Source organism: Nilaparvata lugens, chromosome 7 (genome assembly GCF_014356525.2).
Source record: "Nilaparvata lugens isolate BPH chromosome 7, ASM1435652v1, whole genome shotgun sequence".
Lineage (NCBI taxonomy): Eukaryota > Metazoa > Arthropoda > Insecta > Hemiptera > Delphacidae > Nilaparvata > Nilaparvata lugens.
The window spans coordinates 40,510,188-40,753,980 of NC_052510.1; the positions used below are offsets into that span (position 1 = coordinate 40,510,188).

General features: G+C 33.8%; 6 protein-coding genes across 31 annotated transcripts; 2 read left to right on the top strand and 4 right to left on the bottom strand.

Moving 5' to 3' along the window:
* Window positions 1–27,985: 27,985 nt before the first annotated feature.
* LOC120348869 lies at window positions 27,986–76,466 on the bottom strand. The gene is made up of 4 exons (XM_039432784.1): window positions 76,306–76,466; window positions 37,781–37,965; window positions 34,599–34,641; window positions 27,986–28,272 (listed from the first exon to the last, which is right to left on the bottom strand). The coding sequence occupies exons 2-4, from the start codon at window positions 37,931–37,933 to the stop codon at window positions 28,055–28,057; spliced, it is 414 nt and encodes a 137-aa protein (XP_039288718.1). The 5' UTR covers window positions 37,934–37,965; window positions 76,306–76,466; the 3' UTR covers window positions 27,986–28,054.
* Window positions 76,467–90,842: 14,376 nt separating this feature from the next.
* Window positions 90,843–166,901, bottom strand: LOC111043724 (1-acyl-sn-glycerol-3-phosphate acyltransferase alpha). Of its 20 annotated transcripts, XM_039432765.1 has the most exons (6): window positions 119,699–120,126; window positions 118,620–118,782; window positions 113,325–113,446; window positions 108,436–108,631; window positions 106,992–107,125; window positions 90,843–91,146 (listed from the first exon to the last, which is right to left on the bottom strand). In XM_039432765.1, the coding sequence occupies exons 4-6, from the start codon at window positions 108,612–108,614 to the stop codon at window positions 90,899–90,901; spliced, it is 561 nt and encodes a 186-aa protein (XP_039288699.1). In that variant the 5' UTR covers window positions 108,615–108,631; window positions 113,325–113,446; window positions 118,620–118,782; window positions 119,699–120,126; the 3' UTR covers window positions 90,843–90,898. The 20 variants fall into 20 exon arrangements, with proteins under 20 accessions (XP_039288699.1, XP_039288696.1, XP_039288701.1 ...); XM_039432762.1 differs by lacking the exons at window positions 113,325–113,446; window positions 119,699–120,126 and adding an exon at window positions 165,948–166,901 and having other exon boundaries at window positions 118,616–118,782; XM_039432767.1 differs by lacking the exons at window positions 118,620–118,782; window positions 119,699–120,126 and adding an exon at window positions 165,948–166,780.
* Window positions 124,071–243,010, top strand: LOC111043723 (1-acyl-sn-glycerol-3-phosphate acyltransferase alpha). 7 transcript variants are annotated; one of them, XM_039432755.1, is made up of 7 exons: window positions 124,071–124,248; window positions 229,277–229,495; window positions 232,890–233,023; window positions 233,667–233,848; window positions 239,580–239,751; window positions 240,432–240,688; window positions 240,817–243,010. In XM_039432755.1, the coding sequence occupies exons 2-6, from the start codon at window positions 229,281–229,283 to the stop codon at window positions 240,587–240,589; spliced, it is 861 nt and encodes a 286-aa protein (XP_039288689.1). In that variant the 5' UTR covers window positions 124,071–124,248; window positions 229,277–229,280; the 3' UTR covers window positions 240,590–240,688; window positions 240,817–243,010. The 7 variants fall into 7 exon arrangements, with proteins under 7 accessions (XP_039288689.1, XP_039288688.1, XP_039288692.1 ...); XM_039432754.1 differs by having other exon boundaries at window positions 240,432–240,692; window positions 240,821–240,850; XM_039432758.1 differs by lacking the exon at window positions 124,071–124,248 and adding an exon at window positions 132,283–132,469 and having other exon boundaries at window positions 240,432–240,692; window positions 240,821–240,850.
* Window positions 149,635–151,187, top strand: LOC120352415 (protein ANTAGONIST OF LIKE HETEROCHROMATIN PROTEIN 1-like). Its single transcript, XM_039432787.1, has 2 exons — window positions 149,635–149,880; window positions 150,825–151,187. Exons 1-2 carry the CDS (start codon window positions 149,788–149,790, stop codon window positions 151,002–151,004), a joined length of 273 nt encoding a protein of 90 aa, XP_039288721.1. The 5' UTR covers window positions 149,635–149,787; the 3' UTR covers window positions 151,005–151,187.
* LOC111043718 lies at window positions 150,261–151,680 on the bottom strand. Its single transcript, XM_022328749.2, has 2 exons — window positions 151,223–151,680; window positions 150,261–150,800 (listed from the first exon to the last, which is right to left on the bottom strand). The coding sequence occupies exons 1-2, from the start codon at window positions 151,571–151,573 to the stop codon at window positions 150,402–150,404; spliced, it is 750 nt and encodes a 249-aa protein (XP_022184441.2). The 5' UTR covers window positions 151,574–151,680; the 3' UTR covers window positions 150,261–150,401.
* LOC111043719 (1-acyl-sn-glycerol-3-phosphate acyltransferase alpha) lies at window positions 167,746–209,815 on the bottom strand. Its single transcript, XM_022328751.2, has 6 exons — window positions 209,380–209,815; window positions 187,738–187,951; window positions 186,076–186,209; window positions 173,991–174,172; window positions 172,277–172,445; window positions 167,746–169,092 (listed from the first exon to the last, which is right to left on the bottom strand). The coding sequence occupies exons 2-6, from the start codon at window positions 187,941–187,943 to the stop codon at window positions 168,920–168,922; spliced, it is 864 nt and encodes a 287-aa protein (XP_022184443.2). The 5' UTR covers window positions 187,944–187,951; window positions 209,380–209,815; the 3' UTR covers window positions 167,746–168,919.
* Window positions 243,011–243,793: the final 783 nt, after the last annotated feature.

Genomic DNA, 243,793 nt, shown 5'->3' on the forward strand with positions numbered 1-243,793 from the left:
ACAAGATTTTATGTTTTCGGAGTCAAACCGATACATTCAATCATAGTAACATAAAAAATGTCTAGTCTGATTTATCGTGTTGAAGCAGCATGTGTTTAAATTCATTATACTTCAAATTTCATTCTCTCTCATAATATGTCAAGTGTCATCCTTTTACAAGATTTCATGTTTTTGGGGTCAAACTGATACAATCAATCATAGTCACATGAAAAAATGTCTAGACTGATTTATCGTGTTGAAGCAGCATGTGTTAAATTCATTATAGTTCAAATTTCACTCTCTCACGCAAGTGTTTACAAGATTTTATGTTTTCGGGGTCAATACGACCCCTTTGTACTGTGCTAACCCCATTTTTTCTGTAATTATTTCGGCCACCTGATTTTCTGTAAGGTTGTGTTGCTTGGCCTCTATCCAGTTCATATTAAAACTCACGCGTGCGTATGAGCTCACGATATCGAACGCCACTCTGTGGATGAATAAATTAAGATAATCTATGAAAGGAGCTGAACATTGCAGTCTCATAACAGAGCCCTCTTCTGAATTTTTAATTGCCTCAGCTATTTCATCACAAACGCTTTTCACAGCGACTTCCATCTCGTTTTTCTTAATAAAATCTCCTATATCATTTTTAGTTGCATACTTTTCTGCAATTTGATTAATCAGAATAGCAATAGCATCTTTTGTAATGAATTGTTCAATACCGTCCATAATATAAGCTTTTATTGCACTCGCCATTTCAGATAATCGTTTTTCAAACTCTTCCTTTGTTAATGAAGAACTAGTCAATTTCTGCAAAGTAGATTCTAAATATTGATTATCAATTGGCGATGGGTGTGTTTCATTTACTTTAATAAAAATTTCTGTACTAAGCTGTTTTAATTTAGTATTGAGATAGTTTCTGTCCAGCACCTCCAAATTCTTAATTTTATCCGATATGGCTTTTAATTTCTCATCTAAATAAGCTTTATCAACTTTATTGTTGTTAATACTCACCAACTGGGATGAAAAGCTGTCTGTTAAAGTTTTCACTTCTCCTAGAGCAGATTCTAAAGTTAGAGTTCTCTCTGCAATAACTTTATCGATATTTGCGCTAAAATTTTGTGATGAACTTAGAATATGTTCTCTTTCAATTATGCTCACTCCGATATTCTTTGTATTTTCCGAAACGAGTTTGGTTATTTGCGAATCTAAATAAAATTTCACAGCTTTGCTGATTCCTTGTTGATTTATTGATTCGATTATTTTCTGAGTTATCAAGTCAATATCACACGTAAGATTAGCAACAGCACCGCCAGCACTAGGTGTATCAATTCAACCGAATCGATGCAGAGTCATCGTAACACTAAACAATTAGTTTTGCTTCTTTTAGCTCTTCAATTATAGAGGCGATCTCAACATCATGTCCAGTGTTGCCAGAAGCTTTTGAGGAATAGAGTAAATTTAATCTTTCCACTAATTCGTCAAAATTATCAAAGTATTGATAAATTCTATCATGAGAATTATATTTTGCAAATTTCAATAAACCCCACCCCTTCTTTTTACTAATTTTTTTACTGGGGAATAACTTCTGAATCATTTGCGATTTAATTCCCTGATTTCGTTTAACATAGCCTCTTCGATCTAAATGTATGCCTGTAAGTGTTAAGATTTTTTTATACTTATCCAGATCTCTCTGATTATAAAGATTCGAATTCGGTCTTGAACTGAATAATAACTCAAGTAGACCATGTGTTAAACGAAATCTTTCATTATTAATATCTATATAACCGTTATCGAATATTACTTGCTGATTTCCAATATAATACTCGTCATCTTTAGAATTGTATGGGATTCCATAACTAATTGAATTATTCAATTTTTCCATGTGAGACGTTTTTAGATATTGTGACAGCACATCATCGTTTTTACTAGAACCAAGTAAACTGTTTTCAAATCTAGTCGAGCTTAAAAGATTGCCTGTTGAACTCCCATAGCTTTTATCATAACTTGACTGCTCATCATCAATCTCCATGCTCACTTCTTCCCCTTCTACCTCTTCCTTTTTTGGTTTTACACCATGATTAGAGTGAAAACTAGATTTGTTTTCTCCCAGTTCAATTATGGGCTCTATCAACGGCGAGAGCGTTTTCCTATCGTATTCCATTGATCGTTTTTCAAAATTAACTAAGCTTTTATGCTTGTTGCTGATTACTTTACTCAATTTCTTAATCTTTTTGATTAAACCAATGTTCTTTCTATTCAGCTTCCTGCTGTGTGTTTAAGACAACATGACTGCACAAAGAATTAATCTCTATTGAACGGTAAGAAACGTATCGAGCGAATCTCGGTACTTGCCGCTATTAATTCCACACTCAGTCATAATAGTTACAAAATTATGAGGTTTACGATTCCAAACTTTATGACAAAGTTTAGCGAAATCTTTATAAGAAATATCACCTCCAACATGATCTCTGTGAATTAATTTCAGACTCAATAAATCTATCTTGAAGATTATAATCATATTTGCATTGTCCCTAGTGAAATGTTTCTGTGTAGCTCCATAACTCTGAATTAAATATGCAGTGTCAATATTATGATGTCGTCCCATAGTGAAATATTCTCTTATTTGAGGTACATGATTAAGTTGTAAGTCGTCGAATATTACTAAAGAATATCCTGATATTTTGTTCGGGTGAGGAATAGATTTGGAATTGTTGTTTATATGAAATTCAACATCTTTCATTTTTGAAAAGACTTTTCTCAAAAACAAGTACTTATCTTGATACTCGCTCTTCGTATGCAAGTATATAGTTTTAAATCTCAACCCATTCTTTGAAAAAATAAAATTAAATAGCTAATTGGTCTTGCCACAGCCTGAAGAGCCTATTATAAGGATCCTCGCATTATGAGGTAACAACTTACCATTTTTACACCATGTTGGCATTTCTTTCTCTCTTATCACATTGTCGAAATTCACTATCGGGATATTACTCATGTTAGACATGTGTACACCATGTGATCTGATAAGGAACTAATCATTTTTCGTAAGTGATCAGTGAGGGGGAGGAGGAGGAGGAGGCTGTGTATAGCTTATCACATCGGGATGCAAGCAACAGGCGTTTGCTCGCTCTCCCACTGATAGAAGTTTCTCACTTCAACATATCGTTCCCTCTCTTTCCCGCACCCTCTTTACTAGAATGCATCTGTTGCTTGCTCTTATCTAAGCCTTGGCAAATTACGAAAATGAATCTTTGGATTAAAATGAGACTGACAAGCGTTTTTTGATAAAGAGGTATTATATTTACAGCAAATCTTTGTCATATTTACACTGAATGGAATGTATTACAATAGATTATTTTCCATCTAATAGTTGACTTCTACTAATATAAGTAGGAGTTGAAAATCCAATCCACTTAACAAGCAATCCTTTTTTGTTGTGCTTTAATATTTTTTCAATCAGATATACTTGTCTCTCCGATTCGTTTAATTCTGTTTTTTTAATTTCTTCTCCGTAAAACCTACCACTAATTACTTCTCCGTTTAGATCTCGCAAGCTATACGTTACAGGTTGAGAAGGAAATATAGAATGAATTACAAAATACTCTGCACTCCAATTTATGTTATAAGATTTATCGAAAAGAACCCTTTTCTTTGAGATTCGTACAATATCTCCTAGCTTAAATTTCGGTTTCGAATTTTTCAATTTATATCGTCTATTGAATGCAGAATTCAAAGACATTAAAACATGATTACGATCTTTTTTCCTCACATCTTTAGGTTTCATTCTAATTGAAGTGTGCATTGTTGCATTATAATCACGAACAAAACTGTCTAGCTCTGATATCCAGTTTTTGGTTCCACGTTCAGTTAAATATCTATAAATTTTTGCTTTAATTGTTCTATTAAACCTTTCAACTATGGAGGCTTTCTTATCGCTAAGAACATGACAATGTTTAATACTGTATCTATCTAATAACGCTTTAACTTTTGAATTGAAGAATTCTGTTCCCTGATCTGATTGAAACAACTTAACTCCCTTATTTTTAGAAATAATTGGCTCGAGTGCATCAAATACAGATTGACTTGACTTGTCTTTTAATGGTACACAATATGCAAATTTTGAAAAACAATTCATAACAGCTAAGATATACCTATAACCATTATTAAAACGTGATAAACTGGTCATCTCAATGAGATCGGCTTGAAGCAAGTCTTTTTCACTTTTCAACTCATATTTGCGAGTGGGATAGTTAATGCATGGTACACTATGAAGTTCTAATGCTATCTTAGATCTAATAATATTCATATTTACAACACGAAATCAAAATTAGTGGTGATGCATGCTTGTCATAGCACATACTGAGCAATCAGTTCAGAGTGTTGTTGGCACTCTATAATGTCCGAAAGGTGAAGTGTCAACACTGTTCTCAGCAATATATCTCTTATCGTCATAAGGACTCAAACAGATTTTTGCCTTATTTTGACCTATAACCTTTATTAAAACGTGATAAACTGGTCATCTCAATGAGATTGGCTTGAAGCAAGCCTTTTTCACTTTTCAACTCATATTTGCGAGTGGGATAGTTAACGCATGGTACACTATGAAGTTCTAATGCTATCTTAGATCTAATAATATTCATATTCACAACACGAAATCAAAATTAGTGGTGATGCATGCTTGTTATAGCACATACTGAGCAATCAGTTCAGAGTGTTGTTGGCACTCTATAATGTCCAAAAGGTGAAGTGTCAACACCGTTCTCAGCAATATATCTCTTATCGTCATAAGGACTCAAACAGATTTTTGCACATTCAATCTGATACATGGTGTGATTATAGGACCTCATCATATTAAATTTTTTAATGTGTTCACAACGTTCAATCAGCGATTTCTTATATAAATTAAAATTAAGTTTTCTACATTTCACTCCGGTCTGTACACCCTTTGCTACACATTTATTTACAGGTTCTTCATTCTCGTTACATACTAAATATGAGTAAACTTTGGATCGAAGCCCTACAAATCTATGGACAGGTTTTGAGGCAGTCTCATCCTTGAACTTTCCTACAACTTTATTTCTCTCCATGGAAAAGCATGGGTGGTAAGGAGGGTAATTACTAGTGTCGAAAAGGCTCAAATTTTCTTTAATCAACTGATACACATCTTCGACTTTAGAAGAAAACTGTCGGTATCAGTCATACAGAGTTCTATACGGTCCCACAGTATAATTTTTTGTAATTTGCAATAGAAGAAATCGTACATATGGAATTTACTCAACTCCAGTACGGAAAAGCCGGAATAGACAGGCTTGTTCATTTTTAGTTCCAACTTGCGAGAGAAAACCACGATCATGTTCGGACTAATTATTTGCCAGCGTTTACATAGTGGATTTGAAATGTACTTATCTAACCGTTTTTCATCCGTGATAATTTTAACATTGATTTGCTTATGACTAGATTGAATTGTTTTCCTGAAGATTAGATTGCAACAGGCCTTAAAGAAGGATATTTCAAATTTATTTTTCGCGTTCTGTCTATTCCGGATATTGAAGTCAATGTAGCTTTTCAGCCAGGGAGATTGGGAAAAGCTAATGACGCGATGCACTTTCAATAATTGCAAGCCGAGCTGAAGGTGGAGCTTCAAATTGACGTAGTGAACAATGTACTTTTCACGGTCGAAAAGTGTGTTCATGAGCTTTTTGGTTCCAGTTTGACCGTTCTCATTTGTTTGGTAGTTTGACAGCAATTCGCGTGGCGGTGTTTGGTGGAGAGGTGTGAGTGGGAAGCTGGCATGCTTATCATGTAACACCTGGGGGTACTTGAGATCACATTCAATTATATATCCGGTTTCTGAATTGCTGTCCAAATTCACGAAATCAAGATTGGAAATTTCTTCCTCTGAGAGGAATTTGAAATTTCCAACAGGTAAGCTTCGGCTCATAGCTTCCGAGTATAAACTGTTTGCATCGATATAAAGGATATAATTACTCGGTTTAGAAGGGTCGTATGTTTCGGGGAGATGTTTGTTATTCGCTTCACAATAACGTTTACCGATGAATGACACCCCACCCCTCATCCCTGCCTCAAACATGAGATGCATGTCAGGATGAGTAATCGATTGTAGTTTGACTTTAGTGTGTTTCAACATACAATTCCAGGTAAAGTTCGCGAGGGAAACAAAATGGGTGACATCAAGGCCGTATGAGCTAAAAAGCGTAGACCTCATGGATTCAAAATTTTCCGCTAATAGCATCACGTCCAAACATAAATAGAAATCGTGATATTCACCAAGCGATTTCAGCTTGAATGTCGAGAACACTCTTTGCGCATGCACATATTCTTCGCGAGACAGAGGTGTATCAGTTGAATCATTATGAAAACATTCGATGGGAGGGAGCGATGTTTCCGCGAATTTTTCGGGACAACTCATGTATGAGTAAGGGTATATTCCTTTTTTCAACAAGAGTTATCTGTGTTCGTGTGGGGGATCATGAAACACTGAAAATAAATGTTCAAATTTCTTTTCCATGTCTGTACTTTGCACCAAATTACGCACCAATACTTCCAAGGATTCGGACATAAACTTGTAGGAATCTAAAAATTTAATTTTGCCTACTGAAAGTGTCAAAAATCTCTCTGACGTATTTGCGATGCAGGAAATTTCTTTTTTACATTTACCGAGCGCTTTCAGAATAAAATGCGAATCAAACCTGGAGAAATTGTGAAAATAACACGAAATGTACTCTGGAGTACGAGCCGATAAATTACAAGAAACGTGTGCCGCACATAGGTAATTTTCGGTTTCGTGCGGGTGGTGACGACATTTAATATCGGTGTCTAAAAATGGTTCAGCACAAAGCCCGCAGTTTACCGAATTTTGAAATTCGCGCTCTTGACTTTCGGATAAAGCTTGCATTGGAATTTCTCGTTTCATATCCTCATACAAAATGTCGCCGAGATCTGTAATTTCCTGAAGAAATTTCTCCATGAATTTTTCATCTAAACTACTTGATCTATGGAGTACAGGTCCGTAGGCGATTTCCCCATTCACATCAATAACAACAAAACAATACCCGCAGGAAATATGTCATGCTGTTTTCTTTGTATAGCTATGGTTGATTTCATCCCAATCAGATTCATCATCATCATCATCTCCGATATTAACAACATAAGTTTCTAAATCCGTGTAAATGGTGTACTTTTTCTTCAACGTCGCGCCTAGTTTCTTGAATTTAATTGTCTTTCCGCGTTTAGGATATGAAACTCGTTGTGATTGAAACTTGGAACAAAGCTGTTCATGTTTCATCAAATTTGCTTTACCATCACAATTTTTAGATTTGACCGATGTAAATCTATAGAAACAGAAATTGCAAACATGTACTTGTCCATTGCATTTTGAAAGGTGGGAGAGAAGACGCGATAGCCCGTTTTTCCCGTTCGCGGGATTAACTAAACAGAAATGAGTTTTTCCTGCATCTGCTTTTAGCATTAGAAGATTAATTTGGTGCTTACGAGTGCGGAAAATGCTTGTGCGGTAGGGGAAAAACTTTTTGTTGTCATACGCGATGACGTGAATTGCAATATCCAGATTTAGCATTTCAAATTTCTTAATATCGCGTGTCGTCACCGGGAAATTTACTCCTCGAGTATTAAGTGTGTGAGCAAACTTGCTCAAATACTTTACAGTCAAGTCCGAGTTCCTTGGTTTCTGATGGAAATACGCGAGGACTGACCATAAAAAGCATTTTCTGTCAGAGAGATTTTTGACATTTATAATACATTTCTTGTTTTCAAGAAATTGCGGTGTTTGAATGAAACTGGATGTGAAGATTGGATTAAATTTAATAATGTTCACATCCAGTGACTCAATTTTCTTCAAAACCCAACCGCTGCCGTGTCAAACAAAGTTGTCAAATGATGACATGATTTTTCTCACGGCCAACATGAAATGATCGTTAAAATCTTCATAGTTCTCAAGCACGTTTAGCGCTATGTTGGAGTAACTATGAAGATTTATTAGAGATGTGACAGTCTCGCTAACTTCATCATCCATCACCACTGATTTATACAACAAAACATTCAGCACAATGAACCACTTCACGTTTGCATCATGGCGTGCTGCGTGCTTCCTAATTATATCGAAAACGCACTGTTTCGATCTCTCGAGCACGTTTTGGATATTGATTTCCTCGGGATCGTTGACGGTTATGCGATGACGCACTGCTGCTGAATTGACGCCATGTTGCCTTCTTTCCCTCGGCATGATGTAAGATTCTGAAAAACAAAAGAATAATGATCAGGATGATATAGAATTAGAGTGATAGAGTACAACTGCATGTTTTCAAATCAGTTGTGAATTGGCATTGGTAGAAGAAGGCTGTGTGTGTGTGTGAAAATGATATCTCAAGATCACATAATGTTGCATGGAAGATTAAGATTATTATCTTTTGATAAAAGATATTAAATCGAGAGCCGAGAATGCTATTCAAAATATGTTTGAGTGAGTTGACATGGAGGAGATTTTTTTTCAGCTTCTAGCAGGTGTTTTCACCGTCCCATGCTGAGTTCTAGATGAGATTTTTTTTTCGTCTTCTAACACATGTACAAGGATGCTATTTGAAAAATGATTGAGTGTCAGTTTTTTGTAATAGGAGAGAGAATACTTACAAACCGATAACAATGTGGGAGCATGTGTTGTAGAGGGGAAATTTGAATTTTTCTTGCCTTGCTGCACGCTTCACTCTCGCTCGCATGAGCCTGGAACAGAGAGAGAAACATATGCTATATAAACAGAAGTGATGAGAGGAAAATTATCATTTACATCTGAGTCTACTTTGAGTAACGATGAGTTCTCCATCTTCTCCATCATACATCCTGCCGGATAGCCCACCAGCACAGCAGCGTGTGCTCAACTATTGGCAGCGCAAAGCTGCCATCGCTGCTGAGTCATCCGCTGCTGCTGCTGCTGCTGCACCCGCTTTGCTCAATGTGGAACCAACATCACCGGGCGGCGAGATCATCGTCGGGGACAGCCCTATTCATCGGCTGGCTCCAGCTGCTACCTGGGCACCGCGGCTTGCGGTGCTAACAACACTGAGCAACAACATCAAGCAGAAGCAGGGGAAGAGGAGGTTGGTGTTTAACGAGCCTGAGGTTAGCGGGGATGAGGAGGAGCAGTCAATCTACTCACAAACAAAGGTTAGTTTCAACAAATATTATTAACTTGTGTATGCACAGATTTTTTCCGTGATTGATTGTTAAAAAAGATCTGTGCACAAACAAGTCTTTGATTATTTGATACGAATATTATTTGAAATGATTAGAAATTGAATGCAAGGAAATATTATTTGAATTATGAGATATTATTGATTAAAGTAATCAATCATGCATAAATTATTTGTTAGCAATATTTCCTTGAAGTGATCAGAAATTGATTGCAAGGAAATATTATTTGAACTGATTAGAAATGGAATTATGAGATATTATTGTTTAAAGTAATCGATCATACAACAATTATTTGTTAGCAATATTTCCTTGAAGTGATTAGAAATTGATGCTAAGGAAATATTATTTGAACCGAATAGAAATTGAATTATGAGATATTATTGTTTAAAGTAATCAATCATGCAACAATTATTTGTTAGCAATATTTCCTTGAAGTGATTAGAAATTGATGCTAAGGAAATATTATTTGAACTGATTAGAAATTGAATTATGAGATATTATTGTTTAAAGTAATCGATCATGCAACAATTATTTGTTAGCAATATTTCCTTGAAGTGATTAGAAATTGATGCTAAGGAAATATTATTTGAACCGAATAGAAATTGAATTATGAGATATTATTGTTTAAAGTAATCAATCATGCAACAATTATTTGTTAGCAATATTTCCTTGAAGTGATTAGAAATTGATGCTAAGGAAATATTATTTGAACTGATTAGAAATTGAATTATGAGATATTATTGTTTAAAGTAATTGATCATGCAACAATTATTTGTTGGCAATATTTCCTTGAAGTGATTAGAAATTGATGCTAAGGAAATATTATTTGAACTGATTAGAAATTGAATTATGAGATATTGTTGTTTAAAGTAATCGATCATGCATGAATTATTTGTTAGCAATATTTCCTTGGAGTGATTAGAAATTGATGCTAAGGAAATATTATTTGAACTGATTAGAAATGGAATTATGAGATATTATTGTTTAAAGTAATCGATCATGCATAAATTATTTGTTAGCAATATTATTTGGAATGATTAGAAATTGATGGCAATGAAATATTATTTGGAATGATTAGAATTTGATGCCAAGGAAATATCATTTGAACTGATTAGAAATGGAATTATGAGATATTATTGTTTAAAGTAATCGATCATGCATAAATTATTTGTTAGCAATATTATTTGAAATGATTAGAAATTGATGCCAAGGAAATAATATTTCAACTGATTAGAAATGGAATTATGAGATATTATTGTTTAAAGTAATTGATCATGCAATAATTATTTGTTATCAATATTATTTCAATAACTGATATTACTCACTTTATGCAAAGAATGCCAATTCGATGATGTCAAGTTGAGATTATGACAATAATCTGATGTAGAGATCAATAATCTATTGATCAAGTTCTCTAGTATGATGATAATCTGAAACAAATAAGACACTAATCAAATATTTTTCAACAGAAACATGCTGCTATGGAGCATAACTCATCCCTGCTGCCGCTTATGAAGGAGGTGCAACAGAGGGAGGAGGAGGAGGAGGAGGATGAGATGGAGTTTGTGAGAATTGTTAATGCACCAACGGCTAAACCATGGACTCCTCTCCGCGAGCTGGCGGAAGATGTGCCGCACAGCATCATCTCGGCTTGAGAGGAGACATACCACCATGGCAGGCGCATAATATTAAAAATAAACATTTCATCCACGAAGAAAATCTCTGAGGTATATCTATCTCAGAGATTTTCTTCCATATTTCCTCCTGCTCAAGTTGTAAAATTCAATAGTAATTGTAAGAATTTAGGAATAGTGGTGAAGCATCTCACCGCTACATGGAGTGACGTTAAGATTATTAAAATTTAACAATCTTATTCTCATACCATGTTGTGGTGACAAGCTTTACAAGTAGTAGTAGTAGTAGTAGTAATAGTAGTATATTATAATGTGGTGAATGTAATAAATTCTAATATTATTTTTATAAAAATTGTTTTCAATTCTTACCTGTTCAATTCACAACGAATAGTAGAAACACACACATGGAAGAAATGGTTCACCTGCTTACACTCTGTTGTGAATGATATATATAAATAAGGTGAGCGCCCCTTTTATAGTTATAGCATGCCCAATAGCCTTTACTGCTACACACACACACACACACACACACACACACACACACACACACACACACAGACACACACACACACACACACACAAACACACACAACTGTACAGGCTAGCGGCGACGGCTTTGCTGACTCGCTCGCTCCCTCCCACATCTGTTTTGGCACGTGTTCCTGCAGATGTGGGTGGGCGCGCGATGCCAGCATCATTTCCTCCCCCTTTTCAAATTGCCTTCACCTTTTCAGATTATTTGTTATTTGAAATAATATTCTTATCATTCAAGCAATGTTATAAGCACATAGCGTGTGAATTCATTTTCAACTTGATTGGAAATTAAACCAATTCGATTTTCTTTTGATTAAGTTGGTGTATTGATTAATTAATTAATTAACCTCAGTTAATGTTCAACCATTGAGTTGAAAGGTAAGAAAATGGTATGTAGGAGAAAGCAGAGTTGGAGGAAACGAGGTAAAGGAATCTTGAGTTCAGCGGCAAAACTTTTTAAGGGTGTGTCAGGTTTGGCAGGTAATGTCACATCAACTATTTTAAATAAGGTAATTGATAACCTGCAGGATGAAATACATATTCCGGGATACCAGTGATGTGGGCCTGGAACAAAGGTTAATGAAAGGTTAAAGAGAGGTGATCAAGGTATAAATTCATTAGATAGAGCTTGTAAGGTACATGATATAGCGTATACGCAAAATAGTGATAATAAAACTCGAGCGGTAGCTGACAGAGCTCTAGCAAACGCTGCGTGGGACATTTTCAAAAATCCACAAACACCTCCTGCCGAAAAAGCACTTAGCTATCTTGTTACAAACGTCATGGAAGCTAAAGCAGCATTTGGTGGGTCTTTGAGAAAGAGGAAGAAGAAGAAGAATGAGAGGAGAAGTTATAGTAATGATATTAGACGCAAAGCTATAGCTCAGTTAAAGAAGCATATTGCAGGAAAAGGGTATTTTATTGAAGCCTTTTCCTACTATTAGTGGGGGGAGAGTTTTAATTCCACCCCCTCCACCACCCCCATCATCATATGGAGTGAGTTTATTTCCTCAAAAACAAGTTAAGAAACGTAGAACAACAAAGAAGAGTAGGAAGAAGAAGAAGAAGAAGACATGAATATTGAGGGAGAATTGAGTAATTATGATTTGATTGATTGGTCGAAATTATTACAGATTCAGCTAAGAGGTATATATATGCTAGATGCATTACCCCAAAAAATTCTAAAAAACAAGAATGCCATTGTGAATTTAGCAAGGGAAAGCGAGGATGGTACACATTGGGTTGCATATAAGAAAGTCGGTTCCAATGTTTGGTATTTTGATCCAATTGGAAATTTACAACCGCCATACGAATTGGACAAATATTGGAAAAAAGAAATTGGAGTAAATATATTCTATAATGTAGAGCACATGCAACCATTAAATAGCGATTTTTGTGGTCATCTTACATTATTGTTTCTTGCAATTCAGTTGTAATTAAGTGTTTGTGCTGAACACACATTACAAGATGGTTGTTATTACATCAAGATCTAACACAAGTAACCTCTACGAACATTTACAAGAAATTATAGAATTGGATAAAAATCGTGAATGGGAAATTGGATTGATTAATTTTTGTAGTTACAATAGTATTGCAAACATTAACAAAGGAACAAATTCCAGCTTCAAATATGGCATTGGATTAATTGAGCTGGATACAAGTGCATATTAAGTTGAGGATATTATAAAATCTTCAAAGAATAAATTGAATATTGATAAGAAGAAGAATAAACTTATTATACGCCCAATAATTGATATGGCGGAAGGTGTGGCTTGTTCATCAATTGGGCTAGTCAGTCGGGTCGAGCGAGGGGTTTGTTACCACTGTCTAGGAAAAATGGCTTTTGGTGGCCCTGAAAAGGGCCAAGTTTGTTGCTGGTGGCACTAAAAAGGGACCAAGATTGTTGCTGGTGGCCCTAAAAAGGGACCAAGATTGTTGCTGGTGGCCCTAAAAGGGACCAAGGCAGGCTAGATGTTTACTAGTCATCGACTGGCGCGATACCACGCCACGCGAGGGTCCCGGGCAGGTCCGTCTGGTGCGAGAGCAGGCCGGCAGGGGCTCAAGTCAATGGTTTGCAGTCTCCACTCTGGTTTGACCGGGTTCCCGGGCAGTGTTGGTGACCTGGTGGCTGACTGCGGCTGGGGCAGTGTTGGTGACCTGGTCGTCGACTGCGGCAAGGGCAGTGTTGGTGACTCCGTCCATGACAGTGATCCCAGTAGGTGGCGGGTGCGTGTGGGTCACAGTTGCATGTCCCTCCCCAGGCTGGTGGTCGATGACGCGCTCATCGTCAGCTGGTGATACTGTCCTCTCGCGGGCCAGTAGAGGCACGGCTGCTGGGTGCTGTGGGGAGTCTCTGTCAGCCGGGAAGAGCAAGGGGTCTTCGGTGACATTGGAAGGAGGCTTGGTGACGCTGGCAGGATCCACGGTGGCGTGACCAAGGAATGACTGGCTGGCCGGTTCAGTGACGGTTATCGCTTGTAGTTGGGGTGGTGACCTGCGAGGCTGGCGCTGCGGGTCTTGCACCTCGTCGTTAGTGTAGTGGACTCCTACTTTCCGTGCTGGAGGGGTGGAGTCCGAGTCTCTCCAGTATCGCCGTTTCCCTGCCGTTTCTTCGCGAGTTCTGGGCAGTCACGATGAAAATGCTTGGCTGGGCAGTAATGACACTGAGGAAGTTGGTTGTAGTTGAACCTCGGCGGCGGCTCTCGATGGGGTGGCCCTGCGGGTGCCGTAGGTTGAGGCGGCTTATATTTTGGTCGATTGTTGAGGTCGGTTTCCAGGTCGTTGGCGATCATGATCAGCTCTTAATAGTTCGTGGGACGAGCTGCTCGAACTAGGGTGCAAAGCTCGGAACTCAGCTGACCGATGAGCAGGGCGATCACCTCGTCTTCAGCCAGGTTGGTTCCTAAGCGCTGCTGTAGTTGGAGCTTCTGATGGATGAATCGCTCCACTGGCTGGTTCGGCTTGTGGGTGGTGCCATAAAATTCCGTGTGAGCGGCTGCGATTTCAAGGGCTCCAGAGAAACGGGCCTGAAGTCGGTCACGGAACTGTTCCCAGGTGGTGACGAATTCTCCGTAGTCTCTCCACCAGGCGGCGGCGTCGTCTTGTAATTGCGCTTTTAGAAGCATGACCCAGGTATAGCTGGGAATGTGGTGACCCTGTAGCAGCTCGGTGCACTGTCGCATGAAGGTGATAGGGTCTTCATGGAGCTTGCTGTGGAAGAACGGTAGCAGGGTCGATATGCTGGTCAGCTGGCTGAGGTTGCCGGTGTAGCTGACGGCTGGAGCCGGTAAGTTGGCCATGTTGCTGGTTGCGGTAGTGGCGTGACTAGAGGTTGATGGTGGAGCAGGCAGGTTGACGGTCAGCACGCTGGGTTGCAGGGTGGTTGGTCGAGTGGGCTCGCTGGTGAAGGCGGGTGGCTGCGTTGCCCCGGTTTTGCTGGTGGAAGCGGGCGGCTGCGTCGTGCTGCTGTCGGTTTGACCGGTGGTCTGTGCAGGCCAGCCGGCGAATGTAGACTTGGTCTGCTGGCTGGTTGACTGCATCGAATCTTTGGTGGTCGTATCTCCACTGTCTCCGGCTCCGGTTCTAGTCGCTACCATGTTCAGGTGTTATGGGCGCCACTGGGAAATTGCCTGTTCCCAGACAGGTATTCTGAATTGAAAGATTCAGAGACACATTTTGTTGAAAGAAAATAAGTTTGAATTTTTTGTGTGAAAAATTCAAGACATACATTTGGATGAAAAACTTAGGTTGACATTTTGTTTGAAAAAAAAAAAAATTGACAGTGGTAATGGGTTACTGTATCTCCATACAGTGAGTGGCCCCACGTTGGCAAGCACCAATAATTGATATGGCGGAAGGTGTGGCTCGTTCATCAATTGGGCTAGTCAGTCGGGTCGAGTGAGGGGTTTGTTACCACTGTCTAAAAAAAATGGCTTCTGGTGGCCCTGAAAAGGGCCAAGTTTGTTGCTGGTGGCCCTAAAAAGGGACCAAGATTGTTGCTGGTGGCCCTAAAAAGGGACCAAGATTGTTGCTGGTGGCCCTAAAAGGGACCAAGGCAGGCTAGATGTTTAGTAGTCATCGACTGGCGCGATACCACGCTGCGCGAGGGTCCCCGGCAGGTCTGTCTGGTGCGAGAGCAGGCCGGCAGGGGCTCAAGTCAATGGTTTGCAGTCTCCACTCTGGTTTGACCGGGTTCCCGGGCTGACCGGGTGATCTACTAGCCAGAGGTTGTGCTGGATCTCCGCCGGGAGGACCTCCTCGACCACTTTCTCGTTCAGAAGGGGCCTTCGGTCAAACCCTGGGCAGGCAGGGTCGTAGGCTTCCGCTGCACACACTCCGATGTCGGTTTGGCACCCAACCCGCGCATCCAGAACCGTGCGCCAGTTGTTAGGCTGGGGCGCTAAGTCTTGGGGCGCAGCTGGCGCGGTGGTGTACAGCCTCAGCCTCTCCTCCACCTGGCGAAGCCGACGTAGGGCCCTCCTCTTCTGGATTCGGCGGCCGACTCGGTTCCTCCTAGGCATCGGCTGGGTAGTAGAAAAGGAAGACACCTCAGGTTGCGGTTAGTCTCGCCGTGGTTCCCTCATTGGCCTGCTCGCTGCTCTGCTCCTGGTCTCGGTAGTGGTCTCAGCTGGTAGTGGTCTCTGGTAGTGGTCTCGGCTGGTGGTCTCTTCTGGCTCTTCAGTGGAAGGCTGCTAGTGAGCAAGTGCTATCGAGGGTAGCTGAGTAGCCCCCTTTTATTCACAGTCCCCAGGTTCACCTGTGCTGTTATTGGCCGGTGGTGCCTCGGCCAATAGAAACGCAGGAATGGGTGGCGGCGACTGAGGCGCACCCTGGTGGCGAGTGGGTCAACCACTCATTTGGTTGATGCGTGGCGTGGGGAGCAGAGCAGAGCGGCAGGCTGAAAGGTAGCAAACGCGAGGGAGGTATCAACGTGAATACTATGAAGATTGAAATTCATTCTGATAAAGCCATTGATTTAACACTTACTGATTCGATTGGTAAGTTACTTGGTTTTGATAATGTTGTTTTGCAACCAAATAAATGGCATTATTCTCAGCATTTGGTTAACATAACAAGCATTGGTAGTATTGTACTCGAGTGTAATTCAGCATGTGGTAGTTACTCTGACGGAAAACAACAACATATAATCTACGAATTTTTACCAAAGGTTCCTAGCGGCTATTTGATAAACGAAGTACCATCACCAATTATTTATGTACCTTTGAATACGCATCGAATTCAAACTATTAATGTAAAGGTAACAGACCAGAACAGATCGTTTATTGATTTCCGTGGAGATACAATTACAATTAGGTTACACATACGTGAAAAACAAAAGTAAACGTAATGGGTTATCTTGTTTTCAATCCACGTCCAAATAAGACGTGTACACGCAATGACATTAGAGAGACAAACGTGAGAGCGTCAACACCTAAAAACAAACGTGCTTTGTCAGCTAAAAGTGCGAGAATATTAGAGAAGTTGGGTTTTATAGTTGATTGGCGGAATGTTAGGAGGAGTGGCGGCAATTAGTGAAATTCTGGACGTGGAGACAGACCTTCAGTTTTTTAATGAAATAACCAAATTCCAATTTCACACACATACAGTTTATTCAAGACAGGAAATGAAAAACTGATGAGGCACATATTGGCATAAATTCTTTAGATGTCTATTCTTTACCTTGCAAATCATTCATATTTATTGAGGGAACAGTTAACTGTACAAAACCGAGAACAGCCCCAGGCGATGCAGCAGTTGCGGCAGACTATAAATTAAGCAGTAACGTAATCGGCAACCTTTTTGATGAAATACGATATGAATTAGCAGGTCAGCAAACCACATCGAGTTTTGATAGTCCAAAATACGTTATAATTGCATTTCAAACTGATCATAAGAATAAAATTAAAAAATCAATATCTAATTTCGATAGCTGCAGTATTTACAATGTTAAAGTATATTTGAACAGCGAGTATTATCCATATTAAAATCTGCTAGGTAGAAAGGAGGTATTATACCGCATGTTCCTGGATTTCGCACCCTCGTATTATAATCATTCAATCAATAGCGAACTCAGAACAGAAATTGACTTTAAAACGTTTTGTGAATCAACACCACTGATTGTTGTAGATTGTTCACACCAGGCAAGTCATTTGAAATCTTCAACAGATGTTCGTATTGAAATGGAATTTAATAGTGCAGTACCTGCAAATACTTCTGCCTATTGCGTTTTAATTAGCGATCGTGTGATGGAGTACACACCTCTGACGAGCATGGTGAAAGAAGTTCAGTAATTTTAGATAGAGCGCACCGCCTGCAATATTATATAAGGTGTGCACTCTGACAAATTTGGTTCATTATCAGTTTCACCTTTGAACAGGTAACATCTAAAATATCCTATTCTTTGTGTTCTGATATTTTGGACGAGCCGCAAACTCGCTCTATTGGTATTCAGTGCGATCTTGATTCTGATAGTTTCTATTATGAACCAACCTGCAGTACACCGATCCAGAAGCCGCTGCAGGTGGAGGAGGGGAAACAAGAAGAGGAGGGGAGGGAGAAAGACAAAGGATTCAATGAACCCGCCGAAGAGAAAGAAGTGGACAAGCAAGCGAGTGCGAAAATTGCTACAGTTGATCTTCACTGGTTTAAACAAGATTGTAATCAAATTATTGTGAAAGAACTTGCCATAATTGATCAGTTTAATAATTATATTGTATTCCATTTCAAATCACCATTTGCAAAGACAGAATTGAGTGCAAAATTGTATAACAATGTAATATGGTTAGAACGTCACTATCATAAAATAAAATGGGAAGATGGAGATTTAGAATACAGTGACTCATTAATATGTGATTACCTTGTAGGTTATGAGAAAATTTTCACAAAAGGAACTGAGAAAGCAAAGTTTTTAAGAAGATTACATACTAACGTTCAATGTATACCAGAGGATTTTCCAAAACCCGATTTCAGCTTTTTCACTAGTTCATGGTGTTATGCTGTGTGTAACATTCATAAAAATAGACCAGATGCCCGGTGTGCTTTGTTCAGTGCTCAACATTATAATTCTTTGCTGTTTAAAAATATGTATCAAACAAATAATTTCTTGTGCGAAAACAATCGAATGCAAAGTATGAAAATGGCCACGATGTACACGAATTCGCAGAAAAGAAACTTTGCTCGTTATGGATTCTTCTACAACGGAAAAGAGATTCAGTGTGTTAATTGCATGCATGCATTGAGACTGCATAAAGCACATACATGTTGTCTGTCGACAATTAATGAAGAAAGACCACTTAATTACTCTATAATAGTTCCTGCATACACTTAGTTTTGTTCATTCGCTTATCATGGATCCGAGAAAGTGGTTGACTGCTGACAACGAGTTGGAAGTGAGGTTAAAAAACTGTATTGTCTGGTATGATGAGTGTGGAAGTGCAATTAGGAAATCAACTTGTGAAAATTATAGTTTGGTGAAACAATTGAAAGACATTTTTCTAAGCACGGTTAATTTAAATGACATAAGAGACTATCTATGTTATTATCGTCCTCATAATTTGTGTATAGATAAGCTAATTAAAATTGAAGATGAAATTATGAAAAGTTGTGCTGGTGAAATGTGTAAATAAACGTTTTCTGCCTTCAAATGATTTTTCATTCCAATATCCTACTCACTTTTAGTTTAGTAGCTGCTTAGAGCTAGAGCTGACAACAACAACGCGTGTGGTGTGATCTTTTTTATACAAGCGAGGCACGAGCCCCTTCTAGGTACAACACGTGCATCTCATCAATTTATAGAACAGAGACACATGCCAAACATGTGGGAAGCCGTTAACATGCAGTGTTATGGTTTTTCAAAATTCAAAAAATTAACTCGTCTCTTGATGGGAATTTCATTTAACGAATTTGATTCAATTGCTAAGAATATTAAATTTTCAACAGGATGTCAAGATGTTGATTTACTGTTAACAAAAACAGAAAAAATGTACACTTTCCAATTTTATCTGAAATATTCGAACTGCTCGATATACTAGACAGCAGTCATCTACATTATGATTGTACAAATGATTCATCATTATCTGTTGTTAAAAATTCCGATGAACTTTGGAAATGCTTGTACGATATTGCAGATAAAAAATGTAAAAGAACTTAGATCATTGACCTCTCTCTCTGGATTCACTAGTACAGTATAGATCTAGAGTGAAGGATTCAAAATGACAGTATAGATGTAGAGAGATAGGGAATTTCTCAATTCACTTTAATCTGTCAGTATAGCAATAGAGAAAAGGATTCACTTCAATCTGTCAGCATAGATGTAGAGATAAGGATTCACTTTAATCTGTCAGTATAGATGAAGAGTGAAGGATTCACTAGTACAGTATAGCATTAGAGAAAAGGATCCACTTTAATCTGTCAGTATAGCATTAGATGTATAGTGAAGGATTCACTTCAATCTGTCAGTATAGCATTAGAGTGAAGGATTCACTTCAATCTGTCAGCAAGGGAATTTTTCCCCCTCAAAGGGAAATTATTTTTTCCCTCATCTAGGATTCACTTCAATCTGTCAGCAAGGAAATTTTTCCCTCTCAAAGGGAAATTATTTTTTCCCTCATCTCCACTGGGCAAGGGGAAGGGGTTAGAGAGAGATATATCTCTCTCTTTTCATCCCCCTCATCTCCACTGGGCAAGGGGAAGGGGAAATCTTTTTTTAGAAGGGGAGGCGAGATGGACGAGGGGTGAGAGGGGGGAGGGGATTTCGAGCAAAAAAGTCCGTCAGTTCTCTTATATTCACTCTACTAATGACTCGTTTTTATGGAAGGTGGTGGGTTCTGGAGTCCTGATTCAATCATTATCATCAATATATCGTATTGTGAGTATACACACGACACTACCCATTTAGCCTTCCTTTGTCACAGTTCCTGATGACACACATGTCCTCCCATTCTTAGCGTCTGCCTATACTTATTGTTATTCTGAGCAATGGATTGCTCAGTGGACTACTTTTTGCGGAATCGCTCATTGGACGACACCTTGGGAATAGCCCTCAGGTGGATGGGGTTCAGGGTATCCTTCCCTGCAAATCTATATACTTATATATATATAATATAGAAGCGAAAATATCCTAATTTAGTGGAGAAGCTCAGCTAGGGTGTGAGAATGTTGTAGTAGAAGGACTTTGGAATAACGCTAAAGATACACCTAAAATAAGCAGGTTTTCCAGCGTTTAAGAATATTTCTGCGTTTTCTTAGTTTTAAAAAGAAGTAATAGACGGAAAATGTTCAAATTTGGTAAGCAGGTGCGTACAGATTCACGCACCGCGAACACGACCAATCCACTTTCCATCAGCTGATTATATCTGTATTCGTACAGAAACGGTAAGATACAGATATAAAAAGCTTGGCATCAGCTGTTAAAAAATGAATTGCACGTGTTCGCTGCGCGTAAATCTGTACGCACCTCAAGGTCCTCAGTGCATACGAGCACTGATAACTTGAGTTAGCAATGTTACCTCCATAGTGTGCGCTAACAACGCTGTGTGTAACTTGGTTTAGCGCTGCCTGCGCCGTGTTAACGCCGCGGCATTAGCGCTCGTATAACATGGGCCTTAGGTGTCAAAAATGTTCTATTAGAAGAGCTGTGGAATAACGTCAAACATAGGCCTGAAATTAGTGTTATTCTTCTTTTTGTCAGCTTTTTTCGAATTGGGTACAAATGTTCACAGGATGAACAAATTTCAGCTAGGGTCTAAAACTATTATGTTGAGAGGTGCCCAATATTTCACCGAAGATACGCTCAATGCTGGCGTTTTCCAAGTTTTTCTATATTTTTCGGTTTTTTTATTATTATTTTATGGACAGAAATTGTTTCCTTCTTTTCACAGGTCCGTGTTATATTTTTTTAGGTTCAGAGTAAGTTGTTTTTCCAGGGGTCTCAGGAGCAATTGAATTTGAAAATGTAAACTTGAGGTAATGGCGGTGATAAATTAGAGGGACTCTTTTCTCCAGTTTTCCTTTTAGTTTTCTATGCATATTTCTTCGGAAAATTCATAATTGAGAGAGTTTGATATGCATGTTTTGTAGGTTAACCACATCATTCCTATCTCAAATTTAAAAGGCCTGAACTGAACACAATAATTTTCAAAATATCCTATCAAAGTCTCTATTAAATATTTATTCATTCCAATAGAAACACGATTTTTTCCATCCTGCACTACATAATTCGGAACGAACGGTTCCTAAAAGTATCTTTTGACTGTTTGATGGAAAGTAGCATGCCCATATGAAAAATGCAGACGAGCGAAGCGAGCCTGCCGACTAGTATCAAATAGTTTCCTTCGATAAAACCTATAGTATTGTACTTTGAAATTTTTCAATTCACTTCAATTTTTCATATTATTGCTACTGGATCCTCCTTGATCCGCCACTGCCTGTGATTCCATGACCCTTGGACCCCGGCAGTGTCAATGGGACTCGCTTCGTTTGCCTGCAAATCCCATTGAAACGGATTCCTCTTGTACATCATATCAATCAAAAGAGTATTTTGGAGCTGCTTCACTCGCTTGTTGTTTTTAAATGTGGCTCTTGGATAAAAACATAAAAATATGAACAATACCTAAGCTGAACCTCATTATGAAGTTTGGTTCTTGAAAAAACCACTATTGGTTCTTGAAAAATGTGATATAACTCTTAAAAAAGCGATGAATGACTGGGAAAACCAGGCTTGATTTCAGGAAATCCATAGAGTTAGTGCATGGAATATATATGTCAGTTTACTCGCGGAAACTCCGGCACTCAGAGCGAGCGAGGAGCTTGGTTGTCGGGTTCGGTGAGGACAACCAAACTCCTCGCACGCTAGCGTCAACTAGTCTCCCAGACAGTAAAAATACCCTACTGGTTCAGAGGGGACTAGTTGTCGGGACCGTAGACGACAACTAAGCTCCTCGGTCGCTGACGACAACTAGTCTCCCCGTCAGTAAAGCTCCTCTCTCAGGAGCTCAGTTGACGCCGTCAGTAAATCCCCTCGAATGTGGTATTAAAAGGAGCTTTACTGTCGGGGAGACTAGTTGGCGCGTTCCCGATTGCAGTAGAGAATGGTGAACTTAAAAACTGCCATTGCATCTCTCATATGTCTTCCCATACAGGTTTTATATAATAAATAGCCCTATTTCAATGTGCTCAACAGAATAGTTCCTTATGTCTTTGCTGTGAAATTGAAGATTGGGATGTTGAAAAATTTAGAGGGCCCTTAGTAACACCAGAAATTAAATCTCTTGTATATGATATCATTTATGATTTCTCATTTATGATAAATAGCCTCATTTCGATGTGCTGAGTAAGATTGTTCCTCTTGACTTTGCTATGAAATCAAGCATTGAAAGGTTGAAAATATTGAGGGAGTCCTTGGTTCCCCCCAAGGTGAATCCTGTCATATTTTTTTCTTTAAACAGACATATTCTAACATCATTATACCGTTCAGTGTGACTGCAAATTTTTCAAAATTGTCAAAAATAACACAGCCCTCCTCGAGTGTGGATTATTTTCGGTCCCCTTCCGTTTTGACTGTGAATTTTTCGTCTATGCAGCTTTAATATAATAAGATTCAGTCGGAAAATGGAAAATTCATTGTTGAGTGTACTTAAGCCCATATTCAAATACACAAAAAATGGCCAATTTCTATATTCAAAGCTATGTATCTCGGTAATCTTGGAATGTACAATAGAATTTTCTTTTTTATCTGCAGTAAACGATCCATGAAAAAATATGTTCGTAAAGTGAGATTTGATTGTTGAAAAAATCCCGGAAATTGTAGATATTTCTTTCATATTAACGGTTTTGGCAGTTCTATGATTGGGAAAAGTGATTCAAGGTGGATTCTATGCAAATGAGCTCGTAGAGGATGAATTTATCTACAATTTGGAATCAATCGTAAGTTTCTATGATGTATCAGACTCGTCTTAGAAACTCTTGATCAACAGTAAAATCACGAAGAAAATGTAAAAACTGAAATCGCCATTTTTAAAATCTCCTGTAACTTTCTAATTGGATTGGAATCGAAAGTATTATATATTGGAGTTGGTAGAGGAGGACAATTTTCACACATCCTCACTGGGTTTGGAATATTTTATCAAAAGTATTTCACAAGACATGCAGATTTCAATATAGAAATTGGTCATTTTTTGTGTATTGGAATATGGGCTTAAGAACATTCAACAATAAGTTTTCCATTTTCCGACTGAACTTGACTTATGATGCATGATTTTGGACCGCCTTGACGAGCCGAGAAGAATGAAGCGTAGTACGATGAAATCTGAGCATTGTGTCAAAAGTTATAAGTGTTTGAAATTTTGATCCTTGAGGTGCCTTAAGCGCATCTCTCCACTAGGAAATACTGAAATGAAGTTCATCTAACGGGTGATTCTCATAGAACATAGTCTCATGAACGTATGCCATTGTGCGAAATATCAATGTGCGGTCAATGTAGTTGGTGATGATGGTTGAAGCTGAAAATTAGGTGTTTTTCACAATACAAGGAGCATTGTTGTTAGGTGTACCTGGAAATATATATGAGATAGAGAGCTCTACCTGATCTCAGATTGTAGAGCACAAAAATACGCCCAGAGGGATTTTTAATTATACATCTGAATGGTCACAATCGTAAGATATTGTTGATCAAAAACTAAAATTCATCAAAATTGATTCTTTTCTTCAAATTTCACTCATTTTTGAAAAATCATAACTCATTGGAGATAGAGAGCTCCGAATGATCACATTTCAGAGTTTTATAATTTAAAGAAAAGGCAGAAGCAAATTTTGCTGACCGATCGCGAGATTTGGCAGAAATGGCTGAAAACTGGAAAATGAGCCGAAAATACGAGGTTTTTGGGCGATTCTGTATCTAGCACAAGGAAATTTTGCATGAAGAAATTGGTTCTGGACTTCTCTTATGTACCCAAATAATATATTAAAAAATCAGAACTACAATATAAATTGCATGCACCAATGTAAATACTAGTGACTGGACTAATAAAGTATGGGAAAAATATTTAAATTTGGTACACAGTCTCAGCTGAGTTATAAAAAGATATAGTAGGCTATATGCTCTTGGAATAACGCCCAAGTTCCGCGGTTTCTTAACGTTTCCCTGCGTTTTCTACGCCTTCTCAATAACTAATTGACAGATCATGTTCACATCTGGTCCAGAAGTTCAGCAAGGGTCTGAAAATTTTGTCATTAGCGGAATACAGAATTACGCCAAATATACGCGATTTTACTTCGTTTTCCTTGTATTCCCCAGGGTTTTTACTGCGATTTCTCACATTTTTATCAGGCATATTCTATAGAAGGCAGTGAGTGGCAAGGCAGAGACTCGTTAACGATGTTATTCACTGCCATAATTAACGTGGACTTCACTATACATGTCATATCATGGGTATACATTGCATTTGTATGACAGTATATTAAAATGTGACACCTACAATAGTGTATATCTAGAAAACTAAGAGATATATGGAAAAATGTTGCAGATGTTAATTGTAGGCAAATTTTTAAGCTTTAAAGTAGTATCCGATAGAAATGTACGCACGACGCATATTGTTTGAGATATATGCGGAAAACCAAAAAATTGTACTTTCAAACCACTTCCATCCAATTAGCACATGAAGTAGGGGTGAGGGCGTTTGATATTTTCACCCCCTAACTGGAAACTCGTAAAATTGTGAAATTATACTTCAAATTTAAGAAAGTCTAATGCTCTATAAGCTAATAATCAGCATGGGTTTTTCCATGAATAATTGAAAAGGTATGAGATCAAAAAAGCAAAAAAATGGAGGCAGACGTGTCTTTTTTTCAAAAATGGCACATCTTCAAGTGCGGATATCTCGAAAATTATAGAAGATATAGAAAAAGTTGTGGGGAGGGTATTGCAGGAGATTATTTAAGCTTCAATTTTGTATGTAACAGTCATGTCCGAAAGATGCACCCGATGAGCACAGAGTTAGGGGTGAGGACTTTTGATATGTCTACCTCCTTTATGCCCTAAAGGACACTGCATAGCAGAAAATTGACTTCCAAACTTTTCCTTTTATAACCCTCCAATGACTAGACTGAAAACTCAATATACAGGTTCAGTTTAGGAGATGGCAGTGCTACTCAGTAGGTTGGTTTCTATTCTCCAGTTTCTCATTCCGATTTTGCATTCTTGTAGGGTTTCAAAGTAGATTGAAACTTGAAAGGCTTTGCCTAAGTCCAAAAACTTAACTATTTTGTAAGTTTTGGACACAATTTGAATGAAAATTTCCTAAGAACAAGCTGTACAATAATTATCATAGTTGAAACATGTCTATCTATGAAAAATTATATTTTTATTGGTTTTTTTTATTAATAGCCAGAAGTTTTTAGAACCCTAATCTACTTGGATAAGAGCAATTTTCCGAGACCCAATGAACAAACATGTGAATATTCGTTACAGAGAATTAGAAAGGGCCTAGAGATTGCAAGTGTGTATTGACGGAAGCAGGTAAGCTCAATTGAAAAATGCAAGCGAGAGAAGAGAGTCTGCTGGTTTCATTTCTGGATGATACAGCCTGGGTGCGGGTCAGGGTAAGGCAAAGTGGAGGCAAAGCGAAGAGAGCCTACCTGCTAGATGCTAGTTATAATATATATTTATATCGGCGGGTGGCGCCAAATCCGCGTCTCCTATGTACTAAAACATTTCATTGAACTGGCACTCACAGAAAATCGCACGTCCAGAATATTGATTGTTTTGTGCGCTGTCTGGCATTTTGTTGAAATCACTCTGTAACCGCCAACCAGTTGCGGTAAGTAACCACTACGAGCGCCGCCGCTAGATCCTGCAGAGCTGTTTGAACTGTCGTTCACCAAGGAACCTTGCAATGAAAATTTCACCCCCTACATTGAAGCTGCTATAACGATGTAAGGAAAATTCGGAATAGTGAAATAATACATAATTTCAAAGAGATTTCAATGCTCTGCAAACCTACGATGAGCATCAGTTATTATGATGGATTGTTGGAGAGTTATAAGCCCTGAAAGAGCAAAACATTGGATAAAAACCTGTTATTCTAACAATAACACACCTTCAAGAGCGAATATCTCGGGAACTATTGAGAATATTACGAAATTCCACTGAACAAAAAGTGTAGAGAATTTATCAAGCTTCATTTTTGAATTTATGTCTGTTAAACGCATTTTTCTCAAGATGTGAGAGTGGAGGCAAAACGCTGAAAAATGCAACTTTCAAACCACCCTCATCCCCTAAGCACATGGGTTAGGAATGGGGACTTTTGATATGTTCTCCTCCTAACTAGTCTCAACAAAGCTGCAAAGTCAAAAATTTGGTTTAAATATTCCCTCCAAATTCCTCTGTCAATTGGTCTATTATTGCAAAAATGGAGATTCCACACTCAACACTAAAGCTGCTGCAAAAGGAGTACGGAAATTCGTAAAAGTGTGAAATTATACAACAAATTAAAGAGAATTTGATGTTCTATAAGCTCGTAATCAGCATGGACTTTTCCCGTCGATTTTCAAAATGTATAAGAGCAAAAATAGAAAATAATTGGTGGCAAACGTGTCTTTTTTTCAAAAATGTCACACCTTCAAGAGCGGATATCTCGAAAACTAGGGAAGATATGAAAAAAAATTATGAGATAAATATTGTAGGAAATTATGTGAGCTTCAATATTTGTTGTATAACAGTCAAGTCCTTAGGATGCATAGTTTTCGAGTCTTATGCGAGAAACCAAAAAATGGTACCTTTAAACCACCCCCACCCCCTTAGCACAGGTGGTAGGGGTGGGGACTTTTGATATGTTTACCTCCTTACTACTCAAAAAAGAACTGCGGGGTCAAAAATTGTCTTCCCAACATTTCCCTCCATACCCTTTTTTGAGCATTCATTGCCTGGACTACCTGTTAAGGTGCGTACAGACTTTCGCTCTGCTCCGCAACCGAACGTCACTCCAGCAGAGCGATTGATGATCGACCGGGGAGCAACAGTGGTTCGACCGGGGAACGCGAGAAGATCTAACATCTTCTGTAACGTTCATGATGGGTGCGTTGGCGGAGCGACTGTGGTTCGATGCTGGTACGAGGGAGGAGTGTGCTCGGTGTGGGTTGGAAGCGCGAATATGTGTACGCAGCTTTATAATTGAGCTTGATTCATGTTTTTGAATACTTAATTTGATCAACCAATTGTTGGTCTGGTCCTCCCATTATTAATAAAAGTGTATTCATTTCAACTTGTGTTCAATTAGTGTAGCCTGGCTCTACCTTTAGAAGCTACTAAAGAAGTAATTGTTATTGCGCCCACCTCGGTGACCGTAACACACTTACAGTCTACATAATGTGCCATATATCATCCAGTTTGGGTTGAAAGAAGAATCTTTGTTCGATTTTAAGTAGAGTAGAATGCCTAGTTCTTGTGCGCACCGAATGCTGTTGATTCTCCTGCACATTCTCATGTAACTCCTCTAGATTGAGGTATAATCAGTAATTGATAAACTCATCATAAAAATCATCATTATCAAATTCAATAGGCATGAGTTACCAATCGACATTGAAAGTTCCAGTATTGAAAAATGAAGTCTGAAGGAGAATTTTGAAGCTCCAATAAATTTCTTCAAGAAATAATGTCGATTACAGTAGCCCATACAGTATAAGCAATTCTAGACAGGTTCAAAGTGAACCTCACTATAAAATAATAGTAGACATTCAAATCCATGATATTGACATGAATAGATAAATTTAATAGAGTATTTACCATTTCCAGTGAAATCATATTTTGTCTTGAAATTTTCTATAACTTCGCCAACCAGGGATGAAGGCATCGTTTGTTCAAGTAGATTTTTCCACATATCTTGTTCAGCAATTTTATGAAAGGTTGCTGGAAAGATAATAATAATACATTGATCAGGTAAGTGTGGAATATAATATTAGTGTTTATGAGTACTCAATTAGTATGAATGAATCAATTCAATGTAACGACATTATTAGGGTTAAAATAATGTATAAGCTTATTAAGCTTAAAGCTCTGTGGGCACTTAGCCCACACTTACTTTCTTAGGCCCAATTCACACATAAGTGAGGTGGCACTGACTCTATGTCACTCTATGTGACTCTATGTCACTCCTATTCAGAGTGTTCACGAACTGCCTACCTGCGCTCCAGCTGAGAGGCCCGCCCAATCGCCTTTATCATAGGAGTGGACCGCGCCGCAGCGTAACATTGCTACTTATCCCCCTCCCAACGCTGTATCTATGATCGTAACCCTTAAACTATATACATCATTGGATTCAGGAAGAAATGGCCTACAACGTTTATTGAGATAATTCTTCCTCTAAGTCGTCTAACGACTTGAAAATTCGAGAAATAAAAAAGTCCATAATAAAAAAAAATTTTCCTAGATATTTTATTTGTCTATGGAAAAACTATGCGGTTTATCGTAAACATGTAGAGGACCATATTGAAAGCCAGTTATATGTAGACAATATTCAGGAAAAGTCAAAGCTGTACTATGAATAGAAGCTGCAGGACAGGTGATTTTATAAGCGCGCGTTTTTTACAACTAACCCCCCTCCCAGCAATCTGTCGACCACCCTGGGACGTGACGACATCGAGTTTCATATACACTAAAGACTCCATAACAATAATCCGAAGTCAAATTCCCTGACCTCTCTCATGTATGGTCAATGTAAGCCAGTGCCTGGACTATGAGCGTCTTCAGGGATACACTGCTCCAATGACTCGAGTGACTCGAGCTAGGCGACCCGCGTTCCATGGGAGCTTTTGACAGTTCTTCACCCGGTCGCCATCTTTGATTTTTCTCGCCCGGGTCAGGAATCGTGACGGCCCGACCAAATAGTACGGGCTAAGAAGTTCTAGCCCGAGTCACCCGGAATCGGAGCGCTCCTATTGGTTGATAGTTTCGCGTTGTCTGCTCTGGTCTGCAGTCAAGTAAACAACACAACTAAATGCAAATATGGAGGATTATTACGAATACAAACATGAGTTTTTTTTTTTGAAGGCATATTTTATAAAATAATTGGAAAGGAGGAAATTCACACATTATTGGCTGGTAAGTTTATTATTTGCATTTTTGACAATATTATTAGTTTAGTATGACTATTATATTAAAATATATTTGTGCTCATGACGTGATCTATCCAAAACTGTTAGGCTTTTTAGTGTTCATCAATGAAATTGTGAATAATAAATAATATTATATTTTGTTAATATTATTCTGTGTGGTTATGAAAGTTATTGATCCATTTAAATAGCATTGGAATATTTACTTTTGATTTTGACTACTTCTGTTTCTTCTTAGATTTTTATTGCTGTTTAACCTCAATACCTATTCGTATTTTGTTTATGGCCTAATTTATTGAAAAAATAAATAGAATTTCATTATCAAATTTTAGAATAATTAATCGGCTAAATAGAAACTTAAACCTAATAAACTTCACACATTTTCATTTCATTAAAAAGCTTGTTATTCTATGGAATAGGCCTATGCATAATAAAGATTGATTATTGCCAAATCTCATGAAATTCTATCAACACGTTTGGCCGTAATCGCGTTATCTCTTGCTTTCTATAAGAATAATTTTATTTGCTGTGCAGGTCCTCTGCATTTTATAAAGATTTTAATTTAAATTCAACAGCTTTAGTACTGAAAATTATGATTTTTGTTTTACAGGCAGCTTGGACTTCTTCCAGTCCAATCTGAAAGAAAACTATGGCCACATCGAGATGGCTGGTTTAGCAGCAGGTAAGGCGCTTTCATGCAATCCTCTTATAATATAATTTCTATCACATAATAACGATTAGTGATAGAAGTCACATTGGTATAAATAATTTTACCATATTCTGCTGCAATTTTTGTAGAGACTGTGATATTTACGCTAAGCTAAAAACTTGAAGCTTTTACATTAGAGTTGTCATTCAAAGTTTTCAACAAATTATGGCAATGTTAAAATTATAGCAACATTGCTTCCTCAACTTGTAAAAATCCCTCTATCTTAACATGATTTTTGTTTTCCATACATTGTCGAAAACACTGAGAAAGTTGCCAACAAAATTTTCCATCATTACAAGTCCATGCAGGCTATGCTCTCTAAGCGAAAATTTGACAGCTTTTGTTGCTCTACATTGTTTGAGAACAGCACATATTTAAAGATAATCAACAACATTTTTATAGAAGAATCTGTAAAAACTTTAGTGTATAATATGCAGCTTTAAACCCATTGCATTTTGAAAACTTAAACGAAGCCACTCCACAATTGAAAGAAGTCTGTCTTTTCAATACTAAAGAAGATACAGAGAACAACCTTGAAGACTTACAGTATAGGGAAATCTCTAAAACTATGAGACGAATATAATGTTTAGGAGAATTTGTAACCTTCAATTTTCCATAGGATAGTCAGTATTTGATTAGTATTGGTGTTGCTATCCTTTTGCCAGATTTTTTACAATGTAGAAATATATTCAATAATAATTGTTAATTATTATCATAGAGAAACGATAGCATAGTAGATATCCCATGGTATAGGGCGTTTATGTCGCAACTTTTACTGTTATCCCAAGCTGACAGTTCACTTAGTTCTTTCCCATGAAGCTGTGTGACGCTAGTAGTCTCTCATATTGTGCCGTTCATACACTCTCACCCCAACAAAACAGTAAAAATTTACAATAATCGACAATAATTGGCTTGAGATAACAGTAAAAGTTGCGACATAAATTCCCTATACAATGGGATATCTACTTACGCTAATGTTTCTCTATGTTATTATTAACAAAATTTTCAATCTAATTATGCAAGTGTATTATTTATTGAAAAGTAAATTTACTTGATGAGTACAATAAATTGATTGCTCTAAAGAAGAACGAACAATTGATATTACATAGCTAGTATCAGCTATCCTCTATAAAAGGCAGTGACTAGGCAGAGAATCGGCAACGTTGTTCTTCTATATTACTCTACTGCCAATGTAAAGTGACCTCACTATAGACGCGTTTCTTCTATGTTAAATATGTTCATGGTTATAACATTATTTGAGCTACTCTTTCGGTGTAATTTAATCAAGCTTCTGTAAGATTTTGTAGCCATTTTGATGTTTCCTTCTTGAACATCTTCAAAAAAGTGGTACTGATACAGCCTGTTAGAGAGTGATTTATATCATATTGAAAATTAAGAACTACAATATATTTTGCAAGCACCACTGTATATAGACTGCACTTCTAGTAATTATAACATAATGCTTAGTAGGCCTACCTTATGGAAGTCAATCATGTTCACTACTTAATGATGTTTTAATATCATTGTTTTCTTTATGTTACAGAAGTCACCACAGAGGGTCATGTGTGGACCACTGAGGCAGCAAAAGTGAAATTTATTTGGGATTAAAAGTTAACAGACCGTTGTGCAACCCGGTGATAATCTTGTATTAAAGGAAGTTCCTATGTAGCAAGCACAAGTTATGAAGTTAGTAGAGGCTATTATTGATTACATGAGATGACTTTTGTTGCTGCGAGAGTGTCGACCATGTTCATCTACTGAAGCTGCAATGACATCCACTATCTCATAGAATGTTCTATGAGCAGTACTTTGAGAAAAATTATATCTGTCATCAGCAGCTAAGAATGTCTCTGGTTTGCTCAACATCCAAACTGTAAAAAGTATTTTCTCCTCTAGAGGTATTTTTATATTTGCAGGCTGATTAATTCTCCTTCCTATAACTTCTAAGAGCACCTAAAAATGTTGATGTTAATCTTTGTAAAATTGGAATTAAATAAAAAAACAAACAATCTACAATTTTTGATTTGAAATACACCATGTTTGGTTTTTCGTATGGCCAATATCTTACAGTACCTCTATTATACGCTCATATGGCCCGTCGCAAAGTAGACCCACGCTAATCCACGAAAAGCAACCCACGCCGTGGGATGTTTTGTAAACCATTGCTATAGAATTATTCATAATCAATCAGCTGACAAGTGGATTCTTCATTGCATGTATTACACAGATGTCTGGAGAAGCTTAGCATTGGTTTACTAAACATCCCACGGCGTGTGGGTTGGTTTTCATGGATTAACGTGGGTCTACTTTGTGGCGGGCCTATAGTTGGGTCTAGTCAACTATGACCATCCTATAACTGAAGACGCGATCGATCTATCCAGGAATGCCTGGTCATTGAAAATAAATGATAATAATTTAAAATGGTCTACAGCACTGATTTCATTATAAAAAATGATATAGTCAATTTCGAATAAAATAACAAACCAGTTACTTGAGATGAGTAACAACTCAAGAGAAATGGTACAACAACAGAAACTAGTCTCTCAAAATGTTTTCATAAATGTTTGGTTTAGAAAATGTGATGTTGGCTCTATTTCTAAACTCATTTTGGTTCTTTTAAAATGTCAAAAAAGTAAATCAGTTTTTGCTTTTATTTTTTTACAATTTAAAAGCATCCAAAATATATTTTAGGGAAAATGGTATTATTTTCATTTAATGAAGACTAGTGCAGTGGTCTCTTTGATGACGCCAAAAAATATAGTCATATAATATATTCATGATTATTAAACAAGAATCCAGAATCTACACCGCGACCCACTTGGTCTGTTTTCAGTAGGTGACCTGAATAGAATAATGCTACATTAACCATGTTTACAAAATTTCAGTGGAAAGATTCTGATGATAATAGTATGGAATCTTTTATCTGCATATGGTTTGCCAAGACATTCTAAAATGGCTTTTAAACTCACTTATATTATAAAGTGATATTATATTTTCAAAATAACCCAAGTTGTGAGGTCTCGTATTATTACATTTCTGTTGGAATAATTCATTGAAAACCCTTGAAGGATTTCCCAATTCCTCCGCAGCAACTGGCCCTACAATGTTTGGTGCATCATAATAATTATTGTTATTATGTTCCTTATCCAATTCTCCTAGAATAAACTCATTTATTACAGCATGAGCCATGTTTGTTTTGCAAAACATAACCTACTTTTAGTGTCACACCAGTGTGTGTGTATGTGTGTGTGTTTTATTCAAATATTCGCGCCATCCGAATATCAAAAGTACGCGCCAAACAGCATCGACCGGTCGATGTCTGGTTGTCGTTCCATGGGATCACTAGTCTGCCCCGGGTCAGCCTCCATTTTGTTCGGCTCTGGGTCACCCGAGTCAGTGACTCAAAAGTATCCCTGAAGATAACCTATGATGCTAATTCGTGATATAGCTAAATGGGCTTCGGAAAACGACTGCGCAATGACCAACCATTTATGTCAGTGATCCCAAACTATGTCTCACATATGTTTGATTTTATGGAACGACTCTGCAACCGGTAATCTGTCTAGTAACTTTGCTATTCATGAGCTACCACACAGACATGCGCTGACACATGATTTCAGCTGGTTAATATACAACATAATTATAACTTTTACAACAACAAAGTGATACAGGTTGAGATATCAATGTCACAGAATACATACAGAGTGGAAAGTATCAATCAAACGCCTATCCAATCATTGCTTTTTATATGTCACAAATCTTGAGTGCACCAAGACCACGTCACGTGACTGCGCCATCTTGTTGGAAATTGAAATCCCGGTCTTTTGATTGGCTTGTGGCAGTGAACGAGACCGATTGACCCAGATCAGTAAAGTGATCCGAATCTCTCATCATTACTAATACAATGCTGAACTTTCTTAAAAGATGGCGGATTTTTATGCCAGGATACTAGCCAACTTTCCATTCTGTATCAATTCTGTGTCATTGTGCAGTTTTGTCAATCATTTTCTCTTGGTACTCTGTATAGAAATCATGTAAGGTATCATTAATTGGGATTCATATGTGTGACATAGATGTTGAAGCGACAGAGTAACTTTTCATTTCAAATAGGATCCCCAATGAAACCTACTGTCAAATTATTCTTGTAAAAGAAATATTCACCTGTTTCCATAATTATCACCAACTCTGTATAATTAAAAGTTTCAAAGATTACAATACAACAGTCCTTGAGCAAGTTCTCCAATCCAGAGGGTTACTAATTACTATAACTGAGTAACTGTCTGAAGAATGCTTTCAACGTTCACATGACGTTCGTTGATAGTAACAGTAGCATAGGTTGTCACTAATAATATTCTAATCTTAGAATAATATTATAATATCACTTGTTTTTTTTCTTAATACTGATCTAAACTCACCTATAGCGATGTAGTCTGCTTCTGCCAAATTCAAATTCCATTGCTGAAAAGTAGGGCTTAGTTATAGTAAAAGTTTATCCATGTTAAAGCAAAATCCAATATCCATAGCAAAAGTATTATCCATGCTAAAAAATATTATATCTTATCTTTAAAGCCTAGTTTAAACATCGCCAATTGGCGAGACAGTTAGTTGTCTTTGGACAATATTGTCATCACGTGGTTGCGGATTATCGGAAGACAGGCCAGTTAAACGAGAATATGTGTGGGCACGAAATCTACTCTGTGATGTGGGGATTATAAGCTGGCGCGTGTGGTGCGAGCAGCTTGCTTTAAAGATGGCCGCGCCCTTGGCTCCATGTGCTGGATTCGAGGTCTCACAAGTCCTCGATGTTATTTGTATAAGGTGATGAAATAACGAACACTGACACTGGTTTGCACGATTATGAAGCGACTTTGTTTATTTAAATAGCACTTTACATACTAGTAGGTAAACCGATATTATATTAACAAGAAGACGTAAATACTAGAGAAGTAACAAGCGAGTGTGTGAGAGTTGTGACATGTGTTCTGTCTCTAACGGTAAAATACTGTTGCTATGAGAAGCGTAGAGCCAGGAGGCTACTAGTGTGCCCAAATGTCTTCCTCTCTAGTGCTAAGAGGGTCTTCTCCTTGTGAAGTCTTTATACGATGACAATAATTTCATGCCAGTCAGTTGCCTTATGACAATTGTCTTGCCAATTGGTATCGTATAAATTGGGCTTTAGACACTTAGGCGAGTACGTTTGTTAAATTTATCCATTAGCTGACTTCCTTTTTACTAATCACTTATTAAATTCTTTAGAACTCAATCCACCTCCTACATTATTATTATTCATTTCAAATTCATCAGTTTTGTATTAATATTTTTGAGTTATACTTCAATAAAACCAATCAGGTGAGTTGCAGATAAATTCAATTGGACGTTTCAAAACGATAAAACGATGTACATAATCAGTAGGCCTACATATAGCATAGAGAAAATATGGCATAATATGAAGATGTCCTATATTATGTTCTAACCGACATAGTCCTAATGGTCTTTTTTGTGACACTAGAAGTCTCTCACTTTTGCCATTTCACCCGGCCAAAACAGTGATAATAGACAGTAATTGACAGTTTGTGACTCAAGTTGACAAAAAATTGGTTTGATGAAAAAATATCCAAATACGATAGCATGTCCAGAAAGTAAGTTCCGTTTCAATTTATATCTGCTGCAGCTGCCATCGCAGCTCCGCACATGCGCGGTAGACGCTCTGTATCAAGGGGAAGAAACGTGTGCCATTTGGAGATCGCTGTCAGCCAGGTAAGCTTTGTTGTGCTTCTTTACAATCTCAGTGTTGATTGAAAATCCCGCCGCTTGTGAAATCAGGTCTGTGATTTGTTTACTGAATGCAAGGAAAGTGAAACCAAGTGAAATTTATCAGCAAATTTGCAATGTTCATGGACAAAATGCGATGAGTGATTCAATGGTGAGAAGATGGGTCTGACAGTTCAATGATGGACGTAGTGATGTGCACGATGAAGAACGAAGTAGGCGTCCATCTTCGGTTACAGAAGAACTGGTTCATGCATTTGATGACAAGATCCATGAAAACCAAAGGTTCACAATTAGAGCTCTCGCTATGGAATTTCCCCAAATTTCACGATCACTAATGCATGAAATTGTTATAGGAAAACTGAAATTTTGTAAACTTTGCTCACGTTGGGTACCAAAGATTCTTACTGAGCAACACAAAGCAAAACGGATGGGTTGTGCACTTCAGTTTTCGACCCATTATGCTGGAAGCAGCAAAGAATGTCTGACACAGATAGTCACAGGAGATGAAACTTGGGTTTCTTACAACACTCCTGAAAGTGAGCGGCAATCTGTTTCCAACTGGTTGAAGACACAGGCAGCAAATTTCTATGAAGAAGGAAGGTATACAAAAACTTGTGCCACGCTATGACAAATGTCTGCAAAATTTCGGTAGTTATGTGGAAAAGTAGTTTGAGAGTTGTAGAATTTTGTGCAATAAATAACTTTTCTGTATCTGTACACAATTTAATTTTATCACCAAATGGAACTTACTTTCTGGACCTACCACGTAAAAGGAGCTGATGTCGTCAATACATCTCTCATTTTGTTTTATCTTTTTCTTTTTCATTCATTTAATTCATAATTAAGATATCAATTCAGTTGCTTTATTGGAATCGTTATTAATATTTCAGTTACATTGTAAAATGTTATATAATTAAGGTATATTATAATATTGTTATGTATAAGGCCTCGCAGGTGGCGAGGGGTTTCTGGTAAACAACACAGTGGTGGCAGGGGGGGGGGGCTTCTGGATAGTTCTCGTATGTTCTAGTTTTGGTGAGGGGTGCATTGACCAATGGCAAGCGTGATCTAGAAGTCTCCATGCACTGTGATTGGTCGGGCTTGTTCAACATCTCTAGAACCGTCTCGAGAATTCTGCTGTACCTCAATAAAAAAAATGTCACAGTAGTTATCAGTTTATAGTTGTTTCTAGTTTACCTTCGTGTGTCATAGTGTTGTAAGTAATAAATCTAATTAGTATAAATCGCGTCAAGTGTTTTATTTCTGTAGAATTCCATAACAATATATTTTTTTATGTAACCAATAACATTGCATTGTGGGTTAAGTGGAAGACTTATTGCCTAAACTTCGCCCACATCACTTTTTGTAATGTTATAAAGTGAAAATAAAAGACATTTATCTATCTATCTAACCTTTTAGTTGGATACCTTTTTCAATTCCAGGTAGAAGTTTTACTGCTTCTTTTACTAATCACTTATTAAACTCTTCAGAACTCAACTCCAATCGCCAGCGGTGGATTTGAGGCTATACTGGTGTAGAATACAGTCATGTTCAAAAATTATTTCAATATTTGATCTGTATGCACGCATAAGAATGAATGAATAAATGCATTCTTCACAATCAGACATCATGTGAATATGCAATTAAACTAATTTGATAAGTACTGGGAGCTTGGAGTATTCTATCTGAATTTTTCCTAGAGTTATTCAAGTTTATATTTCTGCATCAAGAGAATGCATTATCAATGCATAATGAAGAATTTTGATTTGTATTTTTGAGATGGAAATTGATTTGACTTATTGATGTCACTGATAAAAGAGCTTACTCTTCCTGTTCTTTCCTGTTGCGGGGTTAGTGTGGTTGATGGAGCGGTCGGTGGTGGGGTTGATGATCCTCTAGCCGCCTCAACTGCTAGCAAAACAATTAACGTCCAAGTGAATACCTCTACAGCGAGGCACTTCTCACGCATCATCAACATTGTTTTCCAACTGCTTTGTTAGTTGATATTGTCTGCAACAAAAATGAAAATAGTGAAAAACGAGATTATTTTTCAAGACATATTTTTCTTTGAACTATTTTTTTATCTTCAAAAAATTTAATTCATCTAGGTATTTCACTTTCTATGACGAACTGTTGATTAATTATAATCTATTCAGTTGACAATACAATCTAATGTTTTTTACTACAAAGTATTACTTTCTAACAAAAATTAAGGCACCTACCCTAATTTCTATATGTTCCAAAGTCCCCTGAGTCCAAAAAAGTGGTTTTTGGGTATTGGCTTGTCTGTGTGTGTGTGTATGTTCAGCCTGAACCAATGTACTTTGGTATCTTTGTCCTCTATTATACAGTATTTAATTTTGTGTGTCATAAATTTATAAGAAACTAGCAGGAACCCATGCTTCGCAAGGATCTATTTTCAAACTTGATAATCTGAAAACTTGATGTAATGAAATCTTGAAGAATTGAAAATAGGCCTATAACCATCCTTGGTCGTGTCACGACCGTTGGTTCTAAAACTGCAGTCTGCTCAGTTGAGAAAGGGAACTCAGTTCCCGAAAACTTCCCCCATTTCTAATGTAAGTTTTCAAGTGTTTTCAAATCCATTTATGTATCATGTCTCCTGTTTTAATTCATATTACAAACTTTAAAGTGTCTTCTGTTATGTGCTTATGTGCTATATATATATATAATATATATATATCTATATATATATATATATATATATATATAAATGAATGTCTGTTTGTGTGTTTGTTCCCTATGACTTGAAAAATACTTGACATAATGGCATGAAACTTTGGGAATATGTTGTGTGAATATTGGGGATGGTTTCTGACCAGAAATTTTAATAGGGTGGCTAATAATGATTATTTATTAATCCATTTTACAGACCTATGTTTTCGAAATTGTCGGCCTAGCGGCTACCTAAGAACGGGAAGATGATCATGATTCAAGATCATATTGGGATAATAGGCCTATGATTCAGCATCTAAAGCTACCAGCTGTAATAAACACGTCACCCTATGATAAATTGTATAGGCTACTGGTATCACAACAGTAGTTTGGAGTTGATTGATACCAGCTGTAGATAATTATCTATTACCATTATAATGGTTCCTTAGGAGACCTATACAAATAATTATCACTTACCTATCAAAAGTAACCGGAAAATGTTGGAAAAAAATTATTCACCTGCCGTGCTACCAATTTTTCCTAAATCGGTTGGATAGCATTTCACACCTATTAACCTAAGGATAGTTATCGGCTCCAACGTAATAGATTCTTGGTAAACTATGAATGGATCTATCGCCTATGAATGAGAAATCCAATTTTCAGAGCAAATGAACTTATAATCTTCAGATGAATTTTGGCAATATACTACGCAAATACACAAAGAACAATATCTTACAAGCCTAAGCATCTAAAGTCACTACGAGCTAAATACTTATCCAGTTTATATAGTTGAAAAACAGTGGCTATTGGCTTGTATACACAATAAACAATATATAGACAAAATAGAACACTATAAACTGTTTAAAACTCAATTTAAAACATTAATAAATTCACTTAAACAGAAAAATATTCAGAGAGCACAAAATTACAACACACACAGCCAGCCATTAGTTTTAGAGAGAGAGCACAGGAAAAGCCTAGCTACCAGGAACAGAGCAAAGCTTCTTCAGTGTTGATGTTACGGACACGTCACCAAAAAAATTTATAAATTACAAGTTTAGAATTCACATTTTATCTTTGTTCTCAATAAAACTTTATTTTGAAACTGTTATTTTAAATTTTTATATATCATCTCTATTTAAATAAACCATTTATCTATTAATTCTGTCAACTCAGCCTCGGTGACACCATGGAATATGCAACACAATCATTTACGATAAATTCTCAGTCAAAAAGTTGTCCGTAATCAATTACTCTGATATTTACTATAACGTTTTATAGATCTCGAATTGAGGATTCGATTCCAATCAAGAAAAAATGTAATATTACAAATACCCCCCTCTTGACATAAAAAATTTTACTGTTTGAAAATTTAAAGAAAAAATTACATTGACCCTAATGGAAAATTTTGAATTGTAAATTCGAGAACAGTAACAATTTTTTTTATAAAAACATTACATGTCAACTATAATTGAAAATTATTATAAAAATTCATCAATAGCATTTGTTATATGTTTCCAAACAATATTTCAAAGTATCAAAATTACTTTTGATTTAGCTTTATAATTTAAAGGAAAATATCTCAACAGAAAGTTTAATATATAAAGAATAGTTTTTTGAAATTGCACATAAATTTAATAGATAGAAAAATTCAATTTTTATTGCATAAAAAAAAATTAGTATGTTGAATAAAAAAAATTATTATTATTATTATTTTTTTTTTTTTAATGAATTGATGAATTGTTACATTTAATTTTCACATAAAATTTCAATAAATCAAAAAATGTTCATTTCTTTCACTATTGACGCAGTTGATTTTATCGATGCACATTTTGGAAAACAGTCCGTTAAGGCACTCAGTATGATTTTCAGTTAAGTGTGACTCCAGTGTGATGATGTTAGTGTTGGGCTGATCCAAATACTCGTAGTGTTGGGCTGATACTTGTAGTCGACTGATGCATATCAAACTCCATACAGGTGACATCTCAGTTAGCATTACCTCATGCTTGTAGTAGATGGCTGCATACCAAACTCGATACAGAGTCACGTAAATTTTGTATCATATTTGTAATTATACAATGTACATTTCAGGCTTGAAATGACAATGTAATTCGTTTTTTGGAAAAGAGATAGACGCTGCATACAGGATTAATTTAGGTGAGGATTAATTTAGGTAAGGTTTGGTTTTTTGATATTTTCAGCTTTCAAGGTTTAGAGTTCTGCATACAGGAATAATTTAGGAGAGGATTTTTGAATCAATTCTTTCATGATACTGTGACTGTTATTCTGAATTCAAAGTTGCGAACATGAACATGGATGGCAATTACCTCCAGGTAATGTAGTAGTTATTGTTGGCGTAGTTATTGGTGTAGATATTAGTGTAGATATTGGCGTTGATATTGTTGTAGGTAGTGGCGTAGTTATTGGCATTGATATTGGTGTAGGCATCAGCGTAGATATTGGTGTAGACATCAGCGTAGATATTGGCGTGGATATTGGTGTAGGTAGTGGCGTAGTTATTGGTGTAGGCATCGGCGTAGATGAGTCACACTAGTTCGAAAATCACCCAAATGTTCTCAACACTCTTCATGGCGTTCACTTGTTGCCAATTTCGAGATTCACATGATAATTATTTCAATGTTAATGTCTGTGCTGTACCTGTTATCTTAAAATGCTTATAAACTAAAAAGAAAATTTTGATTAAGCTATCAATACAATCTCATACACATGAAAATTATTTTTAAGTATATAATCAATATAAAATTGAAATTTGTTAACATCTTATTATACAGTCAGCAATACATAAATTGTGAAATATGGAGATATCAATTACAAATTTCAATAGAAAAAAAATAATTTCATTTCCATCTATTCATTGTTCAAATATTTTATAAAGAGCAAATTATTCAATATTATTAATCATCGTTTGTTGGATACTACAGTTTATTTCGACTTTTCAATGTTCTAAACACAAACTACATTTCATGACAAATTTTTACTATCAATCATTAAACAAGAAATCATTCAAAACATCAATAATATTTTGCTTCAAAGGCAATCAATATTCATAAGTAAACAGCATCTATGGCAATCAACATTATTAATCATTATTTTGCATCTATGGCAATCAACATTATTAATCAACACAAAAAAAATATTATCTCATTACTGCCTCTCTAAGTCATAACCTTCTGGTCATTTCTTCTTTAGGCAATAATGGTTTTCCATCTCAAAAAACAATCACATACCAGCAAAATTCTAATCAACAAACCCCACTAAAAATTCTACATACACTCCAGCATCCATTTCAAACGATAATCAATCATATCAAAATTTATAGAACAAACAGTTTTAAAATTTTGAAAAAGACATCAATTACAAAAACTTGAGAGAAATTTTAACCTTTAACTCATTTCAATTGATAATATAACAAAACGTTTTTATTCAATGAAAACATTATTATTCAAGTTAACTTTCATTAATACATCTCATATATATGGCTACACAATTCATTAATACTTTCAAATTTTGAAGTTTATTTATTATAACAAAAGAATTTATACATAAGAATAGATTTCGGCATGTTCTAAATTGAACCATTTATTTTTTTAAATAATTTTATAATTTGAAGACTGTATAATAAATACAAACATTTCAATATTACAATACAAAGACGATCAAGATGGATAATGGGTAAATAAGTTCCCTAAAAAATACAAGCGAGAGAAAAAGAAAATTGGGTAAATGAATTTCCTAAATAATACAAAGAAGAGAGAGATTAATTAGAGCCTATCCTACATGTCAGTACTAAACTTTCATAAGGAAGTATATTTAATGAAAATATACTGAAAATGAGAAAATGGGACATAATTTGCTCTGAAAAACCTAACTACCTAATATGATACCTGAAAAAAAATAGACATAATTAAAATATGTAATACATGATGAAAAAATATACCGCAAGCAAACAATTATTTACACTACAATGGATAGATTTTAGAAAAGTTAAGTTTTATCAACAATTTAAAGATTAGGAAAATAATCTACTATTTTAACTTCCAAAATTATTTCAGAAAAATACAAATTTAAATGACTATGGACAAGATTGGTTAAGATATGCATCATAGAAGAAATTTACTGAACATTACACAAAGACAGGAAAGAATCGAAATTTGAAAAGATTAAGGGCCAAGAAAAATAGGCTACAGGAAAGAAAAAAGACACAATTATGGACTCTTACCATACACTGCGTAGCGATTATGCTATTCTGAATCCCGGCATAACACAGGATTCCTAATCATTGTGTGCTGGGGAATACCCTTTCACCATGTGATTCACAGTCATCAACTTGTAAATAAGCAACTTGAAACAACCTTTGAATACTAACACATCAATGGTGACTTTGTGTTTCGTTTTCTTCAAGAACATAATTTTATTCATGGGTTCATTTGTTTCAACAAAGCCATTTTGCTTACAAAAGTTAGTTATGTTCACTTGAGAATGCATTGCATACACCTTTTCAATTCTCAGTTGAAAGTTGAACTCATCAACTTGACTCAAAGCAACATTCATTTTGTTTACATTGTTCCCAACCTTCACAGAAACCTGTCTCATGTAATCATTCACTTTGTTTATAGTTTTCCTAACCTTCAATGTAGCAATATTACTTTCATGATAGTTGACTTTCAGTGAAGACAACTCCCTACCTACTTCTTTACTCAATTCTACACTATCTCATTAGGGTTGACTTTTTCAACAACAGTAACTAGGCCTACATTGTCAGAAACTTGAATGAGTTGATCTTGTATCTTAACACTACTATTATCATGCTTCAATTTGTTTTCATCTTCATGATTATCACTCAATGTTTCATGTGCATCTTTCAATAGAAGGTTTATACTAACCTGCTCTAGTCTTATGCTAGCAAATTCTTGCTTCATATCATCAAACCTAGCACTTCGATCTTGTTTCAAATTATCAATCTTAGCATTTTGCTTATCAAACTTAGCATTTTGCTCATCAAATCTAGCATTTAGCTCATCAAACCTAGCATTTTGCTCATCAAACTTTTGTGTTAAGAATGCTATAAGATTCAGATCATTTTTAATGTTTGCCATTTTGCTAGTCTGCACAGATAATATATTCATTAGGACTTGATCTCTCTTGAACCGATTTCCCATTCAGCAGTATACCATTCATAACCCCATCAAGACATCTATCCTACCAATAATTTTTTATAACCAGGATTTCATAGTGTACCATTTGGGACATATTTATTTTGTAATTCGGTCCCACCACAGGGGTAACATTTGCCGTGCTACCAATTTTTCCTAAATCGGTTGGATAGCATTTCACACCTATCAACCTAAGGATAGTTATCGGCTCCAACGTAATAGATTCTTGGTAAACTATGAATGGATCTATCACCTATGAATGAGAAATCCAATTTTCAGAGCAAATGAACTTATAATCTTCAGATGAATTTTGGCAATATACTACACAAATACACAAAGAACAATATCTTACAAGCCTAAGCATCTAAAGTCACTACGAGCTAAATACTTATCCAGTTTATATAGTTGAAAAACAGTGGCTATTGGCTTGTATACACAATAAACAATATATAGACAAAATAGAACACTATAAACTGTTTAAAACTCAATTTAAAACATTAATAAATTCACTTAAACAGAAAAATATTCAGAGAGCACAAAATTACAGCACACACAGCCAGCCATTAGTTTTAGAGAGAGAGCACAGGAAAAGCCTAGCTACCAGGAACAGAGCAAAGCTTCTTCAGTGTCGATGTTACGGACACATCACCAAAAAAATTTATAAATTACAAGTTTAGAATTCACATTTTATCTTTGTTCTCAATAAAACTTTATTTTGAAACTGTTATTTTAAATTTTTATATATCATCTCTATTTAAATAAACCATTTATCTATTAATTCTGTCAACTCAGCCTCGGTGACACCATGGAATATGCAACACAATCATTTACGATAAATTCTCAGTCAAAAAGTTGTCCATAATCGATTACTCTGATATTTACTATAACGTTTTATAGATCTCGAATTGAGGATTCGATTCCAATCGAGAAAAATTTAATATTACACACCTCATGGAAGAGAGTTGTTCATATTGCATTCATTAATGGCAGAATATTTTTTTTATTTTTTTAAATTTAGCTTAGCGTATATTCATTCTAAAATGGAAGATGGGAAGAATAATATTCTTTATTATGATAATATTACATATTATGTAATTCTGTGTTATGCATTGTACATCGCATATTTCGAGGACCATCCATGATAATATTACATATTATGTAATTCTGTGTGATTCATTGTACATCGCATATTTCCTAGAACATCTATTGATAACCAACAACTATGAAATATCTATTGATAACCTACAACTACTACATATTACAAAATGGCAAACATTAAAAATGATCTGAATCTTATAGCGTTCCTAACACAAAAGTTTGATGAACTAAATGCTAGATTTGATGAGCAAAATGCTAAGTTTGATAAGCAAAATGCTAAGTTTGATAAGCAGAATGCTAAGATTGATAATTTGAAACAAGATCAAAGTGCTAGGTTTGATGATATAAAGCAAGAATGTACTAGTATAAGACTAGAGCAGGTTAGTATAAACCTTCTATTAAAAGATACACATGAAACATTGATGGATAATCATGAAGATGAAAGCAAATTAAAGCAGGATGATAGTAGTGTTGAGATACAAAATCAATTATTTCAAGTTTCAGATAATGTAGGCCTAGTTACTGTTATTGAAAAAGTAAATCCTAGTGAGATAGTAGAATTGAGTAATGTAGTAGCTAGGTAGGGAGTTGTCTTTATTGAAAGTCAACAGTAAAGAAAGTAGTATTGTCAAATTGAAAGTTAGGAAAACAGTAAATAAAGTGAATGTTTACATGAGACAGGTTTCTGTAGAGGTTAGGAACAATGTAAACAAAATGAATCTTGCTTTGTATCAAGTTGATGAATTCAACTTTCAACTAAAAATTGAAAAGTGTATGCAAAGCATTATCTAGTGAACATGACTGACTTTTGTAAGCAAAATGGCTTTGTTGAAACAAATGAACCCATGAATAAAATCATGTTCTTGAAGAAAACAAAGCACAAAGTCACCATTGATGTGGTAGTATTCAAAGGTTGTTTCAAGTTGCTTATTTACAAGATGATGACAGTGAATCACATGAGTAAAGGGTATTCCCCGGCACTATGTTATGATTAGGAATCCTGTGTCATGCCGGGATTCGGAATAGCAATGACCGTAAATACTAAGTATGGTAAGAGTCCATAATTGTATCTTTTTTCTTTCCTGTACCGGTAGCCTATTTTCTTGGCCCTAAATCTTTTCAAATTTCGATTCTTTCCTGTCTTTGTGTAGTAAATTTCAGTAAATTTCTTCTATTATGCATATCTTAACCAATCTTGTCCAAAGTCATTTAAATTTGTATTTTTTTTCTGAAATAATTTTGGAAGTTAAAATAGTAGCTTATTTTCCTAATCTTTAAATTGTTGATAAAACTTAACTTTTCTAAAATCTATCTATTGAAGTGTAAATAATTGTTTGCTTGCAGTATATTTTCTCATCATGTATTACATATTTTAATTATGTCTATTTTTTGTCAGGTATCATATTATGTAACTAGGTTTTTCAGAGCAAATTATGTCCCATTTTCTCATCTTTCATTGCATATCGTGCCATCAGCCATATGTAATTAGGTTATAGTTTTCTTCTGGGCTTTTAACCCATTTTGCAATTTTTTATTTGTAGTATATTTTTATTAAATATACTTCCTTATGAAAGTTTAGAACTGACATGTAGGATAGGCTCTAATTAATCTTTCTCTTCCTTGTATTATCTAGGACATTTATTTACCCAATTTTCTTTTTCTCTTATTTGTATTTTTTAGGGAACTTATTTACCCATTATCCATCTTGATCGTCTTTGTATTGTAATATTGAAATGTTTGTACTTATTATACAGTCTTCAAATTATAAAATTTTTTAAAAAATAAATGGTTCAATTTAGAACATACTGAAATTTAATCTTATGTATAAATTCTTTTGTTATAATAATAAAACTTCAAAATTTGAAAGTATTAATGAATTTGTTGCCATATATATGAGATGTTCAATATAAATGAAAGTTAACTTGAATAATGTTTTCATTAAATAAAAACGTCTTGTCATATCATTAATTGAAATGAGTTAAAGATTAAAATTTCTCTAAAGTTTTTGTAATTGATGTCTTTTTCTAAATTTTGAAAACTGTTTCTTCTATAAATTTTGATATGATTGATTATCATTTAAAATGGATGCTGGAGTGTATGTAGAAATTTTAGTGGGGTTTGTTGATTAGAATTTTGCTGGTATGTGATTGTTTTTTTTGAGATGGAAACCCATTATTGCCTAAAGAGGGAATAACAGAGGTTATGACTTAGAGAGGCAGTAATGAGATAATATTTTTGTGTTGATTACTTATGTTGATTGCCATAGATGAAAATAATGATTGACAATGTTGATTGCCATAGATGCAGATGATTACTTATGAATATTGATTGCCTTTGAAGCAAAATATTATTGATGTTTTGAATGATTTCTTGTTTAATGATTGATAGTAAAGTTTTGTCATGAAATGTAGTTTGTGTTTAGAACATTGAAAAGTCGAAATAAACTATAGTATCCAACAAACAATAATTAATAATATTGAATAATTTGCTTTTCATAAAATATTTGAACAGTGAATAAATGGAAATGAAATTATTTTTTTTATTAAAATTTTGTAATTGATGTCTCCATTGAGTTTGAGGAAATTTCACAATTTATGTATTGCTGACTGTATAATAAGATGTTAACAAATTTCATTTTTATATTGATTATATACTTGTAAATAATTTTCATGTGTATTAGATTGTATTGGTAGCCTAATCAAAATTTTCTTTTTAGTTTATAAGCATTTTAAGATAACAGGTACAGCGTGGACATTAACATTGAAATAATTATCATGTGAATCTCGAAATCAACAACAAGTGAACGCCATGAAGATTGTTAAGAACATTTGGGTGATTTCCGAACTAGTGTGACTCATTAATTGACTATCTATGCTGATATCTATACAAATGCCAATGCCAATTTCTACACCAATGCCTACACCAATATCGATGCTGATGCCTATGCCAATATCAATGCCAATATCTGCTCTGATGTCTACACCAATGCCAACGCCAATATCTATGTTGATGTCTAAGCCGATGCCTGTGCTGATGCCAATGCCAATATCTACGTTGATATCTACATTGATGCCTGCGCCGATGCCAATGCCTGCGCCAATGTTGATGCCAATGCCTACGACAATGCCAATGCCAATGCCGACACCAATGCATACACCAATGACAATGCCAACACCTATTGCTGACCATGTAACTCAAACTTCAACACTACCACATTACCTGGAGGTAATTGCCATCCATGTCCACATTCACAACTTTGAATTCAGAATAACAGTCACAGTATCATGAAAGAATTGATTCAAAAAATCCTCTCCTAAATTATTCCTGTATGCAGAACTCTAAACCTTGGAAGCTGAAAATATCAAAAAACCAAACCTTACCTAAATTAATCCTCATCTAAATTAATCCTGTATGCAGCGTCTATCTCTTTTCCAAAAAACGAATTACATTGTCATTTCAAGCCTGAAATGTACATTGTATAATTACAAATATGATACAAAATTTACGTGACTCTGTATCGAGTTTGGTATGCAGCCGTCTACTACAAGCATGAGGTAATGCTAACTGAGATGTCACCTGTATGGAGTTTGATATGCATCAGTCGACTACAAGTATCAGCCCAACACTACGAGTATTTGGATCAGCCCAACACTAACGTCATCACACTGGAGTCACACTTAACTGAAAATCATACTGAGTGCCTTAACGGACTGTTTTCCAAAATGTGCATCGATAAAATCAACCGCATCAATAGTGAAAGAAATGAACATTTTTTGATTTATTGAAATTTTATGTGAAAATTAAATGTAACAATTCATCAATTCATTAAAAAAAAAAAATAATAATAATAATAATTTTTTTTATTCAACATACTAATTTTTTTTATGCAATAAAAATTGAATTTTTCTATCTATTAAATTTATGTGCAATTTCAAAAAACTATTCTTTATATATTGTGAAGTGTGGGGTTTCGGTTGTGAGCAAGCTGTGGAAGCTGTTCAGTTGTTCTTTTTGAAGCGCTTGCTCTTGCTGGTGCGTACGACGCCGAGTTGGTGTGTTAGATTGGAGGCGAATAGACCAAGGCTGAAATTTCATATCCTCAAAAGATGTCTATCTTGGCTGATAAGAATTGCGAACATGCCAGAGTCCAGATACCCTTTCATTTGTTATCGCCTACTGTTGAAAACCAACTTCAGTTCTAATTGGTTATCTATTGTTCAGAGAGAGATGGATTTGTTGGAGTTTCAAAATTTAAGGAACGATATTGAATTTGATGCTATTGAACTATATAATAGTAGAGAGAGAATTCTTGAAATATATGTACCGTAATGAAAATAATGGATGAGGATAGATACTTGGCTCAGAATTCGCAAAGTTCTCCTTTTTATAAATTGTTTAATCCCGAATATCAACTAGGAGAACAGCTAACGTATGATCTGCCAATTAAAATGATTCGTTGTATGACACAGTACAGAGTATCAAACACGAGTACATTCTTACACATAAACGGTCAGAGATATCAGCTTGACGGAGAGAAAATTGCCCTGCCTGTGATTTAGATTTCGAATCGTTAATACATTTTCTATTGATCTGTCCGGAATATGAAAATATTAGATTGCAGTATATTTTACCTTATGTAAATAATGTAGTTCAAAATGTAGACAAATTGATGGTACTGTTATCTAACTTTAATGATGAGAAAATCAAACAGGTATATCAGTATACTGTGAAAGCACTTATCAAGAGAGAAAATATGGTGTCGACCACCGATAGATAAGCATGATAATTACGATAGTTATCAGTCACTGCCAGCCTTAAGATATTATAGGTTAGATGTATAGAGGTATTCATGTTTTCAATCTTTGTTATTAGTCATTCTTACTTTTCTGTACTTGGTTGGTGGCATTATGATTGGTTTATCATGTTATAATATTGATGTAAAAAAAATATTTATATATACAAAAATTATCTATATTCATGTGTAAATGACTCAACTCATTTGTATGGCAATAATTGTCGAAACAAATAAAATGATTTGAAAAAAAAAAACATTGAAAGCTGAAAATATCAAAAAACCAAGCCTTACCTAAATTAAACCTCACCTAAGTTAATCCTGTATGCAGCGTCTATCTCTTTTCCAAAAAAAAAACAAATTACATTGTCATTTCAAGCCTGAAATGTACATTGTATAATTATATGATACAAAATTTACGTGACTCTGTATTGAGTTTGGTATGCAGCCGTCTACTACAAACATGAGGCAATGCTAACTGAGATGTCACCTGTATTGAGTTTGGTATGCATCAGTCGACTACAAGTATCAGCCCAACACTACGAGTATTCAGATCAGCCCAACACTGATGTCATCACACTGGAGTCACACTAAACTGAAATTCATACTGAGTGCCTTAACGGACTGTTTTCCAAAATTTGCATCGATAAAATCAACCGCATCAATAGTGAAAGAAATGAACATTTTTTGATTTATTGAAATTTTATGTGAAAATTAAATGTAACAATAATTCATCAATTCATTTAAAAAAAAATTTTTTTTATTCAACATACTAAATTTTTTTTATGCAATAAAAAATTGAATTTTTCTATCTATTAAATTTATGTGCAATTTCAAAAACTATTCTTTATATATATATATAAAACTTTCCGTTGAGATATTTTCCTTCAAATTATAAAGCTAAATCAAAAGTAATTTTGATATTCTATACTTTGAAATATTGTTTGGAAACGTATAACAAATGCTATTGATGAATTTTTATAATAATTTTCAATATTATAGGATGACATGTAATGTTTTTATAGGAAAATTGTTACTGTTCTCGAATTTAATTTCAACAATTTCCATTTGTTTCAATGTAATTTTTTTCTTTAAATTTTCAAACAGTAAAATTTGTTATGTCAAGAGGGGGGTATTTGTAATATTACATTTTTTCTCGATTAAAATCAAATCTTCAATTCGAGATCTATAAAACTTGATAGTAAATATCAGAGTAATCGATATGCAGACAACATTTTATCTGAGAATTTATCGTAAATAATTGTGTTGCACATTCCATGGTATCACCGAAACTGAGTTAACAGAATTAACAGATAAATAGATCATTTTAAATATAGAGGATATATAAATTTAAAATAACAGTTTCGAAATAAAGTTTTATTGAGAACAAATGTAAAATGTAAATTCTAAACTTGTAATTTATAATTTTTTGGAATTTAATATTGGTGACATGTTCATGACGTTGACACTGGTTTTGAGGTGGGGCTTTGCTCTGTACTTGTTAGGTCCTCTCTCTAGAAAATGGTGGCTGGCTATGTGTTCTAATTTTGTGTTCTCTGAATATTTTTTCTGTTTAATTGAATTTTTAATGTTTTAAATTGAGTTTTGAACAGTTTTTTGTGTGTCTACAAGCCTTTAGCCATTGTTTTTCAACTAAGTTAAGATGGATAAGTATTTAGCTTGTAATGATCTTAGATGCTTAAGTGTGTAAGGTATTGTTTTTTGGATTTGTGTTGTATATTGCCAAAATTCTTCTGAAGATTATAAGTTGGTTTGCTCTGAAAACTGGATTTCTCATTCATAAGCAATAGATCCATTCATAGTTTATCAAGAATCTAACATTTTGGAGCCGATAACTTCCTTTAGGTTAATAGGTGTGAAATGCTATCCAACCTATTTAGGAGAAATTGGTAGCACGGCAAAACATTGAATTCATCTTTGAAACACTGATTTATCCTATCTATTTTTTTTTTTAATTGAACACTTTACTGTTAGATATTACTACCAATTGATTGAGAAGAATATGTTTTGGGAATAATAAATGCTGCATGACAAAGCACATAGGAAGTCTGTATTCAGATGTAAATGAAAATATTGATTGTCAGATACATTTCATAATTCACCAAATAAAGTACCTAAAGTGTGACATGAGATACATTTACTTTTTGGTGGTACAAAGTTCGCCAAGTAAGCTAGTTGTAAATAAAGCTTTATTATTAATAGTCAACGCTGAAAAAAGACAGGCTCAATCACCAGGAATACTATAAATTCTATCAAGGACCAGTAAGCCATTAATTTTGAGTAGTTCAATCACTCCCATTATTGACACTGAACACATTCTGGACAATCAATACGTATGAAATTTATTAGCTACAAAATAAAAAACTTCAATTGAAGTGACCCCGACTACTACAATATGAATAACCATTTAGATCAAATATAAGAAATTACTCACATCTCTCATCAACTCGTACTTTTTGTTCACAAAATATAATATAGGTTATATTGAATGAACTCACAGCTAGTACCATACTCAAGTTTGGCTTTTTCTGGCCGTGCTACAAATTTATGTAGGTTTATGTTTGACAACTCTTTTTTGTAATCTTGTTGTCTATTAAGAAATTTTTCAATGTGTTTTTTGTTTGCAATAATATTTGAATTTGGAAAAAGAATTATCAACAAACTCCTAACCAAAGAGAATCTCTGTGCTCTGTTCTAATTGGAATGTAACAATGGAGCAAGCTCGCGCTTTCGATCCAAAGAAAATTAAATTCGATCAGCTGATTGATAAAATTATTTTAAGCTTTCCAATGATTACAACATATGTTAGAATATCATGTGTCAATTATCTCAGTTCCATATGGCATTCACCTTACCATGTTCATAACCTTACTTAATAGGATCCTTTTTCATCCCTTGAAATCCTTAGAGGCAAAATATCTCAAAATCCATTATTAGTGCGCGTCTAGCATATTTGAAGAATATTTGTGCAAAGTTTTAAGTCTGTAGGCCAATCAGTTTTAGCTGTAGTGTGATTTTACATAAAATTTTTCGAAAAAAGCCCTCTCCTGAACACCCCTGTGCTCCTGATCAGAATTTTTCTGCACAGATCTAAATATTTTTCGCTATTTAGCTGATCAAAAAAGTTCCTCATGACTTTGCTGTGGAATGAGCGCTTAAAAAGTACAAAATTTTTAGGGGGCCCATCTCCCTTAGGGGGGCGAATTTCAGAAAATCCTTTCTTAGTGGATGTTTTGAGGCTACCATAAACAATTTTGCAAAATTTCAAGTTTTTAGGCTCAGTAGTTTGGGCTGTGGTGTGATTCAAGTCTGTCAGGGCTTAGCCTTTTATAGATATAGAGAAGAAGATATATAGTCCAGTCACTATAATTATACATTGGTGCATGCAATTTATATTGTAGTTCTGATTTTTTAATATATTATTTGGGTACAAAAGTCCAGAACCAATTTCTCCATGCAAAATTTCCTTGTGCTAGATAAAGAGTGACCCAAAAACCTCGTCTTTCGGCTCATTTTCTAGTTTTCAGCTATTTCTGCCAAATCTCGTAATCGGACAGAAAAATTTGCTCACGTCTTTTACTAGATCATAATATTCTGAATAGAATGAGATCATTTGGAACTCTCTATCTCCAATGAGTACTGAGTTATGATTTTTCAAAAATAGGTGAAATTTGAAGGAAAAATCAATTCTGATGAGTTTTAGTTTTTGATCAACAATATCTTACGATTGCTAACATTTAGATGTATAATTCAAAATCCCTCTGGGCGTATTTTTGTGCTCTACAATCTGAGATCAGGGAGAGCGCTCTATCTCAAATAGATTTCCAGGTTCACCTGACAACAATGCTCATTATTGTATTGTGAAAAACACCTAATCTTCAGCTTCAACCATCATCACCAACTACATTGTCTTCACATGATATTTCGCACAATGAAATGAGTTCATGAGATCATGTTCTATGAGAATCACCCGCTAGATGCACTTCATTTCAGTATTTCCTAGTGGAGAGGCACGCTTAATGAGAGGCCTAGTGACAGGCCGATGTCAGCTCTGGAAGCCCATCCCATTAGCCAGGCAAAGGCTGAAAACCAGTGAGGATAGAATCTTAACACTCTATTCTGCTAAAAACAGTACAGTGTGAGAAGCGAGAGCGCTAGGAAAGAGAGTGAGTGAGTGAGTGAATAGAAGTGCAAATACAAACGCATCAACCATTCCTACAAGTTTGCAGATGGCCGTAACCAATCGATTGTTGAAATGTCTGTACTCTAGAACTAACAACAAGCAAAGAGAACATAATACTCATCCAATTCTTCTGAATATTCGTTTGTCTCAGCAAAAAGCAACCAACTAGTCTAAAAATCAAGTCGAAATCACATGCAAACACCTTGAAAAAAGATGACAACCGAAAATTTCATGGTCCTTTTATATCGCTTGTACTTTGATAATCATTCAAGATATATTACCGTTTTTTGCTCAAACATTTTTGGAAAACCTTTCTCTATAATTCTCGTTATGTTCAGTTTCCCCCTATACACAAATTTCATTTAGTTACTAACCATCAGGCTCGCTTCGCTCGCCATATTCGTCTAGCCAGGGGGCTCCGCCCCCTGGACCCCCGACTGCGTCGTCCAAAAATGAGATTAGCGGGCTCGCTTCGCTCGCCTGCATTTTTATTTGAGCATGCATCATTCCATCAGAAAGTCGAAGTACTTCCTCGCTCGATTCAATCCCCAAACGCAAAAAAACTAATACTAAAACGAAAACGCTAATTTTGGGCGTATCTTTGGCGTTATCTCAAATTCCTTCTAACACAACATTATTACACCCCAGTTGAGCTTCTGTAGTAAATTTGAACATTCTCTGTTCATTTGTTCTCGATAAAGCTGAGAAAACGCGAAAAAAAACGCTGGAGAAACGCAGATTTTGAGCATATCTTTGGCGTTATTTCAAATTCCTTATAACACAACATTATTACACCCTAGCTGAGCTTCTATACTAAATTTGAATATTTTCTGTTCATTTGTTCTCGATAAAGCTGAGAAAACGCTAAAAAACGCTGGAAAAACGCACTTTTTGGGCGTATCTTTGGAAATTTCTCCAAATCCGTTCCTAGTGCGCCTCTAAAGGGCCAACTGAACATACCTACCAAATTTGAACGTTTTTGGACCAGTAGATTTTTAGTTCGGCGAGTGAGTCAGTCAGTCAGTGAGTGAGTGCCATTTCGCTTTTATAATAATAATAATAATTTCTCTGGATGTTGAACGACACATCCAGAGGAGTTTATTCATAAATTCATACATACATTACATTACATTACATATTTTTCAATATAACAATATTCAGGGTTTAGAAAATGATACCTCACTATATAATATATGTGTCGTGGTTATCATCAAATTAATACTAATTTATGCTTTATTTATATATAGATTACGTTGTAAAAGTTGGAAAAACGTTTGCTGACATCTGTTTTTCATTATGAAAAATATTATTTTTGAGATTTACATCATAGATATAAATGCTAATGCTGGAAACTATTTGGGAAGTAGTTTTGATAGTGAAGCGTAGAAGAGAACATCACGTAGGCGTATACTGAATTAGACTGGTTACTGTATTACAGTATATTATTCTTTGCTTGAAAGCCAATGTTATAGAAATTCTTTGAAAAATATTTCCATATATTTCTAAAATCTTGTCTTTTGAACTTGATTGTGGAGGAATCAGCAATTATTGAAACAAAACACAAGCTCAATTCTTACATTACGGTACCGTACTTTTCAAAAGTAGCAGATTGAATTTTGGAAAAATTGTAAACATCAACAGTAACTATACTTGTAAGGTTTTAGAAAGGTAAATAAACTTCAATTTTTAGATTGAAATTTGGTTGAAAATTTCTTTATTTTCTTCATATAAAGAAATTAAAATGAAAAAAAAATATTAATATAGATTTGGTTTCTTTTATTTTTGAATGCAAGTTGATTAGTTTAGACCTACTTGAACAGAAGCATAATCATAATAATATTACAAATCATGAGTAGTAGTAATTGAGTGAATCAAATCATTCAAATCGAATTATTGAGTACATTATATGAACACTATAATAAACTAATAGAATGTAAAAATAAGGATTGATTAGAACTATTCAATCAATTATAAATCATTAACCCTATAGAAAGAAACAAAATCCTACAAGAACGGTTGTTAAAAATCATCGAAACTGCCTCTCGAACTGTCAGTTCTCCTGTAAATCTTCTCTGAATAAGTTTAATAGAACAATAATTATTTTTCGAAAAAATTAGATCATAACACACTATAAGCTCACGTACTGATAACACAATTTCATATAATAGACTACAAGATTAAACCGTAGAATTTTTATAAAGCATTACAAACTTATACACCCATAGACTTTCAAATATGTAATTTCTTCCCATTACAATGTTCACAAGTGAACACCATCAAAAAAAAATAACATTAGGCATGATATGATTAATTTATGGTTGACATAGGCTCTAGTCTGATCCATTTTTGTATTGATTAATACAAATGTAATGTTGCTGAATAATGCGAACATAATATATTAGCATTCGTATAGTGCAGGGGTTCTAGTATATGGAATTTGTTTCTTGGGGGTTCCGGGCATGGAAGAAATTGGGATTTCAGTAATTATATAAGAATAACTTTTAAATTGAGTGTTATGGGAGCCTACGTTCCAAATTTATTTGAAAGAAATACGTTGAATTGGAGGATAGTTTTTGTTTCTTCGGGTATTGAAAGATGTATTTCTACTTCATAAAGAAACTCACTTTTATCACTCTGATAAATGACCTAACATAATAAATTACGCTAATTGAACGAGCGTAGGCAAAGAAATAGGCTAGTCAACAAGTCAGTTTGATGTTGGCGTTATCAAGTTTTTTTTCGATTTATGACAATTTTCTATAATATGATTGCGATGTATTATTACATGAAGAAATTCACATTCCATCCCCGTTTTTAACTTATTCAAACAGAATTTGATTGTTAAACGGGATGGTCCATATTTTTCATTTATTTCTACAGGGATACTTGAAGCTCTATTGAATCACTAGTAGGTCTAACCTTCTATTCTCTTGACCGGTTTCAGCAAACCACGACATTGTCAAGTGTCAAAATGAATATTGTTATGATTTGGAAGTCAACCCTAGTCACTTTAGTAAACCTTAGTATTTACTTCCTTATAAGTAAATAGCCTGCAGTCTTCCTTGTTTTTGTAATAAATAAATAATTCATTTTGACACTTGATAATGACATAATAAGCTGAAACTGGTCGTCACATTCAAAGACAATAAAAGGAAACTAGTGGTTCAATGTGCACATACACCAAACTCTCGTACGAATAATAAAATAATTCACCCGACGCGAAAAAGTAATATCGCACTCGCGTAGGGAAAAGAATTGAAAAAAATTAGGGCCGATTTTGTGAAAACTTCGTCACTCACGTTTCTGGCAATATTGTGAAACCAAAACTTAGGACTGTCCTTCTCGCATAGAGGATTGCTTCCAATAATAGAAAATAGTGCAGGAATGTTGTCTTTTCTACCGATATTATATCTTCCAGGAAGTATAGCGGTATTCCGCTATTTCCATTGAGGTGTGTTTCACCCTCTCCCACTATGGTATAGAGCTGATGAATAACTAGTTTCTGGTTCCTTTCTCATGACCAGACTTGGAAAAACCTGACTAATGAAATAAGAAAATAGTTATTACAAGTTTGATTTGCTAACGTTATCGGTTAGTGGTTTGAAGGAAAGCTGAAAAAAGTAGAAAAAAGTTATTGCAAATTGAATTTGACTATCAAAAAATTGATGAATATTGTAAGTTGATACTGCAACCGAACAATTTCTTGAATATTCATTCTTGAATATAAAAAAAGAATTTATTCTAAATACTTATAATTATTATTATCAATCACAGTATAAGTGCATCCAATTGCATTGCTACCACAAAATGTTAAATAAATAATAAGAAAGCGAGTCAGAGATAAATGCAATGACCTCATTATACTTTTACGATTGCTAAGTTCAATTGGATTTTTAAAAATATATATAGGTACCGTGAATGAATTTTAATTGCTATTGTTCGTGAATGGATCAAGAATTCAACAAAACTATAAAAATGGTCCTACATATAATTATAAGACTTTTCTTTCACGTCTACAGAGTTACTTGATAGCTTTATAATTATAACATTGAATCACTAGTACACTTTTATTTTTTACTGTTTTCGGCTAATCAAGTGTGAATTATTAGTATTAGAAAGTAAACCTTGATTACCCTAGTAAACCCACATTACCTTAGTAAACCTTAGTTTATTTCCTTATAGCTCATATTGACACTTTATAATGGCATGATTAGCCAAAAGCGGTCATAACATCAAAGGAAGTAGAAGGGTACATATTAAGTTACTGGTGATTTTTTTTTGTGGGAGCAGTAGGATACTTTATTACTGGGTTTCTCCATGTTGGGCGATCCTCTCACTTTATAAGACTTATAAAAACAATACTTGGGAGTCAAATATAAATAACTTAGCCAACGAGAGTAAGTAATACCGCACTCTCGTAAAAAAAATATGAAGACTAATTTTGTAGAAACATCGGCACCTTTCTGGGAATATTGACAAACCAAAACTCTTGACTGTTCTTTTTCGTGGAGGAATGCTTCTAATAATAGACAATAGTGGAAGAATGTATTTTTTTCTGCTGTCTCCCTAGCTCTGACATGCCGCTATTCAAGGGTTGGTTAGGCTATATATATATATACAGGTATATTGATTGCACTCCCTAAATATATATACCTGTTTATATCAATCAATATACCTGTATCCGACTATCCTTCAGTGGGGCGATCCCTCGCACAAGTCGTGAACTTCGAGCAAAGAACTTCGGAAAGGAAGTACATTGTATTTTGTTAATACTTTGAATACTTCATTCCACTGGTATTTCCAATCAAGATATCAATTATTTCTATCACATTTTTGACTGTCAAAGAATTGATCTCTAATTCCTTTCTTGTTTGAAGGAGATCGTATGACCCAGCAACTCACAGTTTATAAAATAAAATGATTCAATTTGGCTCTTTTTCTTATGGGAAACTAAAATTTTATTTCATAAATCTAGGAATAATCTATTGGTTGAGAGATTTGAATGTCTTAATTCAAACACTTATAACTTTTGACACAATGCTCAGATTCCATCGTACTACATACACTTCATTCTTCTCGGCTCGTCAAGGTGGTCCAAAAACATGCATCATAAGTCAAATTCGGTTGAAACATGAAAAATTTATTGTTGAGTGTACTTAAGACCATATTCCAATACACAAAAAATGGCCAATTTCTATATTCAAAGCTGCATGTCTTGAAATACCTCTGATAAAATTTCCAAATCTAGTGAGGATGTGAAAATTGTCCCCCTCTACCCACTCCAATAAATAATACTTTCGAATCCAATACAATTCGTAAGTTACTGGAGATTTTAAAAATGGTGATTTCATTTTTGATATTTTTTTCGTGATTTTACTGTTGATTAAGAGTTCCTAAAACGAGTCTGATACATCATAGAAACTTACAATTGATTCCAAATTGTAGATAAATTCATCCTCTACGAGCTCATTTGCCTAGAATCCATCTTGAATCACTTTTCCGGTTTTCCCAATAATAGAACTGCCAAACCCGTTAATATGAAAGAAATATCTACAATTTCCGGGATTTTTTCAACAATCAAATCTCACTTTACGAACATATTTTTCCATGGATCGTTCACTGCAGATAAAAAAGGAAATTCTATTGTACATTCCAAGATTAAGTAATGATTTTTATAATAAGGGGTTACCGAGATACAGAGCTTTGAATATAGGAATCAGCCATTTTTTGTGTATTGGAATATGGGCTCAAGTACACTCAACAATAAATTTTTCATTTTTCGACCGAATTTGACTTATATATGATGCATGTTTTTTGGACCGCCATGACGAGCCGAGAAGAATGAAGTGTAGTACGATGAAATCTGAGCATTTTATCAAAAGTTATAAGTGTTTGAAATTTTGATCCTTGAGGTGTCCTTAAGCGTGCCTCTCCACTAGGAAATACTGAAATGAAGTGCATCAAGCGGGTGATTCTCATAGAACATGATCTCATGAACTCATTTCATTGTGCGAAATATCAATGTGAAGACAATGTAGTTGGTGATGATGGTTGAAGCTGAAAATCAGGTGATTTTTCACAATACAAGGAGCATTGTTGTCAGGTGTACCTAGAAATCTATTTGAGATAGAGCGCTCTCCCTGATCTCAGATTGTAGAGCACAAAAATACGCCTAGAGGGGTTTCGAATTATACATCTAAATGTTGGCAATCGGAAGATATTGTTGATCAAAAACTAAAATTCATCAGAATTGATTTTTCCTTCAATATTTTCCTTCAAATTGGCCCACTCTGTATCTAGCACAAAGAAATTGCACATAAAGAAATTTGTTCTAGACTTCTCATATGTACCCAAATGAAGTATCAGAAAATCAGAACTACAATATAAATTGCAAGTGTAACAATATTCATTGTTCCAATTGTGAATGATGAGGATTATGCGAATTATCATGAGAAGTCAGTCTGTTATATCAATTTGTTAGGCTGCTTTGCTTTTCTGCTTTCTGTTGTGTCGACTCTGTAAGTGTGTGCGGAGTTATGGTACTAAGAAAATCAACAATTTTCCTGGAGCATCAGCTTGGTTCATGACCTTATAAGGCAAGGAATTTTTGTCCAATTGATTATCAATTATGCCTTATTTGGTTAGGAATTTGGAAAATAGCTGTCACTTGGTGGGAGAATGTATCTTAAATTATAGTTGTACCATTCCATTCTATTGGCGGAAATTGTGATGAATATTCTCAATAAAATGGTAACTGCCAATCACATTTAACATTGTTTAGGTTCCTATCTTGTATGGACAATCACACAGCCTCTAGACCAGGCAAGCATACCGTAGGCTTCATTCAGCATCTGTCCATTGCTGGTAGTAGAACTGAATAATGTAGTCTCAGTATTTTGTGTTAATATTTGCTTTTATGCCAGCTCTAGGCTTGTTAGTATTTGGCTGTGGAACCATCTGTTCCAATAGCATGTTTTAGTTTTTTCCGCTTCAGTAAATGCTTTAATCGAGAAGAGAGGATATCAAATTTGTCACTTCACAATGGAGATTTTCCTCCTATTACTGCTACTGAGGTACGTCATAGATTTATAATATAATTAAGGAAATTACTATCGATGAAAGCTTCCATCAAAGTATTTAATTTATTGTGATAGATACATTTAAGTGTAAGTGTATTGTGATAGATTTATTGAGTATAGTCCTTTTGATTCTGATTTTGATTTGAATGGAAGATGGTAATGGTAATTCAAACTGATGAGTGATGGAAGAAAATAAACGGTACATGCTCTTGTAGAAATGTAGAGTACTTATAAGAAGGAATTGAGATATTTTTGATTTTAAATTATCTTTGAAGAGGAAGTTATTAACCTAAATTCAAATGACAGTTTTTTGTGTTATAGATTTCAACTGTTTTGCTGATTCTAATGAAAAGTATTAATTTGAGTTTTATATAAAAAAAACCTAAAGAATGTTGACTTTATGATAAAACTGAAGTCAAGTTAATTTGTATTATCCTAGTTTTTTTTTTTTATTCTAACAGCGGTCAATGTACGAGTCCATCAATGTACGGGTTCATGAATGTCTTATGAACGTGTGTCTTTGAGCCGCTGAGATGCCTCTGAATCGATGGCAGTCCTAGAAACTTGGGGTCTGCTGTCTCCTGTCCCTTTGGACGTGTAGAGCTTAATCACCGAGTCTAAATTCGAATTGAAGAAACAGCTTTGAGGTAAACACTTTTTCCAAATTAAACAAACGTCCCAGGAACTCCGGATGTGGCAGAATGGGTTTTAGTGACTAAAGGCTTTTCAAAAGGGAGGGTAAAACGTGAACCATTTAATCAATTTAAACGTGCTGAATTAGAGTCCTTTTGTGTTAAATCGCAACTTTGAGTTTTGGAAATTGGGAATGGATAGATTACAAATTTTATTAATTTGGTTTGAGTAATAGATTTTCGGTTGTATCTTTACATTGAAATGTGAGGCCATATTTTCTCTGTAAGGATTCAGTTGGGAATTTCAGTTTTCTTTAAATTTATATTGAATTATATTTAGAGTTGAATTAGCCAATAAAATGTTTAAAGGTCCATAAATGTTTTGTAAATGATATTTTCATCTTAAAGTTGTGAAGAATCGAAGCTTCAAGGACCATAGCCTTTTCTAAATTTGTTTTGATATCACACATTTTTGAATAGTCTTCCTATATAAAATTCCGTTATGTGATACTTTAGGAATATTTGTCTTTACAGCTTTCATAATATAATAATAGGTACAGAATAAATGTTATCAGGGATTATCAATATTTCATCATATTTTGATAGTGTTTAAAAGTTTCCAAGTGTGTTCTAAATGTGCTGAGTTTTCTGAATTTTATGCTGATCTTTCTATTAAAATATTCATTGTTATTTATGATTTACTTCTGAGAAATATCTTTCAATTCTTCTTTCTGAATTTAGAGTCCTTTATGCTTCTCATGACTCAATCTAAGATGTTTTCAATGTAAAGCAGACAGAGTAGGATACTATCGAATTAGTTATATCGGAGATAACTTTTCAAATTTAGTGATTCTATTTTAGGTTTTTATTATGTTACTTCATTTTGTTTTATCAACTGTTGAATTCAACTGTAAGAGGTGACAATATATTTGATATCTTCTCTCTATTTCGTTGTCTCTCTTGTCATTTCTGGATTCCCGTTCTCTAGCACTAGGTATGTTTATCAAGCATCCCTTTAATTAACTTATATTGTGTGTGCTTTCAAATTCTAAATTCCAAATTAACTTTCTAAATTCATAGCATAGCACACAAGCACACCCCCTTTTCTATGTTTATATTGACTGGACTAATACAAATGGATAAGAAAACAGTTTATCTAACTTATTATTGAAGGATTCTTCTTCTTCTACGAAGAAATTCATTTATCTTTTATTTTATTAGGTGATAATGGTAAAAGTTCTCTGATTACCGTTTCCATATTTGGATTAATCTTTTCAAAGTTTAAAATTAAAAAAAAAATTATAATGTTCATGTTTGTACCTGAGCTTTTAAGTGTTTAAACACTTCTATAAACCTTTGCCTGTCCCTTTGTGAGCAAAAAAATGATCTTATTGACCTAGTATACGTTTTTACTGTTATAAAAGAAAGGTATATTAAAAACTGCCATTTTCGAGTATTCTCGAAAATGGGACTTACACTTCAAAGAATTTGGGATCGCTGAATCCAAATCTGGAATCAAAATTCCTCTATCTCCATTATTGGACGATTTAGATTTTTTGTGGTGAGGATACCCTTTGTCACTTTCTGCTCCATGAAGGGGCATAAACATGCATGAAAATGAATATTTATGAACTTGGAGTTATTGAACCAAATAAACAGTCGGAAGCTATTTGAGGTTAGGAAACTGTACCTCGTAATTATAGGTTATTATGTTGATCTTATGCAAAGGCATAAATGGCAACGAATTTATATGATCTAGGCATAATGAACAATGTATAGAAGAGAATGATCTGATAAATTAGTTTGTTGAATTGATAGGTTGGCGGTCTACATGGTAGCTGAAGTAGGAAATGTAAACTTCCGAATTAATGCTGTAGTTGGAAATGTGGTAAATTAAAATTAAATCTAATTCAATAATGAAATGTAGTTCAGTTTGAATCTGCCTATTATAATCAATGCTATCGCTGGGACCAAGCAGAGATTTAAACTTCTGAGTGAATTCACTCCCCAAATAATAACCAGAATACTCAGATTATTATACCTGTTTTACAGTTGGGAGCTCCCAAGAGCTCTCTCTCTAGAGATATCAGACCGTGTAAGACAACAAACAAAATGGCAAATCCATGCGAACCAGGTCTCTGCATGACAGATACTATGGGTTGTAAGATTGTAAAGTACAAAACCAAGATAGTGGATGCTTCGAGTACCGAGTTTAATTTTGATGCTGTCTATGTGATCAATTACCTTCCCTTGTGGCATTAACTGGTTGTTAATGCTGGATCCAATACACCTCGATGTGGTAGGTTGACGGCAGTCGATCTTACTTGAATCGGGAGGATATCTCCAATAAAGTGTTTTATTACTTGATATGAATATCGACTACCATCTACTACCAGAAGACATAATGTTCTAATAATATTTATAATACTCAACAATATCTGACTACTGCAAAGCAGGTAGAACGAACTTGAAGGTGTAATGAAATAAATTCAGAGAGGTGAATAGATGATATAAATATATTGTTGGAGAAATACCCAAATAGCAAATATACAAAATGTAGTTACAAACTGATAATGATTGAATATTAAATGATAATAAAATTGTATCTTCAAATAATAGATACTGTATGAAAATGTGATAATTTTAAATTAATTGAATTGAGGTAGGTGAAAGCCCTTGGAAAGGGTCATAAGACATACAAAATTGAATAGGCCAAGTAGGCTAATACAAAATAATAATTTGAAAATTTGATAAAATTACTAATAAAAGATTCCAGGGTGAGGGTTCGCCCAAGGAAATAGACCTTTCGGCTAAGTACAGCGTGAATATTGAATTTTACTTATTGAAATAATAATCATTTATAATAATTTGGTACCCTTAAATCTATGACGAATTGACAAATTCATGCACTGTATAATTTTCGTAGAATAGCGGGGATCCCCTTTTATATGTTCAAAAAACTTATGTAGACTTTTGTTTCCGTTTTGGTATTTGAAATATATTCGGCTGTAGAATATTTTGTGCAGGCTGGATCCTTCACGCGTGGCGAAATCGACGATCAGACCTCACTATTTGAATTTTAGGGACTCTTTAAGTGAATTCGTAAAAATCAATATCACAGATTATTATAGGAACTTTAGAACAACTTTTTAAAAACGGAAAGAACAAAGATTAAATTACATTGAAACAGGAATTAAAGCTTTTTAAAAAATCAAGTATGTGGACCAGGTCTGTATCTCACTAGTGATTTGTCGAAAATGGCCTCGAGTTCTCTTCTTCTTATTTTCACCTGAGTTTCTTCCCAGAAATTAATTAATACTCTCCAAATTTACATACTAATTCGGGATTGGTCAGATCCCGTGACATAACAAATGAGCCAATTGAGTTGTGGAAATAGACCCAACTTTAAAGCTTTCAAATGAGAAAAAATCCATATTATGAGTTGTTCTAAGTTATTATTAGGTTCCATTAAAACATAAAATAAATAATATAATCACATCTACTACGATATACATTTGTTAAATAAAGAGATAGGCTTAACAATTTCCAAAAGAACTTGTGCTGGCGCTAATTTTGTGAACTTCCAAAATAGCCAATAACTTGTAAAACATGGACGTAATCCTAAAGAATAAAGTAGAAGTATGAATACATATAATAACACACATGCTTGTAATAATGTGTCTTTGTTTATATTGTTTTTGCTGTGATTGAATGTCAATCCCAAATCACTACATATAACAGTCTAAAATAAATATAGCTTTATGACAGCTCATGAATAAATATTCGGATCCATTTAGTATATAAATTATAATATGAAAAGGTGAAAATTAATATCATATATCTGTTGCAAATAATTATTACGCAAGCTACCTTCTCAATTGGCTAGCTGTTGGCACAAGTAAGCTTTGGCTTATTTAGGGTTATGTAACGGTTCAATTCTAACCTCCAAATAATTGAACTACCATTTAAAATAGTAAACATTATGAATATATATGGTTTTTTGTTAATAAATTTCTGAAGAATATACTATAACTGATTTACTAGTTGCAGCCTTTATAGGTCAGATAACTGTCGTTTATCTGCCTTAGATAAGATTGTGATTCTTACTCAGTTATGGAATTTGTTTTGTTTGCTTAATGGTCTATAAAAATTCTTAATTATTCATAATTCAGGGGCTGTACAATCATTGAGTACTTCACACCTTCAAAAGTACGGCAGGTCGGGCTCGCGTTGCTAACATCTAATGTGTAGGTAGTGATTTTGCTCAGAGTCGTTCAAGGACACAGGCCAAATCCGCAGGTCGCCTAATCCGTAGGTGTGTGGGGATAAAATAGTATCATTATAGGCAGTTACTACAATAGTAATTCAGGAGGAGCGTTAATAATTTGAAACTGAATCAATCAAAGTTCACAGAGAAAATTCTCAACAAGTTTAATGTTTCAGTGTAAATGCATGAAAACTGATTAATGATTAGATATGAACCAATAATGGTCATATATAATTAATGTTCCTTTTCGTGAACTAATTGGAAGCCTTCTGTACATATATTATTGCAACGTCTATTACAAGACCTGACATTGCTTTTAGTGTTAGTTATTCAAGTAGATTTATTAAAAAATCTAGTGAGAAAGTATTGTAATAGAACTACATAATTTTTATTATTTGCCATGAATTTTCACAATGAATAGATAAATTGTTGACGACGGTGAAAATTCATGACAAGTAAAATTATGAAAAAAATGAGAGGCTCTGGCAGTCGGTTACGAGGACGGGACCTGGAGCTATCTACAGCAGATAATCGGGCCCGGCTCTACCCTTCTTTTCCGAGACACCATTTTCCTGGTTCAGTGAGTTCAGTGAGCTAATATTATCAATTTTATTATTATATATTATTCATCTTTTTTTATTGAAGGCAAATCCTGTAATTATTCTATTGTTTGTTTAAAAAGTTTTCTCAATATTATTTTTATTTAAGTTTCCAGTTTCATTTTGAGTTACAATTTGATTAAATCGATTACTTAGTTCTCCAAAATATAACTGTTTTGTTTATTATTTTAAAATATAGTTCCTTTCTCATGAGTTATAGAGTTAGATCAATTTAACCTCTCGCAAGCCAAGCGATTCCCCTATTATAAATTGTTACCATAATGTCTAGGGTTGTTCTCACAACCTTATAATACCATCACAATACCATACATAATATAACCCCAATATATTCCAATTTTAAATACCCCATTACATGGTGTTGGGCGTCGTTCTCATGAGAAAGAGTTTATTAATTGACAAGATTAGCCTTCAAATTATCTATTGACATTTTCATTTCAGGTCATTATCATAATTATTATATTCTGTGTTTGATCTCGTATAATTATGTCCTCTATTCTCTCAACGTACAGGGTAAATATGATAATTGTTATTATTGTTATATTGAGATGAGTAGCTCTAGTTCTAGTGACTCTGAACAATCACCTAGTGAATTCGAGGTTTCATTATTACGTTTACCTATTGATTTAAAAGTAAAATCTCTGGATAAATCAGAATTATTAGAGCTAGGCAAACAGTTAGGTATTCACATCCCTCAATCTGTTAATATTGAATACTTGAGATTCGCTGTTGACTTGGCAAAAAAAGTTTGTATTTATGTGGACCACGATTCAGGAGCTAGAGATGCTCTAAGTCGATTACTTAAGTTAGGGTCCCTGTCTCAACGCGATCGTATTATCTTCCCTATGTTAGCCGATTACGAGCGAATAGTAGGCAAGCTAGGCAGAAATCAAGAACCCATCTACGACACAGTAGCTCCCGATAACTTAGCAAATATCCTAATTCCAGAAAATAATATGGCAGGGAATGATAAAAGACCCTTTGCGAAACCCGAAAGCTATGGGGGTACAAAGAGTGAAGACTTCAACGAGTGGTTGAAAACCTTCAATAGGGCAGCAAAAATAAATAAGTGGGATGAGGATGATAAAATCTTTTATTTACCCCTCTACCTCAAGAAAACAGCATTGGCAATTTTCGACATATTTTCGGATAAAAATGAAAACGCGACATTTCTTGATGCAGTAGGCCACTTAAAAAGTAAACTTGTAGACCCTGTTCATGAAGAGACAACCAGACAAAAACTCGAAAACAGAAACAAATTACCAACAGAAACATACACAGAATACACAGCAGATATAATAAAACTTTGTCACATTCTTGAGCCTCAAATGTCAGAGAAAAGAATAGTAGGATATGTTTTGAGAGGCTTAGACGTAGGAGCATTGCAACATGTTGCTTTCATGGACAATGCATCAGTTGAAGATTTAGAGAAAAATCTCGCCAAATATGAAAGATCTCGCTTCCTTCTAGACAAAAAGTTAGGAATGCATAATGCTTCAATCGAACAGCCTGTCCAAAAAATAAATGTAGTAGATACTTTAGAAAAGAAATTGAACGATCTGAGTATTGTGGTGAAAAATTTGAGTAGAAATGTAGGTCAATCACAAAATCCCAATCCTAATAGACAGTTTGGAAATAGGAGCGGAAACTTTTCCCCACACGAAACAAATCAGAACAACTTCCAAAGACAACCTTATTCAAACAATAATAATTACAATGATCGCGACAGAAACACACAATCACATAATCCTAATCCTAATAGACAGTTTGGAAATAGGAGCGGAAACGTCTTCCCACACGAAACAAATCAGAACAATTTCCAAAGACAACCTTATACAAACAATAATTACACACAATCAACATCAGTCAATTACAGGACACCAATCAACCCTAATAGGACTAGATTCTGTACATACTGTAAGAGGAATAATCACTGGAAAGACGATTGTTTTTTCTTATCAAAAAACTCGAATACAGGATCCCGAGCCTAGACGAATCGGATATGAACTTGGGATCCGGATTTGAAAAACAAAGCGCTGAATTTCCATTTGATAATTATTCTCCAAATTCAATTGATAAAGAAGAAATCACATGTAATATAATATCTTCTGTATCAATGAAAGATGAACAATCCAAAGCGATAGAATTTGTCAGGCAGTTTTTTCTCAATGCCAATAATAATCAGTTATACTCAAATGAAAGTGAAATTAATTGCTCTAACGAAATAGAAAGTGAAACCAACTTCAAACAGCTATTGTCTTCCGAAATGCATGCTCAGCACGAACTTGGAATGAATGGATCATTGACTAAAGAGAGAAGAATTCAAGTCCCAGTACTTACTATTAATGGAAAATTCAAAGGAAAAGATGTATCAATTACCATTGACACCGGTACGAACGTAAACATAGTTCAAAAAAATCTTTTAAGTAGCGATGATCTAAAACATTTGAAAAATAGTAGTATTGCTTTATCGGTAGCTAATGGTTCATTAATGCCGATCACAGGAATGATCTCGAGTGAAATTCAAATACATGACAGGAAATTCGAAGTAAATTTAGTAATTTCTGAAGACTTACAGGCCGATATTATTGTTGGAAATTCCTTCTTCTCAAAATATAAAATGAAATTAGATTATGAGAATAACATCATTTCAATGACCGATAATGGTAAAATAGTCGAATTAGACATGGATAAAGAGTGGATTTGTACATTAAATAGATTACACAACGATTCTGAAACAAATATTACAAAAGAAGTCTGCATACCCAATCCCGTAAATTTCGTCAAATGTGCTCTTGAAACAATAATCCCCGCTCAAAAAGACGTGAATGTCAAAGTCAATCTAACACAAAAATTGCTCAAAGTATCCCATTTTACTCCAAATGAATCGTTATTACATAATAAAAAATTGCATGTGCTTTGGAATGAGGATGATTTTGAAACAAACATGAGTGAAATTAGAATTTTGAATCTAGGAAGGCAAGATATAAGATTGTTGCATGAAACTATTATTGGTGAAATTGAAGGAGAAGTTTGTAATTACGACGAATCTGTTTCATTAGTAGACTCTGTTCTATTCGATGGAGGGGGTTGTGAAATAGATATTAATAAAGATCTTACACCAGAGCAAAATTCCAAAGCGAAAAGACTCATCAATAAATACAAACACCTATTTTCAACAAACGAAATTGATTTCGAGGAAGCGAAATTACCCGAATACAAGTTCAAACTTACAGATTACACACCCATTGCTAAGTCACCGTACAGATTACCTATCGCTCAAAGAACAGAAATAGACAGACAAGTAGAGTTATTGATAAAAGCAGGAATAGTTTGTGAAACCCAGAGTCATTATGCTTCTCCCGCATTTTTAGTTACTAAAAAAGACGGTGGATTCAGATTGGTTGTAGACTATAAAATGTTGAACGAGAAAATATTACCGGATAGATATCCCCTTCCCCTTCTTCAAACAATTTTGATTCTCTTGACAATTCGGATTACTTTTCCACCCTAGATATCAGACAAGCATTTTTCCAACAGCCATTACACGAAGATTGTCGAAAATATGTAGCATTTGCAACTCATAAAGGGCTGTACACGTTCAAAAGACTACCTTTTGGTCTTAGAACATCTCCAAATGCTTTCCAACGAGCAATCAACCAAGTATTCAATGATTATTTGTATAGAGGAGTTTTGATTTACTTGGACGATATCATTAGCTATGGAGAATCATTTGATAAGCAATATCAACAGCTCGAGAAAACCTTGAAAAGATTGCAAGACGTAGGACTAAAATTGAATACATCTAAATGTCACTTCTTCTACCGAAAAATTAAAGTACTTGGACACACTGTCTCAAAGGAAGGGATACAACCCGCTTCCGAAACCTTGGAAGCTATCGAAAAATACCCTATACCCAAAACTGTCAAAGATGTCAGAGCATTTCTTGGTCTTAGTGGATTTTACCGAAAATTCATTCAAAACTACGCTATAATTGCAAGACCCTTAACAAATCTGATATCTAAAAATAACGAGAATAAACCAATCACTTGGGAAGAAGATCAGCAGAACGCATTCTCGGAAATAAAAAGCAAACTTTTATCACAACCCGTACTTCATCATTTTAATAATGATAAGGAGGTAGTGGTACACACAGATGCTTCTCGAGTTGGAATAGGGGGCATTATCTCGCAGCCAGATGACAATGGAAAATTACATCCAGTAGCTTTTGTTTCCAGAAAACTGACAAAACATGAAGAAAATTGGGCAGTAGGAGAGATTGAACTTCTATCAATAGTGTATTGTGTAAATTATTTCAGACAATACTTAATTGGCCGATTATTTACAATCTACACAGATCATGCTAGTTTGCAATACTATAAAACTTGGAAAAACCCCAGTATTCGAGTCAGTAAGTTACTTATGAAATTAACGGAGTTCACGTTTGATTTGAAATATAAACCAGGAGCCCAAATGCACGTACCTGATGCCCTGAGTAGATATCCACTAGAGAAGGATATAACTGATCTCACAAAGGACGAAAACTACAATATATTCGAAATAGAAGAAATAGACATAAAGACTTTACAGAAAAATGATGAGAGTATAAGAAAAATATATGATGCAATACGAAACCCTAATCATAGTGATACAGCTACGATTAGAAAGGCGAGAAAATACACGATCGAAAAAGACATTGTCTATCTGAAGAAATTTGATGGGCATACCAATCAATTGAAACTTCTCGTACCCCGATCTCTTATCAATAAAATCCTTGAAACATTCCATGATGATTCCTTAACAGGTGGACATACCGGCATTTATAAAACCCATGAGAAAATATCATCGAAATATTATTGGGAAAATATGTATGAAAACATTGCGAATTATGTAAGATCATGTAAAAATTGCCAAGAGAGAAAAACCCCTACTACGAAGCCTCAAGGTTTCTTATCACCCATCAAGTGTGATAGTAAGCCTTTCTCAAGTATCATGATGGACTACATCGGTCCGTTAGAGAGCTCAATGGGCTATTCATACATTCTAACGATTGTTGACTTAACGACCCGATATATTTTAGCTGAACCTTGTAAACACGCCGACGCAAATAATACCACTAAATGCTTATGGAAATTAATATACCGATTTGGCGTTCCAAAAGAAATTCGATCCGATAGAGGTACACATTTTGTAAATAAAAAAGTCGATGACCTTATGGTTGAGCTTGGAATCAAACACATATTAGGATCATCAAGTCACCACCAAAGTCAAGGTCTGGCCGAAAGAGCCAACCGGACAATTCAAGAGATGCTAACAGCTTACGTAGCCGATAATAGGAATTTGTGGGTACAAATGCTGCCGAAAGTTTTATTCGCATACAATACTTCGAAACAATGCTCTTTGAAATATACACCTTTTTTCTTATTGCACTACTCCTTTAGATTTGAAAATCTTTCCCGAAAATGACGACGTCACTTATCATTTAGACGCGAGATTAGCAAATCTTAAAGAAGTGCGAGAACAGATACCATCAATCTTATCAGATGCACAAGAAAAACAGAAATACTATTACGATAGGAATAGAACAGATTGCATTTTTCAACCAGGAGATTTAGTTATGGTCCACGATCCTGATGTAAGACAAGGACAGTCTAGGAAATTAGTCAAAAAATATTCAGGCCCATATGAAGTAGTAAAGAAAGTAACAGATGAAGTCTATGAGATATTTTTTCCGCTACGAGGTACTTATAAAAATGTAGCTTTTCATGTAGATAAATTGAAAAAATATTTCATACGAGATCCCATCAATTAAGTGTTTATTGTTCTATTGTCTAACTGTATTCTTTATTCCAGCACTTTTCTTTATGCTAGCAATTATACCTCGCTCATCCTAAATCTTTGCCTTTCATTAATTTAAAAGACAATTGATGAGAAGAAATCGAGATGAAACATTCATGTAATTTATTTATTTTCCAAATCATTGAAAAACAATATCATGCTTACAACTGAATTTTTAGAGAATTTTGTTTGCGAGATCAGTATTGACTTGTGAAGCGATCAAATCCATTTTCTCACGACTAGATATCGAGATGATTCTCAAATCACAATAGTATGCAGTTTTCAATCAATCAATTAATTAATTGGATTTCTACTTCGATGAAACAATGAAATATAATTGAGCTCTGATAGACAATTTTACTAGACATTCTAACGATGATTCATTATTAAAAGATGTGAATTGTTCTCACGTTTTTGTTTATGAATGAATGCTATTTGAAAATCATCAAATACGATTTATGCTTGAATATTATTTTCTTGACTCGTATGTAATAAAATGTTTCTCTTTTTCAGAAACGGATGATTCTTGATATAATAATTTATTTATTTATAAGATTATTTATGTGAAAACGTATATTTTAATAACAATATTATCTGTATTGATGTTAATGAAATAATCAATTCCAGTAAGTGATTACGATTGGAATATAAGAAATAGCTATTAATTTGACCATTTACATAATCTATTTGTAGGGTTTTTGGGGATTTTACTAGTAATTATTGTTTATAAAATTGATATCTTATACGAACTGTTCATTGATAGATTAATATAGAGTACTAACTGATATAATATTTTTTAAATGAATACCATAATACTTTGTTCCTTAGCATTTGTAGAAATATGTTGTACGGTATTGTCTCAAGAAATTTCTCTTTTTCACGGAGCTCTATTTAAAGAAATTCACAATGTAGTATTTTACGAGTCCACAGTTCCAATAACATTCAGTATTCCTAGGTCAAATCCTTTATTTGTTATGAGGAACCTTCTGAGTACTCCTTTAAAAATTGACTCATGTCCTTTCCCTTCCTCATCGGAGTGTGCAGTATTTGATCAGATTCATCGAACGGAGCTGCAACTTCTACAACTACAAGACGGCATTTACATTGGCAGCGATGACGACAACACTCCAGCTGAGAGCGAAAATCGACTACCACGCCGCGAACGCTCTATCGATACGATCGGGGCGGTCCTAAACTGGTGTTGCGGAGTAGCTACCGACGAAGAATTGGGCGCATACGTGAAAACCGAAACCGACATCACTTCTCATCTCAGTAATCTTCAAGACTTCGTTCACGCTGAACATGTCGAATTGATAGACAACACACGCAAGATGAACGGCATGGCAGAGAACGTGAAGAAAGTATTGAACAACATGAAGCATGACCTTATTCTTTGGCAAGAATCATTCACCCAACAGAATAAGTTTCAGAAAGGGAATACTACAACCGATGTACTGAAAACACAACTGAGGACTACTATTTTCATGTATATGATGACTCTATATAACAACTACAATGAAATCGACATGAGATGCTACAATCAACAACTTTCTCATCACGTCATTTCAAAAGAAGACCACACCTTTCTATTCCACAACACCGGCAAAAAGACGACAATTCGCTGTAAAAACTCAACAACTGAGGTCCCAAGCAACAGTCCAGGAACCCTATCACTCCACATCCCTTGCAACTGCGAACTTCAAGACGACAACGGCGACGTACTGATAAGCACTCTTTATCCTTGCGACTCCCGTTCCCATCCTTCTCCAGCTATTAATAACTTAATTCCTCACATGTGGACAAATTTATCTAAATTGAGCATCCCAATTTTTAAACATGAGACTCTGCCTCAGTACCTAAACCTTTCGGAAATTTTAAATGAAAATTGGCACTTGAATTTTTCAAAATTTGAAGAGCACAACTCATTCTCAGAAGACATTTTCCATCATGTTGAAATGCCAAATAACTTTGATTTGTTAGGGGTGAACAATAAACTGATCATTTATATTATTATTGTCTGGCAAACACTGATAACTGTTATATTCTTGTATTTATGTCTTCAAAATTATATTAAGAAGAAAGCAAATCAACTGAGAGTCCCGAAACGTACTCCAATTGTGGACTACCCACAGGAGCTTTAAGAATATATTGTGTTTTAGTAAAGTAGTATGTAATGAAATCATTAAAATAATGGGTTAGGATATAGGAAACTATGCAAATAATAATTACTTATTCACTATTATTGTATCCATTTACTCTTTTATGCTATCGATTCAAATATTTTCCCAGATTAGAAGATAAACTATTTCAATTATTATTATTATTCTTATTTTCAAGGTCCACAATATTATTTTGCTTACTCGAATACTATTCGGACTTGATGTTTAATTTTTGCATTATGATTCAATTTTATTACTTTCGTAGATTTTGTAGGTTTAATTTTATTCATCAATATAATTGAAATTTGTTATTTTGTTTAATTGAAATTGAAACATAAAATAAATAATATAATCACATCTACTACGATATACATTTGTTAAATAAAGAGATAGGCTTAACAATTTTCAAAAGAACTTGTGCTGGCGCTAATTTTGTGAACTTCCAAAATAGCCAATAACTTGTAAAACATGGACGTAATTCTAAAGAATAAAGTAGAAGTATGAATACATATAATAACACACATGCTTGTAATAATGTGTCTTTGTTTATATTGTTTTTGCTGTGATTGAATGTCAATCCCAAATCACTACATATAACAGTCTAAAATAAATATAGCTTTATGACAGCTCATGAGTAAATATTCGGATCCATTTAGTATATAAATTATAATATGAAAAGGTGAAAATTAATATCATATATCTGTTGCAAATAATTATTACGCAAGCTACCTTCTCAATTGGCTAGCTGTTGGCACAAGTAAGCTTTGGCTTATTTAGGGTTATGTAACGGTTCAATTCTAACCTCCAAATAATTGAACTACCATTTAAAATAGTAAACATTATGAATATATATGGTTTTTTGTTAATAAATTTCTGAAGAATATACTATAACTGATTTACTAGTTGCAGCCTTTATAGGTCAGATAACTGTCGTTTATCTGCCTTAGATAAGATTGTGATTCTTACTCAGTTATGGAATTTGTTTTGTTTGCTTAATGGTCTATAAAAATTCTTAATTATTCATAATTCAGGGGCTGTACAATCATTGAGTACTTCACACCTTCAAAAGTACGGCAGGTCGGGCTCGCGTTGCTAACATCTAATGTGTAGGTAGTGATTTTGCCCAGAGTCGTTCAAGGACACAGGCCAAATCCGCAGGTCGCCTAATCCGTAGGTGTGTGGGGATAAAATAGTATCATTATAGGCAGTTACTACAATAGTAATTCAGGAGGAGCGTTAATAATTTGAAACTGAATCAATCAAAGTTCACAGAGAAAATTCTCAACAAGTTTAATGTTTCAGTGTAAATGCATGAAAACTGATTAATGATTAGATATGAACCAATAATGGTCATATATAATTAATGTTCCTTTTCGTGAACTAATTGGAAGCCTTCTGTACATATATTATTGCAACGTCTATTACAAGACCTGACATTGCTTTTAGTGTTAGTTATTCAAGTAGATTTATTAAAAAATCTAGTGAGAAAGTATTGTAATAGAACTACATAATTTTTATTATTTGCCATGAATTTTCACAATGAATAGATAAATTGTTGACGACGGTGAAAATTCATGACAAGTAAAATTATGAAAAAAATGAGAGGCTCTGGCAGTCGGTTACGAGGACGGGACCTGGAGCTATCTACAGCAGATAATCGGGCCCGGCTCTACCCTTCTTTTCCGAGACACCATTTTCCTGGTTCAGTGAGTTCAGTGAGCTAATATTATCAATTTTATTATTAGTTCTCTTGATAAAATGTGCAATTAATCTCATCAGGAGTCAAACTAAAATGAATAAGGAGTTAGACTTACCCTGAACACTTGATTGAGACTGAACACTCAAACTGACACTGACACTGGCACACTGGGACTGACACTCAACACTGGGCAACACAAATACTTTTAAATTTGTGGCATACCTTTTCGTTTTTTGTGTCTTACCCAATTAGAAGTAACCACGAAATTAGCCGAAATACCTGAGCCAAATAATTGGATCCACGTACCTAGACGCAAATAGCCAATTATTTTATCACACATCACCAACAGCCTGATTACGTCAATTGGCAATTAATATTCGTACACCTGCAGCCAACTTATTACAGCAAGTAAATAACTTTAGACTCTAAAGATATCATTTTTCTATTGTGTAGAGATTCAAAAATTGAATCTATTCCAGAGGTTGAAAATATTTTATTCAACATTTTTGTGAATTAACTTTTTCAACATTATGTTTATCTCCTTCTTCTTTCGTAGTAGATGGAACAATTATTTTTACCTTGACAAATACTCACAGTTATTATCCTTTCCAATCACTTCCTTAATCATATTTCTGAAAAGCTACAGTACCTAAGATTTATGTTTTCATGTATGCACATGATTAGGCTGACATGCACTACTTGCTTTCCTTGTCTGTCATTAGACAAGGCAGATACAGGTCAAGAAATTGAGCAACTTCAAAATTTCCTGCATAGAAGAAGTGGTTAACGAATTTGATGCTTTGAAAGCTCTTTGCTGATCTCCCTCTCTCAAGAATACAGCTTTCATGGCTTGAAAAAAAATTCGAGCACTGAGAATAAATGAAGCAATTTTCCGGAGGACATGTATGTATAAAGAACATTGTGTGCTGTCAGGGTAGCTCAATACTCAATATTAAAACGTATGAAGGCTGTAATAATGATGAGATGAATAGTTATTCACTATCGGGATTTGTAATCTCAATTATATTTTTTTCATTAAATCATGAGAATAAGTTTTATTTCCTTGAGTTTTATATTGATTTGTATCAATAGGATATTGATTTAAATAATAATTATCCTACAATACTATAGACTATATTTTTGATATAGTTGATGATTTTTAACAAGAATCTACAATTAAACAGATATAGCAGGATGACTTGAGTAAGAGCTATCTATTATAGTGGAAAAAGAAAAGTGGCAACTAGCCTATTCCGTCTTACCATTGCACCTGATAATTATTAACGTGACTATTTCACAATAGCTTCTGTTACTAGATCAATGATAGTTGTTGAATGACTTTTTCTCTAAAAATAGTAATTATTGAATAACATAATTGATTCATCATATTTTTTATTCATAAGAGCCTATGGAAGAAATGTTAACCTATGATTTTAGGGCATGCTTTATAAAATAGAACTAAATGTCTCCGATAGATAAATTTTTATTTGTCAACAAAAAAAAAACAACACAAACGTTAAAAAATAATGGAAAAAATGAACATCTTGATATGAGAATGACCTCAATCATTTAATCATAATCATAAAATAATACTTTTCCATGCCTAATATCTCACAACTGAATAATATCAAAACAAAATTATTTTCTCTTTCAAGTAGGTACTAAATTTGCAGTCTAAACTAGTTTATGGCTTTACACATCATCCGAAATTTGATATTCCACAAATTCTATTCTATATTATTCATACTGGTACCTATTTATAATTCTTTGATATTATATTATTATTAAAATAAATATTTCAATTTTATTCATCTGCAATATGTCTTTTCATTGGGGCTTGTTATCCTATCATATATCAGTTGAAAATCCACTAAAACCTAGAATTGATTTTCCGCAAAAATTGTTTGAATAAAGTTTTTGGTAGTACTTTTTCGAAATTTTCCAATAGATAGGGTAAATGGGATCTCTAAACTGTGTGAAATAATGATTAATTTTATAATACGGTAACTAAAACGTAATAATTAATTCAATGGTCGATATAAATGAACTCTATGATAAAAACAGGAAGTTGAATGATTAAAGGCACTTTGAGTTAAAAATGTGAAGTATTATTTTTATATCTGAAATTGAAATTTAGAAAATGGTGAGGTATTATCAATGAAGTATCCTCCTATACGTCTTAGGTCCTACAGTACATTTTAGAGATAAACTGACAAATTGAACTTTTAACAACAAATATTCATCAAGATTTCAATAAATAATTCAAGTCTCATAATATAAGTAGCATGAATGTGAGAATTGAATTATGGAATAATTTCACATTTACAGGCCTCATGACATAAAATTGTAATCCTAATCGAAGTTTCACAATAGTCTTCTGTAAAAATTACATTTAATATTGTTTCTGTTATAGATAATATCAGTTTACAGTCCAAGTTATAGTAGTATACTTATATGCGGAGAAAACTATATATTTATTCACCGTTTAATGTTGAAAACTTTGTTTTCCTCCACCTACTGTCTAAAGTACTTACTTCACTCTCGGTACCGTAACATAATAGTAATATCACTTTCTCGCCCTTGAGTCTAAAAAAACTGAAAACTCGAGGGAGTAAAAGTAGCTCCATTTTAATAATATGGGAAGCATCTCTATTTTAAAAGCTTACTTCCCATGAGAATAGAGTGCAAGGTCTATGCTTAGATAAGTGACCATGTAGATTTATCATTGTAGCAAACTGAATTCAAGACCTCAACCATAAATTTCATCAACTTATGAAAATGTGTGTAGGCTATGCTATACTTAGTATTACATACTTCATATTAGAAGACTATAAAAATTTATAAATATTGTTCAAATTTAATGTTATTCAGAGTACCAGCCTACGAATATTTTTTCATACGAATATTTTTTCATCAGAATCAAATCTGAAACGCGTCGGCCATCATTTTTTATGCTGATCTTGGTTACAACTTTTGCCGATAGATAGCGCTATCGGCAGTGCCCGCCTGGCAGCTGAGTTTTGAAAATAATTTTTTATTTGCAGTTTTTATAAAAAATGAATTGAAGGTGAAGGAGAAATGCTGTGTACGGTACATCACGAGTGATAAATTCTTCTTCTCCTTCGAGAAATTGTTGCTCGCCTTAAGCATCTAACTTCCCCTCAGGGAGAAGAGTCTGTATCTTACACTCCAGTACGGTATATACAAATAATAACTATTTTGCTTTCGCTAAATTATCGCGCTCCTCTACTTTTTCAATACATTCGCGTTTCATGCTCTTAAAAAATGATATAATAGCTTCTATAGTAAGGTCCACGTTATAATGGCAGTGTTTTATTAGCATTCGTATTGCTATCCTTGCCTATCATTCAACAAAGCGTATAGCGCTATCCCTTTCTCGCTTTGCTCTGTTGTCAGATCGTTTTTTGACAATGTAGGAATATAGGCTAGTTATCAAAATATTCAATGTTGATTATGAAAATTCATTATGAAATCATTGAAAAATAATTTCTTGCTTGATAAATAATATAATTGATCATTTTAAACGAGAATGAACAGTTAATGACATCAATGAACCGGTATCAGTTATACCCTCCATTGACAAGACAGAGGATCGATAACGTTTTTCTCCTATCATTCTCCACTGATATTATAACTTGGACCTCACTAGAGGTTCATCTTTGGAAATATGAATGAAATGAAATGAAAAAATTCTTTATTAGGCGGATTTAGGACTTTTAAGTCCTCTCTACCACTCAACCTCAAAAAAGTACTTGCTAAAACATTTGGTTTATAAATGAAAAAATCTCCTCCCCAGCAATAACAACATCCATTAATAGTAGAGAAAATATACATAGGTAAAAAATATATCACCGCATATAGTTTACAAATAATCAAGAATTTTCAAAATTAGTATAGAACGCACATTAACACTTATGACCATCAACACTTTTTGGAAATAAAATAAATAAAGTTCATGTTTCTCTTGTGTTTAATATTAGGCTATATACTGGAAGAATTAAATCTAGACGTTTGTTATCCTCTATATTTTCAATGAAATGTAACAGTTTATTCAGCACCTATTCAAGGAACCAGAGTTCGACTTCATCACAACTTCATCACAATTAGCAAACATAATGTATCACCTACAAGCAAAAATTCGCTTCTATAGTTTTAGCTTAAAAAATAAAGCTAGATCGTTTTCAAGATTCAAATTCTTTTTACATTGAATTTTTTAAACAGGTATAAGTGAACGATTTTCAAGAACTGGTTTTACTGGATTGCATTTCGAAATCAAGTCTGATTTCTACAATAATTATTACCGGTATACATTAAAATTTCAGTCAATTTTTAATCAGACTTCTTCAATTTCTCTTGATAATATTTACTCAGTACTCATAATAATTATATTGAATCATAGTATTTCAGTATTCAATTTATTCCAGAGTACGTCTATGATCTTTTTTCAGAATTCTTGCTTGAATAATTCAACAAACTCACAAAGTTTATTCCAATCTTAGTAGTTCTCAAAATGATCTCTACTATCCTAAATAAATTCACAATTATTACGGTATCAAGTCCCTCTCTGAACCTTATTTAAACCCAATTTTTGTCCGTCTTTGGAATTTTCGATCTGAAAATTCAGTACCATTCCTGTAGCGTACTGCAAATTCCAATAAAAATGTCATCCACACCATAAATGTTACAATCACATTCACACAGCAATGTAGATCTATGTCCTAATTATCGATTCTATGTGATAATATCTAATCAATCACAAGAGCCAGTCCAATAATTCGCTCTAGAAATTTAGTCTTCAAATCGCACTTTCATTTCTATTCTGATTTTGCAGATTTTTATGAGATAATTTATTTATTATAATGATAATTTTGATTCAAATACAATATTCAGTTCACGAATTCGCACTAGTAATTCAGTCTCTAAATTTTACAAACACTTCTAGTCCAATTTAGGTGCTGAGTCAACATGAATTATTTTATTTTTATGTTGTAGCACTTCTTCAGATATTTTTGTGATTTCAGCTGTCATACTGTTGCGTGCTTTTTGCATCAAACTTTCAATATCATCTCGCTGCATGTTTTTAGTCGAAATCGCTGGTAAAATGCTGATTACATTGTTGCCTGCAACAGAATCAAAGTTTGTGAAAGTGAAGTTGAAGATAAGCCTACATGAATTGGATAACTAGACAATAAAAAACAAAACATTTTACAAACAACATATTATAAAATGTAATGAAAGTGGAAATAAGATTATATTTTATTGACCGAACGAAGTGAGGTCTAAGATTCAAGTCGACTGTTTGGCATTTCTCTTAGGGCCGTTTGCACAGTATAATTCAAATTTTCAAATTCGAATATTATTTATTCCATACAAAATACAGATTACATTGTGATATAGAGCATGTTTTACTGGAATACCCCTACAAGACTATTCGTCTGAGTGTAGGGGGTGGGTTCCTGTTACAGTGGGTAGCCAATAGTCTATTCATAATATTATATAGGCCTATATAATAGTCTATATAAAAGAATGTCCGACTTTGTTAACAAGAAGAAGGTAAGTATAAGATAATTTGTATTATAATTATGAAATTAAATATTACCTATTACATTGTTCATTGACGAAATTTCATAAACAGAGAAAGATTGATAAAAGTAACATATACAGATTCGAGAATTGAAATATGAATAAATTCTTGAGATTGCATGAGTGGAATATATTTTATATATACTTATTGTAAAAAAAATGGTAGCTTCTCATATAAAAAATTACCGAGGAACAGAAACCGGCCGATTCCCCAGTGACCATTAAAAAGAATATAGTAATGAAGATATGTAAATCTAAAGACGATTAAATGAAGTATGTGGTAAATATAAAGAGAAGAAAGGTAAATTACGAAAATTTATAAGCTCTAAGAAATGAAAAAAATCTATGCATGTATAAGAAAAGCTATCAAATTAATAGAGATGATCTTAGTGTAAAAAGTTGTGCTGTTGGATATCGGCATTCCTTATTTAAAACAATTTTGATAATTTGTCTCTGCGACACCGCAAGCGGTTCAAGGAGGGTAGCAGGAAGGCCTCCCCAAACCAGTATGCCATACTGTATAATAGACTGGACGTATGCGTAATAGACTGTCTTACACTGCTTCTTAGTCAAAACTTGACTCAACTGGGAAAAAGCATACAGTAGCCTTCTAAGTCGCTGCTTCACCAACTGGATGTGCGGACTCCAACTTAAAGTGTTATCAATTGTTATCCCAAGGTACTTATATTGATTAACTCTTTCTAAGTTTTCACAGTTGCAGGAAATTGAAGTAGAGTCCCCACATGAGTGGAGTTTCAGGTCTTTGTGTCCTGGATCTTGCCGATCACGGGTTACTATAGGCATGTACTTGGTCTTGCTGATATTGACAGTCAAAGAGTTGTGGTCAAACCATCAGGCCTTGATTCTAGACAAGTCAGCTGTAGCGTTCCTGTATGCGTCGTCCCATAATTTACCAGTTGAGACCACAGCCGTATTATCAGCAAATAAAAAAGTTTACTTTTGATGTTCAGCAGTGGTAGATTATTAACATATATCAGGAAGAGAATAGGCCCAAGAGTACTCCCCTGAACAACCCCGTAATCAACTTGCTCCAGGCCACTAAAACTATCATTGATCTGAACATATCGAACTCTGTCTTTCAGGTAGCTCCTGAACCACTGTATAGCTGGTTGTTTGATACCCATCATCTCCAGTTTTGTCAAGAGCTTCTCCCTGTCGACTGAATCAAATGCTTTTGCTAGGTCAAGATAGGTAATAATTTCTTTGTTCCTTGTTTTTATATTATCTGCAATATATTTAGATAAATCAAATAATGCATCAGAAGAATTTTTTGATTTCTGAAAACCGTATTACGAGGTGGGATAGAAGGTTATGTCTGTTCAAGTACTGCATTAATTGTATCTTTACGCATATTTCAAGGATTTTTGAAATTATATACAATATAGTGAAATGGGATGATAATTGGTGTAATTATTTTTTGTGCCTGATTTATAAATTGGAATTACTTTTGAAATTTTCAGAATGTCTGGAAATTCACTTACCTGGAAGCTCAAGTTAACTAAATGTTGAATAGGGTGTAGGAGGATGTGAACGTTTTCTTTGATTACCCTAGCAGGTATACTATCGTGGCCTTGGGCGCTATTACCTCTCATGCTATCAATAAATTACGTTCTCAAGCTCATCTTGTGTAACAGCCTGGAATTCAAATAGGGACTCGACAGCATGATCGGAATAATTTATTTCTGGCTCACCCATAGGAGTTAGCGAGTCGGCCAAGCTCTTCCCCACTGAGGCGAAAAACTTATTGAAATTGATGCTAACATCGGTAGCATTCTGGTGAGTCCGCCCATCCTACGCGAAAACATCGACCGGAAATGGTAGCTTTCTATTAGGTCTACCAGAAACTTCATTTACAGTTGACCAAAACTTCTTAGGATTGTTTGAGACTATGTTTAATTTGTTTTTATAATAATTTAATTTAGCTTGTTTGATCAGGGAGTGTACTCTATTTCGGTATTGTAAAAATTCATTTTTCAGGTTAGCATTGAAAGGTTGTTTGTTCAATCTCTTTTTTAATTTGTCCCTATGCCTGATTGATTGGATTAAGCCTATGCTAATCCAAGGCTTCAACTTATTATTTCTTGCATTTACATGAATTCTTCTAGTATTTAATTTTATTGTATTCTGAAGAGTTTCTATAGAAAGGAGTGTTGCAGCACTCACATCAGATTCATCACAGATGGAGTCCCAATTCTGTAATGAGAGAGCATTTTGAATTCCTGTCCAATCTACCTTTGAGAAATACTCATCTTTATTTGTGGTTTTTACATCCTTATTTGATAGAATACTTAAACATATGGCATAATGGTCGGACAGAGCAGTTTGGAGGATAGCAGCTGAGGTATTAAATGATAGTGGCAATTTAACAAAAATATGGTCTATGCAAGTATTGCTGGCCGGCCTTGTCACCTTGTCTACACATGCTGTTAGTCCTGCTTCATTCAACACGTCAATGAATTTTTCCTCAATGGAGCCTGGGACAACGTTCATGATATTGCAGTTTAGATCTCCAGCAAGTATTTGCATCACCCCATTCCTTGATTCTTTGAGATAATTATCTAGAGCATTCAAGAAAAGAGGTAAGCTGGAGTTGGGACTTCGATACACCGCAAGGACTTCACAGAGTGTTCCCTCCCAGTCAAAGTTTATCGATAGACAGGTGGCCAGACCGCCCAGCTAAACTCTCTGCAAGTTACTGAGAGATCACAGTCGATGTATACGACCACACCATCGCACTGGTTGAGGCTATTATAAGACCTGAGGAGCGTATACCCCGGGATTTCCAAGAGGTCACTCTCGTCATTTAGCCATGCCTCAGTCAATATTATGCAACTAAAACGATGTTTGAGGCTCTGTAGAATAATTGTAAATTCATCTATATTTCTTCTATAACTTCTAATGTTTTTGTGGATCACTGAGAAACCGGCATAGTCTCCGTTTTCAGAAAAACTAAATGTAGAATAATTTAAAGAAAAATCATTAATATCCGCATACTCCGTGCATTCAATTGGAGACGCATCAATAGGCGCCATAAAATAGCTCATTACTCTTATCTCTTATTAATACATAAGAAGCAAGCCGAGCCGCCTGGTGCACTCAGAATCTATACGAGAGACAAGGCATGCTATTTTGTTAAAGAAAACTGAAGATATAACATAAAACAAGACATGAATTAGTATAAAATAAATACACAGAGAACAGAAAGCCAAATAAATCACAAACAAGCATGAAAAATGATGTATAATACGAGTTATTTGACAAGTTGACAACATCATATAGAAAACACATTGATATTAGTATCAAAATCTAAAATGAATGAACAAAACAGGAAGTAGAATGGGTGAAAAAATAGAAACATAGAAAAAAGGTTCTGTGAAGAGAAAACAATTATTATTTGATTGTGTTTGTTAAACAAATACTGCATTACTATTTCCATATTATATGAGTCAATTTATTTTTTGCATCATCAAATCAATTTTGAAGAAATCAATTAAAGTTTGTATAAAATAAGTTGTGACTTGGCCCTCCATACGAAGAAATTAGAAGGTTGCCAAATCATGTAAAATTGCAACTTTCTAGAATACTCATGTCACCGATATCCCAGTAGTCCTGAAAAAGTTCCAGGGTTGAAGGATTGAGAAGATCGAGATTCAACTTTTTCATTAAATTGGAAACATCGCGAAATTATTTTTTTTCAATGTCACTTCCTTCAGAATTGGGAGATATAAAGGTGCCTATATACAGATATACGCGCCGCGAACATGAGCAATTCACTTTCAATCAGCTGACTATATCTGTATTTTCACAGAAACGGTAAGATACAGATATGAAAAGCATGGCATCAACTGATTAAAAGTGAATTGCTCATGTTCGCGGCGCGTAAATCTGTACGAACCTCAAGTTAGTAATGAGTGAGAATATTATATAAAAATAACGGAGAGAATGGCTTATTTCTATTGGTGGCTTGATCATTCTCATCCAACATATAGTTATTTTTTATTAATGAACATGTTCGTCAATGTCTAGACATTTTGAGCAGAAAACATGAAATAATATTCGACATGCTGGTGTAAACGGAGGGGGGTTGTTTCTTATCTTCTATAATATTTGCTAAAGTTTACTGCTATCAAACCATCTACCGGTATTTGAATCCTTGATTGGTTGGGAGCTTTTAGTGGATTTTTTCAACATTATTGAAAAAAAAAATACTTTTAACATTCAACTTCAGGTTTATTGAGCTAATCAAAACTTCCTACTTAATAAAATCATGTTGCCACATCTCAAATTTTCAAACAAAACAAAGTTATTCAGTAATTTATTCAGAAAAAAAGTATATTCAATTCCAATCTAAACATTTTGGGAACCTGCTAACTTGCTGCATTCAAATTTGGGCCTCGGTCATTCTATGAAACTAAATTTTGAGCTTAATAAGAAACACAACAAAAGTTTGGCACTCACCATTTTAACAATATTCAAACTTGGACTCTTCAGAAACACTCACATACGCTTCGATAAAACTCACTATACTTGAACTCACACGCACAAATAATTTCCTGATTCTACTCCTTCTATCTCTTTGAAATTTGGTTTCCTATTCAACTAGATAAAAATTACTGATAACTGAAAACTTAACAATTTGTCCCTCTATCTCAATGGGGAAATGGGCCGAGGCTCGCACACCTTTACATGATGTTTTTCTTCTTACGTCTCAATTCGAACTGTGGTCTTTTCACTGAAAATTATTCCCCCTCCACGAGCGTTGAGCATAACTTCCAGTGGAAAAGCCAAAGCTGCAAAAAGGTCAATTTTCAAATACAGTGGCTTTTTCGACATGAAATTGAAACTGCATTTAAAAAATGCACGAAAATTGCTTTAATTTCGACAACTAAGCAACAAGTTAGCAAATTCAAACAAGACAGAGTCAATTCTCACATTAAAAACGCAGGGTTCAACATATTGTCAAAAGTAGTCGGAAGAACGTATTCTGGTCTCTAAGGAATATTAATGTTAGGAGAGGGGCTGCATGGTATACATTGTGTACTAATTTGTATTCCAAAGGCTGGCATTTTACAAGATATCTGACTGAATTATTTCAATTGCAAGCAGCTGTATTGGATACTGCACAGTGCTTGGATTATTCGAGGCGAGGTTGTCATTTTCACTATTATAATCATGTGGCTTGCAGTCGCAGAATTCTTTCCTTGCCCTATTACGATAGGTAAGGAAAGTATTGCAGTCCGAAAAAAATTAATGTACCACAATTTCTAAATTTATATACGTTTCAAGGTCCCCTGAGTCCAAAAAAATGGTTTTTGGGTATTGGTCTATGTGTGTGTGTGTGTGTGTGTGTGTGTGTGTGTGTGTGTGTGGTGTGTGTGTGTGTGTGTGTGTGTGTGTGTGTGTGTGTGTGTGTGTGTGTGTGGTGTGTGTGTGTGTGTGTGTGTGTGTGTGGTGTGTGTGTGTGTGTATATATATATATATATATATATATATATATTATATATATATATATATATATATATGAGTTGTAATATTACATTTTTTCTCACATTGGAATCGAATCTTCAATTCGAGATCTATGAAACTTTATAGTAAATATCAGAGTCATCAATAGACGACAAACTTTTCGACGGAGAATTTTTTATCGTAAATGATTGTTGCATTGTTCCATGGTGTCACCGAGGCTTGGTTAGCAGAATTAATAGATAAATAGTTTATTTAAATAGAGAATATATATGAAAAATTAAAATAACAGTTTCAAAATAAAGTTTTATTGAGAACAGATATAAAATGTGAATTCTAAACTTGTAAGTTATAATTTTGTTGGTGACGTGTCTGTAACATTGGAGGTGTCTCTGTTCTGACTTGTATTCTGGCCTGCTCTTTCTCTCTAGAAAAATGGCTGGCTACGTGTGTTGTTGTAAAATTTTGCTCTGAATCATTTTCGTTTATTAATGTTTTAAATTGAGTTTTAAACAATTTTTAGTGTTCTATTTTGTTCGTATATTGCTATTTGTGTATTCAAGCCAATAGCCACTGTTTTTCAACTGTAAACTAGATAAGTATTTTAGTTCGTAGTAACTCTAATAATTAGGCTTATAAGATATAGTTCTTTGTGTATTTGTATAAATTCATCTGAAGATTATAAGTTCATTTGCTCTGAAAACTGGATTTCTCATTCATAGGCGATAGATCCATTCATAATTTATCAAGAATCTATTTCATTGGAGCCGACAACTATCCTTAGGTTAATAGGTGTTAAATGCTATTCCAACCGATTTAAGGAAAAATTGGTAGCACAGCAGAGTGTATGTGCGTCTATGAACACGATATCTCGTCACCCAATCAACGGAATGACTTGAAATTTGGAACTTGAGGTCCTTACACCATAAGTATCCGACACGAACAATTTCGATCAAATGCAATTCAAGATGGCGGCTAAAATGGCGAAAATGTCAAAAACAGGGTTTTTCGCGATTTTCTCGAAAACAGCTCCAACGATTTTGATCAAATTCATACAAAAAGAAATAGAAATAGTCATTGGATAAATTGATAAACAGTATCCAATAGACAGAAATAGTCATTGATAAGCTCTATCAACGGCCACATGTCCCATATCTGTAAAAATTTCAGGAGCTTCGCCCCATCAATGCAAAGATTGATTTTGGATTTTCAATTAACAGGCTTTAGATATAATTTAAACAAAAAATTCCAAGTGTAAAAGATTGAGCATGAAAATCTCTACAAGTAACATTTTTACTCAAAAATGGAAATAAGCTCGAGATTCAAGAAAATGTGATTATTCAATTGCAAACTGTTGGCAACTGTTGATTGTATTAGATCATTCACTATGGAGAGATTTAGCAGACCTCGTGTGTCTCCAGCGTTATAGTCCTGTCACCAGCTGGTTCAGTTCGAGATGCGCGTGAACACTAGCGTTAGATGATTAATTTTCATAACGGCAAGGAAGGTTGTGTGAGTGCGCCACACCAGATTTTTTTGTTTTTGTTGGTCCCAGCCAATGTACCTAAAATAAATTGGATGAGGAAAAATGAAATTTATCTTTCTGCATATTTATCTAGATCACTGCTTCCCAATAAGTTGCGCGCGAAAGCTCTAGAAGTGGTCAGCAAGTAGTTCGAGGGAAGGAGAATTGATGTTTTAAGCTTTATTGATGTTTTTAAATTATCTTTATTGCCTATATTGAAATATAATCAACTTCTCTTCGGAAATGATACACCAAACTCATCTTGAGTTCAAAATATATTTCCAATTGGTAGAAGAAGTGATAAGTTCCAAATTTCTAATTCTATAAGATAGGACTTGAAAGTTTGTTTGAAATCTTGATGGCAGATTTGTACTATGTGACCGACTAACCAATCAGAAGCGTGACAGTCAATGGCCATGCTGTGGGTAATATAATTACTGTAGTTGAAGAGATTGTCATCTTACCATAGTCTTTCAAACAGGCATTCAAACGATTACTTGCCTTGAACAGTAATGAAGTTTATTAGAATATTTTTTAGTATACTATAGTATGAATTCATATTCATACGTATATTTTTCAATTTATGATTCATTTTCATTGAAAACAATAGTATTGGATCACGAAGAGTTGATTTTCTCTTTCACAAATTAATAAAGAATGAGAGTTTTACAATAAGAGAACAAGTATCAATTGATAATTCCTTTTACAAATAATAGATGAGAAATGTGTGTTTCACAATGCAAGAGCAAGTATCAATACTATTCTCAATTATTGAGAATTCCCCACGCAGTATGCATGCTTTAAAATATTCGCCCTTATACTCTGTTGTACGAAGTTTCCAATCAGAAAGATTCAACCAGAAAACTATTTCCTGATCAAGTATGGGGAAGCCATATTTTTCCTGAAAAAAGTGTCCTCCTAAATGATAAGGATATACAGTACACAGACAAGATGAAGGATTGTAAGAGAAATCAGATTATATTATAATTATTAAAGTTTTCACGGTTTTAGTTCCTCATTCAATGTTCAATTCATCAGATTCATTAGCATTGAGTAAATGACAAAAGAGCCAGAAAAAGCATGTAAAGTCTCATTAAGAGAGCAACAGGTATTCGATGTGCAGGCTCTTACAAAATCGAGCATTCTGAAAGATCCAGCCGTCCAAAAGTGTTGAATTTCGGAAAAATGTTAAGAGAAATATTGTATGAATCGTAGGAGATGTCGGTAGGACTTGAAAGTTATGTACTTTTTGAGAAAAAGACATACAAAGTTGGTCAATTTAACATTGAAAAGATAGGAAGGATGGATTTTTAGAGCATCAATGACTTCACACCGATCATCTGTCTCTGATCATCAAAAGATCGAGATGCACATAGTCACTACCTTTTATTCTAGGTATCTTAATCCCAGCTATTGATGGCATATAGAAGCACACCATTCAGCCGTTATCCTTTACTTTGAGACTCATGAGAGGCAAAAATACGTTCTTCCGATTACTTTTGACAATTGAAAAAATATCTTTAATATTATTTACGAAAAACTTTCTCACTTTCACCACTCTCATCTTATGAAACAAAAAAGTTTCTAGAATGTCGAAAATTTTATGTTTTCTGCTCAAAATGTCTGGACATTGAAGAACATAATCAATTAAAAAATAACTATAGTTCGGATCGGAATGATCCAGCCACCAATAGAAAGAAGACATTCTCTCCGTTATTTTGATATACAATTCTCACTCATTACTATAATCTCCTAATTCTGAAGAAAGTGAATGAAAAAATATAATTTCGTGATGTTTTCTATTTCATCAAAAAAGTTAAATTTCTTTTCAACCCTGGAACTTTTTCAGGACTACTGGGATATCGGTGATGACACGAGTAGCCTATTATCTATATATAATTCTGTGGTTGGATTAGACATTAGAGAAATTTGCAATCTTACATGATTTGGCAACCTTATAGGTCGGATGGGAATGATCCAGCCATCAATAGAAAGAAGACATTCTTCCCTGTTATTTTGATATAAATTTCTCACGATTAGGCAACCCTGTAATATCTTCGGATGAAGGGCCAAGTCTTAACTTATTTTATTCAGACTATAGGCCTATAGGGAGGCAAACGCCATAATGGCAGTTGAGAATGATAGGAAAGATGGAACTAACCTTTTTTGTGCGAATAGTTTGACCAGTGTTATTGACAGTAGTGATGGCTTTCTCGACATTGAGCCGGTCGATGAATATGGTTCCCCACAGCCAGCATGCCAACCCGAATGGCCACAGGTAGAACAACTCTCGCTTGGATATCACTGTGCATCTCTCCATCAGGGGCCATATTTCTGCCAATACTGCAAAAAAAATTTTAAATTATTGTCGATCAAAAAATAACACTCAAGTGAGATTCATGTTTTACTGTCAGTGACATGGATAGTAATAATGCACAAAACAATACACTGCAAAAAATAATATACATCGTCAGAACTGGCTTCTCCCACTTACTCATGTATACTTGGGTTGATTTGTACACTACACTGTACATTCGTTTTCCTAGCTGATATTGGTTATCAGTGGATTCCCACTTTTTCTATTGAGAAGACTGGTTCACTGAAGTGTACATTGTCTGCTACCAATATAACAACCACAATACAGGTATCAGTGGCTACAGTTCAGCTGTGGAGTTCTTGATAAGTTGTATTTTGATAGAGAGGTTAGACTGTGATAGTGTTAAATCCTTTATTATAATCCACTACAGTCGAACCTCTGTAAAACGAAGTCGATTATCCCGAGAAAAATTCGCTGCAGAGAGGTATTCGTTATTGAGAGGTTATGTCAAAAAATCTGCCACGATCCTATGGATCTTATAATATCGTATCACGGCAGTAAAAAATGAATATGGTACATAGAACATATCATCGCGAATGTAGATGGGGTACCTATTAGGCCAATATTAATATGGAAATTTGAAAATTCATGCTGTTTGGAAAAAACATTTTTTTTTGAATATTTATAGTATGTAATAAGTAAGTAAACTCACCAATTTATTTTCAGAAAGCTTGATTTGTACTATTAGTGGAGTTTAATCAAAGTAGGTACATACTCTGTAGCAATATTTTTCAACTCTTTACACTACTATTAGATGGAACGCAAAATACGGTTATTTTGTCAATAACTTCACTATAAATATCAACTTTCCTATTTTTTAATGTTTCATATTTGAAAAAGTGAGTAATTTTCGGTTCAATTTTGCATTTGAATAAAATATCATGTTTGATAAACGACTCACATCTATTCAAACATGTCTGGTACACTATTTTCCAGTTTTAATCCTTGCCTGATAATTTTGAAAGCCTCTAGAACTCCTTGATCTGACGGATTCTTTTCCTCAGGTTCCGTCACAGCTATCATCATCATAGTCAGTTCAAAGAATTGAAATGTGTGACAAAAACAAGAATGGGGAAGTTCAGTCGTTCACCTGACTGGTCTACAATAGTGACAAGTTCTTGGAATTCAATATCCAGTAACTTGCATTCGATTTCCGACATGTGTTTCACCCTCTATTAACTGTCTACCACCCTATCTTCTTCCTACCTGAATTGCCATTATTTCTAGTCTATTGACCCTTCTGCTGAAACTAAACAATTCCTTGGAAATAACCGTCTGCTTCCAATACACACTACACTTTGTAAGTTGAAGTCAAGAGAAAACTTTGTTGTTGAGAGGTACTAAATTCTTTACATAGAGGTAAATAAGCAGCTAAAACTCAAATCATGGGACCAGGTGAAAATTTGTTGTGTAGAGGATTTCGTTAAGTGGAGGTTCGTTATAGAGAGGTTATAATGTACACTTGGCCTGAGGAAGCTTCACACAAATGTTGAGGAATTCCTAATTATTTGGGAGTTGGATGAACAAGATACTTGTCAATATCCAACAATGATACATATATAAGTCAATATTTCAATGATATTGTCAATTCCACAGTTCAACATTGTGGAACTGACAATATAGAATATTTTCAATGAATGTACAAGTGCAAGATATTATCTTGCATCTTGTTCATTCACCACCTTAGATAATGAGTTATTAAATACAATTAAGAACTCAATACCCTTTTTCTAAATAATTATTGATAGAAATTGATATTCTATTCATGAATAATCAATATTATTTTCAATTAATAAGGGATTATTATAGCAAAAAAGATTATTATCATTTAAAATTATTTAATAGTTCAACTTACACTAGAATATGCAATATATGTATAACCATACAAGAGGGCGACAGATGAAATGAAATTCATAAAGAAAAATTAATTGATTTTTGTTTGATTCTATCACAAGATAAGAAGAAGAGAAGAAGAAGAAGAAGAAGAAGAAAAGAGAAGAAGAAGAAAGAAGAAGAAGAGAAGAAGAAGAAGAGAAGAAGAAGAAGAAGAAGAAGAAGAAGACGAAGAAGAAAAGAAGAAGAAGAAGGAAGAAGAAGAAGAAGAAGAAAAGAAGAAGAAGAAGAAGAGAAGAAAGAAGAAGAAGAAGAAGAAGAATAAGAAGAAGAAGAAGAAGAAGAAGAAGAAGAAGAATAAGAAGAAGAAGAAGAAGAAGAAGAAGAAGAAGAAGAAGAAGAAGAGAAGAAGAAGAAGAAGAAGAATAAGAAGAAGAAGAAGAAGAAGAAGAAGAAGAAGAAGAAGAAGAAGAAGAAGAGAAGAAGAAGAAAGAAGAAGAAGAAGAAGAATAAGAAGAAGAAGAAGAAGAAGAAGAAGAAAGAAGAAGAAGAAGAAGAAGAAGAAGAAGAGAAGAAGAAGAAGAAGAAGAAATTTTAGAAGGTGATGCACCAACATTAAGGCTGTTTGAACAAAAAAAAATTTCAACTTTTTTTTGTTGGAAGCTTCAAAGTTCATCGAGTCAAAACCGAATATGCTATTGAAAAAATTAAAAAAAAATTATTGTGGCCTATGTGTGACCTTGAAGTGTACATTTTGAGCATTTTTCGTACTTCCTGCAAATGCAAACAATAAACACCACAGCAATGAAACTTTAGGACAATTATCTTCAAAATATGCTCTTTCAAGTGGTCTACTCTTAATTACAAAATATTCATGTTTTTTTTTTGTTTTCTTACAAAATATCGATTTTTTATTGTGTTTTACAGTGAAATTTTCAGTTTTTTATTTATATTAGCATACGTGGGTTTTAACTCGCTAGCCAATGCAATTTTTTGTTTCTCATTATAAGTATCCGTTTAGAAACGGTAATTGGTTGAATAAGCCAATGTTTATACTTGGGCTCGTGCGCAAGCACCGTGCGTGCGTAAAGTATCGGGGAGGTAGGAGTGGGGCAGTTTCGGTAGCTGTCTCCTTGGTAGACTTGGACTGGCTGAGTGGCCGGGAGTAATGACCTTGGGGACTCCTTTCGTCCAGGTTTGCTTCCTGATTTTGTGACCGATTGCACTGTGCCAGACGTTGTCAATGTCATACTGTTCTATTATACTATTACTTTTGTTAATTAAATGTGAACACTAAATTTTTTGGTAGTTGGAAATGTTTGCATTCTCCCAGTGAATAGAACTGAAACAAAGTAGTGTGTACACTAAATAATATAAATTTGTGGTTCAATAATTGTGTAGGCATATATATGCTTCTTTATTTATTTTTGTATAGTTTGCTCTGTATTTAAAATCATTGTATAATATTATCACGTTTGTTGATGTTATTTTCAACAGAAGTTTTTCAATTTTCAATTATTTTCATATTTCCATAGAGTAGAATAATTTGGTATTAGGAGTAAGCTCCTAATTTACTGGAGTAAGCTCGGTGTGAACTGTTCTATACAAATTTGCGCTTTTTTTAAAATGTACTCAGAACTCAGGCAATATAATAATTTTGGTATTTGAACGATATTCGTTTTTCCATGATTTATAACACCAATCAAGTTATATATTAGGACCTATGTTTCATCTTTGAACTTTTAACACTTGATAAGTTCAAAACCAAGCTCTCAACAAAATAATGTTGAGAATAACTTTCTTTAGACAAAAACACTTAGCTTGTTTAAATCGTATGGAAAATAACTTCTTTCTGGAGGATTATTGAAAATTGGGTATAAATTGGTTGAATAGTACTGGTAGGCCTTTTGGGGTTTCTTGTACCCAGCTGGCAGTATCGGTAGAGCCAATGAGATTTGCATATATTTTATATTTATGCGCCTGCTGAAATAAAAATTCCATATGGTTCTTACCAGCTCTTTGAGGAGCTTATATAAAATTCTGCCACCAGTTGCTGCAAACTGCTGCCGCTTTATCAATCTGCAATCCTTACCGCTGCTCTGATTCACTCCACAACTATAGATGCTGAAGATGTAGATAAAGATAAGGGTTCTATATATTTCACAAGACCATATGGTACCGACACCAATCCAACTCGCTACCATCTGACAAAGGGGTCAGCAGTGTGAGATAATACAGAGTGTGATCAAAGACGGTATGTAGTCAGAATTCCTTATATTTTCTATGAGCTAGTAGAACTGCTTCAGCTAAATTCCATGACCCTGTGTTTCAGACCAACATTAAGTTGGCTCTCCACTAAAATATTATTGAAATCTATCAACGCCATCGTTTTGAGCTGATATGAGCAACTTTTATTTCGTTTTGAGATATGACGTCTCAAGAATTGGAGAGCCAACTTAATGCCAACTCTCCACTTTTCGAAAAACTAAACACGCCATCGTTTTGAGCTGATTTGAGCAACTTTTATTCTGTTTTGAGCACCCACCGTTCTCGAGATATGAGGTTTCAAAAATTGTAGAGCAGCTCTCCACTCTTCGAAATCGAGAAACTAGACATGCCATCGTTTTGAGCTGATTTGAGCAACTTTTATTTCGTTTTGAGCACCCACAGTTTTCGAGATATAACGTCTCAAAAATTGGAGAGCCAACTTGATGCCAGCTCTCCACTTTCCGAAAACAAAAATCTAAACATGTTGTCGTTTAGAGCTGATTTGGGTAGCATTTATTTCGTTTTGAGCAGCCACCGTTTTCGAGATATGACGTCTCAAAAATTGGAGAGCCAACTTAATGCCATCATTTTGAGCTCGTTTTGAGCTGATTTAATCAACTTTCATTTCGTTTTGAGCAACCACGGTTTTCGAGAATTTCACACTCATAGAATGTTCCATTTACTATATGAGAAAACAAAAATTAATTATCAGTCCTAAACTAGAGGTGCTTAGAACGTGGGATCCTGCACAAGAGTGAAGGTCTATGAGAAGCTACTCTCAGCAGGAATTGTCGTCCTGAGCCATCACAGTTCTCGAGTAATTCCCACTCAAAGTATGCTCCATGTAGTATATGGTAAATCAAAAATCAATCATAACTCCTGAACTAGAGGTGCTCAAAACGTTGAAACCTGCACAAGAGTAGAGGTCTATGAGAAGCTACTTTGAGCAGAAATTGACGTTTTGAGCCATCACAGTTATCGAGTAATTCCCACTCAAAGTATGCTTGATGTACTATATGGTGAATTGAGAATTAATTATAACTCCTGAACTAGAGGTGCTCAAAACGTGGAAACCTGCACAAGAGTAGAGCTCTATGAGAAGCTACTCTCAGCAGAAAATGACGTTTTGAGGCATCACAGTTCTCAAGTAATTCCCACACATAGTATGCTTGATGTACTTCTTGGTGAATAGAAAATTCAGTATAACTCCTGAACTAGAGGTGCTCAAAACTTGGAAACCTACACAAGAATAGAGGTCTATTATAGAGAGCTACTTTCAGCATAAATTGACGTTCTGAGCCATCACAGTTCTCGAGTAATTTCCATTAGGGATGAGTATCGATACATCGATGTTTAAAAACATCAATGTTTCAACATCAAACATCGATGTTTACTGTTCGATGTTTTTCACTTATCGATGGTTTTACCTAGACATCGGTCATCCGATGTTTTTCCCAACTAAAAAGTGAAAACAATTCTACTTTTTTAATTTGATACAAGTTTTTTTTCTATTTTTTTGTTTGAAGAGGATTATCTTGAGAGCAATAAACAATAGTAACAGAATTACAATCATTATCTCTATCATATTTAGTGTAGTATTCTGTTTAGTGTTTTTTGTGAATATAGATCACTCTTGTGAAAGATCTCGCATAAGTTTTGATTTCCTGCAGATTGCTATTTTTATTTTTCAATCAGGCTCTCTGTATTTTTATGTCAGACTGTTGGATACTCTTGAAGATTTACATTACTTCTGTGGCCCGTGTCAAGGTTAGATAGTTAGTTATTTAGAATTGAATAAGAGGTCAGATTCTTCGTTTCTTAGAAAGAAAGAGTTTTATCTTACTACAATTATTTCCCCAATATGTGTTTAACACTAATTAATCTAGCTCTGGAGAAGAGGTCCTCGTATTGTAAGGAGTGCAGATATCCATTTAAAAAAACTTAATCCATTTTCATTTCCTAAAAAATCTATCAGGTATTGAATGAATACGATATGCGTACCAATGATTGCTAAAATCAGCTTAGGGTGAAATTTCATGACCGAATCCTCAAGGATTTCCCAAGAGGTTTCAGACTAACCATGAAGATGACAAATCTTGTGGACTAGAGTTGATGTATCTTTCTAGTCACAACCTGACTTCAATTATTCGAAAGACTGTTACTTGAATACCACAAGTCCAAAATTGCTGTGATTCCAGTTAGTAACTGTTGAAATATTGGAACAATAGCTCCAGATAAAATTGTAGTCACTTTAGAAGCTCTTTTTGTGCTCTACAATCTGAGATCAGGTATAGCGATCTATCTCATATTCCAGGTACACCTGACAACAATGCTCCTTGTATTGTGAAAAACGCCTAATTTTCAGCTTCAAGCATCATCACCAACTACATTGTCCTCACATTGATATTTAACAAACGACATAAGTTCTTGAGATTATGTTCTATGAGAATCACCCGTTAGATGCACTTCATTTCAGTATTTCCTAGTGGAGAGGCGCGCTTAAGGACACCTCAAGGATCAAAATTTCAAACACATAACTTTTGACACAATCCTCAGATTTCATCGTACTACACTTCATCCTTCTCGGTTCGTCACGGCGGTTCAAAATCATGCATAATAAGTCAAATTCGGTCGAAAAATGGAAAATTTATTGTTGAGTGTACTTAAGCCCATATTCCAATAGACAGAAAATGATCAATAATTTCTATATTCAAAGTAGCATGTCTTGTGAAATACTTCTGATAAAATTTCCAAATCTAGTGAGAATGTGAAAATTGTCCCCTCTACCCACTCCAATAAATAATACTTTCGATTCCAAAACAATTTGGAAGTTAAGATTTTAAAAATGGCGATTTCAGTTTTTACATTTTTTCGTAATTTTACTGTTGATCAAGAGTTTCTAAAACGAGTCTGATACATCATAGAGACTTACGATTGATTACAAATTGTAGATAAATTCATCCTCTACGAGCTCAGTTGCCTAAAATCCATCTTGAATCAATTCTCGCTATCATAGAACTGCCAAAACCGTTAATATGAGAAAAATATCTACAATTCTATCTCATATAGATTTCCATGTACACCTGACAAAATTGCTCCTTGTATTGTGAAAAACACCTAATTTTCAGCTTGAACAATCATCATCAACTACATTGTCCTCACATTGATATTTCGCACAATGAAATAAGTTCATGAGTTTATATTCTATGTGAATCACCCGTTAGATGGATGTACTTCATTTCAGTATTTCCTATTGGAGAGGCGCGTTTAAGGACACCTCGAGGATCAAAATTTAAAAAACTTATAACTTTTGACACAATGCTTAGATTACATCGTACTACACTTCATTCTGCTCGGCTCGTCAAGGCGGTCCAAAATCTTGCATCATAAGTCAAATTCGGTCGAAAAATGGAAAATTTATTGTTGAGTGTACTTAAGCCCATATTCCAATACATAAAAAATGGCCAATTTCTATATTCAAAGCTATGTATCTCAGTATCCCCTTATTATAAAAATCATAACTTGATCTTGAAATTAATGCACAATAGAATTTCATCTTTATCTGCTGTAAACGATCCATGAAAATATGCTCGTAAAGTGAGATTTGATTGTTGAAAAAAAATCCGAAAATTGTAGATATTTTTCTCATATTAAAAATTTTGGAAGTTTTATGATAGGGAAAAGTGATTCAAGATGGATTTTAGGCAACTGAGCTCGTAGAGGATGAATTTATCAACAATTTGGAATCAATCGTAAGTTTATTTGATGTATCAGACTCGTTTTAGAAACTCTTGATCAACAGTAAAATCACGAAAAAAATGTAAAAACTGAAATCGCCATTTTTAAAATCTTCTGTAACTTTTGAATCGTATTGGAATCGGAAGTATTATTCATTGTTGATGAAAGAATAAATTCTATTGTAGTTTTCAAGATCAAGTTATGATTTTATAATTAGGGGTTACCGAGATACATAGCTTTGAATATAGAAATTGGCCATTTCTTATGTATTCAATATGAATAAGTACCTACACTCAACAATGAATTTTCTATTTTTTGACCGAATTTGACTGTGGATGCATGATTTTGAACCGCCTTGGTGAGCCGAGAAGAATGAAGTGTAGTACGATGAAATCTGAGCATTATGTCAAAAGTAAATTATAAGTGTTCTCACTAGATTTGGAAATTTTATCGGAAGTATTTCACAAGACATGCAACTTTGAATATAGAAATTGGTCATTTTCTGTGTATTGGAATATGGGCTTAAGTACACTCAACAATACATTTTCCATTTTTCGACCGAATTTGACTTATTATGCATGATTTTGAACCGCCGTGACGAACCGAGAAGGATGAAGTGTAGTACGATGAAATCTGAGCATTGTGTCAAAAGTTACGTGTTTGAAATTTTGATCCTTGAGGTGTCCTTAAGCATGCCTCTACTAGGAAATACTGAAATTAAGTGCATCTAACGGGTGATTCTTACCCATGAATTTATGTCATTGTGCGAAATATCAATGTGAGGACAAAGTAGATGGTGATGATGGTTGAAGCTGAAAATTAGGTGTTTTTTTCCACAATACAAGGAGCATTGTTGTGAGGTATACCTGGAAATCTATATGACATAGAGCGCTCTACCTGATCTCAGATTGTATAGCACAAAAATACGCCTAGAGGGATTTTGAAATATACATCTAAATTGTAACAATCGGAAGATATTGTTGATTAAAAACTAAAATTCATCAAAATTGATTTTTTCTTCAAATTTTACTCATTTTTGAAAAATTATAACAAAGTACTCATTGGAGATAAAGAGTTCCGAGTGATCTCATTTTTTTCAGAATTATATAATCTTGGAGAGATTTGGCAGAAATAGCTGAAAACTGGAAAATGAGCCGAAAATACGAGGTTTTTTGGCTATCTTGTATCTAGCACAAGGAAATCTTGCATGAAGAAATTGGTTCTGGACTTCTCTTATGTACCAAAATAATAGACTATATTAAAAAATCAGAACTGCAATATAAATTGCAAGCACACCGCCTTTTTTATGTCTATATTGACTGGACTAATAGTATCATCCATAAAAACATAGGGCGATAAACGATGTTTAAAAACATCGATGTTCAAAAACATCGATGTTTACTGTTCGATGTTTTTCACTTATCGATGTTAAGATAAAAAAAACATCGATGTTCAAAACAACGATGTTTTGTCTTTCGATACCCATCCCTAATTTCCATTGAAAGTATGCTCCATGTACTATATGGTAAATCAAAAATTGATCATAACTCCTGAACTAGAGGTGCTTAAAACGTGGAAACCTGCACAAGAGTAGAGGTCTATGAGAAGCTACTCTCAGCAGAAATTGATCTTATGAGCCATCACAGTTCTCAAGTAATTCCCACTCAAAGTATGCTCCATGTACTATATGGTAAATCAAAATTAATATTATTAGAATTGAAATTAGTAGGAGGGTAGTAATGAATATCTGCTTCTACAGCAGTGCTACCAACAGTATAACTGGATGAAAATGAAATTTGCCATTTGAGGCTCTATGCACAGTCGCATTTTGTACGAGTGGAGTGACTCTCTGCTGGTTAGCCAATTTCAGTTCAGTCAATTTGTACTCAGGAATTTTCGTGGCTTGGAAATTTTCGTGGCTCACTGTGTTTTTGTAATACCGGACGTCAGCAATTTTTTATAAAAATTACAATTATTGAAGGGATCATTTATTATTCATCTGCATTTATTACTTGAATTAATCGGTTGATAACTAATATGGACTAATAACTAATATGGTTAATAACTAATAACTATATTTTGTTGATACAAAATTAAGAGAAAATAGTACAGCTTTTTCAAAAATACCTTCTACTTCTTTTTAAAATACAATAAACTTCTAATATTATAAAACCTATCAAATTAATTGAAAACACTATAAATTCAAGGACTTACTCTTATCTCCTGGTGGAAATTCAAAATAAATAAACATCAGTGTTGACCTATTCAAAATTATAATAATCGGGTATAACCTATCTGGTTGGGGGCATTGGACGGTCAAGCTAGAACAATACAACTGCGAGTCCCTTTGGCAGGTAATTTTAGCACATTCTCGACCCTTGTGCAATGAAGCGTATGCCCCCATCCTGTTAAGTTCACTGACGTTATTCCACACTTGGACTTTTACTCGGGGATTCCCATTTCCGTGTTCTGTACGGGTCCATCAAAGTTATGATATCCAACTATTAGACAGTCTATACTCTGTAGCTCTTGGTGTAACATGGAGCTCCTGCAGAGCTTATCAAGATGTGACAAAGATCTGAACCGTGAAGGCAATATACCAGTTTTTATTGATGTACAATCGAATTGCTAATCAAAGGATATTATGTTCGTCATGTGGTAAACCTAACCTAACCAAACCCTGCAATTAAATGGTGTGTTTTACGCACTAAATGATTTTAGTATAATTATAATGATTTTAAAACTCATATCAGAGTTATCAGACATATCAGGTTTTCAGAGATATACATATTGTTTCAAAACAGAATTCTCAAGTCATTCTTATTAAATTTAGAAAAATAGTTGAATATCATCATTATGGAACACAATTTTAAACCTATTCTAATATTATCAAAGAACTAATCTCCTTGTGCTAATTGATATTCTCTAAACGATACATATCACATCGAGTTGTAAGTTGCGGACCAGAGTGGTGGAATTTGGAGTAGGTTTTTAAAATATATTTTATGCTGCTGAACCTATCTGGATGGGGGCATTTAGAGATCTATTGTTTGAGCATTGACATTGTCATTCAACCAGCATTGAAGGAGGGTTATTGTTCTCTCTTGACCATTCCATGCCCCCATCCAGATAGGTTTTACCCTAATGAACATTGATGAACATAATTAATGAACATTGTTTTATAATTCTTGAATCAGTCAATATTGATGTTTATCTATTTTAAATTTGTACCTGAAGACAGGATAGAAAAGAGTCCCGAAATGTGTAGTGATTAAAATTTTTGATTGTTCCTTAATCTTTCAATGACGTTATTGTTTGTTTGAAGAATTGTACTATTTTGATTCTATATTTGCTATTTACAGTATTTATACAGCACATTAATTGTATATAGGCAGCTTATAGGATAAGTATTGTATTTTTTCGAACATACCATGAGTGGGAATTACTTGAGAACTGTGATGGCTCAGAACGTCATTTTCTGCTGAGAGTAGCTTCCCATAGACCTCTACTCTTGTGCAGGTTTCCATGTTTTGAGCAAATCTGGTTCAGGAGTTATAATTAATTTTCGATTCACCATATAGTACATCGAGCATACTATAAGTGGGAATTACTTGAAAACTGTGATGGCTCATAAGATCAATTTCTGCTGAGAGTAGCTTCTCATAGACCTCTACTCTTGTGCAGGTTTCCACGTTTTAGGCACCTCTAGTTCAGGAGTGATGATTAATTTTAGATTCACCATATAGTACATGGAGCATAATTTTAGTGGGAATTACTCGAGAACTGTGATGACTCAAAACGTCAATTTCTGCTGAGAGTAGCTTCCTATGGACCTCTACTCTTGAGCGGTTTTCCATGTTTTGAGCACCACTAGTTCAGGAGTTATGATTAATTTTTGATTTACCATATAGTACATGGAGCATATTTTGAGTGGGAATTATTCGAGAACTTTCATGGCTCAAAACGACATTTTCTGCTGAGAGTAGCTTCTCATAGACCTCTACTCTTGTGCAGGTTTCCACGTTATGAGCACCTCTAGTTCAGGAGTTATAATTGATTTTCGATTCACCATATAGTACATCAAGCATACTATGAGTGGGAATTACTTGAGAACTGTGATGGCTCAAAACGTCAATCTCTGCTGAGAGTAGCTTCTCATGGACCTCTACTCTTGTGCAGGTTTCCACGTTTTGAGCACCCCTAGTTCAGGAGTTATAATTAATTTTAGATTCACTATATAGTACATGGAGCGTAATTTGAGTGAGAATTACTTGAGACCTGTGATGGCTCAAAACGTCAATTTCTGCTGAGAGTAGCTTCCTATAGACCTCTACTCTTGTGCAGTTTTCCACGTTTTGAGCACCACTAGTTCAGGAGTTATGATTAATTTTTTATTTACCATATGATACATGGAGCATACTTTCAGTGGGAATTACTCGAGAACTGGATTGGCTCAAAACGTCATTTTCTGCTGAGAGTAGCTTCTCATAGACCTCTACTCTTGTGCAGGTTTCAACGTTTTGAGCACCTCTAGTTCAGGTGTTTTGATCAATTTTAGATTTACCTAATTTGAGTGGGAATTACTTCAGAACTGTGATGGCTCAAAACGTCAATTTCTGCTCAAAGTAGCTTCTCATAGACTTCTACTCTTGTGCAGGATTCCACGTTCTGAGCACCTCCAGTTTAGGACTGATATTTTATTTTTGTTTTCTCAAAATAGTACATTGAGAATTCTATAAGTGTGAAATTATCGAAAACCGTGGTTGCTCAAAGCAAAATGAAAGTTGCTCAAATCAGCTCAAAACGAGCTCAAAACGATGGCGTGTTTTAGTTTTTCGATTTCAAAAAGTGGAGAGCTGGCATTAAGTTGGCTCTCCAATTTTTGAGACGTCATATCTAGAAAACGGTGGGAGCTAAAAACGAGATAAAAGTTACTCAAAACGATGGCGTGTTTAGTTTTTCGATTTCGAATAGTGGAGAGCTGGCATCAAGTTGGCTCTCCAATTTTTGAGACGTCATATCTCGAAAACGGTGGGTGCTAAAAACGAAATAAAAGTTACATAAAACGAGCTCAAAACGATGGCGTGTTCAGTTTTTCGATTTTGAAAAAAGGAGAGCTGGCATTAAGTTGGCTCTCCAATTTTTGAGACTTCATATCTCGAAAATGGTGGGTGCTCAAAACGAAATAAAAGTTGCTCAAATCAGCTCAAAACGAGCTCGAAACGATGGCGTTGATAGATTTCAATAATATTTTAGTGGAGAGCCAACTTAATGTTGGTCTGAAACACAGGGTCATGGAATTTAGCTGAAGCAGTTCTACTAGCTCATAGAAAATATAAGGAACTCTGACTACATACCTTCTTTGATCACACTCTGTATTATCTCACACTGCTGACCCCTTTGTCAGATGGTAGCGAGTTGGATTGGTGTCGGTACCATATGGTCTTGTGAAATATATAGAACCCTTATATTTATCTACATCTTCAGCATCTATAATTGTGGAGTCAATCAGAGCAGCGGTAAGGATTGCAGATTGATAAAGCGGCAGCAGTTTGCAGCAACTGGTGGCAGAATTTTATATAAGCTCCTCAAAGAGCTGGTAAGAACCGTATGGAATTTTTATTTTAGCAGGCGCCTAAATATAAAATATATTCAAATCTCATTGGCTCTACCGATACTGCCAGCTGGGCACATGAAACCCTAAAAGGACGTCACAACACTTTTTCATGGAACTAATCTTTCCAAATTTATACTCATTCAAAAGATTATGAAATGGAGAAGTTTTTGAAATATTGAAACCACTATAATTACCGGGAGAAAAATCGAGAAAAACGGTTTGAAATTTGACTTTGAATTGGAAGAATAGCATTTTTTCAAGTTTAAGCCTGAAGAAAAAAAAACAAAATATCCAACAATGGATAAAATTACTTTTATCTTGTTAAAAATGTTTTTCTCTTTCCAACAATACCCTTGAAATTGGAATTCGACCAGTAGTTTTCCAGTTATTGATTATTTAATGACCGGAAGTAGGCATATTCTGAAAATATCGAAAAATTTATATATCTCGAAAACTAAGGTCGATAAGAAAAAACGTTTACTGAACATTTCTTCTCAGAAATGTTGAGTAGAATCTATGGTCAACGGCTGTTACAACCTTGGTGGGACACCCTGTATTATGCGGATGTATGTTGTTGCTTATCTGAATAGAGCATAATTATATTAGAGCAGGTGATAAAAAATTTGGGTGAACGTGAACAGTAAAAATTGAACACTAACTGACACTGAAAGTATCACTCCTAATGTTGTTTCCCAATCTATATTTGGGAGTTTCTGGTACAGAAACACCCTTAAACCAACCCCCCCCCACCAAAAAAAAAACAAATGAGGGAGTTTAGGTAATAGATAGCATGGATCTATGATGATTCGTTCAAAGGCTCTTTACATAGCTCTTTCCTTAAACTTATCACTGTTATGGTGGATGTCACTTACTTTTCATTACACCACCATGAGTACATTTTTACTTCAATTGGTAATATACAACTCATCCTTTTAAAATAAAATGTTCTTTTTTTCACTAATGTGTTATTTTTCAAATCTTGCAAGGATGTCAACTCCATGATTGAAACATTGAAACGATAGGTTACTTAGAAATTATAACCATGTGACCAAAAACCTTCAACACCACAATGCACAGTCATGTAAATAGTGGTAGCCGATCATATGCAAATGATTACAGTCATAACTGATTACAGTCAAAAGGCGGCGATTGGACGGGCGAAGCCTGCCTCCCAGCCGGAGCGCGAAGCGCCGAGTAAATTATTAAGCCTGTATCAGATATACCGGAATCTTGAATCACGGCTACCTATCTACTATATAGAAGGCAATGGAGACGGAAGAACGACAACAATGTGTTTCTATCAATTCCATTGACTTTTATAACGTAAATCTTACTATAGGCAGAGAATCTACATGTGTGATCCACTTTATATTGTCAGAATTCCTAACAAGTACCTATATCAATGCTTCTCATTCAATCATACTGAAAGTTTAAAGTGAATCTCACTATTCACTTGTCTTCTCCTTTTCAGGTCAATCGGTTGATTGGTTGGGAGCCTTGAGCCTTCCATCCAAATCTGTTCATTGCTAGTCTCTTCCATTGTTCATAGCTCATACCACCCAGATACTTTAGCCGGGGCCTTCCACGATCCCTTTGTCCATCAATGGTACCTTCCAGAGTACTTGACGTAAATGCGTTGTGTCTTATTATGTGTTCAATCCAAGAATGTCGTCTGTCCCAGAGAAAATTCGGAAGAGATCTCTTTCCCTCCGCCATTTGGGATACCTCCTCATTCGTGACTCTGTCAGTCTATTCTATTTTGAGCATTCCCTTCCAATACTACATTCAAAAGTATTTAGGGACTTTTCATCATAATATCTTTTCCTAATGGCGCCTTATAAATAGTTCACGTTTCAGACCCATAGAGAGTTCATATATACTCAAACGCAACTCTTTTACAGTATCTTTCTTATTCCAAACGTTAGACTATTTGAGGAAAGAAGCTGCCTTTTAGTAATGAACATACCCTTGCTTCTCTGATTCGGTCTTTCATAATTCAGTTTATCTTTTTCATCTTCTGATATAGGTACCGTAATGCTTCCCAGATATTTGAACTATTTAACTTGCTCCTTAATCATATTTATGTACTTATACGTCCTATACAAGGTGATTGGAATGCTCAAGACTTACTTAATGATTTAAGGACTGGTTCCTTAGACACTACTTATGTATTTGATCTGATAGAACATTAAACCTACGGGTCTGAATGTCCTGGAAACCGGGTCTAGGAGTTGAGAGTCTGAAAAAGAGGTTGCGAAGTAAACGAGTGCTTATGTGCAGCCTCCCACATTGAATACTGGAAAAAACTACAGTAAAAATCGACATTATATTCTTGTAACAGTATTTCTTACGAACCTAATAGATCCAGTGCACTCTGATGATTGATGATGACCACACAGCCTGAGTCTTTGACGACATTCTCCAGACCTCTGACTTTCCACTGCAGTCCCAGCAGCTTAGAGATTTGTCTGGCGCCCCATGAAGGTAATCTACATGCATGACAAAAACAAATAATATCCATGAGAATATGGTAAACCGCAAAGTTTAAATAAACAGGCGATTTTTCCAGCCGGAAACAGCAAAACTTCCTTGAATTAACAAAAAAGGTGAACTCGGACTAGTCACTACAATATAAGAATATGACAATCTATTATGATACAACTCAGACCATGGTATCTATCTATCTTCTATCTATATATATAAAAGCGAAATGGCACTCACTCACTGACTGACTGACTGACTCACTCACTCACTCACTCACTCACTCACTCACTCACTCGCATAACTAAAAATCTACCGGACCAAAAACGTTCAAATTTGGTAGGTATGTTCAGTTGGCCCTTTAGAGGCGCACTAAGAAATCTTTTGGCAATATTTTAACTCTAAGGGTTGTTTTTAAGGGTTTAAAGTTCGACTTTTAGCATGTATATTCTTCTTCTCCCAATCTCTTAATTATAATTGAAATTTCCATATCATATGTTACTATAGAACTATAATCTAGATAGAGTACCTCTTCGAAACAGTTGTTAACTGGCAACTAAATTAATAATTTTGTCAGGTTGGCATTAAGTTGAGTTGACTTTGTTAGGTTGGCACCAAGTTGAAGATTTAAATGCATTTATCGCGGAAAAATTGATTGGGCACTGCTACTTCAATCCTGGGAATATTATATTACTAGCCGTCAGGCTCGCTTCGCTCGCCATATCCGTTTAGCCAGACGTTTAGTCTGGACCCCCGACTGGATTGTTCTAACGTATGATAAAAATGCTCAAATGAAAAATGCAGGCGAGCGAAGCGAGCCTGCTGATCTCATTCTTGGACGATCCAGTCGGGTGTCCAGGGGGCGGAGCCCCCATTGATAGACGGATATGGCGAGCGAAGCGAGCCTGACGGCTAGTAGAATATATATGTATAGACCTAGAAAAAATACAAAATATAAAGTGGTCCTATAAAGTAATTTGAAGGAGACAAGAATTAGGGAGAAAGAAGACAAATATGATGCATTGCGTGATATTCTAAAGAGAAGAAAGTAGAAAGACATCTAGGCACAAGTAAATAGAGTGAATAGATATTTTTCTTGGGCCACTCCCGTGTTTCGGATGTACACGTTAAGCTGCCGGTCCCAGCTGCCAAAAAAACAGTCGTTAGGTCATGTCAGAGGCCCTGAAATTGGTAAGTTTCGACCTGAGAACTCTGGCACCAGACCTGAGCCCACTGAGTCACTCAATAGTATTGTAACAATGATAGAATGGTGAAACTACTGTTGTAGAAACCATTGTAGAATGGTGGAACTACTGACAATGCATTCCTGTAATCGCGTGGCGTGAGCAGCATCAGAGGGATGAATACGGTGGCAGCTATGGTGATCAACACAAAGAAGAGCGTGAACTTGGCGTAGTAGCGAGCCACGTGGCTGGCACTCAACACATACACCAGCAGCAGGAGGATGCCACCTCCCAGTACCTCTGTTGGAATCATTCTTGCTGTAATCTTACCTTGAAATCAGACAAAAAACAATAATTAATTTTTGTAACTTTTTTGTGTTCAGTAGGCCACTTATTTACCTTAAAAAATTTCATATGTATTTGATCAAATAGCAAATAGAATGGAATGGAATAGAATTTGATTAGTCATTCAATTGTTGAGAAAATAATGATGTTGTATAAGCCCGATTGGACCTACTTATTATGAAGTTGCGGGTTTCTACACTAATAAAACACTTGAGGCGATTTATACTGATTAGCTTCATTACTTGTAACACACGAGAGTAAAACTAAACACAACTATGAACTGATGAACTACCTAATTAATTACTAGTAAATAATTACAAGTACAATTTCTAGCAAGATACTACTAGTGATATTTACTAGTACTATTACTAGTAGGCCTATAATATTACTAGTATGATTACTAGTACTATTATTAATAATTGCTAGTACGGGCTCAAATGTCATGAATAAGGCACTCCGTGGTCATTTTTGGGTAACAGCCGTGGAAGATGTCTCAATTTCTTTGTCAGGTCTAGCATAATAAGTATCGTGATGATGATAAGTCGAAATCACAGGTAAATACTTCGGGAACAAGATAGCCGCCAAAATTTTCAGGGTTTGCTATATCTTGTATTTCAATAACCATTCGAGATATTAGATTAGAATTACAGACGGTATCTTTGAAATCGACATATTTTGAAATTTATTTGCCGAAAAATTCATACATTAAAAAAATTCGATATAGACAAGTCTAACAAAAACACAATATCTTAATCCAAGGAATAACATGAAATAGAACTTGACTAATCATGAAAACTCAAGATAAAAGTAGAATATTTTAGGCGCCACCAGCAAAAGGAAAAACATCTTGCCCGTTGGTGGGAGTATTTGTATACCGTGAATAAATAAATAAATAAAAACAATAACTTGAAAAGAGGTATCAACTAGAAAGAATAAACGAGTGAATATATAGATAGCTTAAAAACGATAAAAACAAAATTGAATGAGAAAAAAAACAACAAATCAAATTGACATTACCAACACTCAGCTCCCAGTGAAAAAAAACCTCTCCTTAATCCAAGTATCAATCATTCTATCTCGGACTTTTAATTCGAAATCAAATGGTAGAATATCTATAAATCTCGTGCTCATATACATCATCTATCTTCTTATGAAGCTCAACTTTGAATCGTGGATAATATATTTCAAAGATGTGTCAGGTCTTAAGTTATAAAACAGTTTATCAGTTCTGATAAATGTATCTTTGTTTTTCACAAAATGTTTAAGAAGTCTTTTGAAATAAAGTTGCCTTATTGTCATTACATTAAATTCAACAAAGAGGGATTCACTCGAATATAACCTAGGTTTTTTAAAAATTGTCTTAATTATGTACTTTTGAATTAAAAATAAATTAAGAAGGTGAGTGTCATAGTCTCCACCCCATACAACTAAACCATATTGAATTAAAGACTGTACAAAAGCATAGTATATCATCCTGGGACTTCTCAAGTTAAAAATGTTGTTAATTTTTTAAAATTTATAGTTTGCATATTTCAGTTTATTGCAAAGGAAAGTTATGTGTGGACTCCACGTCAAATATTCGTCTATTATTACACCCAGATATTTAAATTTCATTAACTTTTTCAATACATGGGCAGTCACAGGTAAGAGTGTCTGTACAGTTCAAATGCAGCTTCATTCTAAATTCTGCATTGGGTTGGCCACCTGCATTTGCAGCAAAATTTATGAATTTGGTTTTAGATGTATTAAGACTAAGGGTATTTGAGTCCAACCATTTTTTGACTATATTCATGTCATCCTCACCAACTTTAAAAACATCTGTCCAACTCTCATGCGAAAAAATGATGGCTGTATCATCAGCAAAAGAAACTATTTTACCATTATTGAGACTGAGTTTGAGGAGATCATTTACATACAAAAGGAAAAGAAGCGGGGATAAAACTGTTCCTCGAGGCAATCAAAAAGAGGGTAACCGCACAGTACTCTCACATGAATTTAAATTTTTTAATGAAAGTGTTTGCGACCCATCACATAAATAGCTTTTCAACAAAACAAGAGCAATGCATCTTATTCCTAGTTCTTCTAATTTTCTAAATTAATTATCATGGGGAACCATATCGAAAGCCTTCGAAAGATCAAGAAAAACAGCTATTGTCTTTTTATTATTTTATGTTCATACTGTCAATTACAAACCTCAAAAATGACTTAGTGCATCTTCTGTACCTTTGTTTGTCTGAAAACCGAATTGATTTGTCTCAAAAATATCATATTTAATTAGATAAACAAATACACTTTTTTTAAATAAATGTTCAGTTACTTTAGCAAGATTACTAAGTATACTTATAGGCCTATAACTGGAGGGTTCATTCCTATCACCTTTTTAAAAAAATTGGCTTAATTCTGGCAATTTTGAAATGACTTGGAAAAGAAGCTTTGGTGGAAATAGTGTTCACAATATGAGCAATTGGTAAGGATATGAACTCAGCTATCTGTTTTAAAGTAACACTGCTAATTCCATCAATTCCAGGACTAGTATTATTCTTCAAAGTTTTTATTGTATCCTCCACTTCAAGAGGAGAGACTGGAATTGAAAACAACGAATGAGCAAAGTTATGTCTGGGTTTAGAATATTTAAGTTCAGAATGACTATTATTTGTTTTTAAAATTGACCGACATGAGCAAAAAAGTTGTTTACATTCTCTGGATAAATATTAATTTCTTCATTTTCTACAGACTTTTTGCTTATGATTTTATTTACTTTTTTCCAAAGCTTTTTAGAATTACCTTTGCAATCGTTCATTTGATTCTTATAATATATTTCCTTAGCCCTTTTTATTTTCATCTACTATTTTCTTATGATTCTCCAAGTCTTGCTTTAGTTTTAAATTGAATGGTTCTTTTTTTAGCTGTTTATACATTTTATCTTTAGTATTTATCGATTTTATGAGTCCAGGAACAATTCATGGATTCAATGGTCTACTTTTATGGGATATGGATATTTCATAAGTAGCCAGTTGGATATGGTCAGAAATAATATTCAGGAATTGTTGTACCAAAACATCTGTACTGTCAAAACTATTATGAATTTTGGCCGCCATCTTGTTTTTTCCATGATCACAAAATTTTTTGAGATTGCCATGATGAATAATCTCTTTCTACACATCATTACAAAGAGATTGATACCAACCCAAGTCTTTACCTTCAAGGAGTCGTGAGTTACACGGTTTTCTAATAAATTGTTGGGATTGGCATTATATTAGGTGGAAAAGCGTGTTTCCCGCTGCAAACAGTACTTTTCTATCTTTTTCCGATGACACTAGCTGTGGAATATGGACTTACAGCCTCCAACCAGATGACATTTTGAAGCTTTAGAAATATTTTAAAACAGTGTACCAATAACACTAGTGTAGCCTATTTCTAATGCGAATCCATTTACAGAGTGGAAAGTGAAATATTGTCACCAAAAAATGTGTGTTTCAAGTTTTCTAAGTTAAATAAATCATGAAAAGAGTGGTCGAAATGAGACAATACTTTCGAATATCGTAGTTTGTTTAATTCTAAACACTTTGGTGATAAAACTAATCCGATTTCTCTCACAATAACTGAATAGCAAACGATATAAAAATTTCTGTCAATAATGACCGCCATCTTGATTTTTTCAATCATGTCAAATATTTTCGTTGCTATCATCATCAATATTCTTATTCGTCTTGTTGTAACGAAGAGATTGAGACCATTTGCAGGTCTCTATCTTCAAGTAGTCATGAAAAGTCGATTTTATAGCTTGTTACCTCATGCATGAAAAACGCACCAGAAATCATGCAGGGTTTTCTTTGGAGGGCGCTGGAGAACTCATTTTTTTTTTGCCTACAGCGCATGAAGATATATCGTTCCAAAGTTGAGAAAACACTCTAAATTCCATAGATTTCAAATTTCTCTATATCTCTTGCACAAAAAAAGTTATAGTGGAATAAAATTCAGAAAAAAAGTTTTTTTAGGCTTTTGAAGGTTATAACTATAAAAATGTGTTTTTTTTATGAAAATTTTATGAAACAAAAATTGTAGAGAAAGATTTAAAAAATATTTTCGTCTAAAAAACGGTTAAATTCTTGAATGGTTATTGAAATACAAGCGATATAGCAAAACCCTGAAAATTTTGGCGGCCATCTTGTTTCCGAGGTGTTTGCCTGTGATATCGGCTTATCATCATCACGATCCTTATTATTCTAGACCTAACGAAGAAATTGAGACATCTTCCACGGCTGTTACCCAAAAAAGACCACGGAATGACATTTACGCCCGGACTATACACAGATAGAGGATACTATCTATAAGATACTTAATAGTTGTATGTATCCTAATAGTTGGTTCACTAAACCAAATTAAACAACGATATTAATAGTTGGTTTACTATTACCTTAATTACAACTATTTCAATAGTTGTAACGTGTAGCCTATCTTAATAATTAAGATACCAGACATGGGATACTATTGACAGATAGATGTTACAGGTTGATAATATCACATGCGTACGTTAAGTCCCTTACCATAGAATGAATATAACTGTACAAGAATAACTGTCCCCAAGAATACTAACTATGTAAACTACAGAAGTCTTTTATTACGTTTCTGTCACGATTAGAAGTAGGGATAATTCGACAGTAGTTTCTCAACTGACCCTGAGTGAAACACGCGCCATTTATATGGGCAACAGAAGTCTGAAGAATAATATAAAGGTGGCACACACGTCCGACCAATCGCAGCGCTTGGAGGTCGCCAGAAGCACAGAGGAAAGAAACACTACAAAGAAAGAAAGAAAGAAAGATAGAAAAGAAACAAAGAAAAAAAAGAAAAAAAAGAAACAAAGAAAAGAAAGAAAGAAACACACTTTATGCTTATTCCGTGCCAGAAGCTTCTAGACTGCTAGACTGCGTTTGCCATTGGTCGACAGCTCCGTGAAACGAACACGAACGCGCTGGAAGAATCTAGAAGCCCCTCGCCTCTGCCATCCCTCAAAAGGCCTCATCCATAACAATAAGATAGAACGCTATGCATCTCCATATCTCAAAAGCAAAATATTTCGTCAGTTACCCTAATTGAGAAGTGAGCTTGCAATTCCTTCCTATATTTCATTTTCCATTTTCCACTTGCAATTCGCACTGCTTTTCCATATTCCATTGACTTCCCCCTTTCTACATTCCACAACATATTTTACTTATTCTATTCTCTCTTTACTCTGAAAAACCCAAAGATCAGTACTTTCATCGTTCAGTCACTGACATTGTTCGGACCCGGTAAAGCTAACCATATTTGAATCGTGATTGTGGTAATATGGGGTTGAATTCATCGTGAATTGTAAAGTTTTGAATATTTGTTTATTGTGTCAATCTATATAATAATATAAGAGCGAAATGGTTTTTAGCGTTTTCTCAGCTTTATCGAGAACAAATGAACAGAAAATGTTCAAATTTAGTACAGAAGCTAAGCTAGGGTGTAATAATGTTGTGTTAGAAGGAATTTGAAATAACGTCAAAGATACGCCCAAAATCTGCGTTTTTCCAGCGTTTTTTGCACTTTCTCAGCTTTATCGAGAAAAAATGAACAGAAAATGTTCAAATTTACTACAGAAGCTCAGCTGGGCGTAATAATTTTGTATTAGAAAGAATTTGAAATAACGCCAAAGATACGTCCAAAATTAGCGGTTTTTTGCGTTTTCTCAGTTCTTTCATCAAGTAATAGACAGAAAATGTTCAAATTTGGTACAGAGGTTTAGCTAGGGTCTAAAATTTTGAGGTGACTTTAATATTTCATCAAAGATACGCCTAAAATCAGCGTTTTTCTCAGCTTTTCTGCGTTTTCTCACCGTTTTCTAATCGAGCGAGGAATTACTTTGACTGTCAATGAAGCATGAAGCATGCTCAAATGAAAAATGCAGGCGAGGGAAGCGAGCCCGCTGATCTCTTTTTTGGACGATCAAGTCGGGGGCCCAGGGGGCGCGAAGCGAGCCTGAAGGCTAGTTGTATATATTTCTCGCTATACAGGTATACTTTATTATGTATACATATGAATAGACTAGTCTCCTCTTTCGATAGGTAAGCTTATGATAAATATAAGTTTATCAATCAATGTATGTTGTCGATTATATGTTGATGAATTCATGAGGGTGGAAGAGGATCCCAGAATATTTTAACGGGACATTGAAGGGGGTTCTTCATTGAACCTATATGAGGGGGCAACTTTCTTTAATTGACCCCCCTTGAGAGATTCCTGGATATGCTAGTAGTTCAAATCATATATAAAAATTATAAGGTAATCAATTATCAATTATATGGTAATTGCGATAATAGAAATCACCTCAACCCTGACGAAAATTCTACAATCTAATATAATATGGAAATCGATGACATCACAATTCCCCTGAGTTCAATCACTGTCCCGAAAAAGAACCCTTAACAGAACAGTTCCGATTGACATCAGCATTATAAACCATTTACAATTAAGATTCCACTGATAGCAGAACACTCATAACAGAAATTTAACCATTGTTCAATTACACGCGGTTATATATATATATATATATATATATATATAATATATATATATATATATATATATATATATATGTGTGTGTGTGTGTGTGTGTGTGTGTGTGTGTGTGTGTGTATATATATATATAAGAGCGAAATGGCAATCACTCACTCGCAGAACTAAAAATCTACCGGACCAAAAACGTTCAAATTTAGTAGGTATGTTCAGTTGGCCCTTTAGAGGCGCACTAAGAAATCTTTTGGCAATATTTCAACTCTAAGGGTGGTTTTTGAGGGTTTAAAGTTCATCTTTTAGCATGTATATTCTTCTTCTTATTCTCTTGATTATAATTGAAAAATGTCCATACTATATGTTAATATAGAACTATAATCTAGAGAGAGTACCTCTTCGAAAAAGTTGTTAACTGGTAACTAAATTAATAATTTTGTCAGGTTGGCATCAGGTAGTCAGGTTGTTGAGTTGACTTTGTTAGGTTGGCACCAAGTTGAAGATTGAAATTCATCTATCGCGGAAAAATTGATTGGGCACTGCTACTTCAATCAGAGCTATTCCTGGGAATATTATATTACTAGCCTTCAGGCTCGCTTCGCTTGCCATATCCGTTTAGCCAGACGTTAGTCTGACGGCTAGTTAACTATAAAACTATTCTATGACAATTATTTTTCTTGTATTCATTTTTATTTTTTACTGGCAGATAACATGTGCTCCGCAAGGAATCGTGATTACATTTCATAAGAACCAATCAGAGAAGCCTTCTTTTCGAAAATAAACCCTGATTGGTTTTGGTGGCATTTTATTATGAGTTAATTCATAGTGGCATTGTGGCATAGTGGCATTGTTGGCATTGTGGCATAGTTGGGTGGCATTGGGATTGCCATAAAACTCAACAGGATTTTGTGCCACCAGGCCTAAGTGTTTTCATCATTGCACAGCTGTTCATAGCCCATTTGAAACAACCTCCGACTTGGAGGGACATGCAAAGCAGAGAAATGGGAGGAGATCAGCCAATTACAGGGATGAATAGAGTCATAGAAAGAAGCGCAGTTGCCAAGCTTTCGATCAGACTCAGTCAATGCAGTGCTTTCAGAGGAGAAACTACGTATGTGTATCATGCGCTCTTGAACACTCACCAAAGACTACAGACTATATCCACTTTAGTACGGCAACTTTGCCGCCGCTGTATTCCTACTTTTCTCTGCTCCGCATATTATCTCTCTCAAAGATCCAAGTCGAAGGTTGTTTTAAATGTACTTTAGTGGCATCAACCCTCACCGCGACTTACTCGTTCCGTTCGCACCTTGAGAAGACTCAAGTGGATATCATTCTAAAAAATAGAATAAAGTTCTTATAAAAGTCCAATTTCCTGTAATAACGCTATATAACAGAGCTATAACCCTTTTCTTCTCCTATTCACCCTTCTTTCCCTACTTTTATACCCTCTACCAGCCTATTACATGGGAAACCATAGTTGGCTGGGTATTTTTCCTCCTTTCTTTCTTTTCAGCACACCCCACCATGAAGCCTGTCTTTGTATTTCATTGGAAATTTATTTTTGATTGTGATTTTTTGTGTTTCAATTTCTTTTATGTATATTGTATTGTGTTGATTGGAATAAAAATTGATTTGATTTGAAAAATGTGAGCCGTTTTGGGTGTTTCCCGTGGCTTAATTTTGTATATACATTGTATTGTAATTATTTTTGATGAATAAATAAAAATAATATGAAATATGAAACCTTCTATGATGTAAAGGGGAAGTTTGATTCAAGAGGAGATATAAATGAGTTAAAATATCTTGAATATTAATGAGTAACACACCACTTTAATCGAAGAAGCTGCTGAAGTCTGATATATATTCAAGAATCCATGAAAATCCAGTCAAGTACCAGCATATCTCACTACACAAATTCAGCTATGCACCACATGCTGTTAAACTGCTTGAAAAATGCTGTCAACCTTAGTTAACAAACATTAACATGACTGTCATATCAATTACTATAACAAAAAAACAAATCAATGATTCCACAAATCCACAACTCTATAGTAAACAAAGAGAATTTAGGTATTGTAACACTGTCTAGCACAACACTAAGATTTGCTCATAGCAGCACGAAAAGCTTTTCATGGAAACTTAGTCCCAGATGATGGAATCATATAATATTGGAATGAAACACGAAAATAAAACAGTTAATTTTGCCAAAACACCATAATACAAAAATAATACTAACTGGATAAGAGATCACTGATAAGATATCAATAAGATGGGGAATTATGAATGAGTGAGAACCAGATATCTCTTAAAAATAAAAGACAATTTTTTGGATACTGTGTCACTCAAAACACGCACTGAAACACGAAAAGCACAAGAGTTTCCAGCAATAACACTAGAAAACAAATTGGGGACGAAAAGGAAGATCTTACCGTCGACCGACCAAACTATAACTGAAGCGATACCGCAACTTGACGGAAGTAAGCATGGAGTAGACTGTAGGAAGGAAGAGTGGACAAGAATAAGGAGAAAGATAAGAGAGAATTAAACTAGAGAAAAAGAGTGAGTGACTGTGTGAGAGGGAAGGCAAGACCTTGACCTTCACAACAAATATTACACAGTTCCAATGTTATGAGTTGAGTCTACTTTTTTATGTAGTAGTGACGTCATCTCCGAAAGGTGAATGAATCAATACGCAATCATTCTACGTCGATACAGTAATTTAATCAATAGGTGAGAACATTGGCTACTAACTACTAAAAATTGAGAAATTTTAAGGTAAAAAGTTTTTTTTCTGTAGAGATGATGTACACATAAGCTGTGGCTTGTGTATGGCTGATTGGAGGATTATTGAGAAGGCAAGACTTTCAGTTTCAGATGAGTTACAAACCAACACACTGTGTACGCACATTCCACTCCAATAGGACGGCAACAAACAGCATTCGCAACACACAAAAAATGTTAAAAATTGATAATTTGATAGTAAAATAAGATTGATGATTTGATAGTAAAATAAGTTTTTCCTCATGTTGAGGAAGATGTCCCAGGCTTGTGCGTGGGTGATGATGCTGAGATATATAGATTAGTAGAGCTCCGAACCACTGGGAAGCAGCCTCACACATGCTATTTAGCGGAGTCAGCTTCTCAAGCGGTAAGTGGTCACCCGTCCAACGGGTGAAGCAGGCACATGTCGCTCAACTGATATGAGCAATAAATGCTACCCTAAAATATTCCTAATTGATAACTAGTTCTGTTTCCAATATATTTTCATGAGGCAGGTTTCTAAAATTGGAACAAACTTATAAAGATGAGAGAATGCATTGCTCTGTTCCAAAATCAGTACCTATACTAAAAGAATTAATAATTGCTGACAAACACAAATGAAGAAAACAATATATAGTGGAAGAAGACTACATTGAAAAAGTAGTGTACCTACTGTATTCTGTATTCCAGAAGAATGAAAAGTGTCGTATTGTTGTGTGATGAACATAACTTTTCAAAAACAAGTCAGACACTGTTGCGTAGTTTTTAAAAACAGCTGACCACTTTTCAAGGCGATTCACTTTGAGTCAACATAATCTCAGTTCCGAATAGGCCTACTGTTAAGAATGAGAAGCACGCATTGGTATACAGTTATAATAATACATCTAGACCGGAATATTTGTATAAATACAGGCTCTCTTTCATCACACCGGAAATTGAAATTAAAACTGATTTTTAAAATAGGCTACTGGTACTGATGAGGATGCAACATGCACATATGACACTATTTGTCCAATAATGATAAAAAAGTATGGCTTTCCGTATTTCGTTTTGTAAATGAATAGATTGAAGAAGTATCAATAAAATAGAGTATAGTAGTAGTAGCCTGAAGAAGTAGCATGTAATAAAGCCAATCAGTAAAGTGATAGAATACTATTATTGTTTTAAAAAGTTTTAAATCCATAGTACTAGTACAGAAGTATAGTATTAGTTCTACTTACTTTGTATTCATTGTCTACGTTGTCTTTGAATTTGACATGAATTTAAAATTTTGGACAAAATTTCAAATATGTGATAAAGGCCGAGGGTACTTTAATATTCTTTTAGCTTAAATCGATGGGGACACAAATACAAAGATAATATCAGATAAAACATTAGATGTTATTCTATGGCATGAAGTTATATAGAATTAGACTTTTATGATTATGACCAAATAAAGGGTGCGACTTGTGCATTTGTAATGGGAAGAGACAATGTGTGTAAAAGACTGATGAATAGGCTATATGAATTTATCAATTTAAATTTAAGAGAAAATAGAAGAAAGAGTGAATTAAGACAATAATGATTTGATTGAAGAACTGATGATAGGGTTAATTGAGAAAAATGATTGAAGATCAGCTGAATGAAAGGAAAAATGAATGATGAGTAGATGGGGTGCACACACTAACAACAAATTTTCTATATTATCCTTGAAATGCAAAATTTCCAAAAACCTTGTATATACGTCGACGCGCAATTAAAAAAGGAACATACCTGTCAAATTTTATGAAAATATATTACCGCGTTTCGCGGTAAATGCGCAACATGCGCAACATATAAACATTTGAATATTTAAACATTAAGAGAAATACCAAACCGTCAACTTGAATCTTAGACCTCACTTCGCTCGGTCAATAACTCAATACTACTAACTTAAAAATAAATTCATAACTTATAATACATCAAACTATTCAATACAGCATATTAACATGAACACAAGTCACTTTTTCACTCTATTTGTTCACGATATTTCATGTCACTAGAATACAGCACTGTACCTACTGTTGAGAATCGGCTTCACACTAACTGTCGAATCACGAATATTGTTCTTAAACTGTGAGTCACCCACTATTATTAGCAAAAATGAGTTAGCACTCTATATGTATTTCAACCAATATTGCAATAAATCCACTCTTACATTATTGCACACTCATATTGCAAACAACTTGCATTATGCTCTGTATGAAAACATTACAAGTCTCATAATCAACTTACTTAGCGGAAAAGTTGTCACTCTTATCAGTCCACTCTCAATGACGTCATAATCACAAAATAAAGTGATGCAGCATGTTTTTTTAATTTACTAATTTGAATCGCTTCTTATTAGCACTCCCTTTATTTATCACACGTTTCATACACAAACTCTCAACTCAGAAGTTAGGCTACATAACAACCCATGCCATAGAGAAGAGATACTGATTATTCATTCTATAACTTACCCACGCTGTCATCCAATGATGTCATAGTCAGGCGATCAAGTGACACAATGTGTTTTCAAATAATGTGATACTTTGAAACGGACTCTATGAATACTCTCATAAGATACCATACGTTCCATTAATAAGTCGCCAACATCCACGCTTGATAATGACGTCACACAGTCACTCGACAAAGTGACGCAACATGCTGTTTAAAATGCACGACTTTACTATAGAGCGAGGGGCGAGGGGTAAGTCCATCACAATTCGGACCACTACTTCAAATAATTCTTCACTGAACCGGCTTCACTTCAATCTGTCAGCATTGGTTGAATGGGGAGCATTGACGATGTTTTGTAAGGAATACTGTCCGTTTAAAGTGAGTCCTACTAGTGCACAGTTCAGTATGAATAAACGGATATTAGCTTAGGTCATGGCCGAATGTCAAAGTCAAGGTCACCACTCTATTGTATGTTTATTTTAACAAGTATTTGATTGATTCATTTACACCTCTACAATCACATCGTTATTTATGAATGGTTTGTACTACTTTAAGTTGTCTTTAACCAGATAGCTTTATACTCCACGTAACTTATAGTGGCGTATCAGTTTTATAGTAATATAACGTATCGGTCAGTAAGCTTTTACAATTGCATTACGTTAAAAGAGAACAATTAATATGTATCACCATTTGTAACCAAGTTATAATTTTTGTAAATATTGGGTGCTCCACCACTTCCCAGATGGGAAGAAGAGTTAAAAAGGAGATACATAGCTGAAGATGGTAGAGCAGATATTTCAAAGAAATAAAAAGAAGAAATCATTCTAAGGAATACAAAATTTATTGGTTTACAATATTTGAAAAGAAATAAATTTGAAATGTATAGTTTAAAAAGTTATATAATTTAGGCTATGAAGAAAAGGAAAACATACTATTATAGAACAAGTCTTTATTTATCTTATATAAAAAAGGAGTTTCTATTTATATCAATTCGATTAATTTCTGATAATTATTTATTTAAGATTATGAGGATTTTCCTCTTGGTTGAAATATTCTACATTTTATTTATTATTTTTATATTCCTATAAGAAAGAAAAACATAATGACATTATAATTTTAGTTGAAGTATTCTACATTTTATTTATTATTTTTATATTCCTATAAGAAACTTTTTTCAAAGTTTTTCGATCTTTATGCTATCAAGCTATCGAAATGAAAAAGTTTTCTCAGGAAATTTTTTTCCGATGATTATTTTTGAAATATGAGCGTCTAAAGTTGGAATTTTTGGGACAGATCATTTTCAATTCGATAAACTCTTCATGGTATTTTTGATAGAATGAAATGAAAATTTCCGGAAAATATAAATTTTTGAGAAAGTTATTCCATTTACAAGAAATCTACAAAAGGCGGGTAAAAGAAAGGAGACGGGGCCGCCTAAAGCAATGGATGAACAGGTAGAAGTTCTAGTGACCCTTCAGTGGTCGCCTATTGTCAATGAGTTTCGACATTTTCGTGGTCTATTGTTAAGGATTCCACTCCCAGGAATAAATTGGTGGCCCAGTCTGATTACTTAAAGGCATTTTCAGCTGTAAACCAGTGGTAGCCTACATTGATTGGATAAACACACACATTACTATCGATTATAAGTACAAATTTAGTCAAACTAGGAACGTATTATTTTTTATTTTTTCATAAAGATTTTTACTTTCCTTGCCCTATTACCATAGGTAAGGAAAGTATTGCTTTCCAAAAAAAATTAATGTACCCCAATTTCTAAAATTTCTACACGTTTCAAGGTCCCCTGAGTCCAAAAAAGTGGTTTTTGAGTATTGGTCTGTATGTATGTGTGTGTGTGTGTGGTGTGTGTGTGTGTGTGTGTGTGTGTGTGTGTATATATATATATATATATATATATTATATATATATATATATATATATATATATATTATATATATATATATGAGTGTATGTGCGTCTATGTAGTGTGTGTGTGTATATATATATATATGAGTGTATGTGCGTCTATGTACACGGTATCTCGTCACCCAATCAACGGAATGACTTGAAATTTGGAACGAGTCCCTACTAGCTAAAACCGCCTTCTAGAAAGCAGACGGGGCCACTCCGGCCACTAATAAGGGTAATGAAGCGGATTGAGAGGACAATAGAGTGTGATAGTCGAGAGTTGGAGGATGAACCTTTTTGGAACAATAGCCCAGTGTACAGGTAGCGCGGCCCCGTCTCCTTTCTTCAACCCCAAAAGGCTAAGCTCATATCTGTACGTAAATGCATTCAGTCCTTCATCCTTTATAGAAAAACCGCATGCCGATCACGTATAACGTATAGTACACACTTCAACCAGAGCCTCAAATTTCATCCTCATTATCGAATCAATACAAATAAGCAACTATAGCTTACTTAATCAGAGAAGGATAATAGCTATACAACAATATTCATTATGGATGAATAACTATAATATTTACTTCCACAGAAAACCTATCTGCGTAGAGACTAATGCGTTACAAAAGTATCCGTAGAGAATTTAGAGAGGGATTATAATACTTATCGACCACCTCTGTATATAAACATGCAAACTCAATGTTTGTTAAGTCTGCAGCTTCTAATAGATTCCAACCTGAATCTAACCAACCACACTTTTCTATCATGTATTGTTTTGTCTATTGCCTTACTTCTAGTGATGAAAATAATAGAGCAACAATACGAGTGAAGTCACACTTATCTTGACCTCGACAGAATATGAATATATTACCTTAACAGAAAGTTGAATATGATTTTAGAGTATCATCAGAAGTATGAAATGATGTTCGTGGTTGATGTTTCCTGAAATATTTGAAAAATTGATAGCTTGGTAATATCAAGAAAAACGAGGGAACAAAAGTGTACACTAAGAATAATTACTAAAACGCAAAACCATTAATGAGAAACATATCCACAACCACTAATGAGAAACATGTCTTAGGTAATACTAACAAATCTTAGGATTAGCTAATAATGCATTTCATCAGAAGCTGGAATGGCTCTTGTAATATTAGGTATTTTTCAAAATAGATTGGTTGATTAGAAAACACGGAACGAAGCTGAAGATAATGGAGCATAGTAATGAAACTGGAGAGTAGAAGATAATCCTAGGAATGGAAGAACAACCTTTTACAAAAAAAAATAAAAAAACATAAGAAAATGATGTAGAAAAGGTAAAAACATTACAACTTAACTCCAATGACAAAGTTGAAAAAAAGAGAAAATCACATAGAAGGAGATGAAAATGGTGAAGAGGGAGGAAAAGGATAAGAAAAAGAACAGAGAGCAGGAAAAACTAAGGAGAAGGGAAGAAATAAGAAGAAGAAGAAGAAGAAAAAGAAGAAGGAGGAGGAGAAGAAGAAGAAAATGACGAGGAAAATCTATAGAGACGAATAACACTGTTTGAACATAAATGCAAACACTTATGTTCTCTCTATATTTGCACCTACATTAACGTCTAGTTGCGTTCTGCCAAAGAGCTCTTAAGTATTGAACAAATAGTAAGCATGGGAGATAAAGACAAACACATAGGAGTAGATACAAGTAAGATAAAGAAAGAAACACACAAGAGAAGGAAGGCCTCGCATCGCAAATATATGAAACTCTAGCGGATGAGACACTAGATTTCAGTTGATGATATCTCGCAGATGAGCTGAGAGCTTTTTTAGTTTTCATCTTCAACAGTTTGGTTTGCGGTTGGATTCATTCGCCATAACAAGTGTGCTTTCTGCAGAAAGGACAAGAATTGGAGCACTTCTGAGTTGTGTGTCAGAAATCCTTAGCTGAGTAACAGAGGAAACTTGAAGGTTAGTGACATTTTATTGGAAATTTATATTTGAAGTTTGGTTCACACCACGAAGATCAAAAATAGCCAATTCAATAAATACATTGATGCGCAACAAATTAGGGGAAAGGCGAATTTTAGCAGGCTGGCTATTGGTACTTAGCCTGAAACCGCAGAGTTCGTGAATACGAAGTTTTTGGGGCACTCTGTAACTAGCACAAGGAATTTTGCATGACAAAATTGGTTCTAGACTTATCTTAGATAATTATTTTTAACGAAAATCCCAAATAATTTTGTATTCCATCTGTAACTTATCTTAGAATATATCCAAAGAATATATTAAATAATCTGAACAACAATATAGATTGCAAACACTAATTTATATAGTGACTGGACTATAATGAATGTTTAAAACGTCCATCAGGTTCACAGATTATATCTAGCAGCTTTGCTATGTATATTCCAAGCTTATGGGTTGTAAGGTATACTCTGAATTTGAAAATACTCTCATCAATTTTTCTCTTTCTAAAGTTCAAATATATGATATGAAAATTCAAAAATTATTCATTCAATTGTTTTCAAAATCCAAAATGATAAATAGAATTCTCTCAAGTCCAAGTGCTAATTTGAAGGACGAGTCACAGAGAGTATTATTAAGTCTCAACTTCACCTGAAAGAGGATATTCCACTTGGAATTGTATACAATCTTCTTGAGTTCGAGCTGTTTGAAATTTTATTTTTGACTAATATTATTGAGTTCTAAATCCCCTATATATGAAATATATCAATTTCATTTGATGATACCTGAATGTATTCAGTTTAGACGCCTGCACTCACAATTAGACGCAAAGTATTGATAACCAACATCTTCATTTGCTTTCAAACTATTTAATCAGGTGCAGTCATAAGACATCTAGCCTTCAAACATGCATATAGATACAACCTTGATAGGTAAAACTGAAAACTAATTGGAAACTAGAAGTGAACCACAAAAATTACTAGGCCTACTACGAACACACAACCTAAGCACCGGAATCACACAACCTCCCCACCTCACAATATCTAACATGAGATATAATTTTGAAACAGTAGCTTATTATGATATGAATAGACTGAACTTCTCGAAATTATCCGGGGTTAACCAGCGGACACCTTTTCTCTCACCAACACACCTTTGGGTTCAAAATTTCATATTAAAATCTTGGCTAGATCCCAGTGAGGTGCTCAAAATCTTTGGACAGCTCATCATCTCGAAATCCTGGTACAAACTACGATCCTACTCTTGTTTGTTTTTTTTTTCACTCCACTACCATGAAATTTTTTTATGATCATGGAACTACAACTTTAATCACTCACTCACCCCCTCATTCTCTCTCTCGCTCTATCTTTCTCTCTCTCACCTAAGGGTCAAGTGTAAGAGAGGGCCGGCTACGCCCTAACTTCGCCCTCCTAGGTTTTTTATAAAGGCAGCGATTCAATTCAATTCTCTCTCCCTCTCTTTCACTCTTCCTCCACTGCCATTGTAACGTTAACGTATAACTTTTGAGTTCTATACTACTCAACCTCAGGACATTTATATTATTTTATCTGATACGAATCGAAATTTCAGGGTGAATTTCATATGAAAATAGCTTCTATTACAGAGTAGTCAGTAGGGGAATAAAATTATTGCCAGGAAACGTGTAGACAATGTTGAAAGACGATTACAGATTATTTGTCACTCAGTTCTATTTTATGGTTTTGCCATATCGCTTGTATTTCAATAACCGTTCAAGATATTCAACCGTTTTTGTAGGCGAAAATATTTTTAAAATCTTCCTCTACAATTTTTGTTCTATAAAATTTCCCACTAAAACGCATATTTTTTTAGTTATAGCCTTCAAAAGCCCAAAAAAACTTTTTTTCTCAATTTGTTCAAATGTCATTCCATTATAACGTTTTTTGTGCAAGAGATACAGAGAAATTTTGAATCTATGAGATTTAGAGCGTTTTTTCAACTTTGAAACGATATATCTTCATGCGCTGTACGTCAAAAAATGAGTTCTCCAGCGCCCTCCAAAGATAACCCTGCATGATTTCTGGTGCGTTTTTCCATACGCATGAGGTAACAAGCTATCAAATTCAAATTCAAATATTCTTTATTCCATACAAAATACAGATTACATTGTATTACAGAGCATGTTTTACTGGAATACCCCTACAAGACTATTCGTCTGAGTGTAGGGCAGGGCCGGCCCCAGGGGTGGGCGGACCGGGCGGCCGCACAGGGCGGCAGATTTTGGGGGCGGCAAATTTTAAGGAATGGAAAATTTAAAAATACACATAAACAATAAATTCATAATAATAAATGTGAATAGTAGAATTGTATAAGAAGTTTTTCCAAACTTCTAATTAAGAAGCTAATTAAGACTTTTCCAAGATCAACAATGTCCAAGGAAGTCTGAGTGGTCTAGCGAACATAAAATAGCTCAGTCCCTAGATCTTCAAGAATTGGTGAAGGAATTCTCCCATGCAAAAGTCAGACGAGTTCTACTTAATTAAACAGGTGTGTTGAGCAAATTTAATGTGTTGTAGAAATTTTAGTTTCAATTACTTAGCAAGTTAAGTAGGCCTAAGACTCTCTTGCAGTCTACGTCTTAAGGCTGTGCAAAGGCTAAACATATACTTTCCACTGGTGATATTTTTCAAAGTTTTTCGATTTGTGTATTATCAAGCTATCAAAATGAAAAAGGTTTCTTAGGAAAACATTTTTTCCCCGATCATTACTTTTTGAGATATGAGCGCCTAAAGTTTAAATTTTTGGGACAGAACATTTCAAATTCAGTAAGAGATAAAATCATGAGATTCAAAGGATAAATTCTTCATGGTATTGTTGATTGAATAAACAAAAATTTTCTGAAAATATCAATTTTTGATAAAGTTACTCAATTTACCAAAAATGACAAAAAATAACTCAACTAAACGTTATTTTTGGTAATTTTAAGTAAATTGAATAACTTTCTTTAAATCAGATATTTTCAGAAAATTTTTGTTTTATTCAATCAACAATACCATGAAGAATTCCTTTGAGTTTCATGAATTTATCTCGTACCGAATTTGAAATGTTCTGTCCCAAAAATTTAAACTTTAGGCGCTCATGTCTCGAAAAGTAATGATTGGAAAAAAAATGTTTTCCTAAAACAACTTTTTCATTTTGATAGCTTGATAATACACAAATCGGAAAACTTTCAAAAATATCACTAGTAGAAAGTTTATTTTTAGCCTTTGCACAGCCTGTTTTCTTCATGTGTATCTGTTTCGAACATAAAAATAGTTTAATCAGATATTTTGTGTTACTGTTCCCCAATATTTATATTTATCAAATATTTGTTTAAATGTCAATAAATTGTAACTTAAACAGCTGTTAACCTTCGGGTAAATTTTTAGTCGGCTTATAAAAATATATCTGCAACCGGAAACATAAAACAGTTTATGAAACAAAAATAATTTTAAAATGTACAATTACACTTGGGACTCCTAGTACATAATTATTTGGAGTTTCCTGAGACTCTGTGGTGCGAATGGCGCGATCGCATTACAGCAGAGACACAATAGTAAAGTTGGGCGATCCCTCAAGGAAGGGATTAACAATTAGACGGAATACTTGGGAGGGGGGACGGCGGTTGCCGATCTCGCCCAGGGCGGCAAAGTCCCTAGGGCCGTGCCTGGTGTAGGGGGTGGGTTCTTGTTACAGTGGGTAGCCAATAGTCTATTCATAATATTATATAGGTAATAAAATGTCCGGCTTTGTTAACAAGAAGGTGAGTATAAGATAGTTTGTATTATAATAATGAAATTAAATATTACCTATTACATTTTTCATTGACGAAATTTCATAAACAGAAAAAGATTGATAAGAGTGGAATATATTTTGTATATACTTATTGTAAAAAATAATGGTAGCTTCTCATATAAAAAAAAAATTACCGACGAACAGAAACCAGCCGATTCCCCAGTGACCATTAAAAAGAATATAGTAATGAAGATATGTAAATCTATGAACAATTAAATAAAGTGTGTGGTAAATATAAAGAGAAGAAAGGTAAGTTATGAAAATTTATAATCTCAAAAATGAAAAAAAAATCTATATGTATAAGAAAAGCTATCAAATTAATAGAGATGATCTTAGTGCCAATAAACAGACTGAAGCAGGCTTTCTGACGACTCCCAGCCCAGGCGGTATAGCCACCCCTCCACCTTACGCTTGAATGCAGCCACACTGCATTCATCCATATCAGTTCTCATCTCAGCGGGCAAATTACGATAGACCATTTGAGCCAAATAAAAAGGTGTCCTCAGCTCCATTCCATGAACCACCCGCGGTGTCGCAAAACCGAATTTAGCTCTATACCGTGTAGGATAGGTATGTAAAATATCTGATAAAATGTTAAGTTTATTAGTTTTTAGGTAGATCAATAAAGATTTGATGTACAATTGCCTTACATTTAAAACTGTAAATTCTGTAAAAAGTTGTGCTGTTGGATATCGGCATTCCTTATTTAAGACAGTTTTGATAATTTGTCTCTGCGACAACGCAAGCGGTTCAAGGAGGGTAGCAGGAAGGCCTCCCCAAACCAGTATGCCATACTGTATAATAGACTGGACGTATGCGTAATAGACTGTCTTACACTGCTTCTTAGTCAAAACTTGACTCAACTGGGAAAAAGCATACTATATAAAAGCTAGAACTATAAAATCGATTTTTTCATAACTACTTTAAGATAGAGACTTGCAAATGGTCTCAATCTCTTCGTTACAACAAGACAAATAAGAATATTGATGATGGAAACAACGAAAATATTCCACATCGTTGAAAAATACAAGATGGCGGTCATTATTGACAGAAATTTTTATATCACTTGTTATTCAGTTATTGTGAGAGATATCGGATTGGTTTTACCACAAAAGTGTTTAGAATTAACCAAGCAATGATGTTCGAGACAATCATCTCATTTCGACCACTCTTTCCATTATTTATTCAACTTCAAAAACTTGAAACATACACTTTCGGGGACAATATTTCACTTTCCACTCTGTATACAGTATATATTCGCCGTACACAAATACTAGTATTATTGGCACAGTGTTGTAGAATATTTCCAAAGCTTCAAAATGACATCTGGTTGGAGGCTGCGTAAAATAGTGAAGATATACATCATATTGAAGATAATTTGATGATCTATCAGCTCATAATCAGCACGGATTTTTTTCATCAATCGTTCTAAATTAAAGACCGGAAAGATGAAAAAATTGGAGGCAAGAGTGTTTTTTCAAAAAATTTCTCATCTTCAAAAGCGGATATCTCAGAAACTATTAGAGATATTGAAAATATGTTAGGGACAAAACTTGTTGGTAATTTTGTAAGCTACAATTTTCCACTAAATATAAATGTTCATAAGATGCATAGTTTCTGAAATATATGCGAGAAATGGTACTTTCAAACCACCCCCACCCCTTTAGCACAGGGGGTAGGGGTGAGGACTTTTGATATTTTAATCCTCTCACTATCCTTGAAAGACCTGTGGAGTTGAAAATTCTGTTCCAAGCTTTTCCCTCTATAATCTTTCGTTGACTGGACTATAATGCATTAAAGCTTTTAGAACATCTTACTCCCTCCAAAGTCTAAACAAGAAACGTCTTCTTTGTGGAATAACAACATTATTGATAAAACCTCTCGTCTCATGACGATTTATGACGATAGTTGTCTCACGATTACGGTTGCTTATGTATTTCTTCCTCTGTGATGTTCCTACAGTGAGATTCACCTTATAAAGTCAGCACATCATCAACATTGGTTTGCTATCCTTTGGCTGTTATTGGACAAAGCAGATAAAAATATCTTCTTCTAACTACGCACTATTACCATATTGCCATGAATGTTTGAGATAATGTAGAAATATAATGAACTATTTATGGATTTTTGAATTTTATAATTGAATATATGTTGAATTGTTTATACTGACAATGCAGAAATTCTTTACATGTTGTGATAATATTTTAAACGAATGAAAATGCAAATAAATAATTTGAATTTGAATTAATATTCAATCGCAGTCATGAAAGTTAAATGTGAATCATGAGAAAAATATTTTTTCTTGAAGAATATGACATATCTGAGATCAAGAATCAACATTTAATAATCGGAATACCGGAATATCTGATAATCCGATAATCGATAAATCTGATAATCGGGAGATCTGTCCAAGAATACTTGAACATCGAAAAGAAAATTGGAAAATTGGTCTGTGGCAATATTAGCAGAGCCTTGAGTGAGAGAGCGAGGAAAGATACAACAATGAAATTTTATAGAATGTTGGCTACTCTTGTCCTGCTCTACGAAAGTGAGTCGTGGGTAACAACGCAAAACCCCTTGTATTGAGTGTAGAGTGCAGGCGGCAGAGATGCGACTACTCCGTAGAACTAAGGGCGGCGATCGGAGAGTTCATTTTAGAAATGAAGATCTCCGATCAGAGTTGGGAATGTACAATTTTAATGGAGGAGTTAGAGAATACCGGATTAAATAGAAGGAATATAATAAAAGGAACGTCGGCAGAAAGGTTTCCCCCACAGGTATTAAATTATAGACCAGAAGGCTCCAAGGCACAATATTCAATGATTCAATGATTTAAGTCAAAAAATACATCAAGTACATTAGGCTAGGTCATATTACAAATAAGTCATATTATTATAATAACATGTATATTATTATCAACTCAAATTATCATCACAGTGGCACTGAACTTAGTCTTTAGAAATATAAACAATAAACGCCCTAATTCATGCAAAATACTCATTAGTTTTAATCCTTGGAGATGAAATCAGTATAGCCTGAAAACGTATTGTTGTTAACTTGCGAATATAATAGATAGAATAATTACTGTACAGATGAGCTGGTAATCATTGAATTGAAGTTTGCCTACCTGAATTCATTAATAGAATAGAATGGGTTGGAGATCAACCATGACTTCAACCTTCTATTGAAAGTCACAATTGAAAGCCACGATAAATTGGAAGAGATGACACAAACTGAATGCTATGCATGAAAATGTAAATTTATATAACTTAGTCGAATTGAAATAACAATAAGCTGTTCGCAAATCGGAACAGGCAATAGTCTAATGTATGATGATTTATTGGGATGACTTGATTACCAGCTATATCTACTATAGAAGGCGGTGTGAAGAGAAGTGTGGCAACTATGCAGTCCTATCATTTCCACTGAAATTATAACGTGAATTTCACTTTATTAACAATTAAATCAATTAGGGAACTTCATTAATAAAATTCGAATAGGATATCTGAAATGAAGCGGGAAAATTCAGACTCCTCCCATCAAAACAAGAACATTCATCAAACGCGTTTAAAATTCAGGAAAAAACGAATATGCGAATTAATTTTTTGATAAATTCAATAACCTATGATAAAAATCAGGAGTGAGAAGCAAATGAAAATTTTCTTCCTCCTGTATCTCAGCATGTTTCAATTATCAAATGTGTTTTCCTTATAGAATTTTAGAGGCAGACTGTGATACAATGTAAGAATGGCAAGAAATCCAAGGCAAAGTAATAAAGATTAAGCAAAAAATAATAATATATGCAACTAAAAAAAATCTTAGATCCAAAACATGATTCCATCGCAGGCTGGGATAATAAGCTCTCCTCTCCACTGTCACACTCTCTCGCTCTCTCACACACTCTCTCTCTCTCTCACTCTCTCTCTCTCTTATGTAGATGCATAACAATATAATTATCTATAGTTATTATAATTTTGCTGTATTGTAAGCTATTGTATATAAGTGTAAAAGCCAGTATATATTGTAATCTACATAAATAAAGTACTCAATCAATCAATCTCTCTCTCTCTCTCTTTCTCTCTTTCTCTCTATCTATCATTCTCTCTCTTTCTCTTCCTATCTTTTCCTGTCTCTTTCTCTTTTTCGTCTTGTTGATTCTTACTATCCCCACTCTAAATCAAATCCTGAGCATGAGATCTCTCCCATTGGTCAGAGTTTCAGTTGTTCCAGTATTTCAGTTGGAGTAGAGGAAAATGTCTCCCCTTCGGGCAAACTTCGTATGAGTACAGTTAGTTCCACGATTACTGTACTATTGTATGAAGCAATTGTATGAAGAGATCTTAGCAAAATCGGAAAGTCTGTGAAGATCAGACGGAAAAGTCCACTGCAGGAGTCGTGCTTACCAAGAAATGTAAGTAAGAATGTATTTCACATTAATATTAGTACATTGAAGTATTATGATGGACAGCTTTTTAATTGTGAATACCATTTTTCATTTCGAACCATTTAGAATGTCTAGTCTGCCTTTTTTATCAATGAACACACTGAAATTCAAATAACTTATGATTTTTTATTCAACGCACACAATAAAGAAGCTCGGAGAAAGGAGGAATATGTTTTTTACCCCGTGATAGAAGTGACCACAACAACAAAATATTCAATAAAAATAATTCAAATATCGGGAACTATAAGAATATTCAACAATTATTGACAATACCATATAATGGATACAATACCATTAGCATGTAAAGTTATTATTACTTAACACAAACAATACAATCCCCCCATGAATTAAACACATAATAAAAAACCTCAAGCACTGACTGTTAGCAAAACTGGCCACAATTGGTCACCCTTCCAATTGGAACCGATAGCACGGGGCTGATCAGTGCTTCAATTATGGTCTTGTTCGAGGACAATCATCACCACAAAAAAGTTTGCTAATATATTGTTTCATGAGTGACGTATTGAGACATATTGTTTTGTATTTCAAACTATTATTTTTTGTATTTCAAATTATTATTTTTTTATTTTTGTGTGTGTTTATTAATGTTGTCATTTCATTAATATTTTGGTATGTTTTATTACTGGATGTGATGTTGTATACATGTGAAGTATAAGATACTTATTTGACCTGGCTTTTCAATTATGTTTTATTGATTATTATTATTATTATTGATTGATATAATAAGTATACATCATATAAATGATAGGGAGAGGAAAAATAAGGTAACCTTGTGCTATTCCTCTCCCCAATTTAGATATGGTTACACATAGTCCGAGATAGGTTAAGTCTTGTAGCTCTTCACTTCGAAAATTTTTAGACCACTAATATGTTCACAAAGTAAATTTTCAAATTTAGATGCTCCAAATCAATTTATCGCATTGTATCGAACGTGTTGTATGGTATGTTTTTTAGATGAGTTAAATTGTTCAGTTTTGAATGAAGCTCTGTTAAAATATTCCATTCGGAAAATAGCTTCCAGAACAGTTGAACAAATTGCTTGATTCCATATTAATTCGCGGTGCTATGGAAAAGTTGTCATACTCTTCCTTTCTACAGTCAACTGAGTTTTCCGTAGCTTTTCACACCGTCGGTTTTTCACAGTTTCCATAGTAAATTTTCTGCTGGTATTAGATCAAATCAATTAATTGAATGATCATAAAAAGTAGAACTATCTAGGATTTTCAAATGTCATTGTCAATTCATTACACTCTATTGTAATTTGTTGCCTATACTGTCTCGGCAAAATTGCTTACATGTGCTAAGATTAGACGGAGATTACATCAATTTTCATAGAATGATGTATGAATTATGGAGTGAGTGCATTGTTTATTACAAAAGAATGATTGTTCTATTGATAGAATGTCAAGAGTACACTACGGACAATACTTAATCAGAGAAGATATTAGATTTTGATGTGAGCTCAATAAATTCAATCAATTTTTATACGGTAACTATTTTTATACACTTTAATCAATGACTCTTATTTATTGAAATTGTTTAATGCATGAGAAATAACGCGTTTTACGGTTTCAAAAGTTCCATCAATTTGTGTATAAGCAGAGTAATCTTCAAGTTCGATGCCCTGGACACATACACTAGGTATTCGAAGAAATGAAATACATGCTGACTTGGATTTAGGTTTAGGCTATAGCTATTTCAATTCAATGGATTTTACAGATCATAATTATATATATTGTGAAGATTATCAATCTGTTTGAAAGTTTTCTCGATTTTCTGAGCTTTGAAGAGTGTGTTTTTTGAAAAGTTAAAGTGACATGAACTACATTTTATTCAGTCAGTATAGTATAAATTGGAAATGAGACAGTTTTGGGCATGAACATTTTGTTCCTCTCCTCATGTCAGATATTTTGATTAATAAATAAATAAATAGAATAGAATAGAATAGAATAGAATATTTTTATTTGTGTTTGTTCCCATGAAACATACAAAGAGGTTGGTATACAATCAATACATTAATTACAGTGTCAATGTGAATTGTGAACTTGTAAAGCAGAAGTATATCACTGCCAATTTAAATTGGAGAATAACATGTTAAGCAATCCAGAAAGTTTTTTTTTCAGTTTGAATGTTTGTCTCTTGAAAATTTAAATCACTCTAAATCATTCAAAAATTGTCTATATTTCATATAACTAGAGAAGTACGAGAAAATTCTATCCAATTTGGTAGCCGAGTCAATACACAATAGATTTCTGTAGTTTTCCTCATTGCCCTGACCCTCCTGGAGATATTCAGCCAACAACGTCCTTCTGCGATGTTCAAACGTAGGGCATCCGAAAAGAGCGTGAAAGAGATTATTGTCAGCTAGTTGATTACACATCGTGCATATCTCCTCACTTGAGAACGTCGCTGTGCATCCCTTATAGTAGATTGTAGAGTGGTTTGGTTGGGCTAATCTCAGTTGACTGATGAGACGCATTTTCCAAATATTTCTTCTAAAGCTCAAGTACAGCTCTCCTGTGCCTAGACTGCTTATATCCTGGAAAAGCCTATTGTAGCGTGAGTTCACTACCCGGTTGATGTCTATAAGGACTTTGTTTTTCTTATATTCCTCCAATATTCGGATTACATCTGTCCTGGTTTCCATTCTATGTAGCTCATTCTCAAGTCCAGCACTACGAAGTTTTTGGTTTAGTTGAGATATCCAATTATATTTTACTTTGTTTGCGGGCATCAAATCCAACTCTTGGAGTCTCTCAAGGCATATTCTTGGCAGCCTCCCGGTCTCCATTCTCTTTACTTTCAGATACCACATCAGCATTTTTTTCAGGACTATACACTCACTGTGGTTCAATCCTAACTCAACGCGTATATAGTGCATTGGGGTATTCTTTCTCCAAAAGTAGAGTGATTTGAAGAAATGCTTATCGGCTGATTCAATCCTGTCACAGTAAGATGGCGCCCAAACTTCAGCTGCGTACAAAAGGGTAGATGCCACAATAGACTGGTGAAGTCGTACAATAGTCTCCAATTGGCTTACTCTTGTAGCGATACATATCTCTTTTAGTCTATTTGCTGCCATCCGCACCTTCTTACTAGCCTCGTCCATATTTGCAGAGAAGAGTCCAGATGAAGAAAAAACCGTTCCCAGGTAGCAATATCTACTTGCCGTTTCAATTCGCTGATCCTGAAAAGTGATCTGTCGTCTGTTACCTCTACCACCTCTTCTTACTGGTATCACTTTTGTTTTTAGAACATTCACCTCCAGATTATTCAACATACAGTATTCCCTCAAAATATCTGATGCTCTCCTGATACCCCTCCATGTCATATCTAGAACTACAAGATCATCTGCATATAGCAGCGCCACAAGATCTCTATCTCCGTTCAAATTAACTCCTTTACATCCACGATTTTCAAAAAAGGATACAATGTCGCTTATGAACAATGAAAAGAGTAGAGGACTCATTGAATCACCCTGCAAGACGCCTTTAGTGACATTGATTCTCGATTCCGATCCAGTGTTCAATTGTACAACTGCAATATCATATAGAGACTTGATAGTCTTGAAAATTATTAATAAATAATAAATAACATGGTAGGCTTGATCCAACGATACGAAAATAAAATAAAATGTTTTGATGTACTATAATTATGCTTTTATGATTATTGAAAAATAACCTTCAAATGTCTTATTTTTCGAGTATGTTGCTCGCTCTGGGATAAGGAAAATAGGTTGTTTGGATTTCATACTTGTGTTATTTCACACAAAAACAAACACTTTTCCCTCACTCGTTTTTTTCTCTCCTTCTTTCTCATTGTATTTCACTCTGTACATCTTATTTTTGAAAAAATGAATAATGTATTGTAAACTTTTTTTGGACAGTTTGACTGTTTGGAAAAGCAATAAAAAAGCTGAAAAGTCAACAATTGAACAATAATGTTTCTCGTCAACTAGCCGCAATGATGCATTGAGAACACGAGCGGAGGGCCTTAGCAGCTGTCAACTTTTACAACAAAAAAGACTAGATTTTTATTCTATAAGGAAAATGTTTTCCTCATTATATTTCAACATGTGAATTGTTTTTGAAGAATGTGTCATGGACACATCGACACATGTGTGGTGTTCCATTCGTTACTACACTACAGCTTTAATCACCAGTAGTCCACTCACTATATACATTGGTGCATTCAATTTATATTGTAGTTCTAATTTTTTAATATATTATTTGGGTACATAAGAGAAGTCCAGAACGAATTTCTTCATGCAGAATTTCCTTGTGCTAGATACAGGAGGCCCAAAAACCTCGTATTTTCGGCTCATTCTCCAGTTTTCAGCTATTTCTGCCAAATCTCGTAATCGGACAGAAAAATTTGCTCTCGCCTTTTTTTTAAATTAAAAAATTCTGAATAAAACGAGATCATTCGGAACTCTCTATCTCCAATGAGTACTGAGTTATGATTTTTCAAAAATGAGTGGAATTTGAAGGAAAAATCAATTTTGATAAATTTTAGTTTTTGATCAACAATATCTTCCGATTGTATACATTTAGATGTATCATTACATTTACATCTATACATTTAGATGTATAATTCAAAATCTCTCTGGGCGTATTTGTGTGCTCTACAATCTGAAATCAGGGAGAGCGCTCATCTCAAATAGATTTTCAGGTACACCTGACAACAATGCTCCTTGTATTGTGAAAAACACCTAATTTTCAGCTTCAACCATCATCACCAGCTACATTGTCCTCACATTGATATTTCGCACAATGACATAAGTTAATGAGATCATGTTCTATGAGAATCACCCGTTAGATGCACTTCATTTCAGTATTTCAGTTGGAGTAGAGGAAAATGTCTCCCCTTCGGGCAAACTTCGTATGAGTACAGTTAGTTCCACGATTACTGTACTATTGTATGAAGCAATTGTATGAAGAGATCTTAGCAAAATCGGAAAGTCTGTGAAGATCAGACGGAAAAGTCCACTGCAGGAGTCGTGCTTTCCAAGAAATGTAAGTAAGAATGTATTTCACATTAATATTAGTACATTGAAGTATTATGATGGACAGCTTTTTAATTGTGAATACCATTTTTCATTTCGAACCATTTAGAATGTCTAGTCTGCCTTTTTTATCAATGAACACACTGAAATTCAAATAACTTATGATTTTTTATTCAACGCACACAATAAAGAAGCTCGGAGAAAGGAGGAATATGTTTTTTACCCCGTGATAGAAGTGACCACAACAACAAAATATTCAATAAAAATAATTCAAATATCGGGAACTATAAGAATATTCAACAATTATTGACAATACCATATAATGGATACAATACCATTAGCATGTAAAGTTATTATTACTTAACACAAACAATACAATCCCCCCATGAATTAAACACATAATAAAAAACCTCAAGCACTGACTGTTAGCAAAACTGGCCACAATTGGTCACCCTTCCAATTGGGAACCGATAGCACGGGGCTGATCAGTGCTTCAATTATGGTCTTGTTCGAGGACAATCATCACCACAAAAAAGTTTGCTAATATATTGTTTCATGAGTGACGTATTGAGACATATTGTTTTGTATTTCAAACTATTATTTTTTGTATTTCAAATTATTATTTTTTTATTTTTGTGTGTGTTTATTAATGTTGTCATTTCATTAATATTTTGGTATGTTTTATTACTGGATGTGATGTTGTATACATGTGAAGTATAAGATACTTATTTGACCTGGCTTTTCAATTATGTTTTATTGATTATTATTATTATTATTGATTGATATAATAAGTATACATCATATAAATGATAGGGAGAGGAAAAATAAGGTAACCTTGTGCTATTCCTCTCCCCAATTTAGATATGGTTACACATAGTCCGAGATAGGTTAAGTCTTGTAGCTCTTCACTTCGAAAATTTTTAGACCACTAATATGTTCACAAAGTAAATTTTCAAATTTAGATGCTCCAAATCAATTTATTGCATTGTATCGAACGTGTTGTATGGTATGTTTTTTAGATGAGTTAAATTGTTCAGTTTTGAATGAAGCGCTGTTAAAATATTCCATTCGGAAAATAGCTTCCAGAACAGTTGAACAAATTGCTTGATTCCATATTAATTCGCGGTGCTATGGAAAAGTTGTCATACTCTTCCTTCTACAGTCAACTGAGTTTTCCGTAGCTTTTCACACCGTCGGTTTTTCACAGTTTCCATAGTGAATTTTCTGCTGGTATTAGATCAAATCAATTAATTGAATAATCATAAAAAGTGGAATTATCTAGGATTTTCAAATCTTATTGCCAATTCATCACATTCTATTGTAATTTGTTGCCTATACTGTCTCGGCAAAATTGCTTACATGTGCTAAGATTAGACGGAGATTACATCAATTTTCATAGAATGATGTATGAATTATGGAGTGAGTGCATTGTTTATTACAAAAGAATGATTGTTCTATTGATAGAATGTCAAGAGTACACTACGGGCAATACTTAGCTATTTAATCAGAGAAGATATTAGATTTTGATGTAAGGTCAATAAATTCAATCAATTTTTATAAGGTAACTATTTTTATACACTTTAATTAATGACACTTGTATATTAAAATTGTTCAATGCATGAGAAACAACGCTTTTTACGGTTTCAAAAGTTCCATCAATTTGTGTATAAGCATAGTAATCTTCAAGTTCGATACCCTGGACACATAGGCCTACACTAGGTATTCGAAGAAATGAAATACATGCTGACTTGGATTTAGGTTTAGGCTATAGCTATCTCAATTCAATGGATTTTACCGATCATATATATATTGTGAAGATTATCAATCTGTTTGAAAGTTTTCTCGATTTTCTGAGCTTTGAAGAGTGTGTTTTTTGAAAAGTGAAAGTGACATGAACTACATTTTATTCAGTCAGTATAGTATAAATTGGAAATAAAACAGTTTTGGGCATGAACCTTTTGTCTCTCTCCTCATGTCAGATATTTGATTAATAAATAAATAAATAAATAACATGGTAGGCTTGATTCAACGATACGAAAATAAAATAAAATGTTTTGATGTACTATATGCTTTTATGATTATTGAAAAAGAACCTTCAAAAGTATTATTTTTCGAGTGTATTGCTCACTCTGGGATAAGGAAAATAGGTTGTTTGGATTTCATAGTTGTGTTATTTCACACAAAAACAAACACTTTTCCCTCACTCGCTTTTTTCTCTCCTTCTTTCTCATTGTATTTCACTCTGTACATCTTATTGTTGAAAAAATGAATATTGTATTGTAAACTTTTTTTGGACAGCTTGATTGTTTGGAAAAGCAAGAAAAAAGCTGAAAAGTCAACAATTGAACAGTAATGTTTCTCGTCAACTAGCCGCAATGATGCATTAAGAACACGAGCTGAGGGTCTTGGCAGCTGTTAACTTTTACAACAAAAAAGACTAGATTTTTATTCTATAAGGAAAATGTTTTCTTCATTATATATTTCAACTTGTGAATTGTTTTTGAAGAATGTGTCATGGACACATCGACACATGTGTGGTGTTCCATGCTTTACTACACTACAGCTTTAATCACCAGTAGGAACAGTGAATGTTTGATAAGAGGCTGAGAGGTGTTTTGCTGAATTAGATTCGTGGTTTGTTCAGAATAGTCTTAGTTTGGACTACAAAAAAACTGAAGTAATTCTCTTTAGTAGAGATTATAAAAGTTTTGGAATAAACTTGAATACTCAGAGTAGAGTTGAAATTTCTGATTCCACGACATTCTTGGGTCTGATGGTGGAGAGTGATTCCAAATGGAAGCTACATATTTCTCATGTCACTAGTAAATTGAATAGAGCCTTGTTTGCATTAAGAGTAATGGCTAGAGTAGGGAGTGAAAAAACTGTTGTTTTGGTATATCACGCCTATTTTCTGTCAGTTATGAGATATGGAGTAATTTTTTGGGGAAAAATTATAGAGTATTCATACTGCAGAAAAAAGCCTTTAGGATAATTTACAAGATGCGTTCTTGCAGATCTTATTTTAAAGAAAAGAGATTCCTGACGGCTCCTGCTATTTATATATTAGATTTAGCAATTTTCGTTTTTGAAAATAGACGAATGTATGAGGATAACCAGGTGAGTCATCCCCATAATACAAGATTTAGAGGTTTTGTTTACCCACATCACAGACTTAGCCTGCTGGAGAGTGGTCCGTTTTATATAGCAATGAAAATATTTAATTCAATCCCATCTCACATAAGAGAGATTGATGGCTTGAAGGAGTTCAAATTACACTCAGGGAATTCCTTATTGTATTGTGTCCGTACAGGTTTAGCAGACTTCCTTGTTGAATAATGTTTGATTGATGTATGTTATGTGGGATCTGTTGTGTTGAAATATGAGGGATGGTAGATATTAGATTAAACTTTGACGTGTCAAATACTGCGGGATCGTTGCTCCCTTAATTCAGTTTAATAATTGTGACGAACAAGAAAAGTAAAGTAAAGTTCTAGAGTTTCGGCGAAGTGAAGTACATCCCATTTATTCCTGAAATTTGATTGTGTAGAATCCCTATCTTTTGGAAGAAAAATTATTGATTCAAGATTATAGTTTGTGATTCACATTAGCCGGCAAAATATTTTTGGAACTTATCTTATATGTAGCTGATCTACAAGCCAGTATGTTTGAAATTTGAAATTCATTTGCCAAAAAATTCATACATTACAAAAATTTGAAATAGACAAGTCTAACAAGAACACAATATCTTAAACTAAGAAATAACGGAGGATAGAACTTGACTAATCATGAAAACCTAAGATCAAAGTTCAATTTTTTAGGCGCCACCAGCAAAAGAAAAAACATCTTGCCCGCTGGTGGGAGTATTTATATAAATAAATAAATAAAAACAAAAAGTAGATCAACTATAAAGAATAAACGATTAAATATATAGATAGCTTGAAAACGATGAAAAACAAAATTGAATGAGAAAAAAATACAAATCAAATTGACACTACCACCATTCCGCTCCCAGTGAAAAAAATAACCTCTCCTTAATCCAAGTATCAATCATTCTATCTCGAACTTTTAATTCAAAATCGAATGTTAAAGTATTTATAAATCTCGTGCTCATATACATGATCTGTCTTCTTATAAAGCTCAACTTTGAATCGTGGATAATATATTTCGAAGATGTGTCAGGTCTTAAGTTATAAAACAGTTTATCAGTTCTGATAAATGTATCTTTGTTTTTAACAACATATGTTTAAGAAGTCTTTTAAAATGAAGTTGCCTCATTGTTATTACATTAAATCCAACAAAGAGGGATTCACTCGAATATAACCTAGTTTTTTTTTAATTGTCTTAATTATGTACTTTTGAATCAAAAATAGATTAAGAAGGTGAGTGTCATAGGCTCCACCCCATAATACTAAGCCATATTGAATTAAAGACTGTACAAAAGCATAGTATTTCATCCTAAGACTTTCCAAGTTAAAAATGTTGTTAATTTTGTGAAATTTATAGTTTGCATATTTTAGTTTATTGCAAAGGAAAGTTATGTGTGGACTCCACCTCAAATATTCGTTCATTATTACACCCAGATTACTTAACTTTTTAATAGACCCATTAACTTTTTCAATAGATGGGCAGTCTCAGGTAAGAGTGTCTACAGTTCAAATGCAGATTCATTCAAAATTCTGCATTTGGTTGACCACCTGCATTTACAGCAAAATTTATGGATTTAGTTTTTGAATTATTAAGACTAAGGGTATTTGAGTCCAACCATTTTTTGACTATATTCATGTCATCCTCAGTAACTTCAAAAACATTGGTCCAACTCTTATGTGAAAAAATTATGACTGTATCATCAGTAAAAGAAACTATTTTACCATTATCAAGACCGAGTTTAAGGAGAAAATTAAACTTACAAAAAATTACAACCCCGAAATTTCCACTCTACTTGAAGAACTTCTGTCAAATTCAAGTTTAACAGAATTTTTCTCTCAAAACGAACAGCAATCAACTTTCTTAGAGCGGACTATTGTAACTCCATTCACAGGCTTCATTGTTAATCTTATACATTCTCATGGAAAAAAACTAAGAAAAATCAATTCAATACCTACTAACACGATCTCTTTGTCAGGACTTGGAAGTCACAACCAGTGAGTATATAATGTACATTCTATAGTCACTGGTCACAACCTATCAATGGTCTCTCTACAACAGCTCACTATTCTCTATTAGTCTATCACTGTACAATACAGTGTAAAATACTATTCTGTTAAATATATGTATACAGTAGTACAGAAGTATTCTGTACTTTATAGTCCAGTCCATGAAAGATTATAGAGGGAAAAGTTCGGAACACAATTTTTGACCCTGCAGCTCTTTCAAGGATGGTAGAGGGGAAAACATTATCAAAAGTACTTACTCCTACCTCCTGTGCTAAGGAGGTGGGGGTGGTTTGGAAGAACTATATTTTGGTTTTTGCACATATTTATTTCGAACAATATTCCTCTTTCCGGAATTTTTATCGAATACAAAATTGAAGCTTACAAATTAGCTTACAAGTTTCATCTTCAACATTTTCCCAACATTATCTCTTTTGGTTTTCTAGGTGTGAGCTCTCAAAAGTGTCATATTTTCAAGAAAAACCCCTTTCAGCTCCGATTTTCATCTTTTTGGCCTTATTATTCACCTTTAAAAGTGTAAAATTTTTGAAAATACAATTTTTCTTTTAACTTTTTGCACTTCCTGGGCTCATTACTCAACAACAATGCATCGAAAAAATAAGTACTGAACGTTGGGTTGTAGAGGATTCAACTCTCTACAATATTTAATGCATTACATCAATATTTCATGCTTTCCATCAATTATTATTGTTAGTGTTCAGTGTGCAATTCTCAATACAGCAACAATATATAATTTGACAATGTAATTTGGACTCAATATCTGGAACACAATTTTTTACTCTGCAGCTTCATTAGGACTAGTTGGGAGCTGAACATATTGAAAATACTCATCTCTAACCCCTGTGCTAAAGGTGGAATACCGTCAAGTTGACACATGTTGCTGTATTGAGAATTTCCTACTCAACACAAAGGTTCTACAACAATTGATGGAAAGCATAAAATTCTGATATAATGCATCAAATTGAAGAGAGTTGAATCTTCTACAACCCAACGTTCGGTACTTATTTTTTCGATGCATTGTTGTTGATTAATAAGCCCTGAAAGTGCAAAAAGTTAGAAGGAAAACGGTCTTCTAAAAGATTTCACACTCTCAAAGGTGGATATCTCGAAAAGTAAAGGAGATATCACAAAACTTCACTGAACAGAACTTTTAGAACATCCAAGATACATGCGTGTAAGCCAGAAACGAAAAAACGATACTTTTAAGCCACCCTCATCACTCAAGCACAAAAGGGTAGGGATAAGGTCTTTTGATATGTATACCTTCTAACTAGAAAATGTTACGAATGAAACTTGTAGGCTAATTTGTGAGTATCAATTTTGTATTTGACAAAAATTTCCGAAAAACGCATATTGATCGAAATATGTGCAAAAAACCATAATATGGTTCTTTCAAAACACCCCCACCACCTTAGCACAGGGGGTAGGAGTGAGGACTTTTGATATTATGTTCACCTTACTATCCTTAAAAGAGCTGCAGGGTCAAAAATTGTGTTCCAAACTTTTCCCTCAATACCTTTCTTTGAGCATTCGTTGCCTGAACTTATACTATCATACTATTTCTCTGTTGGACTATCAGAAAAGAACAATTAAAAGATCATGGAGTTTAAACCTTACCCCTAAACAATCCATCTCCTATTGCTTAGAAGAACCAACAATTCAATAAGTTTTCATGGTGTTTCAAAAGACTCGAGTACATTGTACCCCAAGGAGGAGGGGACCAGGACGAGGAGTAGAAAGGTATCTTGGGAGTTTGAACCCTCAAGAAGAGTATCAAACAAAGGAAAGGTTTGAGTACATTGTACTCTTGGTTACTTTCAAGGGTGTCTCGTGCTGGGGGGGGGGGTTGGAGCTCCCTAGCTATCCCTTGAGGGGGGTGGGTTCCTCTGAAGGAATGGAAGAGAGTTCATAGCGTGATTTCGATAATTTCGGGAATATAAACTGCAGTACTGCGCTAAATAAAGTACCTACAGTCCACTTCGCTATAATACAGTAAACTACAATCAAATTCACTTTAAACTGCCAGCAATTCTTGTCGATAGAATCAATACTTCCTATTCAACTAATGCTGACAAAAATATTCTCTTCACAATATAAAAAATAGTATAGTACAGCTTGGGCTCTTGGGTTCAACAAAGAAAATATATGAAGTTTACAATATTCCGATATCGATTAGATATACAGGGTGATTCTTAATTATGGTAAAATAATTTAATACGTGATAGTAGAGGTGAAAATAAGAAAAAAGTTCTTATAAACATATTAGCCCAATCAAATAGTACATCGGACCAAACAAAAATTAAGGTAATTGATTTTATTGCTTTAATCGGTCCATTGAGGTTCTAGTAAGAATCTATGGTTTCCCACCAAAATTTCTGAAGGCATAACTTTTGGCAGCCTAAAAACCACTAAATTTTCGTACTTTTTCCAGTTTTTCGACGATATCTCCAAAACCAATTGTTTTATCAATATTTTTATTCCATACTGTTTTAAAGAGCATTGCATTCTCTACAATTTTCAACTGTAAAACGTTCTTCTATCTCCTATATGAAGCGAGTTATAGCTTGTCGACAATTGTTAATTTTTTCAACTTTGCGAAAAATCACGAAATCCATATATGTTTCCTTTTTACTTCTCATAAAGTCATATTATGTATTATTTGATCGTAATAAGAGTATTACTGAGATGTTAATACAAACACTGATGAAAGATTTTGAACAAAAAAATGTATATTTTAAGGAACCACAAGGTTTGACAGTAGTGATTGAATTTATGAGACTCATGATTTGGCGCTAACTGTTGTTGGGTGAATTCAGACTAAATGCTAATTGCTAAAAACGTCAATTGTTGGGAATGAAATGTGCACGTTATACAGTATTATAGTGTGAAAATTATATTGTGAATACTAACGTTGATTCAAATTGTAGTTGTTTATCCTGATTGCGCAGAATTGCTGACAATTCAACAAGTTGGACATCTGAGTAGGATGCTGCAAAGCCCAAACCTGAAACCACATCAACAATATGTCTGGACCCCAACCTTCTATACATGTAGGCACTGAGGGTTGTAAGGATACTGGAAATAAATGATCGTGGTCGGACTGCACTAATCAGGGCATGTGAAAAAGCCACACATTTTTTCAATGAACCATGCTTGTGTCTCAAAACAATTGTTTCAAATAGAAGTATAACAGACTCAGGTATAACTGAATCAACATCAGACAAGAATTTGTCAGATGGGGTATACTTGGAAAGGTCATATGCATGGGACCTAATGTCTTCCAGAATTATATATCGCCAGCTGCTTTTACAACTCGTAGCCGATCTGCTGCAGGATCTTTATCTCTGTCATTATACCACTTGTCACTTAGAATTGTATAGCCATTGTTTCAGAGACAAACTACTGTTCTCTTTGAACTCAGCTCAATATATCTCCTCCATACTTACCAAAAAGACGGCTTTTGATGGTTCGGTCATCAGGCTGCTGTAATTGAGAGGCTATTTGTTTAGTTAACTCTTCGTTGAGTTACTGACACTCATCAGAATTAGTCTCCATATAGGAAAAAAATATGGTCCATGGCATCATCAACATCTCGAGATTGTGGTCGCCCCTTCTTTCCTCTTAGACCAACTGGTAGGTAAAGTTTTTGTTACATTCACTATGGTACCTTGCATCTACAGCTATTAAGTCAGTCTCACTCTGGACACGTTCAATCAATTTCATTGCCCACTCATCACCTCTTTTCTTTGCAGCATCCAAAACTGAGCTTCTCATTTCCAACTTTGTCACCTCTCAAATAGCAGTTCGCTTTGAACAAGACTTCTTGCCTTCCTTTTGCAGAAAGTACTTAGGATTCCCTTACCCACACATGAAGCATTGCTCTCTGAAGTTGAAAGTACCTCGTGATGGACGGGACAGTCCCGCTTGAGGTGATTCTTCACCCCGACGAGTGCATGCTGCTATTAGTTTTGGATTTACATACTTTTTTGACAAGAGTTGTGAATCCTCACCTCTCCACTTTTCTTGAGAAAGCGTTGATGGTGAGGATTTTGGCGTTCAACACTACATTCTAACAATCTTTTCAGTCCTCTCTGGGTCACAATGTGACTTGACTCATCTTCTTTAGTTGTCTGACAAATAAAACACAGTGTATCGTCGATCCCACTCATTGTTTTACACGCTAGCCAGAGTAACAAACACTACAATCAAGGTAAACTCGTAAACTGAGTAGCTGCAGTTCACGCAGACTCCAATGTGAGAAGTGTCACGTGATCATTCCCCGTCCACATGCGTTGGGGCACGAAAAGGCTTCAAGAGGCTCAATTTAGGTTCTGCTCGTCCTTCTCCTAGTCACAGTACACATACCTATTCTGTGCCCTAGTCACTACCACTGAACCACTACACAACCTTTCGGGTCGATGTCAATCGAGGCAAACGACAGAAGAGTCCTGCGACAGTCGAGACCAGCGACGGTAGAGACCGGCGACATTCGAGGCCAGCGACGGTAGAGGACCCCTGAAAAAGTGGCCTCAAATGTCGCCTGTGTTAGGCGACAGTTGAGGCCACTCTAATTTTTGTACAGCCCCGACAGTCGAGACCTGCGACAGCAGAGGACTCCTGAAAAAGAGGCTTCAAATGTCGCCTAACGCAGGCGACATTTGAGGCCACTCTAATTTTTGTACAGCCCCGACAGTCGAGACCTGCGACGGCAGAGGACTCCTGAAAAAGAGGACTCCTCCAATTGAGTTTCGTCAACAAAGGTTGTCAAGTCATATACATTCCAGTACTGGGAATCCATTACTACTGCATTATGCCTCCTTCATTGACAAATCTAAATATTTATCTATCATCTATCCATCTATAAGACGAGATGGTGTCTGTCTTGTTGTCTGTTTGTATGTGAGATCATCACGCTTGAAATACTTGACTGATTAAGCTGTAATTCTTCACAAAGATGATCGTTCTGAAAATCCTTCAAGGATAAGCACTATCAACCTTCAAAGTTCATATGCTTTTCTTATGAAGGAAGTTTCCATTATTTAGTTTTCAACAAATCAGAAGTTATAATCATTATAAAATGTATTTTGTCTGGAATCGCAGTAGAATTTGTCCTCAACTGTCACCTGCTGGAAGCGAGTCTCTAATTTTTGTACAGGCCCGACAGTCGAGACCAGCGACATTCGAGGCCAGCGACGGTAGAGGACTCCTGAAAAAGAGGCCTCAAATGTCGCCTGCGTTAGGCGACAGTTGAGGCCACTCTAATTTTTGTACAGCCCCGACAGTCGAGACCTACAACAGGAGAGGACTCCTGAAAAAGTGGCCTCAAATGTCGCCTGCGTTAGGCGACAGTTGAGGCCACTCTAATTTTTGTACACTCCCGACAGTCGAGGCCTACGACCGTAGAGGACTGTAAAACAGTCCTCTACGGTCGTAGGCCTCGAATGTCGTCGGTCTCGACTGTCGCGCCCCCAACCTTTCCCAAGAATGGACATTCATATTATGTTCAAACTTTACTTTTTCATTTAGATAAACATTATACATTTGTATAAATAGTATTGCAAACGATTCCTTGAAATAGCATTATAATAATTGTTGAAGATTTTGAATGCATTAAATTACCATTTCGTTTAATAACTTCTAGAAGTTTATATAACTTCCTGAGTAATTTAATTCAAAATAACTTTCATTTCACTCATTTTTATTGCAATCTAGAATCTAACCATGAATACTATGTTATCTATTTCAATAGATTAACTTATCTGACCTAATCTTAACCACACACCTCATTAACCTTAGTCTAATATTCTCAATTAACCTCATTAATCTTAACCTCACACATCCCTTTTCTGTCATCTTCCTCTGGGAACCTCAAATGACAAAGCTGACTTGGCTCCCTTACAACAAATAACTAATTCTCATTTTCACCATTATGAGCCAGTAAGATTATCACTGACCTCTTAAACATCATGATAACACCATTATCACTATCAATTAATACTACAGACAACTAATTCAGCCGTAAATCCAACTAAAAACCGTGAATTTGGTGATTTTTCGCAAAATTGAAAAAATTACCAATTTTCGACGAGCTTTAACTCGCTTCCTAGATAGATAAACGTTCTATAGATGAAAATTGTAGAAAATTTAATGCTCTTTAGAAAAGTATAGAACAAAAATATTGATAGAACAATTAGTTTTAGATATATCGATGAAAAACTGAAAAAAGTACGAAAATTTAGCGGTTTTCAGGCTACCAAAAGTTATGCCTTCAGAAATTTTGGTGGGAAACCATAGATTACTCTTACTAGAACCCAAATGGACTGATTAAAGCAATAAAATCAATTACCTTAATTTTTGTTTGGTCGGGTCGCTTTATAATGACTATTTGACTGGGCTATAAATAAATATCCATAAACGCTTCATTAGCGAGCTATACAGAGTGAAAGATTTCGCCCGGAATTCAGTTCCTCTGGTGAAATACACCGATGCTGAATTGTTTGGGGACTAGTTTTTGAAAAACTTATGCTGAATTCATATGGAAAAATATCTGAAAAATTTAATAAAACTAGTCTGGAAGCTGTAGTCTAATTAGTTTTTGAGAAAAAAGTTGAAATGTGCAAAAAATCCAAGTAGAAAAACACAGACTTCTACGTTTGATGCCCACTAACTTTCTTTAATGACCAGTAAACAAATAATTTTTTGCAATAAAAATTGTAGAGAATTTCATTCTGAAAAGAATTATGTAAGCGGTGTGAGCTAAATTTTAATAACATTTAAATAAAATGTATTTTTATGTAGTACATTACAACACAAAAATTTGCTGTTCTATGAGGAGAGAACTAATAATTCTTAGGTTGTAGCTGATTGCAAATGAAACATGGATTCAAATAACAGCTGATTTATTTTGTTTCAAATAAGAAAATATTAATTTTACACGAATTTCTTGTCATGATTTTGAGTACCTTTTGGGAAAAATTGGACCAATTATTGCTAAAAGAGACACAAATTATAGACAATGTGTTTCAGAGCAATTGAGACTCGCCATAACATTGAGATATCTAGCTACTGGTGATTCTTTCGTAAGCTTGATGTATTTGTTTAAAGTGTCTAGACAACTGATATCTCGTATTGTTCCCGAGGTGTGTTATGCTTTAATCTCTACGTTGAAAGAAGTCATAAAGGTGAGTTTGCACAATTACCAAATAATTTTAAGATTTATGGTGAAGGGTGGGGAGGGGGAATAACACGCATCCTACATTTTTCCCTGTGTCCTTCAAATTATATTATAAAATAAATATTTTATTATAACAATATAATCATAATAATTATAAATATATTCAATATTAATTTTCATTTCGAATTTTTTGTTCAATCTTACTTTCGATAACGATATTAACTCCTGTGTGTGCAATATTTCTATTAACACCCGCTACAACTTCACATTATCAAGTAACGTTTTGTGATGCATGTTATTACCTCTCGCCTCTAACACAATAAAATAAGAAATAAGTAATAAAAAATGTTGATTTATTATAGAAAAATTATAATACAAATTTTATGTAACTTTCAATGTAAATTTGTAAATTACTTCATGTACCACGAATCGTCTACAGAATATTCCGTACTTTGATGGTCCACCCTTGTATCATTTGGGTTAGCTGTCGAATATAACTCATTGGACCGTGAAGATTGAGAATACTTGTCACGGTATGATGGCTCCCCCCGAATATGGTGATGGCATTGGTGTAGTATGATACTTTCCAATGCCAAGTATTGCATCATACAATAAGTTGTCGATATCTCTTTGCACTAGAAGTTTTATGCGATCATTTGGAATTTGCCGCAATTTAGCTGCGACACCAGTAGAAAAAACTTGTATCGCGTCATTATTTGTACGGTCAAGTTTTTCTTGCATACCTTTCATTACTTCATAGGCTTCTGATACCATTGCATCGTTTTTATTGTGTAGTCGCTGTCTTTTAGCTGTAGAACGCTTGATTGGTAGATTGATTGATTGTAGTGAGGTATCAACAGATTCCTTTGCCACTTGTTCATTTTCAGTAAACAGTTCTTCTCCTCCTTGTTGTTGCATTTCAGTTAACTGAAAATAAAAAATTTGTTTCAGTTACCTAATACAAAAGATGAATGGATGGAGGTGGAACGTGGATTCAACGATTTATGGAATTTTCCTAACTGCCTGGGCGCAATAGATGGAAAACATGTTGTCATCCAAGCACCGAAAAATAGTGGAAGTGACTTTTTCAATTACATAAATCGCAGTTCAGTATTGTACTTTTTGCATTAGTTGACGCCAAATATTCTTTTATGTATGTGGATGTAGGATGCAAAGGAAGAATTTCAGATGGGGGTATTTTTAGTAATAGCACTTTGTACAATAAACTGCGACAGGAACAATTAAATTTACCACCGCCTTGCAATTTACCAGGGAGAAATAAACCAATGCCCCACGTGATTCTGGCCGACGATGCTTTTGTATTATTCATACATGAAAATGTAGCTCACCTGATCATTTATGTCGTCTAGTGTGTTTATGCTTTCATTGGGCTCATCTCTGTCGTTTAAAAATTCCAAGTGTTGAAATCCGAACCACTTTGGGATGTACACTTCAGAAGCTGCAGAACCCGTACGTTTTGAAGCTTTAATTTTTTGTTTCTCCCGTCGAAACTGTGCCAATATTATCTTCCATTTCCGCAGAACCTCTGTTGTGTCACACTTGAAAATTTCACTAATCTTATTCATTGCGTCATGTTTTTTATTTCTATTTTTATAGTCCACATGACACACATCCCACATGACTGGCCTCATCTCTATTTCATTAATGAAACTGATAATTTTTTCATTTGTCCATTCCATTTTTTAAAGAGGAATATCACAATATAGAAAAGTAAAAATTGAACGGTCAGACAGAAACACAGGTTACGCACAAAATGTTTTCGCTCCGGTAGCAGAAGCTAAAATGAAGTGCGCCACAATGTTGACGAACACGATGTTCTCCCACCATCAAGACAAGTGCTGCACAAATTGTACGCGCACAGCCAGGCAGAGTGCGCGAACATTGTGCGTGTTTGTAGTACCATGCTACACCAGAGAGACATTTTTGTGCAGCACAGTGCGCAACAGTGTGGTGCACAGTGCACTGTGCACCACACTGTTGCGCACTGTGCTGCACTGCGGTGGATTTGCACCTTAAGTTAGGCCTACTGTAACAGCGCTGTGTTTTTTGTTTAATCTATTAACCAGTTATTTGTAACCATTTCACTTTGCTTTTGTGTTAGGTGTTAACTTTTTAAAAAATGGCAGATAATTTTAGACATTATTCATACTCCGTATATTAGCTGACATGCATTTAATGTTCGGGATGGGACACTGTAGTACTGAAGCAAGACGTTTGTATCAAGAGAACTTTCCTAACCGAGTATGACCAAGTTCAAGGTTTTTTGCCACTATTCATCAACTTCTGTCTGAAACAGATTCTTTGATGTCCAAAGAGCACATTTATGCAGGCAGATCTACTAGGACTGTTGAGTTAGAAGAACAAGTTCTTAATGAAATTTATGAACATTCAGAGAAGAGCACGAGAGAATTGTCAGTGCAGTTTAATGTCAATTAATTAAACTTAGATTGTGTTACTTTCATATAAAAATAAAACTTTTTATAAAAAACCGAATATTTTATCTGCAATCGGCTACAACCTATGAGTTATTAGTTCTCTCCTCATAAAACAGCAAATTTTTGTGGTGTAATGTACTACATAAGAATACATTTTATTTAACTTTTATTCAAATTTAGTTTACACAACTTACATGATTATTTTTACCTCTACTATCACGTATTGAATTATTTTACCATAATTAAGAATCACTCTGTATAAATATAGGTACAACGTTGTATTCATGTACTCTATCAATCCATTTACAATAAACGAATAAATAGATATATACGATACTTTATAAGTTATGGGTACACAGGAATACAGACCGATATCAACAAGCTAAAATACTGAATGAGAATGTTTCGAATTGGACTTCATTGAGTGAAAGCTCTCACTATAAGAAAAAACTGTTATGACTTATGATTGAACCATTTGAACGATACTATCGGTAAACATGCAAACGCATTGCAGAAACTTCGAGAAATATGGAAAATACATGGAAATCGGAAAAATACTCATGAATTTCATGAGCATTTTGTGCTTCTACTTTCCTAGCCCTACCTACTACTATAGGTGAGGAAAGTATTGCTTTCCGGAAAACTTACGTTACCCCAATTTCAAGTTTTCTGCACGTTTCATGACCGCCTGAGTTCATAAACATGATTTCTGGGTGTTGGTCGGTGTGTGCAAATGTGTGTGAGTGTCTGTGAACACGATAAATCGTATAGCTTTCATAAAAGATGAATAATAAAAAGGAATGACTAAAGTTTCCATCAGAAATAAATATCTGGGGACCGAGCTCCGTTCGGGAGTTAATAGGCATAGGAATGAAAAATTTAAATTTTCACTTTTGTCCTATTATCTCATTACATTCATTTCGCAATTGCGAATGGATAGAGGTATAGATGATGAAGATGAATGTGATGAGGTTTCTTCTTCATCATCGTTTTCTTCTTCTTCTTTCTCCTCTTCTTCTCCTTCATCATCCTTTTCTTTTTCGACCTCTTCTTCTTCTTCTTCTTCTTCTTCTTCTTCTCTTCTTCTTCTTCTTCTTCTCTCTCTTCTCCTCCTTCTTCCCCTTCTTTATCTTCTTCTTCATCTCATTCTTCTCCTTATTCCTTCTTATTCTCCTTCTTCTTTGCGAAGCGCGATTCAATAACAAATAATTATTGAAGAATTGAAAGGAAGAATTACAATCTAATGTAGAAAATGTACTGTACATGAGGATAGGGATAAAAAAATGATAAATGAAATGAACAAATTTATGACCAAGATATCAACTAATAACGAAGTAAAATGCATTGTTACATAACAAGTAAAATTGGATATTGAATGAAAAAGACTGAGAAATTGTCAAAAAACCACTGATTTATTGATAATATTGGAAAGACCGGTTTCGGTTATTACACCATTGTCAACTCTCTGGTTTATCAGAGATTGACAATGGTGTAATAACCGAAACCGGTCTTTCTAATTATCAATAAATCAGTGGTTTTTTGACAATTTCTCAGTCTTTTTCATTCAATATGAATAATTACAACAATATCAACTTCTCAACTACACAAAAAGTAAAATTGGATAAAGTACTTCTATCAGATAAAATTACAAATACAACAAAGGAGTTCCTTGAGCAAGAGTACATACCAGTGAGAAATATTTTATCATGGTTAGAAAGGTAGTGTGTGTGTGCCACACTGATTTTTCATGAATTTAATGTATCAGGAATAATTATTTGAATAATCTATCGAATGAATGATACCTGAAATCTATTAAACCAGTGAAAATAGGATAAAATCGTGCTATTGTCAATGAAAGAAGAGGAATGAATGAGGTTGATCGGCTACTGTTAATAGAATCATCAGGTTCATATGGACCAGAAGTTCATTTTTTTTTTGTTTCAGTTCAATGCAATAAGAAGAAAATATTGCTTCTCATTCAATAATTGTAGCTAGGTAACCGATCTTTATTGACCGAACGAAGTGAGGTCTAAGATTCAAGTCGACGGTTTGGCATTTCTCTTAATGTTTAAATGTTCAAATGTTCAAATGTTTAAATGTTTAGAAATGTTTAAAAATGTTTAAATGTTTAAATGTTTAAATGTTTAAATGTTTAAATGTTTAAATGTTTAATGTTTAAATGTTTAAATGTTTAAATGTTTAAATGTTTAATGTTTAAATGTTTAAATGTTTAAATGTTTAAATGTTTAAATGTTAAATGTTTAAATGTTTAAATGTTTAAATGTTTAAATGTTTAAATTTTAAATGTTTAAATGTTTAAATGTTTAATGTTTAAATGTTTAAATGTTTAAATGTTTAAATGTTTAAATGTTTAAATGTTTAAATGTTTAAATGTTCAAATGTTCAAATGTTTTAAATGTTAATGTTTAAATGTTTAAATGTTTTAAATGTTTAAATGTTTAAATGTTTAAATGTTTAATGTTTAAATGTTTAATGTTAAATGTTTAAATGTTTAAATGTTTAAATGTTTAAATGTTTAAATGTTTAAAGTTAAATGTTTAAATGTTTAAATGTTTAAATGTTTAAATGTTTAAATGTTTAAATGTTAATGTTTAAATGTTTAAATGTTTAATGTTTAAATGTTTAAATGTTTAAATGTTTAAATGTTTAAATGTTTAAATGTTTAAATGTTTAAATGTTTAAATGTTTAAATGTTTAAATGTTTAAATGTTTGAATGTTTGAATGTTTAAATGTTTGAATGTTTAAATGTTTAAATGTTTTAATGTTTAAATGTTAAATGTTTAAATGTTTAAATGTTTAAATGTTTAAATGTTTAAATGTTAAATGTTTAAATGTTTAATGTTTAAATGTTTAAATGTTTAAATGTTTAAATGTTTTAAATGTTTAAATGTTTAAATGTTTAAATGTTTAAATGTTTAAATGTTTAAATGTTTAAATGTAAATGTTTAAATGTTAAATGTTTAAATGTTTAAATGTTTAAATGTTTAAATGTTTAAATGTTTAAATGTTTAAATGTTTTAAATGTTTAAATGTTAAATGTTTAAATGTTTAAATGTTTAAATGTTTAAATGTTCAAATGTTTTAAATGTTTAAATGTGTAAATGTTTAAATGTTTAAATTTTAAATGTTTAAATGTTCAAATGTTCAAATGTTTTAAATGTTTAAATGTTTGAATGTTTAAATGTTTAATGTTAAATGTTTAAATGTTTAAATGTTCAAATGTTTTAAATGTTTGAATGTTTGAATGTTTAAATGTTTAAATGTTTTAAATGTTTGAATGTTTGAATGTTTGAATGTTTAAATGTTTAAATGTTAAAGTTTAAATGTTTAAAATGTTTTAAATGTTCAAATGTTCAAATGTTCAAATGTTTTAAATGTTTAAAATGTTTTAAATGTTTAAATGTTTTAAATGTTCAAATGTTCAAATGTTTTAAATGTTCAAATGTTCAAATGTTTTAAATGTTCAAATGTTTTAAATGTTTAAAGTTAAATGTTTAAATGTTTAATGTTTAAATGTTTAAATGTTTAAAGTTTAAATGTTTAAATGTTTGAATGTTTGAATGTTTGAATGTTTGAATGTTTAAATGTTTGAATGTTTAAATGTTTAAAGTTAAATGTTTAAATGTTCAAATGTTTTAAATGTTAATGTTTAAATGTTAATGTTTAAATGTTTAAATTTTAAATGTTTAAATGTTTGAATGTTTAAATGTTTAAATGTTCAAATGTTCAAATGTTCAAATGTTCAAATGTTCAAATGTTTTAAATGTTTGAATGTTTAAATGTTTAAATGTTCAAATGTTTTAAATGTTTAATGTTTAATGTTTAAATGTTAAATGTTTAATGTTTAAATGTTTAAATGTTTAAATGTTTAAATGTGTAAATGTTTAATTGTTTATATTATGTTTATATGTTGCGCATTTACGGCGAAACGCGGGAATAGATTTTCATGAAATTTGACAGGTATGTTCCTTTTTAAATTGCGCGTCGACGTATATACAAGGTTTTTGGAAATTTTGCATTTCAATGATGATATAAAAGGAAAAAGGAGCCTCCTTCATATGCCAATATTAGAGTAAAAATCAGACTATAGAATTATTCATCATAAATCAGCTGACAAGTGATTACACAGATGTGTGGAGAAGCCAGTCTATTACTGTATTTGTATAAGGTCTATAGTTTCAATCAAAGACCTTGAAGAGGTTTGCATCTTTAAGTTGGGTTTACACCAAAGTTATTAACAAAATATTAATAACTTATTCCTTATAGATTCTATTAGATTGAACGCAAGTTGACAAACACACATGTTCACCATGTGTATGATAAGTTATGTTCAATCTAATATAATCTATAAGGATTGAGTTATTAAAATTTTGTTAATAAATATCAAATTTGGTCTAATCGCAGCTTTAAAGTCTTTGGTTTCAATATTTTGTTTTGCAGTCATGGTATTATTATGCGTCCATCAGTATCAATATTCTCACATTCGAAAAAACTAATTTAATAGGTGATTAAAAATAATCAAATGAACTAAATAATGCTGAAGAAATTTTAATATTTTTGATTAAAAAAAATTAATTTTCATTAGATTGAAAGATTATCACGGAACTGGATGAATATTATAAAAATTCTGGAATAGAAATATATTCTATTCATTGTTTAAATTAACATAAATATTAATAAATTATGGAATACAAATTCAAACGTGAACTGATTTTGTTAACATTTAAAACAGTTGACATCAGGTACTTGTGGATGAGAATACTGCGTGAGGTCTACTGTTCACAGAACTACTAGTAGTCAATACTTATCACATTCTTTATAGTATTTGTATTAGCATAGAGTGAAAATACGAAAAGATGCTATTGTAGTATAATCAACAGAAATAATTATTTATTGCAACAAAACGATCATTGCAACAGCAGGTCAGTGTCAATGGCAAGGTCAATTCATACAATTAATCAGTTACACCGATTTGTCAGTATTTGCAATAAATTTGCGACAGAAATACATCTGTTATCCGAGACAGAGCACTGTGTTAACTTTCACCCTACTTTTAGAGAAATAATAATGAAGAATTATTCATGGAAATCGGGAAAAGCTTTTTTATATTGATCTTGTTACTTCTCTCTCAGTCATTGTTATGTGAACTTGTAAGATAAATGAAATATTATTGTAAATTTTCAACTAAAAAAAGGAGCAATCCTTTTTCAAATGTTGACTTTAACTAATATTTCTTCATTCTCTCTTATCATCCTTCTTCCACCCTTCATTACACCTTTTTTATCACTCCCACTCTCTCATACTCTCTCTCTCGCTCGTCTTCTCTTATCACCCTCTTCTCTTTCTCTATTCTAGTTTCACTGTTCCTCTTTCCACCCATATATTAAACTGAATTGCATTTCATCTATGTATCGTTTAATAGATAGAAAGTTCAACAACTAGTAAAGTCTTATGTTGGTGACCTTGTTGTTTCATTCAATAATAATGATTGAACATGCTCCATATTAAAAGTCTTGTGTTGGTGACCTTGTAGTTTTTGAATAATATTACAAGTTTTGTGTTGGTGACCTTGTTGTTTTCGAAAAAAGTTTAGTAAACACTCATAATTTAAATGTTTAATTCCATTCTTACAAACCCTTTACCGCGAAATTCCTTCAAGAAGCCTCAATATTGACGATTTATAAAATTCTTATTGTTAAAATGATGGTTGATTACTATAATAGGCCCTAGAGAGTAGGCTAATATCAGTCCATAATTCTACAAAAAATGTACTATAAAAAATTCCACTCATTCTCATTTTCACTCATTGAGCAAATGTAATAATATCTCATTGGAATAGCTCATTTCAATACAACTCTATTCCAATTAAAATTTTATTGAACTGGAATTTTCAAGTTTGGAACTTAATTCTATCACAATTATTCCAATTCTATTCAAATCAAAAATCCGAATAAATAGTTATGTCGTCACAATATAGCCTCCAGCACAAATCACAAAGATAATGCGATTAATTGGCAGAGTAGAAAAATTCTCTCCTTTTTCTCCAACTATTCCTTCACGAAATTCACAAATTCATCGAAATTGATGATGAAACAAGAATAAAATCTAATAATCATAAGTTTCCTGGTAATAAATATCCAGTGATTTATTCGATACTTGAAACCAATTCTCTCAGTCTCAACTGTTATTACCTTCCTCTATTATTAGAAGCCAAACCTTTATATTGTTACAATGCCAGTTGTTCGTGGCAAAAAATGTATATTGCTGTGGCAAATAATATTACAGTGTTATTATAGAGAGGAGAAACACAAAATGAGTTAATACTATAGGTTTTCAATAGAGTATATCTTTCATAAAGAAATTTAGTAAGGAAGGATGCATGAGTTTTTACGATTTTCACCTAACGAAATTAATTTTAAAAAACATTTTTTATAATAAATTACTAAAAAAATCTATATTTACTCATTTTCATCCTCGTCTTACATGAGCCTACCACGTTTGAAAAACTTCATGGCTACTCAAACTGTAATATTTGAAAAAATTAACATTCTATTAGGTGATAACAATGTGCTGTAATGTGTTGTAATGTGCATTACTCAATGCTTACTTCCTTTCTTCCACTCTCTTTGTTCCCCCTCTCACAGTTTCTCTCTCTTATAGCACACTTTATTTTTATCACTCTCTTTCAAGACCTGGGATGTGAAGAATAAATCTCTCTCTCTTTCTCTCTCTCTCTCTCTGTGAATCTGAATCTGAATCTCTCTCTTTCTCTTTCTTTCTTCCTAATCGTCTTACTACCTTCAATTTTTTCAACAGTCCACTCTCATTTGATATATTAACTGTTTACCGTTTTCTGTTACCTTCTAAATATTTCATTACCTGGCACTATTGGCAAATCATTCAAGCATCATCACCAAACTCCATTACACTGTTGTTTTACGGCCTCATCAAGCATACACACACATACGATACGGTACACTAAAATACATTATACAATGCCTTATTGAGAATAGGAATTACGGTAAACACTTTCGTCTAACAAATACTGTACACACGTAGTAACTAGCAAAACGGTGACAAACAATTTTGTTATATCACAGAGAAGGTTATGAACTCATTAGTCATGCTTCTTTTACAAAATAGAAGTAAAAATCCTTCCAAAATAACAAGTCATGTCGACTTAAAAAAAGTAGTCTATGTTTCAAACAATCTCAAGTCATGTTACTTTCGTAATTCAAGTCAGGCTTGTGTCAAGTTTCAAACCATCCTTACATTCAACCTAAAGTCTTAAGTCATGTATCAATAAATCCTCAGCTTTCCTCCATACTTCATAGGTCACGGCTTCAAGACTCTGAATGATCTGCCCAATGATGTTATTTTTGCAGCAACCTTGGGTACGTTCAGGTCCGGGCTTGTTGCTGTGTTGAGTGAGACTGCTTAGAGATGTTTTCATCACAATCTTTTTGTAGATGTTCTGAATATTTTATTTTATTTTTCTATTGGAAATTTTCAATAATCGTTGTAGGCCTACAATAACAATAATATTTTTGCTCGTCTTGCTGGGGTGTTGGAGCGTTTGATTGACACTTGCTGATACCTATAAATCATGATACCTAATGGCATCTAATTTTCGTTGATTGTATAATTCTATATTGTTATGAATAATTATATGATCTTGTAGTATTATTATTATGAGAATGTAATGAAATCATGTCATGTTAACCGTGTTATCATTTAAGATAATTTTTAAAACTGTAATTATTATTGTAACCATGTTACCATAGGCGACAAGCCTAGTAACAATTGAAAATAAAATCTATCTATCTATCTATTTAAAGTTATGTTTGATCCAAACTTTTCAAACACTATTACTTCAAGTCAGTCGGCTAATCACATGTCAAGCAATGTATTTATTGAAGTTTCAAGTCATGCTCCTTCCAAGTCCAACATGATAGCGGCGTATAACTATTTAATATTACCGCCGTTATTCAGAGTACAAAATAATACTTTCAGAAATGATGTCATTGTCAGTGATGAGTTTCAAATACTAATTGGATGACAACGATATCATTTGAATCTTAATGACTGGTCGATTCGTCAACAAATGACATAATTTTTAGAGGTTGTGACTCATGGAGGTTGAAAACATCATGTTGACATAGACTATATTGTGTTATGAACATTGTTGTTCATCGAATAGAGGATACAAATAAAGATCAAAAGTAAGATAAAGATAAATTTACTGAATAATTTTGAAGGTTGTGACTCATGTGAACAACTTCAACTTTAACTGAATTCAACTAATATTTTGAGTAGCCTATTGGGTCAAATATCATCAAAATCAGAAACGAAAACAGCAAATAGAATATTTTTTCACAGAGTATGATGTCTGTATAATCTCTAGGCTTGTGTGTTGATGTTGAGGAGGAGAAGAAGGAGGAGGAGGAGAAGGAGAAGAAGAAGAAGAAGAAGAAGAAGAAGAGAAGAAGAAGAAGAAGAAGAAGAAGAAGAAGAAGAAGAAAAAGAAAAAATAGATGAGAATATGCAATCCCATGAACTTGAAAATCCTAGAAGATCTAGACCCAAGATCCCAAGTGTTGAGATCACTAGGGATCTTGTCATGTTCTCTGTCAATTTCAAATATTTAATATTTTGACCAAGTACTCCTGTAAGTAAGTACACCTCAGTGCACCCCACAGTATACGAATTAATGAATTATTAATTCATTACACCTGATCTCAATACTCGAACATTGGCAGAATAATTGACAAACAATTTTAATTGTTATCAACTTATACGACCTTGAACCAAGTTGACAGCCCACTGTCACAACTCACCGAACCAATATAATTATTATAATAATTACTCCACGTACTTGCAATTGTTATCAGTAGCCTATATTGCAGATAGTCACGGTAGCGCTTCGTTTGATTCACAATAACAAAAAAACGTACGACATTTTTCCGTAAATAAACACTGTTTCGGTAGAAATATGTCAGTCATGTTGTACGGTATCACGGAATATGAGAAATTATCTTTGTATTCAACTATGGGCGAATTACTTGAATACTATTCAATTAAATATCCAAGTATTAAAAGGTTAAGTAGAATAGTCCTACAGTTATTGCAATAGTTAGGTAATACTGTAGTATAGTTGAATAGTAATATTTTATTGTTGACCTACTATATGGTAGGCCAACTATAATTTATGGCATCTTGTTACAAAATAGAAGGCCTCTCATTATATTGTTATGTATTGATTAATACATAAGATCCGTTCATTTATTCATTGATTCATTTGATAGTACACAAATTATAGGCACGATTGATGAAGATGCGACAGGCATAACACGAAACTGATCTTTCCCCAAATTTTGATGGATAATAGGGCAACTTTACTAGGAGTTTTAGGAGGCTTAGTTATGTCCTGATAATAATGTTGTATTAGAAAACGTTTAGCCTCTATAGTGACCTGTTAACCTTGTAAACTTTCAAAAGACCATAATACGTTTTTTCCAGAGAATTCTAACTGAACCAGATGTAATAGGCTACTAATACGAGGGTGTGGATACCACCCTAATAATTACAATCCAAACTTAAAGTAATGTTCAGAAAATAAAATAACAAGGTTAATGTATGCCAAACCACAATGAACCACAGTAAACCTAACACAGTCAAACCTCACTCAGAACATGAATAAAACCAAAACACCAAAACCAAGTTCTTCATTATTCGAATGGGAGAAATCAAATCAACATAATATTAACCTCTGCAACCAATTGATCCTGAAAAAATGAATGAAGCTTCACTTGATACGCAGAAATCCCATTCTTAGAAAGAGGTTTGGTTGATTTGGGCAAGCCTGATTGCATATGCACTTCACGTCAAATCTGCTAAATTCGGAAATTTCAACGGCTATTTTTTGCTCTACCTCTATAAAAAGCAAATTCCTCCAAGTTGCAAAAGCCTGAGAGTTTTAATCAAACCCTCTCATGTTCTATTACCTTATACACGTTACATACTTTCATACCCAAAATGGAAGTTAATCATCAATTTTAAATTGTCAGAAAATCAAGTTAAAGTGAAATGCCAGTTTCGATAATCTGTGGCTGAAACTTAATAGACAAAAGTAAAAAAGTCAAACAGGAAAATACTGAAGCCTTGAATACATCCGAAAAGGTTTATAAGCAGAATGATATGATTACAAAAAATTACTTTCTATAAGTAAAGTTGAATGGTCTCACAAGTTTATTTATGGTTCACTGAGAAACCATATATATTTATGAGAAACAGTTATTATTCTCGATAAAAATACTAGTTTCATGCAAGGTAATATCTGAATTATGGTAGTTATACTTACTTGAGTCTACTTGTTTGAGATCCGGTGTATTTTATTATGAATCTTCCAAAGATTAAAGTGAACTTGTAGCACAATGATTGCTACCTGAATATACACTGGATATTGTAAACAATAATTGATGTGAATAATTAATCAAAGAATACAGCACAATATCAAATCTATTGATAACGTTACAAAACAATCTGAATCTGAATCACGCCTACTGAAAAGCCAATAGGGATGAAAATAATAGAATTTCCATCTTCATACAGCTCAAGCTGTTTTCAACAATAGACAACAATATATCTCAAATCTTTTCACCAAATGCTAGGTTCAATTCTGAACAAACCCAACAAAAACCAAAGTTATTGAATCGTTCAACAAAGGTACGATTCAACTATTCCAACAATGAATAATTGTGCAGATTCCTATAGGCCTATAGTAGGACAATGACATTGTTTCTGTAATATTGTTGTGCGAGTTACAGCAGCACAAAGTTCACACTATTTGGAACAAAGCTTTTGGATCTTATGACAATGACTAATAATTTTTTCAAACGCTACAAGTGTAAAAGCTCTACAAACTATCTATTCAGCAATTTTTGCAAAACTGCAGATTCTTATCTATTCTATTTAATAAGAGTGTCTTATTCTAGATTTATAAAACTATTCCAAACTGAGGGAAAACGTATGAAACTTTTACGATATTGAATTAGGTAATAAAAAAATTAAATAATAAAATAAAAGAAATAATTCTCACGACTTTCAATGTTGGGAAACCCGGACTATACCTCCAGCTCACCTAATCTTGGTCACCTATTAGTTTGAGTGGGTTCCTAACCACCAACAGAGATTGTTTTAATGACATAGGTGTTAGATAAGTGAGTTTACTGAGTTAGAGAATCACCTCTACAATCCAGATATAGTTATCGATTAACTTGGTTCAAAATAAACTTGCCCTCTACTCTTCTCCTCTGAACCACCACCCCTACCTCATCCCTCTCTAACAATCAGCAGTTCACACTATCATACATGATCCAAGGAGGAAGCTACAGTAGTCCAAGTATCAAAAAGTACAGTACTACGGGAATATAGTTTTGAAATGGTTGTAATACACTCCTAGAGTAGAATTCACTTGAACTGACAGCATTCTTTACTAATAACGCCATCACTTCTCATGCAACAAAAGCTGACAGTTGGAGATGAATATAACTGTAGTCCAACTGTTGAGGTATAATAAGGGGCTTATCTATCAAGTATTATTAGGAATCTGGTATTGTTATACTCATTCTAAATACGTAAAAACCAACGATAGCCACTGATACCGTAATATTTGACCAATTTATACTTTGGGATGAATTGCTAAGCTGCTAGAATAATAATGCAGCCAATAAAGAACATTCTTGTTGAACATTCATGACGAACGTTTGTTGGTTTCATTTTATTTTTTGTGTGTTGTCTTCGGATAATTTTTTGTTAATCATAAATAAATATAAGCTATTTTAAATCGATTCATTCATTTATGAAAACGTTGAGTGATACCGTATTAATATTGGAAATGGCGCATCTGCTACATTAAGATTTACTTCAAACTGTTAGCATTGGTATAAAGATTAGTTTTTATGTTAATCATGAGAAATGCTGACAGTATAAGTAAATCTCACTGTAGTTAATGATGAAAGAAAAGGGCACGTCGCAGGGAATAGGCTAATGCAGTGGAGAATTCAACACAAGAATTATGAAATGAGGAGGAAACAAAAAAAGAAGAAATGAGCTAGAGTGTCGACAATGTAGCCTGCTATTGCCCAATATACAATGCAGATAAGAAGCAGAATGATTTTTCAAGTACTTCAACTCATCAGTAAATTACTTTTAAAAAGAGTGAGATAGACAGATAGATAGTCAAAGAGGAGAGAGAGAGAGACATCATTACTCAAATATTGAAAACTGCACATCAATAATGTTTCAAATTCAGCCTTCAAACTATTTTCCAATCACAGCAGATTGATTTTCTCAGAAATTAGTAAAGAAATTGCAAATTCAGGCTATTAAACAATTTTCAGTAGAATGATTATTGAGCTCACAGCTAGAATTATTGATTAGAGACATCAAAGAAATTAAAAAAAAAATTGCACATAATATTTAAGGCTTTAAACGATTTTCTAGTTTCAGCAGTTATATTTTCTCATAAATGCTTTTTTTCAGAAGTTTTAAACACGATTTAGCCTTCAACAGATTTCGCAATCTACCAAAAGTCTAGCAAAAAAAGAAAATGGATTTGCAATTTGACGGATTTGGAGGATTTATTTAGGAACACTTTGATGCCACATCTCGTCATTTGAATTATATTTTTCTTGCATGTGGAATTGAGAAAGAAAAATACAAAATCTTAATAGAGTAAGCATATCCTGAAGAAATGAAAACATCTTCAGATTGTACTAAATTAAACGAAGATAGTACTTGTAAGTAAAGATATCCTGTTATCCAGGGACTTTTCCGTTGTAAACTGAATATGAGAAAATATTCCTAATAGGCTAGCTTTTCTTTTTCAATTTTTATTTGAACTTCAAATTTCTATACAGGATACATCATAAAGGCACTCGACTAAACCTGAACTCAGACCAAATCAAACTTGGCAGGATCACCAACTTGAATTTTCCAAGACTACCGGTATCTCATTTTTTTTACAATGAAAGTCATTTTAAAAAATGAGAAAACCCGCACGTATAGATTATGTGAAATTAGAAGGATAACCACAAAACTGTATTTGTCGGGAATCAAAAGATGAGCAGAATTAATTAATTTTTATTCATGAAATTCGACCACACATGAGCACAAGCACAGAAAAAAATCAGAAATTAAATCAATTTCCTATTAATAGTTACCCTACTATAGTCTTATAATGGTTGGTATTTTAGAAAAGATTCTGGTTGGTTGTTTTGCGGTAGGAAACGTTCCTTTTAACATACCTAATAGTAACTTCCAAAATTAGAAAAAAAAACATAAATAAAAGTCATGAATGTACCACAAAACAGATAAAAAAAATGTGCATTGATTGGCCAAGAAATCATTTTTGAAACAGAATTAACCTATAATCAAAAGTTTTTACTCTGTGATTCATTCAACACTTGTAAATTTTTAAATCTCATCATAATTCCAGGTTAAAAAGACTAGATCAATCGACGAGTTATAAGGTTTAATCTATAAGTGAATTTTGTGTAAACAAAAGACCGGTAGGACAATAGTTTTCTTACTTACCAACGACTAGAAATTAGAAGAACCCGTCGATTGATGGGAAAATCTATCAACTATAAACACACGAAGAACATTTCATTTGAATAATATTGTGAACACTTAACTTATATTGTACTAAAATTTAATAAAATTTCAATCGGTGCAATACTCGACTTGTGTACTGTACTGAAAGCTTGAATGTTGTCAATCAACAACGGAGGTACAATACAAGTAGAACAACCACTGATAACCGAATTGAATTCTGAATCGCAAATGACAGTGCTGCCAAACTTTCTAGTTTCTAGTCTTCTAGTTTTTCTTTTCTGACTCCAATATTTTTTTTAATAATTGGCTAAAGATATATTTGACAATTTCTATCACAACTCAATCTAAAATTATTATTAGAATATGGAAATGTTTCAAATCATACTGAAGTTGGAAGCAGTGGATTCGTAATCTTGGTTTCTTGTGGCGCGCAATATTTGAATCTGCGGATTTTTATTGATAGTGAAGCCTTGTTGAAAGAAGCTATGTTTATTGAATCAAAAAACAACAAAGTGATCGTTTAACTCAGTTTGCATGGTCTAGTAGAATATGGGGAGTTTTATTTGAAACTGTCAGCATTGGTTGAATGGAAAGCATTGATTTATAAGAAATTCTGACAAATTAATGTGAATCTCACCATATTTTGTATTTTGCTCAAATATCGAGCTGAGTAACTGACAATATTGAACTTTTTTTTAATTTCTTATCAAATTAAAGCTTCACCGATGTTAGGGTTACAGGTTTCAATTTACATTAAACATTATTATGGCCAATTGCTACATAAAAAGTGATGTCTGATCTCTTTATAATATGCAAGCAAAGATAATCTTAGAATTTTATTCTGTGTTAAATTGTCATTGTAGCATAGGCTTTATTATTGAAAAAGCTTTTATTATATTGAATAATACATTGTTCTCTAACACAATGTACCAAGTTTTTGTGAATTAAGAGTAGCAATAATAATTACAGCACTAAAAAAGTCTATAAAAATTTGGGAAAAAAAGCTTTGGCCTGTGCCTTTTAATCCTTCCCCAATCATTTCAATTATTTGTGTTTTGTGATCTTTGAAGAAATAGATAAACAGATAAATAAATAAATAGATTAATAGATTAATAAAATAATAAATGAATAAGCGTGTCAAAGAATACGGTAAGCATTGATTGAATGGGAAGTATGAAAGCTATGTACAAGAGGTATGCTGACAATTTAAAGTGAATCTCACAATACAATCTCCTTGTTATGTGCTTTCAAGTAGTTCAACTTGAAATCATTTAGAGTTTAACTTGAAATCAAGTAGTTCAACACACCTAAATCATTTCAATCATCATTACCATTATAATCATCTATTTTATACTCTCATAACCCACGCACACATTATCCACACTAACAGGAAGTTCCTTACCTGTGTACGGTATATAGATATATAGGGTGTTTTATGAGAATGTGGATATATTCACATGTAGATATATTAATTTCCATGTATCAGATCTCAGATCAGAACTGAATGATATTTCTAAAATATTCCAATATCATCGCCACGTTTGGTGGACTTATTTATCCAATATTCATGTTTGTAATAATATGTATGTAGAACAATGATCATGGTAGTACATTACAAGTTTTTATGAAGATGATCAAATCGAATTCATCTATTTTAAAGATGTATTGAACAAAAACAATATATGAAAAAACTTATACAAGAGATATAATGGATGAGGAAGAGAAAGTATTTGTTAGAATTTATTCAATTCAAAACAATTGAAATAAGAAACACGTCTCAAAGTGACAAAATTTTAATTCGTTCCATTCTTTCCATTTGCCAAGAACACAAAAGTGATTGTCACTTCATCTCTCACTTCACACTGGAATATTATTACTAAGAGTTATATTTATTTCCAAATTCACTATCATTATCGATAAGACGCCAATTCAATTTATAAGAATATCATCAGCAACAATGATGGAAGTAATTTAATCCACTATCAGAAAAATCTATTTCGATTAATAAAATTTAATTTATAGGAATGTAATTGAGAAAAATAATAATGATAATTGTGAGACCCACTATTATAATCAAAAGATTCCAATTTAATCAATAAAATTCAAATCCAAAAATCACCTAAAAAACCTACGGTGCAATAACATAATATAGCCATGGTGAGAATCACTTTAAAATATCAGCATTTTTTGAGTGCAAAGTATTGATGTTATTTATGAGAAAAATGCTGACAATATGAAGAGAATCGCACTATAGTTGAAATTCGAACATTATATTATCATTTATCATACATTTAGGATAGAGTATTTTACACAAATATTCAATGAGTATACTATAAAATATCAGCTTTACTCTATCACAGTTTAGAAAGACACATTCATATTGATATAACATTATACTCACAGGACAAATATATGTACTCAATTACTCAATATTCATAAATCTTGACATCATAAATTCGAAAAACCTATCAAACTATATTATTGCCACTGTAAAGACAGTCTTAATTTTCACAATATTTGATCAGTAGAAGAAAAGGGATTTTGAAGATTCCTTATAATGATTAAATGATTATTGAATCTTTAATCATGCAGACTATTTAAAGACTACTTCAAAACAGATTTGAGTTTTCTTTTGAGAAGCCTCTCTTGTTCAGAAATTAATCTACAAAATTAGAAAATAATGAAGAACTCGCTTTGTAGCTCAGTAATAATAAATATCTGGTAAAAAATCAACAACAACTTATAACAAAAAGTTGGTACACGTTTCCCCAAAACATAGAAAAAATATCCCAACTAATAACAAATGGTAGCGGTTACAATAAAACAATATGAGTTTAAAATTAACTCAAATGAATATTTTCCAACATGGTCCTAAATATTAAAAACGACAACTCTCGAGATGAGGAACATCAGAGAGACTTATTTACATTTTTTTTCAAATTTGTTAAAATCTATCTGTTCTGATCGGAAGAGTAGTTGGACTGCTGTTTCTTGTAGACTTCTTCTTTGAGTTGGTCGTAATGCTTTGACATCACCTCTCTAGTTTTCTCCATAAGTTTTTCTATGTCATCTTCTGTCATGCCTTCTGTCGAGATGGGGTCCAGACAGGATATGATAATGTCTCCTGAATAACGGAATTTGAATTATTAAAAATCTTTGAAATTCTTTGGAACAAGTGCTATCACATTTTAAAATCTGGATATAGACCTACCGTACTTTGAATTGGACTCATATCCTCGGAAGTGAGAATATATTTTATTTTTACTTTATTTATTAGATAGAACTAATAATATAATGATCGGGAAATAGAATACAGGTTATTGTTCAAAAACATCTTCAATTTCCTAATTTAGTTTCAAATTTATAATAATAATAGCCTAATAATAATAATAATTTTTATTTCCATTAAGATGTGTACAACAGAGCTGAAAACAATATTATATAAAATAACATTAATTACACTGTATGAATAGTTAAGTGATACCAAAGTCTGTATATAGCTAATGTTGTGAAAAAAACAAAACAAAATATCACTTCTACACACACAAACATCTGAAAGGAAATAATTAGGTACTCCCGAGGCAAAGGCCTATATGGGAGTCCCAGCATAAAGAAATGAACCAGAAACACACTTATAATTTGTAGATGAACAAAAAGATAATAATAAACTGAGGTAAACTTATTTATTATTTACATTAAAATATTAAATGTTAGATTTAATTTGTTATTTTGTGGTGACGGTGCTTGGTCGGGCTACAACTTACTAATTTTGTGTTGTCAATATTATTCAGAATCAGTCCTTTACTTAAATTATACATCATTGGAATCAACTGTAGATTTCGGAGTCTAAAAAAATTATTTTAACAAAACTATTTCTATCAGGATTTAAGTTAATTTGTTGAAGAAGACTTCAACATCATTCGTTTCTAATAACCAGACTTTCAATTTAACCTTGAAGCTTACCATATTATTCAGCTGTTTCAATATTCTAAGGGTAACATGTTATACACTCTTGGTGAGATATAATATAGGCAGTGTCTTCGTTAGATTTCTTTGTAGGGTCTGGGTGGAATCCAGTTCCCTGTCGATCTCAAGCTATAAGTGCTACTAGCTGGATTAAGAGTTTACCACTTCTAATGAAAAAGATCATCAACATTTTATAGAAATATAGATATCTTAGTGGGAGAAACCCCCATTCTTTGAATAAGGGATATGAACTTGTCATACAATGCTTCTTAGCTAAGGCATAATTGTCCAAATATTATGTAGGCTATGTCCATTTCAATTTCTACACCAAATTATCAATCTGAAACCATGAATCAGAATAAAAAAACAATTTAAAATTTAGATAGATTGATAATATAACCTATTATTGGCAATTTTAATATTTATGAGACTTGGGAGTAGATCAGTTTTGGACCTGTTGCTCTCTCCCAGTCATATCTATATTATGATTTGAAATTGTATAAATGAATAACAATCATTCTTTCATATGTTCTGATAAGAAGAAAAATCTCCATTCATTCAGTCGCCTCACATCATCATTAATTTTGATCCTCAACACAAATCACCAAAGATTTCAATCCTCATACATTTTAATAAATTTCAATGGACATGTTACCGTGAAAACCTGATTATTGTTCAATTGTATATTTGTGTATAGTCAAATATTGAACTTTATTGTTCAATAATAACTTTTATTGTTTTTATTTTGTAGTTTCCCATTAAATTATTGCATCAGATTCTAATGAAGCTTTGATCATTTGAATACTTGGGTTTAGTGGAATTACAAGAGAAATTTGAAGCACTGCTCCAATTTTGTAACCCTTTCGCTGCCATATAAATGTGAGCTCAATGTGTCTGACAGACCGAATTAATGTTGACGAATGAATCCATCAGTTACTTTCCATATGAAGCCTATAGCCTTTTCAGTATATAGCCTATTTCACTTTATGTACCTAATACTTATACAACTGCACTGTTTTTTTTCTTAGTTGAATAATAATATGATATATTATAATAATAATAGTCAAAGAGGAAAAGGTTGACTGTCTTCTTCACTATCACTACTGTCCCGGGAAAATTCCAGTTCCACTTCATCAATTTAATGATCTGAGCTAAGTAAAAAAGCTTGGATTTCATGTTCAGAATAAATTTTACTCGAATGATCCATATAACATACGCAAATTGACATCACTTCACAAACAGAAACAAGTCTACACTTTTAAATCACAACATACAACAAAGCTACACACACATGGCACTTCACTGCAGCTGTTCACTGACACCTAGATATCTTCGTCGAATGAAATCGGAATCAGTTGAGACTTGGCTTATTATGTTGGCAACACTACAGACTATGTCTGTATCATAAAATAAAGGCAAACGGGAATATACGTGGATGGCACAGTGAGCTCAAAGATGAAAACGAATATATTCGGGATTGGTGTGTCCAGACATACTTTTCAAAAACGAATATTTCCGTGCTTGGCAGTGAAAAGGGTAATACATACTTTTCTTATAGAATTGAAAGACATTAAAATCTCTTGAGTCGAGTCTACTTCAATAGCCAGTCTCTTGAAGCCTTCTAAGGTTTAAATTTCGCTATGATAGAGCTTATCAGAAGTATTAAAATATTGATATTTTTTTATTTTTCGTCCCATTCAAAATTGGAATACCAGAACTCAAGAGAGAATTCTCGTTTTGTGTCGGAGGTTATAAGTTGTGGTAGGTATTCATATCAGATAAAACAAATATGAAAGTCTCATCATTGAGAATTGGAAATAGCAATCTGTTAATCAATATTTTGATTGTTAAAATTTCAAGTCGTTCTATAAAACTTGAAAGAGATTTGGATAATTTCAACATCCTTTTGGAAGCTTCCATTCACTGTGATGTCCTAAAAATTTTTCATTTTACTAGTTGATCATATAACTTGAAGTGAGAAATAGGCCTACTCTGTTTCAGATAGCACTAATCAGAAGAATTCAATCGAATAGATAAAATGGGATCTGAATTAATTGTGTATTCTATTCAATTGATAAACCTATTTCCACTCTAAATTAATAGTTTGTTTGTGGTTTCTACAAGGACACTTCAAATTATTATGTGTTAGATTATTAAATTTACTTTAATTATGTGTTGTATTACGCCTCCATTCAATCGGAATGATTATGTATAACTCTGGAGTAAATATGACATTCTCTTGTGATAAGTTTAATATCATTCTTTTCAAAATAATAATAATATAATGATTTTCAAAATTGTGATCCTGAAAATGAAGGCTTGCCAGCCAGTTTAACACCCACCTCTGCCAAAGTATTTCTTCTCATCGTTGACAAAATAGTAGGGCGATAACACCACTGGAAGAATAGGCACTTGACAGTGAATGGCCAACTTGAAAGCACCCTTCTTGAAGGGCAAGAACTTGTCTCTGTTTCGATTCCTTGTTCCCTCTGGGAAAATCCACATCTTGATCTGGAATAAGGGATGGAAAATCATGATAAAGAGAACAATACCTGAAGTTTGAAAAATACCACAGGGAATATAGAATAGATCTACACAGTACATCTCGATTTTGGAAAATATAGCCTAGATATTAATAAAAAACGAAAAATAATTTTGAGAAAGTGAAAAAATGGAGGTAGAGCTCGAGAAAGTAGTAATAGAGAATATAAGATATCCACAACTCAATATGCAAAAATGATAATAATGTTAATAAAGTTATCAAAAAACACTGTAGAGTTCTTATGAAACCGAAGAGAGTTGAGTTAGGTTCATTCATGAATATTTGAGTTCAGCCAGTCGTTTTCCTCGAATTATTACAGTCATGATCTTCTATTATGTGAATGCATTAATGGATAGAACTATAGAAAAAAGTCTCTGGAACTTTTGAAATCTAGGCCCAGATCAACTCAAATCAAAGTGGAAACTGAATGATGAAATCATATACGCCATAACAAATTGATGTAGGTTACACATTGAGACAAAAGTAAACAAAAATGGAATTAAAGTTCAGTTTAGGCCTCATAGATAGGACTACACTGCATCAATGTGATTATTTTTTTAATCTATTTCCCAATAAAAACAGCTAGCTCTCTGAACTCTATTATGAAACTGCCGTCCTCAGCTACCAAGCTATTTCAATCAAACACCAGGAGAGAAAATCAGACAATTACATGAGTGAAGCTTCAAAAGCGATTGAATCAGTTACAATAAAATGTAGAAGGATTAATTAAAGACTCATTTCACTGAAATATTCAATTCTCAATTTTACTCATTCAACTACCGTAACTCAATTCATCTAACTTGATACCCATAGACCTATGAGTCGCGTGAAGGAGGAATGGTCATGAGATATGAATTAAGAATGAATATTCTAAAAAAAGGAAATACTATAAATTGATAATAAGATATATACGTTGAAAATAATAATTATTGGGGTCTTTCATGTACATGGCTTGATCTCATTACTTGGGATGCCGTATCTCATTTGACAGAGAAGATGATGTAAGTGAGAAATTGACAAAATTCACTGCTGTGTGTGGTGCAATACGTAGAACAAAAGGGAAGAGAACAAGACAAGCCACTCAGATGAAGTTCTACAGACTAATGGCTGTACCAAAAATAGCTTATGGAAGCGAAGCCTGGGTGTCAATGAAAAAAACTGAGTCACGTATCCAAGCAGCCGAAATGAGGTTCCTTCGAGCAGTCAAAGGTTACACTAAGTTGGATTACATAAGAAACGAAGTAATAAGAACCGAACTGAATGTAGAGTCTTTATTGCAAATATTGAAGAAAAGTAGGGAAGACTGGTCCAGCCATCTACTTCGTATGCCAGCAAATAGACTTCCAATTCAAGCTTGACACTACAAACCCGATGGGAGAAGAGGCGTCGGACGACCGATAAAGAAATGGATGACGGAGCAGGCCAACAGAGCCTAATCCTTGAATGACGATGATGATGATTTCATGTACATTTTTCTTCTTATAATATTGTATAGTTTTTATTTTCTGACTCACATTGTTGGAGAAAACTTGTTTAGATATTTCGGACAACTGTTTGTTGGCCACCTTGCCATTGAGCCGGTCAATGAAAACCACCCCGGCAAGCCAGGCTGCCAGCCCAAACGGCCACACGTAAAATATCTCTTTTTTCGCAATCGCTGCACATTTGTCCATAACGTGCCAGATGTCGAACATGCCTGCAAAAAAAGAGAAATTTTGAGATAAAATTGCTCTAAAATAACTATTATTAGTGATAATTAGTAATACCAGAATAAATTATTCTTGATTTAAAATTTGAATTACTTTTAAAACCGGAATCTGTTTCGAAAGAATGACTTGTATATATTGTCAGGTAGTTATAAATAGTGAAAAAATTGATCTGGAACATGTCTATAGAATTAATAAAAATACAACAATTTTATCAATAATATTTTATTCCCTCTTGATGAGCTATTGTAGAAGCGATAATACCAAAATCAATAAGAAATACTGAAGTGTATTGAAGAGAGAATATGTGGGGGAAATATGAAGGTCATTGTAGGGGTCAGCGGTAGAATTGATGTCAATACAGGATTGGTTGAATTGATTAACGATAAAGAAAGAATAGAAATGAATAGCTATTTTAGAAGCTCCTGCAGGAGGGGACAGTATAGTAGATAGCACTGCGTCCATCATACAACTCAACTATTTACTGAAATAATTGAATTAAAAGAATTCTTTCAAACTATATTGGCACTGAAATAATAACAGACACATTCTTTATTGCATACCAATTTCAGTGGGTTAAATTATTTTATTGGTACCTATAATACATTTATTCATACATTTATTCATACATTTATTCATTTGATATTACGGAATCACATCCTAATGATTGAAAATAATTAAATAGGCCTAAGCTTATCTAATTACTATAATAAAATATGTTTTTTCTCAATTTACTAACTAATGAGGTATATTATATCGAAATTTAACTATAAACTACATTGGGTTGTAGTATACTGCATCAAATTCAATGTGAACAAACAATAAGGGGAGAATTCCATTCCAGTCATATTCATATAGATTTTACTGAGTGAAATAATTTTGTAGACATGATACAATATTCTTATCAACTTTGATTCTATAGTTTAATATTTCATAGTATATTCTATGAATCTTAATTCATATTAATCAAGATTTCATAGCATAGGGCTACAGAGTATATCGTAGTACATACCTATAGGGCTATAAACTAATATTTCAAGTTGAAATTTTTAGTTTTATGAATTTTTATTCTGGAGTCAGCTAGCATTTCAAGCTGCCGTGCTACCAATTTCTCCTTAATCGGTTGGAATAGCATTTAACACCTATTAACCTAAGGATAGTTGTCGGCTCCAATGTAATAGATTCTTGATAAACTATGAATGGATCTATCGCCTATGAATGAGAAATCCAGTTTACAGAGCAAATGAACTTATAATCTTCATGGATAAAATTATACAAATACAAAAAACAATAACTTACAAGTCTAAGCATCTAAAATTAGGTAGCCTATTACAAACTAAAGTACTTATCCAGTTTACAGTTGAAAAACAGTGGCTATTGGCTTGTATACACACAAAACAATTTTATGGACAAAATAGAACACTATAAACTGTTTAAAACTCAATTTAAAACATTAATAAATTCACATGAACGAAAATGATTCAGAGCAAAAATTTACAACACAAACATAGCCAGCCATTAGTTTCAGAGAAGAAAAAACAGGAAAAGCCTAAGTTACAAGTCACAGAGCCAAAGCCTTGTTTGGTGTCGATTTTACAGACACGTCACCAAAAAAAATTATAAATTACAAGTTTAGAATTCACACCCTACATCTGTTCTCAATAAAACTTTATTTTGAAGCTGTTATTTTAAACTTTCATATATATTCTCTATTTAAATAAACTATTTATTCTGTTTCTCAGCCTCGGTGACACCATGGAACAATGCAACAATCATTTACAATAAAAAATTCTCCGTCGAAAAGTTTGTCCGTCTATTGATGACTCTGATATTTACTATAAAGTTCCATAGATCTCGAATTGAAGATTCGATTCCAATGTGAGAAAAAAAATGTAATATTACAAATACCCCCCTCTTGACATAAAAAAATTTTACTGTTTGAAAATTGTTGAAATTAAAATTGAGAACAGTAACAATTTTTTCTATAAAAACATTACATGTCAACTATAATTGAAAATTATTATAAAAATTCATCAATAGCATTTGTTATATGTTTCCAAACAATATTTCAAAGTATAGAATATCAAAATTACTTTTGATTTAGCTTTATAATTTAAAGGAAAATATCTCAACAGAAAGTTTAATATATAAAGAATAGTTTTTGAAATTGCACATAAATTTAATAGATAGAAAAATTCAATTTTTTATTGCATAAAAAAAATTAGTATGTTGAATGAAAAAATTTATTATTATTATTTTATATATATATATATTTTTTAAATGAATTGATGAATTGTTACATTTAATTTTCACATAAAATTTCAATAAATCAAAAAATGTTCATTTCTTTCACTATTGACACGGTTGATTTTATTGATGCACATTTTGGAAAACAGTCCGTTAAGGCACTCAGTATGATTTTCAGTTAAGTGTGACTCCAATGTGATGACGTTAGTGTTGGGCTGATCTGGATGCACGTAGTGTTGGACTGATACTTGTAGTCGACTGATGCATATCAAACTTGATACAGGTGACATCTCAGTTAGCATTGCCTCATGCTTGTAGTAGACGGCTGCATACCAAACTCGATACAGAGTCACGTAAATTTTGTATCATATAATTATACAATGTACATTTCAGGCTTGAAATGACAATGTAATTCGTTTTTTGGAAAAGAGAAAGACGCTCCATACAGGATTAATTTAGGTGAGGATTAATTTAGGTAAGGTTTGGTTTTTTGATATTTTCAGCTTTCAAGGTTTAGAGTTCTGCATACAGGAATAATTTAAGAGAGGATTTTTTGAATCAATTCTTTCATGATACTGTGACTGTTATTCTGAATTCAAAGTTGCGAATGTGAACATGGATGGCAATTACCTCCAGGTAATGTAGTAGTGTTGAAGTTTGAGATACAAAGTCAGCAATAAGCGTTGGCATTGCTATTGGCGTATGCTTTGGTGTCGGCATTGGCATCGGCGTTGATATTGGCATTGGCATTGGTGCAGGCATTGGCATTGGCGCAGGCATCGGCATTGGCGCAGGGATCGGCGTAGATATTGGCATTGGCGCAGGCATCGGCGTTGATTTTGGCATTGGCATCAGCATTGGCGCAGACATTGGCATTGGCACAGTTATTGGTGTAGATATTGGCTTAGTTATTGGTGTAGTTATTAGTGTAGTTATTGGTGTTGACATTGGCATAGTTATTGGCTTTGGCATCAGCATTGGCACAGATTTTGGCATTGGCGCAGGCATTGGCATTGGCGCAGGCATCGGCGTAGATTTTGGCGTTGGCATCAGCACAGGCATCGGCGTAGTTATTGGCGTAGATATTAGTGTAGATATTGGTGTAGTTATTGGCGTTGACATTGGCGTAGTTATATCACACTAGTTCGAGAATCACCCAAATGTTCTTAACACTCTTCATGGCGTTCACTTGTTGCTGATTTCGAGATTCACATGATAACTATTTCAATGTTAATGTCTGTGCTGTACCTGTTATCTTAAAATGCTTATAAAGTAAGAAGAAAATCTTGATTAGGCTATCAATACAATCTAATACACATGAAAATTATTTTTAAGTATATATAAAATTGAAATTTGTTAACATCCTATTATACAGTCAGCAATACATAAATTGTGAAATATGGAGATATCAATTACAAATTTTCACTAAAAAAAAATTTCATTTCCATCTATTCACTGTTCAAATATCAAAATTTAATCCATTCTTCAAAATAGAAATAGAATTTCATAACACTCTGTATCATTATCAAAATTGTAAAAAACATCAGATCATCACAACAAAAATTAATTTCAATATATATTTCAATAATTTCAGACAATTGATCTTCTATTCACAATCATTTATAATATATCTGCATTTCATTATCATTTAATATAACATTTCATTTATAGCATTTATAGCAAGTTCATTTCACATTTATGATTTATCATTCAGGGTTTCAAAATTATTTAGTTTTAATTTTGTGTTCAAAAATTGTATAAAAAGCAAATTATTTAATATTGTTAATCATCGTTTGTCGGATACTATAGTTTATTTCGACTTTTCAATGTTCTAAACACAAACTACATTTCATGACAAAACTTTACTATCAACATTAAACAAGAAACCATTCAAAACATCAATAATATTTTGCTTCAAAGGCAAACAATATTCATAAGTAATCATCTGCATCTATGGCAATCAACATTATTAATCATTATTTTGCATCTATGGCAATCAACATAAGTAATCAACACAAAAAATATTATCTCATTACTGCCTCTCTAAGTCATAACCTCTGTTATTCCTTCTTTAGGCAATAATGGGTTTCCATCTCAAAAAACAATCACATACCAGCAAAATTCTAATCAACAAACCCTACTAAAAATTCTACATACACTCCAGCATCCATTTCAAACGATAATCAATCATATCAAAATTTATAGAACAAACAATTTTAAAATTTGAAAAAGATATCAATCACAAAAAACTTTAGAAAAATTTTAACCTTTAACTCATTTCAATTGATAATATAACACAACGTTTTTATTCAATGAAAACATTATTATTCAAGCTAACTTTCATTAATACATCACATATATATGGCTACAGAATTCATTAATACTTTCAAATTTTGAAGTTTATTTATTATAACAAAAGAATTTATAATTTAAAGACTGTATAATAAGTACAAACATTTCAAGATTATAATACAAAGATGATCAAGATGAATAATGGGTAAATAAGTTCCCTAAAAAATACAAAAAGGAGAAAAAGAAAACTGGGTAAATAAATTTCCTAAAACAATACAAAGAAGAGAAAGATTAATTAGAGCCTATCCTACATGTCAGTACTGAACTTTCATGAGGAAGTATATTTAATAAAATATACTACTATGGAATTTTGTAAATTCCAAGTATGACTCTAATTTGTTATAATTGTGAGCTATCACTCCCACAAAAACAACTGGTGGAGGAAAAAATGTTGACTATTGTGACTGGGTGGATAGTTCCTAGATGTCTGTAAGGCAATGTGATAGCAGACTCTAGTATCGGACCACAGAAACAAAAGTATGCAAAAGTTTTTTACAAACATTTGATGTTGCAGTCTTAAGGTTTTTATATCGCAAACAAGTAGGTCAGATAATCGAGTCCAGCCGTATGTGGTTCACGCCCACACCTCTAAAAGAATCACACCTACTTGTCTACCAAAAATCCAAAGTATTGGACAGCAAAGAAAAAATAAAATGCAAAATGGGTTAAAAGCCCAGAAGAAAACTATAACCTAATTACATATGGCTTATGGCACGATATGCAATGAAAGATGAGAACATGGGACATAATTGCTCTGAAAAACCTAATTACCTAATATGATACCTGAAAAAAAATAGACATAATTAAAATATGTTATACATGATGAAAAAATATACCGCAAGCAAACAATTATTTACACTACAATGGATAGATTTTGGAAAAGTTAAGTTTTATCAACAATTTAAAGATTAGGAAAATAAGCTACTATTTTAACTTCTAATATTATTTCAGAAGAATACAAATTTAAATGACTATGGACAAGATTGGTTAAGATATGCATCATAGAAGAATTTTACTGAACATTACACAAAGACAGGAAAGAATTGAAATTTGAAAAGATTAAGGGCCAAGAAAATAGGCTACAGGAAAGAAAAAAGACACAATTATGGACTCTTACCATACACTGTGTAGCGATTATGCTATTCTGAATCCCGGCATAACACAGGATTCCTAATCATTGTGTGTTGGGGAATACCCTTTCATCATGTGATTCACAGTCATCATCTTGTAAATAAGCAACTTGAAACAACCTTTGAATACTAACACATCAATGGTGACTTTGTGCTTTGTTTTCTTCAAGAACATGATTTTATTCATGGGTTCATTTGTTTCAACAAAGCCATTTTGCTTACAAAAGTTAGTCATGTTCACTTGAGAATGCATTGCATACACCTTTTCAATTCTCAGTTGAAAGTTGAACTCATCAACTTGACTCAAAGCAACATTCATTTGTTTACATTGTTCCTAACCTCCACAGAAACCTGTCTCATGTAATCATTCACTTTGTTTATAGTTTTCCTAACCTTCAATGTAGCAATATTACTTTCATGATAGTTGACTTTCAGTGAAGACAACTCCCTACCTACTTCTTTACTCAATTCTACTATCTCATTAGGGTTGACTATTTCAACAACAGTAACTAGGCCTACATTGTCAGAAACTTGAATGAGTTGATCTTGTATCTTAACACTACTATTATCATGCTTCAATTTGTTTTCATCTTCATGACTATCTTTCAATGTTTCATGTGCATCTTTCAATAGAAGGTTTATACTAGCCTGCTCTAGTCTAATGCTAGCAAATTCTTGCTTCATATCATCAAACCTAGCATTAAACTTAGCATTTTGCTCATCAAACAGTTGTGTTAAGGCAGCTATTAACTCATCATCATTTTTAATATTTTTCATATTGTATGCCATTTTGCTAGTCTGCACAGATAATATATTCATTAGGACTTGATCTCTCTTGAACCGATTTCCCACTCAGCAGTATACCATTCATAACCTATCAAGATATCTATCCTACTAATAATTTTTTACAACCAGGGATATATTTTGTAGTTTGAGTCCCACACCAGGGCGTACCATTTGCCATGCTACCAATTTCTCCTTAATCGGTTGGAATAGCATTTAACACCTATTAACCTAAGGATAGTTGTCGGCTCCAATGTAATAGATTCTTGATAAACTATGAATGGATCTATCGCCTATGAATGAGAAATCCAGTTTACAGAGCAAATGAACTTATAATCTTCATGGATAAAATTATACAAATACAAAGAACAATAACTTACAAGTCTAAGCATCTAAAATTAGGTAGCCTATTACAAACTAAAGTACTTATCCAGTTTACAGTTGAAAAACAGTGGCTATTGGCTTGTATACACACAAAACAAATTTTATGGACAAAATAGAACACTATAAACTGTTTAAAACTCAATTTAAAACATTAATAAATTCACATGAACGAAAATGATTCAGAGCAAAAATTTACAACACAAACATAGCCAGCCATTAGTTTCAGAGAAGAAAAAACAGGAAAAGCCTAAGTTACAAGTCACAGAGCCAAAGCCTTGTTCGGTGTCGATTTTACAGACACGTCACCAAAAAAAAATTATAAATTACAAGTTTAGAATTCACACCCTACATCTGTTCTCAATAAAACTTTATTTTGAAGCTGTTATTTTAAACTTTCATATATATTCTCTATTTAAATAAACTATTTATTCTGTTTCTCAGCCTCGGTGACACCATGGAACAATGCAACAATCATTTACGATAAAAAAATTCTCCGTCGAAAAGTTTGTCCGTCTATTGATGACTCTGATATTTACTATAAAGTTCCATAGATCTCGAATTGAAGATTCGATTCCAATGTGAGAAAAAAAATGTAATATTACAAAGCATGGAATAAAGTGGAATGAGGGATATACACTACTTTCATGTACTTTCGAAGTGTTGGTTAACATGAATAAAACCATTGCAATTCCATTTGAATATTGACGATCACAGCAGAAATTTAAAATGGTCTGAAACGTACCAAAAGTTGAGCTAATCATATAAAGGATGATTTATTCAAATTGGAATCTTGAGAATCTTTGTAATTTCCTCCTGATTATCAATAAAATGTCGAATGTAAAAAATATTGAAGTGAAATTGATCCTCACTAATGAAACTTCTCGTTTCCAACAAGGACTCTTAAAAAAGATACTGTGAAAGGATTGACGATATCTATTAGATGGAGATAATAACAGAAGTGAAGAAGTTGTAGTATAATAGCGTTATATTTGTGCATTCACACAAGTATATCTATTTATCTATTTATTCGTGGTTACAATTACAAATCACATGAATATGATTAGGAGTGAACCGCAGGCTTGGCTCTAGACTATTCTATTTCCAAATTTCGATACTGAGCTCATTTTTTTAGTTTTATAAAATGTTGTAAAGAAATCAGCTAGCATGTTGACCATGAAATAAAGTCGTGAGGGAAAAATTAGGTTGTTTTTACTGTTGAAATTCGAAGTTTAATCTTCGTCCAAAATTGAATTGAATTTATTGCCAAAATTACAAATACATATTTGTACAATATTAATTACAAGAGTATACAATACAAATATGGACATTGATTTTAGCTTGAGTACAACAATATTATCAATGTAATATTTGGCACTGCCAACATAAGAAACCTTGTGTGTTGGCAGTGAGTTGCAGTTCACTTATTCTGCTTCAAGTACTTTATAATTATACAATTCAAATTTTATAATGTTAAAGAAAGTATTACAATAATTTAAAAAAATCGCAAAAGCTTGGAAAAAACAAAACTTAAGAATACTACTTATTATTATATGATAAAGTGATATCCAATTAATTATTGTGACGTCTTGAGGCCATCATGACAGTTAATCTTTCAAAAAGATAAAATAAATACAATAAAACTAATCTCCTGCAAGATACGTGGGACAATTACATACCTGGTTCAAGAACCTGAAACCGAAACACGATCGTTCACAGTTTCCAGTAACAATGCTTGTTGGGTACAATACTATACTTCATACAACTATTTTGAAGAATATATTCTGCTCAATCCAATATTCTATACTTTTAAGTAAATTACGTGAGATTTTTTTATCTATAAAATCGTTTGGAATCTTATTTATAATGTAGTTACAGTAATATGTAAATTGGTGCCTGCATATGGTTAGTTTGATGAGTTCTGTGTTAAATCTATTGTTAGGACGTGTATTATGGGGTGAAATATGTGTAGCAAAATTCGATTTATTCTTATTGATAAAGAGTATTATGTTTTTCATATAATTCTGTCTTATTGTCGGGACCTTAAATTCAAGAAAAATTTCCCTACTAGGATAGAGTCGTGGCTTTCCTAATGCAGCTCTTATAATATGTTTTTGTAGGATAAATAATTTTTTTAAATGTGTATCATATGCAGCTCCCCATACTTCATTAATGTATTGAAATAATGAGTGAGCATACGCAAAGTAAATTTTTCGTATAATGTATTTGTTTTTGATTTTATTTATTTTGTAAAAAATGTAAATGAGGTATTTCAACTTTGAGCACAAATAGTCTATGTGTTTGTTCCATTTTATATGTTGATCCAAGAGTATACCAAGATATTTAATTGTGTGCACCCTTTCTAATTTTTTATGTACTTCTGCATTATCCGTAGTGTTTTCATTGCGATTATTTGTTGTTCCTATTGTAAGATTTAAATCTGTTGCTGGTTGTCCAGTTATATTGGGTGAAATGGTGATATACTTAGTTTTGTCAGCATTTAAAGTCAAGATATGATCTTGCAGCCATTTTTTTACTATTATTAAGTTTCTATTTGCCATATTGAATGTTTCTTTCCAGCTTTTGCCACTGAAGATCAATACAGTGTCATCTGCAAAAGACAGGGTGGTGCAATCTTGGAGGTTTAGTTCGAGTAGGTCATTCACATACAACAGAAAAAGAATTGGTGATAACACAGAACCTTGAGGCAAGCCGAACCCTGATGTATATTTAATATCAGTTTGACCATGGAGATTTAGGAATTGTTTCCGTTCAGTTAGGTACGAAGAAAATAAATCATTTGCTATGCCTCTAATTCCAGATCTGTTTAATTTGTTTAATAATATATTGTGAGGTATGGTATCAAAAGCCTTTGATAGATCCATGAATACTGCAAGAGTTTTTCTATTGCTATTAAAATTGTCAAAAATTATTTTGTTCAGATGGATGACTGCATCTTTAGTAGACTTATTTTTTTGAAAACCAAATTGCTTTTCATTTATTATATTCTCTTTTTCCAAAAAACACATAATTCTGTTTTTTATTATTTTTTCCAATATTTTTGAAAGATTGCTTATTAGGCTTATAGGTCTATAATTTTCTGGTTTATTCAAATCTCCGGATTTAGGTATTGGGATGATTCTGGCTTCTCTGAATTTTTTTGGGAAATATCCTTCATTTAAACATTTGTTAAATATATGTTCCAAGGGTCCAGTTATGTAGTGAGAGATTTTTTTTATGAAGGGTCCTGTGAAGTTATCTGGTCCTGGTGTAGATTTGTTTTTCAACTGATTTATAATTGTAATTATTTCATTTGTGTTTGTGGGGTTCAGAAAGATACTGTGTCGACATGAATTTGATAGTGATAAAGGAACTGGGATATCGTTAACATTTCCTGATATTTTTTTGGCAAATGATACACCTACATTAGCAAAGTAATTGTTAAGTATATCTGCATCTAGGCTTATTTCTTTTGTGTTTTTCTTCATTTCAAGCAGCTCGTGAATGTATTCCCAAGTTTTCTTGGCATTATTCCTATTTTCGTCAAACTTCTCATTAAAATAATCTATTTTCGCTTTTTTTATTAAATTATTCAAAGTATTTTGGTAGTTCTTGTAGCGGGTTTGCAATTCAATATTGTTTGGCTGCCGAGAGAGTTTCCTGTGTAATTTGTCTCTTTCTCGAATTGAATTGACTAGACTGGGTGTAATCCATTTTTTTACTGGTTTATTTTTTTTTCTTAGTCTGATTGTTTTTGTTCTTTTATTTGTAAGTTGTGTTAATTTTTCTATGAAATTGCTAACCATTGCATCGATATTGTCGGTGTTGTAAACATCAGCCCAGCTTTCAACATGTAAGTCAGCTATTAATCCGTCGAAATCAGTTACAGTTTTGGTCCATAATTCCCCTGCTACCGCGTTATTTTTCAAGGCTTCACTCAAGTGTAGTGAAATACTGTAGTGATCTGTTATATTAGTTTTAATAATAACGCCATGTTGCAGGTCTCTATTGTTTGCCCCCTCCTTAAAAAATATGTGGTCTATGCAGGTACCATTTCCATTCACCATCCTTGTCGGCTTATTGATGTAGGATTTAAATCCATTGATATGCAGAGTACTCAAGTACTCATTTGTTAAATTATTGTTATCTAAAATATTAAGATTTATATCGCCCATTAAAATTACATTGGTAGTGTCCTTTATTCTGTTTAAACAAGAGTCTAGACTTGATATGAAATTATTAATGTTGGTAGCTGGGGAGCGATAAATTAAAATTACTGTATATTTAATGTTATTAATTAAACACGTTATACAGATGGAATTCGATTCTTCGATATCTAAATCGATAATTTCAAAATGAAAATTCTTGTCAACAAATAAACATATACCATCACACTTTGAATGTTTACTTTTGTTCTGTACAACATTATACCCTTCAAGACCGTAAGTGAAATGAGCATCATCCGTAATCCACGTTTCTGACAAGGCAATAATATGAAATTTGAATTTGATATTTCCCAAATAATGAACCAATTCTTCAAAGTTTTTATTCAGGCTTCTTATATTAGTATGAAAAAAATGCAATAAGTTTTTATTGCTTGAGTTCTGAGGTTCAAATGAGAATAAATCATCTATTTCACTTGTATCATGATAGCCTATTAGATCATCATCACATTCAAGAACTGACATATAATATTCTATAAAAGTATAAGACTATTCTGTGAAATTTATGATAATGTAAACTCCAATGAAGAAAGAAAATGAAGTAAGTTAAGGATCAAGAAGATAAAGAAAATTTTGTTAATAATAATAAAAAAAGTGGGTAAATTACCAATCCTGCGACTTCCTGCCGCGCCTCTTTTATACAAGAAAGACAGTCTTTCCGTCAATTATATATGAACTGGAAATTTTAAATTTAGAAGGATTAAAACACCAGATTATAGTTGAATAATATTATTGTATTTGGAATTTGCTTAAATTTTCGACCTAAAATTTGATTACCCAGAATGTCGAACATTGACTGATGGTTGGATACAATGATGGCTCCCCTCTCCTCCTTGATAACTTCACCTCTCCTCAGAATCCAATTGATTCCAATCAGTTTCGAAGTCAGTCTTGCTATATTAGCTGCCATTCTAAAAAAAATATGTATTAAAAGAAACATTAGTTAACAAGACATTGAGAAGCTGTTAAGAGTATTAGATATTTTTTCCTTTAAATACATAATTTTCATTTATATTATTTTCTTGTGTGCTTCGCAACGTCTCTGGATACCAGAGCTCTACCGTATACCAGACCGCTGGTATATGTGCTTTCATGTTGCCATACTAAGATTTTTCCTCCAGTATATTGATTTTGTGTTTTTAAATACGATGAGTTGTCAATTTTCAACTCTAGCATCTTCTTCTCATACCTGAGCTAGAATCTTCTGGGCAGATTTGTTGAGAAGGCATTGTGTTATATTATGGGAATTTTTAGCATTCTCTTTGTACATTTTTGAAAAATGCTGTTTCTTATTTCATGGGAAATAGAATTAATTGACAGCAATTTACACAAAGTAAGTATAGTACTTATAATAGTTGGTATAATGGACGGGAAGTATGATCAGAGAGAAGAATACAAGTTTTTTTTCTAGTAGGCCTATATCACCATTCTAGTATTTTTTTTCGCTGGTATATTACTCAGCAAAGGTAAAAAAGTTGTCTTTTTCGAGCCTTCTCGGATATAGGAATTATTCTTATTCTAAATAATAAATATGATAATTAATTGGGTGATCACAGAACGTTTTTGACATTTTTTACGTTTCAGGGACATTACAATAATTGAATAAAAAAACAAATATGTTGTCAAATTCTACACTGTTGTTTTATTTAGTACACGACCAAGGTTTCGTGACCACACCGGTCACATTTTCAAGTTGACTAAAAATTACACTTTTATTACAACATTACAATATTATGTATAATAAAAAAACTGCACTGAGAGTTGAAGACATTCTTACTCAAGAATATTCCCTACATCAATATTTATAAAATAAAATCAGTTCTCAGAGAGTTGCTGGTTGCTATGATTTCAAGTAGCGAACTGTTTATAATAATCTGTATCGAAATTGATGAGTCATTCATACCTTTATTCATAAATATTCGCAGATTAAACCTTACCAGTCTAGTTTTATAAAATTATCAGCGTTTACAGATGTGGATTGTAGAAATATCTGGGCCTTTTTACGCATATATCATAAAAATGTACTTTTATTTGTCTTAATAGAAAGCTCATTCTCTGTATATTAGGAAGAATAAAAAGTATATGGAAAGTAGGCCTTTTTTCAGGACATTATTTTCAAATGCTCAGATTATGTATAGCGATACTATTATTCAACCATAACTTAACTTTTATTTGTCTCACTGGGGAACACATTATGTGTATATTATTCAATTGAAATATTCAATATTTGTTTTTGTATTTTGCTATTTTCAATGTAGCCTATAATTATTTGATGTGTACCGATGTGAACAATAAAACTTGATTTGATTTGAAATAATATATAGAAAGTGATCTTCTTTCAGGATATTATTCTCAGATACTCTGATTATGAATATCAATAACTTTCACTAGTTTGTAGATTTTTGTAAAAGCAATTGTTCATAGATTAATAGAACTCACAGTGAGTTGTAGACATTCTTTGGCCTGAAAATGAAGACAGGCATAAGGACGATGGCCAGCAGCGACACGAGGACAACATAGACAATAAAGCAGCCATGGTAGCGGAGCTTGTTGTTGGAAGCGAGGGGCAGCAGGCAGATGAGAAGAAGACTCAGGGGAACAAGATGCAGCTCCCATTTCAGGCAGCATAGCCAGCTCGATAACATTATTTCAACTGAAACAAGACAATTAAAAAACATACTTTGAAAATGAGATGACTATAGAATAATTCATTATAAACCAGCTGTCGAGTGGATTATAAATTGCATGCAATGACGCATGCAAAATACCTCAATGTAAATTAATGAGGAAACAGCTGTTGTGTGGACTATTAATTGCATGCAGTGAGGCATGCAATTGATAACTTGAAGTAGCATAGTATTTTCTCCCGACTTTTTTCTGCTTTCAACTCGGTGATTTTTTGATGATAGTGCATAGCTGTTTACATCAAATTATTAGCATTGTCGATACAACAACCCAAACAGCCATTAGTCGTTTATACACCGATATCTCGCCGACACGACAGGACAGGACAGAATTTACTCTGATGGACAGTATTAGAGGAGACTGTGGTTTATAACTGCGCGAGGTCTACTGTTCACAGAACAGTAGTTATTTATTTGGTTATTCATGTCCAACGGATCTCGAAAACGGCTCTAACGATTTTCACGAAATTTGGAACATAGTAGGTTTATGATATAACAATTTAATTGCACTAGGTCTCATCCCTGGAAAAACTCGCTGAAGGACATGAAAAGGATAATAATTATTCATCCTTGGATAAACAGATGATAATTTCGTCGTCTGTCGATAACAGAAGATGCGTGTGCCTGTGTGATGTGGGAGAGAGACAGGATTATTTTAAGCTGTGTAATCAATCAGCTTATCTCACGAGAAATATTATCTACATATTTTAATCTACTTGATCAAAATAATATGATTTGTTGACATGACATGGTATATCATAATTTTCAAAGTTAATCATTATTTTACAGTTTTCAATTGATTAGAGAGTGTAATTTTGTTATTCAATTTGGTATGAAAACAATATAAATTAGAACTGAAAATCGGACTTAAATTCAAAAGTGTATGGAACATAACCTCCTTTTTGGAATAGGTACAGTATTTATAGTGTAATATCGGAGCACCGAGCTTCACTCTGGAGTACAAAAGCATAAAAACATAGTTTGTATTCATTTATTTTTTTATTGATACACAAAACACAATTCTTTAAAATGATTGGAAATGGACCAACAGGCACAGCCCAAAGCTGTTTCTTCCCCGAATTTGGATTTATACACTATAAATAGTCCAAAAAGTTAGTTATGTTCCATACACTTGAATTCAGGTCTAATTTTCAGTCCAAACATTATTTGAAAACAGAGAAGCTTGGATTTTACATTTTTTACAAACCAAATTGAATAAAAAATAACACTCACTTAACACATAAAACTGTAAAATAATGATTAACTTTGAAAATTATCAAATAGGTACTATAATTTTTTTTTAATGGGTCTTGGATAAAAACATATCGTTGGTCATGTCAGCAAATCAGATATGTTGATCAAGTCGATTAATCTATAATTGCCAGATAAAACTTCTCGTGAGATCAGCCGATTATGATTGCAATACCGGTAGTTCAACAGCTCAACATAATTCTGTCGCACTCCCACACAGGCACTTGCATCTTCCGTTATCGACAGACAACAAAATTAACAGCTGTTTCTCCAATGATAAACAATTATTATCCTTTTTAAGTCCTTCAGCAACTTTTCCTAGGAATGAGACCATGTACAATCAAAATTTCATATCAAGAACCTCCTATATTGCAAATTCATAAAAATCGTTAGAGCCGTTTTCGAGATCCGTTGGACATGCATAAATAAATACATATATGAATACATATATGCAGAAATTGCTCGCCTCATATAATCTATATATTATATAAAAGCGAAATGGCACTCACTCACTCACTCACTCACTCGCATAACTAAAAATCTACCGGACCAAAAACGTTCAAATTTGGTAGGTATGTTCAGTTGACCCTTTAGAGGCGCACTGAGAAATCTTTTGGAAATATTTTAACTCTAAGGGTTGTTTTTAAGGGTTTAAAGTTCGTCTTTTAGCATGTATATTCTTCTTCTCCCAATCTCTTAATTATAATTGAAATTTCCATATCATATGTTACTATAGAACTATAATCTAGATAGAGTACCTCTTCGAAACAGTTGTTAACTGGCAACTAAATTAATAATTTTGTCAGGTTGGCATTAAGTTGAGTTGACTTTGTTAGGTTGGCACCAAGTTGAAGATTTAAATGCATTTATCGAGGAAAAATTGATTGGGCACTGCTACTTCAATCCTGGGAATATTATATTACTAGCCGTCAGGCTCGCTTCGCTCGCCATATCCGTTTAGCCAGACGTTTAGTCTGGACCCCCGACTGGATTGTCCTAACATGATAAAAATGCAGGCGAGCGAAGCGAGCCTGCTAATCTCATTTTTGGACAACCCAGTCGGGGGTCCAGGGGGCGGAGCCCCCTGGCTAGACGGATATGGCGAGCGAAGCGAGCCTGACGGCTAGTAGGATATAATACACCTAATAAGAATCTCATAAGCCATATTGGCCTTAAGAAACATAGAGGTACATAATAGGTTCCGATTGCATACTTTTGATACCGGTAGTTTTAAATATAGATACTTTGGAAGTGCATATAGCGTATCCTATTATATTAAGCGAGCAATTTCTGTATTTTTATATCTGGTTGTTTATATTTATAATTATCTGGATATTTATGTCCAACGGATCTCGAAAACGGCTCTAACGATTTTCACGAAATATGGAATATAGAAGGTTTATGATATAAAAATTCGATTGCATTAGGTCTCATCCTTGAGATAACTCGCTGAACGACATTGAAAGGATAAAACAGCCTTGGCTGAAACAGCTGTAAATAGTAAAAAAGTGAGTGAGCGAGTTGGTATTTGAAAAATCAAAATATCGCATACGGTACCCGAAATTCATAAGATGACATATAGCCAGCTGTGAAATATAAACACGATCATTTTAGAGAATTGTGTTTTGTTTATCAATAAATAAAAATAACGAGCGAAGCTCGGTGCCCCGATATTTTTGAATAAATTGAATATAGCCTACTTGTACAATGAATGAAATACCAAAGTTTTCGCTTTCTTAAATTCTAAGTTGATTTTTCACAAAGGAATCACAATGACATCACAACAATATTATCCTATTATCTGTGGTTGGATATGTTTCCTGTGAAGGATGTAGTCTACTTATCTATCTGGAATGCAGTCAGCTAGACTTCTTCATGCATTTGAATAATTTCAATCTTCTTTTGATTCATGCTTAGTATGGCACACAGTAATTTCTGTTGTATTTTATTTCTCGACTATTGAAAAACTTGAGGTTAGTTATAAATTATTATGTTGTTTCTAAAAATCACTGGTATTTGAAAATTTTCTCAACTAACTATTATAATAAGCCTCTGATTTCTATGATAATGTGGATGATATTCATGATTATATTATTATGTAAGTGGAAAAATCACATATGATTATTGAGCGAGCGTTATAGCGAGTTCTCACTTTTGACTTACTAAAGACCAAAATCGTTGTCCGTCTGTTTGTTCTACAATAACTTTAGAAAGTATTGATCAATCATCTTCTTATTTTAACACGTATTGTTCGAACCTTCTTACAAATCAAGTTCGTTGGATAACAAAATTGACTCACTCCTTCGTCCTTTCTCAGGATATAAAAATAACATTGAAAGTGCATAGAAAATTTTTTTTTGTTACTTATCATTCATCAGCCGGAGTATTCATTGCATGCAATTACTAAAGTTTTCCCATTCATCATTCATAACAACGACTGAGGCTTTGGAAGCTTTCACACACTCCTTTAAGCGCTGACACATGATTTCAGCTGGTTGATTTGCAACATAATTTAGAACATTTATATCAAGAAACTGATACAGGTTGAGATATCAATGTGCGGCTTTTGACATTCATTTTCTCATGGAACTGTGTATCGAAGCCATGATAACAATAATCACATGACCACCTTCCCATTTAAACAAATTAATTTGGATTCAAAGATGTTAAAGCGCATCATCAAGTCTGAACTGATTAACTTGAAATTTTGCATAAATATTCTGAATTTGCCGATGATTACATAGCTTATTTTTACTGCGATTGATTGATTGATTCTGATTTAATGATTCAAACAAATCAATTCAATATGTGATTTGAAGCTTACGTGAGGTAACTATAAAAAAACCGAATCAAAAAGGGCAAATCCATTTTTTTCTGCTGGAAATTTTCAACTCTCATGAAGATTATCCTCGTTATTTTTAACAAAATAATAAACAATTATTCAGTTCAGTTCTGATCTGAAAATATACTGTATATTATTAGGTATTCCCTTCCAATCAATTTAACTGTATTATTTTTATGAATCCATTTTTTGCACTATCAATTTTTGCCATTTTATTCCTCCTATGTAGATACACCTGATGCAATTTTCGTCAACTTCTGTTATTCCTATTTAAATCCAATTAATATTCAAGTCACGCATTCTAGAAGCACACACACATTATTTCTAAACAGCAGAGCGTTGAAATAGTCCACAAAGGTACTGTAGTATGGCAATTTAATGTTACAATAATTTCAAAATAGTCTTGTCTTGGAATTATCAATGTTATGCACCTCCTATAATTTCCACAGAAGTCTGATATTGTAATAATATAGTATGTTCTTCAAATAAACTGAAACTTCTTCCCAGAATAACATTTAAAACTTTTCAGGATCTTCAACTTGATACCTGTGCGTACATCGCATCCATACAAATAATAGACTCTTATGATTAATATGATAATATTATTCATGAACATTATCTCTGTATTGTTTTGCTAAAGCTTGAAATACAATATTCAAGAACTGTGACATAACAATAAATATCGGGGACCGAGCTTCGCTCTGGAGTACAAAAGCATAACGAATTTGCTACGAAAGAAGAAATTATAATAACATTCATACAGAAATGTTTTATCTAATTACAGTAAATTGAGATTAATTCCCAGAGAAATGCAAAAATTTCCCTCACAAAGGCCCAGTTGCACAAAAGCCGGTTGAATTCTAATCCTGATTAACTTCACGTGAACCAAATCAGAGAAGACCATTCCAAAAAGATGGATCTACAGGAATTAATCAGGATTGAAAATAACCCGGCTATTTTGCAACCGGCACTAAGTACCTGATTGAATGATTACAAAAGTTCAACAGCTGAGTCATAATTTTTACACAGTCCCACACACATGAACTCGCGCTCACTCACTTCCATCATCAACAGACGACGAAATAATTATTATCAGCTGTTTTTTCAATGATGAATGATAATTATCCTTTTAATGTCCTTCAGCAAGTTTTCCCAGGGATGAGACCTAGTGCAATCGAATCTTTATATTATAAACCTACTATGTTCTGAATTTCATGAGAATCGTTAGAGCCGTTTTCGAGATCCGGCTACATCCAAACATCTAAACATATAAACATCCAAACATCTAAACATATAAACAGAAGTTGCTCGTTTTATAGTATAGAATATTATTGGGAGTAAAACATCAGAATTAAGAACATTTGGTTAATATCTCAACCAACAATATGATGTTCTTTTCCTTATTTTTTATAAAGTACCTACATAGTATGACTGATTTTGCTGATCAAATATTATCACGGATGATATTTTTTTATTCATTTACAATGCAAATGACACTAATGTAATAACATTAGTAGATTAAATAATAAGGTAGTCCTTGTGCTATTTTTATTCCAAATTTATAGGTGACAAAGTCCAAGATAAGGTTAGAATTTTACGTGTACAATTTTTATGAAATTTTAGTCCAAAATAAACATGAAAACTATGAATTTTGAACTTAGATTGCTTGAATTAATAAATTGATTAGAAATATTCCACTAAATTACCACTTGTAAAGAATATCTATACTAATAATGAGTTACAAAGTGTTCTTCAATACCGTAACTAAAATCAATCATAAAATAAATTTTAAATATCAGCTTCAAAATTATGTCTGATGAAATAAAAGGTAACTTACTATACAGTAGAAATAATCCAATCAATATAGACATGGGAAAAGGGGTGCGCTTGAAATTTATATTGTAGTTCTAATTTTTAATATATTTGTTTGGATACATAAGAGAAGTCCAGAACCAATTTTTTTTTTTCGAAATCTACTTGTGCTAGATACAGAGTGGCCCAAAAACCTCGTATGTTTGATTCATTCTTCAGTTTTCAGCTATTTACGCCAAATACTTCAATCGGACAGAAAAATTCGCTCTTGTCTCTTTTTTAGATTATGAAATTTTCAACGAAATGAGATTATTCAAAACCTATCTTCAATGAATACTGAGTTACAGTTTTTCAAAAATGAGTAAAATTTCAAGAAAAAAATAATTTTGATGAATTTTAGTTTTTGATCAACGAATCTTCTCCGATTGTCATCATTCAAATGTATAATTCCATTTCCTTCTGAGCGTAATTTTGTGCTCCACAATCTGGATCAGGTGGAGCGCTCTATCTCATATAGATTTCCAGGTACACCTGGCAACAATGCTCCTTGTATTAGGTGAAAAACACCTAATTTATTCTTAGCTTCAATTATTATCACCAACTCCATTGTCATCACATTGAAATTTTGCACAGTGATATAATTTCATGAGATTATGTTCTATGAGAATCACCCGTTGAATTTAGTGGAGAGGCGAGCATAAGGATACCTCAACGATCAAAATTCCAAACACTCATAAGTTTTGACACAATGATCGGATCTCATTGGGCTACAGCTCATTCTCCTCGGCTGGTCAAGGCAGTTCAAAATTATGCATCATAAGTCAAATTCAGCAGAAAAATAGAGGAAAATCATTCTTGAGTGTACTTTAACCATTATTTCAACACACAAAAAATGACCAATTTCGATATTTGAAACTATGCATCTCGGTAACCCGTTATTTAAAAAAATAACTTGATTTTGAATTTTAGGATAGAATCGTCCCTCTCATTTGCTGTGACGATTTATGAAAATATATGTTCGTAAAGTAAGATTCGATCGTTAAAAAAATTCAAGAGATTGAAGTTGCTTCCCTCATATTAACGGTCTCAGCAATGCTAGGAAACAGTGATTCAAGATGGAATGCAATTATCTACGATTTGGAACCAATCATGAGCTCCTATGATGTATCACACTCGTTTTAGAAACTCTTAATTTATTAACAATCAAATGGAAAAAAATATGAAAAAATATAATCACCATTTTTAAAATCGGCTGTAACTTTTCAATGGTATTGAAATCGAAAGTATTGTTTAAAAAATAAAAAGTAATAAATAATAGTGAGAAGAGGAGATACTTTTTCATAGGTATATATTTTTACTAGATTTTAAAATTTTATCTGAAGTATTTCACAAGATACGCAGCTTTGAATATAGAAATTGATCATTCTTTGTATTGAAATACTGGTTATAGTACAGTTGTATCAGTTGTCTCAACAACTTGATTGAAGTCAACAATAAGACAAGCGCGCGATCATCTTGCGAACATATTGCAAACCTCTCGCGTATCGTCCTTGATCGGAACGTGTTCGTGGCGTGTATATCAGTACGCACCTCTAGGGTTCGATGGAATTAATTCCCTTCCTATCATCGTGGTAGGGTACCGCTCCCAAAGATATAGCTGATCAGGCGCGGATCCACTTTTCCAAGTGGTATTTGAAAAAAAAGTTGAGGGTTTGTTAAAGATCAAGCCAAGGATCCAGCTTATGCTTAAATACTCTGTGTTCGCAAAATATTGGAAAAAATATATACTGGTGCATAGTATATGCCTATTGAGAAATATAAGTAGCCTAGAAACTCACAGCCTACATGTACTTAACATTATTTCGAACTCATAATCTGGATTGAAGGATTCGCCTGTTTTTGCTCATCCAATATCATCTTAAGGATAATAAATACTTATGTACTGATGAACTGAATATGAAACTTTCTAATTCAGGAGAGAATTGAAGGATGTGTGGTGATTCAACTTCTAGTAACAGATAAGACAAACATTGTCTCGCAAATAAATTTGAAAATGACCATGATTCTTGAAAGTCACCTCAGAACCTTTCACTGTTGCTCAACTCACACAATTAACTACTTTTTCGCCTGTTTTGAATTTAGATTAGATGTTTTATTCCAAATTGAATGTTTGTGAGGTCTTTTATCGACCTTGAAGAGGAAGATTCATAGTTTCAAATCTCAGACATGAAGTCTGAAGACTTGTTACTTCTTGTAAGAACTTAACACAATTAATGAATGAACATAGTTATAGTTTTGATAAAGATTGACTACTTCATGTTTGCAGGAATATCGCAAAGGATCTGATTAAATATAAGCCTAGCTATTACAAATATGTACGGTATAGTAAACAGAAACCTACAAACTGAAAAAAGCAGATTCTAAATTGAAGTTATGCAAAAAATTGAAAATAGGCAATAAAATTGCCTGTAAAATTAAAGTAATGTGTAGCATTTAGCAAAGTCAAAGTTATATTATTCATTGGAGAAAAATATTCATGTTTTACAGAGAATATTGAAGAATTCACCTTAACATATAAATCCTACTTTATCATAGAAAGTCTACCTTAACATAATTTATATTTTTACATTTTTTTTACCTTAAAATTTTTTTTTATTATTATTATAATTTCTATATTACCTATTTCTATTATTGGGCTTGTTGATTTTTGATTCAAGAATTGATTTTGTGTGTTTATTTATACATATTTTTGGTTTTTGGTTTACTATCTTTTGGTTTGTATTTTAGAATATTATCACGGCAAATGTACCAACAATTTAAAGAATATTTTCGAACTCGTGGCTGGAGCTCAAGGCTTCTTTTTCCAGCCACACCAATGTATATTAGTTGATATTAGTTGATATTTAGAATAATAATAATTGCTTTTTATTCTGATTGTCACATCTTTGTACTGTTTTCTGTGTTTTGGTGAAATAAATAAATAAAATAAAAATATGTACCCATAGCGTCATGGATACATACAAGATAGGATCAAGTTAGATCAAATATAGAACCACTGATTCAGTCTATTTAGGTGATGATTTATTTTGTTGAATATTATTTATCGATATCTGAATATTAATGAATTCTATGTTTGAGTAATCAATCGCCACACATGCATTTCAGATTACTAGCCTACTGAAACTGAGGCCAGAATTATTATGGAAATTGTGAAGTTGGAATAGGTTTTTATCTTTATTTATCACTCGACTGAGACTATGGAATCAATAGAAAATATTATAGTTGAATCCAAAATCCATTGAAAAGATAAGTATTGGCGTATTATTGTTATTAGTGATTGAGGAATTATTGGCCATGACCTATATCGGTCAGTCATTGGTTTGTGCATGAGCTAACGTCAATTTTGTGGATGTCGTAAACAGTGATAAGATTTACTATAGAAACAGTCTAACTGAAGATTAACGTTTGAGAGCTCAATTACAGTTTTTTAGATTTTAGAGTCTTAGGTTGATTCACAGTGGGAAGAAGCATGGTTGAAGTTCAATTAGAATTTTAATTCACAGGCAGCCATAATTTTGATAGTGCTATATCAACTGACTCCTGATGTACGGTAACTCAAACCTTCTTGAAAATTTGTAACAAATTTCATTGAATTAATCAGTGCTCATTGAAATAATCTGAAGGCAGAGTTTTTAATATTTTTGAATGATCTTGAAAATTTGAACTACTTCTTATTAAATAAATCAGATCACACGAAGACAAGGCTGTTACAAAGGTTTTTGTCCGTTTTTATATGAAAGTTATCAAAGGTTACAGTTATCAACACTCTGATAAATGACCATTCAACTTTCCCAGAAGTCATAATAGTGTCAACTCTTCTTATAGATAATATCAATGCTCGGTATTCAATCAATACTGACAGTTTGGGTGAGCCACACTATAGTCATTGACTCTACCAAAGAATACAATATTATAATCTTCTGTGTATGTTATATGATTTTGTGTTTAGTAATAGAATCTGAAGACAGGGTTACTATAAAGCACGCTTTTGTAGCATTTCAGATAGACGACCTTTGAACTCCAGTTTCAATTCAGTCGTCAAGAAATTTAGAGATAGTGGCAATTTGTTGTTGGTGGTTTCATTGATAAAAATCTGGTGTGGCGCACTCACACAACTTTCCTTGCCGTTATGAAAATTTATCACCTGACGCTAGTGTTCCCGCGCATCTCAAGTCTACTATTCAAAGATCTAAGCCAGCTGGTGACAGGACTATAACGCTGGAGACACACGCAGTCTGCTATCTCTTCATAGTGAATGATTTAATAGAATCAACAGTTGCCAACAGTTTGCAATTGAAATAATAACATTTTCTCGAATTTCGAGCTTATTTTTAATTTTAGGTGAAAATGCTACTGAACATTAATTGTGAGATTCTCATGCTCGATCTTTTCCACTCATTTTTTGTTTAAATTGTATCTGAAGCCTGATAATTGGGAATCTAAAATCAAACTTTGCATAGATGGGGCGGAGCTCCTGAAATTTTCACAGATATGGGACTTGTGGCAGTAGTGTGGGACTCAAAATCGTTGGAGCCATTTTTGAGAAAATTGCGAAAAACCCTGTTTTTGACAACATTTTCGCCATTTTAGCCGCCATCTTGAATTGCATTTGATCGGAATTGTTCGTGTCAGATCCTTATAGGGGAAGGACCTCAAGTTCCAAATTTCAAGTCATTCCGTTAATTGGGAGATTAGATATCGTGCACACAGACGATACACTCATACACACACAAATTGGGGTACCTTATTTTTTTCGGAAAGCAATACTTTCCTCACCTATGGTAAAAGGGCAAGGAAAGTAAAAATTGACCTGATATTGGAAAGAGCTAGAAACACTTCACGGTCACTGGAGCGCTCTTTTCTCTGAAGATTACAAGTTTGTAAGACAAATTTGAAAACATTGATTTTGAAAAAGAGAAGTGGTCTTCTTCGTAGTTTTGGATATTAGCCATGAACTTCGATTGTGATTTATATAACGATTGAGAAGTGATCCTGGAGAAGGTATATCATGATTCTAATTGACATTGCTCCTCAGAAGCCACATGAGGCAAGTGTCATTCCAATAAAGCTGTGCATATATTTTTAAAATCAGTATCGAACGAGCAGTTGTAGCAAGCAGACGTATTTTTTAGCGAGAGTAGTTGAAATAGTGTAATACGCAATAGTTAAAGTGCTGAGTTCACTGTTTTAATATTGTTGTGCGCGAGTTCAGTGCCCTGCGCTGTGGAAACAGTTCAGTGCTGAATATTATCATCTAGCCCGGCTGAGAAATTTATAGTATTTAAGGAATATGAGAAATTTTGACGCCCAAGAGATTGTCGGCATTCTTACATCCAGAGTTTGAAGAAAATTCTATGTGGCAAATTCAGAGGGCAGCATGGGATAACACCACGCAGTACAGAAGAAAAACAGAAGTTGCAATATTATCCACTGAAGATAAAACAGCTTGTCTTAGAGGAGAGAGAAGCAAGAAGAAGATGCTAACAAACACGTGATCCTGCAGACAAGGATATTTTTAACAGTATTCAACAATTTATAAGGGAAATTAGGGTACTCACTGACGAATCCACTTATTATCTTAAAAATTCAACAGCTGAATTTTAGTTCAGACCAGTTTAGTTCAGTTTAGTTCAGACCATTCATTATGGAGAGCCACACAGAAGATTAAGTGACCAGTTCTACCATCTCCTCCACTAAAAAAGTAGATTGTACCTGGGAAAAAATAACAGAGAGAAGGCAGAAACGTTTGCAAATCATCTGGCAGATATTTTCCATCCGAGCAACATCCAATCTGAAATTAATCTGGAAGAAGATTGATTGGTAGTGGTAAATATAGTATTCGATCCTGTTTCAACAGAAGATGTTCAAAAGGAGATAAGGACCAATCTTGATACCAAGAAAGCTCCTGGATTTGATTTGATTGCTGAGGAGATCTGGGAGAAGTTTCCAAGGGAAGATACTGTTATGTTGACTTATCTTTTTAATACATCATTGCAATTGCAGCATTTTCCTTAAATCTGGAAAGTAGCAGAAGTCATCATGTTGCAGAAGCCTGAGAAACCCTCACAAGAAGCAGAATCATACCACCCAATATCTCTTCTACGATTGATTTTAAAGATTTTTAAAAAATTACTGAAGAAGAGATTGCCACCAACAATAAAAATGAAGAAACTTATTCCAGCTCACCGATTTGGTTTCCGGCAGAGGCATTCCACTTTGGACCAAGTTCATAGAATCACCAATATAAGAGAAAATTCATTGGAGAGAAAATCAATATGTTCAGCAATTTCCCTTGATGTGGCACAGGCTTTTGACAAGGTGTGGCATGAAAGTCTAGTCAGCATGCTCCTTGAAATTCGTCCAATACAATAAGAAAATCTCCTAGCATCATACATGACGAACAGACTATGCCGAGTATAACAGGGTGATGAAGTCTGAGTTGAAGGAGATAAAGGCTGGAGTTCCACAAGGTAGTGTTCTGGAACCAATTCTTCATGTGCTCTATACAATCGATCTTCTTGAAATGAATGAGGTAACAATCGCCACTTTTTCTGTAGATACTGCAATATTAACGGAAAGGGAAACAGTTGAAGAAGCAAATAACAAATTGCAGAGCACTTGCAACAGATTCTGTGAATAGACTTAAAAGTGGAAAATCAGACAGAATGAGTTGAAATCCATCTTCGTCACCTTCACAAACAAGAACATCCATCATCCAATCCAAATAAGTCTGAATGGGAAGTTGTACCACACAGTAACACTGCCAAATAACTGGAATGACTCTTCATGCAGAGTTGAAATGGGAGGAGCACAACAATATTAAAAGAATTGTGTCTGGACTAAAGTATAGTAAAATGTATTGGCTATCTATAGGACAATGTATTCTAGGTACCTTGGGGTAGACAATCTCATCTCTCACTAGAAAAAAAATTCTCATTCATTAACAGATAACTAGTGGTTCTGTGAACAGTAGACCTCACGCAGTATTCTCATCAACAAGTACCTGATTGAAACTATAGACCTTATGGAAATACAGCTATAGACTGGCTTCTCATTTAAACATTTAAACATTTAAACATTTAAACATTTAAACATTTAAACATTTAAACATTAAACATTTAAACATTAAACATTTAAACATTTAAACATTTAAACATTTAAACATTTAAACATTAAACATTTAAACATTTAAACATTTAACATTTAAACATTTAAACATTTAAACATTTAAACATTTAAACATTTAAACATTTAAACATTTAAACATTAAACATTTAAACATTTAAACATTTAAACATTAAACATTTAACATTTAAACATTTAAACATTTAAACATTTAAACATTTAAACATTTAACATTTAAACATTTAAACATTTAAACATTTAAACATTTAAACATTTAAACATTTAAACATTTAAACATTTAAACATTTAAACATTTAAACATTTAAACATTTAAACATTTAAACATTTAAACATTTAAACATTTAAACATTTAAACATTAAGAGAATTGCCAAACCGTCGACTTGAATCTTAGACCTCACTTCGCTCGGTCAATAAAATCCATCTGGACCAACGGAATTCGGCTGTGGGGTTGCTCTAGAATAACAAACATCAATCGAATCCAAACCTTTCAAAACAAAGTACTAAATATGGGGAATGCTCCCTGTTAAATAAGGCAAAGTGACTTGCATTGAGATCTGCACATCCCCTATACGTATAAAATCAGCGAGATAAGACGATTGGCTGCCCATCATGAGTATCGTCTTGATCAGCACGACAACATAGAAGTCATTCAACTCCTAGACAACACTCAACACACAAGAAGATTGAAAATATATTCTAAGAGGATATAAAACAACAAATTTAACATTTACAAGTAGGAAAGAATTGGAAAATGAATAAATTGAATTCATAATTAATAGTGTGAGTAATTACCTCGGGTAGCCTCACAACCAAAATATGAGTAGAGAGTAACAGATGATAGTCTACTAAATTAATTATGAAAATTAGCCATGTAGTAGCATGGTCTGCAGAAAAGTGGTCTGTAGCATGGTCTGCATGGTCTGTAGTAAAAACTGTCCGCAGAAAATTACTGCGAGCGCCCCTTTATATTAGGCTATTTATAGAAAGCAGAGGCCGAAATAAAGTATATTGGAATGTAGTTGCTACATTAAAGTATCAAACATTTACTTTTGAACACTTAAATATTACGACATAGCAGTTTGATTCTCATGAATAAAAGCTATTATCTTTTACTCACATTTGTGGAGCGCTTCCATAATTTCCATCAACTTTGTATAATTAAAAGTTGCTGGTTTCAAAGATTACAATACAACAGTCCATGAGCGAGTTCTCCAACCAAGGGGATTACTAGTTTTTTCCTTATTTTTCGTCTCGCAAATATTCAATTTTCTTCCCTTCTTATGGAGCTAAGACTGCAATTTAGGGGAGAACAATCATTGAGCAGCATTGCGACACAAGTGATGAGATGTAGTTAGTTGAAAGGTGTCGCAGAATATTGAATACGATTATTTTTCACTAGTCTTCTCTTCTTTCTCATTCCACTCCTTAGCGTGCAGCAGAATATTGAATGCAAATCATCTCTTTTCTCTTCTTCTACTTTTCATCCGTTTCTACTCTTCTCCTCTTTTTTTCTCCAATCCATCCCTCTTCCTTCATCAGTCTTTTCCTCTTTTTCCTCTTCTATTTCTTCTTCTACTTTCCTCCCGTTTTTCTGGCTTATAGAAAGCTAGTACTGCATTGCTGGAAAACAATGGCTACTTTAGTGACACGAATATTCCAAACTCAAGGCCATTGGGCCAATGACATAATAACCGTTTGTTATCGTTGGCGGGACTGTGACAGTGATCCAATGTAACGGTTAATCAATATCGGACACGGTTCCAAGCATGCATTGACTTGTTGATTGTGTGGTAATTGTTGAGTCACGAGCACTCGGACTGCGATTGTATGGGTGACCAGCAGCTCTATCTGCTCCAAGATAGTTTATTATCTATTAATTATTGGTTTCAAGAGCACCTATCGTCGTTTATTCTGCTGGAGATAAGGGTGATGTCCTCATGAACTCGAGGCCTGTGCGTGGGTGATGAGAGACAATATATTAATTTCATATAGATTATATTCTATCAGGCCTATATTATTGTATTAATGTAAATTGTAATATGTGCTCCCTATATCCTATCTTTTAAAAGATAAGTCAATATTAGTTTATGAACTTCTCTAATTTCAAACTGATGAGTGTATCAAAAATATGAAGAAGCAATCTAATAATCTGATCTGACAAACTTACATAATGTTGAGTTGATCTACTCTCTACCGAAAATATGTGATATTTTTTTGTATCTACGAGAATCTTGTACCATACTGTTGTAAATGTGCTTTTGTAGTTGACATTTTATTTATTAAAAGTTTACATGGAACAAGATAAAAATAAAAATAACATAATTTTTGAACATCTCTCATCAAAATCCAACTAGTTATTTACTTGTAAACGTTCGTTGCTAAAACAGTCACCTTGGCAACCGTGTTCACATGACTAGTATCCATATAGGGTTTGTCTTCATCAATACATTATTAGAAAAATTATGTGATGAACCCATTCCGAATGACTAGTCTTGATGATGAGAGAGAAGAGAGATAGAGATGTAGAAACAAAAAAACTTCCCTTGGTAGGGTTCAATATTTCCTCTTCGAACCAATATGAAACATTCTTCTCTCAAAATATTCTAGGTGTGTTCTGAATCCAACACATTCTCCACTCAAAATATTCTAGGTGTGTTCTCAATCTGAACCGTCACAGAAGTTATCTATTCCAAAATAATTGGTATTCTAAATTGAGTGAAATAGTCAAAGATAAATCAGTGATCTGTGAACACAATAAACTTGTCTCAGTTGACTGACTCCTAAAGCTGCGTTTACACCGGAGTTAATAACACGAGTTATTAACTTGACTGAATCGTCGAAAATTTCTCTTGACAAAAGTTAATAACTCATGTTTCTAACAGAAAATTCCTTGTTATTAACAAGATCTTGTTACCAATATAATTGACTTCCATATGATTTCATTTAACGAGACTATTCATATGATTTAACAGCCGGAATAAAAAGCAAAAAATTGTCTTTAAATTTGAATTGAAACATGTTTGTGATCATTAAAATAATGATCTTCATCTAATCTAATGTGAATAAATTATTATAATGCGTTTACACCAGAGTTTAAAACAAAAGTTTTCAACATAAGTTAATAACATTTTCTTTTCGCTGCTAGTTTTGTTATCAATAAAAGTTAATAACTTTATCACGTGTTTTGTCTGCAGCTGTAGCTATTAGGGAACAGCTGTAGTTGTAGGGTAGGGGTGCTTGGTAAGGGGGTTGCGGGGAAGATGTTATTAACATCTATAACAGTTACTGTTATAACAGTAACCTGTTATTAACAAAAGTTACCGACTCTTGATGGATAACATAAATCTTGTTAATAACAAGGAATTTTCTGTAGAAAACACGAGTTATCAACTTTTTTCAAGAGAATTTCATGTCGATTCTGTCAAGATGACAACTTTTTATTAATACATGTTATCAACTCCGGTGTAAACGCAACTCAACATGATGTTATTAACTTTTGTAATTAACATTAGTTGATAACAAAAACAAGGTAGAAGAGTAAATGAGGTAGAAAAATAACACTAAAAATGTAAGTAGTATGAGAATAATACAGAGCATGGAGAAAAAGAATATGACGATGTTGATGATGTTGTTTTGGTCTTTAATATAGGCCTAGACAGGGGGTCTATTAGAAACAATTACCCAATAGAAACAAAACACAGACAAACTTAGGCACACACTTGACAACGCGCAGGCACAATCATCCGCGGTCCAACTCAATTATTGCATTTCCTCTCAAGATTTATTGGATTTATTGGTTATGTTATCATCATTATATGATTATACTGTTTGGTGATAATATTATGAAGATGAGTTTGTACTCAAGAGATGATCAATTACATATCAGCACAGATGAGACACCCTATTTGATTAGTTCAATGATATTAGTGATTATGTAGTATTTTCAGGTGATAGAAGATGACTTATGGAAGATGACAGGCTGTGGCACAGAATAAACAATCGAATCTTCTATTATAGTATAGAAGTTTTCTCTGGTTGTGGGTAGTGACGTGTGTTTGTAAATCCTTTTGTAAGGGTGACCGGTGTGACCACCAGTGCTCAATAACTCACTGTACTTCTTAGGTCCGATTTCTAGGACACTTATTAAATGTATATGTTTAATGGTCTATTAGAAATTAGATTTGATAAGTGTCCTAGAAACCGGGCCCAAGTATCAGTACAACATTTGGATGTAAATGTTTTATAAAACCAATTCCAATCTAAAAGTTTTTTGTTCAATATTTTATATGTTGTCTAATCGGTACCTACTTCGGTGCATTTTTTTACAATATTTATTAATAATCAGATCATTTACCACAGTTATTTATTTATTCAGCTTACTCGCACATCGAAAGTTTGATGCATTTGCGTTCGTTCAATCATACTTAGGCCTAATATTAAGAAAATTAAGTTCAACACAATATCTTGATATTTTGTAGAAAAATTTCTTCAGCTTCCCATTTATTTTCAGCTTTTCATGTTTTAGAGAGGGTAATGAATCATCTACGTAACGCTACCTACCGATACGTAGGCTATTACGTTTATTACGATAACTATTTTTTTCAGTTTTCTTTTTAGATTTACAATGTTCCTATCTTGCTGTACCATGAATGTCTGAAAATAGCTGTCATTATTCAGAATTACATGACTTGAGGTGCGTTTTGATACGCTTCATGCGTTTGTTTGGTTTTCTTGCTTTTTATTTTCAGAGAAAAAGAGATGAGATGAGAAAATATGTGAGGAAGAGAGAGGAAATATGTGAAAGAGGAAAGTGAGGCAAGTAGAAGAAAAACAACTTTCACATTTCACGACTTCTGAGGGAAATGCGAAAATATTGTGCGTAACTGAAACTGTCGGTAACCGTAACTGAACAAGAGAATATTGACAATGCCGGCTCATTACAAAAAAGATATTTTCAATAAGAATCCTTGCACATAACATGCAATAACATAATATAATATAGCCTACTACTCCAGTCATTGCCCCCGCGGGAGGGCGAATGTGGACTCTGTATCCCCCGGGCACGGGGCCCTAGGGGGATCGAGGCCAGAGACTCTTACGTTCTATTATGAGATATTTTGGAGCGGATCACAGAAGAGAATAAAACTATGTAGAGAATTCTTTATTATTCTTTATTGATTGATATAATAAGTATACATCATATAAATGATAGGGAGAGGAAAAATAAGGTAACCTTGTGCTATTCCTCTCCCCAATTTAGATATGGTTACACATAGTCCGAAATAGGTTAAGTCTTGTAGCTCTTCACTTCGCAAAATTTTCAGACCACTAATATGTTCAGTCACAAAGTAAATTTTCAAATTTAGATGCTTCAAAACAAAAAATAGAACAGATATTTCACATTATTATCACTTGAATAGAGAAGATTCATATATTAAAGAAATAATTTTGAAAAAGAACTGAAAAAACAAACTTAATTCTAGAAGCACAGCTGTATAATTATATTGACACAAGTGCTATAATTATAATCGTGTGCAATTTCTATTTCGTCTGTAGCATGTGAAACAGAAAACATTACTTTATTAAAACATAATATACTTCAAAACAAACATAGCTGGTGGAATGGAACAATGATTTACTATTTCTAGCCATCAGTAGGTAAAGAGTATAGAATGTAATTATTTTCTATAGTATCTGGCAGTAGCCGATTATAATTGTCAGAATTTCAGATGAAAGCAAAGAGAACAGAAAATACATCATAATTTTCTATGAATGGAAGTGACTGAGGTCTTCCATTCCAACAGCATATAACTTGAAACTCTCATCACGACAAAATCCAAGAAAACAATGAATGAAATTTACTACGCTGAGCTAGTATTTATTTTAGCAACCATATTTTATAAATATAGTGAGTAAACAAACTCATGAAAATGTTTAAAAGTAATTTACAAAATAATTGAGAACAAGATTCGATGACTTAAACTATGTACAGTAACAAAGAATATCAACTATAGAGACACCCTGGGTTAAAGAACTCGCTCAAGAACTTTTGTGTTGTAATTTTTTGAACCAGCAACTTTTAATTATACTGAATTGAAGAAAATTATGAAAACAGCTAAATATTCCTCCTACAGGAATAATAATTTGATAGTAGGTTTCATTAGGGATCCAAATTGAAATGAAAAATTACTCTGTCGCTTAATCAACTTTGTCCCTCATATGAATCCATATTCATTTTCTCAAATAAGAAGGTGTTCATGTCATACATGATTTCGACACAGAATTCCAAGAGAAAATGTATGGCGAAAACGCACATTGATATCTCAACCCCTACCAGTTTGTTGATGAGAGAGTTGTAAATTACGTTTTATACTAGTAGTTCTGTGAACAGTAGACCTCACGCAGTATTCTCATCCACAAGTACCTGATGTCACTTGTTTTAAATGTTAACAAACTCATTTCACGTTTGAATTTGTATTCCATATAATATAATTCATCCAGTTCCGTGATAATCTTTTTCATCTCATATATTTCTCTTTTTCATACTCATTTCATCTATCTGATGAAAATTAATTTTTTACAATAAAAAATATTATAATTTCTCCAGCATTATTTAGTTCATTTGTTTATTCTTAATCACCTATTGAATTAGTTTTTTCGAATGTGAGAATATTGATACTAATGAGCACGCATAATAATACCATGACTGCAAAACAAAATATTGAAACCAAAGACCTTAAAGCTGCGATTAGACCAAAGTTATTAACAAAATGTTAATAACTCAATCCTTATAGATTCTATTAGATTGAACATAGCTTATCATACACATGATGAAAATGTGTGTTTGTAAACTTCCGTTCAATCTAATAGAATCTCTAAGGATTAAGTTATTAACATTTTGTCAACAACTTTGGTGTAAACCCAGCTTTGATACCTACCTTTTTAAGGTGCACACCTCTTTAAGGTCTTTGATTGAAACTATAGACCTTATACAAATACAGTAATAGACTGGCTTCTCCACACATCTGTGTAATCACTTGTCAGCTGATTTATGATGAATAATTCTATAGTCTGATTTTTACTCTAATATTGGCGTATGAAGGAGGCTCCTTTTTCCTTTTATATTATCCTTGAGATGCAGAATTTCCAAAAACCTTGTATATACGTCGAAGCGCAATTTAAAAAGGAACATACCTGTCAAATTTCATGAAAATCTATTTCCGCGTTTCGCCGTAAATGCGCAACATATAAACATTCAAACATTTAAACATTAAGAGAAATGCCAAACCGTCGACTTGAATCTTAGACCTCACTTCGCTCGGTCAATTAGCCAGCTGAAATCATATATTAACGCATGAAGGTCTATCCGTGTGATAGCTTCCAAACAGCCTCAGCTGATGTTATGGATGAATGGAAAAACTGTTCTAATTGTATGCAATGAATTCTACAGCTAACTAAATGATGAATCACAACAAATGTTTTTCTAATGCACTTTCAATGTAACTAGATGAATCCTGAAGAGGATGAAAGAGTGATTCAATTTCGTTGTCCAACGAACTTGACCTGTAAGAAGGTTCGAAGAATACATGCTCAAAATTTGAAGCTGATTGATCAATCTTTCTAAAGTTATTGTACAACATACAAACAGACAACTACTTTGGCCTTCAGTAAGTCGAAAGTGAGAACTCATTAACACTCGCTCAATAAAATGCAGTACAATCAACAAGTAACGTAATTTAAAGACAGCACAAATCTAATGACAAAACAGTAAGTTATATAATCAAGAAGAAAGTCAACAATGAGAATAATAAAAACTATTCACCTACTAGATGAAATATTCAACATACTCTTACAATAAAGAGCCCAAATAGGAGAAAATAACTAAATAAAACCCCAGAATCAATATCCAACCGTGTATAACAATGAAGAATGAGCAAGACAATATCAATTCAAAAATTATAACTAACAGAATCACCCACCCAAATGGATAGATGGGACCGTACTCACTATACCCTATATCTAAATACTGAAAATATCATCCCAAAAATGGTGAAGGAAACAAATATAACAATGTACACTCAACAATGACTTACAGAACACACAATTTTGAAAAAATGTAAATTGATACAAATAAACAGACACCTAGGCAGGTAAAGATAGCAAACGGGGGAGATAATAATGTAACATACCAGACTTGATAGAGAACAAAATTTGAATATGAAATAAATAAAACTGAAAGTAGAAATCGATTAAAGCTTATTGATAAAAATAAACAGACTACTCACCTAGGCAGGTAGCATACACGTAACACTAAAAATAACGCACACGCTAAAAAACGTTCAAGCACACAATTCAGATTGTCACTAAAACCCTCTTTTTTCACGTGAATACAACGCAGTTTTTAACACAAAACCTGTGATGTCAACAAATAATTCAAGGCGTGAGTTTGTTGTGAGAAGCACCGACTGGTTTTATCGACGGAAGGGTCTGAGTCACGTGTAGGGTTTAGAAGGGCGCAGGGCTTGATTGTCTAGCGCTTGCGCAGTGAAGGACAACTGGCCCTACGTAGGACAGTAGGGATAGGGACGGATGGAGGAGTGCAACATGGTAACTGAGGGACTGACACTACTAGACTGATTGTGACTTGTGAGTTTCCACGCTCTAGCATAGTAAACATGAACTACTTTAAATCTGTGGCTCTAGTAGTTGGGGGCCGAGAACTGTGTGCTTCAGAGTAGCTGTTACTGGCAACTGTTATCAAATTAATGCAACAAGATGATCCATGGCCGTTCCAGTAGCGAGGAAGATCTGTGTTTAATAGTAGCAGTTACTTGGAACAGTTATTGATAGCGCTATTAATATTGTCAAATTCTTGAGATGCTCATTCTAATCGTGAAATAGTTTTGTTTCAGAATAGCTATTACTGGTAACTGTTATTGGTAGCATATTCGGTTAAATTCAGAGAGGATTTTGGTAGCAGAAGTTTTGTGTTTTTGGGTACAATTTATTCATTTATTGATTCATTTATTCTCACAATATGTACATGATAGGGAGAGAAAAATAAGTTAAACTGCTCTCTCAAATTTAGATAAGGTTGCACATACTCCTAAATAGGCTTATTTTGTGGCTCTCCACTTCACAAAATGTTCAGTCCTGAAGTATTTTCACAAAGCAGATTTTCAAATTTAGATGCTGCAAAACCAAACAGAAGAAATATCACACAACCTAATTATTATCACTAAAATAGGAAATATTCACATATTAGTAAAGCTGCTAATGACAAAATATTCACAGCCGATTCTACTGCTTGTTCCATGGAAAAGCAAAAGATTTGCAGATGAAGATGCTTTAAAACCATACATGGAAGAAATATTATCACTGAAATAGGAAGTATTCACGTATCGGAAAATGAATTTTGAAGAAAAACCAAGAAAATAAACTTAATTAGCCTACTGGTAGCTTTCAGTGGAAGCCTAATAAGCAGTTGTTATCAAACTCATGGAGATAATAATACGTTTTTATCCATATTTCTTATTGAACGAGCGTTAGTGAGTTCTCACTTTTGACTTACTCAAGGTCAAAGTCGTTCAATCAATTGACTCACCCCCATCCTTTCCCAGGATATAACAAATCACATTGAAAGTGTATAAGAGAAAAAATTGTTGTGATCTATCATTTAGTCAGCTGGAGAATTCATTGCAAGCAATTACAACCGTTTTTCATTCACTCATTAATTACATCAGCTGAGGCTATTTGAAAGCTATCACACAGACAGACCTGCTACTGTAGACCTGTTACTGTAAGGAGCAACTATTATCACTCATCTCCACACTCTCTCTATTGCCTCCCCCCCTCCTCACATTTCCCAATGACATAACTCCTCCCTCTTAGCCAAAGGGTCCCCCTAATAATCACAAATTACTACCTACTGAATTCAATGACCGATTCTGATATAAAATTACACGCACATGTACTCACCAATTCATATAGTCTACTGCCTACACACAAATTCCAGCTTGTAGAGTATTATTTTTAAGTTTTTTGAAATTCTGTTGAATTAAGCATGATGAGTATCAATAATTCTCTACATTTATCTATTAACTCATTGCTTCCTGTTTACATATCTTGACGTTGATGTCTTGATTTGTATTTTAATCTCGTTCTCTAGATGGTTCAGTGATCAGAAAAACGTTGAAATTACATAGGCGTATGGGCAGCCAACCTTTTCAGGGCCGTATGCTCGGTTTAAACTGTGCCTGACGGATAGACGGATTTCCCTCTGGCTAGACGGATATGGCGAGCGAAGCGAGCCTGACGGCTAGTAACTGAATAAAATTTGTGTATAGGGGTAAACTGAACATATCAAAAATTATAGAGAAAGGTTTTCCAAAAATGTTTAAGCAAAAAACGGTAATATATCTTGAATGATTATCAAAATACAAGCGATATAAAAGGACCATGAAACTTTCGGTTGTCATCTTGTTTTCAAGGTGTTTGCATGTGATTTCGACTTGAGTTCTAGACTTGTTGGTTGCTTTTTGCAGAGACAAACGAATTATTCAGAAGAATAGAACAAGTATTATGTTCTCTTTGCTTGTTGCTAGTTCTAGCAGACAGACAGACAGATAGACAGACATTTCAACAATCGATTGGTTACGGCCATCTGCAAACTAGTAGGAATGGTTGATGCCTTTGTATTTGCACTTCTATTCACTCACTCACTCTCTCTCCTAGCGCTCTCGCTTCTCACACTGTACTGTTTTTAGCAGAGAATATAGAATGTATGATTCTATCCTCACTGGTTTTCAGCCCTTGCCTGGCTAATGGGATGGGCTTCCAGAGCTGACATCGGCCGCCTCTTAAGAAAAGGTTCAATGCAATTTCAACGTTCTTCTCGTCACTGAATCATCTAAAGAACGAGATTAAAATACAAATCAAGACATTGACGTGAGGATATGGAAGCAGGAAGCAATGAAGTAACAGATAAATGTAGAGAGTTGATACCTACACATCATGCTCTATTCAACAGAATCTTAACAAAATTAAATAATATGTATAATACTCCACGAGCTGGAATATGTACGAGATGAATATTGGTGTGTACACGCGCGTGTAGTTCTATATCAGAATCGCTCAGTGCATTCTGTCTACTATAATCTTGAAGATAAAAGCTAATTATGTAAACCTAACTACTATTCTGATTATTATTTCAAATCATTTGAAATTATGAATGACAGCACGATTCTTTGCTTCTCTTACGTTTTATATATCGTTTGCTTCTATACTACGTTTTATATCATCTCTTTCCCTTCCATCTTTCGAAATATGATACTACCCAAGTATTTAAATTTTTTCACTTGTTATCATTGTTATCTAAGTTCTCCATTCGTCATAAAAGTTGGGTTATGATCAATACTGGCTCACTGCTCATACCGTTTAGGCATATTGCTAGTTTAAACACCCAAGCTTGCGGGTTGTTTACTTTTGAGCCAGTTAAACAGTGTTTACTAAATCAGTCAGGACCTCCCACATTATTATACTACGTATATGGGAGGGAAGTCATTACTCCTGAATCAGCATGCTGATTGACGTTTTAAATCATTGATGATACATAGTTTAAACTGAGCATCTGCGACCGGGCCTCGAACCATCAACACTCAACAGACGATTTTGGAGCCACTTGATTCCAATTGTAGATTTTTAATTTATTATATTGATACAATGAATCGAAGCGAACAAGTTTCAAGCATAGAAATTTGTAAACAGTCAATTGAATGTGAACAAATATCTTCTATGAGTGTTATTTGGGTTAGTACTATACAAAATAAAGTTCATACGACATTTCATATTGGCATGGAGTTTCAAGCTTTTGTGGAGGCTCAACGACCTATAAATTTATTGAATCATTATTTTCATAGTAGTGCAAGAATAATAGAATAGTTATTTTTGAAACTAAGATTATATTATATTCATGACAAAGTTGATATTGGCAATTTTGTTTTTTCTGAGTGTGATTGCTTGATACCAGAACCTACTACCACAGATCTGAGAGTTTGAATGATTTCGATTTCTTATCATCATATCATGCCAAATTTCATGATGAAGATCATGACATTTTCAGAAAAGTTCAAATCTCTCAGATTTTCTGATATTTGAGCTACGGATAGAGTTTGGCCCAACAAGTGTTGTGTCATGATATGGGACTTTTTGCTACAATACATGGTGAGTTATCCACTAAGGGCCGTTTGCACAGTGGAAGTTTAAATTAAATTTCATTTTAAACTGGATTAAATCCGTATCAAGTTTCGTTTGTTATAATGTGTTTCATTTTGAGTTTAAGCCAACAGCTGATTGAATTCAGTTTAAGCTTTGACTGCGCACACGGCCCTAAGGCCGGTTACAGAGCTCGACCGACCGTCAGTGCGTATGTACCATCCTGACCGTATGCATCGATGAATCAGTTTTACACATTCAGAGCTCGACCGACCGTCAGTGCGTATCCACCATCCTGACCATACATAAGTTTTTCTGACTCACAAAATGAACGCCTTTACTGATTGTTTAATTGCAGCTTATTATCTTCTTAAACGAAAAATTAAAAGACGTAGATATCAAGTTCACCCGATGGTCGCCCAAAGAGCATTTCAAAGGGAATTTAGTACCATTATATACATCATTGCTTGGGGTGAAGATACATTTTTCAACTACCTCAGAATCTCCATCAGAGATTTTGACGAGTTATTTCGAGCTTGTATCACCATTGGGAATACTTGCAGTCACTTCAAGCTACGGATCAAATAATGTAGATAATAGACTATTAATAATATATGATTTTTTTTCAATAAAAAATTTAGAAATGATTGAAGAAATGTATAGAAAAACTCTGAATTCAAATATGACACTATTAATTGAATTCATTCTTTATGCTATTCAACTCAATATCAGCTGATTGTCGGGCAGAGGTGTCAGCACATTGGTTATGTTGCGATCAGTACAGCTCTGAAAGCTTCTATTTGCTTTAATAGCGCGTCAGTCGACCGATGGAACGGATGCGCACTAGCACGACCGATGGTATTCATACGCTGTATAAAACGCATGGTCCTGACCGTGCGCGTGCGTGCCGTCAGTCCTGCTCTGAACGGATACATGGAAGCCAATATCTATGGAAAAGACAAGCGCGACTGACGTACGCACTGACGGTCGGTCGAGCTCTGTAACCGGCCTTAGACAATAATTTTCTCTCTTCTCCCAGATGGAAGAATCAAACTTTTTCAAATGCTTATAAATTGGTTTAGTTGGTCTATGTTCCTACATAACAGTATATTATGGGAGGTCCAGGGATACTTACATAAGCTTCATTTCATATATTCCATATATTATTTGTGTGGGTAATCGTAATGCGATGATTAATACGAGATAAGTGATTTGTATAATACCAAGGTAGATAGACAAATAAGGTATGATAGTAGAAAAGTGTAAGTGTGAGAAAAGGTTTGAGTGGGTTCCGAAACAACCAAACAATCGTGTATTTCATTATATCACATTGAATCTAATTATTAAAAAATCAGCTGGCATTTTTGGAGTAGTTTTATGTCTATTTTCCAGTTTCAAAATTTTCAAATAACTAAATATTTTAAAATTTTCAGTTTTAATTGAGTGTATCATTTCAATTCTATTCGGTTTCCAATCCATCTAAATTTCTGGTTTGTATTTATTCCATTTTTTATGTACGATCAACAAGGCAATCCTTGTGTTGTTTTTTCTTGCAAATTTAGGCGATGACACAGTTCAAAAAGTAGGTTAGGATTCTTTCACTTGTCCAATTTTCAATGTAAACACATAAACATAACATTTCAAATTCATGTACCGGTAGATTATTAAAAACTGAATTGAATAACAGAATCACACTCAATGATCACTGAAGAAGCAGTAAAACATTCAGCAAATTTGAAAAATGTTTATCCAAAAAATTAAGACAAACTTATTTCCATAAGCTGGTAAAGCACCTCTACTTTAGTCTCAAATTGATGAAGTAAAGGATTATAGTCCTAAACCTACTTTTTGGAATTATTTCATCAACATTTAGAGGAGGATCAGTGTGCAGCTATGTATAAATGATTTGTTTATAAATAAATGTATAAAAGTATTCTTTATAAGAATCTTGTTGGCTACGGTATAAATAAATTTAGAAGGTATCATATTGCCTTTTGCAGGAATATATTATTTTGAATTGTGCATGGAGATTCGAACTGAAAAATGTGTAAATCAACTTTGCAAAAAACTATGAAAATAAAAACTTTAAATAGAAGAAGAAAAATAGAACAATCTATAAATATGTACGGTAACTTCACCTACCAAATTGAATTAAAAAGCCTCTTTTCAAAGATTTTCAACTCACAACTCTACATATATTCCAATATAGCTTATCAGCTTATGTAATGCAATTCACCCATCAATAATTATTTCACATGGTCAAAGATAAATTAAGTTTTTTAAAACCAGTATCAAATATAATTTAATGGTAATGCAGTGATAAAAGCGGTCACTCGCATGATGAAGATAATTTTTTAATCTAATTCATAACACATTATTAATAGCTTATAATATGATGAGAAAGAAAGTATTGATGGATTATTTTTACTTTAAAATAGAACATAATTGATTCAACTTGTCAATTAACTATACTGAAGGTTATATCGTAATATTGGAGATTTTTCATTCATTTAAAATATATAAGACATTTTCACGGAAATCCAATCAAATCTAACCGCTGTAAAACTCTACCAACTCATGTAGCCAATGAAAAGAGAAACCTATGTGATGTCAATGCATTATTTAATTGCATCGTTTTACTGTTGATAATTATGTTGAATTGGATTCAATTGAAATTTTGTATAACTGATCTCTGGAGTTCCACAAATACAGACTTAATTATTGAAATTATAAGAAACCATTTCCGTTTGTAACTTTATTATCAATGATCACTTAATCCAGTTGTTCTCAAAGTGTGGGGCGCGACTCCCAAGGGGGGCGCGATGAATGCTCAGGGGGGGCGCAAAGCTTGGTTGGAAAATTATTTAAATTTACTTCTAAAATAATTACTATAAGCAATATCTCTACTTTTAAAATTCTACTTGAAAATAGTTTAATTAGAGCTTGAATGGTTTGGCATTGATTCAAAACCCATTCAAATTCTCAATCAAAGAGTGCTCCCTCAACATTATAGAAAAAGAAGACCACATTGATCTCCAAGGTGACCATGCGCTTAAAATGAAGTTAAAATGAAAAATATTCTCTCACATTCTTCTGGATTGGTGAGCACAAGGAACACCCATTTTTGAGTGAAAAGGCATTGAAGATATTGACTTCATTTGCGACAACTTATTCTTGTGAAACTGGGTTTTCAACTCTAGCTGCCATGAAACGTAAATTTACATCAAGACTGGATGTGACCTAGGAACTTAGAGTACTTAGCGTAATCAGAGCTGACACCTCTTTTCAAAAAACTCTGTGTGAAAAAAAAGCTCATCCTACACACTGAAGCTCTTTTTATTGTTAATTGCTATAAGAAACAAAAGTAACAACTATAAATAAAAATAAATTATAATTGTTTGTATAGAATTTATTGTTACACGCTTTTACATGTCGGGGGCCCCGGCTTACAGCTGAATTATGCAGGGGGCGCGAAGTGAAAAGATTGAGAACCACTGACTTAATCAGTTAACTTCTAGTTTCCAACTTGAATTATTGTCATTGTTCAACGTTGATCGAGTCCATATAAAGCTGCAGAGTGTGTTCATATACATATTGATTCGATCAAACACATTATAATGTTAGAAAAAACAGGCGCTAGTCCAAGACTTCTTTTCCTAAATTCAATTCATCATAATTGTCCAAAGTTTAGCTACATTTTCATGTGAGTAGAGCTATATTTAATCAAATAAATATTGTTGTGTAAGTAGAGTATAGAGCCATATAATTGATAGTGCGTTAATCTATCAAGATTACAGTCTGTGATTGGCCGAGACAGGCACGGCCCTAGGGACTTTGCCGCCCTGGGCGAGATCGGCAACTGCCGCCCTCCCCCCTCCCCCCCAAGTATCCCGTCTTTAATTGTTAATCCCGGGTTCCACCCCTCCTTGAGCGATTGCCTAACGCCGGTTACACATTGGGCGGTTTCTGCCGGGGCGGTGATTTCGCCGTCGCCGCCGTTCTAGCAGTTGTCTATGGACTTGAATGGAAGCTTACACACTGGGCGGCAGAAACGCCGCTCGGCTATATTGCCGTTGGCGGCAGCTGTGCAGCCGTCCACTGCCACTGCGGCTGGCGGTGTTTTTGCCGCTCTTGTCTAAGCAGTGGCGTACGTGAACAATAGGGGCGTTAACAAATTTGGCGGTTGTCTACCATCGCCACTGATCAGTCGTCTTTCCCAGTTGCTCCAAGTCAGAGGTCTTTGAAAATCAGCCTTTTAATTTGTGTCTTGTTCTAAAGTTTGTAAGTTGTTTATAACATTTATTTATTGATTCAAGTGTTTGTGGTTGACGAGTTTGAGAAAATGAGTAAGTTAATAGACAATGAGTTGTTAATATCATTTGTAGAACAGAGGCCAGTTTTGTGGACAAAACCGTCAACATATTTAAGGATCAAGATGCAACAAGGAATGCGTGGAAGGAAGTGTGTATGGAGATAAGGGGGGATTTTGAAACTCTGGATGATGAGGAAAAAACTGCAATATGTTGTATATCGCTGTCGATTCAATAAAAACGTTCATTTCAATGAATCCAAGCAAGGCGATTTCTCTTCTGTCTTCTTTTCCTTCGACGGTACAACAAAAGTGGTAAAAGTTGTTGCCTTTCCATTTTAAGTTGAACACTTAATAATAATTATATACTTTTGAAAAATGTGCAAAATACAATTAACTGAACACTCATGAAACAGAGAAGTCACAACACATTTGCGATGAAGAACTACAAGAATTATTTTGGCTACTGATCATACGTGGCGGTAATTTTTCCGCTCGATGTTTGGCGGTATTTTTTCCGCTGAATGTGTCAGCTCGACTTTTTTTTTCGAGGCGGCGACGACTATTTCGCCGCCGCGGCAGAAACCGCCCAGTGTGTAACCAGCGTTACTATTGTGTCTCCTTTGTGATGCGACACCACAGAGTCTCAGTAAACTCTAAAAAATTATGTTTAACAATATTTATTGACATTTAAAAAAATATTTGACGAATATGAATATTGGGGAACAGTAAAGTCCAGTAATATAAACATAAAAATGGGGGTTTGCTTGCAATTTATATCGTAGTTCTGATTTTTTAATATTTTATTTGGATACATGAGAGAGGTTCAGATTCAGAACCAAATTCTTCATGTAAAATTCCCTCGGGCTAATACAGAGTGGCCCAAAAAGTTCGTATTTTAGGTTCATTTTCCAGTTTTCAGCTATTACCTGCAAAATCAGTGATCGGACAGAAAAATTTGCTCTTGCCTTTTTTAAGATCATAAAATTCTGAATGAAATGAGATCATTCGGAACTCTCTACCTTCAATGAGTACTGAGTTATGATTTTTCAAATATGAGTGATATTTTAAGAAAAAAAATCAATTTTGATCATATTAGTATTTGATCAACAATATATCCCGATTACAATCTAGATGTAGAATTCAAAATCTCTCTGGGCGTAATTTTGTGCTCTAAAATCTGAGACTAGGTAGTGCGCTCTATCTCATATACATTTCCATGTACACTTGACAACAATGCTCATTGTATTGTGAAAAACACCTCATTTTTAGCTTCAACCATCATCACCATCTATATTGTCCTCACAGTGATATTTCGTACAATGATATAAGCTCATGAGATTATGTTCTATGAGAATCACCCGTTAGTTGCACTTCATTTCAGTATTTCCTAGAGGAGAGGCGCGCGAGGACACGATCAAGGATCGCTTAAGGATCAAGCTATCAAAATGAAAAAGTTTTTTAGGAAAACATTTTTTTCAATCATTACTTTCTGAGACATGAGCGCCTAAAGTTTAAATTTTTGGGACAGAACATTTCAAATTCGGTACGAGATGAATCCATAAAATTCAAAGGATAAATTCTTCATGGTAGCCTATTTTTGATTTATTCAATTTACTACAACCGACCAAAAATAGTGTTTAGTTGAGCTTTTTTTTGTAAATTGAATAACTTTTTAAAAAATTGATATTTTCAGAAAATGTTTCAAAATTTGAAGAATTTATCTCGTACCGAAATGTCCTGTCCCAAAAATTTAAATTTTAGGCGTTCATATCTCAGAAATTAATGATTGGAAGAAAATGTTTTCCTAAGAAAACTTTTTCATTTTGATATATACCCGTACAAATCGAAAAACTTTGAAAAATATCACCAGTACAAGAAAGTTTATTTTTAGCCTTTGCACAGCCTTAAGATGTAGACTGCAACAGTATTAGGCCTACTTAACTGCTAAGTAATTAGAACTTCAATTTCTACAAGATTGTTTAACACACCTGTTTAATTAAGTAGAACTCGTCTAACCTTTGCATGGGGAAATTCCTTCACCAATTCTTCAATATCTGGGGACCGAACTATTTTATGTTCGCTAGACCACTCAGACGTTCCTGGGACATTGTTGATCTTAGAAAAGTCTTCATTAGCTCGAGGTTGAAAAGCTTCTTATATAATTCTACCATTCACATTTGATATTATGAATTTATTATTTATTTGTATTTTAAAATTTTCCGTTTCTTTAAATTTGCCGCCCCCAAAACCTGCCGCCCTGTGCGGCCGCCCGGTCCGCCCACCCCTGGGGCCGGGCCTGGCCGAGACACGCCCACAGTCCACAGTGGACGGAGCTTTCAAACTACAAACATTAGACTCAACAGCAAAGTTTGCAACACTGAGTTACTAGCGAAAAAAGCTGAAGATTAAATAATTGGCTGAAGAAAAATTTATTAAGGAAAAAAATTAATTAGAAGTACAAGTATACCACGATCGAATTCCAATAGGAAATATGAAATGACTGCTATATTGAGATCATTTCAAACTGTTAGCATTAGTTTAATGTGAACTATTGATGTTACCTGGAAAGCACCCTGTGGGTTGGGGGAGCTTTGAGCAGGCACGGCCCTAGGGACTTTGCCGCCCTGGGCGAGATCGGCAACTGCCGCCCTCCCCCCTCCCCCCCAAGTATCCCGTCTTTAATTGTTAATCCCGGGTTCCACCCCTCCTTGAGCGATTGCCTAACGCCGGTTACACATTGGGCGGTTTCTGCCGGGGCGGTGATTTCGCCGTCGCCGCCGTTCTAGCAGTTGTCTATGGACTTGAATGGAAGCTTACACACTGGGCGGCAGAAACGCCGCTCGGCTATATTGCCGTTGGCGGCAGCTGTGCAGCCGTCCACTGCCACTGCGGCTGGCGGTGTTTTTGCCGCTCTTGTCTAAGCAGTGGCGTACGTGAACAATAGGGGCGTTAACAAATTTGGCGGTTGTCTACCATCGCCACTGATCAGTCGTCTTTCCCAGTTGCTCCAAGTCAGAGGTCTTTGAAAATCAGCCTTTTAATTTGTGTCTTGTTCTAAAGTTTGTAAGTTGTTTATAACATTTATTTATTGATTCAAGTGTTTGTGGTTGACGAGTTTGAGAAAATGAGTAAGTTAATAGACAATGAGTTGTTAATATCATTTGTAGAACAGAGGCCAGTTTTGTGGGACAAAACCCTCGACATATTTAAGGATCGAGATGCAACAAGGAATGCGTGGAAGGAAGTGTGTATGGAGATTAGGGGGGATTTTGAAACTCTGGATGACAAGGAAAAAACTGCAATATGTTGTATATCGCTGTCGATTCAATAAAAACGTTCATTTCAATGAATCCAAGCAAGGCGATTTCTCTTCTGTCTTCTTTTCCTTCGACGGTACAACAAAAGTGGTAAAAGTTGTTGCCTTTCCATTTTAAGTTGAACACTTAATAATATATACTTTTGAAAAATGTGCAAAATACAATTAACTGAACACTCATGAAACAGAGAAGTCACAACACATTTGCGATGAAGAACTACAAGAATTATTTTGGCTACTGATCATACGTGGCGGTAATTTTTCCGCTCGATGTTTGGCGGTATTTTTTCCGCTGAATGTGTCAGCTCGACTTTTTTTTTCGAGGCGGCGACGACTATTTCGCCGCCGCGGCAGAAACCGCCCAGTGTGTAACCAGCGTTACTATTGTGTCTCCTTTGTGATGCGACACCACAGAGTCTCAGTAAACTCTAAAAAATTATGTTTAACAATATTTATTGACATTTAAAAAAATATTTGACGAATATGAATATTGGGGAACAGTAAAGTCCAGTAATATAAACATAAAAATGGGGGTTTGCTTGCAATTTATATCGTAGTTCTGATTTTTTAATATTTTATTTGGATACATGAGAGAGGTTCAGATTCAGAACCAAATTCTTCATGTAAAATTCCCTCGGGCTAATACAGAGTGGCCCAAAAAGTTCGTATTTTAGGTTCATTTTCCAGTTTTCAGCTATTACCTGCAAAATCAGTGATCGGACAGAAAAATTTGCTCTTGCCTTTTTTAAGATCATAAAATTCTGAATGAAATGAGATCATTCGGAACTCTCTACCTTCAATGAGTACTGAGTTATGATTTTTCAAATATGAGTGATATTTTAAGAAAAAAAATCAATTTTGATCATATTTAGTATTTGATCAACAATATATCCCGATTACAATCTAGATGTAGAATTCAAAATCTCTCTGGGCGTAATTTTGTGCTCTAAAATCTGAGACTAGGTAGTGCGCTCTATCTCATATACATTTCCATGTACACTTGACAACAATGCTCATTGTATTGTGAAAAACACCTCATTTTTAGCTTCAACCATCATCACCATCTATATTGTCCTCACAGTGATATTTCGTACAATGATATAAGCTCATGAGATTATGTTCTATGAGAATCACCCGTTAGTTGCACTTCATTTCAGTATTTCCTAGAGGAGAGGCGCGCGAGGACACGATCAAGGATCGCTTAAGGATCAAGCTATCAAAATGAAAAAGTTTTTTAGGAAAACATTTTTTTTCAATCATTACTTTCTGAGACATGAGCGCCTAAAGTTTAAATTTTTGGGACAGAACATTTCAAATTCGGTACGAGATGAATCCATAAAATTCAAAGGATAAATTCTTCATGGTAGCCTATTTTTGATTTATTCAATTTACTACAACCGACCAAAAATAGTGTTTAGTTGAGCTTTTTTTTGTAAATTGAATAACTTTTTAAAAAATTGATATTTTCAGAAAATGTTTCAAAATTTGAAGAATTTATCTCGTACCGAAATGTCCTGTCCCAAAAATTTAAATTTTAGGCGTTCATATCTCAGAAATTAATGATTGGAAGAAAATGTTTTCCTAAGAAAACTTTTTCATTTTGATATATACCTGTACAAATCGAAAAACTTTGAAAAATATCACCAGTACAAGAAAGTTTATTTTTAGCCTTTGCACAGCCTTAAGATGTAGACTGCAACAGTATTAGGCCTACTTAACTTGCTAAGTAATTAGAACTTCAATTTCTACAAGATTGTTTAACACACCTGTTTAATTAAGTAGAACTCGTCTAACCTTTGCATGGGGAAATTCCTTCACCAATTCTTCAATATCTGGGGACCGAACTATTTTATGTTCGCTAGACCACTCAGACGTTCCTGGGACATTGTTGATCTTAGAAAAGTCTTCATTAGCTCGAGGTTGAAAAGCTTCTTATATAATTCTACCATTCACATTTGATATTATGAATTTATTATTTATTTGTATTTTAAAATTTTCCGTTTCTTTAAATTTGCCGCCCCCAAAACCTGCCGCCCTGTGCGGCCGCCCGGTCCGCCCACCCCTGGGGCCGGGCCTGGCTTTGAGTTGACTAAAAGGGAACCCAAGGCAACTCCAGAAGTTGCCTTGCCTTTAAACCCACGGGATTTAAACTGCCCCATCAGGGCAGTTTTGGATGGGCAAAAAGAAAAACCCAAGAGACCAAAGATAGGAGAAACTTCAGGCAATAATTAGGGTCAAGAGGCTGAGTCGAAGGTGACCAGGTGCACTAGAGGCAATTTGCGACCCCTACAAAAAAGCCAGGAGTGAAACTCACGTATGTCACAGGTTTGTTGGTGGAGAGGCCAAAACTCACCACTGCTCTAAGAAGGGCGGCCATTCAGGCAAAACGTCTTGGGAGAGGTGTGGCTTTAGATCCTGCAGAGTTTCAGAGGGGCAAAAAGAAAATCGCAAAAGACCACAGATGGGTGAAACTCCAGGCACAAATGTGGGTCAAGAGGCTGAGTCGAGGGTGGCCGAGCACCGAGCGCCCTAGAGGCAGTTCGGCGTCCTCTCTCTCAGCAAAAGAACCTATAAAAAGACCAGGAGTGGAACTCACGTAGGTCACGAGTTTGGGGTAGAGAGACCAAACCTCACCACTGCTCAAAGTAGTGCGGCCATTTAGGCAAATAGGCAAAACTTCTTGGGAGAGGTGAGGCTTTTGATCCTGCAAAGTTTTGGAGGGGGAAAAAGAAAAACCCAAGAGACCATAGATGGGTGAAACTCCAGGCACAAATGTGGGTCAAGGCAGAGTCAAGGGTGGTCGGGCGCCCCAGAGGCAACTTGGCCACCCTTTCCTCAGCGAAAGGACCTTCAAAGAAGGCCAGGAGTGGAACTCACATAGGTCATGAGGACTAATCAGTCTGAAAAGACTACCAAGCATATCACACTGGATTGCGACAAGCAACCAGGTGATGAATAGGATGTTGTTATGGGGAAAAATTCCTTGTTCTTGTAAAGGACACAGGTATTGGTTTGCCTAACTAACATACTACTTGAGGACACAATAAGCTTCGGTTGACGTGTGGGGTTCTCTGAACCTTTGGATCCTTGAATCCATCCCTTCAAAGACAATAAACAATAAATACCTGGAAAGAGTGTTACTATGCCAATATTATAATATTTCATTACCCACTGGCAGGTAACCTGTGCTCCGCAAGGGTCTATTGTAAAACTTGACAAACTGAAAACTTGACGTGATGTCTTCTTCTTCTTTCGGTTCCTATCCGTTCCAGATGTTAGCAACCATTCTGGCTATGACGAGCCTGTTGACTGCCGCCCTGAACAGCTGTGCTGTGCTCACTCCATACCATGACCTCAGGTTCCTGAGCCACGATATTCTCCTTCTTCCAGGACCTCTTTTACTTTCCACCTTGCCCTGAAATAAAAGTTGGAGTAGCTCCAATCTGCTTCTTTTTTTCATTATATGTCTGAGATATTGGAGCTTCCTCGCTTTTACAGTATTGAGAATTTATTTTGCCTTTCCCATTATTCTCAAAATCTCTTCATTAGAGACATGGAGACATGGTATATCCAGGAGGACACCCTCAGCATTCTCCAGTAGAGCCACATTTCAAATGACTCTAGTTTGCGCTCAGTTGCAGCTGTCCATGACTCTACACCATATAGAAGAATGGGGAAAACATAACACCGAAGAAATCTCATTTTTGAATTAACTGTCAAATGGTGACTTTTGAACATGGTACTCATTTCGATAAACACAGCTCTGGCCTTTTCGATACAGATCTTGATTTCTTATGAGTGATCCCACTGGTCGTTCAGAGTAGCACCTAGGTAAATGTATCTATCAACTTGTTCAACTGGCTTTCCTTTAATTGTAAGATGACATCTGGGGACATTTTTCTTGCTCATGACCATCAACTTTGTCTTGTCTGTATTGATATTCAACCCACGTCTCTCACTACTTTCTGTCACTCTGTCCATCAGCATCTATAAATCATCCAAACTCTCTGCAAAAATGACTGTGTCAGCATATCTAATGTTGTTGAGTATCTGTCCATTCACAGTGAGTAGCCTATCTCTCCCGATAGTGAGTGAATAGTGGCCTTCAGCTTGGCCCCTGCTTTAGAACAGTCAGTACTGGGACAACACGTTAGCTGGGCTACTGTGAGTGTTGGTGGATAGTGGTAAAGTATTTACTGGAAATTTCTCTTGTGCCTGAGCTTACGTTTCACCAGGAAATTCACTTTCCATCTTTTTACCAAGAAGGGGCAGTGTTAAGTCATGGCCTATCTTTCCCTTTACCTGGAAGGGGCAATGTTTGGTCACGGCCTATTCTTATTCTTCCTTTCCTAAAAGGGGCAATGTTTGGTCACGGCCTATTCTTATTCTTTCTTTCCTAAAAGGGGCAATGTTTGGTCACGGCCTATTCTTATTCTTCCTTTCCTAAAAGGGGCAATGTTAGATCACGGCCTATTCTTCTTCTTCTTCATCTTCTTCTTTCTTTTTACAATACATTTTCTCAAAATATGTCCCTAGCCAAACATTTAAAACGTCGATGAGTACCTTTACCACAAAAGAAGCAATTTTGCCCAATAGCATGGCACGATTGATCATTTTCAATATCTTTGATGTCAGATGAGATAGGGTTTTCACAATTCTCATATATGTTTGCATTAATCACGTGAGAAGAATGTGAGTTGAGAATTTCTGATTGGTTTCTTTCCGATTCGAGAGCTCTAATGGGGTTGAGTGACATGAAGAGACATGTTAGAATTTTCTAGGATTTTTTTGCGAATTTCCGATGAATTAATGCCATTAATCAATGCCTCTTTTATATGCTCATCCCTATTGAAAATTGCAGAAACTTGAAGTCATATTCGATACTCAACTCCTTCAACTGTAGATAAAACATACCAATACACTCACCTTGATTTTGCTTCTTCGTTGTAAGTACCTCGCCAGTATTTCGTTTTTATTTGATAAAAATGCTTCTTCCATAGCTAAGATTGCATCTTCATGAGAGCTATATTCCGATATTATTTTGAATTTCTCATCAGATAATAGAGTAACTAGAACATTCAATTTGATTTCTTCAGAGAATTGATACGAATTGATATAGTTGTCCAATGCTCTTTCCCAATATTTGAAATGAGAGTATTTGAGTCCAGATGTGTTACCAACTTTTCTGGTTTTAATATTTTCGGGAGATCCGTATTTTGAAGAACGTCAGGTTGCACTTCACTGACCTGTCTTCTCCTCCTCATGTTTTCGAATTCTGTCAATTAAATTGAAATAGGAAAGACCGATATTTGGATCTAAATATAGGCTTTAATTGACAGAATTAAACTCCAGTGATGGAACATGATAAAATGAAATTTAACAAGAAATAAAACTATGGTAACTAAAGCTGCGTTCACACCAAAGTTATTAACATAATGTTAATAACTTGATCCTCATAGGTTCTATTAGATTGAACATGACTTATCATACACATGATGAACATTATATGTGTTTGTCAAGTTACGTTCAATCTAATAGAATCTATAAGGATTAAGTTATTAACATTTTGTTAATAACTTTGGTGTAAACGCAGCTCAAGTCAGCTGTATTTATCATGTCACTTTCCTTTCACCTAAAAGGGGCAGTGTTGAGTTACGGTCTATCCTTTCTCTCTCAAAAGGGGCATTGTTGAGTTCAAATTCAAATTCAAATTGTATTTATTCAAACTCACAGTATAAGTCAGCTGTATTTATCATGTCACTTTCCTTTCACCTAAAAGGGGCAGTGTTGAGTTACGGTCTATCCTTTCTCTCTCGAAAGGGGCATTGTTGAGTTCAAATTCAAATTCAAATTGTATTTATTCAAACTCACAGTATAAGTCAGCTGTATTCATCATGTCATTTTCCTTTCACCTAAAAGGGGCAGTGTTGAGTTACGGTCTATCCTTTCTCTCTCAAAAGGGGCATTGTTGAGTTCAAATTCAAATTCAAATTCAAATTTTATTTATTCAAACTCACAGTATTTACAATCAGAATCAATTAGGAAAACGAAAATACACAGCTCAGTAAGATAAAAAATAATTAATAAAAGATTAATAAACTATATACTGGTATGTTTTATTAGAAAGAAATTTCTGAATTGGAATAAAAAATACTACTTGCTGGAAGTATACAATAGGTACTCCACGTATGAAAGTAGGAATGAATACCACTTTTATTAATTTCAAATCCATGAATAAATGGAGAAAGAAAAAGAAGAGAGAAAGAAAAGACTAGCAAGCATTCACTCTCACATTCACTCACCTTGCACACTTTTCAATAACGGCCTATTCCTTAGCCCCTCCAATTCAAAGACAGTTAGCTTCTCAGGCACAAGTATATGCCGTTTCTATAGATCATCTGTAAGAAGCATCATAGCTCCTCCTCCAAAGTTTTAGAAGACTTGGGGACCCCGTGCAACGAGCATCTCGTTAAACCCTCCCACCCCCCCATTTCAGGACTAAGTCACTGATGCTGATTGGTTCCAGTACAAGTTTGTTATTGTTCTGAGATTTTTATCATCTATTCCAGTCATTTTCAATATCTCAACCATTTTCTAATGCTGAACCCTGTCAAATTCCTTCTGACATAATGTAATCTTTTGGAGAATTGAAAATAGGCCTAAAACCATTCTCGGCTATTGATCTCATGTGGCTTAACCCAAGCAAAAGTTCCTCCTTGTTCTCTTTTCAAAAATTTGAAACCTGATTGTGAACCAATAATCACTAAGTCACGCAGGCTATCAGTGGAAGATGGAACATTTATCTCAAAATAAATTGATCAATTACTAGAGGATGGTATTATTGAGGAAAGTAGATCACCCTGGCGGGCGCAAGCCTTTGTTGTGAGACCTGACAATAGAAAAAAGGAATGGTTATTGATTATTCAAGAACAATAAACAGATTTACCGAATTGGACGCATATCCTATTCCAAACATGGAAGAATTGGTACAGAGAGTAGCTCATTATTCATGGTTTAGTAAGATTGACTTAAAATCGGCATATCACCAAATACCTATCTTACCAGAAGAATGGAAATATACAAGGTTTGAAGCATGTGGTAAGCTATATCATTTCTGTTGTATCCCATTTGGTGTTACAAATGGTGTTTCTAGTTTTCAAAAAGTTATAGACTCTCTCATTCAAGACGAGAAGTTATCCGACTCTTTTGCCTATCTGGATGATGTCGTGATTTGTGGAAAAACAAAGGATGAACATGATACTAATCTCAAGAGACTTCTCGAAGTATCATCACGGTATCCACTCACTATAAACAAAGATAAAAGAAAATTTTCAAAAAAAGAACTACATTTTCTAGGTTTTCTGATCAGAGACAATTCATCCAGATCCTGAAAGACTTGACCCTCTCATCAATCTACCGTTGCTATCAAACTCAAAATCCCTCAAAAGAGCTGTGGGTCTTTTTGCACATTATTCTAAATGGATTCCAAACTTTTCTGACAAGATTCAGCCTCTCGCACACTATAAGGATTTCCCTTTAAAAGGTGATGCTCTCAGTCACTGAGAAGTATACACTCTCCTATACACAACTATCAACTGCACCCCACATGAACGCATGTTCATTCATCCCCACAGCTCAACCTCAATGACGCTCTTACCAACCTGGCTACTTAAGCTTAACGCAAAAAAGCATGGATGAAGAATTTTGTGAGGCGAAGCAAACATGATCTACAAAATCAAGAAGTCGAGGTTCTACAAGTAAATCCTCAGGTTGCCCTTGTATGACTTCCAGATGGATGAGAGATTTCAGTGAACGTTCAAAGAGTGACATCTGTAGGGGGGAGGGAAGAATGACATGATGAATATAGCTGACTTATTTACCATAATTTGTTATTTCTTGTTAAATCTCATTTTATCATGTTTCAAAATTTCAAGATAATCAGTCTAGTAGTTCAGACGTGATGAAGCATCAAACATAATTTTCCCATAATTTTCTGTAAGTGTATAAGCCAGTTCTTTCTTTCTGTTATTGATGAGGACTTTGATGGGACGGCAGTGGCGAGGGGTTTATGGAATCTTCCAGTGTGTTCCGGTTTTTTTGCGCACAGAGCTGTCGACCAATGGCAAAGGCTTCATAGAACCTTCTGGTAATCAACACGGCGGTGGCAAGGGGCTTCTAGATCATTCCCGAGTATTCAAGTCTCGGCGCACGGAGCTGTCGACCAATGGCAAATGCAGTCTAGAAGCTTCTGGCGACATCCATGCGCTGCTATTATATAAATTTTTTAACGAGTTGCGGCAATTTCAAATTGTTTTAAAAAGTTGTTATCTTTTTGTTACAGAGTAATGTTCGAACTGCTTATGATGAGAAACGATATCTTCCTAACAACTTGGCCGTGGCATGTACATCTAGTGCTGATAATACTTGTACTACGTGTGCTGAAAACATCCACCCTCAAGTATTACTTCGCCTATATTGTCTATGTTGGCGTCTCCATGTTTTTAGGTTTTTTCTACATGTTTATCTTCATGCTGAGGCCTAGGGATCCGTCGAATATTACGTGAGTTCCAAAGTTTAGAGTAAACAAACACTATCATCTTAATTGCAGTATTACAAATAATACTCATAAATTCTATTCAATTTATTAAAACACACAAAACTAGACAAAGCAAAATGACAAAGAATTATTACAAAACAAATAAAATGCTACAAATATAAAAAAGTGGTTGGGTGTGTTGGAGAAGAGGAAAAAAAGAGAGAGGAAGATACCTAGCCAACTATGTAATAGCTAATGGGCAGGCAAAGAAGAGAAATGAGAAGTGATGAGGAGAAAAGTGAAGGGAGAAATGGGAGGAAGGAAGAGAAACAGAGGTACGCAAATAAAAGTAAGCGAGTCCACTGAAAAATGAAAAAACAATGCTGGAGCAGAAATCTTGAGTCTCATATATCTAAATGGAAGAATAAATTACTGTATGTCCAGTGTATGTTCATTTTTATATATCTAGTTTAATTTTTCCGCTGATCTTATTTTCCATGAGAAAGTGATTTGGAATAAGGTCTATTATTCTATTACCTATGTAAATTAACTGCCTCCTTATACATGCAATATTAGTGTTATGAGTTACATATGTGTTAGCAGTGGCCCTTAGATTATAATAATTAAGTGAAGAGTTTAATGTGAGAGGAAATTCGGATCTATATTTTATTAAGTACTCAATTACGGTTTTTATGTATAATTGACGTATAGTCATGACCTCAAAATCACTAAAAACCATATCCGTTGGATAGAACCTGGGTTTGCTTAATATAGTTTCAATTATCTGTTTTTGTGCTACAAATAATTCAGCAATATGACAGTTGAAACAGCCTCCCCAAACAACTATGCCATACTGCAGAATTGACTTGACTAGAGCATGATACATCATTTTCAGGTTGTTCTTATTTAAATATGTAAATTGTAAAATTTAAAAATCTCATTTTTCCACCACATATGTATTTAATATGAACATCCCATTTAAGGTTTTCATCAATATATGATTCCCAAGTACTTAGTATTAGTGACTTTTTTAATGGTGGGACAATCACAATTACCCAAGTTTAAATTGCACTGAGAATGGAGTTTCAAATCTCAATTATCGTTAGGCTGCCCTACTCTATTTGCAGAGAAAGTTATGTAATTGTTTTTTTCAATATTCAAACATAAGGTATTCTTATCTAACCACTTCTTAATTGAAAGCATATTATGTTCAGCTATGGTATGTACTTCATTCCATGAATTACCGTGAAAAATAGCTGCAGTATCATCTGCAAAGGGTATCACAGTTGAGTTTAGAAGTCTTAAATTTAAGAAGTCATTTACATAGAGTATGAAAAGGATGGGAGAAAGTACAGTACCTTGAGGAAGACCATAAGAAGTTAAGTTATAGTTACACTAGATTGATCATTTATGGTTAGGGACTGGGTTCTATTACTCAGATAGCTTTTGAACAATTTAAGCGAGACTCCTCTGAAACCATAGCACTCTAGTTTATTGAACAAAGTATTATGAGGTATTGTATCAAAAGCTTTGCGTATATCCAGGAAGACCGCAATAGTTTTATTATTGGAGTTTATGATGCATATTATTTTGATGTCAGTTATTATGGATAGCATATTATCGAAAGTTAAGATGAGTTAATTTTTTTTTATTCCTCTTACAATAATTCCACATGCCCATAGATATCAATAATTCGAATCCAAGATAAGCTCGAAGGAGAAGGATAGCTGCAAGAGACTTTTATAAAAATTAAATCTAACAGCCGTAAAATTATGTCATCCAACGGATCAATGATATAATCTGATACAACGTCAATTACAAAAAATTCAATAACGTCATTCCACGGTTTACGGCGCTTCAATTGGATTTTCGTTCAATCGACCCTCAGGTCTATTCTGTTAATCTCATTTATCAGGTTGAATAGTCTAAGTTGTATGTTTAATCTGGTTGTTATTCAGTCTGTTAACGGACCTATCCGAGATATTAGGCTAATTGCTATTTGGTCTGTTGAGAAACTCACTTCAAACTTGTAGAATTTTTATGGAAATCATTGATTTTATTTGTAAGGAATACTTACAGTTTGAAGTGAATCTCCTGCGTTGAACAAACACTGTTGTCGTTTACATTGGGTATATAAACTATACCTGCCTTATAATTAGCTCCAAACTAGTGCGAGCAAGTTTGCTCCATAAACAACGGAGAATCCGAGGCCTAGAAATTGAAAAATATCAACAGATTTCGACAACAAACTGTAGTTTTCCTTGTTTTTTGTTGAGTGTGAAGCCAGTGTAATAGCATAGCTGAGATGGTACAGAGAGATTCACTTTGTACTAATCACCTTATGAGAAACAACAAATGCTTCCTATTCAACCAATGATGATGATGGAAGCTTCAAGTGAATCCCACTGCAGTCATTCCCTTTTTGAAGCAGATTCAATCAATCATTTTAAATCGCCTTTTTTTTAAAGCCTCATTACACAGTCTATGATTATAGATATCCGACAAACTCTTTACTCTCCATTAGATCCGTGCTAAGGGTCAACACATTATTAGTGGAGAGTCAAAAGGTAGAGTATATTCAGAAAACATTCAGGTTACCTACATCAAAGAAAGTAGCTGAGTGTTTGAATAATGCATGTATCTAAATGTCTACGCTTCCTTGTAGCCTACTACCATCTACCCTACCTTCGCCGCTCCAATATAAATGTTATGACACATTTGAATACATGCATTATTTTCAATACTCTCAGCTAACTCCTCTGATAATCTCCAACTACGAACCCTAACCCCCATATTAGACAATCGAAAATTTGATGACTATAAAAAACCGGTCTATAGACCGGTCCGACCCCGGTTAGCATGGGAGCTACTCGCTACTCGAGTAGCGACCGGGGTCTCGACCGGGGTCCGTCTATAGACAGGGGTTTGAGACGCAACGTGACACGATATCATGGATATGACGTGAGTCTGCTAGACGAGTTACTATCATATTATAATATGATCATGTTCTAATGTTCATGCCAACCTCCTCTCAGCTCTCAATATAACCTCCAAGATATTTATCTCGTGCCACTTCCGTGTCTCGGATGGACACGTTACCGTCGGTCCCGGCTACCTAAAAATCAGTTGTTAGGTCATGTAAGAGGCCCTGAAATTGATCAGTTGTGACCTGGAAACTCTGGCATCAGACCTGAGCCAGCCAGGTCACTCCATATTATTATTAACCACCTCTCAATGTGAACATTATAATAACATAATCGTCTAGCAGACTTGCGTCACTTCGCGTCGCGTCTCAATATGCGTCTAGCCAAAAATATCAAATTACTATCTAAGACGAGATATATATGATGATACATGTGACTGTGTGTTGTGGGCCTAATTCTTGTGAAATGTGATGTTCAATGTAAATGTTTGGCAGGTTGACATCTCCAGCAGCGAGTTTGGTGTCCAGATGGATCGGCATAGAGTGGGTGCTGAGGGGAAGTGAGCATCTAGCTGCAGCAGAAGCCGGAGTTCTTGTCGCCAATCATCAATCTATTTTCGATGCACTCGGTACGCTAGATAATCCAATAATACTTTACTTTCTAGAAATAATAGAAATAATAACACCACAATGTTCTACATAATTATTATGAACGTAGTTTCTTGCCCATATCCATCATCTCTACATCCTAATAACCCAATTTCCCGTTGTGGAAATAAATCATCAGATTAAGAAGTTTCATGTGGTTCATAAGAGCATTGTTTAATTTTTCTAATGCAGGAAAATTGTTTTCTTTTTCATAAATTTCAATTTAATTCAACTCATGAAAAATGTTATGAAGAAAATCGAAACCAACAAAGTAGGCTATCAACAAGCGAATACGTGGGATATTTTTTCAACCTCCGATCTCATATCATAGCCCACTTAATCTCATTTGGTGGCAACATTTTATGAAGATGGTTTTGGTAGGCTGATTCGCTGGTATGAAAAAGTCCTCAACCTTCACGGAAATTATGTTGGAGAATAATCAAAAATCCAATTAACACCAACTTTTGTTAAAAATTTATTATTTTATATACATATTCGTCTTTTATTTATGATCAATCGGAGGTTGAAAAAATTACCTTTTCAAAAAAAGGTAAAGAAACATACTTTGATAATACCTTTGTTTGTGTTCCTATTAGATGATGAAAATATTTCCCTATTTTCCAGGTATAATGTCAATTGGAACCAGTCTAAAGAGAGCAATAACCATTGCCCGCAAAGAAGTGTTTTACTTTGTACCATTTGGCATCAGTGCCTGGCTAGGAGGTGTGTTCTTCATCAACAGACATGACAGAAAAACCTCTTTCCAAACCCTGTTGGAAACTGGAACACTAAGTAAACAGAATCAGGTTTGTGCTTGACAAAATATGTTTTTTCTTACTTTTTCTCACTTATTTTTAAAAAAATTACTAGAGTATTTTTGGCTGAAGAATTAAAATTTCCCAAAAATGCAATCCCTGAGCTTGTGAGTGGATAGTAGGGGAGATATAATAAAGGTTAAAGCAGAGAAAACTTATAATAAAAAATACTATATAGCCTACTCAAGATTTTTTCATTCTATATGGTTAAAGGTAGATGAGAGATTAATGTGAGCTCCAACTTCCAAACCACCACTTGCTGGTGATAATCAGGTGGGTGATAACCGCACCTAGAATTTCTCTTCTAACCCAAGTTATAAGCGAAAAACTGACTGTTCTACAAAATTATGCTCATCTTGCAATCCAAATGTCGCAAGTGTCCCAAAGTAGTCAACAAACTATTTATACCGGTGCCACATTCTTACTGAGTGCGAACAAATGACGACGGGCGCGGGAGTATGTTAAAAGACGATCTGGCAACAGAGCAAAGCGAGAAAGAGATAACGCTATCCGCTTTGTTGATTGATAGACAAGGATAGCAATACCATTGCTAAATTAAACACTGCCATTGTAACGTGGCCTTCACTATAGGCATCAGACTGAGCACTGAACCTAAAAATCCCCCTTGCAGCATCTAGCGGATAATTTTATAACTAAGTTCTGCATAATTATCTCTTTTCTGTATAGGGCTACTTGTAATATAAATACTAGCAGGAACCCGTGCTTCGCAAGGATCTATTTTCAAAATTGATAATCTGATAACTTGACGTAATGAAAATTTGAAGAATTGAAAATAGACCTATAACCATCCTTGGTTAATTAAGAATCTAGCCTATATGCAAAATTTCAAGTTGATTAGTCCAGTAGTTCAGACGTGATAATGCGTCAAACATAATTTTCCCATCCCGTACGTGTATAAGCCAACTCTTTATTTTATTATAGATATGGTTAACGACTGCAAGAGATAGGAGTGTGGAACAGAATAGTTGTGAAACTATGATAGCCCCAGAAGTTTCTCGAACACAATAGTAGGTACTACATGAACTTTTTGAAAGTGATTTAAAAAAATGTTAAAACAACAGAACTGAAAGTTGTCAACCTTATCATTCTACCTCCATTTAGAGAGTTCGATTCTTGTTGGCAAGAAACATGTTATTCAACGCAGAAATCATTGTTAATTTACTAAACGATAGGATAAGTTGAATAGTTTCCCTTTCAGGGGGAGTTTTGACAACCCACAAATCTCATTTTTCATTTGAGGAAATATCGAAAAGGTGCATAGGATCTTATTTTATGTTCAGCATGCCAAAATACCCCTCATTTCAATATTAAAATTTTCGACAGACTCTACAGTGAGTCAATAATTCTATCATGGCTCGAATAATTTTGAAATTGTAATAAAATAAAAATGGTAGAGAATAATTAATTCATGTGAATGTCAACACCTTTATTTAAAGGCATATTAACTGCATGCGTTTTTGTATAGCCGATACAGCATTGATAAAACTGTAGACGTTTATTTAGCAGTCACAAAAAACTGTTCTAGCTAAAAAATTAATAATCCATACATTGGGCCTGTACATTGCATCAGGAAAATGAAGTTCAAAACTATGGTTTTCCTAAACATATTATGTTGTTGTCATAATTTCTTGATGCAGCTGTTTCACATTCGCCATATTATTATACAGAGTTTGTGAAAAAATATTGATTATCAAAACAATACTTTTATTAAATTAATAATAATATCAAACATATTTATCAACTACCAGAACAATATTATTGAGGTTGAGTGGAATCAGGTAGAAAGCAATAACAGAACAGATGTTCTTTTTTGAATTTCTATCATATTATTTTGTTATTTCCAATGATTACAATATATGTTAGAATATCACATGTCAATAAATAAATTATTTCATTTCCTTATGGCACTCACCTTACCATGTTCATAACCTTACTTAATAGGATCCTTTTTCATCCTTTGAAACCCTTAGAGGCAATATATCTCAAAATCCGTTCTTATTGCGCGTCTAGCATGTTTGAAGAATATTTGTGCAAAGTTTCAAGTCTGTAGGACAATTAGTTTGAGCTGTAGTGTGATTTTACATCAAAATTTTCGAAAAACGCCCTCTCCTGGACCCCCCAGTGCTCCTGATCGAAATTTTTCTGCATAGATCTAATTTTTTTTCGTAGCTGAACAAAAAAGTTCCTCATGACTTTGCTGTGCAATAAGCGGTTAAAAAGTACAAAATTTTGGGGGGGGCCTAGCTCCCTCAGGGGGGAAAATTTCTGAAAATCCTTTCTTAGTGGATGTTTTCAGGCTACCATAAACAATCGTGCAAAATTTCAAGTTTTTAGGCTCAGTAGTTTGGGCTGTGGTGTGATTTCAGTCTGTCGGGGCTTAGCCTTTTATAAGTATAGAGATAAAGAAAATAAAAATCTCAGTACCCTTTTTTTGAAATATCTTATCACAACATGTTTCGGGCATTTATGCCATTTTCAAGTGATATGTAGTAAATAAATAAATACTACTGGAAGATTCTTATTTTGATCATGTTAGTGTATTCATAATATGAATATATTATGTTTTTATGGAAGAGGACTGTAAATTTTGGGTTTGAATTCGCATGATTCTATCAAAAATGAGGTTATTGGTGTCTAATTGGATTAGGTTTATTATTTTATCTCTGTTTAATTTTGCTGCTTTATAAATATGAAATTCTTCTTTGACGTTCAGTTTTCGACTTTTATTACCATAATTAAGTATTTTCATATTGGAATTTATATCTGTAAAATTATGGCCTGAATCTATCAAGTGTTCAGCAAATGCCGACTTTTGTGTATAATTTTTAGATTTTAGTGCTTGGATATATTCTCGAAACCTGATAGAAACCTGATGGAAATTTCTACCCATTTGTCCGATATAGAATTTGTCACAGTCACTACATTTAAGTTCATAGATTCCAGATTTTTTAAACTTATCTTGCTGTACATTTAAATTTGATTTCTTTTTTATCAGTTCGAATGCATTATTTGTTGTCCTATAACCTAGAATGAATTTATTTGTTGTAAAGGTTTTTCTTAAATATTAAATATTGTGTTATATGGAACACAAATATATTCTTTATTTCCTACATTTCCTTGATTATTTTGAGTTTTATTCTGTATTAATTTTCCTTTTTGTTTGTAAATCATTCTATTAATAGTTTTGGTATTATATTTATTTGTTATTGCCATATATTTTATTATTTTCTTTTCTTTTCTGTAATTATCTTTTGACATGGGAATATTTATTAGCCTGTATATCATTGAATTAAAAGTTGAAATTTTTTGTTGCCAAGGATGATTTGAATCTCTAGAAATTATACAATCTGTATGTGTGGGTTTTCTATAAATGCTAAAATCATGTTTGTTTCCTTTCATTCTTTCATACTAATCGTTAAATCAAGAAAATTTATTTCATGTTCTTGAGCTTCCATCGTAAATTTTATAGAAGGTGATATTGAATTTAAATAAATAAATTTTTTTCTTTAGAGGATTATTATCATTCATTATTTTAGATTTTTCCAAATTGTTCATGTATATGAACAATTGTTCATGCAAGATAACCTGATAAAGGAGAGCCCATTGCCAAACCTTCCTTCTGTTTGTAATTTTTCTCATTGAATTTGAAATAATTTTGATCTACACATACTGTTGTCAATGCTATTAGATCTTCTATTTCATCATTATTTATATCATTATCTATCAAATTTTGTTTTAGAATTTTAATTGTTTCATCTGTTGGAATACTAGTGTACATGTTGGTTACATCAAATGATAGGAAAATAGCATCAGTTGAAATCTTTATATCTTAATTTTTTGAACTAAATGATATGTGTGTTTCTTATGCTATGGTTTAATAGGAAAAGCGACGAAAGATAACGTTGTGAAGAGAAAGAAAATGTTCCAACGCCTGTTGAATTATACAAAAGTTTCTGTAGCCTAACTAATGATGATTTGAACAATTTAGTTGTCACCGAGACGCCCAGCCCTAGGCTGCCATTTTTTAAATGGCAAAATTAAACAGAGATAAAATAATAAACTTGATCCAATTAGACACCAATAACCCCATTTTTGATAGAATCATGCGAATTTAAACCCAAAATTTACAGTCCTAGTTCATAAAAACATATGAATACACTAACATATGATCAAAATAAGAATCTTCCAGTAGTATTTATTTATTTACTTCATATCACTTGAAAATGGCATAAATGTCCGGAACATGTTGTGATAAAATATTTCAAAAAAAGGGTACTGAGATTTTTATTTTCTTTATATTTAAGTTCTGCATACTATGAATACAGTGGTTTTGTTTTCCTAAAATTTCTCCCCTACCAATAATTCTATCAAGAAAATTATCATAGGGTTGAATTTTGTATGAGATGAAACTTTCTACCTGGAAATTTATATAGATTAATTTTTAAAGATTTTGAGAGTAAACTCTCATCAAATTAATTATGATCTCTGATAGGAAAAACTAAGTCTAGTTTGTTTTCAACAAATCACATATGAACATTGAATTTATTATTGTTAATTGTGTAAAATGGAAATAGAAAGAGCTTTTCATTTGCTACAAATAGTCTTTCTTGATATTTTTCGATAGAATGGAGAATAAGGTCATAATCATTCCTAGAAAACTAAAGGTAGTGTTCAGCAAGAAAGTAGTTACAGTATTCGACGCTAGATGGTACAAGCATTGCCGTTTCTATTCCAGCTATATTATTCTTGCAGGCTGAATGCCAGGACTCAATCGCCGATATGTTAAGAAAATAATTGAAAGTGGTAGTGGTAGTGGACTAGCGGTAGTCTTCCAGTTTTTGCTCATGACTTCTAAACATAGAGTTTTGAAGATTTCCTCCAATTTTTTCATCCTCCAAATTTTATCATTATTTGTACCCAATAATGGAATAGTAAGGGCTGTAAGCATATTTTTTTCATTCCCAATAATTTTATGATTACGATATGTGTTTTTGTCTCTGTTGAACAAATAATAAATAGAATTCTCCACAATATGATGTTAGCTATTTCTGTTTACAAAAATAATACATTATAGGTTTTACAGGGCTCCAATATTGTAGTTCTTGAGTTTTGGGTACCGTACAGGTTTCAAAAATTATGTTACAGTACCTTTTTATTCAAAACATTTGCTTCCATTGAAAAGATTCTATGAAACTTATAAGATTTTATACCAATAAAATGTATAACCTTTGGTAAATATTATTGATATCATTGTAATAAAGATTTATCGAATTCAATTCACATACTAAATCATATTGAGGAATCTTGAATTGAACTATTGTTAAGACTTATTACACATTGAAGAGTTATAATTGAGTTAAACTTGCACAGTAAGTCTACGTTATTTCGTTTGACATTTTAATTAAACTTGTTATATCAACGTATTCATTCATTTGTGAATGATAAATAAGTAAGTTAATAAATAAATGAATACGTATTTTTGGGTACCGGTACCGTATTGATAATATATGTTATAAAGCTACCATATTCTATTCCCGTCCACGTTTAATAAATTATTCAATAGATAATTTTGTACAGATATTTTGTATACAAAGTATATTATTATCTATAATGTGGTTCATTGCGAAAATATTGTTTCATTGTGAAAATATTGACTATGGATTTAATTACGTTCCATTAAAATTTCACAATTTTGTTGCAGACAAAGTTGATAATCTTCCCAGAAGGCACTCGAAATCGTAGAAGAGGCAAATCATTGCTGCCTTTCAAGACGGGGGCTTTCAGAGTTGCTATCACCAACCAACTCCCCATCTATCCAGTTGTATTCTCCAACTACTATTTTCTTGATGGCGAGAGGAGGTCTTTCCATGATGGTAAGGGTTCTAGTTTCCAATTGATTCCATGATAAATGAATCTTTCAAGAATACGGTAACCTGGATAAATCTTATTACAGTAGAGAAGAACAAATGCAACTACTTATGTTCATTAAATCATCAATTGAGTCATCAAATTTTTCCTAAATCGTTGGGAATGTTTTAGAGTTGATATTGTAAATTGTTTACCTTTTTTCAAATGAAAAGTTCAAACCCTCAAGCAGAAACCCCCTATACAAGATTGTTTATTCTATGCCTTGACGAGTTAACTATTAGGGATATTTATCTGATATCTCTGTTTATCAGTAATTCAAGAGGCGAATTTTAGTTTTTGTGTACAATAATGAATAAGAATCGAGTAAGATATGATATTAATAATTTATTATTGTTTAATTATTATTTTGAAGTATTTACTTGAATGTAAATCTAGTGACATTTTGTAGGCTTACTATGGTTTTATAATAAGTTCTCGAACTGATATTGACAACAGTATTATATTTGAAACAGAAGGATATCTTTAGGACAACAAGGTTTTTCGAGAATTGATTATGAAGCCAATAGAAAATGATTTTAGTGATCGTGATGTCTAATGTGGTTCTTTAATTATTTATTTTTATTCCGCTTCAGGTGAACTAATAAAGTAGTATTAATATAATTTAATTTTAATATTTTTTTTTTAGGTCAAGTGATTATAGAAGCACTGCCGCCTATCTCAACCAAAGGCCTGACATTGGAAGACATGGATTTCCTTTTGCAGAAAACTTGGACAATAATGCAGGATAAATACAAGCTGTTACAGCAAGAAGTCACTACCAGAGACAAAGAGGATAGACTTTGACACAAGAAAATCTAGATTTAGAAGTGCGACTGACATTGTAGATAATATATTTTTGTATATAAAGCAAGTTTTTACTATAAGAGATAGCTATAGGTCAATCTATATATATATATTTTTTTTATCAGAGTTTATCAGAGATTGACAATGGTGTAATAACCGAAACCGGTCTTTCTAATTATTATTAAATCAGTGGTTTTTTGACAATTTCTTAGTCTTTTTCATTCAATCTATAATGGTATTGTGTGTAACTGCCTCAATAAACAAAGAATATTCAGGAGGATAGCAGAATTGCTTACAAAAGTTGGAATAATGACATTGAAGATTTATTTTTATTAAAAAGCAATTCACTTAATTCAAAAATCTGAAAGCAATTCTTAATCTATTTGTTGAGTTAAAATAGATGTATAGTATATTAGAGATTGCATAATAATTCCTATTAGATAGAGCAACATGAAATTTTCAAACACAGTCTTCAACAAACTATGACCTACAGAATGTTCACAGTAATTGCAATAATTCCATTGGAATAACCAAATTGATATGTGATGATTCCTAATATTTTTATGAAGTAGCTCGTGAAACTTGACACAACAATTACTATGCAGTGTGAATCAAATTTTCAGTATCTTACTGCATTGCGCTGTTCATTAACAACACCAACAGGTTGATATTGATTGCTTCTAATGATTTATCAACAGATAAAATGTTTGAGTTATTTTATTGTAGCTACATGTTTTGTAGTTCATAGATCGGAATGAATAAGAGATTGCATTAAATTTAGATTTTTGTTCCATAATGATTGTGAGTTCATACTTCTGTAGAGAAATCAAATGACTGTGATTCATGAAACATTAAAAACTTCAAATCAATAGAACTAAACAGTATTCATGGTGAATTTTGTTTCACTGTTGTATGAAATATTTTGCATCGATAAATTCTCAAACAATAGAGCGTTATATTTTGGTGGGCTTTCAAATAATAATAAGAACTTCACTAAAAATAAATCATGTAGAAGTAAACTGTTCTTCATTTCAATATGCCAGATTTAATAAAGATTATTCTCTATAGATTTCTAAGTTGGTTTGGTATGTACATATTTTAAATAGAAAATGTTGCATTTAGATATCATCCTCTGTTGTGATCAATGAATAAAATCAATGATATAGGTAAGCCATTAATTTTATCAAAATTGTGAGCTATTCTTGTATTCATCTCCCCTGCATATTTCTCATTATTTCTCTTTACATAGTTCTTTGCTTTTATTGAAAAAATGACTACTGTCAATATGCTTCATTTATAATTATTGTCAATCTTGTTTTTTTTTTAGTTTTAGAGTACTCTTTGAAAAGTGAAAGTGACAAAGGTACCTACGGTATCATACATTTTGATTTGGACTGTATCAAGTATAAATTGAAAAATTACAATAATTTTTTATATCAGCCTTTTCTCAAGTTGAGTTTTTTACGCAATGAAACAATGAATAAATAAATGATAAAAATAGAGAAATCAGTGGTCTCTATTTCATAAAAATTCAAATGATTGAACAAAAATAGCGAGCATTATCATGTGCATTATTAAAATATTAATCAAAGTCGAAAGAATTGCAAAAAGTATACAAAGAATAACACAAGACTTAATTGAATCACAAATATGTGAGAAAAAATGAATTAACAGATAAGAAAAACTAGATTTAACAATAAAATAGGGTAGTTCTTGTCTAGTTAAGTGTGTGCACATTTAAATTTCATCTATTATTAACTTTCACAATATTTATGAATTTTTATGAAGCAATCTTCATTGTACTCTCTTCTGAACTAACAATCTCTTATGAGCTCACAACACTGGAAAATAGAGGTTTCCATTACTATTATCCCCCTTCTCTGCTGGTTTAACGTCTCTGAGAAGATCTGAAACAAAGAAAGAAGCTCTTTGGAGGGAGGAAATTCAGTTGGATACCACAAGCTCAAACAAAAATGGTAGTTATTGAAAAAATAGTTGTCTAGAGTAGTTGATTGACATCTTACCAACTAGGGGAAAGGCAAGGCACTCTATTGGCTCTAGGCTGCCTGCTGCGTCAAGCTGTCTAGTCTGTTCAGCTACCAGACTAGCATATCAATTGCGCTCAAATATATAAAACAAGTGAAATTCACTTTGATCTGTCAGCAACCCTAACAGATAACATCGATGCAATGTTATGCCATTCGAACAATGCTGACAGTTCAAAATCAATCCCACTATAGATACAGGTAGTAAAAGACCACGAATGGTTCGTTGAAATCACAAATAAGAACTGCCTTACATTAGTCTCCGAACGCCCATACTATCTGACCTAAGCTTCATTTTCTACAATTTTCTTTTTGCTGAGAGCTGAGGATGATATCTAAATGAGCGCCAGACTTGCGCGTGATATAATTATGATATGAGAGAATAAGAATAAGAATAAGAATAAGAATTTTATTTGCCATTAAACATATAAACATCAATGCAATAGGCTTCGTCAAAATATAAATTTGAAATACATATTACAATATAATATATAACATGAAAACTAATTATAGCTCACAGTCTAGCAATACTACTAATATCACAGTCTAGAAATTCTCTTAAGTTATAAAATGGATTCTTTTTCAGCCAATTCTTTACCACTAATTTAAAGCTTTTTTCTTGCAAATTTCTTATTGCTATGGGGATTTTATTAAACATTACATGCCTCTGATACATATGACTCCTATGAGTTCTAGACAATCTTACATAGGGTGTGAGAAGGTCACCGTTTTGTCTGGTATTGTAATTATGGTTATCACTATTTTGAAGATAATTTCCCAAATTGTTTCTCACCTGGATTAGATTGTAGTAAATATACAATGAAGTCACAGTCATTATACCGAATTTAATAAAACTCTCTCTACAGGAATCTCTTTGCTGCAGGTTAGCAATAATTCTGATGACTTTTTTCTGTAGTATTAACACCCTTCCTGCATTGCTGCTGTTCCCCCACAGCATAACTCCATAACTGATGAGTGAGTGGAACAGGCCAAAATAGGTCATCAGTAGTGTTTGAGTACCTACGCAATATTTTAACTTCCTTATAAGATAGACTACTCTTGAAATTTTCCTGCATACAAACTCCACTTGCTCTTTCCATGTTAACTTATTATCTAAATATAAACCTAACAATTTGACTGATCTATTCTCACAAACATT

Excerpts from the sequence above, each read along its gene's own strand:
- LOC120348869 (XM_039432784.1), bottom strand. The coding sequence starts at position 37,933 with ATGTTGATGATGCGTGAGAAGTGCCTCGCTGTAGAGGTATTCACTTGG. Across the intron at positions 34,642-37,780 it reads AACAGGAAAGAACAGGAAGA|CAATGGAATTTGAATTTGGC; the intron begins GTAAGCTCTTTT and ends CCTACTTTTCAG. Across the intron at positions 28,273-34,598 it reads AGCAGACTACATCGCTATAG|CAACCTTTCATAAAATTGCT; the intron begins GTGAGTTTAGAT and ends TTATCTTTCCAG.
- LOC111043724 (XM_039432762.1), bottom strand. The coding sequence starts at position 118,673 with ATGTTCATCACACAACAATACGACACTTTTCATTCTTCTGGAATACAG. Across the intron at positions 107,126-108,435 it reads CGCGATTACAGGAATGCATT|ATTACCTTCATGGGGCGCCA; the intron begins GTCAGTAGTTCC and ends TCATGCATGTAG. Across the intron at positions 91,147-106,991 it reads GAGTGCACTGGATCTATTAG|TATTGGCAGAAATATGGCCC; the intron begins GTTCGTAAGAAA and ends TTTTTTTTGCAG.
- LOC120352415 (XM_039432787.1), top strand. The coding sequence starts at position 149,788 with ATGTATTTGTTTAAAGTGTCTAGACAACTGATATCTCGTATTGTTCCC. Across the intron at positions 149,881-150,824 it reads CGTTGAAAGAAGTCATAAAG|TTACCTAATACAAAAGATGA; the intron begins GTGAGTTTGCAC and ends AATTTGTTTCAG.
- LOC111043723 (XM_039432755.1), top strand. The coding sequence starts at position 229,281 with ATGTTCGAACTGCTTATGATGAGAAACGATATCTTCCTAACAACTTGG. Across the intron at positions 233,024-233,666 it reads ATCTATTTTCGATGCACTCG|GTATAATGTCAATTGGAACC; the intron begins GTACGCTAGATA and ends CCTATTTTCCAG. Across the intron at positions 239,752-240,431 it reads GAGGAGGTCTTTCCATGATG|GTCAAGTGATTATAGAAGCA; the intron begins GTAAGGGTTCTA and ends TTTTTTTTTTAG.
- LOC111043718 (XM_022328749.2), bottom strand. The coding sequence starts at position 151,573 with ATGGAATGGACAAATGAAAAAATTATCAGTTTCATTAATGAAATAGAG. Across the intron at positions 150,801-151,222 it reads TAGACGACATAAATGATCAG|TTAACTGAAATGCAACAACA; the intron begins GTGAGCTACATT and ends TTTTATTTTCAG.
- LOC111043719 (XM_022328751.2), bottom strand. The coding sequence starts at position 187,943 with ATGTTATCGAGCTGGCTATGCTGCCTGAAATGGGAGCTGCATCTTGTT. Across the intron at positions 172,446-173,990 it reads AACAAGTTTTCTCCAACAAT|ATCAAGATGTGGATTTTCCC; the intron begins GTGAGTCAGAAA and ends CCCTTATTCCAG. Across the intron at positions 169,093-172,276 it reads GAAGAAATACTTTGGCAGAG|GAGACATTATCATATCCTGT; the intron begins GTGGGTGTTAAA and ends TCCGTTATTCAG.